The following is a 288,358-nucleotide window of genomic DNA, read 5'->3' on the forward strand; positions in this document are numbered from 1 at the left end:
TACCTTTCCTACCATTTTGTGTTTGCATTCCTCGGCGTCAGATTTCAGCTAAGGGGATGGAAATTAAATAAAGGTGCATTAGAGAACACACACTTAGTCTTCAAATCACATGCTCTCAAATTCATGAACATCATCAGAGAGTTAACAAAACCGTTTAAGGAAATAACTGAGTCAGTCTCTCCAAGTTTTCATCTCAAATGTAATGTGAGCATAATACACAAATGATTATCATTCAGTGATGTGCCTCTGTACAGTGCTAAGTGTCTTTACAATGGTCTTTCCCATCTGAGGAATAAAATAATTCACAGAAACACATTTGCCCAGAGACATGTTTCCGTATAAAGACTGCTTCAATTTATTTCTTTGGGCTTCCAATATTTCTGTTGTTTCTTACAGTTGTTTCTATTGGCCGACACAACACTGAGTAGCACTACAGCCACCTCAGAGATTCTCTGTGTGTCTGTCCTCTTTATGTAAAAGCCATCCTATGAAGAAAAAAGATACCATATTCAGTGAGGGAACCTAAGCTAAAAGTACAGATTTCAATTAATAGCATTTCAAAGGTAAATTAACATGGAGATATATTTTGAATTTGTGCTAATTTTACAATCTTCAACCCTCTGAACCTATAAACCTAAATCAGAACACAAAAACAATACAGAAGGAAAAAGGTAAGTGAATGCTTGAAGTGCGGTCGCTATGGTACACCTTGAAAGGGAATAGATATTAAGACCCCAGCCCTTCATTCTTCCTTAGCTTTCTTGGCTGCCATGAGGTAAACAACTTCTTCCCTCACTTACTCTCTCCCTAATGACCATAGGTGCTAGCTATACGCAAATGTATATTCAATAATATATACAACAAGCTTTAGCAGTAACCCTAGAAGTGTCACCCAAAACAGACTCTTCGTTGTTTAACTTGATTTATCTTCAGTGTTTGTTACACGAAGTTGTCACATATACCATTTTATACCAGAATCCAGCCCAGGACATACTACACATTGAATTTTTTTGTACCTATATTGTGTACGTGAAAGTAGGAACTGTATGTGATGGTTCTTTTTTTTTTTAATTGGGTATTTATTTCATTTACATTTCCAATGCTATCCCAAAAGTTCCCCACACCCTCCCACACCCATTCCCCCACCCACCCACTCCCACTTCTTGGCCCTGGCATTCTCCTGTACTGAGGCATATAAAGTTTGCACGACCAATGGGCCTCTCTTTCCACTGATGGCCGACTAGGCCATCTTCTGATTCATATGCAGCTAGAGACACAAGCTCCAGGGGGGTATTGGTTAGTTCATATTGTTGTTCCACCTATAGGGTTCTGGATATGGCAGTCTCTAGATGGTCTATCCTTTCGTCTCAGCTCCAAACTTTGTCTCTGTAACTCCTTCCATGGGTGTTTTGTTCCCAATTCTAAGAAGGGGCAAAGTGTCCACACTTTGGTCTTCGTTCTTATTGAGTTTCATGCGTTTAGCAAATTGTATCTTATATCTTGTGTATTCTAAGTTTCTGGGCTAATATCCACTTATCAGTGAGTACATATTGTGCAACAAGCTGGAAAGAATCCAGATGCCCCTCAACAGAGGAATGGATACAGAAAATATGGTACATTTACACAATGGAGTACTACTCAGCTATTAAAAAGAATGAATTTATGAAATTCCTAGGCAAATGGATGGGCCTGGAGGGCATCATCCTGAGTGAGGTAACCCAATCACAAAAGAATTCACACAATATGTATGTGATGTTTCTACTGGATGTTAGTGTCTTGTTTTTTGTTTGTTTGTTTGTTTGTTTTTTGTTTTTCTTTTTTTTTTGTTTTTTAAGACAGGGTTTCTCTGTGTAGCCCTGGCTGTCCTGGAACTCTCTCTGTAGACCAGGCTGGCCTCGAACTCAGAAATCTGCCTGCCTCTGCCTCCCAAGTGCTGGGATTAAAGGCATGTGCCATGCACCATCATGCCTGGCTGGATGTTAGTGTCTTATGTTTCATGTTTTATAGCAAGTTATGTAATGAAGTACTCAATAATTATAATTAGTGGGTTTTATCAATACTTATTAAATACAATTGTATAACAGTCCAAAGTTATATGTTTTGTACATGTTTGTCTTTTTTAACACTCAAGGAAAGATCTAGGTTGTCAGTTGCCAAAAGTTCTTTGGTGCTACAAGGGCATGGCCTATGAACTACTGTATCCATAAAGCAGAAGATCCCTTCCAAGGGTCCATGGACTCATAAAGTGACAATGTAATTTCCCTTAATTCTAGAAAACTTGATTCAGAAACTCTAAAGTCTCTTTTTTTAAGCTTCTCTGAAAGTTAATTTTTAAGCATTCCCATCATGTAGAGCAGTCAGTGACTGTGTTGAGTACTGATGCAAACAAGAAAGAACCATTTTAAAATCTTAGAATCTTGCTCAGCCTATCCTGGGAGTGGAGAAATGGCAGCCTCGACTGGATTGGTATAAGATAAAGAAGAGATATTGTGAGTTATGAGAAGGGTTTACTGTTTGTAAAAGCAGGAAAACAAATACCAGCTGTAAATGACAACTGTGCTGTTCATAGGGAAAGGACTGTACATACCTTCCGATGCAAATGATCATGGAAGAGAGACTTACAGGCTCACCAAAATGAGACCACAGTGAACTAGGCAGGGATCAGGTGCAGATAGGAGAGTGTTCTAGCCTTTAAATGCAGAAAGGAATCTAATCCAGGGAATCATTGGAATAGCTAGAAAAACAGGCTCTAGGCTGGATTTTAAAGAATGCTTTTCAGAAAAACTCTGATAACCTAGTGCACTAAGAAACGGTTGTCTCAGTTGCCCCCAGGAAACTGAGGATCTGCCTGCTTCAGTAGCTTCTGCTGGATTCAGGGTCAGACTACTGAAGTCCACTGAAGTTGAAATCTATCACTGGGTGTTTTAGGAACACCATGAGTTGCTGTTGATTGAGGGAATGAATGTCCCCCCTCAAAACTCTGGGCTCCAGAGCCGCTCTGTGTCATCTATTCCTGGACCTGCTACAGTGAATGCCTGTTGCTCACTCCCCTCTCCTGACTTAACTCAGCCTGTACACAAACCTTGCAATTAAGCTAAAGAGAACTAAACTCTTCAAAAAGGTATAGTAGCAAAACAAAATAGGGAAAGTTTTTTAAGGTTTATTGGGAGCTCTTAGTCTCCTTTGTACCATCAGCCACTAAGGGCAGGGTTTAGGCAGTTCATCAGCAATTGGCCATTTTTTTTTCAACACTAAATTTTATTTATTTATTTAGGATGTGTGGTGTGCCACAGTGTGAGTGAAGGTCATGAGTTTCTCACTGGCCTGGACTTCTCTAAACAGGGTATGCTTGCTGACCTCTGAGTGCCAGGAATCTACATGTCCCTGCCTCCTCAGAACTGGGATTATAAACATGTGGCACCAGGCTCTGCATTTTTTCATCTGGATTCTGGGATCCAGTTCTAGTCCTGTTGTTGAAAGGCAAGCACTTTATTGAGTAGAAATTTCCCCAGCCCAAATAGTCAATTTTCTAAACAAAAATTAGGTAGAAAGTACTGATATATTAACATTAGACATTATGTTACCCGCATTACTATTAAAAGCAGTAATAGTACTGGTCTAGGAGTATAATTCAGGGTACAGCTTATAGTCAGTATGCATGAGGCCCTGGATTCAAGCTCAAACAATAACAAGAAGAGGAAGGACGCCACAGTGTCCTCATTGCTTGAATACCATCCCTGTGCACAGGCCATTTTTCCCTCAAGGAAGTTCTCACAGAATGGCCTGCATTGCGGACAACCTTTCCCGTATATTGTGATGTGCTGCTGACAGAGAGCCCATCAACACAGCACCTAATTGCTTCCACAGGCAAGCTGCTCCAGCTTGTAGCAGAGCCTTGGGGGAAAGGCTCAGGCCTTTTGCCTTAAATTCCCTTCAGCATCCCTTTACAAATATGGTCAAGTGTAAGCCAAATCCTTGGCCCTGCCTATGTGAAGGCACTTTCTTCCCTTCGGCCAAAATTGCCAACCTTAATGGGTTCCAGCTGTTGCATGGTTGGTTGCCTGCTCAGTCAGCCTGCAGAGTGTCCTGGCATATCAAAGGGCTCCTATCAGGCCCGTGTCCCGTCCCCCCCCCGCCCCCCCCCGCCTTCCCCCCCCCCCCCCTTACAAAAGGCGAAGCCACCTTTGAACATGTGGTCCTACCCAGTGGCTGAGCATTGCCTCCAAGGGAAGGGAAATGGCTTCCTTCCGCTGCATAGGATCATCTGAGAGCTGCGGAGCTCAGGTTACTGGATCACTCCGGAGGCCAGCACCGGAAAGCAGAGCTAGATCAATTAAGGCGCCGGTTTGAGCAGTGCAAGCTGGACTCAGAGGACTTGGAGACAGTGAGAATTTTTTTGTCTGTAAATCTCTGAAGCTCTTGGGAACTTTTAGACGCCAACATATTATGAGGTGAAAATCCTGTGGACATTTGGGCTGCACTGAGAAACGGTCAGCATTAGATATTTGTGGTATGAAAAACTAACGTTTACATGGAGGGAGGAGACAGGGCAAACATCGAATTCTGTGCACACATTACGTCTAGTTTCTCAGCAGTATTGCCTTGTTGTAGTAACTGAGATTCATATACACCCCACTCCCACCTCTAACCCCTGTGTGGAGTATGACGTGAATCAGTGGACTTTGGTCTTTCCAGGCTTAACTGACACGTTAACTCTAAGATATCACCTAACTTTTAGAAAACAGATATTCAAACATTTTTATGCCAGGAAATCTCTCTATGTCTCTGTGTCTCTCTCTGTGTCTCTCTGTTTGTCTGTCTGTCTCTCTCTCACACACTTCTTCAGTTTACTAAATTATCTTAAGTTTCAAAATGAAAGAAGAAATATGTATGTTAACACTTGCCAAGGGTAAAGATTTTCAAGCTAAGCCATTTAGTCTGAGTGCCCAAAACTTTGTGCGCTCCTTGGACGGCGGAATACTAGGTTTGACCTGCACAGGGCTTTCACGAAGTACCGGGGTTAGAAACTGAAATTCAAAAGAGAGGCCACTGTTTTGGAAACTGGCCAGCAGAGGTAGTAGCTTTAAACCAGGAGCTGCCACAGGACTGAGAGTGCAGCTTTCACAGGAAGGGACCCAACTCTTGATCTGTTGCTGCCTTGAGAGACTACAGCTCCTCAGGTTGCACTGCAGCCGCCATGACACTCCACAGACGAGCAGCTCCTGGCCTTCAGGATGGCGTGTGAACTGTAGTTTTGTGTTAAGATGCACTGCTCCAGCTAAGATTTATTAATTTCTCCCAAACCAAATTAACATGAATGTGTTGAAGCAAAGGACTTGGACATCCAGAGGATGGTGGAGGAAGGATGTGATTAAAAATAGTAAATTTCTTATTAAGTGAATAAGTTACACAACACCACTTTATAACTAATGTGTGTTGCAAGGACTGGGAAGTGTGTATAAGTAAAAGAGATTTCTAAAAGGAATCCTCAGAACCATCATTCTGTGCACTTCTCTTTTGGAGCCTGATTAAAAATAAAAGTTTCCCCCGGAGGTCTGCTTTAAAAGTAGTAATGAACTAATGTGCTAAGGTAGTTAGTACTAGTCCACAAACGCTTTCTCTCCAGTTAAAAGAGTTTATATGTATTTGTAGAACATTTCCTTAAAGGGACAATGTGACCATCATTTTGAAGAATTATTTGTAGGGGCAGGAATTTCAAGCACTCAACAGAAAGATCCGGAGGAGCTCTGAACCAAGGATTGCCTGTAGATACCTCTTAAATAGCGTGGCTCCTGTCTCAGTCTAACGTTAGCCTATCCTTAGTCTACACAACTGACTCCCAGCTGAAGCCATTTATGCCAGCATTTAAGAACCAATTCAATTCCTCATATGCAAAACAATTCAAGATCCTCAGGCAGCTTGACAAATAATAACTACTTATTTTGGATACATATAGTACTTCATAATCCTTTGTAAATGTTGGTCTCAGCACTTGGTTTTAAACTTATTTGTTTGCTTCTCTGTTCTCTGTCTTCTCGCTCTCTTTCTTCCCACCAGCTTGTGGTTTGGTTAAATTCCCCCAAAGGCCATGTGCCTGGAAGGGAGAGGACCATTTAGGAGAAGGGATCTCTTGAAAGGAAGTTAGGTTATTGGGGACATGTTCTTAAAAGTATACCGAGGACTCTGGTCTCTGCCTTTCTTTTGCTTTCAGGCTGGCGTGAAATCAGCAGCCACCTCTGGTTTGAATTCCTACAGTGATGATCTGCTTCAACCATAGTCCTAAAGCTACACAGTCTTGAAACTGTGAGTGAAATCTCTGCAAACCTGAGCTAAAACAAAATCTTTTCTTCTTAAGTTGTTTATCTTAGGTATTCTGTCTGAGTGATGGAAACATTTAAAAGTTTTAGCAGATACCTTGGGCCATTACAGATCTTGAGACAATCAGCCTTAAGTATCTACCAGTGGTCAGAATTTTCTTGGAAACTCAGTCAGCCTTGCATGATTTTCTCCTGAAAAACCCAATTTAGTACGCATCCCCCTATCTAACCGAACACATGAAGGTATACCTCTTACTCCTCACTCTTCAGGGCCACGTGTTGTTACCTCATGTTTCTTAGCTAAGCCAGGTCATAGTTTAGTACCTGCAATAGCACATCGATGTCAGGGTGAGAACTGTCCTTCACTCTGCAGGGTCTGTTATTCTGTCTTAGTCCATTAGTTTAGAACTACATTTCTATCTTCTCTAATATCTGTAGCTATGAAGTGAATACCCGAGCCTCCTGAATAAAAATAGCTCACAGTCATGACTTACCTTCTGCAGGAATAGCCCACATTGCTGATTTCCTAGTGCATCCTGTCTCATCTCTGGCTAGACCTCCTTGACGTGGGCTTTTGGCTATATTGTTTCTTCTAGCAAGGCCAGCTTCTACCTTATGCATAGCTCTTTAGGATTACCCCCAGTCTAAATTACAAGATACACTCTAGTGCATCCTTTCCCCCTCTCTGCTTCTTAATCCTAGAAACAGCCAGCAATGTCTTGCCCTGAAGGACAACCGGTACAGCATGAACTACCACAGAAGAGAGTGAGAGGGCATTTGTTTTACCTGTTTTGCTGCCTGTGAAGTGATGCTCTTTCATTTCATGCTTCTTCCATGTTAGGATGAAGGGCTTCGAATACATCCTACATGTGTTCAGTATCTTTGTAACCATCTGCTTTACATTCCTTTCTTCTAGGGTTTTCCACTTGAGCTTGAGCTTGTGTGACTCTATGACTAGCCTGACATGCATAGATTGAAAATTAACAAGAAAAGGCCTGCTGGTCTTATTTGGTTTCCACAAAATGGTTCCATTCATGGGCATAGTAAATATTAATTCTACCCTCTAATGTTCTTGAACACAGCATTGTTTTTCTGAAACATAGAACTGCTGCAGATTTGTTAAGAAGTGAGCTATCACAACGAAGCTGAAAGGAATTGTTTTTAATCTTCTCTTTTAGATTTTTTTTGAGATTGTAATTATATTTTCCCTTCTCCTTTCTCCCTCTAAACTGTCCCATATATGCCTCGCCTACTCTTTTTCAAATTCATGGCATCCTTTTTATTAATTGCTATTACATGGGCATATGCATATGCATATACACATATATTCCTAAATATAAACTTCTCCATCTGCATAATGTTGTTCATATGTATGTTTTCAGGGCTGACTATTTGGTATTGGCTAACAATTGATGTGCTTAATTTCTCTTACTCTCAGCATTCCTTGGTTGCCTGTAGTTCTTTGTGTAGGGTTGAAGTCTCATGGGCTTTCCGCCATCCACTTTGGCATGTCTACTGGGGTCATCCTTGCTCAGCTCATGTTTAGGTAGTCATGTTGACAAGACTTTATGGATGTAGCTTTTTTTTTTTGTTTTTTTTTTTTTTGTTTTTTTTTTTTAAAGATTTATTTTATTAATATATGAGTACACTGTAGCTGTCTTCAGACACTCCAGAAGAGGGAGTCAGATCTTGTTGCGGATGGTTGTGAGCCACCATGTGGTTGCTGGGATTTGAACTTTGGACCTTTGGAAGAGCAGTCGGGTGCTCTTACCCACTGAGCCATCTCACCAGCCCTGGATGTAGCTTTGATATTACTAGCAGACACATCTCACAGCGATTTCTCTGGTCCTCTGTTTTTTACAATCATTCTGTCCCCTCCTCTGCAGTGTCACCCAAGCCTTAGGTCTAGGAGTGTTTTGCAAATGACTGCATTGGACTGGAGAAAGAAATTTTTTCTTAAGCAAGTACAATAAGATTGTAGTCTTTTCCTGAGCATTACTTTTAGCCTTGGATAAAACAGATAACATAATCTGGTCTTTGTTTATCCTGTAAAATAGGGAATTGGGTAGAGATTTAAGCTACCTCCAAAGTCAAATCAAACATAAAAATTGAGCCGTTGAATTTAGGCAAAAGGCTAAGGAGCGATTACAGTAAACAATCTGGGAGTCTGGGAATCATATCACAACAGTTGTAATCATATCAGCTGCTGAATGTAGTCCATCAAGGTCTGCTAAGCACTCTGTATTGAAAGCCCTATGAGGTGGTGTCTCAGAGCTGAGAAAACTGCAGTAAAGACCACAGTGCCCCACCACTTGCCACATGACCACAGTGTTTATTTTAATTTTTAAGTGTCTTTGATAATAAAATTTAAAACTTCAAGTAAGTATTGTATAGAGAAATTGAAAAAAAAATCTCCACAGTATTTCTTTTCCTTAGTTCCTTAGTGTTCCTGGGGCTTGCCCCTCAGGAATTCATGGCCATTTTTTTTTTCACATTTAACTTTTTGAAGATGCTTCCATTGAAAGTGATAGTTTGCTGCAGACCCTCTGGGCCCCTTTGTCTGCGTGGAATGGGTCTCTAGTCGCAGGTGGGCAAAGTGTTGGATGGAATGACAGACAGATGCACACAGGAGAGGTTGTGTAGAATCTGAATGTAATTTGTCAAATCGAGCACCAAACTTTTTATACAGAAGAAAATAGGGAAGTTGGGTGACACACCCGCAAGGTACAAAGAGGTTACTGGATTCTTACACAAAACAGAGGAATACAAACACAGAAGGTCTAACAGGAACCACCTGGGATAGAATTCATTGTTAACAACTGGGATCAAAAAGAGCTCCACTTAAGATTTACTTAATCTTAGAAGCTAGGGTCAAGGGCTTTGTGCCCTTGCCATAGTTCCTATTTTAGTCTATTGTATAGTCCACCTTCCTCCTAGGCCATTGTAAATATGTGTGTATGGGTGTAACTCAGCTATCTATAGTTCTAAGTATCTATTTTGGTTCCTCTTTAGGTCTCAAACCTCTTTCTTCCTAGAAGATGGTAAATTCCTGTGTAGGGCAGTGACTTAGCTTTTATTCAAAGTGATAGTGTAATACCAGAGGCAATTCTGAATGTCACTGAATAGGCAACATTCTTACTGAATTCCAAGCCCATGGTCAGCTCAAGGACTTTCTAGGACGTTGGAACACTGGTGAAGGCTTAGCTATGTCAGAATTCAATCTTAAAAGGCACTTATAATAAGATACTACTAAAAGAGAGCACGTGGATCCATACACCAGACTAATGAGGGAATGGGGTTTGAGTATATGAGTTAAAGAGAATGCCAGGCTCCAGGAGGTGAGTTTCCGTGAAACTCTCTGCCTCGTGAGTGGCTTCCAGGCCTCTCCGCCTGTCAAGCTGACTCGACCGGAGTGCATGGCAATAGTTCAAGGGAGTGGGGCTCATAAAATCTCTCCTAGAAACACTCACAGTTACTGGGTTTCAGAGTTCAGATCTTTACCCAGTGAAGCAGTAAAGTTAGATCTTATTGATAACAAATATCATCAGCCCTTCAAAGAAAATCTAGTTCCTCGTGATTAACTGAAAATAGTTCTTTTTGTTTTCATTGGTTCTACCAACCCTCCACAGTCATCTTGACACAAGCTAGAGTTATCTGGGAAGAGGAACCTCAATTGAGAAGATGTTTCCATTAGATTAACTGGAGGCACTATGAATGGTGCCATCTCTGGACATTGGTTCTGAGTTGTATAAGAAAGCAGGCTGAGTGTCCCTTTTTCTCCACATCCTCGACAGCATCTGCTGTCACCTGAATTTTTGATCTTATCCATTCTGACTGGTGTGAGGTGGAATCTCAGGGTTGTTTTGATTTGCATTTCCCTGATGATTAAGGATGTTGAACATTTTTTCATGTGCTTCTCAGCCATTCGGTATTCCTCAGTTGAGAATTCTTTGTTTAGCTCTGTACCCCATTTTTAATTGGGGTTATTTGATTTTTTTGGAGTCTATCTTCTTGAGTTATATATATATATATATATATATATATATATACTGGATATTAGTCCCCTATCTGATTTAGGATTGGTAAAGATCCTTTCCTAATCTGTTGGTGGTCTTTTTGACACTCCTCCATTGTTGGTGGGATTGCAAGCTGGTACAACCACTCTGGAAATCAGTCTGGCAGTTCCTCAGAAAATTGGACATAGTACTACCAGAAGATCCAGCAATTCCTCTCCTGGGCATTTACCCAGAAGATGTTCCAACTGGTAATAAGGGCACACGCTCCTCCCATTGATGGCAGACTAGGATGGCCTAGTCCGCCATCAATGGGAGGAGAGGCCCTTGGTCTTGTGAAGATCACATGCCCCAATACAGGGGAATGCCAGGGCCAGGAAGCAGGAGTGGGTGGGTTGGGGGACAGGGCGGGGGGAGGGTATAGGGGGCTTTGGGGATAACATTTGAAATGTAAATGAAGAAAGTATCTAATAAAAAAGGAAAAGAAGTTATAAAAGAAAGAAAGAAAGAAAGAAAGAAAGAAAGGAAGGAAGGAAGAAAGAAAGAAAGAAAGAAAGAAAGAAAGAAAGAAAGAAAAGGAAAAGTCATAGAAAAGAAAGAAGTCCTGAGGGGTCAATGTAATTCTCTTTTCTGAGGCATCATTTTGGGATTGACAGGAACTCGATTTTTCTTTCTTGCCTCACAGAAACAATCCAACTCTGACACTGTGGGGAAAGAATATGTAATTACAGAAAGAAAAAAAAAAAGAAATCACCTGAAAGCAGTTGGGATAAAAAAAAAAAAGAAAGAAAGAAAGAAAGGAAGGAAGAAAGAAAGAAAGCAGGCTGAGCAAGTATAGGAGAGCAAGGCAGTAAGCAACACTCCTTCGTGGTTTTTGCTTCAGTTCCTGCCTCCAGGTTCCTGCTCTGAGTTTCTGCCTTGACTTCCCTCACTGAGAGCCACCAGATAAAATAACCCCTTCCTCTCCAACTTGCTTTTGGTCTTGGTCTTTATTACAGCAATAGAAACCTAAGGCCATTTCTAATGTTAATTCCACATGAATCTTATTCCACATGAATCTTTTGAATTTTATTCCTCACTAAAATAAAACACAACATTAAAAAATATATCAATCTAAGTGGTTACAGTATGAGCCTATAAACACAGATCCTGGAAAACCCTTAAAATGCAACAAAATGTTTATAGGTCTATCTCTGTATTTCTCCAGAAAGTCTCAAATGGACCTATGGTCCAAAAGATACCAATACCTATTGATTTAGATATAATTGTTATGGAAAGAATTCTCTGAAGCCAGTATTTCTCTACTTCTTGCCACCTATAAATTCTCACATTTGAGAACTTGCCATGAATGGTGATAGTGATATTTACATATCATTTGAATTATCTCTGGACTTAGTTAAAGATGAAAAACATTAGGAATTTGTATTGAGACAGGTCTGGAAAAGGTTGACTCCAGCTGGCTGCATCTGAAATTGGTTAGTGCTTTTTTTTTTTTTCCTTTGTTGCCAAGCAACACTACTTGGCATTAGTAATAACTTCCTGGAGCTTTGAGCTCCTTTCTCGGTGTTAGGAATTGCAGTAAAGCTCTGTAGCATGTGATTATATTCAACTTTTCTAATTATACTCACAGATAAATTGTGCATATTACTTTTGCATTTGTAGCAAAGAACCATGGGTTTCAGTGGTACATTCATAAAATCCTTAAATTTCTATCTGCTTCTGAGGATATTGTGGTTTCAGTGGGACCAACAGGAAAATCCAAGGTAATCTCCTTGTTTTCAGGTCAGCAGATTAACAGCCTTAATTCCATCTGCAAACTCAATTCTGCTTTGCTATGTTAGGTAAGAAAGTAACAGTTTCTGGGATAAGCACGTGCATATCTTTAGGGAACTGTTTGCTTATCACAGAGTAGTGCCAAATCTCAGTCAGAAATAGAAATGAGAAGGCTCAGTGGCGCAGCATGTACTTAGGATGTCTGAAGCCCTGAGTCCAATCTCCAGCTCCAGGAAAGGAAAAAGAGTCGAGCCCAAAATCTACCTACATAAAATAGCAAAGTGACACAGTTTGGCTCCTTCCCTGTGAACATTTATGTGCATAATTGATTTTGGAGTATCTGACAAACTGGTTTAGCAGGAAGAACTACTGTTGTGCCAGGAAATGTTAGTGTACCCCAAAAGACCACGAAGGTGCCGATTCCGATGCGATCGCATTAGGGTCTTTTTATTCAAGCTCTGAGCTTGGGATCCCAGCCAACCTTGACATAGCAGGGAAGTGGATCCTTGAGCCTAGCTTTAGGCAAGCATTTATAGAGGCACACATCTGATTGGGGGGGGGGGTGTCATTATGGCCTTTAACATAATTGGCTGGTGCTGGGGGCCAAACCATAAACTTAGCTTCTGTTTTCCTCCTGCTTGGCGGCTTAAGAGCCACCAAGTGTGGCTGTTAAGTGAAGTGAAGTGTCAGGGGCAGGCTTGTAACCCGAAGGTACAGACTTGTTGGGGAATAACCTGGAAACTGGTGCTAGACTCAAGTCTTGTTTGGGGTGGGGGTGGGAGTATAACCCAGAAACTGGTGCTAGGTACCAGTCTATTACTTAACTCCAGTTCAACCTTAAGTAGTCAGGTTCTCTAAGATGAAGTATGGACCCAAAAGGTTTGGTCTCTCACTACTACCTAGGAATGCACTTTTTTCCTGAAAAGAGGTATAGAAATTTCCGTTTATATGTATCCTGTGACACTATGAAAATAACACTTACATTTATTGGGTTGTAAGCACTAAATAAAAGAATAGGGGAGAGCCAGTTTGCAGGCAACTCATGTCTAGTATGTCCTTTAGTGGAGGGGCTGGCATGGCAATGAAGGGAAAGAACTGTGTGGCCATCGCTGTAGACAAGCGTTTTAGGATCCAGGCCCAGATGGTGATCACAGACTTCCAGAAGATCTTTCCATGGGTGACAGGCTCTTCTACATAGGCCTGGCCGGCCTGGCCACTGACGTCCAGACAGTTGCCCAGTGACTCAAGTTCCGATTGAACCTGTATGAGTTGAAGGAGGTTGGCAGATCAAGCATGAGATGAACATGGTGGTCAACCTCTTGTATGAGAAACAGTTTGGTCCCTACTACACAGAGCCTGTCGTTGCTGGCTTGGACCTGAAGCCCTTCATTTGCTCTCTGGACCTCATTGGCTGGCCCATGGTGACCGATGACTTCTTAGTCAGTGTTGTCTGCTCAGAACAAATGTATGGAATGTGTAAATCTCTCTGGGAGCCTGACATGGATCCAGAACACCTGTTTGAAACTATTTCTCAGGCCATGCTGAATGCTGTGGACTCGGATGCTGTATCAGGCCTGGGTGTTATTGGCCATATCATTGAAAAAGACAAGATCACTACCAGGACGCTGAAGGCCCAGATGGACTAACCTATGCTCTGGATGGACTAACCTGTGCTCTGGTCCCGTCTCCCTTTTTGTTGTTTTTCTTTTTAATAAAATCACCTTTCTTTCAAAAAAGAAAAAAAGGAGAGGGGTCACCAAAGATAACTCAGCGATTAAAGGCATCTGTGGCTAAGTCTGAGGACCTGAGAGCAATCCTTGGTATCCATATCATGGAAAGAAGAAACTGACTCCTGCAAATTGTCCTCTGACTTCTACACACATTTAACAAAATAAAACAGAAATAAAAGGAAAGAAAAAGATTAGAAAAATACTCCATATAGTGTAGGCAAATAACTATGAAATGGTCGTTACGGCTAAGTATGTTTCTTTGTATTTTGAGCTGGGAGGTAAAACAAATTTTAAAAAAATCAAAATTCTATTAGTTAATCTGTTTTATAGTTTCATGCCAGTCAATACAACTTCCTTTTCTTTCTTTGTTTCTTTCCCCACTTTTCTCCCTCTGTTGGCTTCCTTTCCCCCAGGCAATAATTTGAATGTTTAACTTGTCATCTGTTTTATTATGTGTGTGCTCTGGCATCTTCAAAACATGGTTTTTTGTTGTTGTTTTGTTTTGGGTTGAGGTTTCTTTCTTCCTTCCTTCCTTCCTTCCTTCCTTCCTTTCTTTCTTTCTTTCTTTCTTTCTTTCTTTCTTTCTTTCTTTCTTTCTTTCTTTCTTTCTTTTGGTTTTTGGTTTGTTTTTGAGACAGGGTTTCTCTGTGTATTTCTGGCTATCCTGGAACTTACTTTGTAGATGAGGCTAGCCTTGAACACAGAGACCCACTTGTTCTGCCTCCTGAGTGCTGGGATTAAAGACATGAGCCACCACCACCTGGCACAAAAGTGTTTTTTTTTAATCATTTGTAAAAATTATGCAAATTAAAAGACAATATGTGTACATCTTCACTGCTGAAGAGCAACCCATGACAGTATCTGACATAATTCTAGTCTGCCTTTCTCTAGGTCAGACTAAAAAAGGTTTGAAAAAAGGTGGTTCAGTAGGCACACCTAGACTTCCTTAGGGAACTCTTTCTCATCCATACTGACTACCTAATTATGCTGTTCTCACCCATTAAGATACACAGCCATCTCTGTTCCGAAGCAGGTCCCACCCAGGAGGGCACTAGTTGACATGTGCTACAGAGTATAAGCCATAGGTAAGAGTTCTTTATGCACTGATTCAAAAGGGTGTGAAACTTTCAAGTCATATTTCCTGAGCATTCTATTATCTAAATAGAGAAATTATTTTTTATTAAGACATGGCATGATTATAAAGAATAAAGACCCACTCAATGAAAAATGAGGCTTATTCGAAGGGCAATAGGTATTGGGAAAAGTGAGAAGTACCCTCAGGCCTTAAAGGTCTCCCTAGTCTACAAGGTTTCCGGGCACTAAGACAATGTTCAATACGCTTTTGTACAAGTGGGCAAATGAGTAGGTAGATGAAGGGATAGAGAAGCATCAGAAACCAAGGTAGATGGTCCGGCTGGCTCTAACGTTGCCCTTGTAAGCTTACAGTTCTGCTTGCACGCATCAGCTCTATGTGCCTATTTCTGATAGATGTAGACGGCTGTTGTATTGTGGTTCTTCTACTCAATGATTGACTTGTCCATTGGCCTGTGATGGAGTTCCTGGAATGTGGGGCTTTTAAAGCTGACGTAAGGAAGGTCTCAGGTAAAACAGCATTCTTTTCATGCATTGCCTCAAGGTACCTTATAAATTAACTCCATAAGTTTATACTCTATAGTCCCCTTGAATTAAGTGTCATGACATTAATATCACGACACAATATTTAGTGAACTTCATTGGGTCATCACAAATTTGCTGGTTTCCCCCACACCTGGATTTTAGGTCTGCTGTAATCAGTCTTTACTGAGGCAGACACAAACCCCACCCACAATTCAGTGAATCATAATCTACAGACATAACCTAGCATATTATTCAGAGGTTCCCAACAAAGGCGATTGTTCACAATCAGGGGAAAGGGATAAGGAAAATAGTGAGATTGCTGGGTGTCCTGAGATGACCCTCGCTGACTCCTCGTCTATCTTCATTTGTCTCCCTTTATGAATCTACCTTTATTTCCATGTATTTGATCACAATAAGCATCAGGTATTTATATTTTTTCCTAATGGAGAAGTGGTATGTGGATCTTTGTGCATACTTAATAATGGTTAATCTTTCTTTCTTTCTTTCTTTCTTTCTTTCTTTCTTTCTTTCTTTCTTTCTCTCTCTCTCTTTCTCTCTCTCTTTCTCTCTCTCTCCCTCCCTCCCTCCCTCCCTCTCCCTCTCCCCCTCCCTCCCTCCCTCCCTCCCTCCCTCCCTCCCTCCCTCCCTCTCTCCCTCCCTCCCTTCCTCCCTCCGTCTCTCTTTCTCTCTTTCTCTCTTTCTCTTTCTTCTCTCTCTCTTTCTCTCTTTCTCTTTCTTCTTTCTCTCTTTCTCTCTTTCTCTTTCTCTCTTTCTCTCTTTCTCTCTTTCTCTCTTTCTCTCTTTCTCTCTCTCTCTCTCTCTCTCTCTCTCTTTCTTTCTTTCTTTCTTTCTTTCTTTCTTTCTTTCTTTCTTTCTGAGACAGGGTTTCTCTGTGTAGCCCTGGCTGCCCTGGAACTCACTCTGTAGACCAGGCTGGCCTTGAACTCAGAGACCCACCTGTCTCTGCCTCCCAAGTGCTTGAATAAAGATGGTTAATCTTGATTGTCAACTATAAGAGACCTAGAATCTGAAGATAATCTTCCTGACACACCTCTGAAGAATTATCTAGGTTAGCTTCTAGGCATGCATGTAGTGGTATTATCTCATTTAAGATAATTGTAGCAGGAAAACTCATTCAATGTGGGTGGACCATTCCTTTAGATGGGATTCTGAACTACATATAAAGAGAGCTAAGAACAAAAGTTCATTGCTCTGTGCATATTGATTGTTGATGTATTATGATCTGTTGCTTTAAGTTAATGCTTCCTTTATTTCCCTCACCACAGTGGACTGCACCCTTAAACTGTGAACTAAAATAAATGCTTTCTCCCTTGCACTGTGTTTGACAAGATATTTTATTACAGCAACAGGAAAAGAAAATAAGACAGCACAAAATGTTCTTTCAGGGAAATTCTGACTCAGTACAATTTTCCTAGCATTTTCCTAATTGTAACTATGTTGATGTTTTTGCTGATAGTGTAAAATCACTGGTAGATAAAGCTACATGTGCTTTAGAATTAGTTAGTGACACCAAAACATTCTCGTAGTCATTTTATTTTTCAAAAACATGTGGTAATAGTAAAGGTCTGCATATTTTAAATGTTCTGCATAGTGGACCACAAAGTACTTACAATGTACTTATTTCTATTCATTTTTGAAGCAGATGGTTATATAATGGCAAATTACTTGCACAATTAAGATGTGAGCCGAACTAGTGAAGGAACACCATTGCTAATGAAAGGAAATAAAACTTGAGACATGTGATTCATGTAATTTATGTCAAATATCCCAAAGAGTTGTTTGTGAGCTTTGAAACCTGGGGCTGAGAACATAGCAGAACAGGCCAGGACATGCCCGGGCAGGCCCGTCGTTACATGTCCTGACTGGCCTAGTGCCTCCCTATCTCCCGCCCTTCTGACAGTCTGTTAATGTTTAAATGGACCAATCATGTGAAACCGCGCCAATTCCTCCACCAGCCCCACCCCTTTTCTATAAAAACCCCTAGCTTCCAAGCGTCGGGGTCAAAACCACTGTCTCCTGTGTGAGATATGTTTCGAACCGGAGCTCCGCCATTATGGCTCCACCATGTGGTCAACACCTCTGTCTCCTGTGGGAGATACATGTCGGCCCAGAGCTCCGTCATTAAACTACCTCATGCTTTTACATCAAGATGGTCCTCTGTTCGTGATTCCTGGGTGCGCGCCAAATCGAGAATTGAGTGGAGGTTTCCCCACTAGGTTCTTTCATTTGGAGGTCCCACCGAGATCTGCGTGACACCCAGGAACCCCGAAAGACCCCTTGGAGGTACGTTTGTTTGTGTGTGTCTTACATGTTGTCTGTTGTCTAAGTGTGGCACCACTGAATTTGTGTCTTGGTTTTTCAGTTCTGAGATTGTGAATTTGTGTCTTGGTTTGTAAATCTGTGTCTCGGTTTGTGAATTTGTTTGTGCCTTGGTTTTCCAGTTACGAGATCGTGGGTTCGAGTCCCACCTCGTGCCTTGGTTTTAGGGTTGCGAGATCGTGGGTTCGAGTCCCACCTCGTGCCTTGGTTTTAGGGTTATGAGATCGTGGGTTCAAGTCCCACCTCGTGCCTTGGTTTTCTGGTTACGAGATCGTGGGTTTGAGTCCCACCTCCTGCCTTGGTTTTAGGGTTGCGAGATCGTGGGTTCGAGTCCCACCTCGTGCCTTGGTTTTAGGGTTATGAGATTGTGGGTTCGAGTCCCACCTCGTGCCTTGGTTTTAGGGTTGCGAGATTGTGGGTTCAAGTCCCACCTCGTGCCTTGGTTTTAGGGTTACAAGATCGTAGGTTCAAGTCCCACCTCGTGCCTTGGTTTTAGGGTTGTGAGATCGTGGGTTCGAGTCCCACCTCCTGCCTTGGTTTTAGGGTTATGAGATCGTGGGTTCGAGTCCCACCTCGTGCCTTGGTTTTAGGGTTGCGAGATTGTGGGTTCAAGTCCCACCTCGTGCCTTGGTTTTAGGGTTACAAGATCGTAGGTTCAAGTCCCACCTCGTGCCTTGGTTTTAGGGTGGTGAGATCGTGGGTTCGAGTCCCACCTCCTGCCTTGGTTTTAGGGTTATGAGATCGTGGGTTCGAGTCCCACCTCGTGCCTTGGTTTTAGGGTTGCGAGATTGTGGGTTCAAGTCCCACCTCGTGCCTTGGTTTTAGGGTTACAAGATCGTAGGTTCAAGTCCCACCTCGTGCCTTGGTTTTAGGGTTGCGAGATCGTGGGTTCGAGTCCCACCTCCTGCCTTGGTTTTAGGGTTATGAGATCGTGGGTTCGAGTCCCACCTCGTGCCTTGGTTTTAGGGTTGCGAGATTGTGGGTTCAAGTCCCACCTCGTGCCTTGGTTTTAGGGTTACAAGATCGTAGGTTCAAGTCCCACCTCGTGCCTTGGTTTTAGGGTTGCGAGATCGTGGGTTCGAGTCCCACCTCCTGCCTTGGTTTTAGGGTTGCGAGATTGTGGGTTCAAGTCCCACCTCGTGCCTTGGTTTTAGGGTTACAAGATCGTAGGTACAAGTCCCACCTCGTGCCTTGGTTTTAGGGTTGCGAGATCGTGGGTTCGAGTCCCACCTCGTGCCTTGGTTTTAGGGTTGCGAGATCGTGGGTTCGAGTCCCACCTCGTGCCTTGGTTTTAGGGTTACGAGATCGTGGGTTCGAGTCCCACCTCGTGCCTTGGTTTTAGGGTTGCGAGATCGTGGGTTCGAGTCCCACCTCGTGCCTTGGTTTCACATCTGGCAGAGTGAGGAACAAGTGTGCTTAGATACTGGTGTCTTTTATTTTCTGTTGCTGTCTTGTTTTTGTGTTGCTGTCTTGTTTTTGTTTGTGGTTTTCGTCATAGGACAGACTGTGTGTGTAGTGCCGACTGCGGACTTGAACTGACGTTAAGACAGAATTTGTCAGTGATAGTTAAGAAAAACTGGCTGCACACAGCCGCAGGACTGGAATGAGACCTTCCGGCTTAGGCGGCAGCAGCGCATACTGGCCACGTGGGAAACCGTGACCAAGGGGGGAACACCCGATGCAGAGGTTTCCCCCGGGATGCCCACCCCACCACCACCACGGATTCACTGCCTATGGGACGGGCAAGAAGAAAAAGAGGGGTGAGGCCCACAGGGCCCGCGCTGGCCCCTCCTGGCTTCCTAGGGTCGACTAGAGTTCGCTGCCTTCCCCTGCTCCCTGAGTTGGCCTGGCGCAGCCAGCTGTGAGAGCTACCTTCCCTTCCCTGCCCCACGTGTTTTCTCTTCTAGAGAGGCCCCACCCTAAGCTGCTAACCAGTGAGGGAGACATCTGTCTACTTAAAACTTCTTTCTCAGGTAAGGAGCACCTGCAAGTCTAATCACCAAGCTCTGACAAATTTGTATAGAGGTCTAGAAAAAGGTGAGCTTAGACTGTAAGGAAGAGCAAAAGCTTCAGCAGACTCGGGAGAGACAGTGAAAAATAGAAATAACAGAGATTAGAGAGGTCCGAGATGAGGGAGATACCCCAAATAAGAAATATTTAGAGTAAAACCAGTAAGAGGCAGAGAAGGTGTATTACGAAAAGAGAGAGAGAGGCGAGAGGCAAGAGGCAAAAAAAAAAAAAAAAAAAAGGACAGGAGGGATCATAGACAAAAGAGAAATTTGACTAGAATCTTGGCCACAGTGATAGGAGAGAAAAAGACAAGATCTAGACAAGAAATCTGGGCAACAGAAGACCGAGCCTCAGCTAAAAAGGCTCAGCTGTGTCAGATTAAAGTTACTTATTTGAGATACATCCTTCGAGACGGGAAGTAGTGGCTAAAGAAAGCCAGAAAAAAGACTGTAACTCAGATCCCCACCCCAACTACACCAAAGCAAGTAAGAGAATTCTTGAGTACTGCTGGCTTCTACAGACTCTAGATACCTGGGTTGGCGACCTTAGCTGCCCTGTTGTACCCCCTAACCAAGGAAGGGGAGATGTTTTGTGGACCCCATATCACCAAAAAGTCTCTATGTAAAAGAGCAGGTGTCACCAGAAGAGTCCTTTCTCAGACTTTGGGACTTTAAAAAAGGCCAGTGGCTTACCTATCCAAGAAGTTACACCCTGTTGCCAGCGGGTGGTTTTCTTGCCTGTAAGCTATTGCTGCCATAGCTCTGCTTGTCAAGGATGCTAATAAGCTCACTCTGGGACAGCAAATAACTGTAGTGGCATCCCACACTCTTAAAAGCATTATCTGAAAGCTCCCTGACTGATGGATGACGACCAACGCTCCTGTGACACATCAAAGCTTTTTGTTGACTGAATGAGTGACCTTCGCTCCACCTGCTGTCCTCAATCTCACTACCCTACTGCCTGAGACTTCACCTACTCATCACTGCACTGACATTCTGGCAGAAGAGCTGGTACACTGATGGCAGTAGCCTCACAATTAAAGAACTGAGACGACAAATGTGATAGCCAAGAAGATCCTAAAAGAAATCTTCCCGAGGTAATGAACCTGCTTTGTTGCCCAGGTAAATCAGGGACTGGCCAAGATATTAAAGATTAGTTAGAAGTTACATTGTGCATACAGACTCCAAAGCTCAGGACAGGTAAAACAGATTAATAAAATTCTAAAAGAGACTGGTACAGACTTGGTGCTCCTTCCCCATGCCCTATTTAGAACTAGAAATACTTCCTTTTGATTCAGCCTTACTCTTTTTAAGATCCTTTATGGGGCTCCCATGTTCATCACTGTCTTAAATGATGTGTTTAAACCTACATGTTGTTGTAATAATAATCTGTATGCTAAGTTAAAAGGCTTACAGGTGGTGCAAAAAGAAGGCTGGTCACAATTGGCTACAGGGAATGAGCCAGGTACCACAAAAGACATCTCACCAGTTGCAGCCAGAGATCTAATCCATGTACACCTACATCATGCCCAGACCCTCAAGCCTCACTAAAAGGGTCCCTGCTTAGTTCTGTTCACTATCCCTTCTTATTCTGTTTTTGTTCTTATAAAAAAAGTATGATTTCTATTCTCCACATACTTCTGAAATTCTAAGATTAGAACTACTTAGTAGAAGAAGAGGGGAATGAAAGGAAATAAAACTTGAGACTTGTGATTCATGTAATTTATGTCAAATATCCCAAAGAGTTGTTTGTGAGCTTTGAAACCTGGGGCTGAGAACATAGCAGAACAGGCCAGGACATGCCCGGGCAGGCCCATCGTTACATGTCCTGACTGGCCTAGTGCCTCCCTATCTCCCGCCCTTCTGACAGTCTGTTAATGTTTAAATGGACCAATCATGTGAAACCGCGCCAATTCCTCCACCAGCCCCACCCCTTTTCTATAAAAACCCCTAGCTTCCAAGCCTCGGGGTCAAAACCACTGTCTCCTGCGTGAGTTACGTTTCGAACCGGAGCTCCGCCATTATGGCTCCACCATGTGGTCGACACCTCTGTCTCCTGCTGGAGATATGTGTCGGCCTGGAGCTTCGTCATTAAACTACCTCATGCTTTTACATCAAGATGGTCGTCTGTTCGTGATTCTTGGGTGCGCACCGAACAGAAATTGAGTGGGGGTTTCCCCACTAGGTTCTTTCACTAACAGAGGAACACTAACAAATCACGGCCTCTCAATCATCAGTATTGAGTGGATAATTTCTCACAAAGTAATGAAATAATAACATATAAAAGATTTTGCCAATAAAAGATGTTCCGCACTAAGGAAATGCAAATTAGAGCAATACTATCAAATAATCAAATGTGTAGGCAAATGGAAATCCCAAAGGGAAATGATTAAACAAGCTGCCTTGCATTTATACCATGAAATGCTGTCTGCCAAAAGAAAGGAATGAATGGCTGAAGCATGTAGCCACTTGGATGTGTCTCAAGGAAACTATGAGGAGTGAAAAGAGCAAAGGTGAAAGGGTCACATGCTATGTAGCCATTTGTCAGTATCCTGGAAATCAAATTATAGATGAAATTGAGATTGTTTCTGCTAGAAGTTAGGTTATAAAGGGAGAGGGGTCTCTACACCTCTTAGAAGGTTCTATAGATTAGTTGTCACTGTAATTGCATAAGTCTGTGCATGTAATAAAAATGGCACCCTGTACCCCTCCCTGCCAGTTTGCTTGCTTAGATATTGTACTGTAATTATATAAGTAGCCATTAGAGGACATCAGGTGAAGAGTATTTAGGGTATTTTCTGTTCCCTCTTTGCAATTTCTTGTGAAGCTATAATTATTTTAAGCTAAAACTTTTAAATCCTAAGTACTGAGGATCTAGCTTAGTTGACAGAGTGTTAGCTTACATGACATGTATTAATCCCTGGTGTCAATCTAGAGCATTGTACAAACTGGGCATGGTGGTGCGCACCTACAACTCCAGCACTGGTGTGAGAAAGCACTTGTATTAAAAGTTCAAAGGTCTTTTTTGGCTACACAACTAGTTCAGGGGCAGCCTGGACTTGTGACATGAAAGAAAGGGGAAAGGAAATGAGAGAAGGAAGGAAAAGAAAAGGAAAAAAAAAAGCTTGTTACTTTGACATTATTACCTATGATAACATTTGTACTTCTGTATTCAATAACTTTATCTCTTAATATTGTAAAATAAGAATAGTGACAATAGTAACTGTATTTTTCTTTTTGAGGATATAATGAAACTAACAGCCCTCTTAAGGATCTTCATAATTCTGAACAAAGCTTTTCTAAATTACCACTACACGATGCTTCAAAGTGTTTATGAGAACTAGGCTCAGCTAAAGTTTTAGATACACCAATGGTCTTTATACAGACAGAAGAAAAAATATTTATTGAAATGTGTGGTGAGAATTTTGGTTTCTTTAAAAAACAGAAATATTAGGGAATATATTTTTGTTTTAATCCCAGATGTGGCATATGGAGCTGCTTCAGACTGTCCACAGCAGCTGAATATAATTTGCCTCATGCTCTAGCAGAGGTATGGTTTTGCCAGCTGAAGATAGTTTCTTCAATTATGTGATGTTTGGAATTCTGGGAACGTTTCTGAGGGTATATAAAGGATAAGGCCCTGGAGAGGTATTGTTGATCATTGTTGGTAGGTTGTTGTTTGGCTGTAGTTTGTCAATAGTCATGCATGAAGTAGAAGGAGGAGGAGGAGGAGGAGGAGGAGGAGGAGGAGGAGGAGGAGGAGGAGGAGGAGGAGGAGGAGGAGGAGGAGAAAGGGAAGGGGAAAAGGGAAAAGGGGGGGAAGGGAAAAAGAGGGGAAAAGGGGAAAGGGGGAGAAAGGGGGAAAATGGGAAAAGGGGGGAAGGGGAAAAGGGAGAAAAGGGGAAAAGGGAGAAAGGGAGGAAAAGGGGGAAAGGGGAAGGGGAAGGGGAGGGAAGGAAGAGGAGGAAGAGGGAGAGGAGGAGGGGGAGGGAAAAGAAGAAGAAGAAGAAGAGGAGGAGGAGGAGGAGGAGGAGGAGGAAGAAATAATTAGATATCCTGACAGTGAAGATCAAACTTGCCCCAAGGAACTTGCAGAAAGTAGTCTTATCAATAACATTGCCCTCTTTTCCTTCTATTCTTTTTCCTTTCTATCTAGTGGTAGAGGATTGAAAGGACAGAGAAGGGTAGAAGAAGAAGAGAAGAAGAAGAAGAAAGAACCCACAAAGTAGCAAGTACCCGCTACAGAAATGGCTTTTTGTCCTATTAATACTGTAGTTAGTCTTTCGTAAATTACAGCTTGTGGGTCTTTGGCGATCCACAAGAAATAGTAAAAGTTATGTGAATCTCTCTATATCCAATTGCATATTTATATGAAGCTAAATCCTGTTTTACACTTCAACAACAAAAACATATAACAACAGATCCATGAAAAAGCAGGTTAGAGAATCCAGCTGCCTTCTATCAGGTCAGACATTGAAAGGGATGTACAAAACTGTAAAACAATAGCTTTTTGTTTTGGAAAATGTAGTTATTTGTCATAAGATGTAATTTATGTTAATAGGTAATCAGATTCTTTTGTTATAAAATAAGTTTCTAATTCAACATTTTTTTCAAATTCTTAGTTTTAGTTTCAAACAGGGATAATATTAGTTCTAATGCATATAAATAAAATCTTACTGGGGTCATCAATAATTTTGAAAATGTAAGGCAATCCAGAGGAAAAACCCTGAGAATTGCTGTTCTGCTATACATAATTTTAGTTTTTTGTTAAGATATAATTCACACACTACAAAATGTGGATAGAGTATAAAATTCAATAATTTTGAGTTCATAAGATTGTAACATCATCACCTGTGTTCAATTCCAGAAACATTTTCATCACCTCATAAAGAAACCCTATGCTCGTTAAAAAACATTCTATATACACCTCCTCCATCTGGCAGACACAAATTTCCTTCCAATAAATAGTTTCAAACAATATGTGTGCTTTTTACATTTAACAGAATTTTTACAGGTTCATCCACATTGTAGCATTCCTTCTCATACTGAATAATACTCTATTATATTAATGTACTATATTGTCTAAATCTAGGTAGTTTTGATTTGCATTTTCTGCTGACTAATGATGTTTAGTGTCTATTTGAATATTTTCTGTGGAAAATGTTCAGAGTCTTTGCCTATTTTATTCTTCAACTTTTTTAATTTAAGTTTTTGTGTGTGTGTATTTGGTGTTTTTCAGGCATCTATCTGTGGACCAGGTGTGTGCAGTGCCCAGAGGGTGGTGCATCCTATGAGATTGGAGATGCTGATGGTCGTAGCAAGTCATGGATGTTGGGAATCAAACCCAATGTGCTCTTAACCATGGAGTCATAGCTCTAGCTCCTTTTTGCCCGTTTAATCTGGGTTATATTTTCATTATTGAGTTCATTGTATAAGATTTAGAAATATTTTGTGGCATTCTCTGTTGTTTCTTCATTTTCTTGAAAGTATCCTTTCAGAAAGTTCTTAATTTTGGTGAACTTTCTTTTTTACCTATGTTATCTCATTGTCTGTGCTTTTGTTGTCATATAATAATAACTGTCCCCTAATACAAGGTCATAAAGTTTATTCAGTCTTCTAAGAGTTTAATAATTTTAGCTATTAGAATCCTGGTTTTGATCCATTTTGAATTATTATTATGATTATTTTTATAGAACTAGAGAAAGTGGTTCCAGTTTATTCTTTCACATGAGAATACGCAATGCAATACTGTTACCGAGAACTGTTCCTCAATGAATTGCCATGGTAGCCTCATCGCCTTGTCAAAAATCACTATCCTTAAATATAAGGATTTATTTAGAATTTTAGTTCTGTGCCGTTGATCAGTCTGTCTGTCTGTCCTACATCATTCCAAGTACTATGGCTATGAGGTTGAGATTGTGTTAGTATAAGTCCTCTGTTTTTTCTTACTTCAAAACTGTTTTGGCTTCTCTGGGTTCTTTAAGGTTCTGTGGGGCTTTAGAGCCTTTTTATTTTTATTTTTTTAGTTTTAACCAAGGGGCTAAGTAGGATTACAGAAATTGTACTGACTCAGCAGATCAACTTAGAGATATTTTCATCTTAACACTATCCAATCTCCTCCTATTCATGAACAAACAGAGCATTTAATAAATTATTTATTAAGTTCTTTATCTGAGCATTGTTTAATAGATTTTGGTGGACAAATACTGAATGGCCTCCTTCTTTCTCCCTTATCTGTCTTCATTTGTTATGATTCTAGGGATCAAAAACTGTATTTCATGCACAATAAATATGGTCCTACCACTGGAGTATGTGTTTAGTCTGTGAAATTAGTTTCTTTAATTCATACTGATCACATTCATTGTTACTGTTTAAAAAGAAACTGCCTCTATATACGGATGTTATCCTCTGCAAACTTATGGCCTAGAATAGGTTTATATTCAGATTGGTGGGTGTGTACCTTAAGGTTTTTTACACATATGATTATGCCATTTGTAATGAATGTAATTTGGTATGTTGTTTTCTAATATTGACACCTTTTTAAAATTTTTCTTGACATAGTTTCTTGGATAGAATTTTCAAATGATGCTGGATAGAAGTAGCTTGAAAAGACTACTGTTAAAGAAATTAATTTCTTTTTTTAAAAAGACTTATTTATTATTATATCTAAGTACATTGTAGCTGTCTTCAGATGCACCAGAAGAGAGTGTCAGATCTCATTACGGAAGGTTGTGAGCCACCATGTGGTTGCTGGGATTTGAACTCAGGACCTTCAGAAGAGCAGTCGGTGCTCTTAACCACTGAACCATCTCTTCAGCCCAAGAAATTAATTTCATTTTTTTCAACACTAAAGACAATTTTAACAGTATGGTTTTCGAAGATTCCTTTTAAATGTTAAGGAAGCTCTCTTCTATAACTAACTTGTGCTTTTCATCATGAAGTACTGTTAGCATCTGGTCAAATGCATGAGTTTTATATTTAATTGCTGCCTGCCAGTAAGAGAAACTGGTTGAGAACTACCTTGCTTGCTCATACTTTGTTAATCTATAATAAATTGCTTAGTTACGAATATATATGGGTTCTTGGGAATAATTTGTTTTGTTTACATAATGTTTTTTATGTAAAGCTATTGGGAACATACTGTTTTTCCATAGTCATTCACTAGAAGAAAAATAGAATGTAATTATATTGTAATTTTATACTGCTTGAAAGATTTTGCTGGGATATATAAGCTATGGAAGAAAAAATAAAGTGTGTTGAAGCCTGTGTGTATATGTGCATATATGCGTAGCAGGTGGTTCTGATGCTAAAGTCCTGTTCCCAGTTGGTTCTTGATCAATGACTAAAGATGCTAGGAGCCAATTGGGCAGAAGGAAAGAGGTGGGATTTCTGAGTCCCTGCAGGAGGCTAAGAGAAGCAGGAAGAGAAAGTGAAATTACGCCATGCTTTGGAGGGAGAAAGGTGACCAGCCATGTGAAATCTCGGGCAGAGCAGCCATAAGCTGCTTTTCCAGGAGAGATGTTAGAAGCATAACTAAGCTGAGGGTAGATTTAGGGTTCTGAACTAAGAGTATTGGAAAGGACATACTAGCCATGGGAGATTAGAAGTGCCCAGCAATTGAGCCAATAAGGCAGGTTGTAAGTAGGTTGTGTGGTGTGTGTGTGTGTGTGTTTCATCCACAGATCCAAGGGAACCTGGGTGGGGCTGGTAGCACTGTTCACCTGGAGCTTAAAGCAGGGTAGCAAAAACTACACACTACATATACACATAAATGTAGACATGTAAACAAGTATATATGTGTATGTGTGAAATGTTTGGGGCCTGCTTGTTGGAGCTTTGCTCCATCCATTCAATGTGTGAACATGTTATGTATGTCTGCCTCTCTGTAGGCATGTATGTATATATGTATTAAGTTATTAGAGCCTGTTTTGCTGCATATACTCAGTGTGTATGTGTGTGTTTATGAATTTTCTCTCTTTCCTTTTCTTTCTTACAGGCCCCTAAAGAGTTAGAAGAGTTTGGAGTTTTTCACTGGGAGTAGCAACCCCAATGGATCCAGCTTTGTTCCCTCAGAGAAAAGTCTGCTGAGTAATTTTTCTAATTGCTGGCTGCCATCAGCAGCACCGCCCCTCTCCTCGCCCCCAACTAGTGGCTTTCAGCATGAACCCTCAACAGCTCTTGAGTGCTTACCTCCATCAGCTGCTATAGCACTGACCCCAGTCATCATTGCCATACGTCACTGCCTACCTCTATTTATCCTGTGGTTCCAAAGCTGCTCTTTGTCAGTTTTTGACAAATATTATTTATAATTATTAGACAGACTATCCTTTAGATCCCCTTTAAATATAAAAGGGATAGTTTCTATTTTAGACCACTTTACCTGGGATTCTTTCTTTGGCATCTTTTCAATCAAGAGCATTGCTTTTATTTATTTATTTATTTATTTATTTATTTATAAATTTTAAATTTCATTAAAAATACATATATGAATGGAAATAAGCAACCTCATGGAGTGGGAGGTGGGGGGATCCTCTAGAAAGGTACCAGGGACCTGGGAGGTGAGACACTCTCAGGACTCATTGGGGGCAACCTCAGCCAAAATGATCAACACTGGGTAAAGGGAACTCAAAGAGTCCACCTCCAGTAGATAGACAGGGCCTCAAGTGAAGGGACGGGGTTATTAACCTACAGTCGAAATTCCTGACCCAGAATTGTTCCTGTCTAAAAGATATGCTGGGATCAAAATAGAGAAGACTGAAGGAAAGGAGATCCAATGACCAGCCCAACTTGGGATCCATCCAAGGGGGACCACCAAGGCCTGACACTACTATGCTATGATATGCTTACAGATGGGAGCCTGGCATTGGCTGCCCTCTGAAAAGGCCTTATAAGCAGCTGACTGAGACAGAAGCAAATTCTTACACCCAACTAGTGGACTGAAATCAGGGACCCCCTAGGTTGAATTAGGGGGAAAGAACTGAAGAAGCTGAAAGGGAGAGTGGCTCCATAGGAAGATCAACAGTCTCAACTGACCCAGACCCCTGGGAGCTCCCAGAGACTGAACCACCAATCAGAAGCATGCACGGGCTGGTCCAAGGCCCCTGGCACATATGTAGCAGAGATCTGTCTGGTCTGACCTTAGTGGGATAGGATGGGCCTCATCCTGGAGAGACTTGAGGCCCCAGGGAAGAGGGAGGTCTGGTGGAGGTGGAGTGGGAGAGCATACTTTCCTTTCCTTCAGGATTCCTTCAGTTTCTGAGTTTCTCCTGGTATTGGTTTGAGTCTGGTGCTGCTTCCATGAGGACTACATGGACTCTAAACCATCTTACCATGTCTATCTATGGTAAGAATTGGGTAGAGACAAACTACCAACCCTCCCCCCTAACCCCCACATCTGGCTATATCACAGAGTGTTGTTAGAACAAGGACCTTGGAGATATAGAATATCACAATTCCTTCCTTGATTACTGAGGCTAGAAGTCAATGAAGTGAGGCAGACAGTTGTGCTTGTCATCTAGAAACCAAGCTGATGAGAAGGTGTACTTCCTGTTTGAGTCATTTAACTAAGGATATGCACTCTAGGCTTCAAGTGCTTCTAGACCCCTCTTCCTCTGAATGCACATTTACATCAAGATTCCCTGCTTTGTGATTCTGATTTGAAAAGCTGTCCTCACTCTCACTTGGCCACACAGAAGAAAGCAGAGGAGAAAGGGTGTCTTTGAAGGGAACTGAAGGAACCCTCGGGTGAAACAGCAACAGGCAAATGGCTCATTGCCTCTTGTCACTCACTTGGAACACCCTTAGGAACCAAGGCGTGGCTGTATGGTGTAGTCAATGGGGAACAAAGTGCCTCTGGGTATCTACGCACTACACAGCAGCCAGGAGGCACTTGCAGCTCACACTGTAGCTAAGCCTTTTTCACTCAGCCTGTGTACATTAGATAGATCACAACAGCTACTGAATAAATTACTTTACCCATGGAAAAATACATCTTGAATGCCTCGTCAGTCTGAGGCTGATTTCTCTTACCCAAAGTCTCTGTGTGGCCAGGAATTATAAGACAGTTTTCATGTTATCCTAGAAAATCCTAACAATAATATTTGCTAATATAGAGATATAAGAACAATAGTTTTCCTCATAACAAGTACTGAGTAACTTGTGAGAAGTGACTCTAAGAGATGCCACAATACAAAAGGCCACAAACCAGCCTTTTAAACGGTGAGGCCATTTTGTTGACCTGCTGTTATACTGGCCTTTTGGATCTGGATTTTGACACTGAGCCCCAATGCTCTAAAGGAGACACTTCAAGGAGTTATGGAGAAGTGAGGAATCAGCAAGGGCTCTATGTCCCTCTCTCTGTATGTGTGTGCCCATGTGTGCACATGCATGAGTTTGTGAGAATGTGTGTGTGAAAGAAGATTCCCTAGAAATGGCCAGGTAAGTGAGATGTTCTGAAGAAAAAAAAAGAGGCTCAGGAAGGTAAATAATTTTTTCAGATTTCCTCATTTGCTTGCCTGGGAAATCCTACATTGTTCAGCAACATGTCGGCTTTAGCACATTGTGTAGAAAAGGATCTTGGACTAAGTTCTGAATCCAACTTTGCTAAAGGTAGAAGAGAGACTACAAGATGTACACAAGCAGGACATCTGACACTTAGGCCATGCTCTCTCATAACCAAAGCAAACCAACCAACCAACCAACCAAAAATGACCTGATAACACCTATCTTAGAACTAAACCTTGTGAAAGTTCTTATCTCCTCGCAATAGAAATCACAGAAGTCTGCAGCTGAGGGTAGATGCTTTAGTTGAGGCTGAATTCAAAGTACTTTAGGAAAATGGATTTTTACAAAACCTAGTTAGTGAAGCTAGTATTATTTCCTTTCTTCCATGATGTGGATCAAACTCAGGTCATCAGGCCTGACAGCGTGTACCTTTATTGACTGAGCCATCTTGCTGGCCTGTTTTCTAACAAATAATACTGTTCCTTGAATAAAATACAAGCAAATTCAAGGCTTAAACTTGTAAAAAGAAAACACAGCACTTGTTACTTCACCGGTGGCAATCATTTTCCTTGCTATATGATTCGATGGTGACAGTGGGAACCTCCTGACAGGATTGCCTTCAACAGAGACAGTGCTACCTCAGTGCACTGCACTTCATCAAGACACATAAAAAGGGCTCCTTTCTCAAGGTCATGGGATTTGGGTCATTTACATTATCAGTAAGTTCAAACCACTTATATCCAAGCTTAATTTCACAATAATGCACCACCTCTTTTGATAGTGAATTCATAACAGGATAATTTTTTTTCTCATTAGAGCAAATTCTTTGAATTGCTTCAAATTCCAAACAGTGTCCTATGGGTCACTGCACATAATCTACATCTAAGCTAGATACACATATAAATTAAACATATTATGTGAGATTTCAGCTAAGGTATAATCTGTTGTCTATAAAATGGTGGGGATAGACTAGATCGTCTACAAGGTTCCTTTCAGCACTAGCAATCTGAGATCTTAAGACATTTGATCAATTTCTCTGTATATGACATAATATATTTGTGTTACATACATACATACATTCATGGCCAAATAAATATTACCTCCAAGTAAATATTATCTCCACTATAAGTCAATCAAGAGTTAGTTTACAGTTTCCTTATAATTAACCAAAATTCACCAACAGTCAGGGTTTTATTTCAGTTGTAAAACAAATATAACCGCATGCATTTGAATTGCCTGTTTTTTTGTTTATGACTATGTGTAGGGACAGGATGAAAATACTACAGCGCATGTGGAAGTCAGAGGACAATACGTGGGAGTCAATTCTCTTCTTCCATGATGTGGATCAAACTCAGGTCATCTGGCCTGACAGTGTGGACCATTACTGACTGAGCCATCTTCCCGGCCTGTTTTCTGACATAGAATACTGTCCCTTGAATAAAATACAAGCAAATTCAAGACTTAAATTTGCAAAAAGCAAAGCATATTAGACTTTATTTCTATAATTCCCTAGCTGGTGTGTTGTATAACATTATTCAATTTACAGGAATCATCTCCACACACAGGCATCTTAGGAAGCAGCTAGTACCTTTAATGACCAGAGTTGGATTTATGCTTTCTGGGACAGGCACCACCATGCAGTTACAGATGTTTTTATCTCATGTTAACACTCTTGGAGGACAGGTAAAGGGAAAATATCTTAGCTAGTGGAACTAAAACCATCTTTAAGTAGAAAATAACAGGTGAGAAAGATGTCCTGGTTCTAACCAGTGCCCGTCTGTCCTGAAGCTTTTCAATATTGTAATTTCTTCAAGTCATGAAGCATTTGTTAACCATGTGTTACAGTAATATCTCAGCAATTTCTGCTGAAATAAAAAATTAGACACATCTGACATACACAGAATGATACCAATACTAGTTACAGTGCAAAGAAGCATGTGGCAGCGACAATGCTTGAAGAAGAGACACTGGAAACAAAAAAGCCTTCCCATTTCCCAGACTTGGCTTGTAAATCAAGAGCTTGTCACCTTAACAAGGAATATTGACACCCTAGGCTTCTCCTGCCTGTGTTTAGCCTCTTTAAAAAACCCAGATTTCTTGTGGTGGCTCACACCTTTAATCCCAGCACTCGGGAGGCAGAGGGAGGCGGATTTCTGAGTTCGAGGCCAGCCTGGTCTACAGAGTGAGTTCCAGGACAGCCAGGACTATACAGAGAAACCCTGTCCCAGAAAACCAAAAAAAAAAAAAAAAAAAAAAACCAAAAAAAAACAAAAAACAAAAAACAAAAAAAAAACCCAGATTTCTCTTTCAAACTATTGCCACCTAGTGCTTGTCAACAATTTAATTTGGATACCTATTTTAATTGCATTATGTTCTTTTAAGAAAGTGAGTGGGAAAGACTGAATGTTAGTATAAGTGAAGGTTTTGATAATCCCAAACCAAAAATATGTGGTCTCAAAGTTACATTTAACCTCAGCTGGACTTTGACCAGTTAACTGGATGTCATCTACAAAGGAAAAGAAAAGCACATAAGCACAAGGCATTGGAAGCTTGCCAGTTATGGGGATCAAGGTGAGTGACATTGGTAATTTAAAGGGATGTTTTTGCTCTGATAATAAAACACCACTCGGCGGGCGTGGTGGTGCACGCCTTTAATCCCAGCACTCAGGAGGCAGAGGCAGGCGGATTTCTGAGTTCAAGGCCATCCTGGTCTACAGAGTGAGTTCCCAGGACAGCCAGGGCTATAAAGAGAAACTCGGGGGGGGGGGGCACCACTCTATAGCACATGTCAATCCACATACAAATCTAAGTAAACTCTGGAGGCAGTGTCTGTCAAAAGAGGGAAGACTTTTTGAGATGAAAGAAAAGCAGAAGGCTAACATCAAATCTAATTCTTCCCCGTTGTGATTTTGAAAAATAAGGAGAGGTTTATCAATTCAATACCCCCATCCCAAACCTAGTGGAATTAAGTGTTCCTTATTTCCTAAGTGTTCACATATTTAACAGTTGATATCTATGATTATAAAACATGTAGCCAGTTTTTTTAAATCCCTGCAATTTCTGAGCATTTTGTAAATATTGGCAACGATCTTCATAATTTTCTTTTTAAAAAGGTACGACATAAAGGCTTTTAAATCCCCAAACTGGGGTCTTTGGGGAATTAGGAGACTCACTAGATTTGTCTTCAAATGTCCAACATTAAACTCTAGAGATTACAGTAAAAGAACACTAGTTTTCATTACTGTATCTAGAAACCTAAAACTTTCCCAATTCATGATCTAGGAGATGGAATAGGCTAGTGTTGTGGACCTAACAAGGAACATAACTGTAGCAATGTCCTTTGAGTAGGGCTGGTATGACTTATATGATCAAAGCAGGGGAACTGTTAGCTTTCAGTGGTTTTATAGTAACCTAGGTAGGAAATTATTGTGGAGCCACCTGCCACTTACAGGATCTGAGTGTTCATAAGGATTGCACCTGTGCAAGGAAGTAACTGCCCTAAAACCAGCAACCCCTTTACTGAGCCTGTTGTTCCAAACACCCACACACAGTTTTAACTGCCAGTCCAGGGAACAGTTTTCTATCTATGAAGTAACGTTTTTGTTTCTCACAAGGGCCAGAATAGTGAGGGGTTGCTATGGGCAGTTGGTTACCCGTAGATGCAACCAGCATCAGTAGTATATGTTGAAAATTCTACAGTGTGCACAAGAGTCTCTCAAAGCAAATAATTGCGCAACCCAAAATGTTCACAGTGTGAGTTTGGGTTCCTTTGAGTTTTATGTGTTAAGGACTCTGGAGTAAGGCAGGAAGCAATTTAGATAATATATATGGGAACAGTTCTGACGGAACTTAGAACCTGAGATGAAATACTTTTAATATATAATCAGTCTTATCAGATGAATCCATACAATATTTGTATTTAAATACTTTTATTTTCATTTCACAAAGAAAGCAACAGTGTTTATAGTTAAACATGCCTTTCAGTCAGTGCTGGTCATATGCAAAACAAGTAAAACAACACAATTTGCATATACAATATTACATATACATACTATTTTCAAAATTTTCCACAAAAGACAGATTAGAATACAAATTTAGAATTCTACCCTTAAACTCAGACTGAAGGAACTGAAGGTCACTACTGGTGTTAAAAAAAAAAAAAGGCAATAGCTTTGTAAGTTTCGAAGTCATCACTTGCCAAAGTTTTTGCAAGAAAAACTCTTCCTCACAGCCACAGGGACCACTTGGCTTTAATCAAGACGGCCAGCTACAGTTTGTCTCAACATGATTTGCGGATGAATGCAAATGCTCCAATTATGTGGCAATTCTCATTTCATACACACACACACACACACACACACACACACACACACACGCATGCACACACACACACACACACGCATGCACGCACACACAGTATATTATTGTACTGATGATTTAAGCAGCCCAACTTCTGGAGCATTTTTTTGAGCTAAGCCATGACCTTTACTTCCTTTGAAGTATTTCAAATTAAAAACGGTTCAAAAATATCACTAATGACTACCATGACTAACTCCAAAAAGGTGGCCCTTTCTCTTTTATTTATGATCAAAGGTAAATGTGTCATGAATAAACTTTTTTCCTCCAGCAGCAGGTATAAGTAACAGCAATGTTACTAGGATAATTTTCCAATACATTCCTGAGAGTTTGATATGGTAAATAACATGTCTTTGAGAATTTCTAGGAGAACTATCTATCGCTCAATGTTTCCTAAATGGATATGGCAAATCTTTCTTGTGGAATATCAGTAAAAATGTGAGAACAAAACAAAGCTAAGATGCAAGAAGGACAGAGAGGTTTTCACATGCATTTTCGTTGATGAAGACAAATGTGTAGTCATAACATTTACCATGTGGTGGAAGAAGAGACAATATGAAATGTAAGAATGCAGAGAGCAAACATACAGGTTCCCTTGCATGAAATGCACACAGAATCACAAGGCTGACAAGAAGGCAGCATTTGCTTAAACTTGTGAGTGTAACTTCAGATGGCATCTAACAACAACAAAGATACTAAAGACAAAAGGACAAAGAATAGGCATGCTCCAGTTAAGAGAGAACTGGAGAAAGAGATGCAGCCACACAAAAGAGTTCTGGGTAAGAAAGGGCCAATGTGCCCTGCCACATGTGGATGTTCTAAGACCGAAAGGTCTTACCCCTGAAATTCTTTTGGGACCATGTTGTTTGTCAGCCACCAGAGGAGCAGTAATCACTCAAATGATCCATTCTAAGAATCACAATGACTTCTCCTGGGTACATAAGAACAATCAAAAGAACTCTGGAGAGAAATCTGAACTTCAGGCCTCACAGACACAGTACTCTCGAGGGCTCTTCAGATTAGTTACAGAAAACACAGATATTGACACCCTAGCTTCAAAGCTTGCCTCAAACACTGAGGCCATTTAAACTCAGGTTTACTGTGCAATGTTCTCTGTTTTTTCTCTGGCATTTACAAAACCAAAGCTTGACTTTCACCATGTCAGTTTAATTCAACACCAGAAATGCTGGATATGATTAGTTTCCTCAATGCAGCCATACCTGAGTGTCTTCTCCCATCTTATTTGCTGCAATCCCATTGCTACTGTTACACATGGAGTCCCAGGGCTACACTTTCAGTCAGACACTCAACATGTAATGAGCCTTTGGTTTTTTTGTTTTTTTGTTTTCTTTCTCTAGGTACATGTAAAAACCTTCAAGGAAATAAGTATTAAAGGGAAACAATGAGAGCAAGGGAGAAAATTAAATATGTATGTATAATAGTATAATATTTGTATCATATATAGTGTATATGCATATATACATATACATATACGTGTACATATACATATATATATATATATCTCAGAATAACCAGGAAAACCACAAATCAGCTGTACTACCTACTACTAAATGAGGAAATATGCAAGAAACAATGTGCTGTCATCTTATGAAACTAATTTTCATGATGTTCTTTACAGTTAGGCAAAGGGCTGAACACAAAATGAAATAAAAACATGACAACTTTATATTAAGAATAGTCTACTATCAAAAATATAAATCCAAAACAAGTAAATAAGACACAGCTGCTTTACTCACTCTTGCCAATACTGGCATCCAGGGAAGGGTAGAATGGGAGATACGTCATACACTGATCCTCAACTTTGATTAGGTACTCACCTATCCATGTAAAGGACTAGGGGCCTAATCAGTACCATGAAAAAATATATTTTAAAATCATGCACTCACCCTTTCCCCTAACCACTACCCACCTAAGCAATCCCATTCCCACCCCCTAAAAAAAAAAAACCAAGTTATAAAAGTATTGCCTCTGTAGGCAATGAGGAAAAGGGAGCAGGGGAGAGTTATCATACCTCTGGACCTCAATGTTGCATTATGTATCTACAAATTCCAGCAAAGAACTGGTGTTATGTGGAATAATATACAGAATATAGCAATATTATATATACATTAAAAATATATAAACACCCAGACCCCCACAAAGCAAACAAAAGATAAGCAAATAAAACATCTAGTCTACCACTGCCCACCAGGCAGTGAGGGATAGGGACTGTGGAGAGTTTTCATAGAATCAATCTCAGTGTTCATTAAGTACAGAGTAAAAATAGTCGCACCAAGGACCACGTTCAAAATGAAGTTAACACCACAAGGCATTTACAATCATATATACATATATATTATATGGTTACCTTTTTCTCTAACAAGCTATGCTATAAGCAACAGACAAAACAAGAACTCAAGCCTTATAGTACGTATACACTACTGCAATATGGCACAGGTGACAGAGAAGGGGCAGATGTTCCACACTTCTGGGCATAGATATAGACTCTTGGTTTGTTTGATAACACAAACACAGATTGAGAGTGAAAAACTGAAATAACTGACAGACTTTTAAATACATCCAAAAAGGTAAAAACCCAGAACTCTTCTCACCCTACACCCCCATGCCAAAGCTACACAACTACTCTACAAGCCATTGCCCAGACAGGCAATGAGGGAAGGGAAAGGGGAGATTTTTCATAGAATGAACCTCAATATTCTTTATGTACCTAAGTGTCCACAAATAGATTTAGGTACAAATGAAGTAACAACAAAAAGTTTAAAAAATTTATATTTACATTTTAAAGTATATACATACTTCCACCTACTGGGTGGAAGAGAATTAGAAAATCTATGCTATTCTACAGCTATTGCCCACAGAGGCAATGAGGAAAAGGGAAAAGAGGAAGTTTTCATACATCCGGACCTCCACGTTTCATTAGGTACTTAAATGCCCATGTAAAGGATTCAGTACCAAATGAAATAATACAGTATAGTAACAAAATTATTTATATTTATAAAGAATATATTTCTCGCCCTTAGTCCCCAGTAAAGCTAAGAGAAAAAAAAAACCTAAAAAGAAAAGCCTACTCACAGAGATGGAACAGGAATGGGAGGACACTAAATTCGGAGCTCCACAGTTCATCAGGACAGGCACCCAATGAAATGGCTTAAGTGATTAAGAAGCAAGAGCACCTAGGGACACACATAGGAAAAGCAGATGCCAGCTCCTCAGCCCCCAGGAGCAGCTCCAGGTCACTGTCAATGCTACTGTCAATGATACTGCATGGCCAACATAAGGAAGAAACCTCTTGGAGAGATTTCTAGCTTTACTCATAAAGCCATAGAAAGGACAGGGAAAACAAGGAAGGAAAAGCACAGCGACAACACGTTTGTACACCTGAAAAGTATACACTCTGCCTCCAAACTACTTTTCCAGCTTAGCAAAAACCAACCAACCAACCAACCACCACCAGAAACCCAAACCCAACTTTCAAACATTCAAAATACTTTTAAGAAGTATTGTACCGAGGCAATAAAGGGAAAGAGGGCACTGCTGTACATCTTAACTCCATGGTACATTGGGGATCTTCCACTGTGATCACCCAGAGAACTAAAGCAATACAGTAGTAAGAACATATATACAGACATTAAGTACATTTCCCTCCATCTTCCACTCAGATGGCCAACAGGCCGTAAGAGGTGAGAGAAGAGAGGACTGTTCACATGTAGTCTTCCACATTTCATCAGGTATTTTCACATATGTTTGAAGGGCATAGAACCTAATGAATCAGTAATAAAAGGCCATAGCAAGCACTATTCTACTCTCTTCTACAGTTCTTGCCTTAAGAGGCAACAAGAAAAAGGGAAGAATCAGTCATTCTCAATCACCATGGTAATCACGTGCCTATGCAGAGACAAGTCAAAGTGAAATACAAGTGGCACTGCACTTACAACATGTTTGAAAGGATGAGCGACAACCTAAGTTCCTAAGACTAGAGCAAAACAACAGGTACTATTATCATTCTGTTATTGCCAAACATCTGTGTGTCCTTGCATGGCTTATGTACATGTCCACAAGAAAAATGTATAGAGAGCAGCATTAAGTAAGCGCCAAATAGCAGCAAAACTATTTCTACACACTCTTAAAAGAAGCTACCTTGTTCCCCTCTTGAAACTCACACTGTTTCAAAACTTAAATTATTTTACAACTTTGCCTATAGTAGGCAATATGGGAAGAGGAGAGATTATCAGAAAGCAGTACTTCACTCTTTCATTAACAGGACAAAATTTATAAAATATAAAAACATCTAAAAATACATGTATATGTTTCAAAATATGTATCAACACTAACACCCTCCCCCCACGCCCCGCCCAAAAACCTCTACAACTCTCTAAAGGTCAATAACTTACTCTACTAGTTGTTGACTAACCGGGCAATAAAGGATGGGGAAAGAGTAATCTGTCATACTTTGGGACCTCCATTTTTCATTTGAAACTTTTTTGATATTTTAGAGCTTTAAGAACAAAATAAAAGAACAAAAACCCCAGCAAAAATATATACCTGAGTTTCAAGAAATACAAACATGAGAAGACAGAACATTACCAAAAAAGAAGAAGAAGAAGAAGAAGAAGAAGAAGAAGAAGAAGTAGTAGAAGAAGATTTAATTCCACATAAACAAAAGTAAGGCAAAGGTAAGAAGACCTACATTATACCCATGGTCCCAATCCTTAGAGGCTATGTAAAGCAACGCATTCCTAGATGCAAACTCATTGCACTCCTTGGCAACAGAGCACCTGAGACAGACCGTGCTATCCTAGAGCCCACACAACACATGGTCTCTATAAGTGCTCAGCAGTCTGGCTGAAGATCATCAGTTCAGGTTCTTTAGATTAAGTAACCATCTTTACAATCCAATTTAACAACAGACTAACAATCATGCAACAACACAGGACTTAATTTTAGTTTCTTGCTTCGCAATAATCAGCAAGAATTGTTGGGTACCCAGTAAACCTCATGCAGCTGGATTTGTTTGTTTATACCCAGGACTCTTCTGGCAGCTTTTGCTCCAATGGTGGCTAAAATCTCATAAAAATAAAAACACATATGGCAAAGAAAATTAAGTAGAACCTATGATAGCAAGAAAGTCTTTGAACACTCTGAAACAATGACTAATACAATGAGACAGAAGAGAGCATGAGCCTCTGGGGTGGGGGCATGACCACTACTTTATTATATCTAATGTCATATTAGCAGAGGAAACTTGTCTCCTCCAATTCCCAGCTTTAATAAACTCTCAGATCTCCCAATCGATTCTTTTTCTCAAGTCTAGAATTCCAATTCTACTTTTCCTAATCAAGACGTACCTTTCACATTGCATTCAAGAACACCCCTTCTCTGTAGTGATCAGAATGCTCATTCAACTGCTACCCAAAGCTGTCAGGCATTTTGTGTGTTTATGCCCAAAGCACAAGCTGACCCCCCGTGCTTCAATTTTCCTTCCTAAAAGTACAGAGAGAAGAATTAAATCTTAGAGGAAGGAAATTTGAATGCTACCAACATACTTCTTAGACTACAAGTGCCACCTCTCAGTCATACAGAACTGACTTTGAGTTAGCTAAGAAGCTGTACATAAACGAGCTAACAAAGCATGAAAACGTACAGAATTCTGGGGGCAAATTAAGAGGCCTACCAAAATTTTTTAAAAAGTCAGGTGAAGGTTATAGGTAAGACTTAAAATATGGCTCCAGCATCCTGGGAACGAGCAGCTACTAATCGCACTGGATCAAGGATTACCTCTCCTTAAGCCCATATCCTCATAAGGCTTTATCTACAACACAGCACACCACAAATATTCACACTCATACATGGAAAAAAAGTATTATTTAGGACAAGATTTGCCATATGCAGAATTACAAAGACTATAAGATCAACAAAAAGATGGGCAGGTAAATCTCAAGGTTGAACTGATCTTGAGAAGTAGCAAAAGTTAAACTCTGTTATCAAAGTATAATCTAGTAATACAGCATGGTAAAAAATGAAAAGGGACAACCAAAACCCACAAGAGTATTTGTCCTTCACTCTAAAAATATAAAACCCTACTAACCTTCAGTATCAACACAACTGTCAGACATTTACCAAAAATACAAGGGGAATAGAGATCTATAATTACCTATTTCACTAAAATAGAAAGATGATTCTATGATTCTCAGGAATAACAGTTTCTACTAAAAAAAGCACAAATTAAAAAACAAACAAACAAACAAAAACCCAAAAACTGTTTAGAAAAGATGAAATTGGGAGCAAACTCTAGGATTAAAGCAGGCTATTTTCAGCTTGTCAGCCATTAAAATTTTATTATATAAAAATATTCTCATAAAATAAACTATAACTTTGTATATAACTCCACATATTCTAACTTTACAACAGCTGAATAAAAACAAGTGGCCTCTCTATGGTCTGACTCTGTGGAGTGTTTTCAGTGTTCAGAAATGAGTGATTCCCTTTTTATGTACACAGACACTGTTTTCAAACAAAATATAGACTTCTCATGAGTTATTAAGAAGAAAGCTTCTCTCCTAAGATTCAAAGAAACACAACAATCTAGGAATAAGTCTGCATAGCTCAAAAAGTTCAAGTACAATCCTTCTCCTTCAGAAGGAGTGAAAGCGCCCACATTCTGCTCTGGGTTCCCTCCCTCCCTTGTCCTCTGCTTGATTCTTGGCCACTCTGTTTAACGTAGTTTGGCCATGATAAACAAACAAACAAACAAACAAAAAACCTGTAATTTTTTCAACTAAATAAAAACACTGTTTTTAACAGTGAAAAAAAGAATTCATAGCCCACCATATTTTCAACTTCCTCCTGCTCCACATTCTCATTATTCCTTTAAGGTATTATGGTGAACTTCAAAATAAAAAGCTTTAATTTCTTGAAGATCCTATTTAAGAAATGCTTCTAATATACTCTGTAACATAAAGTAAAACCCACACATGGGTATGATTCACAGAGAAGAGGGTATGATTTGTAAGGTTCAAACAGCAACTTAAACAAATTACATTCTTGGGTGAAAGTAATGACAAAGCCACCAGCGCTCACAGAAATCCTCCCAAGCATGGCATGGAGTGCTCCTCTACAGGAGAAATCCTCCCAAGCATGGAGTGCTCCTCTACAGGAGAAAGCTGGTGGAAGGCCTTACCAGGATACAAAGTTAGGGGTACTGGAATTCATGAGTAAAGTAATTAATGTTAACTCAGTTCAGAACACTTCCTACATAGTGTCATGAAGATGAAGCAGAAAGTGTTAAATATTTGGAAAACTGAAACTTTGAGCCTGACTGTTCAGCTGTTCAATTTAACAGAAATATGAAAAAGTCTTTAGAACCTGGCTATTTTGCAGGAAAAAACTGGAAACTGGACAAAACTTTTTTTAAAGAACCCCCAATCAGGTCATCTGTCTAGAGCTGTACCTTCAATGTCTTTGCCACTGCACTACCAAACCCAGGTGTATCTATTTAACAAAAAGCAACAAACAGTTGATCAATCAGCAACCTACAAACACAGTGGTTCTTACAGCAGACCTTCCTTGGTTGCACTGTAACAGTAATACTCTGGACACTAAGAAATAAAACAAAATTTCAAATCTGACTTTTTTCTCCATTTGTGTGTCAAAGAAAAGTTATTCATTGTTATTGTAGATGGATGACATACAGGTGAATATAATTTTGTAATAAATAACTACTGCCTAAAGACATTTCAGAAAAGATATGAAAAATACAATTGGGCCCTGAGCTAACTAGAACTCCTAACAGTGCAAACAACTCAGCAGCAGGCCGGCCTTCACTCAACCTTTGCGAAAGCAGCAGAGCCATGGGCGCCGGAGATCAGCTGTGAGTGCTACAGCCACTGGGAGAGCGTTTTCAGATTCCTGACCATCCACTGGATATTCAGCTGAATCACTTCCAAAGCCTCCTGAACACACCGAAGCTTCAAGGTTGCCTCTGACTGATTTTCAAAGAATGCCTGGACCTGCAAATTCCACAGAGAAGTATTTTAAACAAAGAAAGGCTGAGGCTCCCTGATTGGCCATTGGAAATAAGTTTTAACTGTGTGATGGTGGCTCAAAGGTCTGACACCTGGGAAGTAGGGGGAGTATGGTAACATTCAGGAACAGCCTGATACTTTAACACCCAAGGTATTTGCCTCAACCAAGTGTGACAATATCTGAAGTGATCTTAAAAACAAAGGACCCTTTCCTTCCCTGCTCGTGCCTCTACTACTATGTCTATATGTCTTCTTTCCTTATTTCTTAAAATAGAAAAAGAACTCCGAAGGAAAAGTCAACATTAGGCTTGATAAATAAATCCACATTTTTGAATGAGATTCCTCAAAATAATTTTATTCCTACTTAAATTATTTGTATTGAGGAAACACCAAGTAGTGCTGAGAATGGAATTAGAATTTCATCTCCTTGCTATACATGCAATCACTTAAAAATAATCTCAGTGTGGAATCATTAGAATTGGTGAAAGAAGACAGAGGGACTAGAATTAGCACGAAAAGCCTCCACGTCACTTCAACAGAGGAGCCTTGCATTTTTCCTGTTAGCATTTTGTACAACCAACCTCAGATAAATGTGTCTTTGTTGAAAATAAGTGAGTAGATCCAGCAACAATACTTTGTATGGTATAGGAGCCCAGATGGAACCTGAAGAAACACAAATATAAGAGAAAGCAATGAAGCAGCAGCTGACACCCAAAGCACTGTTCAAGAATATGAAGGAAATACTTTAATGCACAGGCAGAGTAGCGTCTTCCTCATGGAAATGCAGCCCAGAAGTTGGGGCATCTTTACACACTGATGCTGGGCAGGAAAGGAGGTAGGGACTTGGATATTCTGATAGAATTTTAATTTGGTTCTCAAAAATTACCTACACCCAGAAAAATCACTATTGCTTTAAGAGAAGAAGAAAATACTATATGTGCTATCTAGCTGATGCTTTGGCAAACAAGAAATATTTTGAACATATAACTAGACAAACATTCTGAAATAGTCCATGGCCAGGTTAGGATGACAAGCTTATGAGGTATACCTGACCTTGATTAGCATTTCAATGGAACACCACTGCTAAGTGATGTGATGCTTATAAATACAGATATCAAATAGAAAGCTGCTACATAAGAAGTTCTTCACCATTTAACCCCAAGGAGGCAGCAAGGCACTAAGAGCATTTTGCAAATGCACAGCCCAAGAACATGAAAGTCAGTCATTCCCCAAGAAACTTACTTATGTACAAGCTTATTCCAGTTTTCTTTAACAAAATCCCAAGCCAGCAAGTGTCCAGGAAAATGTCTGCCCACTGTTCTAATGATAAGTGACAACTTCTGTGTTCGGATGATGTCACCATCAAGGCTACTTTTCATTAACCTGAAGAAGAAAACAGATTTAGTCTTCAAAATAATTGTGTTTGAAATGATGATCAAAGTTAGAATAGCATTGGGTTCCAATATGAGCCTTTTTTTTTTATCCATTCAAGGTAAATCAGGTTGGACTAGGCTTAGTATACAGTGAAAACTTATTTGATTATTTTACTAGTCATGATATACATATTCATGTTTTGGCACATAATGATTTATGATATACAAAGGAAAAACTGCATGCAACTTACTACAATTTTTTGAGAACATTTTCTGTGTTTTTTTTTTTTTTTTTTTTTTTTCAGGTCAGGAATACTCAGCCTACTGGACACAAACACATAGACCAGTAGTAATTCTACTAAAAAACAAATAAAATTAGGACAAAGTTAAGGGTTCTAAAATTTTCTTCTCATTTTACTTTCTATGTTTAGGTACTGTATATTTATAATGAAAAGTTATAGTATATTGTGCTAAGGTCAAAGGCTAGCCACTGCTTTAAAGATAATGCTTATTAGAGGTGAGTTTCATGCTGTACACTGACCACTATCAGGTCATGGCTCTGCCTGGCTTTCTGAAGAGGCCTACTGAGTTCCAGGAACATCCAGGTTAGATCCCTCCTCACCTATCCCTGCCTGCCAGGTCCACCTGGGGGAACAGCCAGCAGAGGTGAGCATCATGCTATTCCCTGAGCTGCACTGTCCTACAGCTCTGCATGTCTCCTAGAGAAGTCTTGCTGGAATCAGGACTATCTACCCAGTACAGATGGCTAAAGGCCAGGTAATAACACAATCAGTAAGAGCCAGAGCAATATGGCAACACCAGAGCCCAGCTATCTTACTATACTACAGCAAAGCACAAGAAGATGACCTTAAATAAATACATCCCTTAAAGAAATACAGGAAAATAGAATCAAACAGGTTAAGGACAGGAAAAACTGTTCAAGACCTGAAAAATGGAAATAGAAGTAATAAAGAAAACACAAACTGAGGGAATCCTGGAAATGGAAAACCCAAGGGAAGAGAACAGAAACTACAGATGTAAGCATCACCAACAGAATATAAGGGATGGAAGAGAGAATCTCAGGCTTAGAAGATACTGTAGAAGAAACTGACACATCAGTCAAAGAAAGTGTTAAATTCTAAAAAGTTCATGACACAAAACATCCAGGAAATGTGGGATACTATAAAAAGACCTAACCTAAGAATAGTAGAAATAGAAGAAGGTGAGGAGGCCCAGCTCCGAGGCCCAGAAAATATTTTTAACAAAATCATAGAAAAAAAATTCCTCAACCTAGAGATCAATAGGCCTATAAACATACAAGAAACTTACAGAACACCAAATAGATTGGACCAGAAATGAAAATCCTCCTACCACATAATAATTAAAACACTAAATGTACAAAATAATGAAAGAATATTAAAAACTGCAAGGGGGGAAAAAGCCAAGTAACATACAAAGGTATATCTATTCAGAATTAAACCTGACTTCTCAACAGAAATTCTAAAAGCCAGATTCTAAGAGACCACAGATAGAGCGCAGACTTCTATATCCAACGAAACTTTCAATCACCATAGATAAATAAAACAAGATGTCTCATAACAAAAGCAAATTTAAACACTATCTATCTACAAAAACAACTCCACAGAAGATACTAGAAGGAAAACTCCAAACCAAGGAGGCGAACTACACCCAAGAAAACATAGGATATAGATAATCCCACATCAGGAAAAAAACAAAAAACAAAAATGCACATATACGTGCATGAGTGTGTGCCCACACACACACAGCCTCAGTTTCTCTCTCATAATCAAACTCGGGACTGAAATCAATCAATTAGAAACTAAGAGAACAATGCAAAGAATCAATAAAACAACGAGCTGGTTCTTTAAGAAATCAACAACATAGACAAATCCTTAGCTAAACTTACTTAAAGGCAGTGAGACAGTATCTAAATTAACAAAATCGGAAATGTAAAGGGGGACATGACAACAGACACTGAGGAAATCCAAAGAATCATTAGGCCTTACCTCAAAAGTCTGTACTCCACAAAATTGAAAAGTCTAAGCAAAATGATTGATTTTCTTGATTATTCTTACCAAAGTTAAATCAAGATCAGATACTTACAATTTAAGTAAAATGATAATCCTTATGGAAATAGAAGCAGTCAGCTCAGGCCAGACAGTTTTAACACAGAATTCTAAAGACTTTCAAAGGAGAATTAATACCAATACTCTTCAAATTAGTTCACAAAATAGAAACAAAAGCAACATTACCAAATTAATTCAATGAAGCCAGTCCTGAAACCGAAACCTCACAAAGACTCAAAAATTACAGTCCAATTTCCCTTGTGGACATTGATGCAAAAATACTCGATAAAATACTCTCAAACTAAATCCAAGAACACACCAAAAACTATTCACCATGATCAAGTAGGCTTCATTCCAGAGATACAGCGATGATTTAACACATGAAAATCAATCAATGTAATCGACCACATAAATGAACTGAAAGAAGCACATGATTATTTCATTAGATGTTAAAAATTCTGTGACAAAATCTAATACCCCTTCATGTTAAAGTCTTGGAGAGATCAGGAATATAAGGTACACATCTAAAAACAATAAAGGCAATAACAGCAAGCCAATAACCAACATCAAATTAAATGGAGAGAAACTTAGAGCAATTCCACTAAAATCAAGGACAAGACAAGGCTGCCCACTGTCTCCATATCTATTCAATCTAGTACTTGAAGTTATAGCTAGAGAAGTAAGACAACTGAAGGAAATCAAGGGGATACAAATTGAAAAGGAAGAAGTCAAAGTATCCCTATTGGCAGATGATATGATAGTATATATAAGTGACCCCAAAAATTCAACCAGAGAACTTCAGCAGATAAACACCTTCAGCAAAGTGACTGGATACAAAATTAACTCAAAGGAAAAAAAAATTCAGTAGCCCTCCTTTATATGAATAAGAATAGGGCTGAGAAAGAAATTAGGGAAACAATACTCTTCACAATAGCCATAAATTATATAAAAGGTAACTCTACCAAGCAAGTGAAAGACCTGTATGACAAGAACTTCAAGTTCCTGAAGAAAGAAACTGAAGAAGGTATTAGATCTCCCATGCTCATGGATTGGTAGGATTAACAGTAAAAATGGCCATCTTGCCAAAAGCAATCTACAGATTCAATGCAATCCCCATCAAAATTCCAGCACATTCTTTACAGACCTGAAAAGAACAATTCTCAACTTTATATGGAAAACCAAAAAACTAAGGATACCTGAAATAATGCTATACAATGAGAGAACTTCTGAAGGTATCACCATCCCTGATTTCAAGCTGTACTACTGAGCAATAGTAATAAAACCACATGGTATTGGCATAAAAAACAAACAGGTTGATCAATAGAATAGAATCAAAGATCCCAAATATACCCACATACTTATGGACACTTTAGTTTTGACAAAGAAGTCAAAACCATACAATGGAAAAAAGAAAGCATCTTTCAAAACACAAATGGTGCTGATCTAGCTAGATTTCTGTTATATAGAAGGATGCAAACAGACCCACATGTATCACCCTACACAAAACTCAAGTCCAAGTAGATCAAAGACTTCAACAGAAGACCAGACACACTAAACCAAATAGAAGAGAAAGCGGGGAGCTGCCTTGAACATATCAGCACAGGAGACAAATTCTCAAACAGAACCCTAATAGCTCAGGCACTAAGATCAATGATTAATAGATGAGGCCTAATGACACTGAAATGCTTCTATAAGAAAATGGACAACATCAATAGGACAAAACAGTAGCCTACACAACAGAAAAAGATCTTCACCAACCCTACCTCTGACAGAGTACTAATTTCCAAAATATATAAAGAACTCAAGAAATTAGATACCAACAAACCAAATACTCTGATGAAAAATGGAGTACAAAGCTAAACAGAGAAATCTCAACAGAAGCATCTCTAAAGATTGAGAAGCTCTTAAAGAAATGTTCAACATTCTTAGTCATTAGGGAAATGCAAATCAAAATGGCTCTGAGATTCCATCTTACATACGTCAGAATGGCTAAGATCAAAACCTCAGTGACAGCACATGGCAGCAAGGGTGTGAAGCAAGGGGAACACTCCTCCATTGCTGGTGGGAGTGTAAACTTATACAACCACTCTGGAAATCAATTTGGCATTTTTTTTTTTTTCAGAAAATTGGGAATAGTTCTTCCTCAGGACCCAGCTATACCACTCCTGGGCATATACAAAAGATATTCCAACATATAGCAAAGACACTTGCTCAACTATGTTCAGAGCAGATTCATTTGTAGTAGACAGAAGCTGGAAACAACGTAGATGTCCCTCAATGGAAGAATGGATACAGAAAATGTGGTACATTTATACAATGAACTACTACTAAGCTATTAAAAACAATGGCATCATGAAATTTTCAGGCAAATGGATGGAAGTAGAAATATCCTGAGTGAGGTAACCCAGACTCATAAAGACAGGCATGGTGTGTGCACTCACTTATAAGTAAATATTAGCCATAAAGTACAGGATAACCATGCTACAATCCACATACTCAAAGAAGCTAAATAACCAGTGAGGCCCATGGGAGAATGGGTGAGTCTTACTCAGGGTGGGGGAAAAATAGGCATCGGAGTCAGATGGAAGGAGGGGAGTGGGTGGGAGATAAGGTAGGGCAGGATGGGGCAGAAAAAATAAAGAAAAACAAAAAGGTAATGCTTATTTATCAACTATCATTTAGAAAGTGGGTCTGGGGGCTGGAGAGATGGCTCAGGGGTTAAGAGCACTGACTGCTCTTCTGGAGGTCCTGAGTTCAAATCCCAGCAACCACATGGTGGCTCACAACCATCTGTAACAAGACCTGATTCCCCCTTCTGGTGTCTGAAGATAGCTACAGTGTACTTACATATATTAAATAAAATAAATCTTTAAAAAAAAAAAGAAAAGAAAAAACAAAGTGGGTCTGGGGAGGCCCAAGGACGTCTCTGGGAGACTGTTAGGATTTAGCTGAGCAAATTTATCTTACAGAAACAACAGGTTAAGATGTTCCCTCTACCCTCTGTATGTTTTTCAATGTCCTAAGTTGCATGCACCTTTGAATTTCTTCTGGTCACTTGAACCTTTACTCTGCCTGATCCTATTCTCTGTTAGGTCTTACTGCCTTTTTCCACCCACAAGTAGCTCCTGTTTCTAGGCCATGTAGTTGGACATTAAGATGTATAAGCAATAAATTCATAGAAAAGTAGACTATACACACTTCTATAGTTGTATAGTTAGATATTTTTCTGAATTGTTTGTATTTTCAAAGTGACAGAACAGGTCACTGTCTAGTCCTAGCGGAGTTTAGAACATCATGCCAAGGGAGGGCATTTCCCAGCAGGGCACACAAGGAGTTTGTCATTTCTGACGTCTTCACATCTCTCAAACCAAGTGTATTCTGTATATCTGTTAAGGTTCAGTCCCAAGAGGAAGTCTAGCTCATGGAAACTCCTCACCTAATGTCCAAGTCAGGAGGCTGTCAGAGGTAGAACTTAAGAGAAAATGGCCTCCTGCTCTAAACAGCAAAGTACTTTTATTTTTGGTTTCTTTCTATCATGTTCTTTGAGTGGTTCCATACCAGTAAAGTTTATGTACATCCTCTGAGCTGGCAAGAGCTTCAAGAATTTTATTCTTTTCTGCTTCAGAGCCCATGGAGGAATACATGCTAAAGAGGAACAACCAGCCTTTCTCGGTTCTCGCTCCCACCTTGAACACAGTGACCATGACATCAGTAGGCAGGCTGTAAGAGAGGTAATGAAGCATGAGAACAACAAGGACAAGCATCTGACTACAAAGGCGAGGAGTTGACTGGTTCAGATTAAATAATAACTGTAAATTTCATAAATCTAGAGTTAATTCAATGATGGTAAGTTTCACGGGATAAATCAATAAATGCAAATTTGGGAGGCAGGGTGTAAGAAGGGGATGAAACATAGCCAACTGCCTTTATTAAGGTCTCAGAGCTAGGAAAGTTTTCAGACCTTTATTAAAATGTCCCATCTCAACTTTCCAAATGATATTTTAATCATTGCTTCAATATTCTCAATAAAGAATTAAAGCCTGGAAAGAATTAATTACATTCAAGAGCATTTCTCCTAAATGCTCACTTCACCAGTCGTTCCATATCTAAAAGGAGACCTCTCTCACCCTTTGAGAAATATCTCATATCAAAAACTCAAAAAGTTGGGATCATGGAGTTTTTAGCTCCATCATTTAAAGTACTTGCCACACAAGCATGCGGATCAGAGCTCAACAACTACCCACCCAGTCCCATGTATACAACAGAGCTGGGTATGGGGACGGTGGATAGAGGCCAGTGGTAGAGTCCTTGTCCAGCAAGTATGAGACCCTAAGTTAGATCCTCAGCACCACAGGTGCGAAGAGTTTTAAATACAAACAACCAAAGCAGAAAACTAGGCCAAGCATGAGTTTGCTTGTTTTAACGTCAGCACTCAGGAGGCAGAGATAGGCCAAGCAGGGTTACACAGACCCCATCTCCAAACTAAATCCACAAGACAAAACCAGAAAACATGTGTTTGGCAAGGATGTTAAAAAACTGGAATGCTTCTCTGTTGGTGGAAATAAAATCACACAATTACTTTGAGAAACATGATATCATGAAAGTTCTTTAAAAACTAAAAATTAAAAATAGAATGCTAGGGAAAATAGTTCAATCATAAAGAGCTTGCCAAGAAAGCATGAGTACTTGAGTCTGATCTCCAGAACCCACATAATAAAGTCAAGGAGGTGGTATGCATACCAACATTCAGGAGACAGAAACAGGCAAATCCCAGGGGCTCTAACCAGCCACTCTTAAGACTATTTAGTGAGCATCAGGCCAATGAAAGCCATTGTTTCTGAGGACTGACATTAGAAATTGTTTTCTAGTATCCATACACATGTGAACTTATACAATCACATATATAGATATATGGTAAAACAAATATTAAATTCTCTATAATCCAGCAATATCACTTTCAGATATATATCAAAAGAATTTAAATCAGATCTACAAGAGCTAACAATTTTATGTTTAAATTCATGGCAGTACTATTTACAAGAAGTAGAAGCAATTCAAAGGTCATGAAAAAAAATCTATTAAATAGGGCAAGTGAATACAGTGGGATATCATTCCTTCTTTAGGAAGTAATGGGAAGACCCATTCAAGCAGATGTGCATTTCACCTCTGAGTTCCATTTGATGCCATCCAACTGTCAAACAGATTTGTGGCCATAGTGGTACAGTTCTCTAGGCTGTGGGCACAGGCAAATTCCAGCAAGGCTGACCGAAGCTCTCGCATGGATGGTGTGCCTTCATCTGTCCAAGTCTGCTGCTGGATTTGGTTCTGGAGCAATTTATGTACTCTGGCCTACAGACATGAAATATAATTGATTAAAATGGTATTGATAATAATGTAATCAACCAGGAAATTAGGACTACTACATATCTTTTCTCCAATAAGGAAAAAAGACATACATATTACTTACTAAATGTTAAATTACACATAAAGCCCAAATTTAACTGGAATGAAATTATCCAATAATATAGCTACAAGAAGGACTTAGAATGATATAGCTTAACTCAGAAGGAGTTTCCCCCATTCCCTGATTTAATTATACAGCTCAGGCTGGCCTTGAATATACAATTCTCTTGCTGACATTATAGGCACATGTTATCACCTTTTGATAAAATATGCTTCTTTACCAATGATTTAATGTTTAAATAGTTCTAAATCCATTATTAAAAGTATATTAAACATACCACCTAATTTTAGGTCATTAGCAAATTAACCTAACAAAATTAAAGAGAAAATGGCATCCATAGGGAACAGTATAGTTTACTTATTCCAAATATAAAAAAGTCAAAGCTACAAAATGCAAATAGATATATAGTATACATCCATGTTATTTACCTAGATTTATCAGTTTCTAATGCTTCATTTTTATGCACGTAAAACATATATACTTTTTTATTTTAGCTAAATTGTTTGTAAATTATAGACATTATGAAATTTCATTTGTTTTTTTAAAGATTTATTTATTTATTTTATGTTATATGAGTACACTGTAGCTGTACAGATGGTTGTGAGCCTTCATGTGGTTGTTGGGAATTTTTAGGACCTCTGCTCACTCCGGTCAACCCTGCTCACTCCAGCCCAAAGATTTATTTATTATTATACTTAAGTACACTATAGCTTACTTCAGATGCACCAGAAGAAGGCGTCAGATCTCATTACGGGTGGTTGTCAGCCACCATGTGGTTGCTAGGATTTGAACTCAGGACCTTTGGAAGAGCAGTCAGTGCTCTTACCCATTGAGCCATCTCACCAGACCATGAAATTTTATTTGTATATTCCTAGTCTGTATATGATCAAAACACCCTGTTATACTCCAGAAAATGGACAATTATTCAACACTATCACCTGCTGTTCTAACCAATGCATTGTCACAGTTATTTCTGAATGAAAGGACATTGTGATATAGATGTAGTATAGAATTGGCAATCCCCTTTTCATTGTTTCCTCTGAAGAAACATAAAAGCTATTCATAGTATGTGGAAGTCCTCCATGTTACAAGTTATTATGCACCAGGGAGGGAGAAGATACACAGAATTTAACAATACTGTAAGAAGTATGTACTCAGGAAATCCCAATGGGAAAAAAGCTCTGATATAAAATGCTATTTTTTTTTTCTGTAAGGAATTCTTTAAGCTATACACAAGATGGGTTAAATTAAAAAACAAAAAACCAAAAACCCTACAGGTGCCCCTGTGCGGGATCTCAGCACCAGCCAGTTTCTCCTCAACAGTTACTTCTTTACTCACCCATGCTGGCTACTTTTATGTCAACTTGACACAAGCTCTAGTCATCTAAAAGGAGGGACCCTCAAATGAGAAACTGTCTCTGTAAGATCTGGCTGTAGGCAGGCTGGTAGGGCATTTCTTAATTAGTGATAAGGGAGGGCCCAGCTCATTGTGGGTAGCTGACTGGTTCTGTGTGCTATAAGAAAACAGGCTGAGCAAGCCAGGAGGAGCAAGCCAGTAAGCAACACTCCATGGCTTCTGCTTCCAGGTTCTTGCACTATTTGAGTTTCTGATTTTTCTCAATGACAGCCTATTACCTGAAAGTGTACATGAAAAAGCCTTTTCTCCCCAAGTTGCTCTTGGCTGTGGTGTTTCATCGCAGCAGCACAAAGCCTAACTAAGACACTACTTTACCCTAATAATCAAGCATCACAGATGGGTTATGAGAAACCCCTTCAAACTCCAAAGGTTTACAATTTAAGTTCTTTTGAAGTACTGTGCTCTTCTTAAAACTCACTGTCCATCCCTAAAACCAAAAAAGAACTAGTATAAGAAGCTCTCAAAGTTTGTGATAACACATCAACTTGCCTCTGTTTGTTTAAAGGCAATAAGATAAAGACCAGACACCATGTTGAATGTATGAGGTGGTGGAGCTTGAGAGCTACTGGGTAAATGTGGAATCAAAACATATTCGCCATGCTAGCTGTCTTTTGCAGGACATTGGCTGTGCTGGTACCTGCTATCTGCAACTGACTGACCCATTTAATATCATCAAAATAGCACTATCCTTAATTGTAGACATAGACCCTAAGCCTGATGTTTTTGTCCCAAATGAATGGAGAGTTGAAAAAAAATTAAAGGTACTTATAATAAAAAACAAAGCAACAGAGTATGGGAAAGTTACAGCTTGGAATCCTATTTTCAAAATTCTCAGAGGAGAGCCACAGCAACCCCAAGGAAAATGGCACTGCGACACACTGGAGCAGAGAAAGCCTGACATGGGAAGATGATTAGACTGAGCTCTGAGCACTCAGACCCTACAATCAGAGGGCATGGTTTTGCTAGTCTCCTTAATGCCAAATGATTAAGAGAGAATCTCAAAATATGTTAAGTATATTTGAAAGCATGATACATATTTTACAAAGATAATTCTATTTTCATAAAAATCCTGCTGTTTTAAATGTGACCATTTAAATAGATGATTCAGATTGTCTTCAATATTTCTTTTTCATTTTTTCATTTTTTAAATTTTTTATTAGATATTTTCTTCATTTACATTTCAAATGCTATCCCCAAAGACCCCTATACCATCCTCCAGCCCGGCTCCCCGTCTTCAATATTACTTATATTAATAAGAGCATAGCAGGTGCCTCAAGTTGCCTTTTCCTCTTATAAAATAAAATGAAATACACTTTTCATATGGTTTCTAAATTGACCTCTTTTGAAGTTAAGAAAATTAAACAACTAACACTAATTTTATACAGAATGGCAAGAAGAGAAAGGGCATAAAGAGATGTGCCATATAATATACCAACACTGTATGTACAATAAAATGTAGCAACAGCAACAAACTTATTTTAAAAACAAAATAGGAAAAGATCCTGACGCTTTGCTATATATTACATTTTGATATACTGCTTTAATTTTACACCAATACACTCAGGAAAGCTCTTTCCTAAGTTAGCAAAGTTTCTTAAAAGAAAACTGTCAGTTTTATTGCAAAGGTTTATCCAACCAATGCTTCATATGTAAAAGAATAATAGACTTGTAAGTTATAAAACAGGAATATGGCTAAAATCAGACATTAACCGGATATACACAATTTAACACATTCCAATACACCTCCAGACTCTACCCACCAAACCATGGCATATTTCACAAAACAATGTATACATTACGCATAGTTTTCATAACAAAATGAATGGTTTTTGTTATAATGATAAAAATATTAATCACGCACCAATATTAAATACTAATATACTTCAATATTGGATTCAAAGGCTTAGAAATGTCATTCTACTTCCTAAGTGGTTTCACAGTTTGATAGTTTTGATGCTATCAAAATCCCCTAAGATTAAAAGAAGGATTTTAATATTTTTCTCTTTATGAATTAAAGCCAAGTGTGGGCCCGTGTTCCACTCTGCCCAGCTGCTGAGGAGACAAGTGGTGGGGAGCTTTACGGCACTTATCCCAATGCCACAGCGGGGCAGGAGCTGAGCTTCAGGAAACTGTCAAGACACTGTTACGGGGTGTGTGTGTGTGTGTATGTGTGTGTGTGTGTGTGTGTGTGTGTGTGTGTGTGTGTGTGCGCGCGTGTGAGATGTGAGAAAGCTGAAGCAGGTATTCCCTAACTTCTAGGCATCTAGTTGCAGCTAGAAAAGCACACAGGGCCCCTAATGAAGGAGCTAGAGAAAGTACCCAAGGAGCTAAAGGGGTCTGCAACTCTCAGGGGTCTCAACGATATGAACTAACCAGTACCCCCTAGAGCTGCATCTCTAGCTGCATATGTAGTAGAGGATGGCCTAGTCGGCCATCAATGGGAGGAGAGGCCCTTGGTATTTCGAAGATCATATGCCCCAGTAAGGGGAATGCCAGGGCCAGGAAGCAGGAGTGGGTGGGTTGGAGAGCAGGGTTTGGGGGAGGGCATAGGGGGCTTTGGGGATAGCATTTAAAATATAAATGAAGAAAATATCCAATTTAAAAAAAAGAAAGAAAACACACAGATAAGTCCCACACAGAAACGTTGGGAATGAAGTGTCAGGGGTCCACAGGCTAGTGATAAGGCTGGGATGGGCACTCTCAAGCTCCCGGACATTCAGGCACCACTGGGTCGTAGGAGTTGAGAGCTTAGGAGTTGGGCTTAGGATAGAGACTAGCCTGGGGCCAGGGGGAACGGGAGCTGCAGCTTGGCCGGGACTGTGGCTGGGAGGCAGAGAGGCCTTCTCCATGCTCCCCTTGGTGCTTCTGGATGAGAGATAGGCCTTGGTTCCAAACTTTGTACTGTGGGAAATAATGGATGCACACCATACCAACTTCACAGGGTGGACCCAAGATTAAATACCTTTTGCAGAAAGCAATGTTGGGGAAGGAGAACTCATTGGCTAAACTCTCAGGGCCTTTAGACATCCCAGTCGCATTTATGTGGGAAGTGCAGCACGAGTTCCAGGTCAAGAATTTTTTTTTTCTAGGCCAGGAATCTGGCAGGGAGCGGTGAGGCACCTACCGTCTCAGGTGTGCATTCACCGAGTTTCTGGGCATGGTTTACCATCCCACAGCCAAGAAGGTATTTAACAAAAAATGTAAGGAGTTATAGCACTAAAGGGACCAAGCCTTAGAAATAGATACTAAGCCTCCTAACTCCGCACTTACTCACCAGTCCCTTGGATCTACTCTATTGTACATTCCAAACACAAACCTGAAACCACGGAGGACGAAGACGCAACGCAGCAGGAGATGGGTTACTTGAACACCAACAGGAAAATACTCCAAAGACCCAATTTGTGATTTCAACCAAAGGATAACTTGAGATACTTACCAAATGCTCCCTAAGACTAATCTCAACTAGAGCAGAGAAAGACACATGGAAGAAGGGCTTCTGCTTCCATGAAGCTAACTAGCTAGCCAGCCTTAGAACAGGCAGACATTCTGCCTTCCTTTAGTGTATTTTTAAAGCCCTTCAAATCAGTGTCCTTCAAGAGTGATAAAAATGAGTGATGTGTATTAGTGTTGTCTGCTACTACTGATACTACATTGAACAGTGTACTTCCCCCCGATTCATATAACCTTAATTGGGCACTGTCTCTGTAGATATAATCAAGCGAAAATGAAGTTATACAGGGTTACTATGAGCTCTAAACTAGGGGTTGATATAACGATGACAACTGGCAAATTTGGGCACAGAAACACAGACAGTATAGTGCCTTGTCAAGTGACATGAATTTAAGGAAGGAATGACAAGGCTTACTAGCATTTACCTGAAACTAAGGAAAATCCAGGCAGTAGATTATTCCTTATAAGATTATGCTGCCAACGCCGTGACTCTAGCCTTCTAGCCTCCAGGGGCATAATAAAGTTTCTGGTACTTTTGTACAACAAGTTTGTAGCAACACATTAAGCAATCCTAGGTAACTATTATATTACCTTAATTGTTGAAGTGTCAAAAGTAATAGCTGTTACGATTGAGTGACTGGTTTTAAGAGGGCGGAGGTTTAATACTCAGCTCCTACAGTCACTGCTACCTAACAGCATCGCTACCCTGCAGAGTAGTCAGCAACAACTACCAGGCAGGGTATCTTCAGGACAAACACTCTACATTTTATAATGACCACTAGCAAATTAATAGGATCTCTCCTTTTTAAATGACTCTGTTTTAATGTTGGGTAAAAACAAGAGGGACTTCAAGGACATTTTCTTTTTAGATGGCTCTATTTAACAGCAGACAAATGTCTATATTTTGATATTGAAAGAACACTATTTTCATGTAAAAGTTTCACCAACTTTTCATGATAAACAATGGCATTCTGATCCAGAATAGATATTTTAAACCAGCAAAATAAAAAAAAAAAAGGAATTTAACTGCTTTTTTAAAGGAAGAAATGTTAAAAGCTGAACAGAATTGTGACTAACAGTATTAAAGGTAGGCTGTAAGAGAAACTGAAGGAAGGAAGACTTACCACCAATCTTGAGGACAGGTCCATGTGCCCCAGTTTTTCTAGGAGATTATAGATAAGGTTTGTCTGGAACAGGGCTTCAGTGATCGGTGCAGTGTGGGTCTCATTTTTAAGATAGTCAATCAAATCAAATGCCATCCGAAGAGGCACTTTGCCAAGACTATAGAATAAATGAATATGAAGTATAAATCTACTGAGACACACATAACTTCACGGAGGAAAACTTTATAGTGAGTATTTACATCTGTAGACCAGAAACTTAGGTTTACAGTAGCATCAGACAATGCTATATTCAAGTAAATATATTTAAGTGGCTCACAGGTAATGATGCATTTTAATAGAAAGATACACAACAGCTCATTTTTTGATCCAAAAGTCATCTATTATTTGGCATGGACTAAGTAGAAGCATTACACTGTCTTGGAAACGATGACTGCTATTAATTTTATTTACTAATTATTTCTATCTACCACAAGATTGGGGATAGTATACCTCTATCTAAATAGTGACTGATTTGGAATACCTAAATCAGAAAACAGACAAATCTTATTTCTTGCTGTAAACTCAGTTTGCCAAATTGTAAACTGTAAACTCTATTTATTTATAAAGTCTATTGTGAGTTTACAGTGAATACTAAGCTGTTAGGCTGAGTAGGGTGATACATGTCTTTAATCCCAACACTGAAGAGAAAGAGAAGTGGGTCTCTGAATCTGAAGCCAGTTGATGCAGTTCCAAGCCAGCCAAGGCTACACAATGACACCCTGTCTCAAACAAATAAACTAACTAACTAACTAAACTAGGTAGTTTGTAAAAGTCATAGCAGTAATGGTTGAATGGACATAACAAGGCTACTTCATATTTAAAACACAGTCAAAATTTGGAAAGTAATAATGATTAGTATTCTTTGTGTTTCTAGGTCTGGAGTCAATCTAAAATTGTAAGCTCTTCAGAAAACACTTCTACAAAAGACCACTGCCAGCCGGGCGGTGGTGGCACATGCCTTTAATCCCAGCACTTGGGAGGCAGAGACAGGCGGATTTCTGAGTTCGAGGCCAGCCTGGTCTACAGAATGAGTTCCAGGAAGGCCAGGGTATACAGAGAAACCCTAAAAAAAAAAAAAAAAAAAAAAAGACCACTGCCATTTCTTGGCTTTGGGCTTCTATAATGTATATGGTAACCCACACATGTATAAGGAGGGTCCAGTCACTAGAGATGCTACTCAACTAACAGGTTAGCACTAAGCTTTAGGCAGAAGCCAATTTCTTCATGAAGAGAATTCATTCATAAAGTAATGTGAAGCTTGAATTCTTATAACAGTTTTACTGAACAAAATATGTATTCTACTTGTTGGTATCTATTCTTGAACATAGTGGGTCCTGTTTTATGCTATCTATTCAATGTGTTTATAGCTGATGTTTCTAACTCATTATAAAATCTCTGAAAGCAATGAACATGTTTAATATTTTCCAAATCTTCTAAAACTCTACTTGTTCTTTCAACCTGTTCTCTGACTTGTTTCTTACTGCAATAACATTTAAAAACATGACAACCACAATGCAAATCAAGCATACTCTACCCTGCAAGTTCAAAGATGTTATTGATCAGGTTGGCTCGGTCTTTGTCACTCAGAACATAAGGGTTTCTTTTTAACTGATTGATTAGAGCTGTCCAGTCATCATGAGCATAGTGAACAATGTAATAGCCAGTCATGTTTGAATTGACTTTGACCCACTGCACTTGTTCTGTAAGATTGATGACATCTGAAAGAGAAGAAAAAGTAAAACACCAGGAGAGTAGAAAATAGAGGGCTTTTTTTTTTCAAAGTTAACAAAGTATGTTTTCATATCTATGATTCTTCTAAGAAACTAAGTAGTTATGTGCTGGTATTGTACGTTTCACATTAATGAAGGTTGCTACTCATTCAAACATTATTTATTCATCATACATTACTAGCTCTAGGATTAGGCACTGGAGAACAAATGACAAAGAAGACAGAGGGGTCTGTTTTTATGGTCTAATAAAAGCACCTAGATACAACATCACATAGTGCCACTGGTAGAAAAAGAAAATACAACATTCATGGAAGCAAACAGAACTATTTCACTCTGAAGGGCAGTCTGGAGAGGCTTTGTGAAGGAAGAAATGGCTAAGATGTCATTCTTTTAAGTGACTTCAGAAAACACAAGGCTTAAGAAATTATGCATGAGGGAAAAGGGATGGTGTGCAGAGCGGGACAGCAGCTAAAACAGTGGGTACATTATGCAAAGTATGTCCCATCTCAACCTTTGTCTTTTATTATACTATTAAAAAATTATTTAGAAAATAATTCAAAGCTATCAAAATAAACATTAGAAAAAAATTAAGGTTTTGTTAGGCACAAGATAAATAGTTGAGTTAAAATAACAGAATAGTGGCATGTATTTTTTAATACACACACATATATATGTGTATGTATGTATGTATGTATGTATGTATATGTATATATGCATATGTATACACGTATGTGTGTGCTAAGAGAATTGTTAAAAATGCCTATGATTTTGGCAAAGAGAATGTATAAACAAGGAACTGACTACAAAATATACTGATGAATTTTCAACATGCTTAAAATTATGAATAATTATGTTACTAAACACTAAACTTACTAATAAGAGTGTTCCTAAAAGTTGACAAGGATGTAGATGCAGCAGGAGAGTCATGCTTGGAAAGACCTGAGGTAAAGATTTGCTACAAGCCCTATGTACTGATCCTTCACTATTAACTTCTCAGTCAATACAGTGAGGCACCTAGCAGGAGATTACAAATCCTTATCAAATGAATGAATACATAATGACTAAGGTCATAACAAATAACTTCAAACCACATTAAAATATGAATGATATATTATCTTCTGATCTTAAAGTAAAAATATACATTTTTTAATTATATAAAAAAACTCATCTAAACCCAATGATAATGTAGTATATATTTACTGTCATGCTTGTTTGAATTAATGGCATATTTCCTACAGTTATCTTCCATGTGTTGATGTTCATCCTGCATTTTCACCTTTAACCTTCCCACCCCTTCATTTCCATTGTCCTCAGAAGCAATGCCCAAATAGCCAACTTTTCATTTCAGGACTTGCCCCACTTTAGTCCTTTTCCTGTTTTGAAACATTTAAATTTTTTCCTTATCATAATACTTATATAGTGAATTATTTTCATACAAATTGCTTTAGAAACACATTTTAACATGAAAGATAGGTTAGTGCTTGAAGTTTTACTTACAGTTTATCAAGTTCAAAAGCATAAATTATTAGACTTTATCTGATGACTCCTTTTATTACTAATTTTGCTGATATTGTAGATGTTCTGAAGATGGAAATAATTCTAATTATGTCCTAATAGAACTACCAGTCCTTTTAATTAAAAGATTCAATATTTATTTCTTTTTTATTCTTGACATAGTAATAGATGGAAAGTATCAATTAGGTGAAATAAATTCACATTACTCTTTTTTTCAGGGTAATATGTAGTTCTGGGAATTATTAGTGAAGGAAAAAGTCATGGTTGCAGGTTAGGCCACTGCAAATAGGCTTCTAACTGATGAGAATAATTATATCATTAGCTAATCCAAAAAGGAGCAATATTTGGGTTAGCAAGTATAATCTTGTATGGTGCTTTTAAAGATAAAGCCCAGGAAAGAGGTATTACACAGCCCCATCTCCACTGACCTCAAAAGGAATGCTAAGCATGGCCTCCATTTCAGTGGATGGGGTCATGAATGGTGGAATAATGAATATTTTCACTGATGAGCAAGGACTATTCTGCAAACCTGACCAACTCCAGATAAGAGAGAGAAGAAATACAGCAGAGAGTATATTTCAAATTGTGACTGTTATCAAGTTGCCAGAATATTAGCAACATAGCCAACAGCAGGAGATAGTAAGTTTATCATATATAGTATGAACTAGGACATCAAAACCATAGGTATGAACAAATAATTGCTTTATATATAAGGATGAAACTGGTTGCTAGCTCAAATGTATATGAGACTACTTTTATAAGTTTTAAATTTATTATAATCATAACACATTAACAGTTTGGTTTTCATAGTTTATTGTAAAGTAAAATAATAAAGTTTGAGCAATTTAATTTTAAATGGCAAAACCCCATTATTTCTGACAAAGTAATCTAATTGTGATTTTAAAAACCATTTGTCTATAAGCTATGAAAATCAAATACTGTTTTATGAAGAAATATTGGAGTTCTGAAACAAAGAAATAAAAATACATGTTCTTACTATAAAATTAGGAACTATGACGTCCAGCGGATTAGAATGCTATACAGCTTAGCCCTAGCAAAAGCCCAGCCTTCTTTGTTTCACTTCCTTTCCTCTTTATCCTATTATGTAGGAACAAAGATAACAGCACATAAAAGTATGGCAGTAAACCACCTCCCTTTTTTTTCTTTCTAATTGTTTTTCCTTCCAATGATACATCTTCTAGTTTCATAGAAATATTTCTCGAATGGTGACATACTTTTCCAGAAACATACAATTTCCAGTTCGAATTAAATATCGCGTAGTTAAATATTTTGGGTTTAAAAATATATATAAAATGTAGATAACAGAAATGAAGGACAAAGTAAAAATTTTTTAGCATAACCTAAAATATGACCCTCTCTAGCTTGTTATTTTGTGTAACAATTACTCAAAAACAACGTGTATGGGAAAAGGTGACAGAGATGCTAAATGGACTTTATTGCACGTGACTGAACCAGTAAACCAAGCTCAGAGCCTTCCTGTACACCTCAGAGACCAGAGGATCTTATAGTGCCATAATTATTCTCTACTACATTCTGAGGATAGAAAAAGAAACTGCAACTAAGTTGAGAGTAATTACTATTGGGGTGTCAGGGGCCAAAAAGATTCTAGGATCCTTAGGGTCAAGCATTTCCTTATAAGAGTAGAATGTTTTCAGTGTGTACTCAAAATCTGAACTGGCAGAAATTAAAGCAGCAACAGTCACAAGGGAACTATTAGTGACAATTATGTCAAATTAGGCCAGTTCCAGCTGCAGATTCAACAATTATATTCCTTTTTGTATATTCCCTTTTACTATGAGTTTTACCAATGAAGAAAAATAAGACATTTCATTTGGCTTTAAATGTTCTTTCTTGAAAGTTTTTATAGTCAACATTATAATTGAATGATTTCATTTATTCATTCATTAATTCTTTATGCACTTACTACTAAGGTGAGTAGTATTCACCAATGTGAATTTACCAATTGCATGTGATTTATAAACCACAATATTTACCCTCAAGGGGAGATAAATATAACATGGGTAGAGACACAAGTAGACAGTATTTACAGAATATTCTGAGTAGAAAGTACATACTGTTATTTGAAACTATAAACTAGAAATCTATCTTTTCTTGGGATGCAGAGGTCTTTGAGGAATGAGCCTTGGCTTAGCTAAGGGCTGAAGAATGAAAAGGAGGAAGTCAAGGGAGTGGGAAGTCAGGGTGTTCTTCAAGGAGAAAGCATAGCACACAGACGAGTTTAGACACAAATATGGCCTGTTTGAGGTGCTGGAAAATATTCGGTGCAGCAAAAACAGGTAAGAGAGATGCAGAGGGGAGTAGGAGGCAGAGTGGGAGAGGGACACAAAGAAGAAAGGGAGGGGGAGAAGGAGGGAATAGAGGAGGGGAGGGAATAAAGGAGGGGAAGGAGCAGGAGGGGGAAAGAGGGAGGGAAGGGGAATGGATGGAGGGAGAAGCAAAGGAAGAGAGGCAAAGCAGGAGAGAGGGGATGGGGGAAGTGTGGAGACGGGGAGAAAAGCAGGAAAAGAGAATGCATAGTGGGGGAGGGAGGAAGGCAGGCAATGGTTCACACATACAGGTCTCTCTACATTCATTTGTTGAAAGCTTAGTCCCAAGCTAGAGGATCTTATTTATCCCTGACAAGGAACTGCTTATCTCACTGATAAGTTGGTAGGGAATGGGCACTTGGGAGGGAGGGTCTGGAGGAAGAGAGTTACTACTCTGGAATGTCTCCAGACAGGTATAATCTGCCAATTTTTTTTTTTCTTCTCTTCTCCCAGATGCCAGGAACCTGTCAAATTGTGAGCTAAAATAAATCTTTCTTCCCTTTAAATTATGTTTGTTATTCTGTTATAGCAACTAAGACTTGACTATGGTAAGGAATAAGTAGGAAAATGTAGCTATTTTATACAGCGTGAATCTCAAGAACAGTTTACCACATGCACATATAAACAGAGCTTTTTAAAGAGCCGACAGAAGCAGATTTCTTATTGCCTATTTCTAATACCAACAAAAAATTAAATACTATTTTGAAGTTTGCAAATTTCTTTACTGGCCCCTTTTAAATGCTGCATTGCATTTAGACTACACTGATATATGCCCAGTAGGGACAGTTACTCCTCTTCTTTGGGTCAGAGCACCATTTTAGGAACTCCTAATGTTTAGAGTTCTGTTTCAGCAGGGAAGGCAACACTTTTTCACACTTTAATCAAGGACATGGTGGGATCCTTATCTGCCCCCAGCACTATACACAGTGCGAGTGCTGTGTTGGCAGTGTGCTCTGCTGCAGTGTGTGGAGAAGCTGCAAGGAAATGGCACCCTCAATGCAGCTGGCAGCTGCCATCTTCCTACACGGAAGAGCAACTTAGTGTCAAGTACCTGATCACAAACCTAACAGTCTACAATTCTGAGAAGCATAGATTGAAAAAAAAATCATTTAATAGGAAAAGAAATCGTATCATCTAATATTTTTATTTTAATAAAGACAATTGATGAATCATGGGCATAGAAAAATAAAGGACTATGCCAATTATCATATTTTTACCATATATTTTTAAAAGGCAAGATATGAAAATCATAAGTACATAATGATTTCAAATAGAAAATTGTAAAATGATAAGAAGCACTAGTGAACTGATGGCAGCATTAAGACTACCTACATAGCTTATGCTTAAAGGTTCTTTATAAGGACATTAGTAACAGTGTCTAACATGATCTTAATACGTGCCAGACATTGTTTTAGGTACTTTATATAAATAAACTCTAAGAATCCTTATCGCAGCCCTATTTTATAGTAGGCTCAGAGAGGCCAAATACCTCATCTAGAATCTAGTTAAATGGAAATGGGAGAGCCATGGTGTGAACCAGACAACTGGGCTTTATTCACCCATCAAAATGTAGATTTGAAAACAAATCCAAATCTAAGCAAGAACTTTCCCTTTTTCATAAATCTAAGGATTTCATTGCTGATTCTCACATAATCCAAGAGCCTTATGTTCTTTTGGGATGTAGGTATCATAGATGTATTTCACAAGTGTTTCAAATTTGGAACATTGTAGATTTTCGACCATTTGTACAAATTTTACTAACAGAACTTCCTAATCTGGAAATCTGAAACCTAAATGATCTAAAAACTCTGAACTATTCTGAATGCTATGATGACGCTCATGTAGGGTTGCTCAGCCTGGATCATTGTCATGATTTATTATCTCCTTGTTATCATGGTTCCTTGGCCCGTTTTTCATTACCAAAGAATGTACATGTCTACAAGATATGTTGTAATAAGCATTTACTGTAAATTTAGGTCATGAATCAACCTTTATTATGCATATAAATAATCTCTAAAGTGCTTGTTAAGATGCACTGGCTGCAAGCCAGACCTCGAGAGTAAATAGTAACATTCTAAGCAACTGCTCTGGCTCTTTTACTTATTTTAAAACATAAAATATTTACCTAGGACCTAAAAATAAAACATTGCCAAAATATTCTTTAAAATATCTTTAACTTTTTTTTTAAAATTTATTTATTTATTTTTACTTGTTCACTTTACTAACCTTATTTCTTACAACTAAAAGCCAATGGTATACATATAAAGATTCAGCCTTATTGTAGTCAAATGATGGACAATGATATATGACATTAGATCAGAGAATGTACATACTGGAAAATATAATCTGTTATCTGCCTTATGTTCAAAGTTTTAAAATTACACTATTAGTAATTTTTTATCAGAAAGGTATTAACTATAGTCACACCTGATTTCTTGTCCAGTAGTGAAACTGATCGATATTCTGAATAGTTTCTTCCATCAGTGACATAGGATATTGGAATATGCCAAAGGTGGCTGCAGAAGAAAAAGACTGGAGGTTAGCTCTCTTCCTGATATGTAGACATGGCTTTAGACAGTAACTGGAAACTGAGACTTTCCAAGCTCCTTCTAGAGAGGGAAGACCTCATCGGTTTTCACGAGAAGGATGGAATAAAACACCTAAATTCTTATACCCGAAGGTAGAAAGCAGACAAGCTGGGAAGAAAAGTGGATGATACCTTGTATCTGAAGGCTGACTTTCTGGTTGCATGCGTAGAAAAAATCTTTCCTGTTGTAGAAGAAGCTCAGTCCCCTTCCTCTGGACTGTCACTAACGGGAATCCTTTCTGTAGGGTCCAGGTTTTCATCATTTTCTTTACATCTAGAGTTTTGTCTGTGACCTATTAAATTAAGAAGAATTAATTCTGCTTAAAGATAAACTTAGTATAATAAAGGTTTTAGTCTACTTTGCCTGTACCTTTTCCTCTTTCCTTAATCTATTCCATGAAGACCACATAGAATTAATACTGAGTTGAGTTTACATTTGCATCGCCCTAAGTCAGGAGCTGCTTAAGCAAACTAGCTTGTAATGTAAGAGGGAGTTTCAGCATGAATGGCACCAGGCTGAAAAGCAGCAGTGCTACCAACCTGTAGAGTTTAACATCAGAATCCAAAGAGGGTGAAAGTGAACTTTTGGGCCACAGCACCTCTACTTCACAAAGATGCAATGAGTGAGGAGTATTCTAGGATGCAAGCATTGTAACTCAGTCCTGAGAAGCAGCAAGTCTACACTCTTCCTTATCCCCTACTCTGAGACTTCACTATCTTTTAAGTGCCCAGTTTTAGAGGAGAGCTAAAGGGTGATAGATAATATTAGCAACAGGTACAAAGAACTCTGCTCCCTTAACTGAGTCTCTTAAAGAACAACAGTAAACTCTTTTTGGTGATCATAGATCTTATTTCCCACACATATGTAAACTTTTCCTGCAAAATCTAAAATCTAATGTCACAGGTTATTTAGACCCTCTGAAGCTCTACCTTGAAGACATCTGGTATCAATGATCAAAAAGTGGTTCCTGATACATGGTCTCTTTAAAGCGGGAAGGTTACATTTATGATTTAGCCTACTTTCCCGGATTACTCATAGATGTAAATTCAAGCCATTACATCATCATAAAACCTGAACTTACACAGCCAGCCACCGTCCGGACCGGAGGACAGGTGCCCGCCCGGCTGGGGAGGCGGCCTAAGCCACAGCAGCAGCGGTCGCCAGCTTGGTCCGAGACCCGCCGAACTTAGGAAATTAGTCTGAACAGGTGAGAGGGTGCGCCAGAGAACCTGACAGCTTCTGGAACAGGCAGAAGCACAGAGGCGCTGAGGCAGCACCCTGTGTGGGCCGGGGACAGCCAGCCACCATCTGGACCGGAGGACAGGTGCCCGCCCGGCTGGGGAGGCGGCCTAAGCCACAGCAGCAGCGGTCGCCATCTTGGTCTGAGACCCTCCGAACTTAGGAAATTAGTCTGAACAGGTGAGAGGGTGCGCCAGAGAACCTGACAGCCTCTGGAACAGGCAGAAGCACAGAGGCGCTGAGGCAGCACCCTGTGTGGGCCGGGGACAGCCGGCCACCTTCCGGACCGGAGGACAGGTGCCCACCCAGCTGGGGAGGCGGCCTAAGCCACAGCAGCAGCGGTCGCCATCTTGGTCCGGGACCCGCCGAACTTAGGAAATTAGTCTGAACAGGTGAGAGGGTGCGCCAGAGAACCTGACAGCCTCTGGAACAGGCAGAAGCACAGAGGGGCTGAGGCAGCACCCTGTGTGGGCCGGGGACAGCCGGCCACCTTCCGGACCGGAGGACAGGTGCCCGCCCGGCTGGGGAGGCGACCTAAGCCACAGCAGCAGCGGTCGCCATCTTGGTCCGGGACCCGCCGAACTTAGGAAATTAGTCTGAACAGGTGAGAGGGTGCGCCAGAGAACCTGACAGCTTCTGGAACAGGCGGAAGCACAGAGGCGCTGAGGCAGCACCCTTTGTGGGCCGGGGACAGCCAGCCACCGTCCGGACCGGAGGACAGGTGCCCGCCCGGCTGGGGAGGCGGCCTAAGCCACAGCAGCAGCGGTCGCCATCTTGGTCCGAGACCCGCCGAACTTAGGAAATTAGTCTGAACAGGTGAGAGGGTGCGCCAGAGAACCTGACAGCTTCTGGAACAGGCAGAAGCACAGAGGCGCTGAGGCAGCACCCTGTGTGGGCCGGGGACAGCCGGCCACCTTCCGGACCGGAGGACAGGTGCCCACCCGGCTGGGGAGGCGGCCTAAGCCACAGCAGCAGCGGTCGCCATCTTGGTCCCGGGACTCCAAGGAACTTAGGAATTTAGTCTGCTTAGGTGAGAGTCTGTACCACCTGGGAACTGCCAAAGCAACACACTGTCTGAGAAAGGTCCTGTTTTGGGCCTTCTTCTTCGGCCAGGAGGAGGTCCAAATACAAGATATCTGCGCACCTTCCCTGTAAGAGAGCTTGCCAGCAGAGAGTGCTCTGAGCACTGAAACTCAGAGGAGAGAATCTGTCTCCCAGGTCTGCTGATAGACGGTAACAGAATCACCAGAAGAACAATCTCTAAACAGAGTCAACTATAACTACTAACTCCAGAGATTACCAGATGGCGAAAGGTAAACGGAGGAATCTTACTAACAGGAACCAAGACCACTCACCATCACCAGAACCCAGCACACCCACTTCGCCCAGTCCAGGGAACCCCAACACACCTGAGAACCTAGACCTAGATTTAAAAGCATATCTCATGATGATGGTAGAGGACATCAAGAAGGACTTTAATAAATCACTTAAAGAAATACAGGAGAACACTGCTAAAGAGTTACAAGTCCTTAAAGAAAAACAGGAAAACACAATCAAACAGGTAGAAGTCCTTACAGAAAAAGAGGAAAAAACATACAAACAGGTGATGGAAATGAACAAAACCATACTAGACCTAAAAAGGGAAGTAGACACAATAAAGAAAACTCAAAGCGAGGCAACACTAGAGATAGAAACCCTAGGAAAGAAATCTGGAACCATAGATTTGAGCATCAGCAACAGAATACAAGAGATGGAAGAGAGAATCTCAGGTGCAGAAGATTCCATAGAGAACATCGGCACAACAATCAAAGAAAATGGAAAATGCAAAAAGATCCTAACTCAAAATATCCAGGAAATCCAGGACACAATAAGAAGACCAAACGTACGGATAATAGGAGTGGATGAGAATGAAGATTTTCAACTCAAAGGTCCAGCAAACATCTTCAACAAAATTATTGAAGAAAACTTCCCAAATCTAAAGAATGAGATGCATATGAACATACAAGAAGCCTACAGAACTCCAAATAGACTGGACCAGAAAAGAAATTCCTCCCGACACATAATAATCAGAACATCAAATGCACTAAATAAAGATAGAATACTAAAAGCAGTAAGGGAAAAAGGTCAAGTAACATATAAAGGCAAGCCTATCAGAATTACACCAGATTTTTCACCAGAGACTATGAAAGCCAGAAGAGCCTGGACAGATGTTATACAGACACTAAGAGAACACAAACTGCAGCCCAGGCTACTATACCCAGCCAAACTCTCAATTATCATAGAGGGAGAAACCAAAGTATTCCACGACAAAACCAAATTCACGCATTATCTCTCCACGAATCCAGCCCTTCAAAGGATAATAACAGAAAAAAACCAATACAAGAACGGGAACAACGCCCTAGAAAAAACAAGAAGGTAATCCCTCAACAAACCTAAAAGAAGACAGCCACAAGAACAGAATGCCACCTTTAACAACTAAAATAACAGGAAGCAACAATTACTTTTCCTTAATATCTCTTAACATCAATGGTCTCAACTCGCCAATAAAAAGACATAGACTAACAAACTGGCTACACAAACAAGACCCAACATTTTGCTGCTTACAGGAAACTCATCTCAGAGAAAAAGATAGACACTACCTCAGAATGAAAGGCTGGAAAACAATTTTCCAAGCAAATGGTATGAAGAAACAAGCAGGAGTAGCCATCCTAATATCTGATAAGATTGACTTCCAACCCAAAGTCATCAAAAAAGACAAGGAGGGACACTTCATTCTCATCAAAGGTAAAATCCTCCAAGAGGAACTCTCAATTCTGAATATCTATGCTCCAAATACAAGAGCAGCCACATTCACTAAAGAAACTTTAGTAAAGCTCAAAGCACACATTGCGCCTCACACAATAATAGTGGGAGACTTCAACACACCACTTTCACCAATGGACAGATCATGGAAACAGAAACTAAACAGGGACACACTGAAACTAACAGAAGTGATGAAACAAATGGATCTGACAGATATCTACAGAACATTTTATCCTAAAACAAAAGGATATACCTTCTTCTCAGCACCTCATGGTACCTTCTCCAAAATTGACCACATAATAGGTCACAAATCAGGCCTCAACAGATTCAAAAATATTGAAATTGTCCCATGTATCCTATCAGATCACCATGCACTAAGGCTGATCTTCAATAACAAAATAAATAACAGAAAGCCAACATTCACATGGAAACTGAACAACACTCTTCTCAATGATACCTTGGTCAAGGAAGGAATAAAGAAAGAAATTAAAGACTTTTTAGAGTTTAATGAAAATGAAGCCACAACGTACCCAAACCTTTGGGACACAATGAAAGCATTTCTAAGAGGGAAACTCATAGCTATGAGTGCCTTCAAGAAAAAACGGGAGAGAGCACATACTAGCAGCTTGACAACACATCTAAAAGCTCTAGAAAAAAAGGAAGCAAATTCACCCAAGAGGAGTAGACGGCAGGAAATAATCAAACTCAGGGGTGAAATCAACCAAGTGGAAACAAGAAGAACTATTCAAAGAATTAACCAAACGAGGAGTTGGTTCTTTGAGAAAATCAACAAGATAGATAAACCCTTAGCTAGACTCACTAAAGGGCACAGGGACAAAATCCTAATTAACAAAATCAGAAATGAAAAGGGAGACATAACAACAGATCCTGAAGAAATCCAAAACACAATCAGATCCTTCTACAAAAGGCTATACTCAACAAAACTGGAAAACCTGGACGAAATGGACAAATTTCTGGACAGATACCAGGTACCAAAGTTGAATCAGGATCAAGTTGACCTTCTAAACAGTCCCATATCCCCTAAAGAAATAGAAGCAGTTATTAATAGTCTCCCAGCCAAAAAAAGCCCAGGACCAGACGGGTTTAGTGCAGAGTTCTATCAGACCTTCAAAGAAGATCTAACTCCAGTTCTGCACAAACTTTTTCACAAGATAGAAGTAGAAGGTATTCTACCCAACTCATTTTATGAAGCCACTATTACTCTGATACCTAAACCACAGAAAGATCCAACAAAGATAGAGAACTTCAGACCAATTTCTCTTATGAACATCGATGCAAAAATTCTTAATAAAATTCTCGCTAACCGAATCCAAGAACACATTAAAGCAATCATCCATCCTGACCAAGTAGGTTTTATTCCAGGGATGCAGGGATGGTTTAATATACGAAAATCCATCAATGTAATCCATTATATAAACAAACTCAAAGACAAAAACCACATGATCATCTCGTTAGATGCAGAAAAAGCATTTGACAAGATCCAACACCCATTCATGATAAAAGTTCTGGAAAGATCAGGAATTCAAGGCCAATACCTAAACATGATAAAAGCAATCTACAGCAAACCAGTAGCCAACATCAAAGTAAATGGAGAGAAGCTGGAAGCAATCCCACTAAAATCAGGGACTAGACAAGGCTGCCCACTTTCTCCCTACCTTTTCAACATAGTACTTGAAGTATTAGCCAGAGCAATTCGACAACAAAAGGAGATCAAGGGGATACAAATTGGAAAAGAGGAAGTCAAAATATCACTTTTTGCAGATGATATGATAGTATATATAAGTGACCCTAAAAATTCCAACAGAGAACTCCTAAACCTGATAAACAGCTTCGGTGAAGTAGCTGGATATAAAATAAACTCAAACAAGTCAATGGCCTTTCTCTACACAAAGAATAAACAGGCTGAGAAAGAAATTAGGGAAACAACACCCTTCTCAATAGCCACAAATAATATAAAATATCTCGGCGTGACTCTAACGAAGGAAGTGAAAGATCTGTATGATAAAAACTTCAAGTCCCTGAAGAAAGAAATTAAAGAAGATCTCAGAAGATGGAAAGATCTCCCATGCTCATGGATTGGCAGGACCAACATTGTAAAAATGGCTATCTTGCCAAAAGCAATCTACAGATTCAATGCAATCCCCATTAAAATTCCAACTCAATTCTTCAACGAATTAGAAGGAGCAATTTGCAAATTCATCTGGAATAACAAAAAACCGAGGATAGCAAAAACTCTTCTCAAGGATAAAAGAACCTCTGGTGGAATCACCATGCCTGACCTAAAGCTTTACTACAGAGCAATTGTGATAAAAACTGCATGGTACTGGTATAGAGACAGACAAGTGGACCAATGGAATAGAATTGAAGACCCAGAAATGAACCCACACACCTATGGTCACTTGATCTTCGACAAGGGAGCCAAAACCATCCAGTGGAAGAAAGACAGCATTTTCAACAATTGGTGCTGGCACAACTGGTTGTTATCATGTAGAAGAATGCGAATCGATCCATACTTATCTCCTTGTACTAAGGTCAAATCTAAGTGGATCAAGGAACTTCACATAAAACCAGAGACACTGAAACTTATAGAGGAGAAAGTGGGGAAAAGCCTTGAAGATATGGGCACAGGGGAAAAATTCCTGAACAGAACAGCAATGGCTTGTGCTGTAAGATCGAGAATTGACAAATGGGACCTAATGAAACTCCAAAGTTTCTGCAAGGCAAAAGACACTGTCTATAAGACAAAAAGACCACCAACAGACTGGGAAAGGATCTTTACCTATCCTAAATCAGATAGGGGACTAATATCCAACATATATAAAGAACTCAAGAAGGTGGACCTCAGAAAATCAAATAACCCCCTTAAAAAATGGGGCTCAGAACTGAACAAAGAATTCTCACCTGAGGAATACCGAATGGCAGAGAAGCACCTGAAAAAATGTTCAACATCCTTAATCATCAGGGAAATGCAAATCAAAACAACCCTGAGATTCCACCTCACACCAGTGAGAATGGCTAAGATCAAAAATTCAGGTGACAGCAGATGCTGGCGAGGATGTGGAGAAAGAGGAACACTCCTCCATTGTTGGTGGGATTGCAGGCTTGTACAACCACTCTGGAAATCAGTCTGGCGGTTCCTCAGAAAATTGGACATAGTACTACCGGAGGATCCAGCAATACCTCTCCTGGGCATATATCCAGAAGAAGCCCCAACTGGTAAGAAGGACACATGCTCCACTATGTTCATAGCAGCCTTATTTATAATAGCCAGAAACTGGAAAGAACCCAGATGCCCCTCAACAGAGGAATGGATACAGAAAATGTGGTACATCTACACAATGGAGTACTACTCAGCTATTAAAAAGAATGAATTTATGAAATTCCTAGCCAAATGGATGGACCTGGAGAGCATCATCCTGAGTGAGGTAACACAATCACAAAGGAACTCACACAATATGTACTCACTGATAAGTGGATACTAGCCCAAAACCTAGGATACCCACGATATAAGATACAATTTCCTAAACACATGAAACTCAAGAAAAATGAAGACTGAAGTGTGGACACTATGCCCCTCCTTAGAAGTGGGAACAAAACACCCATGGAAGGAGTTACAGAAACAAAGTATGGAGCTGAGATGAAAGGATGGACCATGTAGAGACTGCCATATCCAGGGATCCACCCCATAATCAGCTTCCAAATGCTGACACCATTGCATACACTAGCAAGATTTTACTGAAAGGACCCAGATGTAGCTGTCTCTTGTGAGACTATGCCGGGGCCTAGCAAACACAGAAGTGGATGCTCACAGTCAGCTAATGGATGGATCACAGGGCTCCCAATGGAGGAGCTAGAGAAAGTACCCAAGGAGCTAAAGGGAACTTCAACCCTATAGGTGGAACAACATTATGAACTAACCAGTACCCCTGAGCTCTTGACTCTAGCTGCATATGTATCAAAAGATGGCCTAGTCGGCCATCACTGGAAAGAGAGGCCCATTGGACACGCAGACTTTGTGTGCCCCGGTACAGGGGAACGCCAGGGCCAAAGGGGGGGAGTGGGTGGGTAGGGGAGTGGGGGTGGGTGGGTAAGGGGGACTTTTGGTATAGCATTGGAAATGTAAATGAGCTAAATACCTAATAAAAAAAAAAAAAAAAAAAAAAAAAAGATTAAAATTTGCTAAATATTTAAAAAAAAAAAAAAAAAAAAAATAAAATAAAACCTGAACTGTTACATCGCCACAGCAGGCTCCACTTCAAGCACTACATGCGGTTTAAAGTACCAAAGTACAAAATAATGCTCCCCAGTTTCCCTGACGTATTAATCTTATCTTTCTCATGGCTCCAACCTATTTATTTCAGGTCCAAAAAAAGCAAGATAATTTGAGACGTTTAAAGTCGGAATCTGAAAAGAAGAAACTAGTGTATAGTTTGATATGGTGCTGAAAAAACTGAGAATAATGTTACAAAATAGGTTGGGGTGGGACAACAACATTATTTGCAGTGAGTGATGAAGTCAGGCACATATTCCAAATGTCAGGATATATGTGATGGGAACCAAATAAGTGATAGCTCTTGACTGAAGTGCCAACATATGACTGGAGGGGAGATAATACAGAAACTAGCGTTAGGAAATAAAAATTATTTTCTTCTCTCAAACAGAACTCAATAAGAAAGTCCTATATTGGGGCTGGAGAGATGGCTCAGTGAGTAAGACTGCTCTTCCGAAGGTCCAGAGTTCAAATCCCAGCAACCATATGGTGGCTCACAACCATCCCTAAGGAGATCTGATGCCCTCTTCAGGAGTGTCTGAAGACAGCTACAGTGTACTTACATATAATAAATAAATAAATCTTTAAAAAAAAGTCCTATCTTCTGGGCGAAAAGTTATTACTAGAAAACACTACCCATTAGAGTGGGTGACGAGACAGATCCAAAGGAAGGGTTCTTGACTGAGCATCCATAAGACTGAAACTATGTGAGATGTTTTGCATATATGTGGTTTTGCTGAAGCAGATGACATGAACTTTTGTCAGATCCCCAGCTATATCTATGATCTTGCAGAGCACAAAGAACTACCAATCTAGATCAGAATAACAAACTTATAGGGCTACCAGGATTGTGCAGCCAACATATGTACATAGGCAAGTTCTGCTCATTCACTGCACTGAAGAGGAACTTCTATCTATTTGCACTGCTTGTTAGAAAGTGGAAGTGTAACAAAAGCCAAGAGACACCTCAAGGGCAGTATGGAACGCATGGGAACCACCTTGTGATACAGCACTGAGAGGGTTCAGGGGCCTCAAATCAAGAGATTCACAGGGCTTCATAGAGACTCATTAATTGAAGATAGAAAAACTAGAAAAGGTAACTACTTCAAAATAAGTTTTTTGCAGAAAGTATCAAAAATAAGTAATATTCATTAATACTGAGGAGAAAAACTTTCCTTACTTAGCAAACTAGGGGTGGAGATTAAGGTACAGAATAATATGACCATCCAGGGCCAGATACAATTTTTAAAATAACAACAAACAGTACTTTCACTTCTTGACTTTGATAACAAATACTTACATGCTAAGCTCTATCTTCTCTCTCTTAAGTAACTCTCACTGGTACCATTTCTATATGTGATAACTGGATTGAATTATCCACGTTACTTACCTCATTGAAGCTGTCCCAGAGATCATCACTTTGGATAGCTGCATAGCTGTGATTGTGCAGGTAAAGAATGACAGCATGCCGAAATACATCTTCACTAAGGTAACTTTTCAGCATCAACAAGAGAGAAGCTCCCTGCTCAAAAAATTGAGAAAGAGAAGAAAATATCAAACTATTAGAGGCTATAGAATCAAGAAGCTAAGATTGAAAATAAATCATTTCTAAAATATATGACTTCACATATACAACATGGTTATGGTACATTATTAGTCTTCCATGTACACAGATGTAGACCATGTTTAAATACAATTATTTAAAGATATAAACAATAGCAAAGGGAATTAAGATTCCTACGTACAATAAATCAACCATAAGCCATTCTTTGTGGTCTTTCAGTGCACTTTGCTGTTTTCATGTCAGCATTGAAACAGTATGTATTGTAAAATTTCTATGGCATCTCTTTCTCCATCTCCAATGCATAAAGTACTATCTATGCCCATGTGCATACAAGAGGAAACATAGTCAGTTAGCAGAGCTTTGAAAATCTCTCTGGTGGCAATAATTACATTCTAATTTTAGTCTCCCATGTTACTGAAACAGTCAGGATCTTTCTCCTTCTGAAGAAATGTACTATGCTAATGACTGTACAGAGGAGCAAGCAAACACTAAGACTCCAGACTGAGCTTGCAAGTATGCAGGCAATAGTATACCCCTCACACACACATCACATTTCCAACCAGGAAACAACTACCTCTTTGGTGCCATTTCTGATTTGAGAGAGAAGTCAGGTTGCTCTACTAGCAACTGAAATTATTTTCTATATCTGGCATATGTTATATCTTCTTCTATGACGAAGACTAGTTAAGCAACCAATTTAAAGACGCAACTAAAAAAACAGTGCCTACTACAATGCCTAGCAGCAAGCACTCAACACAAGGTTTGAATGACTTTCATTTGTGATAAAAATGTAACAATATCAAGTCATCAAGATTATCAGTAATAGCCATTACTCTCATTTTTTTTACACCATAGCTGTGCTTATTCTATAAAAGTAAGCAATATTTTCTAACTTCTTTTCTCCTACATGACCAACTTTCTCCTCTATAACGTTCCCATCAGCAAATGTCAAACATTCTTAATATCTATTTATCCATCTCTATGTATCTATCTATGTATCTATCTAACTATCATTGACTCTTTAACTTCACACCTCCTCTGTTATCACAATAGTTCTTGCTTCTCAGTTGTAGTAAAACTCTTCAGAGTCATCAGCATTTGCTCTCTTCCCATGTTCTTTTGATAATCATTATCTACCAGCAATGTCATAACCAAGGTCCCTGGGGAATTTCCTGGTGCCAGGTCAATCTCAGTTCTCTTACTCACCTTATCAATAATGCACCAATAGCAGTTAATATGATTAATGATCCTCTCCTGTTTGAAAGTCTTTATGCACACAGCCTTGGGATAGTGTTTCTGATTTATCTTTCCAATGACTAAAGTTTGGTGCCCTGCTATTTCAATCCTTGGGGCTGTCTTTTCCCTACCTAAATTTGCTTTCTAGTTGTTCTCTATTGGCTTTAGCCCCCTGATTTATATATACTTAGGTTTAGATACTCCACAGAAACACTGTCTAGTTTGTCTCCTGAAGAACCTGCAGAGTTTAGTGACTGGCATATTGTATTTTCAAAACTGGCTAATGAATGAACCCTCACAAAGCACCCTACATCAGTGCCTTGGTGACTATGAAGAACAAATGGAATATATCTGTTAAACACACTTCCCCAGCCATTTGTTTTTTCTTGCACAAAATACTGGAATTATGCTGTGTTCTGTTTTTCTCAGTGATGTGGGATATTCATCAAATTTCCAATTGTAAAATAAGTAGTTACCATATTGTCAGGGGTTAAGTATTTTACTGAAATCTTATAATGAGAAAGCATGAATTCTGGCGTTAGGTGGTTAATTGGTGTCAGAACTCTGTTATATCATGTCTTGAAATAGCAAATTTTTTTACCCTCTGTATAGCAACAGAAACACATTTTAGATTTTTCCTTACTGACCATTCATGTATGGGCTTTAAAAATCACCAAATAACTGGAATATAATAGTTTTCTTATCCAAAGGGGATAATTTCCAAGACCCCCTAGTAGATCACATAGCACAAAACTTTACATATGCAATGTTTTCCCCTATAATACAGTTTAATAAATGAATTAGGCATATTTAATATTAATAATTCCTAATAAGATAATTATAAGCAATATACTTACTATAATAAGTCATGTAAATGTAGTTTATTTCAAAATATTTTACTATAGTGCAGATCTTAGCAAGACAGGCCTATGATTTTCTTTCTTTATAAAGTTAAGAACTTTGACTTAGTCACCTAAAGGAACCACTTCATACCTTTGCTTTGGCAGCTACATAACTCTTGTACATTAGGAATCATTAATAAATAAAAGATAACTGACCACAAGCCCTAATTGAGCCAGTTAATCTGGGAACTGAGATGGTATTTAGTGATAATTTGAGAAGTTGCATATACAACATGGTTACACTGGAAAATTGGCTCATGCCCATGCAGGACATATTACTCAGAATGATATGTAGTTTAAAATTTACAGACTGCTTTTCTGGTCTTTCCTTTTAGTATTTTTCCTAAGATGGCTAATAATAGTTTACTGAAGCCTGAAAGAAAAACTGCAGATAAGAAAAAATTAGTGCCTCTGTATACTCACATTAAACTCCTAATTTCTTGTTAAAAGTACTATTATTTACTTCATCAGGCTTTAATCCAGACAACATTTTTGCCTCCTTCTTTATCTGTTTTACCCTGTCACTAAGTCCTTCAAGTACAAAACTCCCTTTAGTTTTAGATCTGTTTTCTTCCCATTGCTATGACCATTCATTGCAAACGTTCACTCTGCATGTCTGATTTTCAGTGTCATGTCCCATTTGTGGTCTCGGAATCAACTTTATTAACTGAATCCAATTTAAATTTTCTAAATATTAACTTTAATCAAATCATCCTTATGTTAAAAAAACATCATCGATTTCTTATGGCACTCAGGACCTGCTGTAGCTGGGCTCATGCTTTCTTTCTTACCTTCCTAAGCCTGGTTCCATCTCTGAATCCCAGACATCAGCCCTCCTGGCTCTCCTCTTCAAAGTCCATATCTGCCCTACCTTGTGCTCTTTGGCTTCTCTCTTCAACATGCATACATTTTTTGTACTATTTCAGCACACACAGCCTCTCTTGCTCATTCACATGTATTTACCTCCTAATTTTGAGCTTTTTGATAGTATGGTTTCTATCCTCACACTTAATGTATTTTCTTCGCTATCTAGCAGAGGGATTTACTATCCAAGGACTCTGACAACCAATCATAAGCTTTAGCATCACCCTTGTACAGCATCCATTCAGGTAATACCAGTACCACACTCCCTCTGTTCTCCAACCTGCTCAGAATGAAGCCAGCTTCTACTTTCCATCCACTGTCCTGGTGTCTAATGTTTCACATCCTGAAGGAGAACTGTCAATTACTAAAATAACTTTTTATGCTTAATTTTTTTTGGTGATCTTGATTGTAGAAAATACCTCAATTCTGAGTACCACAATAAAGGGCTTTGCTTAGGATGCTCTTCTAAGCACACATTCTACGGACAGATCCAGGGAGAAAACTAACTTTGAAAGATGAATTCTTACATGATCTGCTTCACTGCCTGAAAACTAGTCACACTGACTAAAAGGGAGACAGAAACACAAACGTTAAGACCAAACAGATTTACATATTTAAAATTTAAACAGTTAAAACTTCAATAGGATACCAAAGGCAACGCTTGTTCAGTCTGTAATGTGAATCACGCTGTTTGCTGACCTACAAAATAAGGTTGAAGTCTAGTAAAAGTACATTTCTTTGTGCACAGTGATACCTTAAAATAGGAGAGAGAATCAAACATTTCTTCTATTTGTTCCGAAGACTGAACAGATGATGATATTGGATGAGACGAATTCAAGGAATCTTTCCTCATGGTTTTAAATCGAGCATCTAAGAAGTCTTCATACTAGCAAAAGATAAAGCAGTAGGAAGTCATGACCGATATAAAGGCACAATTGCTACAGAATGAAAAACACCTGGGCTCACTAAGGTGCAGCATATAAACAAATGGAAGTAAATTGTATGCAGTTCCTTAAGCTTAAAACGGCACTGAGAACTGAGGCATGTGAGAATCTGCATTTCTGAAAAGAGAGCATAACTGTAAAATTGAGAATCTCTGACTATCAGAGGCAAATTCCAAATCTGAATATCCAAGATAAATATTCAACAAAGGTTAAAGTAGACTTTTAAAACAGAAATTGAAACTTAGGGCAGAAATGGGGTCCTTACCTTGATTTTCTATTAAAGTGATATATAATTCTTAGAGGTTACTTAAAAGAAAATACAACTCTTATTCTGAAAGCATTGAGAGCTCAGCCAAGAGTGTCCCTAGAATGTATATTAGAATTTAAAGTGTTCTCAGCACCCCCAAGTGGTGAGACTCTGTATTTCAATGTTTAATTAAGTAGCACACATTATTTAAACTACCTATTTCGTATCTCAACTAAAAATTACTTGCAGTCGGAATCAAGCCCTATATACAGAAATGTCAAACTAAAAACTCCCAAGAATACTTCTTATAAATACCTAAAAAATGTATGTAAGCGTCTAAGAGCAAGTCACAGAATTTTAGGGTTGAAGACAATACTATGTGGGAGACTGTCCTATAGTTTGAGAGGCACATGTTTTGTGCTTCCCTTCAGCTACCCAATAATACTTGAATTATTTCAGCAATGCCTATGAAATTATGACCTATGGTGTCTGAAAATCCTTGAGTACAGGAAGTATCTCCAGTCTCTAATGACACACTCACAGCACAATACCTCTCTTTAACAGAATGGTATTCAATCTTTGAAACAAATGCATGGTTTGTATGCAGCAATAGTAATTTATTTGTTTGGTTTTAAAAAAGATTCTATTTTATGTATATGAGTACACTGTTGCTGTCTTTAGAGACATCAGAAGAGGGCATCAGATCACATTATAGATGGTTGTGAGCCATGTGCTTAGAATTGATATCAGGACCTCTGGAAGAGCAACTAGTGCTCTTAACTGCTTAGCCATATCTCCCGCCCTTGTTTCTTTATTTAAGCAACTTATGTTACTTAAGAACTGTTGAAAGAATGCACTCAGTGACAATATAAAAAGCAGTATGAAGCCAGTCTTCATTTCATTTCTTTTTATACAAGTATTTAAGTTATTTTCCAATTTTATCTGCATTCCTTCAAACAAAAGGACCACATCTTATAAAATAAAATGTAATAGTTAAAATAATCATCCTAAAGTAAAAAATAATCATTTTAATGTTTAATGAAATACTTCAATATGCAAGAGTGGGTTTCATTGTCAAGTCTCCAGCATTACTGATTTTAACTTTTTTCAAATTATCTCAAATATGTAGAAAATATATGGTAAATACTAACTTATAATGTGGCTATTCCCTCCTCATAGGACAAAGAAACACAGTACTTACACTGTTGAGCTCTTTGAATATTTTTTCCACAGAGAAATACTCCATGAAAGTGGCAAAGCCTTCATTTAGCCACAGGTCATTCCACCACTGCATTGTAACCAGATTTCCAAACCACTGTAAGAGACAAATTCGTCACCAGCAGGACTCAGGAATTTCTTAATTGAATGGACTATCAGGCTAATTGAAGATAATCAAAATATCTTAAAACAATCTATACCCAGAATAATTAAAGTCTTATAAAAGTTATACAAACTATCCCAAAAAAGAAAGGATTTTGAAAGCTGTATAAATTGATTTTAGAAGTAAAATAAAAAGTTCAACATTTTACCTAAACTGAATGGGGGAAAAAGCAGGAAAGACTATATTTACTTATTAAAATATGTGTGAATTTTTAACATATGCTATATACAACATGTTTTATATAGGTAATGGCTTTTTTTGTTGTTTTTGTTTTTTGTTTTTCGAGACAGGGTTTCTCTGTGTAGCCCTGGCTGTCCTGGAACTCACTCTGTAGACCAGGCTGGTTTCGAACTCAGAAATCCACCTGCCTCTGCCCCTCAAGTACTGGGATTAAAGGCATGTGCCACCACCGCCTGGCTGTAATGAAAATTTTAAGCTGCTTCATTAAAGTGAAACTCCTTAGATAATGAAATTATCTGATCTAATATCAACTCTGTAAGATTACTTTCCAATTTATATATATAAAATCATCCATGACAAGTAAAGATTTTCCTATTGTCAGAGGATCTGCCTGGATTTCATGCTTTTCTTCCATTACCTGAGGTTCAAAACACATGATTCTTTCTGACTAAAATTTAAGTAACATTCCTATAGAAACCTGGCATGTATGTATGTATTCTCTCTCTCTCACACACACACACACACACCGCACAAAAGAAGTCAGAGTAATCTTTCAATGGTTTCTTATATATAGTAATAAGAAGAAGGAAAAAGGTAAGAGACCTTCCTAAATAACATATGTTCAAAATACTTTTGGGTATGAAGATATGGCTCAGCCATTAGCACTTACCCTGCAATCCTGAGGACTTAATTTTGGACCTTAGCACCTATGTAAGAAGCCACCATGTAATTCTCTAAAAACTGTCTGCAATCCCAGTTTTACAGACATATAAACAGGTAAATCACTGGGGTCTGTTGGCTCCCAACCTCTCTAAGATATGAATTCTAGGTTCAGAAAGAGATCCTGCCTCAGGACAGGTGGAGAGTGCTGGAAGAGGACTCCTGATGCACTGTCACAGACAGAAACACACACACACACAGACATACATACATGCACACACACAAGCACACATGCACATGCATGCACCCACATTTGCAAAAAAAAGTGGTCATGGGGTATGCAAATTTGTCAATGTGGTATGGGGCTTATTTCACAACAGTAGCAAAAAATACATTATTAATAAAACAAACAATTACATTTGAGAGTAGCAATCATTTATTTTTCAAAGGTAGTATCTTAAAAACCATTTAACAGGAAGATAAGTTATAAGCCCCAAACAGAAGATAAAATAAAAAACAGATTCTACAGAGTTAGAAGAAATCTCACAAAAGACCACTTTTCTTTCAGCTCATGTATAGCAGTAAGTATATACTTGATATATCAGCTTGCTAAAAAGTTCTTCCAAGGGTCACAGCCATCTATAGATGATGTCTGAGGCAAAGTTAACTGGCCACAGCACTTTCTAGTCTTTCTTCAAATACAGCTTCCTCACAGCTTCCAAACCCACTGAAAAGCATCTCATATTGAGGGCTCAACAGAGATAATGTGTTGGAAATGGGAATGTTCACGAACATTTTTTTCTTCCTTTTTTCATCTTATACAGAGAATTCCTTTACTCTACACTAGGGAAAGCTCCTTCTTCTACATTAATAGAAAACCAACTTGTAGCAGGAAAAAAGAAAAAGAAAATTGGTCCTGACAACTGTGATTCAAGACTCGTTAGTAGAAAGCTGGATATGATAGCCCACACCTATGAAATGGTACTCGAGAGTTGAGTTAAGATAGGAGAGATTTAGTTACACAGTAAGAAGGTTCTGCTTAATAAGGGAGATGGTGTAACTGAGGGAAAACGCTCTATCCTACAAGGTTTCATTGAGAAGCCAGTAGTTGTTAGACATGGCACAGATAAGTACAATTTAGAAAAAAACTGATTTTCCAAGGTTGGAGAATTTAGCTCAATGATATAGCACTGTCTAGCAAACACAAAGTCCTGGGCTTGGTCCCAGCACTGGGATACTAAAAAAGATAATCTGAATGTATAGTTATTCTTCGAGGCTTAATGGTATCACAGCTGTGTGAGTTTGAACAAATCATTTCATAAATTTGTCTTCCTGTAAAATGGGATTATGGCCCACCATAGGGCGTTTATGAGATGAGACAATGGACATGAAATAGCTTAAAGGTGAAATTCTTCCCTTTGTCATTTTATATAATAGCAACACTAAAACCACAAAATAGTAATATGCTTAGTAACATACAGGTATTTACTAAAACTCTAGGGAGTGAGATATAACGGTATGCGTTGGTGATACCTGATGTGCCAGTTCGTGAGCAATGATTTTAGTGACCAGTTTTCTGTCTGCTACTGAAGAAGTTGCATTGTCATACAGAAGAGTCTCTTCTCGGAATGTAAGCAGGCCCCAGTTTTCCATTGCTCCTGCTTCAAAGTCAGGAATGGCCACCAAATCTGGACATGTCAAGACAGAAGAGATCAACTTCTCACCTAAAGAACTCCCTAAGTCAAGACTCTGCCCAGTAGAAGGTCTTTCATGATCCTTAACATGCTGAATCTTCCTGTCCCTACGTCTAAATGCTCGGTACCTGAATATCAGCTGAGGAAGACCCGATCAGCAATTCCACTGTCCCCTAACAAGGACAACGCCAGCCCATTTCTTTCACAATGAATCAGATTAGAGTGAACACAACCAAGCCCAGTCAGAGCCCCACTTTGTTCTTCAGAACCAGTGTCACGCCAAACAAAACTTAAATCTCCTCCTCCCATCTGAACCCGAAATTCCTTCGAAGTTAGAATTTATCAAACTCCATATGGGGCCTTAAGCAAATTTCTACAACCCCATAAACTTAAGTTATCTAAGTAATTCTAAGTTAAGTTCAGATGTATAGATTATAAATAACCGTACACAAATAAAATTTCTACAGCATTAAAAATTTCTTGGTTTTCTTTTAAAAATATTTGGCAAAGGCTTTTTTTAAAAAAATTGTTTATGAAGCAAATCTTTGTTATAAATTGCAATGAAAATCAAAGGAACTATCTAACTCTTACCCAATTTCTTAAGTGGGTACTGAATTTCAAAGTAAGTTTGATAAAACTCAAGAAGCTTTATAGTTGTGTCCAAGGCATGGTGAACTTGACCAATTTTTTCTGGTACAGCATACACAGAAACCTGAAGAGAAACATAATCCATGGTGTAAAGGCAGGTAAGATTAAAATGGCATGCCACTCAGCTGAGCACTGTTAGGACCAGCAAACAAGTCATTTATACCCATACTTACACAAAAGAATTACTTAGTGTTTTAATTTTTTTAAAGCTTTCCCCAATATCTCAAATAAACTACTATAGCACACCTCAGAGCAAAGTATAAGCACTGACCCTAATGTAATGATACATTCTTACACTCTTATAACTCACAAGTGCTCTTACTTATGAATTGTGAAGATGGGTTATATGCAGCACAAAACTAAGGTGTTAATCCTTTTGGTGCCTGTTATTGTGCCTGTCATCCAGTAGGCACTAAATATATACTCATAAATAAATATCAACTTCACTTGTTGGCTTGCTTTGATGGATCATGTAATAAAAAACAGTTGTATCATGAGACACTCTAACTATGATTCAGGTCTCACATTGCTCATTCACTTCAGACTGCACACTCAGAAGCAAATCATAGAATTACAGAGATTACTTAAATACCTATCCTCTCTCTATTTGGAAGATAAGTGCACAGTTTAAGTAATATGATATGATTATAAAAGAAACTGAAATTTGACCAAGTGACACAATTACTCTCAATTCTGGCACACAATTAGGAGAAAGGGTTTTGAAAGTTTTCCTTTCTAATTTTTTTCTTTTCCTTAAAGAACATGTGCTTTTAACTTCTTAATACATAGTTATCATCTGCTCATTATATTTATATCAACCTTATTCTAAAAAATAATAAAACAGTGGAAAATAAACAAAGAGAACAATGTGTCTCAGGAAAAAAAAAAGTCTTTTGCTAGTTTGTGGTCTCAGAGATTTAAACTACAGCCCTACATATATGATGCCAGCACCCCACCACAGAGCTATTTCCCCAGGCCTCTTTTTACTTTTTAGTTGGCCACAGGGTCTCATTAAGTTCTCCAGGCTCAGTCTTGAACTCATTTTGTAGCTCAGGAATGTCTTGAAACTGTGACCCTTCTGCCTCGGCATCCTAAGTAGGTGGGGTTACAGGTCTTCACTACCATGCATACCAGGGGAGAAATGCCTTAAACAATATTTTGGGTTGGGTAAGAGAATATCAATTACTACTGTATGGGGATTTGGGGTGCAGCTCTGTGGTACAAGAGGTGGTTAGCAGGTTTAAGGCTGTAGGTTGAAACAATTTAAAAAATAAAGGAGGAAAAGAAAAACAAACAAATCATATCCTAGTAACAGTCAAATGAAAGCCCCCTGGCAACTAGGCCGTGGCAGTTATAGTCTAAATGCTTTCTTGCCATCTAGTCCAAGAACCCTTTAAGAGACTTTATAACTACAGTTATGACTTGGTAGGTTGAACCCGTTTGTGCCTTTAAGTAATAAAAACAAATACGAGCCAACAAAAGCAGGCCCAAACCTTATCACCTGCAATGAAAAGCAGTAATAGAGCCTGTAGGATCTAAGGGACACACTGGCCTTCCAAAACTGAACACATCACCGAAAGCATAGTGCCTTGCATAAAGAAAGTGTTGAGTTTCTTCCTAATGACTGATGAGATGCACCAGGAGGAAATGAAATCAAATGTGCAAAGTGTACCAGGATGCTTGAGAGACACTTGGGATATGTCCTGGCTAGTTTTATGTCATTTTGACACAATGAAGAGTTAACAGAAAGAAGGAAACCACTATTGAGAAAATGCTACCATAAGATTCAGCTGTAAGGCATTTTCTTAATTAGTGATTAATGGAGGAGGGCCCAGCCCATGGTGAGTGGTGCTATTCCTGAGCTGGTGGTGTTAGTTCTATAAGAAAGCATGTTGGGCAAAGTCATAGAAGCAAACCAGTAAGTAGCACTCCTCCATGGCCTCTGTATCAGCTCCTGTTTCCTGCCCTGTTTGAGTTCCTGTCCTGGCTTCCTTCAGGCTACTGACCATCATATTCTACAGTACAGTTCTAGAAATGTCAGTATAATATGTTATCTTACTATAATTTTCACAAAATAGGAAACTTGAAAACTACTAACTTTCAGACAGCAAATGAATAGTAGTATATATGAGTTAAATGAGAGTGGTATTTCTGGTGTAACATGTTAGAATCCGATCTAAAAGCTTGTATTCATAAGGTAACCACCAAGAACTACCACCACCCTACTATACACCAGCTTTCAGACAATCAGAGTACGGACATACCAGAGTTCCATTTACATCCTGACTCAGGTTCCTCATCTCCCCTACAATGAAAGCAACCAGGTATGTGCTCATTTTCACACTTTCAGAAAACTCATCTTGAATAAGTCCTTCTTCTGCAGGGACCGATGACTTCTATAGCCAAAAAAAAAAAAAGGAAGATGACAGTTCTGTAACTAAAGGATCAATGACAAATACGGTAAGAAATTAAAAATTCATGAAGTAATAAATAGACATTTTAATCTTTCAACACAAATTTCTAGATAATGGTTTCAGTCTCTTCTCTTGATCAAGAAGACACAGAGTATAATGAGAACCTCAACATGACTCTCAATATATTTGTTCCCTGTAGCAATTGTTCTGTCTTCCAACTGTAGCAAAATTCAAATCCTTCCCCATTCCCTACCTCCATAACCTGAGGATCACTGACTTCAAGAGGGAACTGTAGCTAAAACATTCCCTGACATGATCTAGTGCTCCATGGAGTACCCCCAGGAAAAGTTAGTGGAATCAAAAGCATTAAGTCACTAGAGAACTCTGTCACTGACTAAAGGTGAAGAAATGCCAGGAACTCTCAAAATTTCCCAACCATGAATCAGGTTTTGCTTTGGGTTAGTGTGAAGTAGGTGCCCACCTCTTTAAGAGACATATTAAGGTGATGAGTTGACTGTGACAATGAAAGCTCATGCTGTCTGATGGCTATGGGGGTAGATGGTAGATGGTATTGCCTGCTACCTGTGGCTACTTCTCACCTCTAGCCATACAGGTTCTAGGAAGTACCACACCGGCTGCACAAGCCATTCAGGCAGACACAAAAAGAATAAAGTTCTGTTGAGCATAAAACTCTTCTACTTGGTGTTACCCCTACTACCTCCCATGCAACTAACAAGAAAAAGGCTCCTGTTCTTGTCCATTTCCACATGACAATAATCCAGAGTTTCATTAGCCAAAACACTAAGAATGATCACAATTCCATAGTCTCAACAATGCTTACAAGAGCAAATTCATTATGTCTCAAGTCATTTACTCAGCTTATACTGTTTCATAGTGTTAGTATTTGTGCTACTGTAGAGCAGGAAGACACTTCACACTTCTTACGCATGCATTCTAAGCCTTGCAGGGTCTTTTCCTTTCTCAAGCATTCCTCAGACTGACAAAGTACTTTTCTTTCCATTTGTATCTAACTATTTCAGAAAGAATATATACACATATGTTTCTAAATATCCCTACCAATAGTAAAGAGGAATCCAACTGTTCTCAGAGATAAGAGATCTATCCAAATATTGCACCTTCACGTCCCAGTACCTTAGGCATATTTGATAACGCAGTATGGTGCTCATTCCTTGTGATCTTGATGATAAATGTGGCCTTAAATGCTGGTTCATCAAAACAAGGAAAAGCAGATCTTGCTGCCAGAGGTTCAAACTGAGTTGCTGCAAAGTACCTAAAAAGAAATGCAAATTTGGTCCAATAGTTAGAGTGCGTACTAGACAGGGCATCCCACAAAGTACTAGGGCTATGAAGAAAAAAATACATTACAATTCCAGCCTCTAAAACACCTACTATTAACTAAAGGGGTTGAGGGGGGCGAGGAGAGCAGAGGCCTAGAGGGGGCAGAGTCTTCTTGCAGGCTTCAAATTGTATTGCTAACAGTGGAAGCACATTAGTGGGATCAAATGGTGTGAAACAAATTCTTCTGCAGGTGAAGACACTATAAAGAAACTAGTACCCAGCCTGAATGGGTCCTTGAATATCAAGCACACTTGATAAAGCACAGAATTGAAGAGTACACTTGAGAAAGACGGCAGCATAAGGAAAGAAGGCAATACGCGTCTACAAGCTGGAGCAGCTGCTAAGTGCAGTGGGATTCACCAACGGAGAGGCTTGAGTTTCTGATAGAAGTCCATAGGATTGTCATTAGCAGCTACTAACCAGCTGGGTTCACAACACTGAATCTCAAATCTACAATATGCACTTTCATGAAAATAGAAAAACCAGTTGTTCTTTAATAGCATTCTGCTTTCCTCTTTCCTTTTTAGAGATGGTCCTGCCTGTGAAAATCACAAAAAGCAGCAGGGGCTAATGGTAGATTTTCACTCAGGAGAAAGTGATTTCCACTTGAAGACTACACAAGCAGAGTAGCAGGGCGAGCGAGAGGCCTCTCTTATGCCAGCTTCTATGCCATTCACAGGCACTGTGGACACAGCACCCGCTGTGCTAGACTCCACTTTTAGAAGATAAGCAGAAAAGAGCGCTTTGAATTTGGGGTCTACATTTATTAGCTCCATGACTCTGTCCAGTCTGTAACCTACATCTCTGTCTTATATGTTACATATTATGGTTGAGCCAGGTCTCCCTGAACCAAGCCTTAGGGTTTTGCCAGAATCCAGGAAAACTTTACAATAAACTAACAAAACCACCTAGGCTACCTAGGTGGTTCTACATCGATGCTTACTACTAGTACTAGGTAACTACAACTCTCTCCGCACGTAAAGTCATTATGTCTTTCCTGATAAGCATAGGCCCAGTAAAAGCAGAGTGAACTTCATCTGATAACCATGCGATTTCTAAAGCTCATTCCTTTTATTCATCCACTGCCAACATTTTCACCCAGTAAACAGAATAGGATAAAGTCTAATTATATCCCTACTACTCACATTAGAGAGGCCTATTTATAGACAAAAATTATATCATAATGTTCTTCTTTTTGTTTGAGACTGAATCTTAAATAGCCCAAATTGGCCTCATACTCACCATGTACAAACACACACACACACACACACACACACACACACACACACATACGCACGCGCACGCGCCTCTCGACCTCCTTGATCTTCCTGCCTCTACCTCCCAAGTGCTGGGACTGCAACTGCATTCCTCATGCCTGACTATAGATCCTAATGTTCTAAGTCAAAACAAACAAACGAGAAAACTTTTAAGTTATTGTTCAAGCAATATAACAACTATCTCACACAAGTCTATGAGAAGTCTACATTTTGAAGACAATTACAATGTCTTCTCTATTGTGAAACTCGATACCTATTCTTTCCTTGTGACTATGTTTGCTCTCAGAAACACTTGCTAAGCATGCATATCCTCAAGTCAGGACAGGAATTAGCTGGGAGGTGAGTAAGAGAATCTTAAGCACTGGCAAAAACAATGTGCAAAAGAAATGAAGTATGAACTGGGGAAGTGGTTCAATACAATGGAAAGGTCTGGGTTCCCTCTCTGCTCCCTGACAGTCCTGGCAGACTATTATTACTTTATAATAGTAATTTATAAGCACTTTCATCCTTGGCTATTATGAATATATTAGCATTTCTTAGTTTGACAAGGTAGAAGATTAAAGAAACATAAGATGTTCTGAGCAGTTTCTAGTATTTCAGTTCCCAATAAATACTGACTACTGTTATGCTTAGTTGTAGGAATAGAGTGTTCAACATGATAGGAGAATAAGGGCTGTGAGAGAAAACAAAGGCCAGATAATGAAGATTGTCAAAATGTTAGGAATAAGAACTGTAAAATGTTTGTACATCGAAGGTGACCATGAGCACCTCTAGCAGAAACAAGTGCAAAGATAAAAATAGGCATAGATTATGTTGGCAGCAGTGTGGAAAGGAGGCAAAGTTTCCTGACCACAAGCAGTGTCTCTTCAAAGCATTTACAGACATTGTGATTTTTCCAGGCAACAAGAGCATTGGTGGTAAGAAGAGCTGCCTTTCAAGCAAGAAGAAATGTATCCCCCTAATTACTCTATCAATTTAAATATTTAATTATAGTGGGGCCAATATAAAAGTTTCCAGCAAAATTGAAAAAACATACAACATTGCTTAGGATTAATAATTTTCAGACATCCTGAAGGTAAGAATGATCTAAACTTGTATGTACTCTCAAGATAGACAATCATGTGGGTACTTCACTTTAAGAGGCAAGTAAATGAACTTACGTTCTGTTCATTCTAAACTTTCAGTTTAAGATACTATTTTAATTTCTCTATTTCTTAGTTTCAAGGACCCACATTTTTTTAACATAACTCAACCCAGCTCATGCCTAGAATTTACACAACTACACTAAAAATAACTGAATTCTACTGCACAGTATTAATTTTTCTAACTAGGTAGCACTAGGTCCAAAGATTTCGGGGAAAAAAAAATCAGATTAGACGAGATAACTCTGGGGCTTCTCTTAGAGTTCTGCTTGCAATTTTAGAGATTCCACACTCAAACTGACATTTTAAAAAGCGAACCAGTAAAGATTAAGGACATTAAGAAGGATATACATAGGCATATTTCATCCTCTCTTTCTCCAACTCACTAAGTACCTCCTTAAGTCCTGCCTGCAAGTAGATTAGCCCATTCTCCTCACTCCTTACAGCTTCATGGAAGGATGGCAATATTCATCTCAGAAAGCATGAAAAGCTCAAAAGAAGTATATTCTCCCATATTGCCATTCTACTGTACATATAACTTCGTAAATTTGAAACCTCTGAATTTAAAATATCTATGGTGTGACAAAGGGTCCTATTTGCATTGTAGAAGTTACATGCAGCAGAGCACAGAACAAGAACCATTTCAGTTTTACATACTTTTTCTCATTACTTTTATCTGTGTAGGTGATGCCATAAAACCCATAATAAGAGTTAGATATATTTGCTGAATACTCTATCTTCAGGGTATAATTGTGTCCTGTTAGAAGAGGTTCCGGGGCAACAACGGCGATTTGTTCATGATATGGATATTCCAGAATTTCAACTTGTTTTTCTTGACTTGAAACTGCTGACATAAATGTCACTCTTGAAATATTATGTCCTGTGCTATGGAGAATGATATCCCGTGTGTCTTGAAGAGCCTGAAGTGAAATTGTCACAGATCCCCTGAATGTCATTGAGGTTAGGTTTGGATGTAGGCTAAGTTCATAGCATAGAGGAATAATGGCAGTGGGAAGCCTAATTTGAGCCCATGGGAACACTTTCCCGTTTGTAGCAACTGGCTGGATGAGTTCTGCTGACTGGTTTGTTTTGTGGCAGCCTTCTTTGGTAAAGGTACATCTAGGCAGTAGATAAATCACCATGATTACAGAGACCGCAACCACAATGACAAAAACACAGATCACTAAGGTCCTGGCAGAGGGTAATGAACAAGTCCCATCTGGACTCTGCCTGTAGCCTGCTGCACTGTTCCGCAGGCCTGAGCTTCTGTTCATGAAGGACATGCCCAGCAGCTTCGCAGAGGACTCATAATCCTCTTCATCCTCGTCCATCTCATGCTCACCAAGACCTCGCACCAGAAGCCTCGAACCTCGGGGCTCATATTCCACTTCATCGGGTTCCAGAGGATGTAAACAAGGTTCTTTGGCTAAATCTACCACATCTGGCTCTTCTTCAAACATGCTGTTTTCGATCATATTCCTTGGAAGCTGAAGCCGATCTACAAAATTAAGAAATAAAGATAAGATAGAAGTAGGGGAGAGCTCATAAGATAATGTTTCTTGAAAACACCAAATTTAGTGCATTTCTAATCACTTGAGGATTTTTTTTAAACACTAAGACTTTTTTCCATTTCAATGCTATTTGAATTAAATAAAGGTTTTATGGTATTCTTGAATTACTCATTATAAACCCAAGCATATATTTAAAAAAGCACACTACAATCACAATCGCGAACCAAAACTAACAACAACAAAATAAAAACTATTAAGAGGGTATAAAGCTAATTGTTTTTCTAGTTCTAGTCTATCATTGATTTCTCATTGTTGGTAGTCACTGAGTGCATAAAAATATATCCAATGGTGGAAAAGGTTGGTGACTGTACCTCTATTGAAGCTTACTGAGCTGTATAAAGGCTTGAGGCCTGGATCATTTTGGTATGCAAAATATATTTGACTTGAATTTGTTTTCTTTTAATAATTAAAGTATATTAATTTTTTAAGACAGCTGTGATTTCATAGTACTTTCCTTAATACAGTCCTACCCAACCTTCTGGGTCCCTGGCTTGACTTTAGAAGATATTACTTGGCCATCTCTAACTGAGTTTGTCCCTAAACAGCTAGGACTAAGTGGGGCCGAAAGGAAAGGACGACACTCAATGTCTTACTTCTGGGTCTGGACACCTATAATTCTTGGCCAAATACTATAAAACCAGGTTGCTGGTCTCTTTCCTGTGACCCATTCTCCCTCAGGCAAATCATAAACTGGTCTGCCTGCTTCTAGGCTTAAAAGGTAGCTCCTCAAGAGAACGGGCGATTGCTTGGGTAAGATGGCGGGCAGGACTGTGGTAAGGAAACGACTATGGAATCACACTGGTTTTTTTTTTTTTAAATGTGTATACACACACACACACACACACACACACACACACACACACAAGAGAAGGATGTTTCTGGCCCAATGCAAAATAAAAGCAGAAAATAACTTATGAAGTTTTGGTAAGCAAGAAACAGTATCACAGACAAAAAACTTAAAAAACAGGTCAACTACAGTTCAAACACCTGCTTTTTCACCCTCCTGTAGCATTCACAAGAACAGCAGTTTCCATCTTTAAAAGAGAACAAACACCACGAGTGTCAGCATATCTTAAGGCAGGGACGTAGTGGGGGCTTTCTAAGCTATAACCCGCCCCCCTCATACTTGTCAAGAATCACTGAAGAAAGGTTGGAAGAAGCAAAGGGAAAATAATACTACATATCTCTCAATAACTCAGAATTAGGACAGTCAATATTTTACATTAAAAATCACAGCTTTTAAGGGATTTCAAGAGTTTAACAAATTGAAATCATCTTTAATTTGTTCTCACAAGGTACTTTACAGTTAATTCTAATCTTCACAAGAGTTCTATAAAGTAACAAAATTAAATTTAAGGCATGAAAAAAACAAACATAAATGGATTAATTTAATCTTAAAGTTAGACAGGTATTTAATTGTACATTTCAACCCAGATCTAAAACAATTTATTCAAATTTTAATCTTCTCATTAATGTAATGCATCTTCTGACTCATGTTAATTTAATGAAAGGGAAGAGCTTTTAACAATTTGGTATCTGGTAATGAAATTAAAAATATTATTTCATTATAACTGACATTAGAACATAACTGACATTACTTAATATACAGGAAAACATAGTGCTCAATAAAGAATAAACAGTGGTAACTTATAACTCACAAAATAAATGCACACTACTCATATTAGAGTAAAGTTTACAACTGCTACTCAAAGTACAGAATGAAGACCACAGTACCCGTATTACGTCACACCTTCTTACAAAAGCAGACTCCTTCCCTTCCAGGCAGGAATTTCAGGAGATTACCCAGTGATCTGCATGCATGTCAGAAGGATTGATGGAATCCTACAGGCACCAACCACACTATTCCTAGATGTGCTCAGACCATAGCAGACTGTCTTACCCTAAGAACAAGTCAGGTGAAATCTCTCCCCGGCAGGCCTTTTTTTACTTAGTTCCTCTGCCTGGATGTCATGATTTCCTCTTCCTTCATTCAGTCTAGTACATATCTGTTATTGTGTAACTAAACTCACTAGAACATTGTCAAGAGAACTCATTTCCTTTTAAGAGTTAACTGTCATTCGTACTTTTGTGCACTTCTGATTTAGAGAGAAAAGAAACTAGAGTAAGATGGCCAACCATTTTCTACTTCTCCATTATGAAATTGGTAAAAATTATGCTACCGAGAAGTACCTAAAGAAATTAGGACATTCAATACTCAACCTCCTTAGTCATCAGGGAAATGCCAATCAAAACTAACCCTGAGATTCTACCTTACACCAATCAGAATGACTAGGATCAAAAACTTAGCTGATTCTGGTGAAGATGTGGAGAAAGAGGAACACTCCTCCATTGCTGGTGGGATTGCAAACTGATACAACCACTCTGGAAATCAATCTGGTGTTTCCTCAGAAAACTGGAAATAGTTCTACCTGAAGACTCAGCTATACCACTCCTGGGCCAAAAGATGCTCATATAACATATAACATATAACAAGGACACATGCTCCACTGTGTTTATAGCAGCCATATTTATAATAGCCAGAAGCTCGAAAGAACCCAGATGTCCCTCAACAGACGAATGGATACAGAAAATGTGGTACATTTATACACATTTTGAAAATGGAGTACTACTACAAATGGAGTATTATTACTCAACTATGGATGGGAGAAGGGAAGGGGAGAGAAAAAAGGGGGAGGGGAGCAGGACCAGAGAAGAGATAGAAGAGATAGAAGTCCAGAGAGCCAGGAGAACTAGTAGAAATAAGTAGCGGGTGTGTGTGTGTGGGGGGGGGGGAGGATGGTGAACTTGGGGAGCCACTAGAAAAAGTCCCAGCCTCCAGGGATGAGAGAGGCTTCCATGACCCAAAGGGGATGACATAAACCAAAATACCCAACAGCAGGGAGACAGAACCTGAAGAGATGACCTCCAGTAGATAGGCACGACCCTCAGTGGAGGGATGGGGCCACCCACCCATCTCAAAATTTTTAATCCAGAATTGTCCCTGTCTAACGGGAGGCATTTGGTTCTGTCTAAAGGAAAGGCAGAGACAAAAATGAAGCAGAGACTGAAGGAAAAACCAACCAGAGACCACTCTACCATGGGTTCCATCTCATCTGCAGACAGCAAACACTGACACTATTGCTGATGCCAAGTTGTGCTTGCAGACAAGAGTCTGGTATGGCCATCCTCTGAGAGCCTCTGCTAGCATCTGACTAAGACAGATGCAGATACTGACAGCTAAGCATTGGACTGAGCCCCGGGACACCAATGGAAGAGTTAGGGGAAGGGCAGAAGGACCTGAAGGGGATTGCAACTCCAGGAAGAACAACAGTATCAATTAACAGAACCCCTCAGAGCTCCCAGACACTAAACCATCAACCAAAGAGTATACATGGGCGGGTCCATGGCTCTAGCTATATATGTACCAGAGGACTATCTTATCTGCCATCAGTGGGAAGGGAGGCATTTGGTTTTGTTGAGGCTTGATGCCCTAAAGAAGGGGGATGCTAGAGGGGTGACACGGGCGTGAGTATGTGGGTAGGAGAGCACCCTCTTAGAGACAAAGGGGAGGGAGATAAGGTAGGGGGTTCGTGGAAGGGGGTAATATTTGAAATGTAAACAAATAGAATGATTAATAAATTAAAAAATAAAAAGATCTATTTGAATAAAATTTCTACTCATTTATAGGTGTGGATTTAGCAAGTAGCCACCTGCCCATTCCCTGTCAATGGTATGTGTAGAGAACAGTAGTTACAATATCTTGGTTTTGTTTTTTTTGTTTTTTTTTTTTGTTTTTTTTTTTTTTAAGAATTTAATTTTCTAAACTTCCAATATTGTTCCCATTGCCTTGTGATGGTTGGTTTCAATAGATATTTTGGGGTTTATTAATTACTGCTCTAATGTTGTGATCAACATCAAGAACAAAATCAATTTGAAGAAATGGTTGGGGTTTTTGGCTTGGGATCCAGAGGGTTGAGTCTCCTTTAGCTGGTAATTATGTATGACATGCCTACAGAAAAAGGAAGAGAAAGAGAAAGGGAGCAGGAAGTGGGATGAGGCTATAAACTCAAAGCATCCCACAGTGATATTCTTTCTCCAGCAAGGTTCAATCTCATAAAGGTTCCATAACCACCCAAAGAGCACCACCATACGGGGACTGAATGTTCAAATAGGGAAGCTCGTGGGTGTCACTTCTTACTCATTCCACCAAAAGGGTCATTTCATTCATGCAATCTCACACTGAAATATTATTCAAAATTGTTTGTAAGCCCTTAATAAATTCTTAACCTTTCTGATGTGTTTGCACTCCTATGAGAGATAAAATTATGCCCCTTAAGCATCTTGCTCACCCTATGCTAGATGCAATCATGAGCTCGAGTCAGCATGGCTTATTCAGTAAAAGTCTCTTATTGGGTAATATTAGTGCTTAATATTAGGGCATCACCACTCATCTACTAGGATCCATCAGAACTTTTTGAGTCTGAATGCTGTCTTAAGGTTTCTATTGCTGTGATAAAACACCACATTTAAAGGAACTTGGGAAGGAAGGTGTTTATCTTACAACTCTGAGGTCACACTCCATCACTGAGAGAAGTCAGAGCAGAAACCCGAAAGGAGAGACAATGGAAGAGTGCTGCTCACTGGCTCCATCTTCCGGGCTTGTTCAGTTATTTTAGAACCACCTGCCCAGGGTAGCACTAGCCACAATGGGCCCTCTCATATCAATCATCAATCAGAAAATACCCTACAGACTTGCCTACTGCCCACTCCCATGGAGGCATTTTTTTGATTATGATTCTTTCTTTCCAGATGACCATACCTTGGGACAAGTTGACATAAAAAAAAAAAGACTGTTTAGCCATGACCTGTTTAAAGCCAAGGAATATTCAACAGTTGATTATTTGCCCTGTCTTCATCAAATTTAAGAATTGGCCAGTCAGCACTCTGCCAAAATGCAAATAACTTATTTTTATAATTAAACCTCATCAAATTCATATTTACATAAAACGTTACCCATCCAGTAGTAAAGCACACCAAACTGCTATATTTTACTGAATATTAGAAGAACACAGTTTTGATCTATATAATCATCTTTATCTAAATACCAACCTGATGGAACCTACTTTTAATACAGGCCAGTCAAAAGACATCACTTTAAACCTGGTTTGTTTGTTTTTGAAATGTCTTGAATCTTACATCAATACAATTTGATTTTAGCATGATTATAAGGTTACTCTATACTGGTATTGGGCTTATTCCTTCTTTTAAAAAAACACCAAATTCCTATATCAATTCCCTCCCCTTTCAAAAAATAAAAGAAACCAAAAAGAAAGTGAAGTTTTACGAGCACATATATAAACAGTAAAGGCATGATTTAATTCGCAACTATCAAGTCCTACAAATTCATGTTGGCCAGGAAAATGAAAGGAAGGGAAATCAGACCCCGAGATTAAGAATACGGGTTTTCAAGTTTGTCTTTCTGCAGTTTTCTTCATTTCTTTCTGACCCTCTCTGCCCCACCCTATGAAAGAAAGCAGTAAGCACAGCACATGGACCATGATATATTTAATGTTTGCCAGATAGCTGCTTAAAAATGTTTAACTAGCAGCATAAAATAGAGGTTACAGTTTCATTTTCAGATGAATGTTTGAATCTTGGCTCTTATAGACTTATTCTTTTAGTCTCAAGTCTCCTACCAAAAATGTAGACACCATGATTTTATAAGATTGCATTAGGACTATGGTAGCAAGTCTTGGGCTTAAAAGAACAATGCAGACAGATGATTAAAATACTAAATCATAATTTAAGTCATACAGTAGCTGAAACCACCGAAAGGGAAGCAAGTCAGAGAGTATCAGTTTCTAAGTGGGGGTAGAGGAAGATGGACAGCCCAGGAAAGTAAGATAGAACAGATGAGCAAATCCGGAGAAGAGCATGCCGAAACCAATGGTTTTCACATGGTTTTATATGGAATAGGACTGACAGTATATGTATGTAAAAGACCAGGTAAAACTAGGGCTAGAAATCTCCCCCCGCTCCCCAGTCCCTGTATTTGGCAACTAAAAATTTAGGAACTTTGGCAAGATGGGCTCTTGGTGGGAAGATGGGAATGCAAGCCATATTCCAATTTCCCAAGAAAACAATGAGCAAGGTACAGGCTGTTTATTGAAGAAAAGCACAGGCATAATGTTTAAAAATATATATGGTGTAGGTAGGAAAGTGAAATCCTTTGTTTTTGTTAGTGTGTGTTTAAGGTGGAAGCAGCAACTTAAACATGATTTGGTACGGGAAAGGAAAAATAAGGAAAATAAAATGAGGAGGTGGAGGAAGTGCTGAGGGAAACACAGGGACAGCATCTCAGAGGACTCAAGGGAGACAAGAACCCAGGAAGATGATCATGACTGAGCCTGGAGGGCTGGAAGTGAAGACTGAGAAACATCACATCCCAGTGGAGACTCACAGACAACCTCAGTAAACTCTGTGAAAGGAGATACAAGTCTAGACGCCCAGCACAACATGCAAGAATGGAAAAGGCAAAGATATCTGAGGAGAATAATAAAAGACAGGTCCCAAAAGAGGATCAGAGAGCTCTGACTCACGAACAGGGTACAGATGAAGTATTCACATAGCCCTATGCTTACCAGCCCAGGCCTTAAGAGGAAAAAAAAATGTGTATTTTACCACAATTAAAATAGAAAAATAGACAAAAATTAAAACAAATAAGAAACAAATCGTGACTCCTGAGCTTCAGAAGCAGGAGGATATAATAAGAGGCCAAGGAAGTGTTTGAGGAGAGAGGAGTGTTGCTCGCAAGAGAATGATTAACAAAGGTGCAAACCATGATAAATAACATAGCAAGAGACTTGCGTTAAAAGAAGCAAACTTTCCGTAAGTACAATCCCTTTAAAAGGCTATCTCATGTTCTGGGATAATGAAATCGTATGTATTTTAAATTAACATGATAAAGTCCCCCCAAAAGCATAATACCTAATTATAACAAATTTTCCTGGAAGATACAAGGCTCACTATATTTAAATGAAGCTATAATAATAAATAGCCATTGTTTTGCTTCTGAGACCACTCCCACATGATCTACTGATATAAAACCAAATGCCGTAAACAGAAAAGCATTTACATAATGTATTCTAGACTATCTCCAGTTGGAAACTCCATTAATGTTCTTTTAACCCAATGTGCTTCTTTCATGGAAAAGAAAGTATATGGCTGCAGACATAAAGCAAGAAGATCATGGAGAAATTATTCTGCCATGGGGGAACCAGGATTGACTTTTCCAAGCTGAGTGGCAGCGGCTGGCATACACTTCTTGGTCTTGCTATTTCTAAGGCTGAGGTAGGAAGATCCCCCAGGGATAGAAAGTTAGCATAGGAAACACAGCAAGATCGTTTAGAAAGAAGGAAAAAAAATGAGGAAGAGTTGGAGGGATATCTATATATATGTACATACATATATATACACGTGTATATATATATATGTATATGTAACTACTCTTGTTAAAGTTCATTTCAACACATTAAAATTGCTGTGCAAATCAGACAAACCTTGATGGTATTATGCAGTTTTGTTTTAGTTTTTTGAGGGTTTTTTGAGACAGGGTTTCTCTGTATAGCCCTGGTTGTCCTGGAACTCACTTTGTAGACCAGGCTGGCCTCGAACTCAGAAATCTGCCTGCCTCTGCCTCCCGAGTGCTGGGATTAAAGGTGTGTGCCACCACGCCGGGCGGTATTATGCAGTTTTAGTTTAGTTAATTTAGTACAAGATTATACCTAATCATCTGCACAAATGATACAAGTATTTTCACATATTAGACAACAGACAAATCAAGAATGTGACCTCTAAAAGAAAAAAGAAGTGGATATGGATATAAATTTAGGACAGGTAATTATATTGATCCATTTCTGACTCAGGGCAAGACCATCACTGCCTCCAGGCCAGACTGTTGATAACTACTATAAGCCCCTACTGCAGGTGTTTCAGAACACTGCCGTTGAACCACTGCTTGACTGCCCACCAGAAACCTCACTTCCGTAAAAAGCAGTCCCTTGAAGTGCCTCTAGACAGTTTCTCTTTGCTGTCTTGTCCACTGCAGTCTACCACAGTATAGCTAATAAGGTCTACTTCTGCATTTTCCTTTCTTGGTGAATTCTTTCTCTATCTAAATGACAAAACTGTGACCTTTATTCTACATAGTACTGAGCCCCAAATAACTCTACTTCTCGGCCTTGGGACCATTTTCTAATAGCAGAATGGCAAGCTGGAGTCCAAAGAGAACAGGACGGGCATACAAAGACTGTAGCAAGAGAGAAAAGGAGCCAAGTGCAAGGGGCCACATAGGCTTGTGCAGAACTTCCTGAGAGTCCTTTGTCAAATGCAGCACACAGCAGCACAGGCCCATAATAGAGAGGGAACAATATCCCTGAAAGGAAACAGAAGTACCAGAGGTCAAGCAATGTAGGGAAGTGCCAACAGTACAACCGAGGCCCAGCAAGAACCCGGTAATACCTCTGGCATCAATTTGAAACACTGGGGAACAGAAGTCACATTCTCAAGTAAGGTCGACTGTATAAGCCCTATGGAAATCCACAAAAGAAAAATAATTTGAAAATGAGTCTTGAGCAGGTAGCAAGACCTGAGAATCGTCCAAGGATAAAACCAAGCCTATAACCAGGTGATCAGAAATTAAGCTTCCTTTAAAATACCAACACTCCAAGAGGGAAAAAACAAAACAAAAGACAAACAAACAAACAAACAAACCCTCTACACTATTTCTTCAGTATTGTCCAAATGTAATTAGAAAATCACTGGTCATTCAATTACACAAGAAAATATTACTCATAAGAAATCAAAAGTCAGTTGCTACACTTAACTTTTAATGCAGCTACTGTAAATATGTCCCAAAACATAAAGGAAAGGGGCTTTAAAAAGTAAAACATAATTCTATGTGAACAGACAGAATTTTACCAGAAAAACTGAAACTATATAAAAGGGACCAGAGGACAGGGAAATGGTCAATGGGTAAGAATACTTGCTACAAAAACATGAAGACCTGGGTTTAAATCTCCAGTACCCAAGTAAAATAGGTGGCTGTCACTCACATTCCTGTAACCCCAGCACTAGGAAGAGAAGACAGGCTGAGCCTAGCAAAAACTGTGGGCATCAGGTCAATGAAGGACCTTGTCTGAAAGGAACAAGGTAGGAAGCAACAGGGGACACACAGCATCTTCCTCTGGCCTCTGTACATGCCCATATGTACACATCTGCTTCATCTAACACACACACACAGAGGGAGAGGGAGAGGGAGAGGGAGAGGGAGAGGGAGAGGGAGAGGGAGAGGGAGAGGGAGAGGGAGAGGGAGAGGGAGAGGGAGAGGGAGAGGGAGAGGGAGAGGGAGAGGGAGAGGGAGAGGGAGAGGGAGAGGGAGAGGGAGAGGGAGAGGGAGAGGGAGAGGGAGAGGGAGAGGGAGAGGGAGAGGGAGAGGGAGAGGGAGAGGGAGAGGGAGAGGGAGAGGGAGAGGGAGAGGGAGAGGGAGAGGGAGGAGAGGGAGAGGGGAGAGGGGAGAGGGGAGAGGGGAGAGGGGAGAGGGGGAGGGGGAGGGAGAATTAGGGAAGGTCAAACTAGGCCACTGGATAACTGTAGTACTGAAATGTTCAAGAATTAAAATGAAAATGAAAATCAATGAATAAGACTTAACAGCAACTGGAAATAGTGGGGAAAAAAGCCACATGATCTTGACAGGCCACTAAAAATTACCAATTTAAGGAACAAAGGGATGCAATGCTGAAGAAAAATGAATACTACATCAGGTATTTGTGGGTTAATATCAAATACTATAATAAGTTAACAAGAGCCCAGAAGACACATGTGAAAATGAGACAGAAATATTTGAATAGTTAAAATTCCCAATTTAATAATAATAACCCAAAATGTTGAGATTATCCACAAGAATAAATTAAAAAGAATATTGTACTAGACACTTCATAGCCAAACTCCTAAAGCAAAGAGAAGCATAAACACTTTAAAGGAGCCTCAAAGTGCCACACTATCTTTAAGGGAAAACAACACTAACATCAACAGTTGGGCCAGAAAATAGTACAGCATTTTTAAGGCTAAGAGTAAAACTATGATATCAACTTTGCATCCCATCCACAGTTACAACATCCTTCAGAAACAAGGATAGTGTGTAAGCACTTTCAACATAGATAAAAGCTGACAAAATTCATCTCAAGCAATTATATACTATAAGAAGACTTTTAGAGCAGTCGTCTTAAAATGAACAAAAATAATATCAGACCTATCAGATATCTCGGAAGGAAGAAATAACATTTGTCCATAATTTCCTTAAAGAAAATGTTTAAAGTAAGAAATAACATTGTAGATATTTGTAAACTATGTAAACAAAAGCTACAAGAGGGATGTTGGGAAAAGAAGTGGGGTGATGGCAGAAATGTGGAAGAAGCTGAATAAGAATTCAAGTGTGAAATGAGGAGGACAAATGAGTTATTTCAAGAAAAGAAGCAGGAAACAAAAAGGGTTAAATGTAAAATGTGAAGTTATTCAATGTACTCTGTACATAGACTTCAGTAAGTTAAAAATGAATCCTATTGGCCGCACAAAACTGGAAAAAAAATCCATGAGATGTATAGTTAGCAAAAAATATAAAATACTAAAATTAGATAATATAAAATAAAAAATTAGAAAATACTAAAGAGAGAAAATAAGTTACTAAAAAAATGCTCATTGACCCAAAAGATACAATGTAAGAGAAATAAGAGGAAAAAATGCAATATAAGAAACAAAAGTAAAGGGTAAATTAAAATATGATAAAATGGTAAGCTCAACCTCATATACAATTAAGGTACTTTTAAACATTAAATTTGGAACTAAATTCAACTAAATGCTGTTGGTAAGGCATATTTTAAATTTAAAGACACTGACAAGTTAACTGCATAGAAATTTTATAATCTTAAAATTCAATAATGTTACATGCCCTTCTTAGTTATGTGTATACTTAAATACAGAGTTCCCAAATCCATCAGGAAAATGAAATTCAAACAGCAAAAGAATTATCAATCATCATGGCTGAAGAGTCTATCACTATATAATTCACAGGGCAAGAAGACAGGTCACAGAAGTATAGTCACAGGGCTATTAGCTAATTCTACTCAACTGACACTGTGCTGGCTAGTTCTGTGTCAACTTGACACAGCTGGAGTTATCACAGAGAAAGGAGCTTCAGTTGAGGAAATGCCTCCATGAGATCCAGCTGTAAGGCATTTTCTCAATTAGTGATCAAGGGGGAAAGGCCCCTTGTGGGTGGGGCCATCTCTGGGTTGGTAGTCTTGGTTCTATAAGAGAGCAGACTGAGCAAGCCAGGTGAAGCAAGCCAGTAAAGAACATCCCTCCATGGCCTCTGCATCAGCTCCTGCTTCCTGACCTGCCTGAGTTCCAGTCCTGACTTCCTTGGTGATGAACAGCAGTATGGAAGTGTAAGCCGAATAAACCCTTTCCTCCCCAACTTGCTTCTTGGTCATGATGTTTGTGCAGGAATAGAAACCCTGACTAAGACAGACATCTACTGAGCTAATTCTACAGAACTTTGAGGCAAACAAATGCAGAATACACATGAACCACTTAGCAAGATGGAATAAAATAAGTATCAGTACATTTCAGAAATCTATATACTTGGTATTATTGCTGGTGGAAACAGTAGTGGTGGTGGTGGTGGTGGCGGTGGTGTTAGGGATTAAACACAGAACCTCATAAATGCTAAATAAGCAAAAGCTCTACCACTAAGCTACATCTTATAATGGAAACAAAAACTCAAGCAGCAAATTTCTAGATATTTGGAAAAATAAAATTCCAAACAATCACTTGTCAAAGATACCACAAGGAATTTAGAAAACATTTAAAGCAAACAATAAAAGCATAAAATTCCTAGTTTTTTTTTAATGCCTAGAAAAATGTTCAAAACTAGTTAACAGAACTTTTCATTCCAAGGAGCTCAAAAAACCTAGTAAATCAAATATTAGTAATTAGAAGAGGAAATAAAGAAAGAGCAGAAACCGGTGAAATACCAAACAGAAAACAACAGGAAGTCAGAGCAAATTGCCACTGAGGGGTAAGGTAGGCAGGGCTTTGCTTCTAAATCCTACAAACTGACCTAAAAGTCCAAACATCTCAAATACTGTGCAGCAACAAGGCAAATCAGAAGTTCTAGGTCAGAGACAGCATTTGCCCTTCTCTCAAAGCATCTGGCAACCAGAACCAGCTAGTGGCACTGCCATACACCCAAGCCAAGAAAGTACACCTCCCACCCTCCTATCTCCCACTCTCTCCATCTATCTCTGTATTTTAACTTTTGTAACTTTTTATTCCGTAAAAGGAAACTGTGTTCCAGTACATTTAAAAATTTTAACTGGGTAGTTTTGAATATGAAAAGTGAAAGGGACTTTGTGATGGTTTGTATATTTTTGGGCCAGGGAGTGGCACCATTTGGAGGTGTGGCCTCGTTGGAATAGATGTGACCTGGTTGGAGTAGGTGTGTCACTGTGGGTGTGGGCTTAAGATCCTCACCCTAGTTGCCTGGAAGTCAGTCTTCCACTAGCCATCTTTGGATGAAGACGTAGAACTCTCAGCTCCTCCTGCATCATGCCTGCCTGGATAATGCCATGCTCCCACCTTGATAATGGACTGAACCTCTGAACCTGTAATCCCCAAGTAAATGTTTTTTATAAGACTTGCCTTGGTCATGGTGTCTGTTCACAGCAGTAATACCCTAACTAAGACAGGCTCCTTTGTATGCATCTGCTTTAAAATTCTTACTTCATTTGGTAACCACAACTCTTAGGCCCATTTTGCAAATATATGACCATCCTACACAGAAGTTTAGGATACAGCTATGTGTAATAATCTCCATAGCTAGTATCTTTGCTCTGAATCTTAGAGACACACTGTCCAAGCTGATACATAAGCTAACTAAATCAGATCTTGTTTCAGCTGAACTTTTAGAATTTCACGAAGCACATGCCATGCACAGTGCTCATCCACTCGATGGACTCTGAGACCATAGGTGTTCCAGACATTGATTTCTCTGAAGGTCTCTGCAGGGTGCATGGCTGCCACAGCCCCTCCTCGCTTCCTACTCCAGCTCTTACTCTCCTCATACCATAAATCGTCCTTCTTCAGCAGTTATACCAGTCCAATATTTTTTTCATATCTCTGGTTCCTTTTAAAAATCAATCCAACTAACTGTAGAATTTCTTTCTGTGACCAGTTCTCTTCTACTGCCTAAATGAGCATAGCATAAAATACAAAATACATAGTTCATAGGAAGAAAAGGGTATAAATACTATGGCAAAGAACTGTTATAGGCCCTAGAAGTTGATAACCATGATTTCCATAGATAGTACTGTCACATAATCCACTTTACCTTTACAGTAAACCTTCTGCTCAATCAAGGAAAAGCAACTTAACTTTTAGTAAACACCACATTATTATTTTAAATTAGTCCTGCCAACTTGAAAGATTATCTAGCATGGGCTTACTTCCTGGTAACCACTGTACATGGAGTTTTGTTTATAATTAGATGTGCAGTGCTAATTATACCCGCAGTCCTCCCAGTGTTCTATGGAGGATACAGGGAGAGTCAAAAGATTCATTCCAGAATCATGAGTCACCTCCCTCCCCACAATTCACACCACAAACCACCTGTCAAACTGGGACACTGGAAACTGTACAGGGAACTTGTCTATATGGCAAGTTTAGGGTTTAGATTTAAACTTTTAGAGTTTAGGGCAGAATATAAGTTCCAAGTCTACACTGTATTTAGTTCTAGCATAATGAGCATACTTTAAAAATTGAAGGAAGTAAAATTAATAAAATTCCAAGGACTAGTTTACTCTGTAGAACAGGAAGTTTTTCTATGTGAACTGTACTTAAACATTTTGCTTCACTCACAGATAATTCTTTGAGGGAAAGAGTCAGGTCATTTGCCTTGTTAAATGCTGTGCCCAAAAGAGGAGAAGCCTGCAATAACACCTGAAATAAAAGTAGCACCCAACACATTAAAATTAAGTCATAATTATTGAAGGTGACACATGTCTATGCATTAATTTTTCGAAGACTGAACCTAGATTTACTGATACTTGGGGCCTGATAGAGATCACATCGTAATTATGACAATAGCAAGCTCCTTCTAATACCAAATCTTTTTTTTTTTTGGTAAAGATTTACTTATTTATTTTATGTTTTATTTATTTATTTGTTTATTTAATGTGTTATTTATTTTATATGGGCTGGAGAGATAATTCAGTGGTTAAGAGCACTGACTGCTCTTCCAAAGGTCCTGAGTTCAAATCCCAGCAACCACATGGTGGCTCACAACCATCTGTAATGGGATCTGATGTCCTCTTCTGGTGTGTCTGAAGACAGCTACAGTTAAAAAAAAAAAAAACAAAAAAAAAAACCAAAACAAACAAACAAACAAAAAACCCTAGGGATCAGGTGTACCTAAAGCTAAGCTCATTTGCCTTTACACAACTAAACAGGTAATTTGCAGCTGTAGTTTTACAACTGTAATTTGTAAGAAGACAATTTAACTTTACCTACTTTTCAGACTTTTCTGGTTAAAATAACCTATAGGGAAACATTACACAGACACCAAGTATAATTTACCAATCTGATATATTGATTCAATAAAGTTTCTACCATTTGCAAATTAACTATTGTATTATATGAAGAGCCTATTTACAATTTCTATTTTCTGTAGTTTTGTACACTATGGGCAAAAATTAATACTTCTATACTAGAGAGAGAAACACAAAGATGAATTCCTAGTTGGTTTAACTTTGCAGCTACGAAACATGTTTTAAGCACCAATGTTGGAAAGCATTTGAGATGAAAAAAAGAAAGTCTGTAAGAGAACTGCAGGACACAAAGAATCCGTGTCTGGAAGCTCTACAAAGTGAACATAAAAAATCAAGGATAGAGGCAAGAAACATAAGCAGCATATTGCAGTCCTTAACAGAAACTGACAGAAGAGAAAAAAAATGAAAAAATAATTTCCTATAGAAAAAGGAAGAAAGTTCTCTTCCTGGACAAACAGCCACCAACAGATCCATATACAAAACGAAAGTTTAGCCAATTAGCCAACATAGCAACTATGTCTGTATATTTTAATCTATAAATAAAATGTTAAGAGAAGATTTTTTTCTTTATAGTTTACATTTTCACTAGCTTTTCTTTCTTTCTTTCTTTTTTAAATTAGGTATTTTCCTTGTTTACATTTTCAATGCTATCCCAAAGGTCCCCCATACCCACCCACCCCCAATCCCCTACCCACCCACTCCCCCTTTTTGGCCCTGGCGTTCCCCTGTACTGGGACATATAAAGTTTGCAAGTCCAATGGGCCTCTCTTTGCAGTGATGGCCGACTAGGCCATCTTTTGATACATATGCAGCTAAAGACAAGAGCTCCCGGGTACTGGTTAGTTCATATTGTTGTTCCACCTATAGGGTTGCAGATCCCTTTAGCTCCTTGGCTACTTTCTCTAGCTCCTCCATTGGGAGCCCTGTGATCCATCCAATAGCTGACTGTGATCATCTACTTCTGTGTTTGCTAGGCCCCGGCATAGTCTCACAAGAGAGAGCTATATCTGGGTCCTTTCAGTGAAATCTTGCTAGTGTATGCAATGGTGTCAGCATTTGGAAGCTGATTATGGGATGGATCCCTGCATATGGCAATCACTAGATGGTCCATCCTTTCGTCACAGCTCCAAATTTTGTCTCTGTAACTCCTTCTATGAGTGTTTTGTTCCCATTTCTAAGAAAGGGTAAAGTTTCACTAGCTTTTCAAAACTTCTCTTTAACATGCTCTCAACACAAAAAACTCAGCTTGGCTAAGTTACACCTATTGATGAGCTTATACCAGAGGATTCTTAAATTCATCTCATCAATACCTATCAAGGTCTAAAATGTTTTTCACCAAGTCCACCAAAGAAAAGTATCAATTACACAGGGCTATACATTACAAACACACAAAGAAATGATACATAACTTTTAAAAAGCCTCCAAGATGGCTGGCTCAGTGTGTAATAATGCTTGCTGAACAAGCATGCCAACCTGGTTAATCCCCAGAACCTATAGGATTCAGTGGGTACAAAAAGATGGGTACAGTGGCACATCTGTGGCAGGTAGATAAATCTACCAGAAGCTGGTGGGTCAGCTAGCCTATACTACACAGCCCAACAGAGTCTGCCTCAGTAGAGGACAGAGATCATCAGTGAGTCCTCAACCTGTCCTCTAAACTCCACACTGACACTGGGGTGCATGCCCAGCTGCATTCACACACATATCATACGCAATGCTCACACTTTCACACAAACAAAATGATAGTAAGTAAACTTTTAAAATACATCTAGAGGCTGGTGAGGTAACTCAGTAGTGAAGGCACTTGCAACCAAACCTGATGACCTGAGTTTGCTCCTTGCGTCCCACATGGTAGAGGGACTGAACCAAACCAATTGACACAGCTGTTCTCTGACTTCCACATGAAGCTCCAACCAACAGACAATAAGTAAATGTCCAACAGACAATAAGTAAATGTAATAAAAAAATTTAAGTGAATGTTTATTGCTGTATTCTTTTTATAAAGCAAAAAAATGGTAAATGATTTATATTCTACCTATTTATTCTTACTATTAATATTTGGGGTACTTATAAAGAAAAGTGATATACTTAGCTAACAGTTTTGTATCTTGCTGAATCCAGAGAGCATGTAGCTCTGATTATGTGAATCACCTCATGCTGGATAACATCAAAATGGCAGCAACACAGGGAAGACAGGAAGCCAGCCAAAGCAAGGAAGTGTCTGGTTCTGTAACAACCCTCTCTGCACTGCTAACTCAGGGTTCCAGGAAAAATACATTATTTCCTTCAAGGACGGTGCCCTCGATCACCTTCCAAAGACCTACTTCTTAAAGGTTCCATCACCTTCCAATACCACACTAAGAAACAAGTTGCCAGAAATCTATTAACCTTTGGTAGAGTAGCAGATGAGTATGTTCATATTTAATACAGTATTATATAGATAATATATATTTACCTCAAATGCAGAAAGGTATCTGAATAAATAATAAATAAGGTTTAAAGAAAGAAAAGTATGTTACAGAAATTTAAATCAACTTGACCCAATAGGATACAACGTAGACAAAAACATACATAAACAGTGATTATTCCTAAGAGATGGGGTTTGGTTATGATGGGTATTTTTATTACCCGATTTTCCTTTTATATGTAAGTGGAATAAACTTTCACACATATACAAATGTTTTAAAGATTTATTTATTTATTATATGTAAGTACACTGTAGCTGTTTTCAGACACACCAGAAGAGGGCATCAGATCTCATTATAAATGGTTGTGAGCCATCATGTGGTTGCCAGAATTTGAACTCGGGACCTTTGGTAGAACTGTCAGTGCTCTTAACCACTGAGCCATCTCTCCAGCCCACAAATAATGTTTTAAATATGCTAATATAGAAAGAAAGCAGGTGGATTTCTGAGTTCGAGGCCAGCCTGGTCTTCAAAGTGAGTTCCAGGACAACCAAGGCTATACAGAGAAACCCTGTCTCAAAAAAACAAAGAAAAGAAAGGAAGGAAGGAAGGAAGGAAGGAAGGAAGGAAGGAAGGAAGAAAGAAAGAAAGAAAGAAAGAAAGAAAGAAAGAAAGAAAGAAAGAGAAAGAGAGAAAGAGAGAAAGAGAGAAAGAGAGAAAGAGAGAAAGATAGAAAGTTAATAAAAAGACATAAATTGTCAGCCTAGAAAGAAATCAGGAAACTTGGATACCAGGGACCTCGTCTTAGGAAGTGTAATTTTACCTTTACTATGTAAATTTCTACTGTCCTTGTAACTTGGTTTAATCAATGAAATGAAGCAAAAAGGTTTGCCAGAATATTTAATGCTGGGCCTTGGTAGGCTGTGTAAACTTTACTATTCATTATTACTCTAACAGCGCTGTTAGAGAAAATCCAAGCTAGCTTCCTTGTGGGTGGGTAACCACATTAAAAACATACAGCCAACAGCCAGCATCCACTGCCAGACGCATGAGTAAAGCTATCTTAGAAGCGCAACAGACAATGACTGCTCTTAAGTAACTTCAGGCAAGAAAGAAGACACGTTCACCTAAACCTAATTCAAATTATTGACCTAAAGAACAATTAGCAAAAACTCTGACCAGAATTGTTCTTGTCTCAAAAAACTGCAGGGACAAAAATGTTGAAGAGCCTGAGGCAAAGGAGGTGCAGCAACAGGCCCAAATTGGGATCCAGCTCAAGGGGGCCCCAAGGTCTGACACTATTAGTGATGCCATGGTGTGCTTACAAACAGGAGCCTATCATGACTGCCCTCCAAAAGGCCCAACAAGCAGCTGAAAGAGTCAGATGCAGATATTTACACCTAACCAATGGACAGAAGCTGGTGGCTTCTGTGGTTGAATTAGGGAAAAGCTGGAAGAAGCTGAGGAGGAGAGGGATCCTATAGGAAGACCAGCAATCTCAACTAACATGAATCCCTAGGATCTCTCAGACACTGATCCACCAACCAGGTAGCATACACCAGCTGATACGAGGCCCCCAGCACATGTACAGTAGAGGACTGCCAGGTCTGCACTCAAGTCAGAGAAGATGCACCTAACCCCAGAAAGTTGGGAGGTCTAGTGGAGTGGGAGGGGGGGGGGTAAAGTGGGGACAACCTCTTGGAGATGGGAGGAAAAGGTGTGAGATGTGGGACAGTCAGACGGTGGACAGGGATAAAGTCTAGACTGTTAAAAAAAATAGAGAATAATTAAAAAAAACAATTAGCAAATAAAATGGTTGTTGTTTTAAGTCATAAATTTTGTGAAACGTTCACAAAATAACATATAACCCCTTACTTCTTATATAGTATAACCACCAATATTTCAGTGATCTTATTTTCTGAGGGACTCAAGTTCTACCAGTGAGCAACATGCCTCTGAATTATTCTCACAAAATAATTTATCTCCTAAGACCAAACTTAAACCACGTTGTACATATCAGATCTACAGTTCCATGGAATATCTTAGATTGCAATACACTGAGTAACATCAGGGCCTTACTGATACTTCAGACTCAGTTCAGAAACATAAGGAAAAAAAAAAAAACAGAACATTTGTCATTAGAACAGTTTGCATTCTTCATACAAAAACTCCTGTATACAGATCTAGGCTTTCATTCTAAGCCTAAGAAGTTTAATATACATGACTTCATTATCAACAAATACCTTACCACCCAACAAACGATGATGAGCAACTAGGGGCTCTCTCATACAATAACACTGGACTGATCAACAGAAACAACAGAGAGCTAAGAACTTCTCAGGAACCAGGCATTCTGCTACCTCCTATGTAACCCTGGGTAACCCTTCAAGCTCAGTTTGCTCATCTGTAAGCAGTACCAATAACATTATCTATGTTGGAGGGAGGAAGATAATACTCTCTCTCTCTCTCTCTCACACACACACATACATAAAATATACAATATATAAAATCACTGGAAAGAACTACCCACCTCACTAAGTTATATAAGCCATAAAGTGTTCAGAATACAACCTACTACATAACAAGTTCTTAATGATTAGCATCATATACTATTACCAGAATTTTAAAAATATTTATTTATTTGTTTGTTTGTTTATTTATTTATTTTATGTGTATGAGTACACTATAGCTGTCGGCAGTGGATCCCATTACAGACAGTTGTGAGCCACCAAGTAGTTGCTTGAAATTGAACTCAGAACCTCTGGAAAAGTGGTCAGTGCTCTTAACCGCTGAACCATCTCTCCAGGCCCTACCAGAATTTATATAACATCTCATTTCTTAGTCATAGATATTCAAAAATGTTTCTTTATGTTGTCCACTAAATTCACTAACCAAACAGAAACAGCAAGATGGACTTTCTCCCTCTCTCATTAAAATTAAGAGATAGAGTTGAGTATGGTGGCACACATCTCTAACCCCAGCACTTGGGAGGCAAAGGCAGAGGCAGGCAGATCTCTGAGTTTGAGGCTAGCCTGGCCTACCTAGTAAATTCCAGGACAGCTTGGGGGTGGGGGTATATAGAAAGACACTGTCTTTAAAAAAAAAAAAAAAAAAAAGGAGGAGGAGGGGGAAGAGGAAGAAGAGCAGGAGGAGGAGGATAAGAAAAAGAAGAGAAAACAAAGAAAGAAAAGAAAGGAAGGAAAAAAGAAATATCCCAGTATCTCCCGTACTAACACTTCAAGTTTGTTGTTAAAAAACTAAGTGCTGTTATAAAAAAAAACAACCATTTGCATCTTAACTATACCTTCAAAGAGAGCCCTAAGAATTTCATGCATAAAACAATTACATTTGTTGAAGGATATTTGCTAAGAATTACAGAAACAAAACATATTTTTATAAATAATTATTTTTATTTTTGAGATTATAATTACATTATTCTCCCCTTCCCATTATTCCCTCCAAACCTTCCTATGTATCACCCTCAACTCTCTTTCAAATTCCTAGCCTCTTTTTCTTTAGTTGTTGGTGTGTGTGTGTGTGTAATATGTGTGTGTGTAATATGTATGTGTGTATGTGTGTAATATGTGTATGTGTGTGTGTAATATGTATGTGTGTGGGTAAACTTTACAGGAAGATGAGAGTGAAATAGTTCACTGCACCCGAGACTCAGCACAGTGATTCTGAAAGCAGCCAGTTTCTCAGAGTCACAGGAAATGGTTAAGCAACCTCAGAGCAGTCATTTGGTTTTGCACCACAAATGTTTTTCAAAATAATTATCTTCAAATAATAGGATACCTTAAAAGTGTCCAAGAAGAGAAGAGAAGCAAGTTTGCTGATATTACAGGTTCCAACTCTGTTTGAGATATTCTTATCCCCCCCCCTTAAAAAAAAGCAATGGGAACTCATATTTTAATGAATTTTCATACTTTGTTACTAACATAAATTCTTAAAATCTAATCAGAAAGATAAAAATAACAGTAAGAGTCAAACTTACCAGTGAAAACTAAGCAACAAAGTTCAATACAAATCTCATACAAAACAGTCTAAACATGATGGGTGGGGAGGTCATATCTTTAGAGAACTCTCATTTTATCAGGGTTGATGCTTTTGGGAAAACTGTATCTGTTGTTTCCTTTTCCCCTGTTCTACTTGTTGAGTGACCCCTGGTACAGTAAATAAGTATCTGGGGGAGACTGTACTTCAATTTTTTCTAAGTGGAAAAAACTTCCACAAAATTCTTAAATGTCTTTATAAGATCTTTAAAACATGCTTAACTATTTTCCATTTCTTAAAAGTACTATTCTGAACATATGGTCATCACTGGGGCTGGAGGGCAATCAATGACTGCACTGTTAATTTTAAAGACACAGAACTCAGTGTTCTGTCTGAAAAGCAAACTTACCCAGGCACTGGTGCTTCTCAGCCAAACCTCAGAAATTGGCCAACTTGTCTCATATGCCTCGTTCTAATTAACAACATAAAGTTTATAGCAAATCATGCTGCACTGAATTTTGCTGTTTAGTTTTCTTTAGACAGGATTTCACTCTTGGCTCAGGCTGGCTTTCAGCTCACCCATGGCTGGCCTCAATCCAGTACGATTGCTCAAGGCTTTGGCCTTGGCAAAGACTGCTAGTGCTGAGAATACTGGTATGAATCACCGTGCCCAGCAGAGTTGTTTTTGTTGGTTTTTTTTTTTTTTTCTTTATTTTAGGTTTTAGTTTAGACTCTTTTTTTTTCACAGTACTTAATTTTACTATAGTTGTATTTTTCAGGGGATTTATAACTTGGTTATGATTTAGAATATTAGGTAACAAGCAGTTCTTTGACTATGCAGTCTCTGAGTTATAATAATATTTAAAAGAAATAGGTTAGATTAAGATATATGTTTATTACTATTTATTACCATTTAAGACATTTATAAAGTTTGTGGTTTTAAATACAGAGGAAATTCCTATCACCAGAAATTTTCTGTCTTCTCAGATTTCTATCTAGGTTCAGGCACAATTCCTGGCTTTGACTCCTAGTACCATCCCCAAACCAAAAATAAAGCAATCCAACAGCAACAACAAAACAAACAAAAAACCCAAACTCTATATATTATCAAAAGTTAAAGTGAAGATTTCAGCAAATAATTAAACTAAGTGAGTACCATTATAGTATGGCCACTTGGGTGAAGTGACCAATGCTCAAGTATTAGTGTCACATAAACCAAATCACAATAATACCACTCATATCTCTTCTTCAATTCTGTACATAGAAACCTCAACAAGACATAGGACATGGTTCAATTAACTGTATAATAATCATGAAGAAAAATGGAATGCCATTAGCAGAAACAACTCTGGGCTCAACATAATTAAATCAGTCCTTAGTGAAGGCGAGAGGTGGATAGATCAGGGTACAGTTATATAAAAAAGGGCATGGCTTGCCTTTTGCAGCTTTGAAGATGAAAAGAGGGAGTAGGAGCAAAAGAATGTAAGTGGCCTTTAGAAGCTGGGAAACTAAAGGCCATAGTTCCTACCCAGAGCCCACAGAGTGTTTACTAGCAACACCCGGCTAAGACAGGTCATGCATTTGGCCTACAGAGTTGTAGGAGAACAATTTTGTACTTTATTTTCTATCTAATCTGTGATCATTTGTCATGGTGGCAATGGAAATTAGTAAACTTCTATGCACAGCATATCCACATTTGCAGCAGGTCAGCTCTCCTCTTATGGTAGAGGGCAGTGTGTGGGGGCATTACCCAAAGTCAGAAGTGATATTTTCAGTCATGCTATAGCTATTAGGTAATTCAACTAGCTTATGAAACATAAAGAGATTTATTCTGACAAGTTGGGTGGAAATCTCTGGCAAAGTTCAATAAAGGGAGTGTCCTAAAACTATTCTTGAATTAGGTTAGAGACAACTCTAAGACACTGGCAAAAACGACTAAGGTCTCGACATGCTTTGTCCTCAGATTACTTCATAGCTGTCCACAGTTCACTTTGCCTTACAGGAGATAATGGAGAAAACACTTGGCAAAGCAGTCTACACGAGGATTAGTGTCTATCTTAATACTGTTCTCTTTCCTTTGACCATTCTACCCTTAGGGCAGGCTTTAGTCACAAATAGTGTGCTGGTGCCAATTAGGTAGAATTTCATTGAGCCAGCCTGATATTTCTGTGTACGAGAACCAGGAAAAGTAGCCCTGCAGGCTACAGTGTTGAGAGAATGCCAGAGGGAAAAGAATTGTTCTATGAACCTAGAGATATTTTTCTATGAACTTACAAAAATTACAGAATAACCACCAGAGAACTAGAGAGGGGGGCAATAGGGAGATACATACATATATACATACATGCATATAAACATACATACATACATGCATATATACATACATACAGATCAAAGCTGCAAGGTAGCAGTGTGCATTGGTGTCTATTTCTGCTTACAGTAGTTGCTATTCTTACCATTGTGACAAACATAGCTGACAGAAACAACAGAGCATTGTCTTTGGCACACTGTCCAGAAGGTAGCTGATCATGAGCAGAAAGGATTATCACTCAAGGGTGTGTAGCTGTTAACAGTGAGAACTGGAGCACATTGTTTATGTCATGGCAGAAAGGATGCAGAGAGCAGACCTGGAAGCAAGGGCCAGCCTATAATCCCAAAGTCTCACTCCTAATAGCCAACCACTATCCATTACCATGTCCATAAGGTTCAGTATCTTCCACCAACTGGGATCAAGTGTTCAAACATATGAGCTTATGGAAAATATTACATTTAAGTCATAACTGCTACAACACTTGCCACAAACCTGAAAAGCTTATTATAACAACACAAATTAATTCTCAAAAGTTCTAGATGCAAGAAGTCCACAATGGGACTCGCTGAGGCCAAATCAGTTGTTAACAGTGCTATGATTCCCCTGAAAGCTCTTGGAAGAACTCATCTCCTTATCTTTTCCATATCCTAGAAACTGTTTGCATCCAGCAAAGGCCAACTGAATCATTGTCATACTATATGATATTAACAAATTTTGACTTCAAAGGGCTCAAATGGCTAATCCTGGATAATCTCTTTAAGATTCGATGACAAAAAATTTCATTTTGTGTTTATTTATTAATTTTTGGAAACAAGTGTTTCACTATGCAGTTTTAGCTTGCCTCCTAAATGCAGGCATTGTAGGTTTATACCACCACACCCGACACAACAGTAACTCCTACCTGAAACTTTAACTCCCTTTAACTAGTAACCTAATTTACCACCAGGTGCCAGGATCAGAACCGGGAAGTGTTTACTAAGCATTATTATGCAAAGGCTAGGAGAACAGAACTGATCCTGGAACTGCTGTCCACCAAAATGAAACAGGTTTTAAGAGCTGAACCCTAGCAAGTTGAATGTCTGTTAAAAGAAAGTATTATCCAGAGGACTAAGACAGATACTGAATCTACGCTCCATAACATTAATAACCTAAAAGTCACAAGCCAAAAGTACTTTACATACAAAGTATTAAGAAAATGTTCATTTTCCATATACAAGGCATTCAAGACTAGATAGAACTTTCAGCTTCTATAACCTGTTGTTATAACACTGCTCTGAAATAAACGTAAAATGGGTTGAGATAAATGAAAATGAAAGTTTTCAGGAGAAAATTTTTAATTGAAAAGAAAATCTAAAGTGAAGGAGGAGGAAAAAAAAAAACGAACAATAATAAAACAAACCTGAACAGTATCTGTGGTGATTTGAATGAGAATGTCTTCCAAAAGGTTTTTTCCTTCTGTTCTACCTTTCCGGAGAGTATGGCCTAAAACCTTAATGAGTTTTCCTTCTGTTGTCTGTTCATGAATCTATAGTATCTGAGAACTAGAGGGGTCATGTAGCTTACTTACACTGAAAGGAGTTTCAGAAGACAAATTTAAGGCCCGTGTGAAAGGATGTTACATAAGGTAACTGAGTCTGGGTATAGTATTATATTTAGAAAGAAGATCAAGAAAGGGTAATACTGAGTTACGAGGAAAGCTAACATGCAAAAAGGCTACATGGCATGAGTCATTAAAGACAATGTAAAGCTATTTCTGTTCTAGTTTCAAATACATCATATTCTTTTCTTTTTGTGGTATATAAGTCCATAAAAATATAATTGATAATGAAAGAATAAAACCCTCCGTCCCTCTCTCTCTCCCTTCCCCTTCTCCCCACCTTTTCAAGCAGTTCAAGATGTGAGCCCTCAGCTTCTATTCCAACCTCTATGTCTGCTGCTTGCTGCCTGCCACCTACCAGCCACAGTGGCTCTTCTCTGGAACTGCAAGTCTAAAGATCCCTTCCTTCTGTAAGATGTCTCTCGCTTGTGGTATTTGTCACAGCAACAGAGTGTTAATAGTCTCAAAAACAAAATGGAATGGTGTCAAAGAGAAAAGAATCAGGGCCCCAGCATTTTTTATTGAAGAAACAAAAATATTGGAGAAAAATCTGTGAGTTATCTATGTGCAGAATAGATAAAAATCAATGTAGCAAAATCTATTAGTTTCCATTGCTGTCTCTATTACTTATCTTACAAGTATGGCAAAATAACTGATACAAACAATTAGATGGTTGGCTTTGGCCTGCCATTGTCCAGAGAAACAGCTCATCATGCCAAGTAAAAAAATATTAAGACATAAACAAATATTAACACCTGTAGGACAATACCAAATTGACTAAAATACATGAAGTTTGGAGTTCCAAACTATTATAGTAAAATTTATCTGGAGAAATAGCCCAAGACTACAATTATGACCAAAAACATATAAGTTCAAGAATCTCAATGAAACAAAAAATAAGATGGGAAGGGTTACTAAGGAAGACCGCCAACATTTACTGCTGTTATTTATATATGCACACAAACACATACAACCACATGAACATATACATCATACATACAGAAAACTGTTGTTGCATATACTTGTACAAATACATATATTATCTCATGTACCCAGAATATCTAAAAAATTCTTATCATTGAGTGAGACACAAAATTATCTAATTTAAATAAATGTCAAAAGATTAAACAGCCATTCTCAAAAGAAGCTGAACTAGTAGCCAAAATTTAAAAATCAGAAAAAAAAAAATCAATGTTCTCGAGAAAATACAAATTAAATCAAACTAAGACAGTCACTATGTACACCCACTGGATTGTCTAGAATTAAAAGACTAACAATTGTATATGTATATGTGTGTACATATATATATATGTATATGTATATGTATATATGCTATATACAGTAAAGTGGCACAACTAATTTAAAACTTGTGACTATTTCTTAAAACATAAATAGCAGATATCCCTAAAAAATCACCAACAACAGATACTCCTAGGTATTTATCCAAAAGAAGTAATGACAAATGTGTACAAAAGACTTCCTGAGATGTTTGTAAACTGCTAACAGACAAATCATGGCATGGCTATACAGTGCAATGCTACTCAATACTTTTTTAAAAATAAATTCTTGTGAAGGGAGCCGGTCCCAAAAGAATTAATGTTTGTTTACATTTATATAAAATTAATTTATTTCAATAAACAATTTTAAAGTTTTTGCAAAACAATTACAAAATTGTAATGACAAAAAGTAGATTTTGAATGACAAAGGACTGGGATAAAAGAAAGGATGCATTGTAAGTTTTTTTGTATTTTATGACTGTTAATTGCCCGGACTGTAAGCTTAGAAAGTTTAATACCCCAAATCAAGCGTTTGCAATAACGGGGTACTCTGATTCTAACCACACTGAAGGTCAATCCACTGAGGCTTCTGCACTTAAACAATTGCTACCCACTCACAGGCTGAATTCTAGGTCTTTGTTTCATAATTACCTTCAGTTCATTTCCACATAGAAACCATACAAAACCTGTGTCTAAGTATTTTTGATATTTACAATAAAACCAGCAAAATAAAGGGTTAACTATCTAAACATAACATCAAGTATTTCATATGGCTGGGTGAGAGTGGACAGGCACATCACTACTTTTATAGGACTCTAGTTCTGTCAGCAGAACCTATGTATACTCTACAGAATGTACATGCTTACATCTAAACACGGCTTATTTAGCACATCATCAAATTTTAGAAAGAAGAAAAAGGAAAAGAGCTTTAGAACAGTCACTGATAATGTAAGCTAAACTTCAGAGATTAAATAACAAGTATTTTATCATATCATAACACAATTAACATCTGTAGAGATCCTAAACTGACAAGCATGCTGCAGACACATTAATAAAGATATATAGAATAAAGTATTATTTATGCTACAAATATTATTTATTCTATATTTATAGTATGTCTCCAACTATCAAGTCAGAGGCCTGACGAATATTTTTAATTATCTACTGAGCATTTCTTAACCTTGACAATAAAAGTATAAACTGATCAATACTGGTTAGAAACAGTCATAGATTCCAAATTTAAAAAATTTTTAAATTATGCTATAGAAGTATTATTCATTAGCTTTTGCTTTAAAAAGTCAAGAGTATAAACTATAGTTTATACAAACAAAGGTCTAATTTGTTTCTTACAAATTTATTATTTTAGTTTAAAAAGAAAATACCAAGATACAATTGGGTGAGTGAAAACTTTCAGACCTATAGCAAAGACTCATGAAAGTCCTAGAAACAGAATAACCATACACCATGTGTGTCAACATATTTACCCATATTTTATGATCCTTAGACAGGAAGCCAATGTATGGAGTGAATACCCTTTCCATCTTGTCTTCCTGGATGGGATCAAATGAACCTTAGCTGGCCTCGAAAGTCTGTGTAGGATAGTCATATGGTTGGTGGAACATCTGAGTATTGCTGATATAAAGAAAGAAACTAGTAATTCGGACTTAAGCAAGTTTTACATGGTAAACGTTTACTAAATTTGTTCTAAAAGAAGGTAGACAAAAATGTCTACCTTTCTATGATAAAAACTGTTTCTGTTTATACCTGACCAGCATTTTAAACTAATAAAACACCAGTCAGGTATTTAGATGAAATTAACTCATAGCTCACAGGAATATCCTCCTTTTCCCACAGCCAGTCAAGCAGGAATTATAATCTTGACGCGGTAACAATAGATTAGCTATCTATACTAGGTGATGCCTACCCTCACAGGATAGTCCTAGCTGACCTGGTTAAGCTCAGGGCAAAACTTGTGGTGTCTGAAAACACAGAAAAAAGAGATTCAACTCTGGTCCTCTTAAAGGTCTAGAACACTATGTGTGAGGAGAGAGAGAATCTGTGGAGAGAGAATCTCTTGTGAGCTGTATGGAAGCATCACCTGTCCAAAAAAAAAGGCCCTTGGCTAATGAGCTGAAGCAGGAAATAGGAGGTGGGAAGTTCCAGCAAGGGTGGGGGGGGGGGTCCTGGAAAAGAGTCAAGTGCAAGAGATTTACTCCAAACTCTGGAGGAGACAGTAGCAAAAACCGCAAGAGAGGAAACCAACCATGTGTAAAGGCATAGACTAGAATAAATGGGTAATTAAGTTAGGAGCTAGCTGGGGAACAAGTCAAAGCTTATGGCCTAAGCATTTATTCATATATAATTAAGTCTCAGAGTCATTATTTCTGGGAACAAAGAGGCCAGGTGGAAAAAGGCTACAATTCTCCGCTCCTGTTTCCATATTAGAATATGTAGAGAAGAAAAATAAACTTAGCCATGGAGATCTTTAACTCACTAAAATCCTACTAAGATAGTTCAAGGGAAAAAAAAAAAACCAGAAAGGAGCTAAGAAGTGAAATTATAATCTGTGCACTACAGAGAGTTGGAATTCTGAGTGCGGGGAAAGGAGCAGCATGTTGAAATCCTATAGACATAAACAGAAACAAGGATGACAATGAATCAAAATAGCACCCTTATTCTTATGTGTGTGTGTGTGTGTGTGTGTGTGTGTGTGTGTGAGAGAGAGAGAGAGAGAGAGAGAGAGAGAGAGCGAGAGCGCAAGTGAAGGCTCCTTTGAACTGAATTGTATTGCCTGAAGTTTTTTTGTTTTCTCTTTTCTGTTTAAACAGAGACTTATTTAGCCCTGGCTGGCCTGAGACTGACTACTTAGAGCAGGCTGACCTCATGCTTGCAGAGATCCTCATGCCAAATGCTGAGATCACAGGTGTGCACCAGTGTGCTCTACTAATTAAGGTTTAATGAGGCCAAGAGAACAGGTTCTCAACCTGACAGAAAGCGTGGACTTATACGAAGGAAAACCACTGAAGCTTCCTTGCTTATTCAACATCTGCAAAAGGCAGGCCACTCGAGAACACAGCAAGAAGATGGTATCTGCAAACAAAAGAGGAAACCCTCACTATGATATAACTGTGCTATGCTATGATATAACTATGATATAACTATGCTATGCTGGTGCCTTGGTGATCTTGGATAAGCTTTAGAACTATAAGAAATTAATCTGTTGTTTAAGTCACTCACTGTGTGCCATTTCATTATAGGGGAAAGAGACTAATTATACTGCCTCTACTCTACTTCAGTATAACCACTCTCTCCATAAGCACAATGAGGAAGGGAGGCAGGACTGTATAGAAACGCCAGGAAAATCCAGTGGTGAATGGGTTTCCGCAGTATCACATAGCACAATATACATGTCAACAATTTATACAAACTATTTTTGTGGTTCATAAGGTACTGTTTTGGCTGTGTTCTCAAAGTGTCCATTGATTTTTATCATTAGATTAACATCAGGATAAAAATACCCTCTAACTTTTCTTCTTGGATAGTCAGGGATAAAATTCATAGTTTCATACCTTGGCTCAAAATCAACTAATGAATTCCACTTGTCTTTTCATTGCATCACTGACATCCTTGCCTCTTCATGGCCTTGTCATCAACAGCTACAACATAGCTTCACTTTCTTACACCTTTTCATAAAGCCATATCAAAAGCTGTGTGAGACGCGCTCATTCCTTTTTATCAGCTCTAGAGAATATCAGAAAGTTTCGTTTTAAAAGCTGAAGAAAAAAAAAGCCGGACTGGTGGCGCACGCCTTTAATCCCAGCACTTGGGAGGCAGAAGCAGGTGGATTTCTGGGTTCGAGGCCAGCCTGGTCTACAAAGTGAGTTCCAGGACAGCTAGGGTTACACAGAGAAACCCTGTCTCAAAAAAAAAAAAAAAAAAAAAAACAACCGAATCTAATTGGCTGGGGACTGCCTTTGTGGCTTTCTAATGAAGGACAAAATGTCTCTGTCCAATTCCCCCAGAAGGCCCCACAGTAGCACAGGAAAGGAAACTGACTCACCACACTGCTTAGGCCTTAAATGGACAACAGTTCTCTAGCCATGAAATGAGCATACAAGATGAGAAATGAAAAAGGAAAATACTGGTTCACTTTCCATCTTAAGCTTTGAAAGTTTTTCACATAAAGAGACTCCCCAACCCCACATCACACCCTCTCCAAACACCGAGACAGGGTTTTATGAAACACTGTCTTTTCTCTATAAATCACAGAATCTGAAGTTCAGCAAAAGATCAATTGTTAAGTTTCAAACCCAGGACAAGCTGCTGAGATGCCTATTTAACACAGCAAAACAGACCTGGTCACCAGGTTCTCCTAGCATCTCTCAGTCTCTACATGTCACACGGTATGGCTGACAAACCACACCTTCTACCCTATACTTTCCAACCCAGCTGCTCTTCCCCCAGAGGCTCTTCCCTATATAATTCAGACATTTTGGTTACCTGTCCCTTTTTGTACCTTTGGTCTCCTGGCTGCCATACTTGGTTCTCCTCTCTCCCTCCCGCTCTCCCCACAAGGTTCAGAGTCATGAGTACTCTGAACTTTCCCAGATGTGTCTGGCCCTGGCAATGCTCTCCCACATCTCTATAATAAACTTTCTCCTTCACTATATCTAGGAGCAATCATGTCCTTTCCTTTCATTCTTACTTCTTTTTTTCATGCATCAATAAATGCATTTCACTGAAAGGGAAGCTAAGTGAATTATTAAGAATGTTTTAAGAAAGCTGGGCATGGTAGCGCACGCCTTTAATCCCAGCACTCAGGAGGCAGAGGCAGGCGGATTTCTGAGTTCGAGGCCAGCCTGGTCTACAAAGTACCAGGGCTACACAGAGAAACCCTGTCTCAAAAAACCAATAAATAAATAAATAAATAAATAAATAAGAATGTTTTTAGGAGAGTGTGGTGACTCACACATGTAATTCTAGCACATAGAAAAGAGGACTGCTGCAAGCTTGAGGCTAACTTGGTCTATGTATCAAGCTAAGCCAGCTAGTGCTAACCAGTGAGACATTGTTCCAACAAACTAACTAACAGATCCTTTGCTATAGAGAAGTTTCTAGGAAAAGGAAGAGGAAAGACAAACTTCCAAATTAAAAGAATACAAATATTTATTTTGGAGGCTTTTTTTTTAAAGTAATCTTAACCTAAAGTAACACTCTGTTTGTAAATATAAAGTATGTTTGAAACACTGTTAGATGATGATTAGAATAATGAAAACAGAATTGTGCATCTGTTTGTTTCTTTGAGACAAGATCCCAGGATCTTCAAACTGGAGATCCTCCTGCCTCAGCCACTGAAGTGCTAGGATTACAGATATGTTTCATGCTTAACTAAAAATTCTGTGTTTATTTATATGCTGTATGAATAAAAATATACATTTTTATACTGAACCAAACAAATATTTATAAACATTTAGCAAATAAAATCCTAAGCATATAGTGTCTCTGCTTTTATAACCCACCATTTATGCTTTTTCCTGTGGAAAAGTATAATCTCTTTATCCCGAGCTTTTGTCCCCGCCGGCAAGAACACACTCAGGACAACCGGAATCTTCTGCGGCCAAGCTTTATTGCTTACTTCTCAGGAAGACCCGGAACCGGGAAAATGGTGCTGCTTATATAGCCCGCAGCATGACGTTTCAGCACCTGATGTGGCTTGACAGCTCCTGATTCATTGCTGCCCATCACCCCATTACTACACCGCGAGATGGGCAGTGACTAGGCGTGAGTTCACTCTCGCGCCTGCGTACAAGGCTTGTTTACTAGTTAGGCACAGCGGAGGCCAGCACCATCTTATAATGGCGATTGCTCGAGGCACACATGGCTCTCCTCAGCAATTGCTCGCGGCACGGCTCTCCACATCTCTTTACCTTTAGTTTCTATACTCCAATTAGTGTTCCCCTGTAATCTACCTGCACAGCCACCAAATACTTAGAGAATAACTTATATCCTTCATCTTAGTTCCTGGTCAAAATCACTAGCCTTTGAATTCCTCAAAGTTCAAAATATTATCTTTGTGAAGAAAAAAAAAAAGAATACAAGACAGAAAGATGGATACAAACTCATGGTAGGGTGGAAGTAGTGAGGTAAATTGCAAAATTCATAATGTTTTCTCAGAGCCAAAGCTCCTGCTAAGTTACACTCATTCAGCAAAAGTAACATGTCAGTTATAAACACAAACAAATTAGTCAGTAAAACCAGTTTACTGAGCTTCCCACGAAGAAACAGGAGATAGCTACTCTAACCTTGATATTACAAATGTTTGCATCTCTAATGCCTGGAAGACACAGGCCTCAATGCCAGCTGAGAAAGCATGTTTACTGCATACTGTCATATAAAGACCATTCTTTTGGTCTATTTTAACCTTAGCTATAATATAAACTATATTTAATATCTAATCTTAGATTAAAGCAGGTTCCATGTCTACTGAATAATGATACTAATAAAGTAATTTCACATTACATTCACTTAAGGGAATCAAAAACCTACCTACACCAGAAGTAGATAAGTGGATGAAAGGTTTCTCTACTTTTAGGCCACAATTCCCAGCAATTTTTACAAATTAATTAATAATTAATATATAAAACAGAAAGAGACTTCCTGCACTGCCTAGATCCTTCAGTAAAACATGAAACAAGTAAAATAAAATTCATTCCAAATATTTTTTTAAAATCTCACTATGGCTGGTAAGGTGATTTAAATGAGAATGGCTTCCAATAGGTTCATTTATCTGAATGGCTACCTCACCAGGGAGCTGAACTGTTTGGCAAAGACTGGAAGGTGTGTCCATGCTAGAGTAGGTGTGTCACCGTGGGTGGGCCTAGTCTCTTTCTCTGTCTGCTGCCTGTGAAGGAGGATTGTAAATCTCTCAAATGGTTCTAGCACAGTGATGAACCCGGACTAACCCTCTAACACTGTAAGGAAGCTCCAATTAGCTTCTTTTATAAGAATTGCTCTGGTCAAGGTATCTCTTTGCAGCAACACAACAGTAACTAGGACAGCCAGAATACAATCAAACTGCTGTCTCCTCAACCATCGCTCTCCCTCCCTGCCTTCCCCATCTGATCCTTCCTGTTCCCAAACCCACTCAGCCCCACTTCACCTGCAGAAATCTCTTTCATTTCCCCTTCCCTAGGAGCTCCTTTCCATGCACCCCTTAAGCCCTCCTTGTTGCTTGGCCTCTCTGGGTCTGTGGACTGTAGTATGATTTTCTTTAAAATATCTTAGGGTAACTCTAACCTATCAAGTAAAAGACCTGTATGATAAGACTTAAAGTCTTTACAGTTCAAATCTACTTATAAGTGAGTATATACCATGTATTTTTTTTCTGGGTTTGGGTTACCTCACTCGGGATGAATTTTCTAGTTCCATCCATTTGCCTGCAAATGTCATGATGTCATGATGTTAACAGCTGAGTAATACTCCACTGTGTAAACAAATCACATTTTGTTTTATCCATTCGTCAGTTGAGGGACAACTAGGTTGTTTCCAGCTTCTGACTATTATGAATATAGCTGCTATGAACACAGTTGAGCAGGTGTCCTTGTGATAGGCTAGGCGTCCTTTAGGAAGATGTCCAGGAGTGATATAGCTGGGTCTTGAGACTGATCGATTGCCAATTTTCTTTGCACTCTTGTAAATATCAACATCCAGCTAAACCTTCTGGTTGAAGATGCTTCCCTTTTTTCCATTGTATATTAATTTGTCTTTCTTTATCAAAAATCGGGTGTCCATAGGTGTCAATCTTCAATTCTGTTGATCAATATGTGTGTTTCTATGCTAATAAAAACAGCTTGAGATAAGGAATTGTGATACCTCCAGAATTTCTTTTATTGTACAAGATTATTTTAGCTATCCTAGGTTTTTTGTTTTTCCAAATGAAATTGCATATTGTTCTTTCAAGGTATCTAAAAAAATTGTGTTGGAATTTTGATGGGGAATGCACTGAATTCATAGACTGCTTTTGCTAGGATGGCCATTTTTACTATGTTAATCCATGAGTATGGAAAAATCTTTCTATCTTCTGATATCTTCTCTCATTTTCTTCTTCAAAGACTTTAAGTCTTATCATACAGGTCTTTTACTTGCTAGGTTAGAGTTACCCTAAGATATTTTATATTATTGTGGCTATTGTAAAAGGTGTTGTTTCCCTGGTTCCTTTTCAGCCTGTTTGTCGTTTGTATATAGGAGAGTCCTTTTTTTTTTTTCTTTTTTTTTTTTTTTTAGTGAATCTTATATCTAACCACTTCGATGAAGGGAGTTTGTCAGCTCTAAGTGTTTCCTGGTAGAATTTTGGGGGTCACTTAAGTATACTATCATATCATCTGCAAATAATGATATTATGAATTCTTCCTGTCCAATCTGCATCCCCTTGATCGCTTTTGGTTGTTTTATTCTTCTAGTTAGAACTTCAAATACTATATTGAATCAATAAGAGGGGCATAGCCTTGTCTTATTCCTGATTTTAGTGGAACTGCTTTAAGTTTCTCTATTTAATCTGATGTCAGCTATAGGCCTGCTCTAAATTGTCTTTATTATGCTTAGTTACATCCCTAGTATCTCTGATCTCTCCAAGACTTTTATTGTGAAGGGGTATTGGGTGTTTTTTTGTCAAAGGCTTTTTCATTGTCTAATGAGATGATCATGTGCCTTTTTTCTTTCAGTAAAACTTAGTTTTTAAACTATAAAACAACATCCTGTAACATCTTTAAGTCAAAAAGTACTTATACAGGGAGAAAAAGGCCAGAATTTGAATGAAGCAGTGTGAATTGCTCACCATAACTACACTGTGCAAGCATCTTACAAATTAAAGCTAATTCATAGACAGAGTTCCACAATAAATAACGAAAAAAAGTACAAAACCAAATGCACTTGGGAGAAGATTGAGTTTCGAGAAGGGACCTATAATTCTGAACTCGACAGTGCTCTAGAAGAGTGATTAGCCTGGGTTCAGAGCCTGTTAAAAAGCTACTCTTTCCACAATGTAAACTCTCCAAAGGCCACAATTCTACCTAGACTCTCTATTTAAGAACAAAGCTTGGAGTGTGTTGAAATACGGTAAAAACACAAGTTTTATGTTTCATTTGTGAGGGTATGTTTTTAAAATATTTAGAAAACAGACACAAGCAAACCTCTCCCAAAAAGTTATAGAATATTGTCTATTGACTAAGACCAGCAAACGTGAGTATTTGTGTGTAAAAAGACAGTAAATATGATCGAAGTACCATATATATACATATATAAAATCATAATGAATTCCATTATTTTGTATAATTAACATACAGTGGTAAGAATGTTAAGAAACTTAAACAGCACCCAAGATTTTGTATCAAAATTTAGCTCTGTGCTCAGTTCTAAATGGAACATCTACCTCTCACCCACCAGGAAAGGCTCAGCGAATATCACAGAGGAAGAGGCAGGAAGAACAGAAGGCCCTGAGAATGATGCTGTAAAATCATACCTTCAGGACATGGCATGGCTACTCACAGCAGATCTGGCTACATGTCAAGACAGTCAAAATTCTAGCATGGATTGGGGAGGGGCTCACAAGGCCCCATGTCCAGTTTAGGAGCTATACTGTTCCATATAGGTTGCCTATATTCCAGTGAAGGGTCATGCCCATAAATATAAGGACAGTACTAACTGGAGTCAGCAAGTTATGGAAATGAGGTGGAAGAAGATGGGGGAGGGGTGCTGAAGAAGTTAGAATGTAGGAGGGGATTTGATCAAAACACATTGTACACATAAATGAGATTCTCAAAGAATAAATACAAAGTATTGATTTTAAAATTTATATTAGAAAGGATCCTTCCTGAGCAATTCCTGGTATTTTTAAAACAAAGGATTAACTTTAAGTTTGATGGAGTTATTGGACACAAAGTTAAATAACAAAAGTTGTCTGGTTTTCTTGAAAACTGATTTACTGGTCTTCAGTTGACTTTTATCTAATATTACTCAAAATCTTAATTTAGTTTTTTAATTTATTTTGTGAGTACACTGTAGCTGTAATCAGACACTCCAGAAGAGGGCATCAGATTCCATTACAGATGCCTGTGAACCACCATGTGGCTGCTGGGAATTGAACTCAGGACCTCTGAGTTCTTAACTGCTGCTCTTAACCGATGAGCCATCTCTCCACCCCAAAATCTTATTTTTTTAATTTTTGTTTTTCTCATTATCTTGTTTCTTCATTGTCTCCTTTTGAAACTGTGATCACATTCATGAATATTAATTTCACATCATAGAACAAAATGGCCTTAAGTGCTGGACCTAGCCACCACCCCCCCACACACACACACATGTGGTCTTCATGTGGGTCCTGAACAACTGGAGTAGGAACTATCCCAAGAGCTGTTGTCTGTCCGTGGGTTATGTTCTTATAGCTGGGCTGCCTTGTCTGGCCTCAGTGGGAGAAGATGCACCTAGTCCCACAGAAACTTGATGTACCAGAGTGGGAGGATACTGAAGAGGGCCCCCATCTGCTCAGAAGAAAAGGGGTGGGAGGCATGGAGGGAAGGCCTGATGGAGGAGGTGACCAGGAGGAAGGCAGTGAGCAGGATGTAAAGTGAATAAATAAAAAAATAAATAAAATGAAACAAAGGAAAAACGTGGAAGAAATCAAAGGAAAAAAATGCTTTTATGGAAGTAGGGGGGAGGACAATTGATTTCATGATAATAATTTTCCAAAATTTTGTAGCTTATAACCAAATTTTTAATACTTGTATTATAATTTTTAAGATATCATAATTATACTTTAAGTTTATATAATTCACATTTCCTCTTTTACCCCACATAAAATTAGAAACTTTAAGTCTGAAGATGGAATAAAGGACTAGCTTTAGTGTCATTTCACAATGGACTGCATATGCTCTGAAATATCAGCATTCTGCTTTCTGAGATACCAGCCCAGGAAAGTGGAATTCAGGCTGAGGCACAGGAAAATGCACTTACGAATATCAATAATGGGGTCTGTAAGGGCAACGAAACCATTTCAATATAAACAAAAAACTCACGTCAGAAAATATTTCAGTTGGTGAATAAATTTGCCAGGCCCAATATTCAATAGATTTTACCAAGTAATTATTCTGCAGATAACTTGTTGAAATGCTTTTTTTGATAATTCTTTGAAATATTTTTCATCTGAGACATTAGACTAATAAAATACAAGTCTATGACAATCTTAAACCACTAAAGCAGTAATTTTCTCACCAATTTACAATCATTTGTGTACTAGTTTTCTTATTTAATCCGTCCAAACAAATTGTAATTATTCAAAAGGCTAAGACTGTAACCACATTTTAAAGAAACTATTCAATCACTGTCATTCAATTATATAAACTAAACAGATGTTGAATTCTTCTGTGTTTAATACTTTTGTATCTAGTATTTTAATATTTCCAAAATTGGGAATTACATAAATGTGCGTTCATCTGCAATGAACAACTAGAGTGGAGCCAAGCCAATCACGTCCTAATAAACTTTTGCTTATTCTACTTCAAGTCTCTTTTATTTAGACTCAGTGATTTTTCTGCACACGACCTCCAACTGAAAAAGGCATCAAACCGCTCCATACTCACCTTCCAAGTAAAGCTGCTGCATAATACAATGGACTACTTCTCACCCCACTGAGAAGCACCCAGTCCTGTACGCTCAACCTAAACGGCCTTCCCCATCCAGCCACCCACTCTAAACACTGAAGAGACACTACCAAGGATCCCAAGGGCTGGCACAGCACCCAGTGCAAAGAGCAGAAAATTACTGCTACTAAGGGTATAGATAGACTGGCCCAAGCTTCGATATAGGATCTTGGTAAATCTAAACAGACCAGTTCTTCCTACCAAGTCTCAAGGGCCACAGGAACTTGCCCTAAGCAAACCATGGAACATATTTTTGGTAACCGAAACTAGATAAGCATTATACAGTCTTCATATCACTGTACCAATACCTACTTAAAGAATAGTCTCTTAGGCACTTAGCTATATTCCCAGCCTCTACTACTAATCTCTACGCAAGTTTTCTCTTATTCTTAGGATGCTATAATACTTTGTGGATATGAATGTTCTGATAGTTGTTTTAAAATCTTCCAAAGTAAGTTTCAGCTTAAAGAAATATCAAGCTCCCAGTAGTGGGGATTACTCAGTGAGTAAAACCATTTGCCGTACAAGCATGAGGACCTGAGTTGGACTCATCAGAACCACTCCTCCCTCTGAAAACCCTGGGCATGGACACATGTGCCTCTAACCCTGCAGGAGGGAAGGCAGGAGAGTCCCCAGGATTTGTTGGCTGCCAGCCTAGCCATAAAACATACTGAGCTCCAGGTTCAAGAAGAGAGACAATCTCAAGGGAATTAAGGCAGAGGCTGAGACCAGGCAATAATACACACACACACACACACACACACACACACACACCACACACACCCACATACACACACACACCCACACACACACCACACACACCCACACACACCACACACACACACACACACACACCACACACACCACACACACACACACACACACCACACACACCACACACACCACACACACACACACACACACACACACACACACACACTTGAGCACAAGACTAATATCCAAAGCCTCCTCTGCTATCAGGAATTTATGACATTTAAAGCAGTTGCCTGGGAAACACTTCCATCATTTGCTATAAGAAAATGGAAATCAACAACCCAAGGAGGTGACTTCTCACTACATCCCTGCTGTCCTATCCCCTCACCTGAAGAAGCTCTCCCCAAAGAAACATCAGGAAGCCTTCTCTAACTCCACCATCCCCCCATCAATCAGCCTCCTCCAGTAGAACCCTGTAGCTTTAAAAAAGGTTTGGACTCCACCCCTCCCCAAAGACACAGATAACTGAGTCAAATTTTGTTTCAGTGACTCCATTCTAGAAATATGTGAAATGCCCAGGAGGCCTTTCACTAAGCAGTACATATGAGAAGGAAAACAACTTCAAAGAATCTCTTATAATTAAACTTAACACTCCATTATTTTTGAAAACTTCATTGGCAGCCTCAATTTTATTTGGTAAACGGCTTGGTTCCTAGTTTAGATGCTAAGGTTGAAATTAAAATCAATCAGCTCTTTGTTCAACCATAAGCACCAACACCAAAGTGAAACAAAAATCAAGCAATACGAACAGGAAAAAATTGCTATCACAGTGGGAAAGGGACGGTACTCTTGACTATCTTGTTTTCTTCATATGTAGAATATCTTAGACAGTTAATAGTTCTACCTTAAAGTGACTGGATTCTCCTGACTAGAAAATAAAAGAAGGCAGTCAGTTCAATTCCTAGCAAATTCTTTCTATCTCCTGCCAGCACCTTCATTCCTTGATGATGGCCCTCCCTTGGACAGAACACCTCTTACTTTCTGTTGTTATTTTCAATGTTTTCTACTAAAGCAAGAAGTAACATTCTCTACAAAGGTCACTAGATATAAAAAGAGTTATGACACCATGGGGGCTCCATAATTTCCTTTATTTCGTTCCTCTTCCTGGTTTTTCATTAACAGAAAGGGTATCTCTAAAGGGGAAGGGGGTCAGGGAGAGAGCCTTACAAAAAGCTTTGTAGTAGTTCAACTCCAACCCCATACAGTTTTCCAGACACCAAGTAGCTGACAGAACACAGCTGCACCACACACAACCCAAGTCCACGGTGGTCTTGGCTAAGTTCTGGAAAAAATGCTGTTTTCTAATAAAGGTATAATGTGACATTAGTCAATGTATCTTTGTTACTGACAAATGCTATATGAACAGATTAGAAAAACAATTTTGCACATTTCTTTCACAATTAGAATATTATCTTAGGCAAAATTACATTTCTTATGGGCTACTACTATTTGATAATATGCTTGTAAAATTCTTCCAGCAGAAAACCTACCTCTAAAGTGAGCATTTAAAAGAAGCTGTGTGTGACGAAAGGATGGACCATCTAGTGATTGCCATATGCAGGGATCCATCCCATAATCAGCTTCCAAATGCTGACACCATTGCATACACTAGCAAGATTTCGCTGAAAGGACCCAGATGTAGCTGTCTCTTGTGAGACTATGCCGGGGCCTAGCAAACACAGAAGTGGATGATCACAGTCAGCTATTGGATGGGTCACACGGCCCCTAATGGAGGAGCTAGAGAAATTACCCAAGGAGCTAAAGGGAACTGCAACCCTATAGGTGGAACAACAATATGAACTAACCAGTACCCGGGAGCTCTTGTCTTTAGCTGCATATGTATCAAAAGATGGCCTAGTCGGCCATCACTGCAAAGAGAGGCCCATTGGACGTGCAAACTTTATGTGCCCCAATACAGGGGAACGCCAGGGCCAAAAAGGGGGAGTGGGTGGGTAGGGGATTGGGGGGGTGGGTATGGGGGACCTTTGGGATAGCATTGAAAATGTAAACGAGGAAAATACCTAATAAAAAAAAAATAAAAGAAGCTGTGTGACTGAATTACTGAACAGAAAATCACCACTGGATTTTTCATACAACTCCTCATCTTTTGAGTTCTCTACCTTTCAGATTGAGCTCTCAAAGATCACAGACAGACAAACGACAATTATTGCTATAATAGTTTCTAAAATATGCTGTCTTTTATTCTGTCTCAAGATAAAAAAAAATTTGCTAACACTGCTTCCTGGTTTAAACTTTAATACTTTATAGCTACCCTTTTTACCCGTTTTTTTGTTTTGTTTTGTTTTGGTTTGGTTTGGTTTGGTTTGGTTTTGTTTTTTTTTTATGATGCTAGTTAGCCCTTGATTTCATTTTTTGTTGTTCTTGTTTTGTTATTGTTGCTTTTTGAGATAAGGTCTCACACTTCTTAGGCCTGGCCTGCCTGGAACTTGCTAAGGAAACCAGGCCAGCTGAGATCATCTGCCTCTGTCTCCCTGAGTGCTGGAATTAAGGCATAAGATATGGCTAACCCTAACTCCTGGCTAACTCTTAATTTCTATATCAGATTTCCCCAACTGTAATTTAAAAGATAAGGCAGGAGCAGAAACAAACACACACACACACACACACACACAATTGAACTCATATTCCATTTCAGAAAAACTTTAAAAAGTTTTCTTCCAATGAAGTAATTCACTATAGAACAAAAAGAAACGTATATATGTAAGTGAACATATAAACAGTACATGGTAAGCTCCTGTTTCTGAGATGATACTATATGTAAGTTTTTTTGAGAGATACACACATTTATAAAACAACTGTTATTTATAGGATAAAACTGGCATAACTTTATACTGCTTTACAATCCATAAGTAGATAATTTGTTGTCAAGGTATTCCATTTTAAAAGTTGGAAAATACTTTTAACTGGATATTAATCTAAAAACAAACATACACAACTCTGAAAGACAGGAGGTCTGCCTCATCTGATTATATACCACTGTACAGTAATAAAATGATTTGTGTGGAGGCTATATAATTCATATAAAAAGTGACAATCTCTACTAGGCTTTTGGTTTTGGCACTTCAATACAGCAATGATTTTCCAACCACTAGATTTACCTGTAATCACACCAAAAACTAGTATCTGTTAGCAAAATATATACTAAAAAATAACAGAAAATTAATTTATTCCTATGTTTGTAAAGTCTCTATTTGTTTACCTGAAAACTTTCTCCAAGCCCTCTTTAAATGAATATTTCTACTATTCTCAAAATGCAATCAGATATTTCTAGGCCTGACCCTGGACCTCCTCAACCAGATTTTTCCATTAAGCCTTGAATTTTAGCATCTCTTATTCCAAATTAAAGCTATTCTGAGAGTTCTCAAGCAAATGAGAATAAAGGCAGATGGACATCAAATAAATAGCTGTCTTAATGTAGTATTTCTTAGAAAACCTAGATAGTTTCCATGAACTTTCTATGGTGCTAATAAATAAATAGGTCACCACTACTCCTAAAAGTTTCATCTCTACCTGCCTTAATAGGACAAGGCAGCTACTGTCAAACCAATCTTACGTACGAGTCAACACATTCCTTTGCCCATAAAATGTCACCAGAGAGCTAGAGCCAGACGAAATGTCCAGCTTTCAGTGTGGTAACAGTCCCTCTCAAGGTCAAGGCAAAAACTATTTCCTGAGCCAAATAGGAATTTCTGGCACTAAAGTCCATCTTTATAGGCCTTTTCTAGAAACATTAATTTTAAATGGGTTATAACAGTTATTAGCTGAACTGATGAACACAAGATATTTATTAATACATGAACCTATTATTTCAGGCAGAGAACAGGGCTCAAGAAAATGAGCCACCATAGCAACTCATTGCACAGCAAATAGTGAAAGCATAGAAAATGCTACTGAAATCACTGAGTTCTGAAGGTTGGAATGACAAGACTAAATTCCTCGACTTTATGAACTTGTGAGTCAGTTAATGAACTGCTGACAGTATTTTAAGAAAGCCAAGGGCTCAGAGCTACTGAAACTTTATTATACATCTATACACACACACACCTCTTTATGCAGGGACATTCAAGAGCATGTAAATGAGAAAGATTTACTAAAGGAGGATCAATTACAAAAGCCAATATTAAGCTTAATAAATCCAGGCCGGCCCGTGCTGGCGCACGCCTCTAATCCCAGCACTCCCAGCACTCGGGAGGCGGAGGCAGGTGGATTTCTGAGTTTGAGGCCAGCCTGGTCTACAAAGGCGAGTTCCAGGACAGCCAGGGCTATACAGAGAAACCCTGTCCTGAAAAACAAACAAACAAACAAACAAGCTTGATAAATCCTTCAATCATAGATTGTAAGATGACAAAAATAAGTACAATTTACACTATATAGTATTCGAACACGAGAAAATTCTACAGCAAACTTCTAAAAGTTTTAAATACCTATTCCGCCTTAAAGTCTTCAAAGCACCTTAAATTAGCAGTATCAGAGTTATATGTAGTTCCTGCTTTCCTTCTTAAAGGAGGACAGCATTAACTGAAATGACACATTGCCAATCAGCCTTCAACACCAACTGTGAAAAACTGGTAGACAGAAAAGAACTAGAAAAGTTGACCTTTTGCCTCTTTTCTCTAGGATTTCTCCATGGTCTTCCCAAATGAGACAGTTTGTAAATATATCTAAAGGAGGATATTCTATGGGAGGAGAAAAGATTTTAACTTTATGGTGTGAAAATGTACTTTAATTATGTAGGGGGGAAGTTCAACAAATCAACCAGGGAAAAACCTGACTAAATAAATGACTCATTCTTGTTTTCAATTGGGTAAGATTTCATAATTAAAAATCTTACCTACATATTTAAAACAAGGAGGCTCCAATAATTCTGCCTAGAAGGAAGAAAACGTCTTGGAAAATTTTATACCTCTTTTAAGCACATTTTACACTCAAATCCTAGATGGTCTCTATGGTGCCTTTCAGTTCAAATCTTCCTTAATTCTCTGAGTAAGTTTACCAGACTATTCTTAGAAACTTGGTAATTACAAATAGAACACATATGAGAAAGAAATTTGGAGTTAAAGCTGTCATTACTAAGCCTAATTAAACACTGCAGACAGAAAGATGGCAGGAGAATAAAGCATCCCGAATTAGGGAAAAGGAGAACATAATGAGTAGGTCACAGCTCCAGCGATGTGGTAAACAATGTTAAAGAACACAACAAAGTCCAGCCTAGGCATTAGAGTGGATAGAGTGGGTGTCCCCTCCCCCTTCCCAGTTCCTTAAGTGGCATGCGACCCCCCTCCCAACAATAATATGCTTCTCTCCCATTAATCTGACTTTCTACCTACCTGAAGTAACCAACCACACTGGAAACACATGCCAAGTAGAAAGTGGATCCTCTAATCTCATTAAGCCCTACCCTTTATTAGCAGTTTTCCTACTTTCCATCCTAAAGTGGAATCCATATATTTAAACACCATAAAATGGTGAGACATCATCTCACCTCTATATTGAGACTCAAGCACTACAAGCCCAGACAAAAGCCATGAAGTAAAGGGCCGTGGCTATTTTCTGGACACAGACTGCTTTGACTTTCACACACACACACCCATGCCACCTTATGATATAAGCCCAACAAGGGCCATTGATATTCAATGGATCTCTAACTAGAAGATCAAACATCACTAGCTGGTAAAAAGAAGTTTGGTCGACCTGCGGAGCAGCGGTAGGCAGACGGGTGGCAATGCGGGGCGGCATCTTCGCCACACCGAGCAGTACTAGCCAGCCCCCGGTAAGTTTCCTTCCCTGCAGTGCACTAAATCACGCTGCCAGCCGCGGCCCCACCCCGCCCTGTTACGGAAAGGCATGCGGACAGCTCGGTGAAGGACGGGCGGACAGCTCCAGGCTCCCCGCACGAGTAGGCTTTCGCCGGGGCCGCAGCTTCTCCTGGCCGCGGCCGCTTCCCCCAGGACCAACGCCGTTGCCAACTTTGCCGCCGCCCCCTCCACCGCGCAAGCATCCCAAACTTTGCCGACTACCTCACCTGGAGGTTCGGGGCTGGCCCCCGGGAGAGGGCTGACCTTCACGCCTGCCCCAGCCGACCCTGGCCCCTCTGCCGCCCCCCGGCCCGCCTGGGAAACCCTTGGCAGGGATGCCTGCAGCCTGACCCCCTTGCCACATCTGACCCTCTGGACCCTGAGAGCCCGGGAATCCGCGACTCGGGCTAGCCACTCACCATTGGTAAAGGACTCCATCTTCGCCCCGCCGCGGGTCCTTACCAGCCCAGCGCCCCAAGCTTCCTACTCCGAGAGCCGAAGCGGTCCTGACGACTGAGCATGCCCAGCAAAGGCCTCCGAGGGCTGCCGGGGAGGTGCGGCGAGGGGCGGCGCCGCTCCGCCGCACGGCAACAACACCTTCGTTCCGGGTTTTCGCAACTGCTGCAAAAGACCCACTGAGGCGTGGACGCTAAGCATCGCTCAACCCTAGGCCCACTCCGCCCAGGGGCGGCGGGGAGGAGCGCAGTGCTGGGGCGGGGCTTAGAGCCCCACCCCCGGAGCTCACTTCTAGCCGCCGCGCTGTCTGTGCCGCAGAGCTGTAGTACCCCGGTTCAGACAACTGGTACACCTACTACTGCATCCGGCCGTGTTTCGGGTGCGGCCACCCCAGTACTGAGCCCGGAAATGCGGCCGGTGATGCTGTCGCCAGAGGGGTTGTCGCCCTTCGCGTTCTGAAAGCAAGACAAGGCCCAGGGTGGGTCGGCCTCTACGCTGGGCTAGCCCGGGGCGGCGCTCTTCTTAACCGCCGGAGCAAGCCCTGCGGCGGTGGTCGGCCCGACTTCCCTCCTTTAGCAGAACGCCCTGCAGCAGCTGCTGCTGCAGCAAAGCCGGAGGCCAGAGGAAGGGAGGGGCCCGGGAGTCGATCGGTGCCCTTTGCTTAGGGCTGGGCTTAGAACTGCGAGCAGATCTCAAAACCCGGAGCGGGGTGTAGGAGAACGGACCGTGCGCGCAGAGGTTGTGTGCAGAGAGGCCCGCCTGCCTAGTCCTGTCCTTACTCGACACCAGCAGTTGGCTGCTCCCAGCCTTCAGGGTACACGGCCTGATTCCGCGGGGCTAGACCGGAGGGAGCCAAGTTCCCCCTTCCCCTAGTACTCGCGCCTTTGCCTCGGGCCCCATTGTTTCCGGTGCCAAATCGGGGCGGTCCCCGGCAGCCTACGAGACACGTAGAGACCGCGTTAGCTCCTGCTAGCTCCTGTTTCTCCAACTGCCGGAAGTCAACACCCCGCGAAGAGGCTCCCCCATCCCTCCCAACCGCAGCCACAGCTCCTCTTTCCTCCCCACTCACTGCTTCGTCCCCTGCGGCGACTTGGCTAGGCCTTGGCCTCACTGCGCGAGCCAACTGTCACACACTCCTCCTCCCAGGCTGTCAACCCGTGCAAACAAAATCTAAACCTGTACAAATATCCTGGGCGAAAGAGGAGAAAGGGATGATGTTCGATCGATAAGGAAATTCTACGTTCAAAGAAGTAAACCCGAAGTGCAGTGTTTTTAAGAGGTCGATTGTATTACATCCACTACGTTCCACTCCTGTTTTACAACGCCCTGTGAAAACCAACTGTACTTGGAGTAACCACTAAACTCCTTACCTAACTCTGGGACCTCATTAACATTCTCGCCCTTTAATGGCCCCGAAGCTTTCATAAGGCTCCTAGAAGTTGGCGCGATTTATTCAGCATCGTTAACCGTACCTTTACTTATTTTTTTTTAAACAAAACAAAACCCTCCTTGCAAAATTGTTCCACAGCTTTGTGTTTTGTTTGCTTACTTCTTCCTGTCATTTTCTTAACTCAAATGTCACCCCTACAGAGAATCCTCTGACCACACACCTAAAATAGCAACAAACACAGTGGGTTCTATAAAGATTCCTCCTGCCATTATGTTCAGAGCACTCTTAGCTGTCAAAAGGCTTATTGTTTATCAAGAATACAAGATCAGTGGGGCAGGTTTTTTTTTTCATTCATTTTTTTAGGGCTATGTCCTCATTTTTAATCGTTACACAATATATTAAATAAGTACAGTATAATGTTTATATTTCTAATTTACTGCCCACATTGAAACCTTTCCACTGAATGTCTTTATAATGAATGTCTCCAGTTGGTCTGTTTGTGCTCAGTACAAATGTTCATGACATCATATCTCAACGCTGCTACTGCCTTTTCACTGTGTGAAAGATAGGCTGAGTCCTTAGGCTAGTCCCCATATCGGAGCAATTCCGAACCAAAAGTAGAAAATGAACCACAAGAACTCTTGTATTCATGGATTTTGTTCAAATGAGCCTGTTTCACATTGGTATTGCTTAGCTAAGAAACTCTTCCCTATTAGGTCGTGTTTTGTTCTTTTGGTGTTATTTTTGGTGCCAGAGCACTTAGTAGCAGTTATTTAAAACTCCACAACATGATAAATCACCTCACCTCACCAGCAAGCTACAGTCTATCATACTTTAAGTGTGAATCACATTACCTTGGGTTTTGTTTTTAAATTTTCAGCTCTGAGACTGTGTGCTAAAGTGTTTCACAATTTGCATTCATAAATTTGGGAGAATCAGGAGATTTTTTTTTTTTTTTTACCTATTTCTTTGCCAATCTCTTGCATCTCATCTTTGCTATTCAGGAATACAAGCAAACAGTAAATAAAACAAACATATTTCAGAATCCCATGTAGCCTTAAATGCATATTAGTGAATTTTGTTCCGTCAAATACTGTTTATATTTGATTTTGTAAAGCCTCTTTGAGGAAAACACAGAGGTTTTGCTCTTGTTCAGATTCTCCTCTTTCTCAAGGTTCTAACACTTTAGGTTATTGTGATATTACTGTTTATTATCAGGGTGATGTCATCTAATACACTCATCTTACCATCTTCAGAGTCATCACTGCATACTACTTAATATTTAAATTATATAACAGAAAAAATACTAATAGCTTGAACTGAAAAATATTAGCACCCTGGATAACTACCATCTGTTTATAAAGAAACAAAAAATGGGATCATAAATTAGTACTCAATACTATAAATAGATCTGTGCTAGGATCTGGCCGTACTGTTTCTGGATGTATATTCAAGAGAAATTCTGTCTGCTTTCAAAGAGATATCTGAACACTCATGTTTTTTTGTTTTTTACAGCACTGTTCGATAAGGAATCAAACAAAATATCCAACAACAGTGGGATGTATATCTACAATGACTGCCACTCAGTCATAAAAAGAAATATTCTACCACATACAGCAAAATAGAATAGTACTTAAAGACATTATACTAATTTAAGTTAGAATGACAAAAAATTCTTTTCTTATATGTGTTTGTGTAAAAAATAAATCCAGGTTTTTTCCTCCTGGGCCCTGCTCCCGGAATGACTACTCTGAGACTAATTATGTATTAATAATTGCTGAGGCCATAACCTTCAGGTTGTTCTCTGACTTGCTTTTACTTGTTATCCCTTTTATTTTAACCTGGTTTCAGCTACCTACTGAATTACATAGCTTTTGAATCTCTCACAACTCTGAATATTTCCCAGAATTCTCTCTATCCCTGCTGGACGTCCCACTTCCTATTTCCTGCCTCAGTTCATTGGCCATAAGCTTTTTTATTGACAGGTGATGATTATAAGAAATACACTCAATATGTGTGTGCAAAAAAAAAAAAAAAACAAAAAAAGACAACCTAAAGAATAGTAGTGATTACTAAAGGCCAGGAAGGTGAAAGCTGGAAACAGAGAAGTTGGCACTCTAAGATAGAAGCAATAATTCTACAGCAGACTGGATTGACTCTAACTCACAATAACTTATTACAGTTGTCATGAATAAGTAGTAGTACTGACCACGCCCGCTCAGTCAGTCAACAGGTTCTCCAGCACAGGAGTGAGGATTAAAAAGAAAAAAGACAGACAACATTGTAGCATGATCCCAGTCAATTCTGAGATTGAAGGCAAATTTAATTTTCCCAATTTGCTTTTTATACCATTTTAATTACATGCAAGTGTTAAGGGCTAGCAGTACAATAAGAAACTAAAAGGACAATAGTCAAGGAACAAGCAAGACAATAAACACAAAGCCCCATGACTAGCTGTGTCTAAGGACGATCAAGATATCAGAGCCTACTTCTTTGTTCTACCCTAAAACCAGATTGTTAATTCCTTATTCTTGGCCAATGTCAGGTCCCTCCCTGAATTTACTTCTTTGTCATGCTCCAATCTTGCCGGACTCGACCAGCAAGAACAATACTGCAACAGGAGCTTGATTGCAGAGGCGAAGAGACCCCAAGCCCAGTGTCTCACACCCTGATTGGTTATGCACTATGCCTCATTTGCATGTTCCTCATCTGATTGGCTACTCTCTCTCAGTACCTCACAGAACCTCATTAACATACCTCATTTGCATGTCTCACATCTGATTGGTTATATCTCAGTACCTCATTAACATGCCCGGGCCAGGCAGTGACTTGGCAAAAAGCTTTACTGCATATGTACACATTGGTTGTTTGTCCAAACTTATGCGTGGTGGCCAGCAGTAGCCAGCACCACTCTGCAATGGCACATGTGGCTTCCCACACTCCAATGTCGATTCTAACCTGAGTTTACTTCCTTGTTATGGCCAATGTCAGATTCCTGCCTGAAGCCCATTTCCTTGTCCTTGGACAAGGTCATATTCCTGCCAAGTGGCACCCCAAAAAGGCTCTCCACATCTCCCCCCTTTTAATTTAATAAACGTGGCTGAGCCTGTCTTAGGTTGTTCTGACAAGAATGCCTTCCTTCCCCGTCTTCAAGACATGCACAGCTTGTTTGTGTTATATGAGCAGGGCCTTTTAATGTTTGTTATGTCAGATTCCTACCTGAGCTTACTTCCTTGCCATGGCCAATGTCAGATTTTTGCCTGAAGCCCATTTCCTTTTCTTTGGACAATGTCATATTCCTGCCAAGAGGTACCCCAAAAAGGTTCTCCACAATCTTGTGGAACTATTCTTCAATATAATCAGAAAGCAGTTTTTACTCTCAAAACTTTATTGCCACTATTGTACTAGTCCAGTTGTTATTGTAACTCAGAGTTCATAGCTTGGTAACACTGATGATTTTATCTTACTTCTTAAGCAGTGTGCCCAGCACCTTCCAAATCTATCTAGGATAGTCAGTAGTAATGATACTTCCAGGTTAGTACCAGCTTGATTTCTCAAGTATCTGATATCTTTAGCAATAGGGTCTTACCCTCAATTTCTAGAGGACAGTCAAAAGCAATAGCAATAGTTTGTATTGCCTTGGGGGGGGGGGTCTATGGGACACCAATGACCATCAACTCAGAGATAGATAACCTGGCACCTTAACCTAGTCAGGATGGCTAAAATCAAGATCAAGAAAACAACAACAAAGCTCATGGGGAAAGAGGACAACTTTTTGATTGCTGGTGGGAATGTAAACTGGTGTGGCCACCATGGAAATCAGGATGGAGGTTCCTCAAAAAGCAGAGCTAGAACTAGCATTTGACTCACCATATGACTCCTGGACATATTCCTGAAAGACCCTACTATCCTACTACAGAGATACTTACCCATTCATGTTCACTGATGCTCTATTCGAAATAACCAGGGAAGAAGCTTTCTAAAATGTATATATTTACACATCAAAAAAGTGTATATGGAGTTATGCTGTGCAGAGAGATAATGCCTCTCCCACATGAAATAGGCTACCAAAAGAGTATACATTTTCATTACGGGTGATTATATAGATGGCATTCAGTTTGGCTACATACAGTTGTATTAGTGGGGACACAAAGGATAGCACAAAATTGAAGAGGAAGATGCCTGGCAGAGGTAAGTTCACAGAGGTCAAACTCTGCCTCTATCACTTCCAACCTATGTGGCTGAGAAAGTTGCTCCAAACTGATTATTTAAATTGACATATTGAAGAATTCCAAGTTTGGGTGCTGAGTTGGTATCAGTGAAACTTGATCCAGTAAGTGATAAATAGAAATTATTTTCTGGGGCTAGAGAGATGGCTCAGCAGTTAAGAGCACCGACTACTCCTGAGTTCAAATCCCAGCAACGACATGGTGGCTCACAACCATCCTTAACGAGATCTGACTCCCTCTTCTGGAGTGTCTGAAGACAGCTACAGTGTACTTACATATAATAAATAAATAGATCTTAAAAAACCATGAAAACAAGCAAACAAAAAAGATAAATAAGTAAATAAACAAATATCTAAGTATATATTTTTTAAAAAGAAATTTCTGTATTTTAATTAAGTTCACATTTCTCAGACTTTCTAATCATTTATCTTTATAATTATTAGGAAATCATCTAACGTAAATCCTGGATAAATGACCTGTTTTTTGTTTGAGTATCTTGGTTTTGTGTTTTTGTTTGTTTGGTTGGTTTTTTACTGATTCAATGTTGTTTATGAGAAATAAGAACTTACAGGGTCAACACTGTGAACCAATTTCTATCCCAAGGAGTTTAGTATATAAAAAAATGTTAAACATATACAAATTACCATATAGATTATAATGGCTTCTGGGAATATTCTGGATTAGGTGTCCTAATTGAATTTCTTGCTAAATATGGTGTAAATTAAATTTTGTTTTGATGTATTAATCTGTTAGTATAAAATTCTAGGGAGTCAAAGGGAGACAGGAATGGGACAGAGGGAGCCAAAGCCAGGGAGCACCTTTTGCCTTACAGCATCTGAAGCGTCATGAAGTTTTCATGCCATTGAGAGTGCTACAAAAAGATGTCATGTTACAGGTCCTGCTCAAGTTGGGCATAATAGGTAGTGAGACTGAGGTATAGTAAGTCTGCTTACAACAGACTTGTCTAAAACAAAAAGACACAGAAAGAGTCAAAGGTCAAAGAGACTAAAAGTATAAGTATAGGTACTTCAGAGGAAACAGTGGTTTGCATGTAAGTACAATAACAGATAAAAGTTTAATGTCTGGTGCTGTTAAGAATAGGGTCTAAGGAAGCAAAGAGAGCCAACGAACATTGCTCTTGGGAAATAATACAACATAACCTATTACAAATATGAGGTTATTTGCTGAAGACAGTCAACAGATTCAATGCAACCCCCATCAAAATTCCAACTTAATTCTTCACAGAGTTAGAAAGAGCCATTTGCAAATTCATTTGGAATCACACAAAAAACAAACAAACAAAAAAACAGGATAGTGAAAACTATTCTCAACAATAAAAGAACTTCTGGGAGGGGGGGTTAAATCACTGTCCCTGACCTCAAGCAATACTACAGAGCAATAGTGATAAAAAAAAAAAAAAAAACTGTATGGTATTGGTACAGAGACAGACAGGAGATCAATGGAATAGAATTGAAGACCCAGAAATTAACCCATACACCTATGGTCACTTGATCTTTGACAAAGAAGCTAAAACCATCCAGTGGAAAAAAGCATTTTCAGCAAATGGTGCTGGTTCAACTGGAGGTCAGCATGTAGAAGAATGCGAATTGATCCATTCTTATCTCCTTGTATAAAGCTCAAGTCCAAGTGGATCAAGGACCGCCACATAAAACTAAGTACACTGAAACTAATAGAAGAAAAAGTGGAGAAGAGCCTCTAATACATGGGCACAGGGGAAATTTTCCTGAACAGAACATCAATGGCTTATACTCTAAAATCAAAAATCAACAAATGGGACCTCATAAATTGCAAAGCTTCTGTAAGGCAAAGGACACTGTCAATAGGACAAAATGACAACCAACAGATTGGGAAAAGATCTTTACCAATCCTAGATCCAATAGAGGACTAATATCCAATATATACAAAGAGTTCTTACTATGAGGTGCTAAACTGGAGACTGCAGCCTCCAGGCCCAGAGCAACTCAGACAGGCAGCTGCAGAAGCAAAGTACCTTCCACCCAGATAGATAGCAAATGGTCCATGGCCTGGTTTCTGAGTGGGGACAAAATAGAATAAAAAAGGACTCTTCAAGCAGGAATGTGTGTTGATGGCAGCATGCCTATTAAAACATCATTAGCCTATTAGATTTTAGGCTTACCAGTCTACTACAACCCAACATAGGGCTTACACTGGACAGACTATCCCATAAATTTTCATTCCTGGCATTTTTTTGTAGCTGTGCTTCTTTAAGTAGTGAATTAATCCTTTCTAGAATTTCTCCTCACCCAGAAAATCACTGAGCATATTGAAAATGCAAGCTCCCTAAAATGAAAACTAAAAGAATGGAGATCAACCAAAAGACAGTATGATATGTTTGCAGAAACTTACATTTATGAGAATATATGTGTTGTCTGGAAATTAATACCAAATAAAAAGTGAAATAAGAAGCAACAACCCAGCACTAATGAGTTAATCTGCTGGTTCTACAGATGCAGCTCTATTTCTTCTGGGGGAAAAAAAAAAGAGCTACTCCTGCACATTTACTAACTTGTTATAGGAAACTGCATCACACATCTCCTATATTTGAGTAGGTGTTTCTGCTGCTTTGGAGATGGACGGAGATGAAGTTAATGAATCTTGTGATTACTTCAAGGAGCATATCCAAGACACAGTCATTCTGAGCAGGGGAGAAAAAAAATCTTAGTTTCAATTTGGCACTGCAAGCACTAGGAAATGAGTTAAATTTAGTAAGATATGCTTATAGATAAACATGCAATCAATATGTCTTTTGTTTGGTTGGTTTTAATTTAAATTTAATTTAATTTTATATGTATGAGTATTTTGCCTGCATATATGCCTGTGTACTATGTGTGTGGCTGCCGCCCTTGGAGGTCAGAAGAGGGCATCAGTTCCCCTGAAAATGGCGTTACAGATGGTTAGTGTGGGTGCTGGGAATCAAACCTGAGTCCTCTGGAAGAGCAGCCAGTGCTGTTCTGAGCAAACCCCATACTTAAATTCTATTAATCTGAGTGGCAATTTAAACAAAAGGGCCAAAGCAATTCATACAAGCAAGTTGTCTCCTGTCCAAAACTAATAAACTTATACTTAGCTCAGGAATAATGTTTTGTTTTTATCATACCATTACTCTTTTGGGTGAGGGTTGTTTGGTTTTGTTTCCCCTCACTCAAAGAGCTTCTAATATAGAGATGATATTCTAATGAGATGAAGGAAATTCATGAAAGATGCTGATAGCAGGGACCTTAACCCAACGTTTCAGTTCCAGGTAGAATGGGGGAGGGGAGGTGAATCCTGGTTTAAGGGAGAGGGTGGGGGGAGGGAGAGAGAGAGAGAGAGAGAGAGAGAGAGAGAGAGAGAGAGAGAGAGAGAGAGAGAGAGAGAGTATTTTCATTCATGAATCCAGAGAACTCTGGCAGTGACAAGAACCAAGATCACCCGCAGGGAGCTCAGAACATGTTAACAGATTACCACAACAAACTCTCTAGCTGTGTGGTCTTGGAGTGTCCGTTTCCAGCCTAGAAGCTCTGGTCCTTGTCTTTTTCTCCTTTGGATTGTGATGGGAGATTTCCCTTCAGTTTCCTTGGATTTTTCAGTATATTGTGTTCTCAAGAGTTAGGACAAGTTTGATCCTGAGAACCATGTTCCACTTGGGCCACATCTACTCCGTCAGGCCAGCCCTCATGGTCATTTGCTTACAATCCATCTACTCCAGGGCAACTTCCATCCCTCTTCTCTCTCAATATGTCTTCTAAGATGTTTTTATTTATAGTCTCCTTTAGTCAATTGTCCAGAAGATTCAAATTCAATATTCTTCATAGGTTGCCTAAATGTTCATATCCCAAGCCCTTAACTACAAAACTATAAAAACAATAGTGTCTACTTAGTGACTATTTATGGTGTGTGAGGATCCATTATCTATAATCCTTTCAATACTCTTGCAAGGGAGATGTGTGCATTTTTGCAAATGTGTGTGTATAAAGTATTGGGATTGAGCTATCGGTTCAGGATATAGGAAACAATAAGAGAACTCTAGTCCAGGTCTGTATACAAATAGATATGTGAATTTTTTTTTCCTGTGTGTGTGTGTGTGTTTTTTTTTTTCTGTGTGTTTACAGAGGTATGAGTGTGAGTATAGGTCATGAACTTAGAAAGGGGTTCATGAGACGGGAAACAATTTTAGGAAGTAGATTAAGGAGAGTAATAGACCATGTGACATAAAGTAGAAAGGGGAAGTACTGGAGCCAGAATGTGTAAATGGAGAGTGAGGGCAAGGAGATGGGGAAGAAGAATGGGTTTGGGGAGAGGGGAGCAGAAAAACAAACTAATTAGTATGAAAATGTCATAAGGGAACTTGCTACTTTGTATACTAATTTTAAATAATTTAGAAGATCAACTGCTCATCACCCACCTAGTTTATTTTAAACTAAGATACATTCCAATATATCTAATAACTCTCTGAAATTATTATCTACTTGCTCAGCAGAAAAATAAAACTGAATTGCAATGTTCTTATTTTCCAAGTGTAGGGTTAGTATATGCTTTGAATTAACTGAAGTCTTTAAGAATAACTGTGTAGAGGATATGTAAATAGTGCTCTCTTTTTTATTCAATTCACCATGCAATGTACAAAGTGTTTCATATAAAATCTAATTTAATACTATAACCCTCATGAAGTAGTAGTGATAGTGTATTATAGATAAAACAAAGAGAACACAACACAGGAGATTATAAGATGTTCCCAACACCACTCTGGTAGGACACTGTAGAAGTAAGATATGAAGTCAGGAGGCAGACAAAGGTAAGTACCCATGGGACTGTCCTTCACACTATGACTATGTACATACATGAAGAGAGATTCCATGATATGTAGGTATGTAGAAACGCAAGCTCATAAAACATATCTAGATATCCATAAGCAGAATGTGTATGCCATTAGCCATTTTGGAGCCATTTTAGTATGCATTATGCTATGATTCTTACAAATTTTAAGTCTATAGTTTGAATTCTTAGGGTAAGAAATTCTTTTTATTTCTTTAGTGTCTCCAGTTGACATTAATAAAAGAAAATTTCTGGGCACAGTTATAAATTTCTGCAAATAATGAAGATGCTAAACTTAAAGAGTTTGCTTATCATTGAGAAAACAAAGGTATAGAAAACATGATTTGCATAGAAGGAGTATATACTTAGCACTTGGGAGGCAGAGGCAGGCAGATTTCTGAGTTTGAGGCCAGCCTGGGCTACAAAGTGAGTTCCAGGACAGCCAAGGCTACACAGAGAAATCCTGTCTAAAACAACAACAACAACAACAACTACAAAAACAAAAAGAAAAAGAAAAAGGAAAAGAAAGAGTATATACTTAAGTACAGATAGTTGTTTCAAATTATAAATATATGTGTGTGTGATAAAACAATAAAGTATGTCTGCTAAAGTTTATTTTAAATAATACTAATATGTCGTAAAATTAAATGTCATTGTTTTTCTATGATGCTATATTTATATTTTCATAGAGGTTTAGAGGGTTTTTAAAATTAAGAACCTATTTTAGCAAATTGCTATTTCGAGTTGTTTTCTAACCATGTATACTGGCGCAGATAGAAAATATTTAGAAGCCAAAACATATTGCTGTAAGGAGTTACATCTCGGTGATAAGATTCAGGATCATTTTAAAATAAGTTCAATTTATTTTTAGTGTGAGAAAGAAGCTTAAACTTTGATATTAAAAAAAAAAGCTAGAAAAATCAGTGTACCAACGACTCGATAGTGGTGGCAAATTCAGAACTCAGTCTCACCTTGACCCCTGATGAGGGTGTGCATCTCACAGAGTCAAAATCAAAGACTATGTAGGCTATAAAATAGCTAGCTTTGCACTAGTCCTCCACAAGCCCCCCTTTAAGTTCAATTGTTTCAACCTAAAGCAAAGGAAAGGAATCCATATGTGAGGCTGGAATGTTTCCTGGCTGTATCTGATTTATAGCAAGAAAAATCCCTCTCTGCGAAGGGCCTTTTAGATAAATGACCTCTCCTCTCTGTGGCCTCTCTTGACTATATTTCTTTTATCCCTCTCTTAAAAACACAAAGCACTGCACTTGTTGCCACAAAAGATACACAACATAGGTGCTTCAAATCACAGAAACACGTTGGATAAATGTTTCTACTTCTATCGCAGCAAAGAATGCTGGAGACTGGCTCCTTTCCCTTTGTGATAAAACAATAAACTAACCTCTGCCTCTGTCGCAGAAGGAAACAGGAAGCTTTTCTAGGTGCTCCCCTCTGCCTTTGAATCCTCTTATGTGGGTGTAAGGCAGTTGTTATTTCACAGGTGAGGAAATGGAGTTCTAAAAATGTTAACTGAAATGCTGGAAGGTCACAAGACTAGTTTCACAGCAGGACCAAAATGTGGATGTGATTTTACATCCTTCTACAAACTGGCAGCACAGTAATTGGAGCCATCATCTTATTTTATCTTGGCTTCATTGATTCAGCAGTGAAATCAGTCATGCCAAGGTGGTCATTAGTAATTTAAGCTTCTGCCCAGATGAGAAAGCAGGACGTTTTCAGCCTGCAGTGTGATCATCTAAATCCATCAAAATCACTAGGCAATTACTGTATTCCTTGCTTAGTTGAGTAACTTGTCCCATTGTAATACCACTCTCCTAAATTCTGAATATATACAGATCCCATGATCTGAAAGCATCATTTCAAGTGCGTTACAATTCTAGCTCTCTTGCCCCTTGCTCCAAGGCAGGCTTGTAGCAACGCTGCTGTTGGTTTGTTAAGCATGTATGTGTTGGCGAAAATAACAGTTTGCTTTGGCTAGAGAGAATGGTTTGAAACATTACCATAAACTGCTTACCATAGTTTTAATAATAAATGTTTGTGCTATTAAACGCTACAAACTCAGTGCTACACAGTTCTATTGGAAAAAAATAAATCCAATTATAAGTCCCAATGGAGCAAAAGACACTGACCAGATATTCTAGAAAATAGGAACACACAGAAAAATCTGTCATCTTTAACTCTTTATTGCAAATCATTTTGCTCAGCAGCAACTATTTATATTAAAAAAAATGAGCCAATTAGGGCTTGAATTGTCTCATTTTGGAGGTTCAAGTGCAGATTTACCCAAACTCAGAACAAAGTCATTCCCCAAGTGTGTCAAGGGGTGTGAAGAACAGGCTGTGAAGATGAAACTGGGGAAAAGAGAATCTGGGCCACTCAAAATCTGAAGTAGAATAGTCAGATAACAGATGAGCAGTGGCACTAATTTCTAATGTTCAGATAAATACAATTTATAGAAGTAAAATTTTTGTTGAGGAGCATGGAGTGATTCAATCTTGTGCTTTGAATATAAAATGTCCCCCACACTTTCCTTGTTTGACACCCGATTTGGGCTATTTTTTGGAAGGTTATGGAATTTTCTTTAGAATATGGAGCCTTGTCAAAGACAATGAGTCACTGGGCCATGGCCTTGAGGCTTTATAACCTGGCTCCACTTCATATCTGTTGTCCGTTTCCTGTTATGTTGAGGTGAGTAGGTAAGATTCTTAACTTGTCACTCTTGCTACCACAACCTTTGGATACACTTTTCTTTCCGTGGTAGACTGTACACCCAAAGCTGTGAGCCAAAAAATAGGTCCTTCTTTGAGTTGCTTCTTGTATTGGTTATTTCTTCTATTGTGTCATAAAATACCATGACCAAAGCAACTTACAGAAGGAAGGTTTTAGAGGGGTGAGAGTCTATCATAGTGGGAAGACATGGCAGCTAGCAAAGGTGTGGTGGCAGGAGCAAGAAGCTAAGTGATCACGTATTCAAACACAAGCATGAAAGACACACAGAGAGAGAGAGGGAGGAGGGCAAGAGAGAGAGAGAGAGAGAAGCAGAGAGAGAGAGAGAGGGAGAGAAAGAGAGGGAGAGAGAGAGGAAGAGAGAGAGAGAGAGAAAGAGAGAGAGACAGAGAGAGAGACAGAGAGAGACAGAGAGAGACAGAGAGAGAGAAGCAGAGAGAGGAAGAGAGAGAGGGAGAGAGAGAGAGGAAGAGAGAGAGAGGAAGAGAGACAGAGAAGCAGAGAGAGGAAGAGAGAGAGAGGGAGAGAGAGAGGAAGAGAGAGAGAGGAAGAAAGAGAGAGGGAGAGACAGAGAGAGAGACAGAGAGAGAGAGAGAGAGAGAGAGAGAGAGAGAGAGACCCACTGGAAGTGGCATGAAGCTTTTCTACTCTCAAAGCCTGCCCTAAGCAACCTGTTTCCTAAACTCCTCAAGCAGGGTGACCATATGGGAAACCAAGTATTCTAATATCTGAGTCTATGGGGATTAGAAGTCTTTTTCTTTTTGTTTTTTGTTTTTTTGTTTTGTTTTGTTTTGTTTTGTTTTTCAAGACAGGGTTTCTCTGTATAGCCCTGGCTGTTCTGGAACTCACTTTGTAGACCAGGCTGGCCTCGAACTCAGAAATCCGCCTGCCTCTGCCTCCCAAGTGCTGGGATTATAGGCGTGCGCCACCACGCCCGGCTAGAAGTCTTTTTCAAACCACCAGATTTGTTAGGTATTTGGTCACAGCAACAAGCAAAGTAATTAATTCATTCATTTAGATTAGCATTTCTTTAAGTCATGGTGTATGAAGTGTTCCTGTGAGTTCTCCCAGTATGATGTCATAAACACCTATTGGTAAAGATTTAGCTGTTTCCCAATGCCAGTAGGACTCTATTTTTGGTAGGTAGTAGTAAGTGGGCACTCCATTCAAAGCAGATGGGTGTTTGCTTAAAGCAGCAGTTCTCAATCTGTGGGGTGCAACCGCTTTGGTGGGGTCAAAAGACCCTTTCACAGCCACCGCCTAAGATCATTGGAAAACACAGATATTTACATTGTAATTCACAACAGTAGAAAAATTAGAGTAACGAAATAGCAACAAAAACAGTTTTATGGTTGTGGCATGAGGAACGGTATTAAAGGGTTCCGATATTAGGAAGGTTGAGAACCACTGTCTTAAAAGATTCGGGGTAAAGAATGAATGCCTCAAAGCATATGCTGCCTGTCCTAGGGTGTAGAGAAACAGACGGAGGATTTAGTGTGTTGCCTTTCTCCACCTACCACTTGTCTCATGGCTTAGTGCTGCTGTTGAGTGTGTGAGTATAGCATTATATGGTAGTAAACATGAAAAGTCTGGTTAGAAATATCAATAAAAAGTAAGCTAAGGCACTATGCCCTGGAAAGAGCAAGATTCAGAAAATATCTGAGACAAGGTAACACTATTCAGGTGCTATTTAAGATATTTTCCAAGTATTACTTTATTTTATTTATTTATTTATTTATTTATTTATTTATTTATTTATTGGTTTTACAAGACAGGGTTTCTCTGTGTAGCCCTGGCTGTCCTGGAACTCACTCTGTAGACCAGGCTGGCTTCGAACTCAAAAATCTGCCTGCCTCTGCCTCCCGAGTGCTGGGATTAAAGGCATGCGCCGCCACCATGCCCGGCTCCATATAACTTATTTTTTTAAAGCATGAGACATTACTGAAGGTTTCTAAGTGTGTAAACTTTATAGACGAATACAATACAATGGCAATTTGCATTTGAATCTTATTGTAATTATGATATTATAAACTATGTTTTCACTTTCTCCTCTAACCATTCACATAGATAATGAATAATAATGTTAATGAAATATTTCCAGGAAAGGGACTCAAGTGATTTCTGCTTTTATATAAGCATGGTGCTGGAAAGGCAGATCAGAGTTAAGGTAGCAGATGATCATGATGAAAGTGAGGAAAATTTCTGTCCACCTGATCATGGACAAATTATGAGTATGTGTCACTTCCAAGCCTGCTCTGTCACTGAGAAAGAATGCCTTCTCCTGCATTCAATAGAATCCCGGGGAAGTGCAGTTTGGGAGCTCACCCTAAGATCCTCCTGCATATGGAGGGGCCAGGTCATAAGTACAGCAGAAAAGAAAACAGTTGTGGAACCACTAGATGGCTGCTTGTAGGGTACCACCGCTTTGATGCACTGCTGGGAGAGCCTCTGTTTTCATATTATGTTTCAAGCAGTGATAGGGAAATGTTCTTCATTTTGTGCACCACCAAAAGTGGCAACTCCAGCATCAGTAAGGCAACATCAAAGTGCTCAATGTCCCCTGAGCCTTTCATCGTTTCTAGTTTGAGTATCGCCATTTACAGTCTCTTTCTATTAAACATTTGTATAACCATAACAAATAGTATTCTTAAATATGTTTTAGGCCTACTTGTAGAGCATAAGAAAAGAAGTGGAAGGGATCACAAATTATGTTACAGAGTACAAGGTCAGAATTCTCTAGAACAAGGTGGGGCAGGATGATGAAGGTCCTTGTCTCTGCAGATGTGACCTTAATTCAGCAGCAGTGGCAAAACTGAGGAACTTGTTAGCAGCTCTCTGAGCTTCTTTCTAAGACTTATTGATCAGATCTTCAGTTGGTGGGTTCATGTAAACACTGAAGTATGAGGAGTGCTGTTCTAGATAGTTCTGAGTTTCATGTGCGGCCCAGTAATACTTATCTAAAAGAATACTTAGTAAGCGAACACAAAGAAAATATAATTAAACTAGATTGAAAAGGGAAAGAAGGGAAAGCTTTTTGTATAGTGTTGCTTCAAATAGAATGATATTAAAGGTAGGAGATCTGGGATCCATATGTACAAAATATGTATGTGGAAGGAAAAATTAATGGATTTTTGCCAATACCATGCATGAATAAATTCAAGCAAGACAAATCTTAGCATGAGGAAGGGGAAAAGGGCATGAGGTCCACTCCTAACCAAGAAGCTATTTTTAATAGATAGCTGCTTGAAGAAAGGATATCAGTTTTTTTTTTTTCCAATAGAGTGACCTTGAATGTATCAACCACAGTCTGGGGTAAGTCTCATACTCAGAAGTAGTTGGCTAATACAATATGGACACCATGATTTTTGTAGTTGTTGTTCTCTGTATGTGTTCTTTTGTTGTCATTCTTGTTTTATTTTCTGAATAGAGAAAGAACATGGAGTTGGTTAGGTGAGGAGGATTTGGAAAGAATTGGAGATGGGGTAAGATATGGTCAAAATATAATATATGAAAAATCTTAAGAATACTAATAAATGTTGAAAGAATATATATGATTAACTTGAGAATAACACACAAAATTTTTGAAGATGGCAGTGCCTTTGGCATGTTAGAAAGTCCAATGTATCTGCTCTTTCTCCTTATACTGTTACTCTAAGCTTTTCCTCCTGATCACTTAGTTCCCAGAAATAATGACTCTGAGACTAATTATTTATTAATAAATGCGTAGGCCAATAATCCTGGCTCTGTTCCTTGACTAGCTCACACCTCAAAAACCCAGTTTATTCTAGTCTAAGTTCTTTTACTGGTTAGTTACTCAGGTTTATGCAACTGTCTTCCTCTTTGACGTGGTGAATCTCCAACGCCTTCTTCTTTCCCAGAATTCCCCTATCCATTCTCAGGAACTCCCACCTCCTATTTCCTACCTCAGCTCATTGGCCAAAGGCTTTTTTATTGACAGTAGAATACTTTACACAGTGCACAAGAGAGTCTCTCTACATTATACTAATTGAAAAGTTGACTTTGAACAGTGGTTCCTCAAAACGGGGGGAGCCCATCCTTGCCTGGGTTGTTACAAAAATCTATTACTGCAATTATCCTGTGAAAAGAGCCAGTTTCAGCCAGAATACAACTAAAACCAGTAAGTGAAGTTTTAGCTTCTGCTATCACACCATCAAGCTTGGAGATAATAATAATTTACAGATAATTTATCTGTAAATGAAAAGAATTCCAAGTTTCTGAAAAAAAATTGCTTATGTGGAATTTGGATCCTATTAAGCTACAAAATACAAAATACTACAAAGGCAAAAAAGCTGAACCTTTTTCTTTGCTTTTAAACAATGTTAACTCCATTACATGCAAAGTATGATTTTCTGCCTCTCAGAAAACTAATAATAAAACTATCTCTTGGTTTATAAAAAGAAGCAGACAAAACCTCACAGACATTTACCTATTAGATTCAGTCAACATTGCGAAACGGATGACTAACCCTGCAGTATTAGTTATAAAATTTATATATAGTATATTTTATATAAAATATAATTTATACTGCATGACAGGTCACATGAGCAAGTAGAGACAGAACTGACTAACCATTGTAAGCAGTAATAGTTTTGACTTCCTCCAGCTATTATCGCAAAAGCATAGCCCAAAGCGGTATTCCAAAGGTGTATGCCTTTTGGCTGAAGCATTTTTCCCTTGGGAAAATGAAATCAGTTAAAATCACCTACAGGCTTATACAATGTTTTGGTGATGCAGGTAATGTGTATCTTTCCCATTTCTCATGCTAGGCCCAAGGACTGAGCTCTGAATTGAATCTATACTGATGACAAGTGATTTAATAGAAAAGGAAAGAGATGGTCCCAGAGGCCTCAGGGGACATTGAACACTCCAGTGAAGAAGAAAACCAGACTCAACAGACATGTTAATCACCCACTCAGTGTTCACTCAGCTTCCTCACATCTAGTCTGTTTCGTTTTACTTTCCAAAGATTTTTTTTGACAGTTTTGTATTTGATGTACCCAGCCTCCAATGGTCCCTCTTATTCCTCCCCCATCATTGGCTCCCTTCTTCTCAATCAGATGTTTTTATGCTTGCCATGATGTTTATTTATATCTGGCTATTACATAGATTGATACCGTCAAAATTTCAAAGCAAGGACACACTCAACAGACATGAGACAAAGGGAACATAGACCACACACACACCCCATCAGAAATAAAGATGGTAAAGACTAATAAACTTATCTTCCAAAATTAAGGAGAAACTAAGTGGCTTTACTCTGTAAGCAATGATGCTAGCCTGGCTCAAATTACAAATTACCCTCATTTTTTACTTGTACTATTGCAAAAACTTCCCAACATGCTTATTCTGCTTCAAGTTTTATTTTTTTTGTCTCCATTATATACATACAGAGTATAGGTGATCTGTGAGAAGCATAGATCATACTTTTCTAATGACTTCCATTGCACTGTAGTAAAAGACTCTCCTCCTTACAAGGAGCTATAAGGTTCAACATCTAATACCTTTTCACCCAGATCACTGTCCTTAAACATCAGAGACTTTGCTAGTCAGACCTATGATGGAGTCTTTGCTCTTGCCTTAAGATGTTCTCATAAGTGTGCTGTTTTCCCCTTGACTCAATCTCTATCCTGCTTTAAACTCAGATGTCAGCTTAAATACACCGCCTTACAAACACTTCCTGCAACTCATCCAAACTGGTGTGAATCGACTTTCTTTATATTAAAGCAGCTTCTGGTTTTGTACTTGTAGTAGTTTACCTTGCTTTTTAAAATTTACTCTGCTGTCTTTGCTGTATCTTTTATCATTTCTCATCACGTTATATTTGGTACCCACGTGGCATACAGCAGGAACTCAGTGTGTGTGGGTTGACTGGATACACCATATTCATTAATTTGTCAAGAATGTTTAGTTCATGTTTTTGTCTCCTGGATTTGATTCATTTTGTTTCCTAGAAGTGGACACTCTTTCTTTCTTCTCTTCCCACATCTCGTATTTTCTTCTGGTTCCAGGCCAATTGTTTGTATCCTTTGAGAAGCCTTCCCTCTTTCTACCTCTACACTGCCCATCACTACCCTGAGTATCAGTCACAGTTATCTGATTATCTTCCCTCCATTTGCTTTATTGTATTTTATTTATTTATTTTATTCATATGAGTACATTGTTGCTGTCTTCAGCCACACCAGAAGAGGGCATCAGATCCCATTACAGATGGCTGTGAGCCACCATGCGGTTGCTGGGAATTGAACTTAGGACCTCTGGAAGAGCAGTCAGTGCTCTTGACCACTGAGCCATTTCTCCAGCCTCCCACCTCCATCTGTTTAAGCCTCCACATTCTGTCTCCTCCTTCATCTCTATTAATGTATCCTTAAGGGATAGTAGAACTTTCACTTCTAAATCTCCATATTTATTTTCCTACATGACTGGTGAAGCATGCTGTTGACCAGAGATATAGCTCATAAGAATCACAAAGATTATAAATCACTTACCTTGTTTCACCATCAAGACTCTCATATGTGCCTTTTAAAAAATCCTTCAAATCCGGCCATCACTGGGAAGAGAGGCCCCTTGGTATTGCAAACTTTATATGCCCCAGTACAAGGGAATGCCAGTGCCAAGTGCCAAGAAGTGGGAGTGGGTGGGTAGGGGAGCAGGGTGGGGGGAGGGTATAGGGAACTTTCGGGATAGCATTGAGATGAATATAAAGAAAATATCTAATAAAAAAAGAAAAAAATCCTCTAAATCCATCAGCTAACTTAGCCTTGGATATCTGATAGCCCCATATTATCTGAGGCCAGCTGTCAGTTTCTCTGGAACTAGCAGTACAATTTGTCGATGAGCAGAGTTACCCAACTCATGCAAACTTTTATTTTGTTTAGACTTTTTCCTGGTTTCTTGCATCTCAAATCTTCCTCTGGCTAAAGGGTGTATTTGTGGCTCTAGGACCTTGGTGTACAGGATGAAGCAGTGTAGCATCTCTGACTAAGACCTCAATCTTCCCAGAGGCAGTGAAGTCCAGAGGTGAGATTTACATGGATGAAAAAGTCATGGTGGAGGAGAATCACCACACTGAGGCGCCTTAGTTCAGGCTAAGGAAATGGTTCATTGGTGGATGTAGGGTCAGTCCCAAAGTTTTGATACATTTTATAACTACATAGTGTCGTGAACTAGAACAAATACAGGATGACTTCCAAGCAATAAAATCTTTTTTTTTTTTTTTAAACCGAGACAGGGTTTCTCTGTATAGCCCTGGCTGTCCTGGAACTCACTTTGTAGACCAGGCTGGCCTCAAACTCAGAAATCTTCCTGCCTGCCTCTGCCTCCCAAGTGCTGGGATTAAAGGCATGCGCCACCACTCCCGGCCAAGCAATAAAATCTTATATGAACATTAAATATCAGCTTTGTATATATTTGACAATTACAAAAACAGTGATAATAAATCTATTCCAGAAGATACACTAATGTTCAGGATAACTTCTCCATCATACTGCATTGGCTCCAACTAGGACATTAAGGTATGAACAATGTGTTTCAATAAATTAATTTAACATAGGAAAAACACAAAGGAAAATAAATCATAAATAAAATCTTAAAGTGTACAGAGATTTGTGTAAATGAAGAAACATTTGAGACCAGAATTAAGCCAAATATTCTTAAAATAAGAAGAGATTAAGCTTCCACCTATTTGTCACAAATAGAAGCTATTTAAAAAGTCAAATAAAAATATTTTCCTTAAAACTGTACGTAATGGCATACATCTGCCCTCCTTGCACTGAGCAGAGGGCTGGTGTACAAATGAACTGCACGTTGAATGCTCACAACATATGATCATCTTCAAAGAATGCCTTAAATCTTGAAGAACTGTGGAAATACCTCTATTTTATCCTAACAAGTCATCAAAAACACTTTACATTAGATATTGCTACATTTTATTCATGGTACTGCACTTAACCTCTTTCAGTGTGCAGCATCGCCTTGTGTGCATGATTACTGCTTTAAGGAGTAGGTAACAATCCCAAGGAGTAGGTATCAATCCTCAGCTTATATCCAACACATCAAAAGACATAGAAATAAAACTTGCATTTATAGTATTCTAACTAAAATCTTTTTTTGAAATTGCAGTTGTGTTGAGATGAATAAGATCAATCTAGTTAACACCAGAACAAAAACAACTTTGGGTAATTCTAGTGTAGCAGGCTCAATTCCTACTAAAGTCACCTAAGAGTCAAAGGACATAGTCGCTTGAGTGATGGGAGCAAAAGGATCAAGCGCTCCATCTAGTGGCAGCAAGAGTAACTGCAGAGGATCTGAAAGTACCAGCCTGGCCCAAACCCACAACTCAAGAAAACAATTCTGTAGGCTAGACACATAACTGAGACCTAAGACAAAAGGGTTATGGGTAGGCTTGAATTTCAGGCATATCAAGTTAACGATTCAGTTATAATTCATAAGGTTTATTGATCATTCTAATTTGAATGCTTGAATAACGACTTTATAAGTATATTCTACAGCAGTGACTTTTTTTTGTGCCTATACTGCCTTTCTTTATTGCTATAAGCCTTTTATAACTTTTAGACAAAAATTCTTTACATAAGAGAGAATGCTCTCATAAATAAAATGTAACATAAAAGGGGAGTTACAGACGGATATCAATAACAAGTTCAAAGCAATGTTTCAATTCTGTATGCTCAGTATAAATAAATTCAAAGCAACAGTTTTTACATGGCCTTACTTTATTACAGTGCACACCGGTGGCTTCATCCTTGGATCTGACCTAGAATAAATGTTTTTCCTCGATCCCAAATTTGTCCCAAGCCTATTTCTTATTTTCATGTAATTTGGAAAGCTCATTGTATTCCTTATTATGCAGCCTTTACCATTTTATGAGGAGGGGGCAACATTCTATTCTTGATTCTAATTTTACTATATCTTTATGTCAGAACAACTAAAACCATCTCTTAAAATTTTGTTCCTAAAATTATTTGAGTCAAATCAGGCATCCTATAAAATCATTGTTTCTTCCGAACAGTAGTAATTCATGAAATTTTATCTATATGTTGATCTACAGGAAATTTGCTTAATAGGGTAGGCTAATGCCCAGGCATCCTGAGGCTATATAATAGTCACATGAAAGGCATATCAGCTGCAAGAAGTAATCCTGAGATGAAATCTCTAGGGACATTGCCTCTCAGAAATCAGTTTCCACTGCTGTTACAGCACATCTCTGTGACAATCTTCATTATAGCCAACTGCTACATATTGGGAAAATACTATCGTTTTTACTGTGTTCTTAAAAATCCCATTCTACTTAAGAGTGTATGTTCTGCTATACTGAGGCAAGAAACTCAGAGATCTTCAAGCAATTTCATGTACTGTTGTCAATGGAGTTTAGATATGCCTTCAGAAGTAATACAATGGTGTTTCAAATACCTCAGTGTCAGGTGTACTCATCACGAGTGCATGTGTTCTGTTGGGTTGACACTGAGTACAGCTTCTGTAAGCGATATGTAATCTGTGGAATTTATGAAGCATGCTGAGTTGCCAATTCCTTTTATTCGATTCTTACTTAGTATGCCTTTGTACCATGTTTTCTTCCATTTACATTGTTCTTCCAAAAGATATGGCTTCCCTTCTCTGTGCAGTGGAATCCCACCAGTGATCTTTCACATTCTTCACTAACCATCGAATTGCAGTTATGTCTCCCTTGGCATTCAGTGAAAGAGGGTATATAAATACTTACCTTGCTATTTAGTTGTATAAAGTTTAAATTTGACAGGAAGATGTAATTAACATTTTAAAAAATGAACCACACCAGTGCGTGGTACACTGAATACCACATTATTTCCTTGAACTAAAACAAAGCCAGCTCCACAAACTACTGGATTTTTCACAATACAAAACAACACTACAAGTACTTATGAGATATGAATAATTTTCACTAAAAAATGTTAGGGCTCTCTATGAAATATACCATAATTTATGCCATATTATTACTATAATGATTATATCATATATAACCATGTATATTTTATGTGATATATTATATATCATGTGCATAATGATATATAATATAGTAATACTATCTATAATATGTTATATAATATGAATCTTATAGACCTAAAATGAGACAATTATATAAATATATGCTTATATGTAATATAATTATGTAATATAATATTAGCTATCTCATATGTTATACAATATGAATCAAATAAGCTTAAAATTAGACAATTTTACATTATGCTCTGTAAAGCTCCCCATAGAAAAAGTTCTGAAAAAAAAGGAAAACGATTAACACACCTAACTTAATAAGACAATTAGCATAACTAAGTTCATGGTCCTCAATTTTACAGACATAAGACAAATATCCATATGAGTTCAGAAGGGTAGAAAGATTTCTCATTAGTTAATAGCACTTGGTGCTTTTAAATTAGGTCTAAGTTGAGTTCCCAGAACCCATACCAGACAAATTATAAGTTATAATTTATAACTATAACTCTAGTTCTAATGAACCCAGAATACTCTCATGGACTCACAAGACACTTGCCCCAGTATCATTCAAATACATAAACTTGGACAAACATATCCATCAATGTATAGTAAATATATTTTAAAAGGTTATTTAGGATAACAATAGAAGAATTTTATATAAATAAATATAAGCTACATTTAAAAATTTTATTGCTTTCTCAAATACAGCTCTTATTCATTGATTCAGAAATGGATGCAGACGTTTAAACCTGTAAAAAATTAAGATTCCCAACAGAAACCAAATAAATAAAAGCCAGAAAATAGCTAATAAATAAAAATGGCAAAATCAGAAGAAAAGGAAAAAATCCAAATATTATATGTTCCGTCTAGAATTAAATATTGTAAAATAGACAAATAGAAAATTACATTATACATAATGGGCGCTTAAATTCATTTACTTGTGATATTAATGAATTCAGTGCAATATTAGCCTCCACTAAAGAGATTGTTCTGGCCCGGGAGAATCTGCGTTGAAGAACAGAGCATTTTTTGTTTGTTTGTTTGTTTGTTGAGACAGGGTTTCTCTGTATAGCCCTGGCTGTCCTGGAACTCACTTTGTAGACCAGGCTGGCTCGAACTCAGAAATCTGCCTGTCTCTGCCTCCCAAGAGCTGGGACTAAAGGCGTGCGCTCTGTCCGAATGAATGGGAACCGGAAATTGGATGTTTATAACCAAGAAAAGCAGAATTTCATCCAGCACTTCTCCCAGATCGTGAAAGTGCTGACTGAGGAGGAGCTGGGACACCGAGAGACACGGGATGCTATTACCCAACTCAAGGAGGTCCTACACTGCAATGTTGTAGGAGGCAAGTACAGCTGGGGTTTGACCACGGTACAAGCCTTCCAGGAGCTGGTGGAACCGAGGAAACAGGATGCTGAGAGTCTTCAGCGGGCCCTGACTGTGGGCTGGTGTGTAAAACTGCTCTAGGCTTTCTTCCTCGTGTCAGATGACATCATGGACTCTTCCCTCACTCGCCGCGGGCATATCTGCTGGTATCAGAAGCCAGGCATAGGCTTGGATGCCATCAACGATGCTCTGCTTCTGGAAGCCTCCATCTACCTCCTGTTGAAGTTCTACTGCAGGGAGCAGCCCTATTTATTACCTGAACCTGCTGAAGCTCTTTCTGTAGAGTTCCTATCAGACTGAGATTGGGCAGACACTAGACCTCATGACAGCACCCCAAGGCCATGTGGATCTTGGTAGATACACTGCAAAGAGGTACAAATCTATTGTCAAGTACAAGACCACTTTCCACCCTTTCTACCTACCTATCGCGGCTGTCATGTCCATGGCAGGCATTGATGGGTAGAAGGAACATGCCAATGCCCTGAAGATCCTGCTGGAGAAGGGCTAGTTCTTTCAGGCCCAGGACTACCTTGATCTCTTTGGAGACCCCAGTGTGACTGGAAAGGTCGGCACTGACATTCAAGACAACAAATGCATTTGGCTGGTAGTTCAGTGTCTGCTGTGAGCCACTCCTGAACAGCGCCAGATCTTAGAGGAGAATTATGGGCAGAAGGACCCAGAAAAAGTGGCTCAGGTGAAAGCACTGTACGAGGCACTGGATCTGCAGTCTGTGTTCTTCAAGAACAAGGAAGACAGCAAAAACCGCCTCAAGAGTCTCATAGAGCAGTGCTCTGTGTCCCTGCCCCCATCCATCTTCTTGGAACTTGCAAACAAAATCTACAAGCTGAGAAAGTGACCTCGGAATTGGAGAGGCTGGGAGGGAGGGATCTCAATAAATTATTGTACAACAACAACAACAACAACAACAACAACAACAACAGAGATTGTTCTGCTTTTCAGGCACTATCCTCATCCATAAAACAACAACAACAACAACAACAACAACAACCTCTTAATGTATTCCTGATAAAACCATTTTAAAATCTTATATTTGAAGTCTTATATGGGTGCGGAAGTCATCATACAGTTGCCTGGTCTATTGATGGAACTGAGCACTCATGGCCTTTCAGCCTGACTCTTGACCCTGTTCTCATAGGGTCAGGTAAGTAGTAGTTGAAGTCAGTGATGAAAGAAGCCATTCAGGTAAAGCATTCTGATACTAAATGTTTCTAAAGAAAGCAAGGAGCAGAAAGTTGAAAGGAATAACATTTTGGAGATATTCAGAGGAAAGCATCCATTAGTCTAAAACTTTGTAGATTATCTATACAGTCATGTAGGGTATATGGTGTAGGCCAGTCAGAGCCTAGTAGGGGTCACTCCTATGGAACTCAGCGCTCCTGACCCAGCCACTCCCCTCTCTAAGCCCAGGCGCTGAAATGATGTCATCAACAGGCACCAACCATCATTTCCAGTGTGGCCTTACTGGGCTGCCTCAGAGCCTCCTGAGGCCTAGCAGTGATTTTCACAGTGAGCTCTCCACCTCTACAAGATCAGCAGCACTGTAGCTCTAGTTAGATACATAAATCCCCGAACCTAGTGCACTGGAAACTAGAAATTTGCACATCAACAAGGACTCCAAGTAATATTTGCATATGAAAAAGATAGTGACAGCTTTACGGGTAAAAAATAAGAACCTTAAAAAACTGTTTATATATATATATATATATATATATATATATATATATATATTTTTTTTTTCAATTCCTGAAAACCTAGATGGCCTTGCACAAGCAGCAAGCTCTCCACCTATGGAATTAAAGTATGCAGCACAAGCCAGAGTGCAGAGACACTATGTTGCCTTAGTCTAAGCCCCTATCCACAGAGGGTTCAAGGCAACTCTTAGGTGTTGGTATTTCATTGAAACTGTAGAAGAAGTTTTTAAACACGGTTAAATTGGTCCATAGCCTATCCCACGCACATACTTCTGTCATTGAGGTCTCTGTTTTCTTCCATTAAATCTCAGCAAACCTCAATGATGTCTTTAGTAATAAACAGTGATGCAATATTGTGCTTTATAGCTGTGGCATGCAAAGGGGATGGCTTCTATGCCTGTGGAGTGCCAGAGTTGACTTACAAGGAACCATGTATCTCTTCTTAACCTTAGGGTCACTGACTTCAAGTAGGATACAATCTACTACAAGTAGTATAAATTCCAGCTAAGTCAATAAATTACACAGAAGTGTAATGAGGCAAGAGAGTACAATCACAACAGAAGCCTGCTTTGTTTTATTAGTTGGTTGGGAATGTCACACAGTGTATTTTGATCATATGTATATCTACTTCCCATATTGCTTCTAGATTCAACCACCCCTTCCCTTCTCGCTCAACTTAACTTTGTATCTTTTGAGTTTTTATATCAAATAGAGTTTGTACTGCCCATATACTCACAGATGTGTTGCCTTCACTGCAGAGTAATCAACTCAATCGAGGCTGCACTCTTAAAAAGAAAAGACTCTCTCACTTCCAGCAGATATTAAATGCCAAAACTCCTCAGTCAAGGATGGGGATTTCCGCTCACCATCCCTTTTATGTTGGAATTTTATCTGGCCTGAGTTTCTACAGGTCTTGTGCATGTTGTCACAGCTTCTGTGAATTTGTATATGCAACTCCCTGCTGTTTCTGGTGTAGAGAGAATCTTTACATCACCTGTCAATTTAAAGAGTCTATGGCCAATGAGCTGAGGCTGGAAATAGGAGGTGGGAGTTCTGCAGAGAGAGAGAGAGAGAGAGAGAGAGAGAGAGAGAGAGAGAGAGAGAGAGAGAGAGAGAGAGGGAGAGAGAGAGAGAGGGAGAGGGAGAGGGAGGGTGGGGGAGGGGATGAAGAGGGAGTGAAAGGGAGAGAGGGAGAGAGAGAAAGATTCGAAAAAGTCAGTCAGTCACGGGAGATTCAACTCAAACTTAGGAGACAGATGCATGAAACATGTGGCATGCTTAGAACATAATGAATTGGATTATTGAGATACGAGTTTGTTGGGGAACAGAGCCAAGGTTTTTGGCCTAGGCATTTATCCATATATAAGAAATCTCAGAGTCATTATTTCTGGGAACAAAAAGACCACAGGAGAAAAAAAATCCCACAGTAAAACCATAGAAAGATGATTTTTAAGTGTCCCGCAAACTCTGTCACTGTGTTTCATCTCTCTTTCCTTGGACTCTAAGTCAATGCTGTGGCAAAATTGGGGTCAATGTGAAGAAACAACACTAACAACCTAGCTGAAACTGCAATGTAAGTCCCTCTAGGTGATAGTGCCTACAACAAGGCAATAGAGTAAGTGGGGCTCAGATTACCCCACTCTGCCTTTCATGGGTTCTGAGGCCCCCAGACATTGCAGAGCAGAGATGAGTCATCCTCATTGACCCTGTCTGAATCTCTAACCTACAGACACTGTAAGGAATGGTAAATAATTGAGTCATTAAGCATTATGATAAGTATTTTGCTGTTCATAGTAACGGAGTCATTACGTGTAATATCAGAGAAACTAAGGAAGGAGCAAAGGAAGAGAAGCAGAAAGTGGGGGGAACAGAATGAGCATATTCTTGGTTCTGTGCGAAATCTATGAGGCAGTATGAGAATACCAAGCCTCACTACGGTGTATTTGTGGAGTAAAAAGTGGGCAAACTACCCTGCTGGCTTTCTCACATTTTTATAACTAATCAGCCAGTTTCCTGTGTGTTAGCCGCCAGCCCTTCCTGGCTATGCTAGCAGGTTTGGGGAACCTGCTGAAAGTCTAGGTTGGACAGTGTAGAGGTCGGAAGCCCTCCTCACTAGAAGGTGCAATGTGTTTACTCTTGAATTTGTTGTGGCTGCTGTAACAGAAACTAGGATATTAAATTAAGCTAAAACAAAAAAACAAAACAAAAAACAAAACAAAAAAGAAAAGAAAAGAAAAGAAAAAAAAAAAAAACAAACCTTAGTTTCTCATCTATAAATCAGTCCTGGAACAAAATAACCCTGTAACTAAATCACAATCAGGCAGGAAACAAGCCAGCAACTGTGGACCAGGAACAAGTTGAACAAGTAACCTGTGTTAGCTATAAAAACTTAAAATCAATGTTGGTTACCCCTGTTTATTATCATTATCATTATTATTCTTCCACACACTGTTGGCACTGATGTCTTCCCACTAGGTTTTCCCCATACGTGTGCACTTTGATCACTACAATTCACACAAAAATGTTTTCATTATTTAGAAAATACTTTATAAGTTTTTGTAACCAGACTCACATAGATAAAACCTTACATATTTCATACATTGTGTTAACCTTGTACAAATGGAAAAAAATTAAGTTCAACATTTCGAGACCAATATGGCTGTTAATTTCTTTACAATGCCAACTCAACACAGTAAACTGAGAACTTTTTTCCAAAGTTAACAGCACAGCTAAAGGTTCAAAAATTCAAATTATATATACGTATGTACATATATTATACATATATTACATATATAAAAATTTATACATATATATATAGAGAGAGACCAGTAATAGCACTATGTATAAAAAAACCCGTCAATACAGCAGCAACAACTTTTCCAGATTCTGCAGTCATTTGAACAAAATTGTAGAGACATTAAGCACACTTTATTAAAAAAAAGTAAAAAAACAAAACAAAACTGCAGAAAACAGCACAGTTCTGTTATTCTTGTGGTGCCTGGCACCACTTTCTGTTATTCTTGTGGTGCCTGGCACCACTTTTTTTTTTTTTTTTAATTAGCTTCTCAATAATTATCTGGAAAGAGAACATTTTGAGCAACATCATTAAAAACAGCTCTGACAAAGCACAGTCACTACTACGTATCATAAAGCAGGTGCAGGCTTGTTTACACTCACAGAGGTATGATACGGTACTGTCCTACATCTATAATACTAGAGGGTACAGAGGAGTTGAGACTTGATTCTACTTTTCCAGCAGAGGGCCCAAAGGATGGTGTGACACTGCTCTGTAAAGGAACACACTCTTAGAGTTCCTTTCACTAGCAGCACAACTCTAAGAATTCATTCTCTCTGTGAATGTCAGCTAAAAACCGTTATTAAAAAAATGAAATATCCCTAAATCAAAACTGTATAACCACTGGATTCATATGAAGATGACTTAGCGGAGACAAGCTGGACTTCACCTTACCAACATGTTATCAAATCTGTTATGTTTAAATGGTGAGACCTCCAAGGAAGGAGATGCCAAGTAGTGCTTCAAAACTTTGGACCACAATCAAACCCAGCATCATTTTAAATAGAAGCAGAAGCCATATGTTGCTCATCTGAATATATTCAAGGAAGCTGACATCAATATTTAATCATCTGCTCACTCATCCAGGAAGAAGGGGAGATCAATCAGTTACCACTTTATTGTGTTCAGCAGAATCACCATTTTACAAAAATGGCAAGCTGCCATAATAAAAGATAAGACTCCTCTATCCAGCATCAGTTAGCATCATTTTACTTTCAAGCCTAGAAAAGCCATACACACATCCAAAGAACACGAGGGAGCAAAAGAACTACAGCTGCTGTATTAATGGGCCCACCCAGTGTCCAGCTGAGCAACTCTCTCTTCCTACTTGTGGTGTTTCGTGCTCCATAGGACTATACTGTATGCACACTTGTAATATAAACCAACTGAAGATGCAAATGTTACACAGGAGGTGCGAGCCTGTGGAGCCTCATTGTAATTGGTGTAGCAGCTCTGTCAGTGTAAAATGCTCTATGCCCCTTGTGTGTCTCACAGGATAATGTCACAGATCACTTTACCCCTGACCACCCGCTCCCAATAAACCACAACCTTCATGAGATTTTGTTCCTTTGGTTTTGATCGCCTAAGGTTTGATTGGTCCAGTTCTAACAAGTTTGGTGGTTATGGTGGATGCAGGGGGTGGCTTTTCTTCTACGTTTTCCTGGCAGGTACCAGGAGGGTCAGAATTTCAGGTTTACTTAAATCACTGTCCACTCTCTGGGCTTTGCCTCCTATCTGTTTTCTCTGTTGCTGTTCAGAGAAAAACCGCTGTGTGGACTGAAGAACCTCTGCTCTCTGCTTTGCCAACACCTAGGACTAAATGTCTTGTGGCTGAGTCCTCTTCCCACAGCTTTCTTCTGGGTGCAAACTGTGCAGGAAACGGCTGTGCCATTCTCACTGTGGCAGGGGCTGACTGGAACGGTTTCTGATACACAACGCTGGTCTTTTTGCTAGACTGGCAGTTTGGATTTGTTGATGTAGACATGAATGGACTAGACGCTGGCGGAGTGCTCCGATCACCAAGTGGAGGTGTTCCTGGCTTGATATCAGCGCCACTCCCAAAGGCTTTTTTTTTTTTTTTTTGTTCAGACATTTTTCTTGCAGTTGCCTGTCAGGGGCCAGCCCCAATGGGGGTGGGGTGGGGCCGGAGTTCTTTCTTTTTTGGTTCTTATTGAGGTAGCTGAGGGGAAGAGCATCTTACGAAATTCTGGGGTAAGTCTTTGTCTTATGAGATATTTAGGGTTGCTGTACAATAAAAAGTTTACTTATTTAAGTCTAAGTTACTATGCTATTGTAGCTGACCTGCCTTCTTTGTTCCTCTGAAGCCAGAGACTGCAGTCTCTGGCACTTAGCACCTCATCCTAAAACAGCAGGAGATTAAGGATTAGTTGCTAGATCCTTTCCCCTGTTGTCCAGATGCCTCTTGCTTGTCTGGCTAGGGGGAAGTTTGGAGCAGTAAACTTCTTTTGAACCAGGAGAAGAGAATATCACTCACAGAAGGAAAAACTTTTACATAAGCAAATATGCATAATCTCACGTTAATATACAGATTCATAATGCTCACTTATACATATCCATTCAAAGCAGTTGGGCCCAACTTGCATGCACTCTCACAATGACATACTCTCTCTCTCTCTCTCTCTCTCTCTCTCTCTCTCTCTCACACACACACACACACATGCATACATTCTCACATACATACTCACACACCCATCCATTCTTACATTTGCATATGGAACAAAAGACCAATCACCAGTGCAGAAAGAACTCACTCATTCTGGATGAAAAATGAACTCCAATCTTTATCGTATAGAGAAAGAAAAAGCTTGTACCCTTTTAATAATAAATGAATTAAACCCACTTTTGTAAGAAAAAAAAAAAGCTCTGTTCCTTTTAGTAAGACTAAGCCTGCCTTGTTATTAAGAAAGACCTGTTCTGTCCTATGGTAAGGAGAAGCCTGCCTGCACCTTCTGCTCTCTGCAGCTTCTTTTTTCCTCTTTCCCTTTGCTTCCTGCACATTGCTTTCTTAGTTTTTTTTTTTATGTTATCTATAGTTTCTAAGTCATTCCACTCTGCAGTTTCCTTCTAATCATGTTCTCCCCTCCTCCTCTGAAGTCACAACAATGCTCTTACTCTCAATGCCTTTTCTCCAAAGCTCTGCCTATGCTTCTAAGCTCTTGTTGAGTTCAGTTCTGTCTAAAAAGTGTTCTAAAAACTTCTCCTCAGCTACAACTGAGCTCTCCTACAGCTCAGTCCCCTCTTACAGCTCAATTCCTCTCACCCCAGTCCTTCTTACCTCAGTCCCTCATTCTTCTTTGTCCTCAGCACTTAAACATCTTTCAGAATAAATGATCACGTGTTATAAAGTCCATCAAAAGTTCACACAGAAAATCAAATCATAAATTGAAATAGAAGTTTACAACAGAGATTGTTTACATGCAGATCCATTAGGAGTAATTATCTAGCTCAACACCCATCACCTGTCTCAGCTCCACAGGTTCACTGAATGTTTAAAACCATAACTAAGTTATTAGTGAAGTTTTATATAGATAAACCCAGTCAATATTTTTTTATCTTCTGACCTATAACCTATAATAATTCCTTACTTCCCTTTTTTATGACCTTTTGTTAATTGTTTTACAACCTCTTGTAATGTGCTCTGAGTAGGAGAGAGTCTGGTTATTAACAGCAATTAACTGGTGACACTTGGGAGACTGGCAGAGTTCTCATTGCAGTTTTGACTATCAGAAAATGATGTAATAGCAGTCCCAATATAAAAGAGCTTAATAATCCCAGATAAAATTTTAGGAATTCTTATAGAATCATCATTAAGACTTAAGAAGTCATCTATTTGTATAGCATCACTACAAGACAGTACATCTTCATTGACCTGCAGAGATCTGCTCCAAAGGGGTGTGCTATTACTTAGTGATTGTTATATATGTTTAATAATAATAGGAAATACATATTAATAGCAGGAATCATTCCTAAAATGAATCCCTTGTAGTCTTGCTTAATAAGGGCAAACGTGTCGCCCATTATATAATAATCTGAAGCAGGCCATCTCAGGATGATCACCGGCTAGTTATTAGCTTGTCCCATTAATGCTCCTGACAGTCATCATCATGCTATACTGTGTTCCAGCAGGGATTAATACTCTAAAAGGCTGGCTTATTTGGGCATGATGGCTCAAGCTCTGAACTTGTACTTGTGGGGTTTTGTGCTCTAACTGGGGCTGAAGTGTCTGAGGCAAAGCTGGTAAAGGTACTGTAACCTGCTGAAGAGCACTTGTTGATTGGGAAGTGTTAGAAAAATTTGTCTGACCAGGCTGCTGTACTTATCCAGAGTAAAGATTTGAGACTTGAGTAAGATTTACTCTTGCTTGAAGAAGATGTGTATCAATCATCTGAGAACTTCCTAGTCCTGATGCCTGCCCCAGCTAATGTTTATACAGTATAGGGATGGACTGAGTATTTGAAGTCTGTTGAAAGGCAAGACATGATTGTGCGTTGGCAAGTTCCTGGTGCTGCACAGCTGGGAAGTTGTGGATAGCTGTACCAGAGAGGACCACAGAAGTCTGGGAAAGACTGCTTTTCACAAAGGCTGTCTGTGATCTATATGGATGAATTGAAGAACTGAATGATTCCTGAGCCTGGGAAACAGCAGTCCCAGCTCCCAAACTCAGTTGAGCTTGATGCTGCCCTTACAGTGGGGCATAGATAGGGATTGGAATGTGCTGAAGCGATGTTGGCTGCAAGAGACCGTGTTGGAAGCCCTGCTGCTGAGCCAGGGATGGTGGAGTCAATCCTGCATGCAGGGCATTGAATAAATGACTTGTATCCATACAGAAGGCTGGGATTTGAGCTGCTGCAGACTGAGACATGTAAACTTGGAGGCTCTGCTGTTGCTGTGGAATAAGGCAAGGCATACAGCTCAACTGTGAAAAATGACTTGCAGAAGGTAGGCTGCTGGTCTGTAATGGTTGGAGTTTTCCTTTTCAAGTGTTAGGAGCATCTGATATGGTTGTAGATTTTGTACTCAATGAAGAGGTACTGTAAGGACACATTATCAGGTACTTCAGGCTTTGAGGGAAAGGGGCCTTGTCTTCCAAGTATTTGTTGATCTGGAGGTGGAGGATGCTGTTGTGCAAGCAACTTGGGAGGTGTAGCAAGTGTGAAGACGGTCCATGTTCCTGATTGAATGGTGGCCCCTTCCCATAAAGACTTTTTGTGACTGGAGGCTGAGCAGGTATCTGAGAAGATCCTGGAAGTTTTATCTGCTTCATTTCAGTTTTCTGTGCTTTCAGGTGTTTTTGAAGTTTGATCCTCACTGCTTTTCTCTTTAGGAAAGGATTTCCTTGCTCATCATAATCACTGAAATTCAGCTGTTCTGTATAATCTACTTCCATCTGAGCACCTGCCCAACCTTCAACAGCTTCAGCATCTAGTTTATTAAATTTATCAAGCTCCTTCAGTTCTGATGCACTAAGAATGAATTGATGTTCAGGGACAGAAGCTCAAGAAAGAGGAGGGTATCTTCCTCTAAGGCCTTTGTTTCTGATAAAGAAGGTGGAAGGCTCATCCCATGCCACAGCGCTAGATACTCAAATACTGTCGGGAGACAGCTGGCCTACCAAGAGTGCCAACACCTGTCAGCACAGATAAGACCACCACTTCTGCTTAAATTCCTGGTCCAGGAGGGATCTGCCCAGAGCCATCAGGATACAAGAACCGAGGATCAGCCTGAGACAGAATCCTTCTAGTTTCCATTGGTTTCTGTCTTCACAGGGAGCAGATCCTAAGCCACAGCACTCCATACCCAAATATCATTGGGAGAGAGCTGGTCTCTCAGGAGTGCAGACATGCAGGCTTGCAGGAGGGACAAGCTACAGAGACAGCAAGACCAGCTAACACCAGAGATAGCCAGATGGTGAGAGGCAAGGGCAAGAACATAAGCAACAGAAAAAGGCTATTTGGCATCATCAGAACCCAGTTCTTCCACCACAGCAAGCCCTGGATACCCAAACACACCAGAAAAGAAAGACTTTGATTTAAAGTCATATCTCATAATGATGAGAGAGGACTTTAAGAAGGACATAAATAACCCCATTAAAGAAATACAGGAGAACAAAGGAAAAGAGGTAGAAGCCCTTACAGAGGAAACACAAACATCTCTTAAAGAATTACAGGAGAACACAACCAAAGAGGTGAAGGAATTGAACAAAACCTTCCATGATCTAAACATGTAAAAATAAACAATAAAGAAATCACAAAGGCAGAAAAACGTGGAGTTAGAAAACTTAGGAAAGAGATCAGGAGTTATAAGATGAAAGCATCACCAAAAAGAATACAAGAGATAGAAGAGAGAATCTCAGATGCAGAAGATACCATAGAAAACATTGACACAACAGTCAAAGAAAATGCAAAATGCAAAAAGCTCCTAACCCAAGACATCCAGGAAATCCAGGACACAACGAGAAGACCAAACCTAAGGCTATAGAAGAGAGTGAAGATTACCAACTTAAAGGGCCAGTAAATATCTTCAACAAAATTATAGAAGGAAACTTCCCTAACCTAAAGAAAGAGATGCCCATAAACATACAAGAAGCCTACAGAACTCCAAATAGATTAAATCAGAAAAGAAATTCCTCCTGTCACATAATAGTCAAAACACCAAATGCACTCAACAAAAAAAGAATATTAAAAGCAGTAAGGGAAAAAGGTCAAGTAACATATAAAGGCAGATCTATCAAAATTACACCAGACTTCTCACCAGAGACTATGAAAGCTAGAAGATCCTGGACAGATGTCATAAAGACCCTAAGAGAACATAAATGCCAGCCCAGGTTACTATACCCAGCAATATTCTCAACACCATAGAGAGAGAAAGCAAGATATTCCATGACAAAAACATATTCACACAATATCTTTTCACAAATATAGCCCTACAAAAGATAATAGATTTAAAATTCCAACCCAAGGAGGGAAACTATACCCTTGAAAATGCAAGAAAGCAATCTTTCAACAAATTCAAAAGAAGATAGCCATACAAACATAATTCCACTTCTAACAACAAAAATATCAGTAAGCAACAGTCACTATTCCTTAATATCTCTTAACACCAATGGCCTCAATTCCTCAATAAAAATACATAGACTAAACAGGACCCAGCATTTTGCTGCATACAGGAAACACACCTCATTGTCAAATACAGACACTACCTCAGATTAAAGGACTGGAAAACAATTTTCACAAGCAAATGGTTCCCAAGACAGAAGCTGGAGTAGCTATTCTAATATAAATAAAATCAACTTCCAACCAAAAGTTATCAAAAAGGATAAGGAAGGACACTTCATACTCATCAAAGGAAAAAAATCTACCAAGAAGAACTCTCAATTCTGAACATCTATGCTTGAAATGCAAGGGCACCCACATTCATTAAAGAAACTTTGCTAAAGCTTAAAGAACACATTGCACCTCACACAATAATAGTGGGAGACTTCAACACCCCACTCTCAGCAGTGAAGAGGTCATCGAAACAGAAACTAAACAGAGACACAATGAAACTAACAGAAGTTATGAACCAAATGGATTTAACAGATATCTACAGAACATTTTACCCTAAAACAAAAGGATATACCTTCTCAGTGCCTCATGGTACTTTCTCCAAAGTTAACCATATAATTGGTCATAAAACAGGACTCAACAGATACAAGAAGATTGAAATAATCCCATACATTCTATCAGATCAACATGGACTAAAGCTGATCTTCAATAGCAACAGAAACAACAGAAAGCCCACATACGCATGGAAGCTGAATAATGCCCTACTCAATGATAACTTGGTCAAGGAAGAAATAAAGGAAGAAATTAAAGACTTCTTAGAATTTAATGAAAATGAAGGTACAACATACCCAAACTTATGGGATACAACGAAAGCAGTTCTAACAGGAATACTCAGCTCTGAGTGCCTCCAGGAAGAAATTGGAGAGAGCTGACACTAGCAGCTTGACAGCACACCTGGAAGCTCTAGAATCAAAAGAAGCAAATGCACCCAAGAGGAGTAGACAGCAGGAAATAATCAAACTCAGGGCTGAAATCAACCAAATAGAAACAAAAAGAACTATACAAAGAATCAACATAACCAGTTTCTTTGAGAAAATCAACAAGATATATGTATGCGCCCTTAGCCAGACTAACCAGAGGGAACAGAGACAGTATCCAAATTAACAAAATCAGAAATGAAAAGGGAGACATAACAACAAAAACAGAGGAAACTCAAAAAAATCATCAGATTCTAATACAAAAGCCTATATTCAACAAAACTGGGAAATCTGGACGAAATGGACATTTTCCTAGACAGATACCAAATACCAAAGTTAAATCAGGATCAGATAAACCATCTAAACAGTCCCAGAACCCCTAAGAAATAGAAGCAGTCATTAAAAGTTTCCCACCCCAAAACAGCCCAGGGTCAACTGGGTTTAGTGCAGAATTCTATAAGACCTTCAAAGAAGACCTAATACCAATACTCTTCCAACTACTCCACAAAATAGAAGCAGAAGGAACACTACCCAATTCATTCTATGAGGCCACAGTTACACTGAGTATTCTCTCTTGGAGATGGAACGGTTTCTGCCTAATCAGGAACTTGTCACAATTTCCTTTCATAGAAGACATCATAAGAGATTTTTTTTTCTACTTCTATCAGGTTTAATGTTCCAAATAGATTTTAAAAACTGGTTGAGTGCATATTACTTTTAGCTTCAGAAGATATTATGTATATTTAAGAGGCATTTAACTATTATAAATTATTTTGATGACTTAAAAATGTCAATACTGAGTTGTATATTTTAAAATAAATTTTATTAGCTTTTTAAAAAAGAAATGCTTTAACCACAGCAAAGAAAAGCACAAATGGCCAAATATCAGCATGCTTCCTAAGAGTGATACTCAAACATTTACCACGTGCATGGGTGAACATGTATATGTGTGGCAGAAAGACAATTTAAGAAAATTACTTTTGTTCTGTATGTAAAAACAGGCTGCAGAAATGTCCCATCAGCTCTTCTTCCACAGCGAGAGTTTTTGCTGTAATTGTTTCAGCAAGCAAAAACCATCATCAGCTTTCCAAAATACAAAGACTGCAAATTTCCAGAGATCAGCTATTTCAGGGCTTCAATTGTTTGATGATCTTTGCTTAAGAGTAGCTTACTTAAATATCTCAAAATAATTAATAAAATCTGTTTCAATATGCACACACACACACAAATGTCACCACTTTTACTTTTCTTAGAAGTAAAATGCCTGATTTTTGTAAGTCATAGGAAGGAATGGGTCAACTTTACCCTAGCATTGCAGGTCACTAGGAAAGCCCCACAGGGAACCCTGACCTAGCTAAACCCTTGTTCACCCATTTAGGTTTATGTTCTCTTCAATGTTTTCCAGAAGCTCAGTTGTCTCATATCTTAGACATACAACTCATTAAAGTTAGCTTCACAGAATCTCTTTTCTATTCCTCCAGGTTAGGTTCATAAATAATTTATCAAACATTGCCTTAATTAATTGTTTCAGAAGATTCGTTTTAATTGATTGAAATAGTTTTTCCAAGGTACTTGAGCTTAGGAGCAACAATCATGTTTTGGGGTTCTATCATTCATACGGATATACAGAGAAATTTTCTGTGTTCAGAGTTTCATGCTGCTGTGTTCCCTTACTACTAACTAGGTCATATGTGACCTGTTAATAGAAGGAGGTTAGTGGAAGTTGCAGCAGTCAGCACAGTTTTTCCGTTTAAATCTGTGAAAGATCTTTCACAGGGACAAAAGCTGCATCCTTCCTATAGAAAGGCCTTCCTTAGAACAATATCAACCAACCATTACCCTCCCCCACTCCAAGAGCTCCCAGAGTATAAACCACCAACCAAAGAGCACACATGGAGGGACCCATGGCTCCAGCTGCATACGTAGCAGAGAATGGCCTTATCTGTCATCAATGGGAGGAGAGGCTCTCAGTCCTGTGAAGGCTTGCCACAGTGTAGGGTAATGCGAGGGCAGGGGGCTGGAGTGGGTGAGTGGGGAACATCCTCATAGAAGCAGGGGAAGGGGGGTGGGATAGGGGTTTGCAGAAGGGAAACTGGGCAAGGGGATAACATTTGAATGTAAATAAATAAAATATCCAGTTAAAAAAATTAAAAAAAATCCTTATAATATGACTGTTGTACTGACTAGTTTTGTGTCAATTTGACACAGGCTGGAGTTATCACAGAGAAAGGAGCTTCAGTTGAGGAAATGCCTCCATGAGATCCAGCTGCAAGGTATTTTCTCAATTAGTGATCAAGGGGGGAAGTCTCCTTGTGGGTGGTGCCATCTCTGGGCTGGTAGTCATGGTTCTATAAGAGAGCAGGCTGAGCAAGCCAGTAAGTAACATCCCTCCATGGCCTCTGCATCAGCTCCTGCTTCCTGACCTGCTTGAGTTCCCGTCCTGACATCCTTTGGTGATCACCAGCAATGTGGAAAGTGTAAGCTGAATAAACCCTTTTCTCCCCAACTTGCTTCTTGGTCATGATGTTTGTCCAGGAATAGAAACCCTGTACATAACCTGGAGCTGGAGTTAGAGGCAATTGGGACCTGTCAGATGTGGGTGCTGGGAACCAAATTGAAATCTTCTGGGAGAATAGCAAAGTGCTTTTAAGCCCTGAACTGTCTCTAGCCCACCTTATTAGAAACTTAATTATTATTCTAGAGTGCTAGTTTCCAAAGTTAGTTGGTGTTTAATATTCTCTCCCTTTAATGCTGTCTCTCCATAGGCTGTCTGTTTGGTGGCAGTCTTTGAGAATGTGAACGAAGTACATATCTACAAAGTTGTTGTGAGTTTAGTGTTATCTGGAACTTTAACAAAAGCATGCAAACAAAGCCAGGGCTAAAGGTCTTTAACTACGTTGGCCTTCATGAACTTCTTGCACTGATTTGCTCATACATACTGTATGTAAATTTGAGTGAAATTGTACACTATGGGACACAGCTGTTGACATACTTTTGTATCTATGTAATTGAAAAGATAGTACTAATTTTCATCAATGACAATCTCACCCTGCCTGCCAGCTGACACTGTACAAATGTGTCACAGACCCACTCCTGTGATTCTCACACATGATTCCTGAGATTGACACTATCAACCCCATCTTACACTTGAGGAAAGTAAACTTTAGGAATTTGAATAATACGTTTAGGTAGCAGAGCTGTTTGCATGTATGCACATATGCAAGGTCAGGGCAAGAGTATTTCACCCCGAATAAAGTCAGAAAATCGTTGTGATTACAGACTTTGCCAACAAACTGATTTTCTTCAAAGCATATTTGTTAGCGCTTTATAAGTAAATATTTCCTCCATAAAAGACACAATTCATTTGCAGCCATTTTTTTTTAATGTCGCACTTCCCAGAGATCTAAATTCATAGACGTGCATCCCTGCGCAGGAGGACCCTGACTTTGCCTGGTTTGTACTTTGAGTAGCAACTCCTGCTATACATACCCGTGCTGGAGAACGTGTGTTCACTAGGATAAGTTAAGTTGATCATATTTATTCCTCTTATCTAAGAGGTGACTTCAAATCACTTGCTAGAGATAAAACAAACAACAACAACAACAACAAAAAACATTGGTAGTAGCTACTAGAGAGATTTTTTTTAGACCTTTGTGACATGCATATTGGTATGGGATTGAAGGTGAGGATAGTATAGCCATAGGTCAGATTTATCCACAGCCTACTAATCTACATCTACGGAGGGTGCATACTATTTTCCCTGCAGTATACTCCAAACTAGGTCAGACAGCATTTAAACTCTTCTTTATAATCAGCGTCCAGTGTCACTCCTTAAAGAATACCAGTTGACATTATCAAATCATCATTTACAACATCCAACAAAGACAGATTAAAGTAAACTAACGGAGAGGGCAAATAAGCGCCCTCAAATTAGTGACTTGTGTTCCTTCACCAGAAATTGACTAAGGAAGCTCTATTACATAGTCCAGGTGGAGCAAAGCATCTCATCTAGTGAGGCTTCCAAGTAACAGAACCAATAACAGCAGATAGATAACATTACTAAACCTGGCACTTACAACCTGCAGCAGAAAGCAGCTGGAGAAGATGAAGCAGTCAGCTGGAGTTCTGGCCTGAGAAAGATCCTGGACAGAGTACTCTTTGTCTTCTTCAGGGACAAGCTTCTAGTTTCCTGCAAGCATTTTAATTTTATGTGATAAACAGTAACAACCAGGGATGGAAAATGTTTACCTTTTTGCTCTTCTCAAAGATAGAGTTTTAAATACTGGTATTTGCTTGCTGCTTTTATCTTTCCTTGTTACAGAATCAGGAGGGCAGCTTGACCTAGTGGGTTTTGGAAGACACTTGGCATAAACCTACATGGGTCTAGAGTAGAGACCATGGGAGCAACCCCACTTCCAAAGCCAGGTTTTGTTGTTGTTGTTTGTTTGTTTGTTTTCTGGAACACATCAGTTTACCAATATATTGTCTCCTACCCACATGCACATGTATGCACATATGGAGGCCAGTATTGGTATTTTATGAATTGTTCTCCACCTTATCTTTTGAGACAAAGTCTCTTTGAATCTGGATCTTGCTGATTTTGCTATTGTGAGTGAGTGGCCAATTAGTATCAAGGATCTGCCTAGCTCTGCCTCTGTGCCACTGGGATCACTTCTCAGCTGATGTGGATTGAACTGAAGTCCCCATGCGTGCATCATAAGCACCTTTTTCACTAAACCATCTCCCAGACCTATTTTTCTTTTTGTGCAAGACGCTTTAGTAATAGAGCTCATAAAAGCAGTACATTAGCAGAGAATGTAAATTCCACTCTTGAAAGTGCATGCATTCCCTGCAATTACTTAAACAAAATGGTAGATGAGCTTAATGTCCTAAGGGCCTATGGAATGCACTCTGGATGCTGCACAGTATCCAATCAATAACAGCAATCACCAGAACATATTCCAAAAGGAAATGTAAAAGCTGGAGACAGAGCAACAAAAGGGAACCATTTCACAAGGTCACGGCAATTGAGTTTATTTGCACCTGTGTTAAGCTTATCACTGTTTTTAGATTGCTACACTGAATATACAGAGTAGAAGTGCACATTTTCTTTTTTAGCAGACATTTCCAAGGTACTTAACCCACCAGCAAAATATACTAGAAATCAATCTTGTTTAGATTTTTCTTTCTTATTCCTTAAGCAAGTGTGAAGAATTAGCGTCCCTCCATTTTAGACTGAAAAGCCATCTTACAGTAAAGGCAATTTAACTTCTTCCTTATTTACGATTAGATCAGGCTATGCCTGAAAGACCAAAGCTTTTGGGTTCATCCTCCATCTTAGAGAACCTGACCTAAGATACACTCAAGGTAACTAACAGGCCAGTAGCTGGTACCAGTTTCTAGGCTATTCCCCCAACAAATCTACACCTCCAGGTTACAAAGCTGCCCCTGACAATACACTTCCTAACACTAATCTACCAAGAAAAAAAGAAAAAAACAAACAAACAAAAAACAACCCCCAAAAACCATAAGTTAAGTTTATGGTTTGTCTCCCACAACCAGTCAATTATGTTAAAGGCCATAAAGGCCCCCTATCCCATGTGTACCAGGCTAGATGCCCCCTTCCTGTCTCTATAAATGCTTGATGGAACCTCAGCTTAGGGCTGTCCCTCCTGTTCTGCTGCATCAGAGACAGTGATGTGGCCCAACCTTAATACAATTCCATCTGAACCAGTTCCTTGGTGGTCTTTGGGGTTCATGAAAGATTCCTGTACAACATTTTGGTGCACTGGCCAGGAACTTTCCAAGGCCTCCAGGACCTGACCTGGAGGATCTCAACAGAGGTAATGTCTGTCTGAGTCTGAGTCTGGCCATGTTTTTATGTACAGTAATTCATGTCTATGTGCCTGTGTAGTCCCACAATAATTCTGTTCTAAATAATTCTGTAATACTGTGCTAGAAAGAGGCCTAAAACATATGTTGTTGTCAGGTGCTGCTAGACAGATGTGCAACTGCACAGGGCTGGAAGATGTTTTAGGCCCGAAGAGAAGGTGGGCCTGTGCTCAGAGAGCCTAGAGGTATCCATCTACATATTTGGTTATTTTAGTTTCTGTCTTGACAGAGAAGAGAAAGTAATTTTTTTTTCCGTGTGTGATCACCACCTTCTGGTTGTGTCCTTTTCCTGCTTGATAGAGAAGAACAGAAGAATTTTTCTTATGTTTTGTGTTGGTTGTTGTCTATCTTTCAGGGTGATTTTCTGACAGAAGTTTAACATGGGACAGGCACTTTCAACCCTACCAGAAATGCTCCTCAGACATTTTAAGGATGTTAAGACTAAGAGGAGTCAATCTCTCTGTCATTATTTGAGAAAATCAATTAACAACATTCTATATGTCAGGATGGCCCACTTTCAATGCCAGCTTCAAGAATGGTGGCATCCTGTGATGTGGGATTGTTCCAAGGGATTGAGAAAGTCATTTTCTAACTCATATTTGACCACTCAAATCAAATACCTTATGAGGTAGTCTGGCAATACCTCTCTTGGCTTGAATTATTTCTCCCCAGATAACAAGCAGAAGTTTTTGCCTTAGATTTTCTCAACCCCACCTTATTCAACACCTCAGGTGGAACTGTCAGACAGCCCTGCAACAGGCAACCCCACTGCTGGTGAGGGTTGGGAGGTAGCATGTAGTGGTGGTTGGGGTGTGTATGTGTGTGTGGAACTGCTACAGAGACTCTTGGCCTTTTGCCTGAGCCTGAGTCTGTTGTCCTGCTGGTTGGTGACCAATGAAACCAACCTCATCACTATTGGCCCTTTGCCACTACTGATCTTTATAACTGGAGAACTTAAAACTCCCCCTTTTCAGTAATTATTCTCTTAGAAACAGCTCTCTTCAGCCACAAGCCCAATTGGAATGACTTCAAGCAGCTTTTGCCGCTTCTCTTCAGCACAGAAGGGGGTAGAAAATCCAGGCAGTGAGCAGAAAGCTGGCCACTGGAGGATCCCACCAATAACCAGACAGCTATGGAGGCTGGCTTTCCCTTACCCACTCAGATTGGGACTTGAATACTGCTAAAGGTAAAGAGAGACTCTTAAGTCACCATGCTCTATTGGCAGGTATAAAAGAGTCTAAAAGTGAAAACAACAGACTCACAATCTGGCATTGATCCTGTTGGCAGCCATGGCCAAACCAGAGGATTGTAGAAGACATCTAAAACAAATGACTTCTAGAAAAAGAGGGATACTGGACCAGAAAATACATTAAAATACCCAAAACAAAACAAAAAATCCAAACAAACAAACCCTCCCCCCCAAAAAAAACTCTATTCAAACCATGGCCTTAAAAGATGCCCAGGGTAACCCTAAATATAGAGGGGAAACCCACCAACTTCCTTGTTGATAACAGAGTTTAACATTCTGTATTGATAAAACCTGAAGTCTCTTCAACAATGTATAAATGACCTCCTGGTGACAGCAGAAACCAAATAAGAATGCCTAGAAGAGACTCAGGACCTCTTAGAGCCCCTGGAAAATTTGGACTATGGAGCCTCCGCTAAGAAGGCTCTACTGTGCCAACCACAGGTGACCTCCCTACACCTGCAGGATACATATTAAGAGAAGCTCAGAAGTGGCTCTCCTAGGCTAGAAAGAAATTTCTACACCTGCTTTGCAGTTGCCAGAAGTGGCTAAGCTCTTTCATCTCTTAGTGAAGGAGAGAACTGAGATTCCAGGATGACCTGTCTCTCCTCTTAAATCCCCCTAAGATAGATTTTCAGGCCCCATGTCATCTAAGCCCAGCTACGCTGCTGCCCGACGCAGACATCCATGGGCTGCTCTTACATTTTTGCCCACATCCATAGGACAAGACCAGATCTTCAAGATGCCGCCTTGTAAGATGCAGAGGTAACATGGTTTACCAATAACAACAGTTCCATTCAGAGAGGAGAGTTCCATTGGAGAGAGGTCTATTAGGGCAGCTGTGATCTCAAACACTGAGACCCTATGGGTGGAGCCACTCCTGGCAAGAATGTCAGCATAGAACTGGTAGCTCTAACCAAAGTGTTAGAGCTGAGAAACAAACAAGAGAAACAGATAGTCAGTATGCCTTTGCTACTGCTCATATCCATGGGGCTAGAAACAGGGAGAAAGGCCTTCTGATTGCAGAAGAAAATACTATCAATGTGATGGGTTGTGCATTCTTGGTCAAGGGAGTGGCATTATTAGAAGGTATGGCCTTGTTGCAGTAGATGTGTCACTGTAGGTGTGGACTTTAATATCCTAGTCTTACCTGCCCTGGAGTATTCTGCTAACAGCCTTCAGATGAAGATGTTGAACTCTCAGCTCCTTCTACACTATTCCTGCCTGGATACTGCCATGTTCCCTCCTTGATGATAATGGACTGAACCTCTGAATCTGTAAACCAGCCCCAATAAAATGCTGTCATTATTAAGGGTTGCTTGCCTTGGTCATGGTGTGGTGTCTATTCACAGCAGTAAAACCCTAATGAACACAATCAAAAATAGAGAGAAAATCCTTTCCTTGCTCAGGGCTCTGTGGAGGCCTAAAAGGCTGGCTATCTTCCACTACTTGAGATATCAAAGAGGAAAGGATCCAGTTTCAGAAAAAAACAGGAAACTTCAGTAATCTTAGGTTTGAGGTATTTTCTACTCCCAGGTTTTCTATCCCTGATAATGTTTTCTATCCAAGGCATTCTAGGTCTCAGATTTCTATTGATGGGGTCCCTGCAGGGATAGGGAAATAAGCCATACTAAGAGATGAGAATGAAAACTTGGTGCCAATTTACTTGGGGGATCAGACTGGCAGTGCTTAATACAAGGCACTTTATGGCCAGCTTATTAAAAACACAGGAAAATGTGGGGAAAAGATTTCCAGGCAACAATCAGTTCAATTCTAGGTGCACAATAAAGCTTAAGGTGAAATAGAAATTCTTTTCAAAGTTCATGTGACCATGAGGGTGGGTTCTAAGGTAAATTACCTAGAATTCAATGTTGTCTCTGACCAATAGCATAGAAGTCACCTGGCCGTAAACTCCATGTGACATCTCCCAGCTTCTTGATATAATCCAACCATTTTGGTGACCTGGTCTTTTCATCTATAATTTACCATCTTGACCTCTTGGTCTGGCTCTTGCCTATCTCCCCGGCTCCCCATCCCTCTCTTCAAATGGCTTAATGTCTTGTCTACTCTGGACACTCCCAGATGTGCCTGGCTTTTGTTTTTATTTATAATAAACTTTCTATTCCACCATACTTGGAAGTACTTATGTCCTTTACTTTTTGTTAAGATTTATTTATTTATTTTATGTGTATGAGTACACTGTAGCTTTACAGATGGTTGTGAGCCACCATGTGGTTGCTGGGATTTGAACTCAGGACCTTTAGAAGAGCAGTCAGTGCTCTTAACTGCTGAGTCATCTCTCCAGCCCCTTGTTTTCTTCTTCTTCTTCTTCTTCTTCTTCTTCTTCTTCTTCTTCTTCTTCTTCTTCTTCTTCTTCTTCTTCTTCTTCTTCTTCTTCTTCTTCTTCTTCTCCTCCTCCTCCTCCTCCTCCTCCTCCTCCTCCTCCTCCTCCTCCTCCTCCTCCTTCTCCTTCTCCTTCTCCTTCTTCTTTTAAAAACCACCTCCCATGAACTACTTCTTGCTTTCAGAATTATGGCCACTTTCTGTTTTAATTGTTACTATTTTCATTGGATTGAATTTTGGCTGCAAGACTTACCAGCTATGAGGTAGAGATGGCTGCATTGGACATTGAGTATGTTATAAAATATGCAAACAAAGGACCCTGTGCCAAGGAAGAGAAACAGAAAGTTCTCTGGGAGACTGGATAATTCTATTAAATACAACTTTCCCAGACTAGGACTCTCTCTGAGCCTTGGTTGGAAGGGCAAAGCTGGGAAGGCTTCAGCTGTCTGAATTATTTGATCTCTCATGCCCCAGAAGAGGAGCTGCTACTGGCCAGAAGGGTTTCCAAGCTAAGGGTCTCTGGACAGTGTCAATCAACCAACACCTTCTCGAATCTGATTTTAATCTTTAATGCACTCTCATTTGTCAGATGGTTCTGAGAGCTTCTGTCATCTGTCTACACTATAGGTAGTAATAAAAAAAATCAGACAGAACACCGATTTTGGCTGAAGCAATTACATTCAAAAGTTCATATGTACAGAAGAAAAATATTGAACTATTTTAGTAAGAGTGGTTAAAGAGATAATAAGCAAATGTGCTATTATAGTGTAGTATAGAAATGCAGAAAGTTACTTTATTTGGATGGTATTAGAGTTTTCTGCAAATGAGTCATACCGCATGAAAAAGTAAAAATGGGGTTAAAAACAGACTTGTTTTGTTTGAATTTAAATAATGACATTAAGTTGTAGTTGAACAAATGTATCAGTACTCTGTAACATCACACAATGGAGTACTACACAGCTATTAAAAACAATGAATTTATGAAATTCTTGGGCAAATGGATGTATCTGGAGGATATCATCCTGAGTGAGGAAATCCAATCACAAAAGAAGTCACTTGATATGCACTCACTGATAAGTGGATATTAGCCCAGAAACTTAGAATACCCAAGATACAGTTTGCAAAACCCAAGAAAATCAAGAAGAAGGAAGACCAACATGTGGATACTTCATTCCTCCTTAGAATAGGGAAAAAATACCCATGGAAGGAGTTACAGAGACAAAGTTTGGAGCTAAGACGAAAGGATAGACCTTCCAGAGACTACCCCACCTGGGGATCCATCCCATAATCCGCCACCAAATGCAGACACTATTGCATATGCTAGCAAGATTTTGCTGAAAGGACCTTGATAATAGCTGTCTCGTGTGAGGCTATGCCAGTGCTTGGCAAATACAGAAGTGGATGCTCACAGTCATCTATTGGATGGAACACAGGGCCCCCAATGGAGGAGCTAGAGAAAGTAACCAAGGAGCTAAAGAGATCTGCAACCCTGTAGGTGCAATAACATTATGAACTAACCAGTACCCCGGAGCTCTTGACTCTAGCTGCATATGTATCAAAAGATGGCCTAGTAAGCCATCACTAGAAAGAGAGGCCCATTGGACACGCAAACTTTATATGCCCCAGTACAGGGGAACGACAGGGCCAAAAAGTGGGAATGGGTGGGTAGGGGAGTGGGGGGGAGGGTATGGGGGACTTTTGGGATAGCATTGGAAATGTAATTGAGGAAAATACGTAATAAAAAATATTTAAAAAAGAAAAATAACACAAGAAAATGACCTGATTTGTTTTGTGTTATATATATATGCATATATATATATGTATATATATATATATATATATATATATATAAATAATTTTTTCTAATACTGAGGAGTACACAACTTTGATTTCCTATATTGGAACAGGGCCTAGGAATGTGCTTGTAGTGAAACTCTGTGATGTTCATCCTGTACTCAAATAGAATGAGAACTGTATCTGTCAATGCTTTCTTTGTCTTCACTATTTTGCTTTTCTTTGCTCCTTGTTTCTTTTCTTCTATAAATTTTCAGTTAAGAAATATTGAATTAATTTTATTGAAACTAGATTATTCCCTCATAAAGTATGCTAAGGCCACTGCTTCCCCCCCCCACCTCCTTTCACTTATTCCCCACTCCTATCCTCCTCAGCCCCTTCTGTTCTCTCTATTAAAGAAAGGGGCTTCAAAGAGAGGAAATTCAAACAGAACAAAACAAGACAGAGAAACCATGTTGAGAGCCCTCATTTTGAGCCTGGACATGTCAAGCCAATGAGAAGAAAGTACCATCAAGATCAAACAAAAGAACCAGAGATATACCTGCTTCCACTGTGAGGGATTATTCAAATCATCAAGCTAATAGCCATAACATATAAACAGAGAACCTACCTGATACCCATGCCAGCCATATTTGTGCTTAATAAGTCTATGTGAGGTTTTCTGGAAATCCATACAGTAGAAGGCATGGGTTCCCCCTGATTTCCAGCTCTTTATGTTAATCCAAATACTGTTTGGTCACTCAAAAAAGTTTGTTACAACTTTGACTCAGCACATTTCTCAGGCTGTAGAGATTGCAGTTGAAGTGTTTTCTAGCTTGGATTGTGTCCAGGGATTTCATTCTGTGGCCTGTGGAGGACCTCCTTCTCTCCACAAAGACTCTAGAACATAGGGGTGAAGGCTCCAAGCCTGCACACACTTCATTTTGTATTTTATTTGATTGTGTCAAAGTTGACTTCAACAGTGAGTCTCAGGTCAGTTTTCAGTGAGTAACTTTTTTTTTCTTCTAAAATTAGCATGGGTTCTTTAGAAACCTCCTTAGAGAACAATACAAGGTGTAAACCTTTCATCACAGGGCAGCCTTGCTGGCTATGAAGATGGCCAGTTCAGACTCTAATAGGAGTGATCAGTAGGATTGCCCTCATTGTTTCCTGAAGGTTTTCAGTCCATTAATTTCCTATACTAACCTGGAAATTCCCCCTAATTCCATCTCTTTCTCCCTGCATTTCCTGCTCTCTCCCTACATTCTTCCTCCAAATGATCCCTCTCTCTTCTTTTCACATCCAACACAGTCTAACCACGGAGTCTATTCTATTTCTCATTTCCAGAAAGGTGCATGCCTCCTTCTATGTCTTTCCTCTTCATGTATCCTCTCAATGTCTTTAGAGGGTAGCTGGACTGTGGTTTACCTAAAAACTAATATCCACTTATAAGAGAATGTATACTATTTCTGTCATTCTAGGTCTGGGTTTTCTCATCTAGGCTGATTTTTTTTTTCTTCTAGTTGCTTTCATTAGCCTGGAAATTTCATGTTGTCATTTTTTTTTAAAAGCAGCTGAGTGATACTCCATTGTGTAAATGTACCATGTTTGGTTTTTTTTTTTAAATCCATTCTTCAGCTGTGGGACATATAATTTTGTTTTTAGTATCTGCTAGTACAAATAAAACTGCTATGAACATAGTTAATCAAGTCTCCTTCTGGTACAGTAGATTGAGAAACTTTTGCACCTATGCCTGTATTAGGTTTTTATTGCTGTGAAGAGACACAATGACCAAGCAACTCATAAGGACAACATGTAATTGAGGCTGACTTCCAGATTCAGAGATTCTATCTATTATCATCAAGCATGGAGCAGCAGCATTCTCGCAGGCATGGTGCAGGAGGAGCTGAGAGTTCTACATCTTCCTTTGAAGGCTGCTAGGAGAAGATTGGCTCCCAGGCAGATAGCATGAGGGTTTTAAAGCCCAAGCCCACAGTGGCACACCTGCTCCAACTAGGCCACACCTACTCCAACAAAGCCACACCTCCTAATAAAGCCACTGTCTAAGCCAAGCATATGCAAACTCCCACAATGCCATATGCCGCAGACTCTCTGGGTCCCTTTGTCTGCGTGGAACGGGTCTCTAGTCGTGGGTGGGCAAAGCGTCGGATGAATTGACAGACAGATGCACACAGGAGAGGTTGCGTAGTATCTGAATGAATTTTTTCAAATCGAGCATCAGACTTTTTATACAGAAGACAATAAAGAAGTTGGGTGACATACCCGCAAGGTACAAATGAGGTAACCGGATGCTTAATGATTCTTACACAGAACAGAAGAATGAAAACGCAAAGATTGGAAGGAACTGGGCAATAAAAATAACTGAGACAAAGTCAGCCCTATCTAAGGTCAGCTATAGTCTTAGAAGCCAGGTGTGAGGTCTTTACTCTCCTAGGGCAAGGGCTTTCACACCCAAGTCATGGCTCTAACTAGGGAGTTCCGTTCTAGCTAACCATCTCATGAATAATGCAATAATCTAAAACCATAGCCCGATCTACTTCCTAAACCATTGTAAATTCCTGTATATGGGTGCGACTTGGCTTTTATTCTAGGTGATAGTGTAATACCAGAGGCTATTCTGAATGTCACTGAATAGCAATATTCTTACTGAATTCCAAGCCCATGGTCTTGCTCAAGGACGTTCTAGGACTGTTGGAACACTGGCGGAAGGCTTTAGCTATGTCAGAATTCAATCTTAAAAGGCACTTATAATAGGATAATACTAAAAGAGAGCATGTGGATCCATACACTAGACTAACGCGGGAATGGAAAATTAATGTATGGGTTAGAGAGAACGCCAGACTCCAGGAGCAAGTTTCTGTGAAACTCTTTTGCCTCGTGAGTAACTTTCAAGCCTCAGCCTGTCAAGCTGACTCGACCGGAGTGTGTGGCAGCAAAAGAGTAGTATAGCTGGTTATTGAAGTAGATGGATTCCTCCTTTTCTGACAGCCAGTGATAGTGATCTACACAGTGGCCACATTAGCTTGCACATTCACAAGCACAAGAGGTATGGTCTTATTAGTCTATATTCTCCCTCATATAAACTTCTGTTATTGACCTTAACTATTCTGACATGTTTAATATGAAATCACAAAGTAGGTTTCCTTTACATTTCCATAATGGCTAAGGATGTTGAACATTTCTTTCTATACCATTAGAGATTCCTCTATTGAGATTTCTCTGTTTACATCGGAATTCTGTTTCTTAAATGTTTTTGTTTGTTTGTTTGTTTTTATTTTTAGAAGATCTTGATTCTTGGTATGTAGATATTTTTGTATATTATGATTCATATTTTTGTATTTTGAAAAACTATCTGATTTGCATATCGCAAAAATATTTTCTCCTTTTGTAGACTGTCTCTTGTCCAATTGACTGGGTTTTTACCTTACAGAAACATCACAGTTGCATGATAGCGAATTTACTAATTATTTATCTCATTTCCTGCACTATTATTGTCATTTCAATAGGGTTGTCTCCTGTGACAGTGCACTCAGGGACATTCTCCCCTTTCTCTTCTATCAGGATCTGTGTGTCTGGTTTTATTTTAAGTGTTTCATCCACTTGGACTTGTGTTTCGTTCAGGGTAAAGAATATAGATCTATTTGCATTTTTCTACATATAGAGATATAGTTTAAGAACCACCACTTGTTGAAGGTGCTGTGTTTTGTTTTGTTTTTTGTTCTTGTTGTTGTTCTTGTTGTTGTGTATATATTTTGGATTCCTTAGCAATCACCAGGTGAACATATGTCATAGGAATTATATTTGTGTCTACACCTGTATTCCATTGATCACCTTCCTATTTGTAAGCCAATAGCATGCAGTTTTTTTAAAAAAGAATTATTTATTTATTTCCTGTATGTGAGTACACTGTCTTCAGACACACCAGCAAAAGGCATCGGATCCCCATTAGAAAGAGTTGTGAGCCACCATGTGGTTGCTGGGAATTGAACTCAGGACCTCTGGAAGAGCAGTTAGTACTCTTAACTGCTGAGCCATCTCTCCAGTCTGCATGCAGTTCTTTTATTGTAACAGATTGGCTCTCTTGGATTTTTGTACTGGAAGCTGGAAATTGTTCTTTCAAGGTCTGAAATCTCTTCTTTTAGAATTTTGATGGGGATTTTCTTGAGTTTTTAGATTACTTTCATTAAGATGGCTATTTTTACTATATTAGTCATACTAATCTATGAGCATGAGAGATTTCCCCATTTCTTATATCTACTTCAATTTCTTCACACAGTTGAACTTTTTATCATACATGTCTTTCCATTGCTGTTTTAAAGTTGCGCTAATATTTTTTTTATATTAACTGAAGCTGCTTTGTTTCTCTGATTTTTATCTGAATACATTTGTCATTTGTACGTAGGAGGCATACGAGAGGGCTACTGATTTATTTATTTAATTTCTAGTTAACCTTGTATCCAGCCATTTTCCTGAAAGTATTTATCACCTGTGGAAAGTTAGCATTGGAATTTTTAGGGTCACTAATGTATACTATCATATGATCTTCCAGTTAGGATACTTTGATTTCTTTCCAAATCATTATTTCAGACTGTATTTTCCTGCATTTCTTTAAGGGATTTGTGTGTTTCCTTTTTCAGGTCTTCTACCTGTGTCACTGTATTCTCCTGTTTTTCTTCTAGGGAGTTACTTATTTCCTACTTAAAGTTCTCTATCATTTTCATGAGGTGGGATTTTTAGATCATAATCTTGCTTTTCTGGTACATTAGGGTATTCAGTCCTTACACTGGTGGGAGAACTGGGTTCTTATGTTGCCAAATGCCATTGGTTTGTGTTACTTATGTTCTTATGCTTACCTCTCACCTTCTGGTTATCTCTGGTGTTAATTGACCTTGCTTTGTCTGACTGGAACTTGTTCCTCCTGTGAGTCTGTTTATGTTCAGACTCCTTGGGTAAGGCTGTCTCTGGGTATGGGAGGGAGGTCTGGAGCACCTGATCTGTGAGCCTAGCTGTGGCAGACATCCTGGGAGTCAAGGTGACTCTGTGTCTGGGTGGATCGAGTGTGGCTGGTGCAGTTCCAGGGCACTGTTTCAGACTGGAAAGATGTGTCTATGGCAGGGTGGGAGGTACTGTGTCATCTGGGTCCCAGGGGTGGGGATCCCAGTTAGGCCAGGTATTGGCAGATGTGGGGGACTCACCTGTGAGTCTTGTGGTGTCAGAACTCCTGAGCATCATGCTGTATCTGTGCGTGGGGTTGGGAGCCTGGAACACACAATCTTATGTTACTATTTCTATGAACATGGTCTGTACTCATGAGAACTATTGCTTTTGGTGTCTGTGTGGGTATGAGTGTGTGCACATACATGCAAGTTCATGCCCTTTCAAGAATTCCATATAGATTGAGCTGTAAAAGTGCCAGAGCATTTAAGAATGCTCCCTGATTTTACTGATGACCCACATTTAATATCTAGTATTAATATCCCTTGGCATCTGTCTTTAGAATATGGCATCCACTCTTTCTTCTGGGTTTCTGTGACAGTGAGATTTACTAGTTATCTGTGAAAACTAACCATCAAATGGGAGGTGGAGTCCACGTGGGTGAAGCGAGTAATACTGTTTTGGATAGCGCATAATAGGTATACACTCAGCACAGTTTATATCCAGTGTAAAATCTTCAGTCCAGAAGGCTAAGCCAACACCCAAGTATTTGGAGATCTAGGTGTACTCCTGAGTATTAAGAACACAGGGCATTAAAATGCAAAAGCCTTGTCCTGGCATCTTGGTTAACAGCTTCTTGGAGATGAAGCAAGCATACATTTCAATAATAGCTAAGTAAGTATGAACTGACTTTACAATCTTACAATTGAGTTTGGTATTCTTCCTTTGAATTTTACCATCAAGTATATCAAATTCTAGCTGAATCTGAAATTAACTAAACAACTGGGGAAACCATTGAATGGTCTTGCCATTTCAAAATCTTTTGTGAATTAGTCCACAAACTCTCATCAACATCTAGTTGTGTGTAATGATATATAAAGTAAAGCTTTTATATCTGGCTTTTATGAAATTTATAGCAAATCCTAAGTGTTTGGATTTGAGTGAAATGTTTCAGTAAATAATTTGCTTAATCAGTCTGTTTGACGTAATAATTATAGGGCGAGAAATTTTTTTGATACTGTTTGTACTTTGAAGAACTGTCATCTCACTGCAAATACACATTTGGTGATAGGTGGAAGCAGCACAGAAGCTCTTTCTTTTGATTTTAGCTTGAGATTTGTGTGGCTTGTGTGGTCTCACTGCCAGCAAGGGCAATAGAACTTTGGTAGTTGGAACTTTGCCAGCTCCAATTAACCTTGTATAGTCTTTGAAAAAGAAAAGGACTGTGATGAATTAGGTGGGTGTCAGTATTTCCAAGAAGAATGAACACCTCTGCACTTTGGCAAAATGAAGGCTTAGCAAATTGATGAGCTTCTGTTTCTACTGCTGCACATAAAACCAACAATTGTGAATCAAGGCAGCCTATAGTTATGGAGGTAACATGACTTGTCTGTAATGCCAGTCATGTGGGCCACAATACGCCTTTCTTCCTTGTAGTTGATGTTCCCGGTGTCTTGAAAACTTGTGTGATTTGCTTCTATATTTCATTACAGAATGCTATAAAAATACCATTCACAGAAACAAAGACCCCTGTACATATAATTGTCTGAAGTAATTTGTTTAAATCATCTTTTTTTTTTTTTTGGTTATAGTATTCTCTGTTATGTTTTGAGGGTTACACATCTCTTGTCTTTAGCAGAAAGTCTGCTTTGTGGGAAAATACTGCACATAGATATTGACAAAAATTAGACACCATTCCAAAAGATAACAAAATAAATTTACCTGCCTCCCCCCTAAAAATGTATGTACTTTTAAAAATGTGTTAGTTTGCCAACATTTTTACAGAGAAAATGGTGCCATGCATGATAAACTCGTCTCAAGTTTGTTATTTGAGCTGGTGTTTTATTTTCAGTTCAAGTACTAAATTAACATTTGTTCTAGTGTGAGAAGTGCTCTGTGCACCGTGCATACATGGACTTATATGTGAAAGCATCAGGATCTATTCTATGATATAAGATAGGAAATAATATTATTGAAATAACATTGAAAATTTATTTTATTAGGCACAAACTATGCATCAAATTAATATTCTACATCATTATATTAGCTGTGATAAAGCGACTAGAATATGTGATGCAACCATTGAGAATGATATTTTACAAATAATTTTAGGTTACCTTCTTTGTGAGATAAATTCCTAGAGAAAGCAGCTAATTTCTCTCATTTACATTGGATCTGATAGTGAAGTAACATTACATTGATTACATAGAAACAGGTTGGGAGACTTTAATGCTGTCATCTAGCATTCATATATAGATGTTTTGCTTTATATCATTAAGAATAATTAATTTTTATTCATTACAACAACGTGCATTTCCTATGCCAGCAAACACAATAAATTCACATTTACTTATATAAAACATATTGCAAGGTAGGCAAAAACCAAACCAAACCAAAACCACTTTCCATGTTCCCTAGTGTAAGACTTTGACAACTTTTAAAACTCTCTCAATCAAAGCTATTAACGCATCTAGTATATATGTTTAAATTCAGTGTTCTAAGTTTCTAAAAATAGTATAAATCTTGCTGGTGGGTTTTCGTGTTGATTTCTCCCTGAAAAAAATTATATTGTGGAGGATGTACTGTGGAACTTCTCACTACCCAAGGCATTGGCAGTTTTTGCTTTTGATGAGAACACAGGAACATAAGTTAATTGACATATACAAAGTGCACTCCTCTTGTTTGAGTTATATTGACTTTCTGATAGCATCTATAGAACTTTTCCAAAGCATTCCAGTTTAGTAATTTCATTATGTGTTTTATTAGCACTGTCATTTGTTGAATATATAAACTTTATCATGACATCCTCATATAGAGAGCTTCTCCATAAGAAGTCTGTGAGAAATAAACAAAGGCATTGAAATGTTTTTTTTTCTTTTTTTTTCTTTTTTTCATTTTTTTTCCATTCTTTATTAGGTATTTAGCTCATTTACATTTCCAATGCTATACCAAAAGTCCCCCATATCCACCCACCCCCACTCCCCTGCCCACCCACTACCCCTTTTTGGCCCTGGTGTTCCCCTGTACTGGGGCATATAAAGTTTGCAAGTCCAATGGGCCTCTCTTTCCAGTGATGGCCGACTAGGCCATCTTTTGATATATATGCAGCTAGAGTCAAGAGCTCCGGGGTACTGGTTAGTTCATAATGTTGTTCCACCTATAGGGTTGCAGATCCCTTTAGCTCCTTGGCTACTTTCTCTAGCTCCTCCATTGGGAGCCCTATGATCCATCCATTAGCTGACTGTGAGCATCCACTTCTGTGTTTGCTAGGCCCCGGCATAGTCTCACAAGAGACAGCTACATCTGGGTCCTTTCAATAAAATCTTGCTAGTGTATGCAATGGTGTCAGCATTTGGATGCTGATTATGGGGTGGATCCCTGGATATGGCAGTCTCTACATGGTCCATCCTTTCATCTCAGCTCCAAACTTTGTCTCTGTAACTCCTTCCATGGGTGTTTTGTTCCCAAATCTAAGGAGGGGCATAGTGTCCACACTTCAGTCTTCATTCTTCTTGAGTTTCATGTGTTTAGCAAATTATATCTTATATCTTGGGTATCCTAGGTTTGGGGCTAATATCCACTTATCAGTGAGTACATATTGTGTGAGTTTCTTTGTGAATGTGTTACCTCACTCAGGATGATGCCCTCCAGGTCCATCCATTTGGCTAGGAATTTCATAAATTCATTCTTTTTAATAGCTGAGTAGTACTCCATTGTGTAGATGTACCACATTTTCTGTATCCATTCCTTTATTGAGGGGCATCTAGGTTCTTTCCAGCTTCTGGCTATTATAAATAAGGCTGCTATGAACATAGTGGAGCATGTGTCCTTCTTACCAGTTGGGGCATCTTCTGGATATATGCCCAAAAGAGGTATTGCGGGATCCTCCGGTAGTACTATGTCCATTTTTCTGAGGAACCGCCAGACTGATTTCCAGAGTGGTTGTACAAGCCTGCACTCCCACCAACAATGGAGGAGTGTTCCTCTTTCTCCACATCCACGCCAGCATCTGCTGTCACCTGAATTTTTGATCTTAGCCATTCTGACTGGTGTGAGGTGGAATCTCAGGGTTGTTTTGATTTGCATTTCCCTGATGATTAAGGATGTTGAACATTTTTTCAGGTGCTTCTCTGCCATTCGGTATTCCTCAGGTGAGAATTCTTTGTTCAGTTCTGAGCCCCATTTTTTAATGGGGTTATTTGATTTTCTGAAGTCCACCTTCTTGAGTTCTTTATATATGTTGGATATTAGTCCCCTATCTGATTTAGGATAGGTAAAGATCCTTTCCCAATCTGTTGGTGGTCTCTTTGTCTTATTGACGGTGTCTTTTGCCTTGCAGAAACTTTGGAGTTTCATTAGGTCCCATTTGTCAATTCTCGATCTTACAGCACAAGCCATTGCTGTTCTGTTCAGGAATTTTTCCCCTGTGCCCATATCTTCAAGGCTTTCCCCCACTTTCTCCTCTATAAGTTTCAGTGTCTCTGGTTTTATGTGAAGTTCCTTGATCCACTTAGATTTGACCTTAGTACAAGGAGATAAGAATGGATCGATTCGCATTCTTCTACACGATAACAACCAGTTGTGCCAGCACCAATTGTTGAAAATGCTGTCTTTTTTCCACTGGATGGTTTTAGCTCCCTTGTCGAAGATCAAGTGACCATAGGTGTGTGGGTTCATTTCTGGGTCTTCAATTCTGTTCCATTGGTCTACTTGTCTGTCTCTATACCAGTACCATGCAGTTTTTATCACAATTGCTCTGTAGTAAAGCTTTAGGTCTGGCATGGTGATTCCGCCAGAAGTTCTTTTATCCTTGAGAAGACTTTTTGCTATCCTAGGTTTTTTGTTATTCCAGACAAATTTGCAAATTGCTCCTTCCAATTCATTGAAGAATTGAGTTTGAATTTTGATGGGGATTGCATTGAATCTGTAGATTGCTTTTGGCAAGATAGCCATTTTTAAAATGTTGATCCTGCCAATCCATGAGCATGGGAGATCTTTCCATCTTCTGAGATCTTCCTTAATTTCTTTCTTCAGAGATTTGAAGTTTTTATCATACAGATCTTTCACTTCCTTAGTTAGAGTTACGCCAAGATATTTTATATTATTTGTGACTATTGAGAAGGGTGTTGTTTCCCTAATTTCTTTCTCAGCCTGTTTATTCTTTGTATAGAGATAGGCCATTGACTTGTTTGAGTTTATTTTATATCCAGCTACTTCATCGAAGCTGTTTATCAGGTTTAGGAGTTCTCTGGTAGAATTTTTAGGGTCACTTATATATACTATCATATCATCTGCAAAAAGTGATATTTTGACTTCCTCTTTTCCAATTTGTATCCCCTTGATCTCCTTTTGTTGTCGAATTGCTCTGGCTAATACTTCAAGTACTATGTTGAAAAGGTAGGGAGAAAGTGGGCAGCCTTGTCTAGTCCCTGATTTTAGTGGGATTGCTTCCAGCTTCTCTCCATTTACTTTGATGTTGGCTACTGGTTTGCTGTAGATTGCTTTTATCATGTTTAGGTATGGGCCTTGAATTCCTGATCTTTCCAAAACTTTTATCATGAATGGGTGTTGGATCTTGTCAAATGCTTTTTCTGCATCTAACGAAATGATCATGTGGTTTTTGTCTTTGAGTTTGTTTATATAGTGGATTACATTGATGGATTTTCGTATATTAAACCATCCCTGCATTCCTGGAATAAAACCTACTTGGTCAGGATGGATGATTGCTTTAATGTGTTCTTGGATTCGGTTAGCGAGAATTTTATTGAGGATTTTTGCATCGATATTCATAAGAGAAATTGGTCTGAAGTTCTCTATCTTTGTTGGGTCTTTCTGTGGTTTAGGTATCAGAGTAATAGTGGCTTCATAAAATGAGTTGGGTAGAGTACCTTCTACTTCTATTTTGTGAAATAGTTTGTGCAGAACTGGAATTAGATCTTCTTTGAAGGTCTGATAGAACTCTGCACTAAACCCATCTGGTCCTGGGCTTTTTTTGGTTGGGAGACTATTAATAACTGCTTCTATTTCTTTAGGTGATATGGGACTGTTTAGATGATCAACTTGATCCTGATTCAACTTTGGTACCTGGTATCTGTCCAGAAATTTGTCCATTTCGTCCAGGTTTTCCAGTTTTGTTGAGTATAGCCTTTTATAGAAGGATCTGATGGTGTTTTGGATTTCTTCAGGATCTGTTGTTATGTCTCCCTTTTCATTTCTGATTTTGTTAATTAGGATTTTGTCCCTGTGCCCTTTAGTGAGTCTAGCTAAGGGTTTATCTATCTTGTTGATTTTCTCAAAGAACCAACTCCTCGTTTGGTTAATTCTTTGAATAGTTTTTCTTGTTTCCACTTGGTTGATTTCACCCCTGAGTTTGATTATTTCCTGCCGTCTACTCCTCTTGGGTGAATTTGCTTCCTTTTTTTCTAGGGCTTTTAGATGTGTTGTCAAGCTGCTAGTATGTGCTGTCTCCCGTTTCTTCTTGGAGGCACTCAGAGCTATGAGTTTCCCTCTTAGAAATGCTTTCATTGTGTCCCATAGGTTTGGGTACGTTGTGGCTTCATTTTCATTAAACTCTAAAAAGTCTTTAATTTCTTTCTTTATTCCTTCCTTGACCAAGGTATCATTGAGAAGAGTGTTATTCAGTTTCCACGTGAATGTTGGCTTTCCATTATTTATGTTGTTATTGAAGATCAGTCTTAGGCCATGGTGGTCTGATAGGATACATGGGACAATTTCAATATTTTTGTATCTATTGAGGCCTGTTTTGTGACCAATTATATGGTCAATTTTGGAGAAGGTCCCGTGAGGTGCTGAGAAGAAGGTATATCCTTTTGTTTTAGGATAAAATGTTCTGTAGATATCTGTCAGGTCCATTTGTTTCATAACTTCTGTTAGTTTCACTGTGTCCCTGTTTATTTTCTGTTTCCACGATCTGTCCTTTGAGGAAAGTGGTGTGTTGAATTCTCCCACTATTATTGTGTGAGGTGCAATGTATGCTTTGAGCTTTACTAAAGTGTCTCTAATGAATGTGGCTGCCCTTGCATTTGGTGCGTAGATATTCAGAATTGAGAGTTCCTCTTGGAGGATTTTACCTTTGATGAGTATGAAGTGTCCCTCCTTGTCTTTTTTGATAACTTTGGGTTGGAAGTCGATTTTATCCGATATTAAAATGGCTACTCCAGCTTGTTTCTTCAGACCATTTGCTTGGAAAATTGTTTTCCAGCCTTTCACTCTGAGGTAGTGTCTGTCTTTTTCCCTGAGATGGGTTTCCTGTAAGCAGCAGAATGTTGGGTCCTGTTTGTGTAGCCAGTCTGTTAGTCTATGTCTTTTTATTGGGGAATTGAGTCCATTGATATTAAGAGATATTAAGGAAAAGTAATTGTTGCTTCCTTTTATTTTTGTTGTTAGAGTTGGCATTCTGTTCTTGTGGCTGTCTTCTTTTTGGTTTGTTGAATGATTACTTTCTTGGTTGTTCTAGGGCGTGATTTCCGTCCTTGTATTGCTTCTTTTCTGTTATTATCCTTTGAAGGGCTGGATTCGTGGAAAGATATTGTGTGAATTTGTTTTTGTCGTGGAATACTTTGGTTTCTCCATCTATGGTAATTGAGAGTTTGGCCGGGTATAGTAGCCTGGGCTGGCATTTGTGTTCTCTTAGTGTCTGTATAACATCTGTCCAGGCTCTTCTGGCTTTCATAGTCTCTGGTGAAAAGTCTGGTGTAATTCTGATAGGCCTTCCTTTATATGTTACTTGACCTTTCTCCCTTACTGCTTTTAATATTCTATCTTTATTTAGTGCATTTGTTGTTCTGATTATTATGTGTCGGGAGGAATTTCTTTTCTGGTCCAGTCTATTTGGAGTTCTGTAGGCTTCTTGTATGATCATGGGCATCTCTTTTTTTATGTTTGGGAAGTTTTCTTCTATTATTTTGTTGAAGATATTAGCTGGCCCTTTAAGTTGAAAATCTTCATTCTCATCAATTCCTATTATCCGTAGGTTTGGTCTTCTCATTGTGTCCTGCATTACCTGGATGTTTTGAGTTAGGATCCTTTTGCATTTTGTATTTTCTTTGACTGTTGTGTCGATGTTCTCTATGGAATCTTCTGCACCTGAGATTCTCTCTTCCATTTCTTGTATTCTGTTGCTGATGCTCGCATCTATGGTTCCAGATCTCTTTCCTAGGGTTTCTATCTCCAGCGTTGCCTCGCTTTGGGTTTTCTTTATTGTGTCTACTTCCCCTTTTAGTTCTAGTATGGTTTTGTTCATTTCCATCACCTGTTTGGATGTGTTTTCCTGTTTTTCTTTAATGATTTCTACCTGTTTGGCTGTGTTTTCCTGCTTTTCTTTAAGAGCCTGTAACTCTTTAGCAGTGCTCTCCTGTAAATCTTTAAGTGACTTATGAAAGTCCTTCTTGATGTCCTCTATCATCATCATGAGAAATGTTTTTAAATCTGGGTCTAGATTTTCGGTTGTGTTGGGGTGCCCAGGACTAGGTGGGGTGGGAGTGCTGCGTTCTGATGATGGTGAGTGGTCTTGATTTCTGTTAGTAGGATTCTTACGTTTGCCTTTCGCCATCTGGTAATCTCTGAAGCTAGCTGTTTTAGTTGTCACTGTTAAGAGCTTGTTCTTTAGGTGACTCTGTTAGCCTCTATAAGCAGACCTGGAGGGTAGCACTCTCCTTAGTTTCAGTGGGCAGAGTATTCTCTGCAGGCAAGCTCTCTTCTTGCAGGGCAGGTACCCAGATATCTGGTGTTCGAACCAGACTCCTGGCAGAAGTTGTGTTCCACTCACTAGAGGTCTTAGGATCTCGTGTGGAATCCTGTGTGGGCCCTTGCAGGTGTCAGGCGACTCCGCTGGCAAGGTAGCCCGGGGCTCGAGTGGAGTGGAAGGGGTTTGTGCCCCAGATCAAGCCCGGGTAGCCTGCTTCCCTATGTACCGCAGTCTCAGGTTCTGCGCAATTGGATTGGGGCAGGCACTGTGTTCCACTCACCAGAGGTCTTAGGATCCCGTGGGGAGTCCCGTGTGGGCCCTTGCGGGTGTTGGGCAAGACTCTGCTGGCAAGGTAGCCCGGGGCTCGAGTCGAGCGGAAGGGACTTGTGCCCCAGATCAGGCCCGGGTAGCCTGCTTCCCTATGTACCGCAGTCTCAGGTTCCGCGCGATTGGATTGGGGCAGGCGCTGTGTTCCACTCACCAGAGGTCTTAGGATCCCGTGGGGAGTCCCGTGTGGGCCCTTGCGGGTGTTGGGCAAGACTCTGAAATATTTTTACCATGGATTGAGACAAAGAATGAATAAATTTGAAGTTGAAAACAATCTTTAGTGTTCTCTCAAGAAGATAATGTAATGTCAATACAATAATAGTTACAAACTTTATGATCGGTTCACACAGAAAAGCATACCTTTTTCCTCAAAAAAAAAAAAAAAAAAAAAAAAAAGAACCCAAAACAAAATGCTATGAATAATTCTGTCTTGTAAGGAGAGAGTGTAGTGAAGGCAGTCTCACATTCTTTTCATGTTTAAGGTTTTTCTCAGTATGGATTTTGAAGTGAATTTTAAGATTTGAGGTATTGGTAAAATACTTTCTATGTTCTTTACATTTTTCATGGTGTTCCCTTTTGTTTTCCTATATGGATTCTCGTATATATTAAATAGCAGCTGAGATATTCAAGCACAAGTATTGAACTACTACTAGATTCATCAAATTTCCGTTGATTGACAACTGTGTTTGGACTATTTGACCCATGGCCTGAGTGACATTCTAATAAATCCACTTTTAACATACATAGAGAGATATAGTTTATCACTTCTGTTCATCTAGCAAATGTTCCTAGTACACCTGCAGTTTTGTTTTGCATCTTGCACCTTTCTCCTGAGGTAGATGTGCTGGCTAACAATAGAGCTCCACAATGTTTGTCATCTGTTTCCTGCCTTTCTCCCAACATGAGCCCACACACAAACATTTCCAGCCAAATCTATCTTCTCCTTAAGGAACAGAAACCGAAGTAATGAACACCTAATAATTGTTCCAACTTGAGAGCTAGTAAATCGCCAATCACCAACATTTAATGATATTCTATTAGGCTTATAGATGGGGGTATAGCATAACTTTTCACTGAAAGACTCCATAGACAAATGCAGATACCAACAGCCAAACAGTGGATGGAGCTTACAGACTCTTATGGAAATAGATGGATTTGCAGGCCAAAAGGTGATAGTAACTCCATAGGAAGACTAACAGAGTCTACTAACCAGGACCTTTGGAGCTCTCAGGGACTGAACGACTAACCAAAGAATATACATTGGAGCCCTCTGTGCACATAAGTGGCAGATGTGAAGCTTGGACTTCAAGTGAATTCTCTTCAAAAATCTGTAAGTGGTATAGGTTCTTCTAGCTAGGCTGCCTTATCTGGCCTCAGTTAGAGAGGATGTTCCTAATTTTGCAGAGACTTGGTATTCCATGGAGGAGGAATACTAAGTAGGGCCCCTATGCACTCAGAGAAAAAGACAAGGGCAGGGAGGCAAAGAATTGTTGGAGGTGGTGACAGGGAGGGGAGGCAGTGAGCAGGTTATAAAGTGAGTGAGTAAAATGAAGGAGTGAATAAATAAATAAGTAAGTAAGTAAATACATAAATAATTGGTTAAAAAAAGGAGAAATGAAAGACTTAAAATGTAGGTATAGCTCATGGAAGGAGTTACAGAGACAAAGTTTGGAGCTGAGACTGCCCAACCCGGGGATCCATCCCATATACAACCACCAAACCCAGACACTATTGCATACGCCAGCAAGATTTTGCTGACAGGACCCTGATATAGCTATCTCTTGTGAGGCTATGCCAGTGCCTGGCAAATACAGAAGTGGATGCTCACAGTCATCTATTGGATGGAACACAGGACCCCTAAAGGAGCTAGAGAAAGAACCCAAGGAGCTAAAGGGGTCTGCAACCCTATAGGAGGATCAACAATATGAACTTACCAGTACCCCACAGAACTGTGTCTCTAGTTGCATATGTAGCAAAAGATGGCCTAGTTAGCCATCAATGGGAGGAGACCCTTGGTCTTGTGAAGATCATATACCCCAGTACAGGGGAATGCCAGGGCCAGGAAGCAGGAGTGGATGGGTTGGGGAACAGGGCCGGGGGAGGGTATAGGGGACTTTCGGGATAGCATTTAAAATGTAAATGAAGAAAATATCCAATAAAAAATGAAATAGAAAAAAATGTAGGTATAGGTGAAGATGAACAGAAAGGAACACACACACACACAAACCCAAATATTAAAGTGAATACATTGATCTGAAGAATTGAATAAAACTATGACTATCTGGACTGAATACTCTGCTGTCATCACCCAGGTGGAATGTGATGGCTTCTGTAATAACTTCCATAATAATTGGAAGGCCAGTTAATAGTCAAAGTGCATATTGAGTAAACTAGAGGGGTGTGGAATGCATTATATAAAGTAGGAATATCCACATGTAAAGTGGCATGTCTTAGAAGTAAAGTTTCCATTATTATGAGTTGAAACCTATATTTGCCTATCTAGTAATAAATATGAGTACATAGTTGTATCATTTCTTGAAGTTTTGTGACAAATATAATCTACATTTTTAGAGGTTTTTCTTTCCTCCAAGATTATAAAATAGTCCTCAAAGAATTTATCTCAAGGTCAATAGTATTAGTAATTCTATTAGTAATAGCACTAGTAATACATTGCTATATGTGAAATGTATAAATTGGGAATGATGTATCATGAGTATAAGCAAGGACATTGTAAAAATGACTAAAATAGAGTGCTCCGTGATTGGAAATATATATGTATGTGTATATGTATATACTTATATATATTCATATTCATATTTCTCAGGCTGTCTCTCTTTGATAGAAAGAGTAACAAAATTAGAGGAAATCCTTGCAAGATTTAAAGGGGTAAATTTGCAGTGGGAGTGAGTGTATAATTGGGAATAGTGTGGGAGATAGGGTGTTATTCCTGTGGCTCAAAAAGCCTGGCATCTCATGTGGGGATTATGGCATATGTTGATGGTATATGTTGCAGGTATGTGTTCATATGTGCCAAAAGACCAGGCTTGGCTTAGAGAGATGTTCTGAGAGAAGGGGTGTCTGGGAGTGGTGAAAAGAAAAATTGTGGATCCAGGTTGATGATATGTGTTCTGCTTGATACAGATTTTCCATCTACTTCTCTTTCTGTTCTGTTCTCTCTGGAGCTTTATCTATATTCTGCTTGCTTGCTATTCTCTGTCCCAGTCCTGCATTTTTCCTTCCTTCTCTCTGTGTGAGTGAGTGGTGTGTGTGTGTGTGTGTGTATGTGTGTGTGTGAGTGTTCATTCTCCAAGCAGTTCTCCTTTTGTCCTATACATTTCTCTGGTAAGCTCATCTCCAGCAGAATACAGGTACATTTTTTTCATTTTACCTGTCAATCATTTACTCCAGGTTTTTCATGTGTTTACCTTATGAATCTGCATCCCATGACTCTTTGATTCTTAGGAGACAGAGGCATACATTTTTTTTGTTAACATTGCTAAATAACTCAAAGTTCTGTCTACGTTTTCAAGCGCAGATGATGATCTGGGACCCTGCCTTGAAGTTACCATTTCTTCAGGGCTTGAGGGTAACCTTGTTTTGTCCTAGGTTGTCCTGAACTCAGAAATCTATCTGCATTCCTAAACTGAAATAAACCAGGAAACATATAGCTGGGTGGGATCCCCTTGGATCACCACTTCCTAAATCTCTTATCTCCTTTCTTAGTAATTTTCTAACAAGTTGGTTCACAGTGAAGGTACTTTTGTTCCTTCAGATTCATGAAGACCCTTATATAATTCATATTGAATCATTATTTTTGCATAGTTGAGAAATTATATATTTCCAAACCGATGTATTGAGAGCTGTTTCCCTTAGGTGCTGTCCTGAAGGTCCCAGTGTCTACCGTTTTTTTTTTTTTTTTGTGTGTTTGTTTTGTTTTTTCTGAGACATAGCCACACCCTTAACTCCTGGACTCCAGCTGTTTCTAATTATCTTGGAGTCATAAACCTCAAGAAGGATGGTATTTCTTGCAGGAATGTGAAATATGTAAATTATTATGCAAGCAAGCCTTTTGACCACACTGGCCCTCAACACTCTAGAAAGCTGACAACCAGGGCTTCCTCTCAGGTGCAGAAACTTTGGCACTCCATCCCACTAGGGCCAAGCCAGGCTTGATGCTCCATTACAGAAGTTAGATCCAGATATTTGCCACCTCCCTACCTCCTTCAGTTGCAAATTTCCATACACTCTCATCACTGCCTTCTGTCTTTCCGTCCTCTCCCGCTACACACCTGATCCGGAACCCTCCCATTGTCCTGTTTATTCCTCTTCCACCTAGTTCCTTCCATCAATATACCAATTATGACTTTTTTTTCTGCATTCTATGTATGGTTTAAGCATCCTCACTTGGGCATTACTTCATCTTTAGCTCCTCTGTGTCTCTGGATTGTAACATGTGTATCCTGTATTTTATGGCTAATATCAACTTATAAGTGAGTACATACCATGCATGTCCTATTGGGACTGTGTTACCACACTCAGGATGATAATTTCAAGATCCATCCATTTGCCTGCAAAATTAATGATGTTTGTTTTTAATAGTTGAATAGTATTCCACTGCTTAGGTGTACCATATTATCTTCATCCACTCTTTAGTTGAGAAACATCTAGGTTATTTCTGTTTCTGGCTATTACGAATAAAGCTGCTATGAACATAGTTCAGCAACTATCTTTGTGGACTGTTAGTGCGTCTTTTGGGTGTATGATCAGTAGTTGGGGCTATAGCCAGGCCTTGAAGTAGAGCTATTCCCAGTTTTTGGAAAAAGTGCCCAATTGATTTCCAAATTGCTTCTATAAGTTTTCGCTCCCACTAAAAATGGAGGACTGGTACCCTTAACTCATTCATCATGATGGGTGTAAGATGAAACCTCAGAGCTGTTTTAATTTCCATTTTCCTCATGACTAAGGACTTTGAACAATTTTTCAGCCATTTGAGATTCCTCTAAAGTTTATTCTTTGTTTAGTTCTGTATCCCATTTTTAAACTGGGATCCTTGGTTTGTTGATGTCTAACTTTTTGTGTTCATTATACGTTCTTTATACTAACCTTCTGTCAGAAAAAGGGTTGGCGAAGATCTTTCCCAATCTGTAGGCTGCCTTTTTTGCTCTATTGAAAGTGTTCTTCCCCATTGCTGGTGGGATTGCAAACTGGTACAACCATTCTGGAAATCAATCTGGAAATAGATCTACCTGAAGACCCAGCTATACCACTCTTGGGAATATAGCTAAAAGATGCCCCACCATGCAACAGGGGCAAGTGTTCCATTATGTTCATAGCAACAGCTTTAGTTGTGATAACCGGAAGCTGGGAAAAAACCCAGATGCCCCACTACAGAAGAATGGACACAGAAAATGTGGTTAATTTACACAATGGAGTACTACTCAGCTGTTAAGAATGAGGACATCCTGAGTTTTTCAGGCAAATGGATGGAACTAGAAAATATCATCCCGAGTTAACTCAGACCCAAAAGGAAGTGCTTGGAATGTACTCACTAATAAGTATTAGCAAAACAAACAAACAAACTCCAAAAAAAAAAAAAACAAAACCAAAAAAAAAAAAAACCAACCCCAAAACCAAGTACAAAATACCCACGATACAGTTCACAGAACTCAAAAAGGTCAACAAGATGAAGTGCCCAGTCCCACTTGGGAGAGAAAAGAAAGTAATCATAAGTGGGGAGGGAAGGAAGGACCTGGGAGGGAAAGTGGATGGGCGGGGGGAGTGGGAGAAGAGGGGAACCTGATCTGGTATTGGGTAAGGGACGAGGACTGAAGCCCTGATGGCCAACAGAAATAATGGAAACAGGCAACCTCAGAAAATAGGAGGTTGGGAGGGACCCTCTAGAATACACCAGAGACCTGGGAGATAAGAGACCCTCAGGACTCAAAGGGATGGACCTTAGATGAAATGCCGGACAGTAGGGAGAAGGAACTTCCACCTCCAGCAGGAGACAAGGCATCAAGTGAGGGATGGGGTTGCCATTCTACAGTCACATCTCTGACCCATAATTGTTTCTGTCTGAAAGAATTACAGAGATAGAAGTGGAGAGGAACCTGAGGAAAAGAAGGTCCAGCAACAGGCCCAAAGTGGAATTCAGCTCAAGGGGAGGTCCCAAGGCCTGACACTATAACTGAGGCTATGGAGTGCTCACAAAAAGGGACCTATCATGACTGCCCTCTGAACGAGCAGCTGAAAGAGTCAGATGCAGATATTTGCACCCAACCAATGGACAGAAGCAGCTGACCCCTGCTGCATTGGGGAAGGCTGAAAGAAGCTGAGAAGAAGGGTGATAGTGAAGGAGGATCAGCAGTCTCAATTAATCTGGACTCCTGAGATCTTCAAACACTGGACCACCAAAACAGACAGCATATACCAGCTGATACGAGGCCTCCAACATACATACAGTAGAGGACTTATGGGTTTGTGTCCATTCAGAGATGTTGCATCTAACCCTGAAGAGACTGGAGACCCCAAAGAGTTTAGAGGTCAGGTGGGTTGGTGGGTGGGGGTACATGGAACTGGAGATGGGGTTGGGGAAGTGGGGGAGGAGGTTTGGGATGTGTAGCATTTGGAGGGGGGATGGGGGAGCTGGAAATGGAATATGGAGTGTGAAAAATAATTTAATAAAAAAATTTCCATTAAATGTGATGATCCAAAAAACACAAACAAACAAACAAACAAAAAAACAAAAAGAAAAAATGTCCTTTGCCTTTCTGAAGCTTTGTAATTTCATTACCTTCCATATGTTAATTATAGTTGATATTAGAGCCTGAGCTATTGGTGTTCTGTTCAGGAAATTGTCTCCTGTTCAAACTGTTCCAAGTCTTTTCCCACTGTCTCTTCTGTGACATTTATTTTATTTTATTTTTTTAAATTAATTAATTAATTATATATTTTTCGAGACAGGGTTTCTCTGTGTAGCCCTGGCTGTCCTGGAACTCACTCTGTAGACCAGGCTGACCTTGAGCTCAGAAATCCACCTGCCTCTGCCTCCCAAGTGCTGGAATTAAAGGCGTGTGCCACCACTGCCTGGCTTTCTGTGACATTGAATGTATCTGCTTTTATGTTGAGGTTCTTGATCCACTTGAACTTGAGTTCTGTGCAGGATGCTAAATATGAATCCATTTTCATTTTTCTAGACAGACTAGTACCGTTGTTGAAGATGTTCTCTTTTTTCCAGTGTTTGATGTTCTTTCTTCATCAAAAATTAAGTGTACAAAATGTATGGGCTTATTTCTGGGTCTTTGAGTTGATTCCATTGTTCTACCTATCTGTTTCTGTACCAATATTATGCAGTTTTCATCACTGTTGCTTTGCAGTGTAGCTTGAGTTAAGGGATGGTGATTCCTATTGAAGTTCTTTTGTTGTTTATGAATGCTTTGAGCATCCTGTTTTTTTTTTTCTCCTATATAATTGAGAATTGCTCTGTCAAGGTTTAAAAACAATTGTGTTTAAACTTTGATGGAGTTACAATGAACCTGTAGATTGCTTTTGGTAACATGGTCATTTTTACTATGTTAATCCTACCTATCCAATGCCTGTCTGTGAATATCTACATCTGTCTCACTCAGCTACTGGTAGATCCTCTCAGATAACATCCATGCTAAGCTCCTCTCTGCATGCATAACATAGCATCAGTAATAGTGTCAGGGTTTGGTGACCACCCAGGTTATGGATCCCAAGTTGGGCTGGTCACTGGTTATCCATTTGTTCATGCTCTGCTCCAATTTTGTCACCACATTATTTTTAGAAAGAAACAATTTTTAGTGGAAAATGTTGAATGTGAGGGCCACCACTGGGGCCTTTTCTATGTACAGGAGGTGGTTTCTTCAGGTTCCATATTCCCTCTATTGCACATTTGGGTCAGATTACCCACATTGGGTCCTGAGAGTCTCCCTCATGCCTGGTCTCTGAGTTTTTTTTATATGTTCCACCCACCCCCAACCCAACTTGATCCTGATTTAACTTTGGTACCTGGTAGCTGTCTAGAAATTTGTCTATTTCGTCCAGGTTTTCCAGTTTTGTTGAGTATAGCCCTTTGTAGAAGGATCTGATGGTGTTTTGGATTTCTTCAGGATCTGTTGTTATGTCTCCCTTTTCATTTCTGATATTGTTAAATAGGATGCTGTCCCTGTGCCCTCTAGTGAGTCTTGCTAAGGGTTTATCTTTCTTGTTGATTTTCTCAAAGAACCAACGTCTCATTTGGTTAATTCTTTGAATAGTTCTTCTTGTTTCCACTTGGTTGATTTCGCCCTTGAGTTTGATTATTTCCTGAGGTCTACTCCTCTTGGGTGAATTTTCTTCCTTTTTTTCAAGAGCATTTAGATGTGTTGTCAAGCTGCTAGTGTGTGCTCTCTCTAGTTTCTTTTTGGAGGCACTCAGAGCTATGAGTTTCCCTCTCAGAAATGCTTTCATTGTGTCCCATAAGTTTGGGTATGTTGTGGCTTCATTTTCATTACACTCTTAAAAAGACTTTAATTTCTTTCTTTATTCCTTCCTTGACCCAGGTATCATTGAGAAGAGTGTTGTTCAGTTTCCACGCGAATGTTGGCTTTCCATTATTTATGTTGTTATTGAAGATCAGCCTTAGTCCATGGTGGTATGATAGGATGCATGGGACAATTTCAATATTTTTGTATATGTTGAGGCCTGCTTTGTGACCAATTATATGGGCAATTTTGGAGAAGGTACCATGAGGTGCTGAGAAGAAGGTATATCCTTTTGTTTTAGGATAAAATGTTCTATAGATATCTGTTAAGTCCATTTGTTTCATAACTTCTGTTAGTTTCACTGTGTCCCTGTTTAGTTTCTGTTTCCACGATCTGTCCATTGATGAAAGTGGTGTGTTGAAATCTCCCACTGTTATTGTGTGAGGTGCAATGTGTGCTTTGAGCTTTACTAAAGTGTCTTTAATGAATGTGGCTGCCCTTGCATTTGGAGTATAGATATTCAGAATTGAGATTGGGCCTAGCAAACACAGAAGTGGATACTCACAGTCAGCTATTGGATGGATCACAGGGCTCCCAAAATCAAAATTAAAAGGGAGACATAACAACAGATCCTGAAGAAATCCAAAAACACCACCAGATCCTTCTACAAAAGGCTATACTCAACAAAACTGGAAAACCTGGACGAAATAGACAAATTTCTAGACAGCTACCAGGTACCAAAGTTAAATCAGGATCAAGTTAACGATCTAAACAGTCCCTTATCCCGTAAAGAAATAGAAGCAGTAGAAGCAGTCATTAATAGTCTCCCAGCCACAAAAAAAAAAAAAAAAAAAAAGCCCAGGACCAGATGGGTTTAGTGCAGAGTTCTATCAGACCTTCAAAGAAGATCTAATTCCAGTTCTGCACAAACTATTCCACAAAATAGAAGTAGAAGGTACTCTACCCAACTCATTCTATGAAGCCACAATTACTCTGATACCTAAAGCACAGAAAGACCCAACAAAGATAGAGAACTTCAGACCAATTTCCCTTATGAATATCAATGCAAAAATACTCAATAAAATTCTCACTAACCAATTCCAAGAACACATTAAAACAATCATCCATCCTGACCAAGTAGGTTTTATTCCAGGGATGTAGGGATGGTTTAATATACGGAAATCCATCAATGTAATCCATTATATAAACAAACTCAAAGACAAAAACCACATGATCATTTCGTTAGATGCAGAGAAGCATTTGACAAGATCCAACACCTATTCATGATAAAAGTCTTGGAAAGATCAGGAATTCAAGGCCCATACCGAAACATGATAAAAGCAATCTACAGCAAACCAGTAGCCAACATCAAAGTAAATGGTGAGAAGCTGGAAGCAATCCCACTAAAATCAGGGACTAGACAAGGCTGCCCACTTTCTCCCTTCCTATTCAAAATTGTACTTGAAGTCCTAGCCAGAGCAATTAGATAACAAATGGAGATCAATGGGATACAAATTGGAAAGGAACAAGTCAAAATCTCACTTTTTGCGGATGATATGATAGTATATATAAGTGACCCTATAAATTCCACCAGAGAACTCCTAAAACTGATAAACAGCTTCAGTGAAGTAGCTGGATATAAAATTAACTCAAACAAGTCAATGGCCTTTCTCTTCACAAAGAATAAACAGGCTGAGAAAGAAATTAGGGAAACAACACCCTTCTCAATAGTCACAAATAATATAAAATATCTTGGCATGACTCTAACTAAGGAAGTGAAAGATCTGTATGATAAGAACTTCAAGTCTCTGAAGAAAGAAATTAAAGAAGATCTCAGAAGATGGAAAGATCTCCCATGCTCATGGATTGGCCGGATCAACATTGTAAAAATGGCTATCTTGCCAAAAGCAATCTACAGATTCAATGTAATCCCCATCAAAATTCCAACTCAATTCTTCAACGAATTAGAAAGAGCAGTCTGCAAATTCATCTGGAATAACAAAAAACCTAGGATAGCAAAAACTCTTCTCAAGGATAAAAGACCCTCTGGTGGAATCACCATGGCTGACTTAAAGCTTTACTACAGAGCAATTGTGATAAAAATAACTGCATGGTACTGGTATACTGACAGACAAGGAGACCAATGGAATAGAATTGAAGACCCAGAAATGAACCCACACACCTATGGTCACTTGATCTTTGACTAGGGAGCTAAAACCATCCAGTGGAAAAAAGACAGCATTTTCAACAAATGGTGCTGGGACAACTGGTGGTTATCATGTAGAAGTATGCGAATCAATCCATTCCTAACTCCTTGTACTAAGGTCAAATCTAAGTGGATCAAGGAACTCCACATAAAACCAGAGACACTGAAACTTTTGAGGAGAAAGTGGGGAAAAGATTCGAAGATATGGGCAGAGGGGAAAATTCCTGAATAGAACAGCAATTGCTTGTGCTGTAAGATGGAGAATCGATAAATGGGACCTCATAAAGTTGCAAAGCTCCTGTAAGGCAAAAGACACCGTCAAGAAGACAACAAGGCCACCAACAGATTGGGAAAGGATCTTTACCTATTCTAAATCAGATAGGGGACTAATAATCAATATATATAAAGAACTCAAGAAGGTGGACTCCAGAAAATCAAATAACCCCATTAAAAAATGGGGCTCAGAGCTAATCAAAGAATTCTCACCTGAGGAATGCCGAATGGCTGAGAAGCACCTGAAAAAAATGTTCAGCATCCTTAATCATCAGGACAATACAAATCAAAACAACCCTGAGATTCCATCTCACACCAGTCAGAATGGCTAAGATCAAAAATTCAGGTGACAGCAGATGCTGGCGAGGATGTGGAGAAAGAGGAACACTCCTCCATTGTTGGTGGGATTGCAAGCTTGTACAACCACTCTAGAAGTCAGTCTGGCAGTTTCTCAGAAAAGTGGACATAGTACTACAGGAGGATCCCGCAATACCTCTTTTGGGCATATATCCAGAAGATGTTCCAACTGGTAAGAAGGATACATGCTCCACCTTGTTCATAGCAGCCTTATTTATAATAGCCAGAAGCTGGAAAGAACCCAGATGCCCCTCAACAGAGGAATGGATACAGAAAATGAGGTACATATACACAATGGAGTACTACTCAGCTATTAAAAAGAATGAATTTATGAATTTCCTAGGGAAATAGTTGGACCTGGAGGGCATCATCCTGAGTGAGGTAACCCAATCACAAAAGAACTCAAATGATATGTACTCACTGATAAGTGGATATTAGCCCAGAACCTTAGAATACCCAAAATACAAGATACAATTTGCGAAACACATGAAACTCAAGAAGAACGAAGACCAAAGTGTGGACACTTTGCCCCTTCCTAGAATTGGGAACAAAACACCCATGGAAGGAGTTACAGAGTCAGTTTGGTGCAGAGACAAAAGAATAGACCATCTAGAGACTGCCATATCCAGGGATACACTAGCAAGATTTTGCTGAGAGGATCGTGATATAGCTGTCTCTTGTGAGACTCTGCCGGGGCCTAGCAAACACAGAAGTGGATGATCACAGTCGGCTATTGGATGGATCACAGGGCTCCCAATGGAGGAGCTAGAGAATGTACCCAAGGAGCTAAAGGGATCTGCAACCCTATAGGTGGAACAACAATATGAACTCACCAGTACCCCGGAGCTCTTGTCTCTATCTGCATGTATCAAAAGATGGCTTAGTCGGCCATCAGTGGAAAAAGAGACCCATTGGTCATGTAAACTTTACATCCCTAGTACAGGGGAACGCCAGGGCCAAAAATTGGGAGTGGGTGTGTAGGGGAGTGGGGAGGAGGGTATCGGGGACTTTTGGGATAGCATTGGAAATGTAAATGAGGAAAATACCTAACAAAATATATTTAAAAAGACAAAAAAAAAAAAAACCAAAAGAAAACAAACAAACCAAAAAAATCCCAAAGGTAAACAGACGCTGGTTTTTGGGTGCCAGAAGCAAGTTAAAGAGAGCATCCTTCAGGTTGAGCATGGTGTTCATACTGTGCTCTGGAGGGAGACTGCTTTGCAGGGTGTACAGATTTGGAACTGTGGGATAGATGCCTTCCACCCACTTGTTTACTTCCCTCAAGTTGATAGTGTCTCATGTTTTTTTCAACTGGGTAAAGAGGTGTATTAATTTTGGACTCCCAGTGTCAGTTGATATGCAGAGTTATTACCAATTCTGGCTTCTCTGGGCATTGGGTACTGCCTGATTCAGGCTGGTGTGGCTCCAGGCTTCAGTTAGACTAACAGGGCCCATTGGTAGATGAATCCTATTGTATCCCTTTTACCCACACCTCAGGGACTTCTGCCTGGAATCTTATATGTAATCAGTCAGAGATGAGGATGGTTGAGGAAAGAATTTTTATTCTTTTTCTAGAAACAAAGTCAGAACATGGATAGGACCATTGTTAGCCAGCAATTCTTCTGGATCAAAATGGATTTGGGATCCCATTTTGGTGAGGAGGTCTCTTCCCAGCATGTGGTATGGGCATTCATGAGTGAACATGAATGAGTGGGTTATTTGTCCTAGTCCCATGTCCTACTCCCTACCATTTCTTCAGATAACACATGGATAGGGCTTGGTGCCCATTGCCCCTGGTATCCTTGTGTTTTCATTCAACAATGGCTTCAGTGGTTGAACTAACCAGTACCCCAGAGCACTTGACTCTAGCTGCATATGTGTCAAAAGATGACCTAGTCGGCCATCACTGGAAAGAGAGGCCCATTGGTCAGGCAAACGCTATATGCCCCAGTACAGGGGAATGCCAGGGCCAAAAAATGGGAATGGGTGGGTAGGGGAGTGGGGGGGGGGGACTTTTGGGATAGCAGTGGAAATGTAATTGAAGAAAATACGTAATAAAAAAATATTTAAGCCATAAAAAAAAAAGAAAAAAAAACCAGAATGTTGTGCCTCATGTTCACCAAAAAGTATATGTGTTCATTCTTGTGCCTTATTCGTCTAGATACTGAGGCCTAGTGAGGAAGCCTGAGCGTTTGCTCAAGTTTAGAGACGTATCTCGCTCATTTCCATATTGGAGTGACTTAGCACAACTTGCCTAAGCCTGCCTTTGCCTAGTTACCACTGATGAAGATTAACTTTATTGGCCCTGTCAGTCACCCCATACCCTCCGTCACACTTCCCCATCCTGTATGTCAGCTCACCTCACCAAAATTCCCTACTTCCTTCCTCAACCCTATATAAACAAAATGAGTTCCCAATTTGACAGACTTCCAGCCCGGGTGTGTTTGTTTTAGGCCATGACACTCACCATCCTGTTCACCTTCGGAGAAAAAGACTACGCTGGACTGGGTTCTCTCCTCTTGCCTAGACCTGCTGCCAGAGAGAGGACACTCACCTTTAGGGCTAACCAGGGTCCATGAAGGGAGCTTGAGCCCTAATACTTCCATTCATCTAATTCTTCTAATTCCGAAGTCTTTGGGCCCTCCCTACAAATTTTTGTTGGATATCTATGCTTCCAACAGCCTTTTTCTTTGCAGTAGGCACATTGGTTCCTCTCCAGCTGGTCCTTTTTGGATAGAGGACAAGTCTCCCTATTAATGGAAAGTGACTTACATCTGCCTTTCCTGTAAGCTAGATCTTTCAATTTTCTTTCATTGAAATAGCTGCAGGTTGTGGAGACAAGTAGCACTTTTGCTGGTTCTCTGGTCTTTCGATCCTCAAGGATCTCCTAGTTGTTGAAAACCTCAGCTATAGCTACTAACTAAGTCAGTTTCTTATCAGCAAAACCATCCCTGATATATATCAGGGACAGTTTGGTTAACATAAGCCATATTCACTGCTGACTGACTTTTTCTTGCTTCTAGATCAAAGGCAGTATATGACTTATAACCTTCAGTGTGTTTGTAGATATTCTCTAAGGCTCTCCTTCTTTATCTGCATCACCTGGCTTACCTTAAATAAATTTTTGGCAGTGTAGCAGCTTCTCAGAGGTCTCTCATCAGACTCTGGCAGTAGAACCAGAGCCTCTCCCTACATTCAGTAGTGTTTGATTGGGTCAAAGAAAACTGTCAATATCTGCCTGGACTTGGGTGGGCAGCCCATTCATTCTCAGAATCAATTTCCAGGCATCTATCAGGATTTTTGCTTTTCTCCATTGTGAAGAAGTCCTGGAGCCATAGCTGACAGTCATCCCAGGTGAGTTGGTGAGTTAGCATGATGGAATCTAGACCCATAAAAACTGAGGTTCTTTCTGAAAATGGGGGAGGGTTGAGGGGAGCTGCAATTTCCAATGATAAAGGTCATTACTGGCAAATGGTACATAGGTCATAATCTGTCTTCCCTATACCCTGGGAATCCTGCAGACCAGAGGGGTAATGTTATAATAGAGTCAGCCATGTGGGCAATATGAGCTCGAGTGTGAGGTGGACTCTAAGTGGAGTCAGGAGAGTCAAGAGAGTCAGTGGCAGCTCCTTTTTCTGCCAGTGCCAGTTGGGCAGAGTCAGTGGTGGCAGGAGCAGAGATAGAAGGAGGTGGTCTAAAAACCTGCTTGGGTTCAGAGAAGCTAGGCAACAGTAGAGGCCAACCTTCCTTCAGAGGAAGTAGAGCAGGGTCTACTACAAAAAGACCTGTCACAAAAAGAGTTTCAATAGGGGGCTTTTCTACCAGATACTGCCATGTGATGATATAAGGCACTTGTTCCTCTTAGACAATAGCTTTCATCTTGTAGGTTGTAGGGAGATAAAAAGTTACCTCCTCAGGCCATTCTACTTTACAAATGGGCCATTCATTCCTACAAAAGATGGTTGCTGGGATGAATAACCAGACCTGAGTCTTTTTAGACTTGGTGGAAGTCCTTGAAAGGATTCAGGACCAAACCCAGTAGGGTACTCTGAGCCTACCCCATTTTAGAGATCTAAGAATCTTATACACAGGGACAAAAAACCAAACCAAACCAAACCAAATCAAACCAAAAACAGATAAAATATTCACAGAGACAGAAAAAAAGAACTTGTACACTAAACCAAAAGTCACAGACTAAGTACTCATGGACAGACACAGAATGTTGATCCCAGGAAAGCATAACCAAAAAGAAAAAGTTATCTCAGATGGCCTTTCTTCTTGTGCATGGAAGACCCACAGACCCACAGCCAATCCAGAAATCACATGAGAACTAGCAAGTTCTCCCAGATGGGGTTCAGGAGCATCCTCCATAGTCCCAGGTTGGGTGGCAGAATATACATCTGCTCTGTCCTTCTGAGTCTCCAGATTGTACCAAAACAAGAAAACAAAGAAGTGACTATTGATAAAACAAGAAATAGACACCGGACACCTAGACTTACAGATTTAAAAAGAAAAGGTACTCAAATATTTTGGTCAGATGTCTTCAGCAAATCCTAGATTAACCCCCAAATGTAAGGGTCTATGATTTGCCAAATAATGATTCTTCAGACTCAGAGTATATAACAGCAAAGAGCCTTTATTCTGCAAAGAACCATGGCACAGGTGTCTACCATATGTCAGGATGGAAGAGAGAGGTGTGTGCATGCAATGTCAATTTAAAGTCTATTAGGGTAGGAGTGAATGAATTTGATCTTTCTTTACCTTGATTGGTTGTTTCTATCTCCAGGGTTATGGGTGCCCTTGTGATTGATTGGTTAAGGCTCTGGGGGATTTGGGAGACTTCTGTGGATTAAATATACTTGGCCAAGGCTAGGTAATGGGTCAGCTCCTGACATCTCTGGATAGCCTGCCCATGATGGGTGGCTCAGACTAGGTGATGGGGCAACTCTTGATAGCTCTTGATTGGCTGCCCATGAGAGGTGATTTTTCACCTCTGTGAAACTGACTTGTTTAGTTCTGGGGAAAAGATACTTAGTTGTAGTCTCCCAAATTGCCAGTTTGCAGCCTGCCATGGAGTCTGCCTGGTCTGGCTAACTCAGTCCTTTCAACACGGGGCATGAATTTTGAAGTGAAGTTAAGTAGATAACTTGGAAATGAGGAATGCTTCAGGACTATTGACTTTTCCAATGTGCAAAATGAGATGATTATTTTGGGAGGACACATCATATTGTTCTACAGATATGAATGTATCATTGAAGAAATTTTTGAAACACTGAAAGTCAATAGGAAGAACATAGTCCATTGACAGTTTTTAGTTTGAAAGAGCATGGTTCACTTATTTTGCTTGTGTATGAGTGATATAGGAATTTCAGGCTTTCTCATGTTAACCTCTGGTGTAGTTTTCATCAGCTGAAGTTGTTTTCGTGGGAAAAGTATCTGGAATCAAACTTGGCCAAAACATCCCATTTGGGATGTTGATCCCTGAGGTCTTGCTGCCTGTTTTCTCAGCTGAAATCATCATGCCTGTGGCTAGAAAAGACAACCTAAAACATATTTTTCAACTTTTTAAAAGCAGAACACAGGGCATCAGGTGCAGAGCCTAAGGGCAGAGTTTCAGAAGTCTCAATGACAGTGAAGGTGGGACCAGTTAGAACTTGAGATAAATACTGAGACAATTACACTCATTAAAAAAGTTAGGAGCACAGGTTTTTATAAATACTTGAGCTGAACATAGATCTGATGAATATCTTAGGTATGTATACACTAGTCTTATGACAGGATATACACATATATTAAGAAGATGTTCTGGATTTTGATTTTTGGGCTCTTGTATTTTCTTAATATCGTGTGTGCCATTACTAACAATAACTGCTATACAACAATCAAGGAGAATTTTCATGTTAAAGGAGATGTGAAGATTGGTGCTTTTTTTTCTCTTCATATTTACTACACAGGCAATAATATTCCTGATACAATAGACCCATACTATTTCAAGGATGTGCACTTACAGTAAGTACAATTATTACTTTTTAACTTCAGATAATTTTTTACTTAAAGTATGTATGGATTAAAACTTCACCACGTTCCCTCTTCTACCTGCCTCAGAGAGGGTACTTCCCCACCCTATCCCTCAACTCCCGCTGCATCTCTCTTCGCTGGGGCATCAAGTTTCCAGAGCATTAAACACACCCTCTCCTGCTGAGGCTAAACAAGGCAAGTCCTCTGCTACAAGTGTGCCCTGGTTCCCAGAGCACTCCATGTAAGCTCCTTGGTTTTGGGCTTAGTCTCTGGGAGCTCTGAGGGTTCCAGGCAAGTTGACAGTGTTGCAATCCCCTTCAGCTCCTTTAGTTCTTCTCCTAACTCTAACATATGAGTCCCCAACGTCAACCCAATGGATGACTTTATGTATCTGCGTTTGTCTCAGTCTATTTCTCATAGAACTTCTCAGAGGACAGCCATGCCAGAAACCTACCTGCAAGGACAATATGGCATCAGTAATAGTTTCTGGGTTTGGTATGCAGGTATGACATGGATCCTGTGTTGGACCAGTCACTGGGTGGCCTTTCTTTCAGTTTTTGCTCCATTTTTCTGTCCCTGCATTTCCTTGAGATGGAAACAATTCTGGGTTAAATTTTTTGAAGATGGGTGGGTAGCCCCCTGCTTCAACAGGGACAATGTCTATATAAGGGAGGTGTTCTCTTCAGGTTCCATCTCCCCACTGGTAGGCATATCAGCTAATATTCTCTCAACTGAGTCCTGTTAGCTTCTCACATCCCAGGTCTCTGGGACTTTCTGGAGGTTCCCCTTGCCCTCTACTCCTCATTGCTGCATATTTCTATTAATTCTCCTGGCCCTCTGTATTTCCTGTCTGCCCCATATCTGATCCTGCCCCCTTCCCTGTCCCCCCAGGTTGCTCTCTCCTTCTGCCTTCCCATGATTATTTTGTTCCCCCTTCTAACTGGGATTGAGGTATCAAAACTTTGGCGTTTCTTCTTATTAAGCTTCCTACAACTATGAATTGTATCATTGATATTCTGAACTTTTTGTCTAATATTAACTTATCAGCGAGTACATACCATGGATGTTCTTTTGGATCTGGCTGAGTTACCTCACTCAGTATCATATTTTCTATTTCCACCCATTTGTCTGCAAAATTTATGATGTCTTCATTTTTGATAACTGAATAGTACTCCATTTTGTAAATGAACCACATTTTCTGTATCCATTCTTCCACTGAGGGATATCTGTGTTATTTACAACTTCATGCCATTATCAACATGGCTGCTATGAATATAGTGGAGTACTTGTCATTTTGGTAGGGTGGGAAATCTTTTGGTTATAGTCACAGGGTATAGCATGATCTTCATATCAAAGTATTTCCAACTTTCTGAGTAACTGCCAGATTAATTTTTAGAATGCTTGTACTAATTTATACCAGCAATGGAGAAGTCTTCCTCTTTCTCCACATCCTTGACAGTGTACTGTCACTTCAGTTTTTGATTTTAGCCATTCTGATTGGTGTGAGGTGTAATCTCAGGGTCTCTTTGACTTACATTTCCCTGATGACTAAGGATGTTGAACATTTCTTTAAGTACTTCTTAGACACTTGAAATTCCTTTCTTGATAATTTTTAGTTTAGCTCTATACCCATTTTTAATTGGGTTATTGGGTTTTTTGGAGTATAACTTCTTGGATTCTTTATGTATTTTGGATATTAGCCCTCTATCAGATGTAGAGTTAGTGAAGATATTTCCTACTCGGTAAGTTGCCATTTTGTCCTATTGACAGTTTTCTGGGGTAGTCATTCTAATAATCAATAAAATAGAGTTTCAACCAAAGTTATCAAAAATAGGTAGGGAAGGATCCTTCATAATCATCAAAGGAACAATTCATCAAGAAGAAATATCTTTTTTTCTTTTTTAAAAATGAGATATTTTCTTTACTTACATTTAAAATGTTATCACATTTCCTCATTTCTCTTCCTAAAAAGCCCCTATCCCATCTCCCCACCCCATGTTCACTAACCCACCTACTCCCACTTCCCTGTCCTGGCATTCCCCTACACTGGGGTATCGTGCCTTCACAGGATCAAGGGCCTCTCCTCTCATTGATGTTCCACAAGGCCATCCTCTGCTACATATGCAGCTGGGGCCATGGGCCCCTCCATGAAGACTCTTTGTTTGGTGGTTTAGTCCCTGGGAGCTCTGGGGGTACTGGTTGGTTCATACTGTTGTTCCTCCTATAGGGCTGCAAACCCTTTCAGCAACTTGAATTCTTTCTCTAGCTCCTCTTTCGAGGACCCTGTGCTCAATCCAATGAATGACTGTGAGCATCCTCTTTGTCAAGCATTGGCAGAACCTCTCAGGAGACAGCTATATCAGGCACCAGTCAGCAAGCACTTGTTGGCATCCACAATAGTGTCTCGGTGTGGGAACTCTATATGGGATGAATCCCCAGGTGGGACAGTAACCTCATGGCTTTTCCTTAAGTTTTTGTTCCACATTTTGTCTCTGTATCACCTTCCATGGGTATTTTGATCCCCCTTCTAAAAAGTACCAAAGTATCCACACTTTGGTCTTCCTTCTTCTTGAGCTTCATGTGATCTGCGAATTGTATCTTCGGTATTTCCAACGTCTGGACTAATATCCACTTATCAGAGAGTAAATATCATGTGTGTTCTTTTGTGATTGGGCTATCTCACTCAGGATGATATTTTCTAGTTCCATCCATTTGCCTGAGAATTACATGAAGTCATTGTTTTTAATAACTGAGTAGTACTCCATTGTGTAAATGTACCACATTTTCTGTATTCATTCCTATGTTGAGAGACATCTGGGTTCTTTCCAGATTCTGGCTATTATAAATAAAGCTGCTCCAGATGTCAACGGAGGAATGGATACAGAAAATGTGGTACATTTACACAATGGAGTACTGCTCAGCTATTAAAAAGAATGAATTTATGAAATTCTTAGGCAAAAGGATGGATCTGTAGGATTTCATTCTGAGTGAGGTAACCCAATCACAAAACAACTCACATGATATGCACTCAATGGTAAGTGGATATTAGCCCAGAAACTTAGAATGCCCAAGATACAATTTGCATAACACATGAAACTCAAGAAGAAGGAAGACCAAAGTGTGGATACTTCTTTCCTTCTTAGAATGGGGAACAAAATACCCATGGAATGAGTTACAGAGACAAAGTTTGGAGCTGAGATGGTAGGAACGACCACGCAGAGACTGCCCCACCCAGTGATCCATCCCATAATCAGCCTCCAAATGCATACACTATTGCATATGCCAGCAAGATTTTGCTGACATGACCCTGATATAGCTGTCTCGTGTGAGGCAATGCCAGTGCCTGGCAAATACAGAGGTGGATGCTCACAGTCATCTATTGGATGGAACACAAGGCCCCCACTGGAGGAGCTGGAGAAAGTACCCAAGGAGCTGAAGGGGTCTGTAACCCTATAGGAGGAACAACACTATGAACTAAACAGTACCCCCTGAGTTCTTGTCTCTAACTGCATATGTAGCAGAAGATGTCTTATTCAGCCATCACTGGGAGGAGAGGCCCTTGGTCTTGCAATGATTATATGTCCCAGTACAGGGGAATGCAAAGGCCAGGAAGTGGGAGTGGGTGGGTTGGGGAGCAGGGCAGGGGTAAGGTATAGGGGACTTTTGGGTTAGCATTTAAAATGTAAATGAAGAAAATATCTAATAAAAAATTTTTAAAAGATACATCTGCAAAATAAAAAATAAATAAATAAATAAATAAGGCTGCTATGAACATAGTGAAGCATGTGGCCTTATTACATGTTGGAGCATCTTCTGGGTATATGCCCAGGAGTGGTATAGCAGGGTCCTCAGGTAGTAATATGTCCAATTTTTGGAGGAATCGCCAAACTGATTTCTAGAGTGGTTGTAACAGCTTGCAATCTCACCAACAATGGAAGAGTGTTACTCTTTTTCCACATCCTATCCACCATTAAAGGCATGTTCTCCCATTTCCAGCTAAAAGTTTTACTCTCTCTAATTCTCTCTTCTCTTTCATTCTTTCATCCTTCCTTTCTTTTCTTGAGTTAGGGTTTTCTTGTGTATCCCTGGATATCATGAAACTCTCAATTACATTAGGCTTTGTTAGGTCCCTGAGTGCTGGGATTAATGCTGAGCCCCATGAAACATGTCTTCCCTGTTTTTTTTTTTCTGTTTGTTTGTTTGTATTCTTAATAATAATGATTTGCTTACTTTTAAAATTTTAACTGATTGTATTCTAAAGACAGAGGAGTGTGGCATGAATTTTGATGGATAGAGATGTAGAAGTAAAAATTAAAAAAAATTAAAAATGTTTTGATTATAAAAGAAAGATATTAAACATGTTCATACACACGCTATGGAAAGTAGAATACAAGCTCACTGTATGAACACAATATGGAAGAATCAAATAAAACTGTATTCAATTTGAAATACAGTTTTTACTATCGTTTAGGAATTGTACATTTTATGACATACTGTGTGTTGTCAAAACATGAATCTAAAAAATGGATGAAATCTCCATTATAAAGTTTCCATCTCCAACATTGCTTTGTGTTTGGAAGGTTGGAGTCTTTCTTCGGCTTTATTATGAAATATGTAGTAATAATAGCACCCCAAAATATGTTTAGAAACCTTTGTTTATATGCTTAAAGTTGTCAAAATGATACTCACCATTATAAATAAATAAATTAATTAATTAAAAAAATATATGCATTTGAGTGTATACTATCCAGTGGCCAAAATTGTATTTATTTTTCTTATTTTTCACAATTCTGATAAATGACCTATTTATTAGCCATAAATTTTGTTGTATTTTGGCATTTAAAATTATTTTATTAATTTTCTAAAAATTTCATTCAAAATATTTTGAGCATATGCATGTACACTGACACCTCCTCCTATAACCACTCTCTCTGCCTTTACCTCTCTACCCAACTATTTGCACTTCTTTTATTTTTTCTAATTTATTGCAGTTTATGTTCACTAAGTATATTGTAATTGGCGACATCCCTTCTGTGTTGTTTACCTCCTTGGAGTCACAAGAGTGAAGAAAGTGACTATCTTTCTCCCAATAACTATCAAATCTTGATAGCATCTCAGATAGGGGTGAGATTTTGTGCCCTTCTCCTTTTCCATACTGCTATTTTATCTTCTCTGGCTACACATGGTCTTGTGCATCCTTTTATAATCATTATATTCAAATGTGCAACTACCCTTTTGTGGACAGGAAATATGGTTTCCTCAAGGTTATTTTCAGCCTTTGGACCTTATATTCTTTTAAGTTCTCTTTAGCTGTGGTCTCTCAGCCTTGTTGGGAGGGGTGTTATGCACAAGCTCTGATTATGACCAGGCACTTCATAGTCTACTACTCTCTATGTTATGATCACTCATTGCTTTCTTTGTTATTTGCCATCTATTGGGGAAGCAAACAAATTTCCATGAGTATGGAAATTTCTGATGTTTCTGTTGTTATTGAAGTCCAGCAATAACTCATGAAGATCTGATAAGATGCAAAGGGTTATTTCAATCTTATATCTGTTGAGGTTTGCTTTGTGATTAATTAAATGGTCAATTTTGAAGAAGGTTCCATGTGCTGAGAAGAAGGTATATTCTTTTGTGGTTGAGTGAAATGTTCTATAGATATCTGCCATTTGAATCATAACCTCTGTTAGTTTTGATATTTCTCTGTTCAGTTTCTGTCTCAATGATATGTTCATTGGTGAGAGTTGGCAGGCAAATGAATGGAATTAGAAAATATTATCCTGAATGAGATAACCTAGACACAAAAGGACATGCATGTTATGTACTCCATGAGAAGTGGATATTATTCTCTAAATAATATCCATGAGAAGTGGATATTAGCCAAAAAGTTCAGAATGTCCATGATACACACCATAGACCCATAGATGTAAAACAGAAAGTAAGGCTGCCATGGCTAGCAGCTACTTTCCTGGATGCGACTAATCCTTCAAAAAATTGAAGCATCTGGCTGGGACTTAAGGTGTAGCAGCATTTGGAGTGTAAATAATTAAATGAATAATTTGAAAAATTAAACAATAAAATTTCTCTGAAAGCAAAAATAAAAATAAAATATTAAAATTAATTGAAAAAAATGAGTTGCATTATAAAGCGAAATGCTTTTAAGGTGAGTACAAGTGTAAGGGCATGAGTGAAAATCTTCCAAAACACATGAATGTACTCTTATAATCTAATGATCATATGGAAGGTACAAACAAGAATATGTGACACTCTAAAAGTGTTGTGGACAGAGTGCTAGATTTATGTGCTGAAAACAGTGAAGAAAATGGAGGGTCAGATGATATGGTGCTCTCTTCTTCAAACTGGAAACAGAGACAGAAAGGATCTTAGTGATTTCCAGGACAGATTAGATTTACATAATGTGTACCATGCCAGTCAGTGCTACATGATCAGACTCTTGTCACAACCAGTCAATTAAATCAGTCAGTCAGTCAATAACTAAACAAATGACTAAGAGATACTGTGTGAAATAATGTGTATAGTTTTGACCATCTATATCTTCTCTATCTTTTACTCATAGTTATTGAGACTCCTGAACCTGTACCTTCACAAAGACTCACATTGACATAAATAAAGCACACAGTTCATAAATACACAAAAAGTTAAAATAAATTTGGGTGTAGATTCACATGAATTAATCCCATCAATTGAGATGCAGTGGCAGGAAAATCCCTATGAGTTCCAGGCCCACATAGTATATTCCAGGCTACCATATTCAAAATATCATAGAATTAACACCTGTAATAATTCATTATTTGAATGAACTTTGTGCTGTTCTTTAAATAAGATATTGTCAGAGAAAACTGTGTGATTGCATGAAGGTATGATGATACTTTATAATTGTAGATTTAGTTGGATTTTAATCTAGCAATATGACTGCTCTGGCTAAAATACAGACATGCCCTTAGTATAAGCCTTCAATCTCAGGAAACAGAAACGAGCAGATATCTGAATTCAAGGTCAGGCTGGTGGGCAGCACAGTTCAAGAAAAAAGAAAAGGTTACATCCATCCAGGAGTGGTGGAATTAACTCCTGCACTCAGGAGACAGAGGCATGGAAGTCTCTGATTTCTAGCCATTTAATTTGGTTGTGTTAGTGAATTGAGAGGCAATTCAATGGGGTGGAGTTCATGGCAGTTCAGTTTGTGGAAGACAGAGGCAGGTTTTACAGGGACAGTTTAACAGAGATAGGTTGTAGAGTGAATAATCAACAACAGATGAAGAAAGAACAAGCTAAAAAAATGAGATGAAGCCCGAGGATTAGAACAGACTGAGAGAATTAGTTTTAGCACAAGTAGAGCAACTCGGTGAGAAGCGGAGAGAAGTCAGATAGAATCACTCAGCTAGAAGAAGACTTTTGAGCCCAAACAGGTAAGTTGAACTAGGCAACCACTGTTCAGAAAGAACCAGAAAAGATGAGCTTACTCAGCAGAAAGCCTCAAAGATAATTACATCAAAGAAATAAAAGTTACCTTTCAGATAGAGGCAGACAGATACCAAGATACCAAGATACATGATGTTTTCTCAGAACCTAATTCCTTACTCATTGACATTCCTTTTTAAATTTTACCACACATAAATGATAAATAAAGCAGCATAATAAATTAGATTCCCCCAAATCATAATGATTGAGTGTTAACACTGTAGATATTACTTAATCCTATCTACTTAAATTGCCAAATCTAATTTCAGTCAATAATAAGAAGAGATTAAAATAATAATTTTATAGGAACATTGGCATGTAAGTCATGAAAAAGTGATAAAACAAGATATGAAGGTTGTATGGTCTATGTCTTCTCCCTGCATAATTTTATGAAATCTGTGCAGGTATAAATTCAAAAACTACCAGTTTCTTCTGGCCCTGTTATTTGCCATTGAGGAGATCAACAAAAACCCTCATCTTCTACCCAATATAACTTTGGGCTTTGATTTCTATAATGTTCGATTTACTGAAAAATCTATTCTTGAAGGTCCTCTGACTTGGCTCACAATGTTACCATATGCTATACCTAATTATAGCTGTGAAAATAAGAGTAACCCCCCTGCTGCCCTCACAGGAACATCATGGTCAACATCTGCTCACATTGGGACACTGCTACAACTCTACAAAATACCTCAGGTAAGGAGTGGTGTGTAAGCACTAAGTCTGAATTATACTTTGTTGATGTCAGAGGTGTTAGATACTGTAAAATAGGGCACTTTGAGTTAATCTGCTATCAAAGGAAACTATGAAGGTGCTTGTAATTTTAGAACTTAAAGTATGAATGAAAGATAGGAGGATGAGACCATCTAGGTTATTTAAACTGGAGACCTGTCCATAATTTGGGAGGAAAACTCTGTAATGGGGTTGTCTTTAAAATGTGGTAAACCCATTTTCATCTTTTCCCTTTCCATCCTTTGATTCAAAACTGAGATTGTGTTTGATGCCAATATTCTTGCCCTTGTATCCAATTTTGTTTTCTGCAGCTCACTTTTGGGCCTTTTGATTCTATTTTAAATAACCAAGAACAGCTTAATTATGTCTATCAGATGGCCCCCAAGGACACATTTCTTTCTCTTGCCATAGTCTCTTTGATGCTTCATTTCAGTTGGTCCTGGGTTGGTCTGATTATCCCAGATGACCACAAAGGGACACAGATTTTGTCTGACTTGAGACAAGTTATGGAGAGAAATAACATTTGCATAGCCTCTGTGCAAATGATCCCTGGCATCTGGAATTCATTTTCAAATGCATTATGGAAAAGTCTGGTCCAGACTAAGGAATCATCAGCAAATGTGACAGTTGTTTGTGGTGACATTGTTTCTCTACAAGGTTTAATGCGACATATTGCACAGTTGTTAGTGACTTGGAAAGTCTGGGTCTTAAACTCTCAATGGGATGTTGACACCCATTCTGATTATTTCATGTTAGAGTCATTACATGGAAGTTTCATTTTTTCACACCACCATGAAGAGATGGCTGAATTTACAAATTTTATTAGAACAGTTAACCCCTACAAATACCCAGAAGACAATTATCTTCCTAAGTTTTGGTATTTATTCTTCAAGTGCTCATTTTCTGAGTTTGATTGCCAACTTTTGGAAAACTGCCAACCCAATGCTTCTTTGGAGTTACTGCCAAGATACCTTTTTGACCCAGTCATGAGTGAAGAGAGCTACAATATATATAACGCTGTGTATGCTGTTGCCTACAGTCTCCATGAGATGAATCTTCAGCAAATACAGATACAAAGATATGCTAATGGAGAAAAAATGGTAGCCTTCCCTTGGGAGGTAATGTCCTTTAATGAGTGTAGTTATGTCTACAATGAGACATTTTTATTATTTCCCAAGCCACTCAAATTGTGCATCCTAAATTTGAGAACGTTATCAATACTTAGTGGTCTAAATACTTATTTCCCTGTCTTGAGGTCAATGCAAAATCCTAAGTAAGTGTATTATAAATGGAGTTCCTGCCAGGAATTGGTGGTTCATACCTGTATTCCCAGCACTTGGGAGGCAGAGGCAGGCAGATGTCATCTGCGCTGGATCCTGGTAGCTTTTCGAATCCCTGACACCTGAGACTTTCTGGTGGTTTCCCCAGTTCCACAGCCCCCACTCCTACTGATTTCTATTCATTCTCTTGGCCCTTTGAACTTCTCTCTTGTCTCTTTCCATACCTGGTCCTGCCCCCCGACATTTTCCCTCCCCCTCATGCTCCCCTTTTCCACCCAGGTTCTCTAGAGAGTAGAGAGCTTTGTCTTGTCCTTCATTTTAGTGGGGTTGCTTCAAGTTTCTCTCTATTTAATTTGATGTTGGTTGTTAGTTTGCTGTATGTTCCTTAGCTATATTCCCTGAAATCCTGATCTTTCCATGAAGGCATGTTGTATTTTGTCAAAGACTTTTTCAGCATTTTATGAGATGATCATGTTTTTTTTTTTCCCCCTTAGAGTTTGTTTATATAGTTCAGGCCTGTGGGTGTTAGGGAACGAGGGAAGAGGAAGAGAGCCCACCTTCTGCCAGAGTTCCAGTGCTCTGGGCAGGCAGACGCAGGAGGACTGCTGGACACTTTTCATGCAGCCCCAGGGCATCTGGCTGTGTGAAGCCATTGACCCCACACGGCGGGGGATGGACAAGGGGCAGTTCTTGGTACCAGGTTCTCAGTCTCTGGCATCCCACGCTGGATACGGCAGAGGAGCTGAGAACATAGGGGCCCCAGGGAGACACTAGACCCCGGAGATATGGGAAGAGAGGGCAGGAGGAAGAGGAGGAGGGCGCTGGGTAGGTTCCCATGCAGGCAAGAGTCTTTAGTTCGTTATATGGCTAGAGCACAGGAAGGCCTTCTGATGGAAGGTTAGAAGCAGCTCATTAGAAGAAAGCCTATCCCATCATCCAAGCATGGCGCGCCTTGATGAACAGACAGTCTATAGCTTTAGAGCTTTATTATAGAAAGGCAGGGGGAAAGAGAGAAGGTAAAAAGGGAGAGACCGGCCCTGGACAAGAGGAGAGAAAGGGGAAGAGAGAAAGAGAGTTAGAGAGTAGGAAAGGTGAAGGCTTAGAGAAAGAGAGGTAAACGTTTAGAGAGAGAGAGAGAGAGCTTAGAGAGAAAGAAAAGAGAATGAGGAAGGGCCAAACAGCCCCTTTTAAAGTGGGCTTGTTACTGTGCTGTTGCTAGGTAACTGTGTGGAGGAGTCTAGCCAGAAGGCCAGAAGCTTGGGACATTGTGTTTATGACTGACAGCCACGAGCCTCTCCTGTCAGGGGCTGTGGGGGTGGTAATGTCGACAGGAGCCGGGGTGAAGAACCACCTTCAGTCCCATGTAGATGAAAATTACCGCCTCTGGGCGGTTCAAGGCCTCAACTTGACTGGAGACTAAGCTGTCTGTGCATAATCCATTGTCCCACAATATAGTGGATTACATTGATGAATTTCTAAGTATTGAACCATCCCTCCATTGCTGAGATGAAACCTACTTGATCATGGTGAATGAGCATTTTAATGTGTCCTTGCATTCAGTTTGGGGGAATTTAATTAAGAATTTTTACATTGATATTCATAAGGTAAATTGTTCTCAAGTTCCCTTTGTTGGGTCTTTGTATGGTTTTAAGTATTCATAAAATAGATTTGGTAGTTTTTCTTCTGTTTCTAATTTGTGGAATGCTTTGAGAAGTATTAGTATTAGGTCTTCATTGATGGTCTGATAGACTTCTGTACTAAAACCATCTGGATGTAGATATTTTTGGTTTGGAGACTTTAAATTTCTGCTTCTATTTCCTTTGGGTTTATGGGACTGTTTAGATGTTTTATCTGATCCTGATTCAAATTTAACACTTGGTATCTACCTAGAAAATCATCCATTTCATCTATACTTTCCAGTTTTGTTGAGCACAGGCTTTTGAAGTAGGATCAGATGATTTTTAAAGTTTCCTCAGTTTCTTTTATTATGTCTACCATTTCCTTTCTGATTTTGTTGATTTGGATGCTGTCTCTGTACCCTCTAGTTAGCTTGGCTAAGAGTTTATTATCTTGTTGGTTTTCTCAAAGAACCAGCTCCCAGTTTTGTTGATTAATTTTTGTACACTTCTCCTTCTTTCTAATTGGTTGATATCCCCACTGATTTTGATTATTTCCTGACTTATACTCTTCTTGGATGTATTTACTTCTGTTTGTTGTACAGGTTTCTGATGTGCCATTAAGCTGCTAGCTAGTATAGGATCTCTCCAATTTCTTTATGAAAGCACTCATAGCTATGAGTTTGCCTTTTAACACTGCTTTCATTGTGTCCCATAAGGTTAGGTAGGCTGTGCCTTCACTTTGGTTAAATTAAACAAAGTCTTTTAATGTCTTTCTTTATTTCTTCCCTGATCAAGTTATCATTGAGTAGAGAGTTATTCAGTGTTCATGATTATGTGGATTTTCTGTTGTTTTTGTTGTTATTAAAGACCAGCCTTAGGTCATGGTGATGATAAAAGGCATGGAATTATTTCAATCTTCTTGTATCTGTTGAAGCTTATTTGTGTCTGACTATATGATCAATTTTTGAAAAGATTCCATGAGTTGCTGAAAAGGTATATATTTTTTTGTTTTAGGGTGGACTGTTCTGAAGATATATCTTAAATCCATTTGGTACATAACTTCTATTAGTTTCACTGTGTCTCTGCTTAGTTCCTGTTTCCATGATTTGTCCATTGGTGAGAGTGGGGTGTTGAAGTCTCCAACTACAACTGTATGAGGTTCAATGTGTGTTTTGAGCTATAGTAACATTTCTTTTACAAATGTGGGTACACTTGCATTTGGGGCATTTAGGTTCAGAATTGAGGTTTCAACTTGGGGGATTTTTTCTTTGATGAATATGGAGTGTCCTTCATGAACTTTTTTGATGACATTTGATTAAAAATCTATTTTATTTTATTTGAATGCCTACTTCAGCATGTTTCTTTGGGCCATTTGCTTGGAAAAAAGTTTCTAGGCTTTTAAAGTGTGATAATGTTTGACTCTGTCACTGAGGTTTGTTTCCTGTATGAAGCAAAATTCTGGGTCCTGCTTATGTACCCATCCTCATAGTCTATGTGTTTTATTGAGGAATTGAGTTCATTGATGATGAGAGATGTTAAAGACCAATGATTGTGGGTTCCTGTTATTTTTGTTGTTAGAGATGGTATTATGTTTTTGTGGTTCCCTTCTTTTGGGTTTGTTTTGAAATAATTAATTTCTTGACTTTCCTTGGGTGTAGTTTCCTTCATTGTGTTGGACTTTTCCTTCTATTAAACTCTGTAGTTCTTGATTAGTTGAAAATATTGTTTAAATTTGGTCATGGAATATCTGGGTTTCTCCATCTATGGTAACTAACAGTTTTGCTGGGTATAGAAGTCAGGGCTAGCATTTGTGTTCTATTAAGGGTCTGTATGACATCTGTCCAATATCTTCTGGCTTTTAGAGTCTCTGTTGAGAAGTCTGGTGTAATTCTGATAGGTCCAACTTTATACATTGTTTGGCCTATTTCTCGTATTGCTTTTTTTCTTGATATTTAGGCATTTAAAATTTTTTTATTGGCTATTTTATTTATTTACATTTCCTGGTTTTTCCTTCCACAAACTCTTGATCCAATCCCCCCCTTCCCACAGCTTATATGAGGGTGCTTCCCCCCATCTCAACCTATCCACTTCTGCTTCACTGACTTATCATTCCCATACACTGGGGCATTGAGCCTTCAATGGGATCTGCTCCCCTTCCATTGATGCCAGATAAAGGCCATACTCTGCTACATATGCAACTAGAGCCGTGGGTCCCTCCATGTGTATTCTTTGGTTGGTGGTTTAGTCTGTGGGAGCTCTATAGTGCCTGACATCTGGGAAGTTCTGGTGGCTACCTCCAGTTCCACATCCCCCATTGCTACACACTTCTGGTCAATTTCCAGAAGCTCTGTACATCTCCCCCATCTCCTCATAAACCTGATCCTGCCCCCATTTTCCCCTTCCCCTCCTCTATTACTCCCAGATTCCTCTGTCCTTCTACTTCTCAGAGATGATTTTGTTCCCCCTTCTAAGTACTACTGAAGCATCCATACTTTGATCTTCCTACATTTTTAGCTTCATCTGATCTGTGACTTATGGGAATTCTGAGCTTTTTTTCTAATATCCACTTCTCAGTGAGTACATACTTTGTGTGCTCTTTTGAAACTGTATTTTGAAATATCAGGATGATATTTTCTAGTTCCATCCATTTGCCTAAGAAGTTCATAAAGTCATTAAAAAAAGCTTAGTGGTATTTCATTGTGTAAATGTACTATATTCTTTGTATTCATTTCTCTGTTGAGGGACATCTGTGCTATTTCCAGCTTCTGGCTATTATAAGTAAGGCTGCTATGAAACATAGTGGAGCATGTGTCCTTGTTATATGTTAGAACATCTTTTGCATATGCCCATGAGTGTTTTAGCTGGGTTCCCAGTTAGTTCTAAGTCCTATTTTCTGAGTAATTACCAGACTGATTTCCAGAGTGGTTGCAGTCCCATCATCCATGGAGAAATGTTCCTCTTTCTCTACATCCTCATCAGCACGTGCTGTAATCTGAGTTTTGGATCTTAGCCAGTCTGACTGGTGTGAGTGGAATTTAAGGTTCATTTTGATTTCCACTTCTCTGGTAACTAAGGATGTTGAACTTTTTAATTTTTTTTTTAGATATTTTCTTTATTTACATTTCAAATGCTATTCCAGTTTTTAATTTCCCCTCTGAAAATCCCCTCTCCCTTCTCCTATCTCCCTGCTCCCTGACCCACAAACTCCCATTCCTTGTCCTGGCATTCCTCTATACTGGGGCATACAGCCTTCACAGGACCAAAGGCCTTCCCTCCCATTGATGACCTACTAGGCCATCCTCTGCTACATATATAGCAAGACAACACAAGTTCCACCATGTGTTTTCTTTGATTGGTGGTATAGTACCAAGGAGCTCTGGGGTACTGGTTAGTTCATATTGATGTTCCTCCTATGGGGCTTCAGACCCCTTCAGCTCCCTGGGTACTTTCTATGGCTCTTTCATTGGGGACCTTATGCTCCATTCAGTGGGTGATTATGAGCATGCACTTCTGTATTTGCCAGGCACTGACAGATCCTCAAAGGAGACAGCTATATCAGGCTCCTGGCAGCAGGCTCTTGTTGGCATCTGCCTAGGGTCTGGGTTTGGTGGTTGTTTATGGGATGGATCCCCAATGGGACAGTCTCTGGATGGTTGTCCCTTCAAGATCTTCTCTGAACTATGTCTCTGTAACTCCTTCCATAGATATTTCATTCCCCATTCTAAGAAGGAATGAAGTATCCACATGTTGGCTTTCCTTCTTTTTGAGTTTCGTGTGTTTTTCAAATTGTATCTTGGGTATTCTAAGTTTCTGGTCTAATATCCACTTATCAGTGAGTGCATACCATGTGTGATCTTTTGTGATTGGATTACCTGACTCAGGATGATATCCTCCAGATACATCCATTTGCCTAAGAATCTCATAAATTCATTGTTTTTAATAGCTGAACAGTACTATATTGTGTAAATGTACCATATTTTCTGTATCCATTCACTGTTGAGGGACATCTGGATTCTTTCCAACGTTTGGTTACAATAAATAAGGCTGCTATGAACATAGTGGAGCATGTGTCCTTATGAAAAGTTGAAACATCTTTTGGGTACATTCTCAGGAGAGGTATTGCTGGATCTTCTGCTAGTACTATGTCCAATTTTCTGAGAAAAAAGTGAAACTGATTTCCAGAGTGGTTGTACCAGCCTACGATACCAACAAAAATGGAGAAGTGATCCTTTTTGTCCACATCCTCGGCAGCATGTGCTGTCACCTGAATTTTTGATCTTAGCCATTCTGACTGGTGTGAGGTGGAATCTCAGGTTTGTTTTCATTTGCATTTCCCTGATTAAGGATGTTGAACATTTTTTCAGGTGCTTCACAGCTAATCGATATTCCTCAGTTGAGAATTCTTTGTTTAGCTCTGTGCCCCATTCTCTCTCTTTTTTCTTTTCTTTTTTTTTTTCTTTCTTTTTATTAGATATTTTCTTTATTTACATCAGTGGAAAGAGAGGCCCCTTGGTCTGTGCCCCATTCTTTAATGAGGTTATTTAATTTTCTAGAGTCCAGTTTCTTGAGTTCTTTGTATATATTGGATATTAGTCCCCTATCTGATTTGGGATTGGTAAAAATCCTTTCCCAATTTCTTAGTGGCCTTTGGTCTTATTAAAAGTGTCTTTTGCCTTACAGAAGCTTTGTCATTTTATGAGGTCTCATTTGTCGATTCTCAATCTTACAGCACAAGCCATTGGTGTTCGGTTCAGGAATTATTCCCCTGTGCCCATATCATGGAGGCTTTTCTCCACTTTCTCTTCTATAAGTTTTGGTGTCTATAGTTTTATGTGCAGTTCCTTGATCCACTTAGAATTGGGCTTTGTACAAAGAGATAAGAATGTATCAATTCACATTCTTCTACAAGATAACCGCCAATTGTGCCAGCAACATTTGTTGAAAATGTTGTCTTTTTTCCACTGGATGGTTTTAGCTCCCTTGTCCAAGATCAAGTGACCATAGGTGAGTGGATTCATTTCTGGGTCTTCAATTCTATTCCATTGATCTACCTTTCTGTCACTGTACCAGTGCCATGCAGTTTTTTATCACAATTGCTCTGTAGTAAAGCTTTAAGTCAGCCATGGTGATTCCACCAGAGGGTCTTTTATCCTTGAGAAGAGTTTTTGCTATCCTAGGTTTTTTGTTATTCCAGATGAATTTGCAGATTGCTCTTTCTAATTCGTTGAAGAATTGAGTTGGAATTTTGATGGGGATTGCATTGAATCTGTAGATTGCTTTTGGCAAGATAGCCATTTTTACAATGTTGATCCGGCCAATCCATGAGCATGGGAGATCTTTCCATCTTCTGAGATCTTCTTTAATTTCTTCCTTCAGAGACTTGAAGTTCTTATCATACAGATCTTTCACTTCCTTAGTTAGAGTCACACCAAGGTATTTTATATTATCTGTGACTATTGTGAAGGATGTTGTTTCCCTAATTTCTTTCTCAGCCTGTTTATCCTTTGTGTAGAGAAAGGCCATTGACTTGTTTGAGTCAATTTTATATCCACACTGCGACCTTTTAATACAGTTCCATATGTTGTGGTCACTCCCAACCACAAATTATTTCATTGCTACTATAGCAGCGTTGCTACTGTTAAGAATCATAATATAAATGTCTGCTATGCAGGTATCTGATATGTGAGACACATAGGACCCACTGGTTGAGAAATGCTGCTCCATAGATTCTGCACTGAGGTGAAATCATATAGTATTTCACTGAATATTGCATCCTCAATTTTTACCCACATGGCATATATTAAAACTTCCTACCTTTTTAAAAAAATAGATATTTTCTTTATATACATTTCAAATGCTATCCCGAAAGTTCCCTATACACTGCCCCCGCCCTGCTCCCCTACCCACCCACTCCCACTTCTTAACCCTGTTGTTCCCTTGTACTGGGGCATATAAAGTTTGCAATACCAAGGGGCCTCTCTTCCCAGTGATGGCTGGCTAGGCCATCTTCTGCTACATATACAGCTAGAGACACTAGCTCTGGGAGTACTGGTTAGTTCATATTGTTGTCCCACCTATAGGCTTGCAGATCCCTTCAGCTCCTTAGATGCTTTCTCTAGCTTCTCCATGGGGGGCCCTGTGTTCCATCCTATAGATGACTGTGAGCATCCACTTCTGTATTTTCCAGGCTCTGGATAGCCTCATAGGAGACAGCTATAGCAGGGTCCCTTCAGCAAAATCTTTCTGGCATATGCAATAGTGTCTGGGTTTGGTGGGTGATTATGGAATGGATCTCCAGGTGGGGTATTCTCAGGATAGTCCTTCATTTCGTCTTAGCTCCAAAATTTGTTTCTGTAACTCCTTATATGGGTATTTTGTTCCCTATTCTAAAGAGGGATAAAGTATCCACATGTTGGTGTTCCCTCTTCTTGATTTTCTTGTGTTTTGCAAATTGTATCTTGGGTATTCTAAGTTTCTGGGCTAATATCCACTTATCAGTGAGTGCATATCTAATGACTCCTTTTGTGATTGGGTTACCTCACTAAGGATGATATCCTCCAGATACATCCATTTGCCCAAGTATTTCATAAATTCATTGTTTTTAATAGTTGAGTAGTACTCTATTTTGTAACTGTACCATATTTTCTGTATCCATTCCTCTGTTGAGGGACATCTGGGTTCTTTTCAGCTTCTGGCTATTATAAACAAAGGCTGCTATGAAAATAGTGGAGCATGTGTTCTTATTACCAGTTGGAATAGCTTCTGGGTATATGCCTAGGAGAGGTATTGCTGGATCTTCCGGTAGTATTATGTCCAATTTTCTGAGGAACTGCCAGACTGATTTCCAGAGTGGTTGCACCAGCTTGCAATCCCACCAGCAATGGAGGAGTGTTCCTCTTTCTCCACATCCTTGCCAGCATCTGCTGTTGCATGAATTTTTGATCTTAGCCATTCTGACTGGTGTGAGGTGGAATCTCAGGTTTGTTTTGATTTGCATTTCCCTGATGATTAAGGATGTTGAACATTTTTTCAGGTGCTTCAAAGACATTTGGTATTCCTCAGTTGAGAATTCCTTATTTAGCTCTGTACCCCATTTTTTAATGGGCTTATTTGAATGAATGGAGTTCAGCTTCTTGAGCTCTTTGTATATATTGAATATTAGTCCCCTCTCAGATTTAGGATTGGTAAAAATCCTTTCCCAGTCTCTTGGTGGCCTTTTTGTCCATCCCAGAAGCTGTGTTGCTTCTGCAGTCAGCTCACTCACACTTTGTAGTACGCGAGCTGACCTATGTAGACTGGTCTCTGAGGGACTTGGGACACAATGTGACTCCCTCTCCTGCTCTGGCAGTTTGAGCTCTACATCCATTTTTAGATCCTGGATGGTTTTGTTCAATTCCATCACCTGTTTGGTAGTGTTTTCCTGTAACTCTCTAAGGGATTTTTGTGTTTTCTCTTTAAGGGCTTCTAGCTGTTTACCTGTGTTTTCCTGTATTTCCTTCTTAATGTCCTCTATCATCATCATGAGAAATGACATTAGATCCATGTCTTGCTTTTCTGATATAATGGTATATCCAGGATTTGCTATGGTGGGAGAGTTTGTTTCTGATGATGCCAAGTAACCTTGGTTTCTGTTGCTTCTGTTCATATGCTTGCCTCCTGCCATCTGATTATCCCAAGTGCTTGCTGTCCTCAATATATCTGATTGGAGCCTGTTTTTTCCTATAATCCCAGTTGATTCAGGACTTCTCAGAGTCCAGCTTTCTCTGTGATCCTTTGATTGTGGGATCCTGTGAACCTGAGATTCTGGGTGTGTCAGAGTTCTTGGCAGTCAAACTCCTCTGAGACCCTAAAATACTGGTGTGACCCAACTCTTGTTATCCTGGGATCCTGTTTTCCTAAGATCCTAGGCATGTTGCACTGCCTGGAAGTGATGTCTCCTTTGAGGACCGTGGAGCTGTCCAGTCTTCGAAATCAAGGTAAACCAGAACTGATCAAAAGGAACCTGGGCCTCTGGTCAGGAAGGGCTCTGGTGTCTTTGTTCCTGCGGTCACAGGCCTGTCACACTTGGATTGGAACTGATGTTGTGTTCCATTCACTGGGGATCCTAAGATTGTGTGGAGAGTCCTCTGTGGACTGTGGGGGTCTCCACCAATTCTGCGCCCAAGGTGACCCGGTGCTGGTGCTGACCAGAAGGGATTTGTAGTAGTAATACTTTTTATTGGGTATTTTATTTACATTTCAAATGTATATGTAAATACTAATTCACCCTCAGGGACCCCTTATACCATCCCCCCTCTACCTGCTTATATGAAGGTCTGTCCCCACCCACCTACCCATTCCCTCCTCCACACCCTCACATTCCCCTACACTGGGTCATCAAACCTTCACGAGACCCATGGCCTCTTCTCCCATTGATGTTGACAAGGTCATTCTGTGCTACATATATGGAACATGGGTCCCTCCATGTGTACTCCTTGGTTGTTGTTTTAGACCCTGAGAGCTCTGGTTGGTTGAAGTCACAGAGATATAGTGAAAATAACAGAAATTATGAACCAAAAGGATTTAATGGACATCTATAGAACATTTCATCTTAAAACTAAAGAATATACCTTCTTAGGACCTCATGGTACCCTCTTTGTTTCTCTGTTTGGTTTGTGTTTGCATGATCTGTCCATTGGTGAGAGGGGCATGTTGAAGACTTCCACTATTATTGTGTGTGGTTCAAAGTTTCTTTTATGATGGTTGCCCTAGCATTTGTGCCATAGATGTTCAGACTTGGAGAGGTCATCTTGGTAGATTTTTTCTTTGATGAGTATGAAATGTCCTTCCTCATCTTTTTTGATAACCTTTGGTTGAGTTTTGGTTTTACTCGATATTAGAGTGGCTATTCCAGATTGTTTCTTGGGACCATTTGCTTGGAAAATTGTTTTCCAGCCCTTTACTCTAAGGTAGCATCTGTCTGTTTCACTGAGGTGTGTTTCCTTTATGCAACAAAATGCTGGGTGCTGTTTATATATCCAGTCTTTTAGTCTATGTCTTTTTTGGGGGGGGGGATTGAGTCCATTGATGTTAAGATATATTAAGAAATAGTAATTGTTGCTTCCTGGGTTTTTTTTTAAATGTTATTTTTATGTTTGTGAGGCTAACTTCTTTTGGGTTTGTTGAAAGATTACTTTCTTGCTTTCTCTAGGGTATAGTTTCCCTCCTTGTGTTAGACTTTTCCTTCTATTATCCTCTGTAGGATTGGATTAGTAGAAAGTTATTGTTTAAATTTGGGTTTGTCTTGGAATACTTTGCTTTCTTTATCTATATCAATTGAGAGTTTTGTTGGGCATTGAGAGCCAGCTTGGGCTGGCATTTGAGACCTCTAGGGGTCTGTATGACATCTGTCTAAGATCTTCTGGCTTTTATAGTCTCTGGTGAGAAGTCTGGTGTAATTCTGATAGATCTGCCTTTATATGTTACTTGACCTTTTTCCATTGCTGCTGTCAATATTTTTTCTTTGTTTTAGTGCATTTGGTGTTTTGATTATTATGGGACAGGAAGAATTTCTTTTTTGGTCCAATATATTTGGGGTATTTTAGGTTTCTTGTATGTTTATGGGCGTCTCTTTTTTTTAAGTTAGTAAAGTTTTCTCCTGTAATTTTGTTGAAGATGTTCCCTGGCCTTTATGTTGGGAATCTTTGCTCTCTTTTATTCCTACTATCCTTAGGTGTAGTCTTCTCACTGTGTCCTGGATTTCCTAGATGTTTGGGTTAGGAACTTTTTGCATTTTGTGTTTTCTTTGACTGCCGTGTTAATAGTTTCTATAGTATCTTCTATGCCCTCGTTTTTCTCTATCTCTTATATTCTGTTGGTGATGCTTGTATCAGTAACTCCTTATCTCTTTCCTAGGTTTTACATCTCCAGGGTTTCCCCCTCCCCATTTGTAATTTTTTTATTGTTTCTATTTCCAATTTTAGATCCTTGATTTTTTTAAAAAAAAAAAACTCTTTCACCTGTTTAATTATGTTTTCTTTTATTTCTTTAAGGGTTTCATGTGTTTCCTCTTTAAGTTTTTTTTTAAACCTGTGTACCTGTGTACCTGTGCTCTCCTGTATTTCTTTAAAGGAGTTATTTATGTACTCTTTAAAGTCTTTTATCATTTTCATGAGATTTGATTTTCATGTATGCTAGGTTATCTGGGGTTTGCTTTGGTGGGAGAACCAGATTTTAACGATGTTTAAGTGGAATTGTATTCTTTTGCTTATATTCTCACACTTGCTGTCTACCCTCTGGTTATCTCTATTATTAACAGGCCTTGCTGTCTCTGACTGCAGGTAGTCCCTACTGGGAGCCTTGTTATGATGGGCCTGCTAGGATTCAAGCTCTCTATGGGTTTGAAATGGGTTCTAGAATTTCAGGCCAGAAGTATGAGGTTTCTCCAGCAGGGTGGCTAGGCCCTATGTCTGTTGTCTTGAGGGGTTCCCAATTAAGCAATGTATTGGGGTGAGGCTCACCTGTGATTCTGGTTATTAAGGACCTCCTAGGAATCAAGCAGTGTCTGCATGTGGGCATGGGCAGAGGGTGCTAGGGCACCTGATCTGCTCCTGAACCCAGTTGTGGACTGGATGGTTGATGTGTCTCTTGTAGGGTGGATAGGTCCTACATCCACTGGGCTCTGTTGGGGAGTCCTAGTTATGCCAAGTATTGAGATTGAGGTGGGTTCACCCCTGAACCTGGTTGTAATGGACCTCATGGAAATCAAGCTGTCTCTAGGTATGGGAGGAGTTCTGGAGAGCTGGCTTTGCCCCAGGCAAAGTTCTGGGCAAGAAGAATGTTATCTCATGATTTCTCTTGACCAGAATAAAATTCTAAAATTCTAATGCATTTGAATCCTTGTATCATTTATTTATTTAGCTCTATTGATACTTCCTTTTATTGTGAGAGTTAAAAAGCACTGCTATTGTTTGTCTTACTTTTTAAAGAAAATGCTTATCAGTGAGTGCATATCTAACGACTTCTTTTGTGGTTGGGTTACCTTACTAAGGATGATATCCTCCAGACCCATCCATTTGTCCAAGAATTTCATAAATCCATTGTTTTTAATAGCTGAGTAGTACTCCATTGTGTAACTGTACCATATTTTCTGTATCCATTCCTCTGTTGAGGGACATCTGGGTTCTTTCCAGTTTCTGACTATTATAAATAAGGCTGCTATGAACATAGTGGAGCATGTGTTCTTATTACCAGTTGAAACTTCTTTTGGGTATATGCCCAGGTGAGGTATTGAGAGGCCCCTCGGTATTAAAAACATTATATGCCCCAGTACAGGGGAATGCCAGGGCCAAGAAGCAGGAGTGGGTGGATAGAGGAGCAGGGTGGGGGGAGGGTATAGGGAACTTTTGGGATAGCATTTGAAATGTATATAAAGAAAATATTTAATAAAAAATGTGTTAAAAAAAGGAAAAATGCTTTTGTTTCTCAGATGTACTTCAGAATATCTTCCTGCATCTCTTTTAGGTCCTCCCTTTCCTAAAGAACACCCTACTGAAGCATCGTATGAGAGGTCACACAGATTTGGATGGGAAAAGAAAATTAGATTCAGAATATGACATTCTAAATTTTTGGAATTTTCCAAAAGGTCTTGCGTTAAAGGTGAAAGTAGGAAACTTTTCTCCAAATGCTCCCCATGGTCAACAGTTGATGTTAGCAGAAAAGAGGATACAATGGCCTCTAATGTTTACAAATGTGAGTTGCATTTTATCTCGTGGCTTTGACTTTCATTAAAAATATAATAATTCTCAGGATTTAATCATACATGGATAGTTATTTGGTACCAATCACCATTCAACTATCTACTAGGACCATCACATATAAACAGCAAAAGTAGAATACTTAATCATTCCCTGACTCTGCTGAATGGAAAATATTATTTTAAAATTTTAATAATATCCACATATTTCTCATGAATGAAATGTCTGCTAAATTACATCAATACCTCAAAACACTGATAGGAGGTTTATTTTTCCACCCAAGCCTAAGGTATTTCAATGAGATTTAAAGTGACCTTTGTTTCATTAATTTTTAAAAAAGGTAGACTAGTGTGTGTTTGTTGTACTTTCTTTGCTACTTCAGATAACATGTTGACAAAGTATCAGAATGATATGTTGTTTTGGCTGACAATGTGAGCATGCAGTATAACATACTGAGAATAGAATGTTTTAGGAGACAGAGGAAGTGATGACATCACATTCAGGACCAAAATCAGAGATGAAAAATATGATTGCTCCACTTGTATCTCCTTTTCTTTCTCTTTATGGGAGTAGCCAGTGAAATACTGACACCCATTTGGTGGTGGCTCTTTCTAATTCAGGTAAATGTGTCTATAAATCTCACAGAAAATGCCCAAAGATTGTTTCTGTGATGAATCCAAGCCCTTTAAAGTTCTCAATTTACATGCATTACCACATCAGATAAAAGGTCTTCCTATAATATCTGGTAATAGAGAATCTGTAAGTTGAATCTGAAGTATCAACATGACATCGTAGAACACTACTTTAATGACCTACTCTTAACAACAACTCCATGTATTGGACAAAGATTTAAACATTTGAGCTGAGTAGCCCAAAATCTAACAAAACTAGTAATACCCAAAACCATATCCTTATTGTAAGTGTAAGCATTTGCAAATTAACTGTTTGATGATACTCAGAAATACTCTATTATTTGGATTTCTCATAAATGTTCAAGCATTTGCTAATAGCTGTCATTTCTCTCAGATTCCTCAGTCTGTGTGCAGTGAGAGCTGTAGACCTGGATTCAGGAAATCTGTCCAGGAAGGAGAGCCTACCTGCTGTTTTTATTGCACTCCTTGTGCAGACAATGAGATTTCCAATGAGACAGGTAAATAAAGGTTTGCAGAGAATATTCTCACTTGTTCACTGTAATCTGCAATACATAATCCAATAGAAATTGACTAGAGAGACTTAGGAGAAACAGTTTTTTCCCCCTTGATTAAAATGGGAACATTGCATTTCCTTTTATTTCCTTTTGAAAGAATACACACTACACATTGAAATTATCTTTGATTTACATTGCTGTGAAATTTCAGATCTTGTTCCCTAAAGTGCCTAACCTTGCCAAAAGTTAGCAGTCCATTTCAATTTCACCATGAACACAGTGTATTTAGCACCATTTCTATATGTTTTTAAACTATGCTCAGTCATATGTAGGATTCATTTAAAGCTTGGATATTTCACATTCTCTTTATGAGTACTCCAAGTACAAGTATTTTTCTTATTATTGTTATTGTTACATAGCAGGTGACTTGAGAGTTCAGTTTAATTTCCCTAGTATATATGTTTTATCTCTATCCTGACAAATTTCTTTTGTTTTACTTAAAAAAACATTTTAATCTTTGCCTCCCTATTATTAAACATAGATTCTTTACACAAAATATAATATGAATACATTTCCTCTCCATCCACTTCTTCTAGTTCCTCCTCTACATCATCTCTCATCTCAAACCACTCCTTAATAGTCTCTCATTAGAAGAACAGGCTTCTAAGAAATATAAATGAGATGTAACCAAATAAAATATAATAAAGTGAAAGAAAACCCATTACATTGAAGTTTGAGGAAGATAGACATCAGAAAAGTAAAATCCTTAAATGTTTGCAAAAGAATAAGAGACTCACTTTTTTTCACCTTTGTAACAATTTTTATTAGATATTTTCTTCATTTACATTTAAATTGCTAGCCTGAAAGTTCCCTATACTCTCCCACTGCCCTGCTCTCCAACACCCCCTCCCTCTTCTTGGCCCTGGCAGTCCCCTGTACTGGGGCATATAAAATGTATAAGATCAAGGTGACTCTCTTCCCATTGATGGCTGACTGGACCATCTTCTGCTGCATATGCAGCTAGAGACATGAGTTCTGGAGGTACTGAATAGTTCATTATGTTGTTCCTCCTATAGGGTTATAGACCCCTTCAGCTTCTTGGGTACTTTCTCTAGCTCCTCCATTGGGGGCTCTGTGTTCTATCCAATAGATGACTGTGGGCATCCACTTCTGTATTTGCCAGGCACTGGCATAGTCTCACAAGAAAAAGTGATATCAGGGACCTGTCAGCAAAGGCATATACAATAGTGTCTGGGTTTGGTGGCTGATTATGGAATGGATCCCCAGGTGGGGGAGTCTCTGGATGGTCTATCCTTCCATCTCACCTCAATACTTTGTCTCTGTAACTCCTCCCATGGGTATTTTGTTCCCTATTCTAAAAGAGGAATGATGTAACCACAAGTGGGTCTTCCTTCTTCTTGAGTTTCATATATTTTGCAAATACTATCATTGGTATTCTAATATTCTGGACTAATATCCACTTACCAGTGAGTGTATATCATTTGAGTTCTATTGTGATTGGGTTACCTCACTCAGAATGATATCCTCCATATCCATTCACTTGCCTAAGAATTTCATAAATTCATTGTTTTTAATAGCTAAGTAGTACTCCACTGTGTAAATGTATCACATTTTCTGTATCCATTCCTCTGTTTCTGGAGTCCAACTTCTTGAGCTCTTTGTATATATTGGATATTCGTCCCCTATCAGATTTAGGATTGGTAAAAATCCTTTCCCAATCTTTTGGTGGCCTTTTTGTCTTATTGACAGTGTCATTTGCCTTACAGAAGCTTTGCAATTTTATGAGGTTCCATTTGTCAATTCTTGATCTTACAGTCCAAGCAATTGCTGTTCTGTTTAGGAATTTTTCCCCTGTGCCCATATCTTCGAGGCTTTTCCTTACTTTCTCCTCTATTAATTTCAGTGTCCCTGGTTTTATGTGGAGGTCTTTGATCCACTTAGACTTGAGATTTGTACAAGGAGATAAGAATGGATTAATTTTCATTCTTCTACATGATAACCGCCAGTTGTGCCAGCACCATTTGTTGAAAATGCTGTCAATTTCCCACTGGATGGTTTTAGCTCCCTTGTCCAAGATCAAGTGACCATAGGTGTGTGGATTCATTTCTGGGTCTTCAATTCTATTCCATTGATCTACCTGTCTGTCATTGTACCAATACCATGCAGTTTTTATCAAAATTGCTCTGTAGTACAGCTTGAGGTCAGGCATGGTGATTCTACCAGAGGTTCTTTTATTGTTGAGAATAGTTTTTGCTATCCTATGTTTTTTGTTATTCCAGATGAATTTGCAAATTGCCCTTTCTATCTCAGTGAACAATTGAGTTGGAATTTTGATGGGGATTGCATTGAATCTGTAGATTGCTTTTGGCAGGATAGCCATTTTGACTATATTAATCCTGCCAATCCATGAGCATGGGAAATCTTTCCATCTTCTGAGATCTTCTTCAATTTCTTTCTTCAGAGACTGGAAGTTCTTATCATACAGATCTTCACTTCCTTAGTTTTTCTTCACCTGTTTAATTGCATTTTCCGGTGCATCATTAAACGGTTTATTTTTCTCTTCTTTAAAGACGTCTACTTGTTTGATTATATTTTCCTGATTTTATTTCATTTGTTCTTTAAAGGCATGAGGCTATCATCTTTATAAGATTGAATTTAAGGTCATTTTCTTGTATTTGAATTGTGTTAGGATATTCAAGGCTTCCTGTAGAAAAAGAAAGATAGCTGTGCTCTGAAGGCACCATATTTTCCTGGATTTTCTTAATTGTGTTCTTTCAAGGAACTTTAGCCATTTGGATGTCTTTGGTCTCTAGATATTCCTATTGTAGTAAATATTGGGAGAGGGATTAACCTTGGTGGTCCTGGTGTGGCAGGCCTCCTTGTGTTGTATGCTTCTGGCTATTCACATCTGTATGGTTCAGAATTTGCAGGTCTGTAAGGCCCAGGAGCCTCAGATTCAATGAAGCTGGGCAGTGAGTTGTTGGGAAAAAGGATTCTCCACAGGAATAGCAGGCTGCTCAGGGCAGCTTGGCTTGCTCCAGAGGACCCAGGAAGCAGGGAAGATGGATCAATAAGGAAAGTTCACCTGCATGGCTCAGGCTCAGCTGCCTGACTAAAATGGAAGGGAGGTGGTAGGAAAAAGGTCTCAGTGGGATAGGAGGTGGCTCAGGGCAGGTAGGCTTTCTCCAGAGGACTCAGCAAGCAGGTGACTATATGTTTTTTAGTTAAAGATAAAAATCACAAATGTTTAAAAGCAGAGCATTTAAAACTTGGTTTTTTTTTTTTTTTTGAGAACCTTGAAATCTTTTAATAATTCTTTCTCTACATGTTAAAAAAATCATGCTATAGCCAAATGTAACAACATGTTAATATGGAAGAATTTAAGATTCAAGATTTTGTTCCCAATTCTAAGAAGGGACAAAGTGTCCACACTTTGGTCTTCATTCTTCTTGAGTTTCATGTATCTAGCAAATTGCATCTTATATCTTGGGTGTGGACACTTTGCCCCTTGTTAGAATTGGGAACAAAACATCCATGGAAGCGTTACAGAGACACAGTTTGGAGCTGAGATGAAAGGATGGACCATCTAGAGGCTGCTATATCTGGGGATCCATCCCATAATCAGCCTCCAAACGCTGACATCATTGCACACACTAGCAAGGTTTTGCTGAAAGGACCCAGATATAGCTGTCTCTTGTGAGACTATGCTGGGGCCTAGCAAACACAGAAGTGGATGCTCACAGTAAGCGATTGGATGGATGACAGGGCCCCCAATGGAGGAGCTAGAGAAAGTAACCAAGGAGCTAAAGGGATCTGCAACCCTATAGGTGGAACAACAATATGAACTACCCAGTACCCCCACTAGAGCTCGTGTCTCTAGCTGCATATGTATCAGAAGATGGCCTAGCCGGCCATCAGTGGAAAGAGAGGTCCATTGGTCGTGCAAACTTTATCTGCCTCAGTACAGGGGAATGCCAGGGCCAAGAAGTGGGAGTGGGTGGGTGGGGGAGTGGGTTGGGGAGCAGGTTGGGGATTTTTGGGATAGTATTAGAAATGTAAATGAAATAAATACTTAATTAAAAAAAACAAAAAAAAAGATTCAAGATTTTAATGGTGTTTACTATTTCAAACTCATTCAGAGCATTGAAACCCCCACTTAAGTTCTGAGATGGCAAGCACACCTAAGGAATCACGATAGAACATCCTGATGCAAACACACGGGGTAGTTTAATGACAGAACTCTGGGCCTACATGTATCTCACGCAGGAGACAGAGTTGTCGACCTTGAGGCTCAAAAGTTAGGGGTTTATATAGGAAAAGAGTGGGGGTAGGGGAAGAATTGGTGCAGCTTCACACAATTGGACAGTTTAAACATCAGCAATCTGTATGTGCAGAGCGAGGTAACAGCAATTCTGAGGGGCAGGGGCTTATGACTCAGCTGAGATAGTCCGGATGTCTTTGCAGGTCTTCTCCTATCTTTATGGCTAGCCAGTTCTTGGAATGACTTAACAGCAACAGCTTTTGTTCTTTGCCCTTGGCCCAAAAAGCCCTCCTAACTAGCAAGCTTCATGAGTCATAGACCTTGAATTTAATTTTCTTTCAGTATGAGCTAAATTAGAGAACACAATGGATTCAATGAAAATAAGTGAATATGGGTCCTAAATCTAAAAACAAAATATAGGAAATGAATTTCAAAAATCTATATTCTATAAAAACATGTAATCTAGAATTAAAAACCTTTGTAAGATGATGCCAGAGTCAAATTAGGAGCATACAGTATAATTCTGCAACAGTATGACTTATCAAATAGATGCAACAAAGTGAAAGTTATGAAAAGCATACAAAAACATAGGAAAAGCACTGGACATTTTTAAATTTATTTGTGTCTGTATATGCAGTGAGGATAATAAAGATTTGAAGTGATTCAAAGAGTATGTAAATACTTCTTTCTATGATAATGAAAAAGGGTGATTCAGGAAGGATTTCAAAGAGCTGTAGCTGAGTATCAGCTTAGGAAGGAGAAGTCCTGGGGATTGATTCATACTTATCTTCATTTCTGCACAGATATGGATGAGTGTGTGAAGTGTCCAGAAAGTCACTATGCAAACTCAGAGAAGAACCACTGCCTCCAGAAATCTGTGAGCTTTTTGGCCTATGAAGACTCCTTGGGCATAGCTCTCACCACCACAGCACTGTGCTTATCTGTGCTTACAGCTGTGGTTCTTGTAGTCTTTGTGAAGCACAGACACACACCCATTGTCAAGGCCAATAATCGGACTCTCAGCTACACCCTCCTATTGACACTCATCATGTGTTTTCTCAGTTCTTTGCTGTTCATTGGCCAGCCAAACACTACAACTTGTATCTTGCAGCAGACAGCATTTGGAATTTTTTTCACTGTGGCTCTCTCCACAGTGTTAGCCAAAGCTATTACAGTGGTTATTGCATTCAAGGTCACTGTTCCAAATAGAAAGGTGAGGCGGTTAATGATATCAAGGGCGCCTAATTTCATCATTCCCATCTGCACACTTGTCCAACTTCTCTTCTGTGGAATATGGCTTATTACTTCTCCACCCTTCATTGATCAAAATGCTCATGCTGAACATGGTAACATCATCATTTTGTGCAACAAGGGTTCAGCAGTTGCCTTCCATTGTGTCCTGGGATACCTTTGCTTCTTGGCACTTGTGAGCTACACCCTGGCCTTCTTTTCCAGGAATCTGCCTGACACATTCAATGAAGCCAAATTCCTGTCATTCAGCATGCAAGTATTCTTCTGTGTCTGGATCACCTTCCTCCCTGTCTACCATAGCACAAAAGGAAAAGTAATGGTGGCTATGGAAGTCTTCTCTATGTTGGCTTCCAGTACAGCTCTCCTTAGCTTGATCTTTGGCCCCAAGTGCTACATTATTTTATTAAGGCCAGATAAGAATGTCTGTCTTGACATCAGACATAAATCCCATTCAAAAAGGAATAGTGGTTTAAATTTTATTTAAAAATCAAACTATGATAATAAATTAAATACTATGGTTGAAAGTAGTGCCACTCCATGTATGGACAAATAGACCAATGGAACAGAATTGAAGACCCAGAGATGAACCCACACACCTATGGTCACTTGATCTTTGACAAGGGAACTAAAACCATCCAGTGGAAAAAAGACAGCATTTTCAACAAATGGTGCTGGCACAACTGGCTGTTATCATGTAGAAGATTACGAATTGATCCATTCCTATCTCCTTGTACTAAGGTCAAATCTAAGTGGATTAAGGAACTCCACATAAAACCAGAGACACTGAAACTTATAGAGGAGAAAGTTGGGAAAAGCCTTGAAGATATGGGTACAGGGGAAAAATTCCTGAATAGAACAGCAATGGCTTGTGCTGTGAGATCGAGAATTGATAAATGGGACCTCATAAAATTGCAAAGCTTCTGCAAGGCAAAAGACACCATCAATAAGACAAAAAGACCACCAACAGATTGGGAAAGGATCTTTACCTATCCCAAATCGGACAGGGGACTAATATCCAACATATATAAAGAACTCAAGAATGTTTATTTCCAATAACAGAGATAAACATTTTCCAGTGGGAAATGGGGCACCTGTGAAAAGGAAAGGAGATTTCATAGAGATGAAATTTAATTTAATTTAATTTAATTTAATTTAATTTAATTTAATTTAATTTTTTGTTTTTTCAAGTCAGGGTTTCTCTGTATAGCCCGGGCTGTCCTGGAACTCACTCTGTAGACCAGGCTGGCTTCAAACTCAGAAATTCGCCTGCCTCTGCCTCCTAAGTGCTGGGATTAAAGGCGTGTGCCACCACTGCCTGGCTGTTTGTTTGTTTGTTTGTTTTGTTTTTGGTTTGTTTTTTTTGGGCGGGTCATTTTTTAAATGAAATTTTAAATGCAGATTCAGATGCCTACATAATCATCTCACTTTCTTGTCATTTCTTTACATATGTCTGTTATAATTAATAAATTACCTTGTCCTGACTCCGATGATGTATGTGGTAGTTGGCTACTGATTTAGAAAATGACAACAGGTCAAAATGGGCTACAGTTTCAATGTAGAATCAGTAGATATGAGCAAACCTTAGTAGACTCAAAAGCTCCTTGGCTTGGTGTAAGCATAAACACTTACCAAGCCAGGGTTACCTTTTTATGGTCTGAGGGAATTTTATCTATCTGGCACAGGATAGAGGGATGACACAAAGCATGAGGTTGTCACAAGTTTATTGCATGCAATCAGATTTTTTACACCCTCATTAGAAACAAAATATGATGGTTATTCCCAGGAATAATAGAAATGTAGTTGGCAGGATACAATTAAGATATACAGGGTACACAAGATTAATGTATAAGACTAATTGTTCTAGAAAGCTTCTATATGCTTTCCCCATGTCTAGGGAATGAAAAGATACACAGGTGGTATGATTACTCCACTACTGAGGAAGTGTTTCTGATGTGAGGATCTAAAATCCTGTACTTTCACAGGAGCTATAAACTCTAAACTGAAAGCCATATGGCAAATGCTTTTCCAGCCAGCCAATATCCCTGCCACATATAATTTAAAACTATGCAAGTCAAATTTAAAGTAGACATGGAATTGTAAATCAAAATTCCCAAAGGCATTCTTATGGACCATGTTTTAGAAGACCAATTAGACAATTTAAAAAAAAATGACTAAAAATCTTTGCTAGGTTTTGTGCATCAATAAAGGAGGAAATTTAAATTTCACTGCTGAATAGTTAATATGTCCATATGCAAGGCCTGAAAATTAATACTTGACATATTAACATCATTGCCTAGGGTGTATTATTATTAGCTGTACCAGATGCATTAAATAGAGACCACATAGCAAGGAACACAACTCAGCCATTAAACATTTGAACCTAAAAAAGCGCTTCATATAAGGTATAAGCGCTTTATGTTCAACACTATGAGTGAAAAAATGAAAAACAAAAACATAAGTCCAGCTCTAGTAAATTAGACAGTGCTCAGCTCTGGGCACTTTCAATGACCTGACATAAGATCTCAACAAAGGACCTTGACACTGAATTTGTTTTGAAGTGGCCAAAAATATTATTCAGCAATATACCATCTTTGTACAATTTTTTAAAAGGCATAAAAATAGGAAATATATTATAATGGAATACCCATCCTACTCTCCTCCCCTCATTCATTTTTAAATAATGCTTAGATTATCCATTACCTGTTTTCAGAAAATAATGTTTCTGGGCATTATATTGAATGCTTCTGACATAAATTACAGCATATTTTTTGGGAAAGTCCCTGAAAAGGCTTGGTAATATGTGGAGAATTGTCAGTTTTTACAGGGAAGTAATATAGCAAAGGCTCTAAGTAAAAGGTTGATCACATATATTCATAAGATTATACCTACATATTTTGACCTGCCCAAACTGCAGAAATGAGTAACATCCACATACCAAATATGATTTGACAGTATTCCTGCTGGAGTTATATCATCTGAGGGTTGAGGCTTGATAATAAACCTTACATAGGAAATGCATTCGTTAACTACCATATGATGAAGAAATCCACACTGATTCTAGATGTTGCACTTCAAGCACTACATATTGTCTGTCAGAATATAAGTTTAGATATTTTTTCATTTAACAAAGTACCTGGGTGAATAAAAATCAATGAAGCATCCCAATAAAGCAGGGAACCCTTACTGTCTTTGGTAACATACAAATACTGCTTTTACAGAGGGCATATCCTAAAGCCTGGTAGGTTCAGAAAATAAGTCCATGCTATTTCTCTTATTTTGATTTTCCTATTGGATGAATGTGAACAATTGAGGCATGGTTCAGATTAGAAAACTAAAGACAAAGATCTATGCATTCTTGAGTATACAAAGGTTCAAAGGTTTTAAAACCCTGTCTGAAAAATCAAAAACCAAAACCAACCAAACAAAACCTAATCTCAATGGTAAAAGTGTTGGGGAATACAAGGGCAGGGAGGCAGGAGTAGGTGGGTGGGTGGGAGGGAAAGAAATCCATAAAATAAGGTAGAGTAGCCATTCTAATATCTACCAAAATTTACTTTCAAGTGAAATTTCTCAAAAGAGATACAGAACAACACTTCATACTTTTCCAAGAAAAAAAAATCCACCAAGATGACCTCCTTTTGAACACCAATGCCCAAATGCAAGGACATCCACATTTGTAAAAGAAATATTGTTACAAAACCCAAACACTATTGCATATGCCAGCAAGATTTTGCTGACAGGCCCCTGATATGGCTATCTCTTGTGAGGCTATGCCCGTGGCTGGCAAATACAGAAGTGGATGCTTACTGTCAACTATGGGATGCAAGACAGGTCCCCTAAAGAAGGAGCTAGAGAACGTAACCAAGGAGCTAAAAGGTTCAGCAACCCTATAGGAGGATCAACAATATGAACTAACCAGTACCCCACAGAACTGTGTCTCTAGTTGCATATGTAACAGAGGACGGCCTAGTTGTCCATCAATGGGATGAGAGGTCCTTGGTCTTGCGAAAATCATAAGCCCCAGTAAAGGGAAATGCCAGGGCCAGGAAGTGGGAGTGGGTGGGTTGGGGAGCAGGGTGGGGGAGGGTATAGGGGACTTTTGGGATAACATCTGAATGTAAATGAAGAAAATATCTAATAAAAAGTGGAAAAAGAGGGCTGGAGAGATGGCTCAGTGGGTAAGAGCACCCGACTGCTCTTCCTAAGGTCCGAAGTTCAAATCCCAGCAACCACATGGTGGCTCACAACCACCTGTAATGAGATCTGATGCCCTCTTCTGGTGTGTCTGAAGACAGCTACAATGTACTTACATTAAATAAATAAATAAATCTTTTAAAAAAAGTGGAAAAAGAAAGAGTAGGAGACTTCAACATCCTACTGTCACCAATGGAAAGAAATACAAAAGTCCTCAACATTTTTTCTACTTTTACCTTCTTTACCTGTATTTCTTGCTGCTACCCTCTATAATACACCTCTAAACCTTATACCACATTGTATTTGTTTTACTTTCTTGTTTCATGCTTATTTTATGTTTGAATCTCAGATCTGAATACTCATAGATAAATGCCTCAACTGAGAAAAAATATGCAGCATTTGTCTTTCCATGTCTCAGTCAGTATACTTTCTAGTTCTATTTCCCTTTGATCCTTAAGATTATATTTCCAATTACAACTCAATGTTCCATATTGCATATGTACCAATTTTTATCATCCATTTGCCATTTGAAGTATATGTATACTGTTGCTCGTTTCAAGATATTATAATTAGAGTAACAATAAATGTGGGTGAGCAGGTATAAGAAGAATATGATAGGAATTGGAGTCATCTGGGCATATGTTAACATGTGGTAATGGTGGTCATATGAAAGATTTTTAAAAGAGTTCTCTACCCTTGCAAAGATGTGCATGCTGAAAGGAGCCTGGTATGGCTGTCTCCTGGGGGGCCCTGCCAGAGCCTTACAAATACAGATGCAAATGTTCACAGTCAATCATTAGACTGAGCGCATAGTCCCCAATAGAGGAGTTAGAGAAAGGACTAAAGGGGTTGAGGGGGGTTGCAACCCCATAGTAAGAACAACAATATCAACCAATCAGACCCCCCAGAGCTTCCAGGGACTAAGCCATCAACAAAGGAGTACATATGGCTCCAGCTCCATATGTAGCAGAAGATGACCTTGCCATGCATCAATGGGAGGAGATGTCCTTGGTCTTATGAAGGCTTGATAGATGCCCCAGAGTAGAGGAATCAAGGTCAGGGAGGTGGGAGTGGGTGGGTAGAGACACACCCTCATAGAAGCACAGGGAGGGAGGATGGGATAAGGGGTTTCCAGGAGGTGAGGAAAGAGAGAAAGGGGATAACATTTGAAATGTAAATAAAGAAAGTGTCCAATAAAAAATAAAATGTATATATTTTTAAAAGAAATAAAAATAAAAAATTATGTTTCTATCTTTCATATATAACTTAAAAAAATAGTTCTCCACCTTAATTTCCATAGTGGTTGGAACAGTTTACAGTACCATGAACAGTAAATACAGGTTCCCTTTTTTTCCACTTCTGCTTTGGTGTTGCGAGCCGGCCAGCAGCTCACATGTTCAGGCTCAAGACTGGGAGGCAACCTGGAGCTGAAAGAAAAGAGGGAACCTAGGAGGGTTGAGGAATAATGGAACCAAGACATGCTAGTCTGTTCAAGGTTCAAATGTTTAATGGCGACTGCGCTTATAAAAGGCCATTCCCGCCAATTCATCCTTGGAGCCTGGAACCAGCTGCAGGTGATGACTTGCAGGATAGGGCGTAGTCTCCAGAATAGCTCCGGGACCTCTCAGCAGGTAGCAGTATCTTGAAGAAGAACAGCTATAGTAGCTGAACAATAGAGTAATCTAGGGAAGAAGGCGCCACCCTAGGTAATCTCCTTAGTGGCAGCAAAGTCAAGGTACGGCTCAGCCTGCTTCAGGCTTGTTGGAGGTTACATCTCCTCCCTGTTGTTAATATTAAAAAAAAAGACTGGACTGAGGCATAAAATGTATTTATGTTCCATAGTCCCACCCAGGAGTTATGGTGGCTGGCGGCTCTGCCTGTCTTAGGAAATCTTAGATCTTCCTGAATCATCCTTATCCGTCATAGGAACGTACATGCAGCTTGTTTGTGTTTATTTTACACAAAACATGGCTCTGTGGTGTATTATTAACAGCCAGGCCTCTTGGCATGTACCCCTATCTTAGATTGGTATGACTCCGAGATCTGGGTGCCCGTCATTGACTGTCAGGCCCTCATTAGCACACCTTACTCCCAATTCAGACCAAAGCCACGATATGTACTTAGAATGCTTCTTCATGAAGATTAACAACTGCCACCTGCGTTGTTGGAGGCAAGGCTGTACACCTGCTGCAGTCAGGCTGAAGGGCATTGACTGACCGGCTTGAAAAACAAGGTCGAGACAGTGAAAGGCACAGTACAAAAGTTTCTTTTGGGGAAGTCAAGGTACTCCATTCAATTGCAAATTAGCAATGATCAGGCTTAGACTTAGAGCTTCCAGTGTGGGGGAGGTGACATTGAGAATTGCAGAAAGGCTACAGCTTCCCTGGGAGTGGAGGCTGTGCTCCAATTTAACTTTTCGGCTAAAGAGGATTTCTAGCCATAATGAAGGTTGGAGTCATACTTACTAGAAGATTCAGGGTCTGTGTCCAGTTGACGAACTAATCTCTCAGGCAGCCATCACGCTCCATCTTCTTTTTGTGAAAAAAAGACAGACCAAGCCCCTTTCCCAGATTAGGACCGGGTATGGACCCTTCCATTCGTTAGTTAATGGGTCCCGCCACTTTACCATGGCATAAGAACTAGAAGTAACTGGATGCCAGTGGCAATCCGCTGCAGACTGACATTTAACATCAGTTTGCAAAAAGTTTAGAACAAATAAAGCAAAAGCAAGATGTGCCTTTGGTGACATTGGGAGATTTAACTGCCCTTGTTTTGTTTTTAAAAGCCAATTATTTAAAGTGCGATGAGCACGTTCAACTATTCCTTGTCCCATGGGGTTATAAGGAATTCCAGTTTTATGTTTGATGCCAAATTCTTTACAAAATGAAGCAAAATTTTTTGCTAGAATAGGATGGCCCATTATCTGTCTTAATAAGTTTAGGCAATTCCATGGCATTAAAGGCTTGTAGGCAATGATCAATTACATTTTTGGAGGCTTCTCCAGTATGCAGAGAAGCAAAAATAAATCCTGAACAAGTATCAATAAAAACATGTATATATTTTAATTTTCCAAATTCTGTATAATGAGTTATATCCATTTACCAGATATGATTAGGCATAAGACCTTGTGGATTAACCCCTAAATGTGGCACTGGACACAATGTAATACATTTAGGGCATTGTTTTACAATCATTCTTGCCTGCTCCTTAGTAATTTTATGTCGGAGCCTTAAGGTACGGCTAGAGAGATGAAATTTTTCATGATCACGCTTGGCCAAAGCAACAGGATCTGAAATTAAGGCTTCTCCTATTAGAGCTCTGTCGATGCAATCATTACCTTCAGCTAAAGGTCCAGGAAGACCAGAATGAGACCGTATGTGGCCAATATAGAATGGGTGTTTTGGGGCAAGAATGATGTTTTGTAGTTGTGAAAACAGGGATCCTGCTGGTGTATTAAAGTTAAACGTACCACAGGACTCCAATAAGAGTAATGATTGTGCAACATATAAACTATCAGTAAAAATATTAAAAGCCTCATGCACAGACTGAAAGACATTCAGTACTGCTGTTAATTCTGCTAATTGAGCTGAGAGGCCAGGAGTCTTTATGATTACCTGTGGATTATTTATAAGAAATCCAGCTTGCCCTTTAGAGAAGCCATCAGTAAACACCAGAACAGAATTGTGTAAGGGTTGTAAAGAGGTCATATTAGGAAATATCACCTCATGTACATTAAAAAATTTTATCAACCTATCTTGAGGGTAGTGGCTGTGTATAGTTCCTTTAAACCCTATTTGAGCAAGCAACCAATCTCTACTGTACTGCTTCAGCCAAGTGTCATGACTCACACTGTAAGGCTGAACAATAATATCTGGCTCTTTGCCAAAATAAGTTAGTGCCTGCTTCCTTCCAATGATAATAATCTGGGCTACTGCTTCATAATATGGCAAGATATTACATTTAGGAGAAATCCTTAAATGTATCCACATTAGAGGTGACTTTTGCCATAACAATCCTGTAGGCACATGAATCATATTAAAAATTAGCAGATGTAAAGGCAAAGAGTAATATATATATAAGTGACAAATTGCTCTTCAATAGCTTTTTCCACTTGTTGTAAGGCCAACAATCCTGCTGAGATTAGAGATCTAGGGGAGGTAGGATCAGAACTCCCTTTAAGAATATCAAATAAAGGTTTCAACACCCCTGTAGTAAGCTTTAAATAGGGGCAAAGCCAATTAATATCACCTAACAATTTTTGAAAATCATTCAAAGTCCTTAAGTTGTCTCTGCGAATAACTATCTTCTGGGGAAAAAACAGCTTTATTAGTAAATGTAAAGCCCAAATAATTATAAGGATCCTGAGTTTGTATCTTTTCAGGAGCTATCTGTAATCCTTTTTCAGCTAAAGCTTTTTGTAAACCTTTATAACACAAAAGCAAAGCCTGGGGGTCTTTTCCAGGCAACCCAGGACAATTTCTTAACTGTCCAAAAACAGTCTTCTTAAAGGAACAGTATTTTTTCTTATGAGTGGCATAAGCAATTGCAAGCTTGAGAATTAATAGCATTTGAGGGATGAAAAATTTTAAACAATTGTAAGCTCTGATATATATATATATATATAAAAACATACAAATTAAGCTTGATTATTCAACATTTTTAAAACACCATCTACAGCACACAATTTAATTATCTGTGTTGAAACAAGGGGAAGCTCAAAAGAATAAGTGTGTGATCGAATTCACATATACTTTTTTCCCATAAGAGGGCTGTTTTTTCTTTTTCTTTTTCTTTTTCTTTTTCTTTTTCTTTTTCTTTTTCTTTTCTTTTCTTTTCTTTTCTTTTCTTTTTTATTGGGTATTTATTTCATTTACATTTCCAATGCTATCCCAAAAGTCCCCCACACGCTCCTTTACGCACTCCCCCACCCACCCACTCCCACTTCTTGGCCCTGTCATTCCCCTGTACTGAGGCATATAAAGTTTTCACGACTAATGGGACTCTCTTTCCACTGATGGCCGACTAGGCCATTTTCTGATTCATATGCAGCTAGAGACATGATCTCCAGGGGCGTACTGATTAGTTCATATTGTTGTTCCACCTATAGTATTGCAGATCCCTTTAGCTCCTTGGGTACTTTCTCTAGCTCCTCCATTGGGGGACCTGTGATCCATCCAATAGCTGACTGTGAGCATCCACTTCTGTGTTTGCTAGGCCCCAGCATAGTCTCACAAGAGACAGCTCTATCTGGGTCCTTTCAGCAAAATCTTGCTAGTGTACACAATGGTGTCAGCGTTTGGAAACTAATTATGGGATCCCCGGATATGGCAGTCTCTAGATGGTCCATCCTTTCATCACAGCTCCAAACTTTGTCTCTGTAACTCCTTCCATGGGTGTTTTGTTCGCAATTCTAAGGGAAAAAGTGTCCACACTTTGGTCTTCGTTCTTCTTGAGTTTCATGCGTTTAGCAAATTGTATCTTATATCTTGGGTATTCTAAGTTTCTGGGCTAATATCCACTTATCAGTGAGTACATATTGTGTGAGTTCCTTTGTGATTGGGTTACCTCACTCAGGATGATGCCCTCCCGGTCCATCCATTGGCCTAGGAATTTCATAAATTCATTCTTTTTAATACCTGAGTAGTACTCCATTGTGTAAATGTACCACATTTCCTGTATCCATTAAGAGGGCTGTTTTTAAACACAGTAAATGGGATGCACGCATGCATGAATTTATAGAAGATACAGAAGCATGCATAAAAACAAAATTTTAACTTATCGTTGGGATGATTGTCAATTTTATTTAAAATGATTGTATGCAGTAGATCAATTATTAATATTCTGTAATAACCAATTTAATTGCTGTTTGGAACAATGAACAGACACTTTGTCAGGTTTTTTTTTAATTAGGTACTTATTTCATTTACATTTCCAATGCTATCCCAAAAGTCCCCCACATGCCCCCCACCCACTCCCCCACCTTCCCACTCCCACTTCTTGGACTGGCGTTCCCCTGTACTGAGGCATATAAAGTTTGCACGACCAATGGGCCTTTCTTTCCACTGGTGGCTGACTAGGCCATCCTCTGATATATATGCAGCTAGAGACACGAACTTCAGGGAGTACTGGTTAGTTCATATTGTTGTTCCACCTATAGTATTGCAGATCCCTTTAGCTCCTTGGTTACTTTCTCTAGCTCCTCCATTGGGGGACCTGTGATCCATCCAATAGCTGACTGTGAGCATCCACTTCTGTGTTTGCCAGGCCCCAGCATAGCCTCACAAGAGACAGCTCTATTTGGGTCCTTTCAGCAAAATCTTGGTAGTGTATGCAATGGTGTCAGCGTTTGGAAGCTGATTATGGGATGGATCCCCTGATATGGCAGTCTCTAGATGGTCCATTCTTTAGTCTCAGCTCCAAACTTTGTCTCTGTAACTCCTACCATGAGTGTTTTGTTCCCAATTCTAAGAAAGGGCAAAGTGTACACAGTTTGTTTTTCATTCTTGAGTTTCATGTTTTTTGCAAATTGTATCTTATATCTTGGGTATTCTAAGTTTCTGTGCTAATATCCACTTATCAGTGAGTAAATATTGTGTGAGTTCTTTTGTGATTGGGTTACCTCACTCAGGATCATGCCCTCCAGCTCCAATCCATTTCCCTAGGTATTTCATAAATTCATTCTTTTTAATAGCTGAGTAGTACTCCATTGTGTAAATGTACCACATTTGCTGTATCCATTCCTCCGTTGAGAGGCATCTGAGTTCTTTCCAGCTTCTGGCTATTATAAATAAGGCTGTTATGAACATAGTAGAGCATGTGTCCTTCTTACCAGCTGGAACATCTTCTGGATATATGCCCAGGAGAGGTATTGCGAGATCCTCCAGTAGTACTGTGTCCAAATTTCTGAGGAACTGCCAGACTGATTTCCAGAGTTTTTGTACAAGCTTGCAATCCCACCAACAATGCAGTGTTCCTCTTTCTCCTCATCCTCGGCAGCATCTGCTGTCACCTGAATTTTTGAACTTAGCCATTTTGACTGGTGTGAGGTGGAATCTCAGGGTTGTTTTGATTTGCATTTCCCTGATGATTAAGGATGTTGAACATTTTTTCAGGTGCTTTTCAGTCATTCGGTTTTCCTCAGTTGAGAATTCTTTGTCTAGCTCTGAGCCTCATTTTTTAGTGGGGTTATTTGATTTTCTGGAGTCCACCTTCTTGAGTTCTTTATATATATTGGAAATCAGTCGCCTATCTGATTTAGGATAGGTAAAGATCTTTTCCCAATCTGTTGGTGGCCTTTTGGTCTTATTGATGGTGTCTTTTGCCTTACAGAAGCTTTGCAATTTTATGAGGTCCCATTTGTCAATTCTCGATCTTACAGCACAAGCCATTGCTGTTCTATTTAGGAATTTTTCCCCTGTACCCATATCATTGAGGCATTTCCCTACTTTCTCCAGGATCAATATAGTAAAAATGGCCATCTTGCCAAAAGCAATCTACAGATTCAATGCAATCCCCATCAAAATCCCAACTCAATTCTTCAACGAATTAGAAAGGGCAATCTGCAAATTCATCTGGAATAACAAAAAAACTAGGATATCAAAAACTCTGCTCAAGGATAAAAAAACCTCCGGTGGAATCACCATGTCTGACCTAAAGCTGTATTACAGAGAAATTGTGATAAAAACTGCATGGTTCTGGTATAGCGACAGAAAAGTAGGCCAATGGAATAGAATTGAAGACCCAGAAATGAACCCATACATCTATGGTCACTTGATCTTTGACAAGGGAGCAAAAACCATCCAGTAGAAAAAAGACTGCATGTTCAACAAATGGTGCTGGCACACCTGGAAGTTATCATGTAGAAGAATGCAAATTGATCCATTCCTATCTCCTTGTACTAAGGTCAAATCTAAGTGGATTAAGGAATTCACGTAAAACCAGAGACACTGAAACTTATAGACCTTTTGGAGTTTTAACATTAGTGTGTCCTTGATGTAAAGCTGAATTGTCAGACCCTGCTGTGCCTTCTTTATGGACAGCCTGCACAGTCTGTAACTGTCTTTGATAACATTCCTTAACTAATGGGCAGCCTCTGAGACTGAAGGGATATTAATATGTGTTTTCCACTATTGTAACAGATCTCTTCCCCATAGTTTTATGGCTACTTTAGCCAGGTATGGGTTAATATTCCTATCTGACCCTCAGGCCCTGTACATTTAAGTCATCTGGTACTTTGCTTTGTTTGGGATGAAGTCCCATCTCTTTGAAAATGGATGTCTACTTTGTGAAGTGGTCAATCTGAAGGCCAAGATTTTGAAGAGATAATGGTGACATCAGCTCTAGTATTGACTATTCCTTCAAATTTCAATATTGTTCAATAGTATTCTAAGCTTGGGCCTTTGATCTTCTATAAAAGTTTGCCAAAATACTTGGTTTTGGCCCCCTTTTACATTTTTTGAATTGTCTGTAGAATCTGCTTTGGCCTTCTCTGGACTCACAACATTTGCTTTCAGAGCAGTGATGTTTAATTGTTTTGAGGAAGAGAACTCACCCTGTCTGGCACTAGGGCCTGCAAGAATGCCCTCCCCCGGGATTTTCTTGGAAAAGTTTTGCCCCATTTGTCTGTTTTTGCTTTACATTCCCTAGTCTAAGTCAGCCTTTGCCACATCTTTTACACATTCCAGGAGGCATGGGCTCCCTTTTGAGATTAATTTGGTTTTCTCTGCTGTTTATTCTGAAATGATCCTGCTCACTCCAATTAAGACATCTGAAATTTTGGGTTGTTTCAAGGCCTCTAGTAGCAGCTTCTCCCATTAAGGTCATATCAGGCAAACCAGGTCTAAAATCTACTGTATTATCTAATTCACTCATCTATTGATCCTGCCCTTGTCCTCAATGCATTCAGCATTCAAGTGTTTGAAAGGTAAGGGTTCAATTATTGCCTTTCTTGCTGATGGATTCTATATACATTTTCTCCACAGCAGAAGTCAACCATTGCAAAAAATCAGATAATGCTTCCTTTGCACCTTGAATGCCCTGGGAAAATGGTTCAAATCTTTTCTCTGAATCTGCAGCTTTGTCCCAAGCATTTAAGACTGCCAAGAGACACAAGGTCAAGATTTCTTCATCAAATACAGCCTGCACTGCTATCTCTGCAAATTGGCCTCCACCAAGCAGCTGGTCTTTGGAAATCTCTCTACTGGCCTCCACCAAGCAGCTGGTCTTTGGAAATCTCTCTACCCCTGGCTCAATTTTGTTGTGCTATCTCGTTCGCCTCTTCTCTTCACCATAAAAACCATTGTAAGTATGATGTGGGTTCTAGTATTGCTTTTGCCGTATCCTTCCAGTCTTGGGGGATTATTCTATTTTTAGTAGCCCAATAAGTCAGGATTTGTTTGATAAATGGTGAATGCATTCCAAAATTAGTGGTACTCTCCTTAAATTTTCTGAGTCCTAACACATCCAAGGTTGCCATTCGAATTCCTGATAACCCTGTGGATGATCATCGTATGGTGGTCTTTGTTGTAGACTAACTGGATAAACTAAAGTTTGTTTTCTAACAACCCTTGGTTGGCTTCCTCTATTTTTATCTTCTGTCTCTAGCTGAGTATTTTCCCTAATTGATATTTTAAATTCCTCCTTTTCTGTAAGTTCGTGTACTCTCTGTTCAAGGTTTTGCTTCTACATTTTTTCTTTATAATTCTGATATTCTGCTATTTAGTTTTGATTAATTTTAAAAGGTTCTTCTCCAATCCTTGCTTCCAATTCTCATTATTTTCTCTATACCACTGAGTCTGATCTGTGAGCTGTTGCATCATTTGTTCTAGCATCTTTTCCAGCTCCTATCTGTAACTTTCATTCTCCTCTCTCTGTTGCTTAACTTGACCCATGAATCCTTTCATCTTTAGTTCCAGTGGTTTCTCTAGGCCATGTTGTCAGGTCTTAAATTTCTCTTTGTGCTGTTCATTCTACTCTATATATTCCTGTATCTTCTACTCTGGACCCTGCTTCCATGATTGTAATTTCTCTTTGTGTAGTAATTCTGATATTATAGCCACTATCTTGTTTGGATTTACTAGTTTTAGTAAATTATCCTCTAGACTCTTCCCCGAAATTTTATCGTTACCTCTTTGCCATTCAGTCTGATCTATGAAATTCTGCATCTTTTGTTCTAACATCTTATCCAAGGTTTCCTCTAACCCTTTTCCTAAGGCTTATAATTTTTATCTAGAGCTTTGTCTCCTGAGAAGATAAGCTACTTAATATTGTAATAATTATAACTGTCAACTTCTTTTAAATCCATCCCTGTTCATTCATTCAAAATATCCTTCATAAAATCCAAAGGTATTTAGTGTTTCTCCTTTTCTTTCTTTTTTATTGTATATTCTATTTATTTACATTTTAAATGTTATCCCTTTTCCCAATTCCCACCCCCAGGAAACCCCTAATCCCATCCCTCTTTCTCCTGCTTCTATGAGGGTGTACACCCACCCACTCCTCGAATTTTGCAACACTTTTATCGTTCAGATTAGGGTTTTTTGTTGTTGTTGGGTTTGTTGTTTTTTTGTTTGGTTTCTGTTTTGGTTTTATTTCTTGGGGGGGGGGTTGTTTCTTTTTCTTTTTTCTTTTTTTCTTTTTTTGTTTTTTGTTTTTTGTTTTTTTGAGACAGGGTTTCTCTGTATAGCCCTGGCTGTCCTGGAACTCACTCTGTAGACCAGGATGGCCTCAAACTGAGAAATCTGCCTGCCTCTGCCTTCCAAATTCTGGAATTAAAGGCGTGTGCCACTACTGACCAGCTGAGATTAGTTTTCTTTTTTTCTTTTAATTTTTTTATTAGTATTTATTTCATTTACATTTCCAATGCTATCCCAAAAGTGCCCCACATGCTCCCCCACCCACTCCCCCACCCTCCCACTCCCACTTCTTGGCCCTGGTGTTCCCCTGTACTGAGGCATATAAAGTTTGCACGACCAATGGGCCTCTCTTTCCACTGATGGCCGGCTAGGCCATCTTCTGATACATATGCAGCTAGAGACACGAGCTCCAAGGGGTACTGGTTAGTTCATATTGTTGTTCCACCTATAGTGTTGCAGATCCCTTTAGCTCCTTGGTTACTTTCTCTAGCTCCTCCATTGGGGGACCTGTGATCCATCCAATAGCTGACTGTGAGCATCCACTTCTGTGTTTTCTAGGCCCCAGCATAGTCTCACAAGAGACAGCTATATCTGGGTCCTTTCAGCAAAATCTTGGTAGTGTATGCAATGGTGTCAGCGTTTGGAAGCTGATTACCGGATGGATCCCCGGATATGGCAGTCTCTAGATGGTCTATCCTTTCGTCTCAGCTCCAAACTTTGTCTCTGTAACTCCTTCCATGGGTGTTTTGTTCCCAATTCTAAGAAGGGGCAAAGTGTCCACACTTTCGTCTTCTTTCTTCTTGAGTTTCATGTGTTTTGCAAATTATGTCTTGGGTATTCTAAGTTTCTGGGCTAATATCCACTTATCAGTGAGTACATATTGTGTGAGTTCTTTTGTGATTGGGTTACCTCAGTCAAGATGATGCCCTCCAAGTACATCCATTTGCCTAGAAATTTCATAAATTCAAGTATCTGAAAATTATCTTGTTTCCTGATCCAGAGCTTGTTGTACCTTTGTCTCCCTCTGCTGTTCAGCTCGGGAAATTGCAGTTCACTTTTGGACTATCCTGCCTTTTCCTGCTGCATTTGCACACCAATCTCAGTTGGTAGAGCCCGTCTGACTGTCTTGCATCCTGTTTAGACTTGGGGGAAAATCAGGGTAAGCCTGCAAGGGAAGGCTCCCTGGAGCAAAGATGCCCAGATAAGCTCGCTATGCCTGTGAGAAAGCTTTAGAACGTTAAATACTGTTTGCCAGCTGTCAAATCTCAGCTGTCAACAGCCGTTCTACAGGAATATCACCCCTGAGTCCTTGGTCCTTGGTCCTTCTTATAGGCTCCAGGAACGCCCAGCCACGTTGTGACTTGACGAGGGAGCTTTTCAGTAGCTCTCTGTAAACCGTTTAAACTCACTCAGTGATTATTTTATCCAGGGCTGCAGTTTTAAAGCACGGACCTAGCTGTTTATTTATTTATTTATTTATTTTTAGTGGGAGGGAGGACTTTTATCTCAGATTAGAGGGTTCCAAGGGAGACATTGGTGCACCAGTTGTTGCAGTAATTTTCACCCCCAATAAACCCGTATTAAAAACACACACTTCAGTTATTAAATTTATAAGCTATAAGTCTAGATCAGGCAGCACTATCACCACACCAAACTATCTCCCAGCTATGATACCCTTGCTCCATATTCTCTTCCTCCTCTCTCTTTCAGACCTCCCATCCCATTTTTAACCTATGCTGCCCAATCACAGGCTCTAGCCTTTATTTGATCAGTAAAAATCGTGAAAAGATTCACATATCACTATGTGAATTTGAATTTGAAGACCTCTCAAACATACAGCTTGGTAGAATTAACATTGTGAAAAAAGACCTTCCTACCAAAACAATTTACTGATTCAGTGAAATCACAATCAACATCCTCATCTCATTCTTCACATAAATACAAAGAAAATCCTCAAATTGATATAGAACAACAAAAGACCCAGACTAGCAATTAGTCCTAGATAACTGTTTGTTTCTATGCACTCTGCTCATTTTATGTGCTAAGTGCATCTGTCTAAGACCCCAACTTTTATACATCTGTTTCTCTCGTATCACTGATTTTTAGGTCAGTTGTACTTTGAATCCTCCATTGTACCCATTTGTCCTCTTCTTCCACAGTTAAGAATCTCAGAACTCACTCTTAAATTCTTTCAATCTTAATGTATTCAATCATGGAATGGGTATTGGTAGTATATGATTGTCTTAGAAAGGGTGAAGGAGTTGGAGAAGGAACAAATGAAATCTTTATTATTTCTTTGAAAATCTGGTGTAATTTGATAACCATAAATTGTAATATGATGTTGCTATTTGGCTTTCCTTTCTAGATTTTCAGCATCCAACAAAGAAGGGCCAATGTGTTTACTTCAGTCAATTTCAGGGTAGATACCATAGATGTTACGAGTTAGTTTGGGCATGGGTATCTTAAAGACTTCCCTTGTTCCTTCCAAGGACAGCAAAAGTCTTAGAGGACATTATATACTCAGGTTTCCAAAACTACTTAAGACCTGGAATGTTTTAACTAGAATCTGCTGCACCTAAATACAGTTTGATATCATGTCTTTTCCAACTGAAAACCATTTTGTGGAGGGGTCATTTGACATATTGAGGTGAATAGTCTGGAGTATTTGGTTTTGTTTTCATTTCTTCTAGTTGCCTATGTTACTGGTGCTGTGTTCATGTGGATCCCGTCCTTCTTGGCTTCTTCTTAAACATATTTATTTGTCATAACCATGCATCTCTTCTTCTCACGTAAACCATAGTTGTGTGTGTTATTTTAGTTGAAAGTCGATTTTGTTCATTATGAGAATGGCTACTCCAGCTTGTTTCTTGGGACCATTTGCTTGGAAAAATGTTTTCCAGCTTTTTACTCTGATGTAGTGTCTGTCTTTGTCACTGAGGTACACTTCCTGTATGCAGCAAAATGCTGGGTCCTGTTTGCATATCCAGTCTGTTAGTTTACGTCTTTTTATTGGGTAGTTGAGTTCATTGATGTTAAGAGATAATAAGGAAAAGTGATTGTTACTTCCTGTTAATTTTCTTGTTAGAGTTGAGATTATGTTGGTGTGGCTATCTTCTTTTGGGTTTGTTGAAAGATTACTTTCTTGCATTTTCTAGAGGGTAGTTTCCCTCCTTGTTTTGATGTTTTCCATCTATTCTCCTTTGTAGGGCTGCATTTGTGGAAAGATATTGTGTAAATTCTGTTTTGTCATGGAATATCTTGTATTCTTTGTCTATGGTAATTGAGAGTTTTGCTGGGAACAGCAGCCTGGTCTGGCATTTGTGTTCTCATAGGGTCTGTATGACATCTGCCTAGGATCTTCTGGCTTTCATAGTCTCTGGTGAGAAGTCTGGTATAATTCAAATAGGTCTGCCTTTATATGTTACTTGACCTTTTCCCCTTACTGCTTTTAATATTCCTTGTTTAGTGCATTTGGTGTTTTGATTATTATGTGATGGGAGGAATTTCTTTTCTGGTCCAGTCTATTTGGAGTTCTATAGGCTTCTTGCATGTTCATGGGCATCTTGTTCTGCAGAAATCTTCTCATAAGGGTGAGCTAATTCATAGCAACTGTTATATATTATCAGCAAAAGTATATTAATAGAAGGAATCTTTTCTCAAATGTAGTCTCTTCAGCCTTACTTAGAAGAGCAAATCCATCATGACTTTACAGTTCATGTTGAAACCATCTCAGGAAGATCATCTGCTACTTTTTATCTTCTCCTTGATGACTACTGGCAAATTACTACATATTTGCTACAAGTTCTCAAATATGTGTGCCTCACATGGAGATTGTCATTCATCCTAGAAAACAATGAATTTTCATTTTTGTTGTGTCTTGTGCATGTGGAATTTTTGTTATTTCTGTATGTGATATGGAACCAGCAGGTTATGACAGAACATAGTATGTGAAAGAAGCGTAACTCCTAAACATTTAACACGGCATAAGATAAAGTAAGGTGGACACATGGTAAGCTAGGTTGTTTTACATGATATGTCTCCTGGGCTAAGCAAAATAGATAGGAGTATCCTGAAGTGTGTCAACTGTACTAGGGTGAAGCACAATGTATGGGATCAGGGTAGATATAGGGATTTAAAGGAACCATGGATAGGATCATAGTATAGATCATGAGTCCAAGTCAAATTGTAAGATTTATATGATCTCAAACCTTTCGACCCAAAATTTTTCTGTCCATAAGAAATGCAGAGGTTAGAGATTGAGTAGAGACTGAGGGAATGGACAACCAATAACCATCCCAACTTGAGAACCATCCCATGGGGAAGCATCAATCCCTGACACTATTAATGATACTCTGTTATGCTTACAGAGTCTCGCATGACTGTTCTCTGAGAGTTTCCACCCACCACCTGACTCAGACAGATAAAGACACCCACAGCCAAAGATTGGATGGACCTAAAGACTCTTATGGAAGAATAGGAAGGAGGCTTGAAACCCCCCCAAGGGAATAGGAACTCCACAGAAAGATCAACAGAGTCAATTAACCTGGCTCCTTGGGGCTCTCAGAGACTAAACCACCAACCAAAGAACATACACAGAATGAACCTAGGTCTCCCCTCACATTTGTAGCAGATGTGCAGCTTGTTCTTCATGTGGCTCCCAAACATCTAGACTGGGGGCTATCCCAAAATCTTTTGTCTCTGTGTGTGGGATGTTATTCTAGCTGGGCTTCCTTGTCCGAACTCAGTGGGAGAGGAAGCACCTAGCTTCACAGAGACTTAAAGTGACAGGGTAGGGAATACCCAGAGGGCCCTCACCCTATCAGAGAGGAAAGGAATGGGCAATAGGGGAAGGATTGTGGGAGGGGTACGCAGAAGGGGGCAGTGATGTGCTATAAAGTAAATAAATAAAAATAATCAAATAAATAAATTAATTAAATTAAAATAAAAAATAAAAAAAATTATTTATGTAATCTGGCTAGGATGGATAGAGATGACTGGGTTACATAGAATAGAATAGAACGGAATGGAATAGAATAGAATAGAATAGAATAGAATAGAATAGAATAGAATAGAATAGAATAGAAGTGGATATACATCTACATGCCACCCATAGGGTTAAAAGCAGACAAGGGATCTTCATGTGTATGGTTGTACTCACTACCATAAAGAGGTATGAAGAAAGTTACCCCCTGATAAGAGTGAGCACATCTTCCTCAGGTAGGTCATAATGGTAAAAAGAAATGACAGTATGGGTTTAGTGCCCCTCACTAGTGATGGACACCCCTGTAATATTCCTATAATATAATGGCATACTTGACTGAGCAGTATCTGGTGTATATTTGAGAAGGAACGGGTGTACTCCAACTTGGTGAGTGGAATGGAGTTGAGAAGGAGTCCAGGTTGCCCAGCTAGAGATAAGTGAAAACTATGTATTGCTCAAGGGTAAGGAAGTTAACAAACCAGGTTTGAACTCCTTAACACTGGTGTTGTCCAGAAAATGGCACAAAATAACAGGCAGGACATGGAATCCTATGTCAGCATCAAAGTATGATCTAGTTTTAACTTTTATTCCAACATCTTGTCTAAGATTGTCTGTTATACAACATAAATAAGACCAACACCACTAAATAAAAGTTATTGATACCTAAAGCATCTTATATTCATTTATTCACAACACATTTGGTTCCTTACAAAACAAAACAAAACAAAATGAAACGAAATGAAACGAAACAAAACAAAAACCAAACCAAACCAAACCAAACCAAACCAAACCAAACCAAACCAAACCAAACCAAAACCTTCTGACCCTTTCTATTATGTTATCTTGATTAAATTCCACATTCAGAGTCATTTTGTATAACATTTTCTCATATTATTTTCAGGTAAGTCTACAAAGTTTTGTTTTTGTTTTTACTTATTCAAGGTCTATCACACAATGAAATCCAAGAACTCTTTCCACAGAAGTGTAGAGAAGACTCTTTCCAGAAAGATATATTGGGAATATTTAAAAATCGTATAGTGATCTGTTACACATGAGGAAATTCAGGGAACATTGGTGATGATAAAAAACATGAATTGTGTTATGATGCAAATAATTTTTAAGAAAAGCTACTTATTTCACTCCTGATGAAGATTAAATCTCTTTTTTTTTCTCACACAGAGCACACTCTGTGTCAGTCACCAGTCTATACTCAGAGAATTGTGTGGGAAAATGTTCACAACAAGTATAGAGACCTAGATAACTGTGTTATAAGGTGTATTTGGAAACTTTATAAAGTGATATACATTTGATTCTCGGCAATCTTTTTTTTGTATAGGGTGGGATTAAGTGGTTCTTCCATGTTATGTAAAGAAAGGAATGGTTCAATGACAGAAAACTATGCTAAATTTCCTAAGTAGGACATATCCTCCCACTAAAAGTCAGTGTAACACTTCACCAATTAATTTCATTGTGTTATAGGTTATGTAATTTAGACCAAAATAAGGATTTTTATGGATCAATTGATACTTTAAATGTTTCTTCACACATGTAATAAGTTAATGAAGTCCTAATGAAGAGCCATATACCAACTAATTAAGAAAGTAATTATCTTGGAATAACTTACAAAAGCAACTACACATGGGATTATTCTGTCTTTTTTGCCTTTTTTTATTATTTACCTCTATTAATCATTCCATTCATTTACATCTCAAATAATATCCCACTTCCCAGTTACACCCTCAACCAACTCCCCTATCCCACATCCACTCTGCCCCTTCCCTTTTGCCTATATGAGGGTGCTCCTCAACCCATCCATACTTTCATGCCCAACCATTCCAGCATCCCCCTACGCTGGGGCATTAAACCTCCATAGGACCAAGGGCTTCCCCTCCTATTGCTGTTAGGCAATGTCATCCTCTGCTAGATGTATCTAGAGCTCCAGGTACACACCTTGGTTGATGGTCTAGATTCTGGGAGAACTGGGTGGTCAGGCCAGACTACATTATTTCTTCTAATCGGGTTGCATTCCCCCTCTACTTCTCCAGCCCTTCTGCCAGATCCTCCACCAGGTTTCCTGAACTAAGTCTAATGGTTGGCTCCAAGCATCCACATCTGCATTGGTCAGTTGCTGGCTGGACCTGTCAAGGAACCATCACACTAGGTTACTGTCAGCAAGCACCCGCTGACCACAGAAAGTGTTGGGTTTGGTGTCTATAGACATGATGGATTCCCAGGAGAGGCAGTCCTTAGTTGGCCCTTCTTTCAGTCTCTGTTGTATTTTTTTGTCCCCTGGGATTATTCTAATCATGACATAATTCCTAAAAAGTCTCAGGTAAGTACTCATTTTCAAAAGAACCATTCCCAAACGCTACATGTCAGAATGTGTGTTTATCAAAGCACATATTCTTATTTTTATCAGCCTGACCATAAACAAGAGAAGCTTTACACAAACAAATATTACCAAGTCTTTAATGGAGTCTTAAATTATTTTCAGTATACTAGTATACTAGAGCTAAGATCATAGAAAACTCCAACAAAAACAATTGTGAAGAATACAGAAAAGTGTCAGTTGCATCATAACACCTAGAAAGAGATGGTATAAAGAACAGTGGAACAAAATTTTGCCAGACTAAAAAAGTTATAAAATCTTCAATGTTCATTCAAACACCATGCACACTGAAGAGAAACTGGAGAAATTCAAAGCAAGTAGACAATGTTTCATTTATGCTTTGAATACTTTTGTTCCAAGATTATTGACTGGAGAAAAAATTAACAGATGTTACTAATGCAGGAAATGTTCCAGTAGATGCCTATACTTAGCTAGATATAAAAGAATTCATATACAGAAAAATCATGCAAATGTATGGATTACAGCAATCTTTTCCAGGTTATCAAACCTTAAAAAGGCATTCTGGAATCCATGTTAAAGAAAAACTTTACATATGGAGAGAATGTGATAAGTCCTTTCCCAAAGCCTCAACTGTTCAAGCTCATCACAGACTCCATACTGGATACAAATCATACAAATATAAAGTCTAGGACAGATTCTATAAATGTGGTTCAATTCTTAAATACCATGAAAGTTAATTTCCTATCCTTAGATTTATGCATAGTGTTTATATATATAAAGAACAAACAGAAACTTTAACCAATAGTTAGTCATTATGAAATATCAGAAATATCACAGTAGGTAACCATATACTTGGTATGAATTTGTAAAGTGAAAATTTCTGGTTATGTCATGTGATACAAACTCATGTGATGTTTTGCGGTTGCAAGGCCATTGAGAGGACTCAATGTTTGGAGAGAGTATAAGTAGATTCAATGAGCAGTGATGGAGAACTTGCATTGCTAGCCTTGCAACACTTCACACTTCATCAGCGTTACATTTTCACCTTGTTGAGAGATGTCAGAAGTCATCTAAGAAGGCTAGCACATGTCATTCCTAGAGGTGGTCCACCACTTTGCATGGCTTATGGTGGGTGAGCTCTATGAGACAAGGTCCAAAAGAGACTTCATCTCACAAATGTTTCTTGCAGCTGATATGCCTTTCCTGTTATTATTAAATATATACAACAATCATTAGGTACTAACTCATTCTTTTGGGCAGATTTCTGCAGATCAATGAATATGATATCCACATATCAGTGAGTGACTACCATTGACATTCTTTTGTAATTTGGTTACCCTCACTCAAGATGATATTTTCTAGTTCCATCCATTTACCTAAGAATTTTATGAATTCACTGTTTTTAATAGGTGAGTAGTACTCTCTTGGGTAAATGTACCACATTTTCTGTATCCATTCTTCTGTTCAAGGACATCTAAGTTCTTTCCAGCTTCTGGTTATTATAAATAAGGTGTTATGAACATAGTGGAGAATGTGTCCTTGATATATGTTGGAGCATCTTTTGGGTATATGCCCAGGAGTGGTATATCTGGGTCCTCAGGTAATACTATGTCCAATTTTCTGATGAACTGCCAAACTGATTTTTAGGTTGGTTGTACCAGCTTGCAATCATACCAACAATCCTACCAACAATCCACATCCTTCCCAGCATCTGCCATCACCTGTGTTTTTGATCTTAGCCATTCTGACTGGTATGAGGTGGAATCTCAGGGTTGTTTTAATTTGCATTTCCTTGCTGACTAAAGATGTTGAACATTTCTGTATGTGCTTCTCAGTCATTTGATATTCCTCAGTTGAGAATTCTGTTTAGCTTTGTACCCCATTTATTAATAGGGTTATTTGATTCTTTGGAGTCTAACTTCTTGAGTTCTTTGTATATATTGGATATTAGCCCTCTCTTGGATGTAGGGTTGGTAGAGATCTTTTCTGAATCTGTGGGTTCTGTTTTGTCCTATTGACAGTGTCCTTTGTCTTACAGAACCTTTGCAATTTTATGAGGTCCCATTTGTAAATTTTTTATCTTAGAGCATATGCCATTGATGTTCTGTTCATGAAATCTTCCCCTTCCCTCGTGTATTTGAGGCTCTTCCCCCACTTTCTCTTAAATTAGTTGCAGTATATCTGGTTTTATATGGAGGTCCTTGATCCACATGGATTTGAGCTTCATATAATGAGATAATAATGGGTCAATTTGCATTCTTCTACTTGCTGACCACCAGTTGAACAAGTACCATTTGTTGATAATGCTGTCCTTTTTTACACTGGATGGCTTTAAGTCCTTTGTCAAAGATCAAGTGACAATAGGTTCATTTCTAGATCTTCAATTCTACTTCATTGATCTACTTGCCTGTCTCTGTACCAATGTCATACAGTTTTTAATCACCCTTGCTCTGTAATACAACTTGAGGTCAAGCATGGTGATTCCCCCAGAAGTTTGTTTATTGTTGAGCATAGTTTTCTATATCCTGGTGTTTTTTGTTATTCCCAATGAATTTACAAATTGCTCTTTTTAACTCGATGAAGAATTGAATTGGAATGTTAATGGGGATTGTCCTGAATCTTCAGATTGCTTTCAGCAAAATGGTCATTTTTACTATATTAGTTCTGCCAATTCGTGAACATGGAAGATCTTTCCATCTTCTGAAATATTCTTCAATTTCTTTCTTCACAGAGTTGAAGTTCTTGTCATATATATCTTACACTTGCTTGGTAAGTCACACAAAGATATTTTATATTATTTCTGACTATTGTAAACTGTGGAATTTCCCTAATTTCTTTCTCAGCCAGTTTATCCTTTGAGTATAGGAAGACTACTTATTTGTTTGAGTTAATTTTATATCCAGCCACTTTGCTGAATTTGTTTATCAGGTTTAAGAGTATGTTGGTGGAATTTTTGGGTCACTTAAGTATAGGATCATATCATCTGCAACTTCTTCCTTTCCAATTCGTCTCCCTTTGACCTCCTTTTGGTGCCTAATTGCTCTGGCTAGGACTTCCAGAACTATATTAAATAGGTAGGGAGAGAGTGGGTAGCCTTGTCTAGTCCCTGATTTTAGTGGGATATCTTCAAGTTTCTCTCCATTTAGTTTGATGTTGGACACTGGTTTGCAGTATATTGCCTTCACTAAGTTTAGCTATAGGCCTTGGATTCCTGATCTTTTCAAGACTTTTACCATGAAGGGCTTTAGAGTTTTGTCCAATGCTTTCCCAACATCTAATGAGATGATCCTGTGGGTTTTCTTTGAGTTTGTTTATATAGTGGATTATGCTTATGGATTTTGGTATATTGAACCATGACTGTATCCCAAGGATGAAGCCTATTTGATCATGATGGATGATTGTTTTAAAGTGTTCTTAATTTGGTTTGCAAGAATTTCATTGAGTATTTTTGCATAAGGGAAATTGGTCAAATGTTCGCTTTCTTTGTTGGGTCTTTGTGTGGTTAGATATAAGTGTAATTGTGGCTTCATAAAACAAATTGGGTAGTGTTTCTTCTGTTTCTGTTTTGTAGAATAGTTTGAAGAGTATTGGTACTAGGTCTTTTTTGAAGGTCTGATAGAATTCTGACTAAACCCATCTTGTCCTGGGCTTTTTGTTGTTGTTAGTGGTGGTGGTGGTGGTGGTAGACTTTTAATGACTGCTGCTATTTCTTTAGGGGTTATGGAACAATTTAGATGGTTCATCTGATCCTGATTTAACTGTGGTACCTGGTATCTCTCTAGAAAATAGTCCATTTCATCCAGATTTTCCAATTTTGATGAGACTTTTGTAGTAGGCTCTGATGATTTTTTTGATTATCCTCAGTTTCTGTTGTTATGTTTCCCTTTTCATGTCTGATTTTGTAAATTTGGATACTGTCTCTGTCTGTGCCCTCTGGTTAGTCTGGCTAAGGATTTATCTATTCTGTTGATTTTCTCAAAGAACCGGCTCCTGTTTTTTTTTTGTTTGTTTGTTTGTTTGTTTTGTTTTGTTTTTTAATCTTTGTATAGTTCTTTTTGTTTCTACTTGGTTGATTTCATCCCTGAGTTTTATTATTCCCTGCCATCTACTCCTCTTGGGTGTATTTGCTTCCTTTTGTTCCAGAGCTTTCAGGTGTGCTGTCAAGCTGCTGGTGCCTGTGCTCTCCACTTTCTTTCTGGAAGCACTTAGACATAAACATAAGTTTTTCCTCTTAGCACTGCTTTCATTGTGTCCCATAAGTTTTGGTACGTTGTGCCTTTTTAGAATTTTCATTAAATTCTAAAAAGTCATTAATTTCTTCCTTGGCCAGATTATCATTGAGTAGAGCATTGTTTAGCTTCCATGTGTATGTGGGCTTTGATAGGATGCATGGGATTATTTCAATCTATTATGGGATTATTGTATCTGTTGAGGCTTGTTTTGTGACCAATTATATGGTCAGTGTTGGAGAAGGTACTATGAGGGGCTGAGAAAAAGGTTTATTCTTTTGTTTTAGGATGAAATGTTCTATAGATACCTGTCAAATCCATTTGGCCCATCACTTCTGCTAGTTTTACTGTGTTTCTGTTTCCATGATCTGAAAATTGATGAGAGTGGGGTGTTGAAATCTCCCACTATTATTGTGTGATGTGCTGTGTGTGCTTTGAGATTTAGTAAAGTTTCTTTTATGAATGTTGGTGTCCTTGCATTTGGAGCATAGATGTTCATAATTGAGAGTTCATCTTGGCAGACTTCTCCTTTGACAAGAACAAAGTGTCCTTCCTTATCTTTTCTGATAACTTTCGGTTGAAAGTTGGTTTTATATGATATTAGAACAGCTACTCCAGCTTGTTTCTTGGGACCATTTGGTTGGAATTTTTTTTCCAGTCTTTTACTTTGAGGTAGTATCTGTCTTTGTCACTAATGTGTGTTTTCTGTATGCAGCCTAAGGCTGAGTCCTGTTTACATATCCATTCTGTTAGTCAATGTCTTTTTACTGGGAAATTGAGTCCATTGATGTTAAGAGATATTAAGAAAAAAATGATTGATGCTTCCTGTTATTTTTGCTGTTAGAGGTGGAATTATGTTTGTGTGGCTATCTTCTTTTGGGTTTGTTGAAAGAAGATTACTTTCTTGCTTTTTTTAGTATGTTGTTTCCCTCCTTGTGTTGGAGTTTTCCACCTATTATCCTTTGTAGGATTGGATTTGTGGAAAGATATTGTGTAAATTTGTTTTTGTCACAGAATCTCTTGGTTTCTCCATCTATGTTAATTGGGAATTTTGCTGGGAACATTTGTGTTCTCTTAGGGTCTGTATGACATCTTCCCAGGATCTTCTGGCTTGTATAGTCTCTGGTTAGAAGTCTGCTGTAATTCTTACAGCTCTGCCTTTGTATGTTACTTGACCTTTTTCCCTTACTGCTTTTAATATTCTGTTTTTGTTTGGTGCATTTGGTATTTTCATTATTATGTGATGGGAGGAATTTCTTTTTTGGTCCAATCTATTTGGAGTTTTGTAGGTTTCTTGTATGTTTATGGACATCTCTTTCTTTTGGTTAAGGAAGTTTTCTTCTATAATTTTGTTTAAGATATTTACTGGCCCTTTAAGTTGGGAATCTTTGCTCTCTTCTATTCCTATTATCCTTAGATTTGGTTTTTCTCATTGTGTTCTGGATTTTCTGGATGTTTTGGGTTAGTCTCTTTTTGCATTCACATTTTTTTAAATGTTGTGTCAATATTTTCTATGGCATCTGCTGCACCTGAAATTATCTCTTCTATCTCTTGTACTCTATTGATGATGTTTGCATCTATGACTCCTGATCTCTTTTTTAAGTTTTCTATCTCCAGAGTTGTCTCCCTTTGTTTTTTTAGATCTAGGATGGTTTTGTTCAATTCCTTCACCTGCTTAATTGTGTTTTCCTGTAATTCTTTAAGGGATTTTTGTGGTTCCTCTTTAGGGGATTCTACCTGTTTGCCAGTATTCTCCTGTATTTCTTTAAGGGAATTATTTATGTCCTTCCTAAAGTCCACTATCAGCATCATGAGAAGTGATTTTAAATCTGAATCTTGCTTTTCCAGTGTGATGTAGTATCCAGGACTTGCTATAGTGGGAGAACTGGGTTCTGTTGATGCCAACTAATCTTGGTTTTCATTGATTATGTTCTTAGACTTGCCTCTCGCCATCTGGTTATCTCTAGTGCTACCTGTCCTTGCTGTCTCTGACTGGAGCCTGTCCCTTCTGTGATCCTTGTTGTGTCAGAACTTCTCAGAGTCCAGCTGTCTCTGTGACCCTGTGATTCTGGGATCCTGAGATCCTGGGAGTGTCAGAGCTTCTGGGAGTCAAGCTGCCTCTGTGATTCTGAAATACTGGTGTGTCCAAGCTCCTGAGGTCTGGTTGTACTAGAGCTCTTGGGATTCAAGCTTTCTCCAGGTATTGCAGGGATGAGTGGGCATCTAGAGCCCTCGGTTTGCTCTAGGCATGGGTGCAGGATGGAAGGAACCCATGCCTCTGGCTGGGCGAGGGTTTGTATTTCACTGGTTTCTGTGGGGGGTTCTAGTTATGCTGGGTGTTGGGAAAGATGTTGCAGCCTCAGCTGTGTTCTTGAGTCTCTCAGAGCTCCAGTTCTCCTCGGTATGTCAGATCTCTTGGGCATCAAGCTTCTTCTGTGGTCCTGTGGTCCTGTGATCCTGTGATCCTGTGATCCTAGGCATTTCAGAGCACCTGGGGGTCTGACTCCCTCTGGGTATTTTAAGAGTAGGTGCAGAGCCAGCACCCCAGGTCTGCTCCAGGTGCAGGTTCCAAGAGAAGGAAACCCATGCCACTTATAGGGCAGGGGTTACTGCGTCCCTGGATCCCAGGGGTCCCAGTTACTCCAGATATTGTGTTAGATGTTGTGGCCTCCTCACCTGTGATTCTGGGCATGTTAGAGCACCTGGGAGCTGATCTTTCTATGGGTGTTGTAGGACTGGGTGTGGAACCAGTGCCCAAGGTCTGTTCAGGGCACAGGCTCAGACCAGAAGGTGATTTCTTAATTGTTAATGATGATTCTATAAGAATCCCTAAAATTATACTAGTAATTATTAAGCCCTTTATAATAAGACTGCTATTAAAACCCCTAAACTGCAATTAGATCTCTGCCAGTATTTAAGTGTCACAAGTTAATTGCTTCTGAGATAAAAACAAAACAAAACAAAGCAAAACAAAACAAAACCAGACATTTACAACTTAGAACACATTCCAAGAGGTTGTAAAACAATTAACCAGAGGTCATAAAAAGGAACTGAATGATTTATTGTAGATACTAGGACAAAAGATAACATTTTGACTGAGTTTATCTACTCAAAACATCTGTGATAACTTAGTCACAAGAATTATGGTTTTTAACTCTCAATGAATCTGTAGAGCTATTGACAGATAATGGATGTTAGCTAGATAACTAGTCTTAGTGGGAAAATATGTAAATGTCTCCATTGTAAGTTACTTATTCCATTTAAGGTTTGAATTGAGTGTAAATTTTTGTTTGAAAAATTATGCTTAGAAAATTCCTAGAAAAGGTACAAAAAACTAAAAAAGCTTATATTGCATGGCATTATTATGTCAGAACAGGAAGAGAGTGCAACATTAGGAAGAGGAAGGACAAGAACAATAGAATAAAATAACATAGAAATGAAAAGAGAATTTAGAAATTAAGAGAGCACTAGGCAAAATGCAGAGAGAATGAGGGACAAAGAAGCTATAGAGAAAGCAGGAAAAGCAGGCAGGCTTCTCCTTGCCATGGATGGAACAGGTCTTTTCTTAACAGCAAGGTAGGCTTCTTAGTCTTACTAAAGAGGACAAAGTTTTTTTCTTACAGACTTGACATTAATTCATTTAGCTATAAAAGGGTAGAAGTGTTTTCTTTCTCTGTGCAATAAAGATTTTTCATCCAGAATGAATGTGTTCTTTCTGCACTGGCACTTGGTCTTTTGCTCTATCATAGGCATATGTAACAATGGATATGTGCATGTAAGTATGAAATTATGAGATAAATATGTAGCTAAGCCCAAATGAAATGCATGAAGATGTATGAATATGTGGGCATGAATTGTATATAAATATATGTGAATTTATTCATATTTGCCTGTGTAAAAGTTTTTTTTTCTTCTCCAGGTTCAATAAACGTTTATTGCTCCAAATCTTCCTCCCATCTGACAAGGGAGAGGTAAGGCTACTGGGCAAGAGAGAAAAAAGGTCTAGCAATTAATCCTTTACTTAACGTTTTATGATGAGGTGCTAAATGCTAGAGACTCTGCAGTTTCTGCCTCAGTGGAGCTCAAAGAGGCAGGCCAACTACCACTGCAAAGTAACATAGAATCAAGATAAGTAAATGTTATTATAATAAAAAAGAACCCTAATTTTTCAAAAGGCTGAGTCTTGCCCCCACCAACATTCCTTCCCCTAACCTACTGTCAAGAGAGAACCAGAGCTTTGAAGCTTGTCTCTGGCAGAGAGATGCATGGCAAAGACTTATGCTGGTGTCCTGGCTGGTTCTGGTCACTCCCAGTGACTCATCCTGATTCAGCAGAGACCTGGCTGTTGCTACTGGATCATGCCACCACTGCTGATTCATGTGTGGTATCCTGACACTACTGAACTGGACTGCTGGCATCCTGAGAACAGAGATTGGAATCTCCCCCCAAAGAATTACTTCTAAGCAGGTTCACATTCCCTTGTCCTATTTATCATCTTTTCTCTCCGACTTTTGGATGATAGGCTAGAGGAAAGAAAGGTTGAAAACCCTTGTTAAAGTAAATTTTGCAAAAATCTAAGCCTACAAGTTTGTAACTATGTTTAAGCATAAATAGACCTATATTCATGAAAGAGTTTGTTCAAAAATAAGCTATACATGTAGTCATGTACTTATAGAACTCTCAAACCATCCACTAACTATAAAGAAACATTATTCAAGATACAAATCACTATAGGAATCTTAATTAGAGACATAAGCATTTCTGTCAAGAAATGATCATTCATCAACAGCCACAGTCAAAACTGCTACACTATTGTCATTTGTATTTCTGTGAAATATAATATTGCCTTTTACATGAAATGATTATGATTTATGTAACCATTATTGTCTTGCCAGTGTTTTATCTTTTTGAAGAGTGAACAATAAAGATTGTTTTAAGCTTCAAATCAATCCCTTCTTTGTCTCAATCCACACTAAATATCTTTTTCAAGCCTTTGTTCATTTCCTGATGCCTTGCAGTGGCAAGGCTCCATTTTATATGGTAATTGCATCATGGAGGTTACGTATTTCCATGAATGATAGCGTTAGTAAAACACATCATTAAAATAAAGGTAGATTTCATTAGAAAACCTAACAGAGGCAATCAGTAAATATGTAGGGAAATATTCTCAAGTTAAACAAGAGTATTCTTTAAATATTTGAATTAAATAATGTTCTTATGTTCTTATTAATGTCAAAACTTGTCAATGTTTTATATGCTAATAAATCTCACAGAAGATTCTCCATAATACAGTTTTATAGAACAAAGTCAACATGAACAATCATCAGTAAGATGTAACATAGCCTTAGAATATTGGTAAGTAAATTTAAACCAAATAGTCTAACAACTTAGAATGAGTGAATCTTCAAAGTTGGCAAAATGGCACTTCAGGTAACCTAAGAAATGGCTTTATTTCAAATGCTGCACTCTCTTTTAAACTTACTCCTTATCTAATATCATAGAACACACTGAAGTGATTTTAGTAATGAGTCAAGAGTCCCTGTGGGCCCAGGTGGTACCTGAAACTAGAATAAAATTTGTATTTATTATTTAAATGAAAAAAACACTCAAATAACTTAAACTTTGAGATATGTTCATAATCCAGGCTGCATTTACTCTTTGAAGTGTATAAATTATACAAGAATATATTTTGTTTTAGAGGGAAGTTTTGATTTATTTTGCTAATTTTTAGGAAAAGGTCTGATAGTTGTCAGTATATATGAAAAAAACTTGTACTATAAAGCACACTTTCCATTAGTGTAAACCACAAAAAAAAAAAAAACCCTCAAAGAGTAAGCTACATATCACTGAAAGATTATTTAAACAAAGAGCTTCAGACAAATAAGTGTGTGGGGTGCTGTTTATATGTACGTGCATATTCTTATATCATGCTAAAAGAAATATATAAGCAAATCACCTAAATTCCCAAGACATGGAGGGAATCAACTAAAAAGAAGAAATACTTATTTTGCCCTGTGTATCAGTTAATGGCCACTTACTTCCCTTGCTATAAATCTGACTTGGTTCACAATTCAATGGTGGTATGTGCATGTGAAGAAAGAGGCCAGTCTTCTCATAAAAGTATTATGACAAGGTAAGCAACAGTCCATCTTCCTGAAACCAGTTTATATTTAGCTAGAATTTGATCTCCTTAATGGAGAATCCCATGGATATTTACCAAACTCTATTCTTGGCACCCTAAGTCAGTCTGTCTTAGTTAACACAGCTATTTTTAAATTATCTGCTCGTGCAAAACCACTCTTCAGGTAATCAGTTATCTTATCATCTTTCAAATTGATTGCTCATATGAAGTTCCTCCCCTCTCTGAAGCTGCTGATCAAGATGCCAGGACATGATTTCTGCTTTCAAACACACTGTGTTCTGAACACACAGACTACACCTCAAACCATGACTAACTGGGTGTAGTCCTAGACTACTATAATAAAGACTTTCAATTGACTAAAAACTGTGTCAGAGTGGTCATCTCTGGTGCGCTACACATAACAGTATGACTGTTACTTCATCATTTATTTTATGGTTAGTGCCTATTAGCTGTCAATATCTCAGAAATCCACAAGATGGCGCTAGATCCCAAATTCTGGAGATAGAAGCTAATGTAAGCCACCTAATATGAATGCTAGGAATCAGACTTGGGTCATCTGTGAAGCAGGAAGTGTTCTTAAATGCTCTGACAGTTTTGCAGCTCCATAAATATGGAATTTTTAAAAACACAGACACATGTACACACAGACCACCACCACCATCACGACCAAAAAAAGAAAAAAAAAAGGTTCTTGTGAGTACAGACAGCCTCCAATCAATACTGGCTTATTTACATCCTCATTATACTTGGGAGAAATAATAAAAGAGTTAATTTCCAAAATGTATGAAATGTATTTTCATGGTTAGGGCATGTGATACACACAGACTCTATTTCAATTGATGGCAAATTGGACTGGATCTTTAAACAGACTTTTTATTTCATGTAAAATATGAAGAGTGTTAATTCCTACCCACCCCACCCCCCAAAAAAGAGTCCAGGGGCCTCTTTGTAGATGAAAGCCACATAGTCTGTGTAGATCAACAGCAGTTTCTCTGCCTCTTGGAAATGAGGAATCTAAAGACACACACGAAGGGAGCAGCATGCAATTCCTTTCCTTGAATATTTGTAACGAAGAAAAGGCAAGAGAGTGAGAAAACACCTGATCCCTTAGATACTAGATCAAGTCTTTGTATGAACTACAAACTTCAGTGCATGTTAGCCACGACAACCTTGCAACATTTCCTAAAACTGCTCCTGTGCTTCTGGTTGTATAGTATGGATATGCAGTGTGGCTTGCCCTGTTTCTCAACTATGAAGCATTCATATGATAGAAATCATGCATAGCCTTCTTGTTTTGGTGATATTCTATATCTGTTTTCATAGTGGGAGCTGAAGGTGACTTGAATGTTTTAGATATGCAGGATGGTTTTAACTTCATCTTTCCCGTGCTATTATTCATGAGTGACTGAAATTCTCCTGACAATATCGTTGTCTAAGACTGTACTATACGAACACTTTTTTACTTTGAGTTTCCAAGCACTACTTTGTATAAGAGTTCTAGCATCTCAGTTATGTCTCTTACACATTTGTGATTTATTGGTGCACAGTAAGAATTAAGGTTCTAGTGTAACTCTTTCTGGTAGCTATCCATTGTTCTAAGTATCATAGTAAAGAAGCCTTTCTCTGAACAATGAAGCTTTTTAAATCTGGCTAAAATCTTGAGATTCTTGCTCCATGGCTTCAAACCTGAGTCCTGTGCTCTCTTTGACAGCTTTTTGACAGCACTGGGTTGGCTTTTCTTTATAGCAGTGAAGTATGTGAGGCCACCATAAATTGTAGTATCTGCAGTTCTCAGATTCTTATATTGATTACTGCATCCACCTGGAAAACATTGATCTTCCATGTGAATGTAGCATTTCTGTCACATTTATCTTTGTAGTGTCGCATTGTAGTTTTTCCCAGGCGCTGTATTCAGTAAATAGATTTTTTTTTCATGTTATCCCTCTGCTATCTGCCTCAACTCTATAAAGTGTATTAGTTCAGGATTCTGTGGTCCCACAGAGACATGTATGTTTGATATAAGTCCTCCTCAGTCAGGTTAGGTCTCTGGCATTAAACCTGATAGTGACTGCAAGAGAAGTGATGCTTTGTTCAGACCCAGGGTGCCTGCTTGCGAAAATTCAGTGAGTTTTCAGTGCATCCTGCAGCTGCAGAGGTGAAACAGTAAATTCAGAGTAGATTCTACCATGTAATATAAATTCAGACGTGATCTGGTGACCAGCTTACCTAGTACACTGCACCTCTAAATATGAAGTACCACAACATGCAGCAGAAGTCAGAACACTGAATTCTCATGTAGCTTACATAGCCACTAGCTAGACGGCAGATGAGTCTGCACTCTCCACGTCTTCTTTGATATACAGCATAGAGACCATGTGCTATGAGAGCTGACTATCCAATCTGATGTAATTTGCTAAGCAATCACAGTCAATAGACTTTCAATATATAAGTGTTTGCTTTGCTCACATAAAACAAAGTAGACATAGTTTCCTGAAACTGTCCCCGGAGTGGTTTATATCTGCATTGTTTATGGACCCATGGGCATAGCTATCTTTTTGGAGGACACCACTGTTTGGATGCCACTGCCATATATCTAATATGGATGAAATCCAGATATCTGATCTGTCTTATTAAGTAGCTGTTATTTTATGTTAAATAAGTTACTGTAATAAAATATTTGAACTTACATGTATGTATTATTTGCTCACTATAAGCAAAGAGAATCATAAAGTGTTACATAGGCTGCCAGCCTTAGTTCTTGCACTACACCTACATGGATTGCTCCCATGTGACTGTATTGAACTTTACAAACCATTTGTTATTTCCTTCCTACTTCCCTGGGCACAATTTTTTCTTTCCAGGATGATGAGCAACTGAATTATTTATTTTCAGGATAAAAACTTTTATGATAAATAAGCTGCTTCCACAGAATTCTATGTGAAAACTATATTTGATTTATACTGTTATTTCTGAAATGTGTAAGGACAACTTTCTTATATTTTCAGACATTATATTGTAATTTATATTTTGAAATCGGGTAATTAGTTTTTTTTTCTTTTTTGTACTTCTAAATAGTTGTTCTTTTTTTTTATTTTTTATTAGGTATTTAGCTCATTTACATTTCCAATGCTATACCAAAAGTCCCCCATACCCACCCACCCCCACTCCCCTACCCACCCACTCCCCCTTTTTGGCCCTGGCATTCCCCTGTACTGGGGCATATAAAATTTGCGTGTCCAATGGGCCTCTCTTTCCAGTGATGGCCGACTAGGCCATCTTTTGATACATATGCAGCTAGAGTCAAGAGCTCCGGGGTACTGGTTAGTTCATAATGTTGTTCCACCTATAGGGTTGCAGATCCCTTTAGCTCCTTGGGTACTTTCTCTAGCTCCTCCATTGGGAGCCCTGTGATCCATCCATTAGCTGACTGTGAGCATCCACTTCTGTGTTTGCTAGGCCCCGGCATAGTCTCACAAGAGACAGCTACATCTGGGTCCTTTCGATAAAATCTTGCTAGTGTATGCAATGGTGTCAGCGTTTGGATGCTGATTATGGGGTGGATCCCTGGATATGACAGTCTCTACATGGTCCATCCTTTCATCTCAGCTCCAAACTTTGTCTCTGTAACTCCTTCCAAGGGTGTTTTGTTCCCACTTCTAAGGAGGGGCATAGTGTCCACACTTCAGTCTTCATTTTTCTTGAGTTTCATGTGTTTAGGAAATTGTATCTTATATCTTGGGTATACTAGGTTTTGGGCTAATATCCACTTATCAGTGAGTACATATTGTGTGAGTTCCTTTGTGAATGTGTTACCTCACTCAGGATGATGCCCTCCAGGTCCATCCATTTGCCTAGGAATTTCATAAATTCATTCTTTTTAATAGCTGAGTAGTACTCCATTGTGTAGATGTACCACATTTTCTGTATCCATTCCTCTGTTGAGGGGCATCTGGGTTCTTTCCAGCTTCTGGCTATTATAAATAGGGCTGCTATGAACATAGTGGAGCTGGGTAATTAGTTATTAATCAGAATCTCTTGTTTTCTTGGGATTATTTTCAAGTTCTATATTTATTTTCTTTATTGTAGACTCTTATGAAAGCTGATTGTTTTAAAGAATAATATATTCCACAGTGGTAGCCAAGGGGGCCTTCCCTGTCTCTGAGGAGAATGGGAAGTGGTAAGAGGAAAGGAATTTGTAAGGATGGGACTTGCAGGAGAGAAGAGAGGTGGGCTGTGATCAAGATGTAAAGTGAATAAATAAATTAATTAATGGAAAAAGAATGTTCTGTTCTTACTAAACCAGTGAGAATTATACACAGCATATTTTACTCATATACATGTATTCCTCTCTTCAGTATATTAATTACTATGACAAATAGTGCTGTATGCCTTTATGAAGAAATAAAATATTAATGATACTTGTATTTTCTTGACAAATAAATTATTTTAAATACTATATGGAAAATGTATTTATTCCGCTTAAAATATTAAGATATAAAATTTGTAAGGAAATTAACTTCATTGTAAATGTTTTTTATAAAATAAGTAAGCTATATTTATAAAAATGAATAACTATTTTCACTATCCTATATGGATCCTTAACTTTCATGTTTATCTATATGTGAAGATGAAGGAATATCTCTCTACAGTTTATAACATTAAAGTGATCTGTTACATAGGTAGAAGAGTCTTCAAAGAGTGAAATGCGATAGAATGGGATAGGAAAGCAGAAGGGGCTAAGAAATTAGAGGAAATCATAAAAGATGATATGTTCCAGAAGAGAAGGAGAACATACAAACATGAGTAACCAGTAAGATACACTAGCTAGGAAAATGCCACTATAAAATACTTGACAATGTGTTCTAGCTAGAAACATAAAGAAAGGAGGAAAACAGTAGCAACCCAGAAAAGCCTCCAGTACCTCAAATTTTAAAAATTTTATAAATGTATCCTGGACAGTTTTGTGTCAATTTGAAACAAACTAATGCCATTTGAGAGGATAGAAACTCAGTTTTAAAATTGCCTCCATAAATTCAGGCTATACGCAAGCCTGTATGGCATTTTCTTAATTAGCGATTTATAGCAGAGGCCCAGCCCATTGTGAGGCATGCTATTCCTGAGTTGGTGTTCCTGAGTTCTATAAGAAAGCAGGCTGAGCAAGCCACAGTGAGCAAGCCTGTAAGTTGCACTCATTCATGCGCACTGCCTCAGCTCATGCCTCCTGTTTGAGTTACTGTCAAGACTTCCCTTAATGACGAACAGTGATATAGAAATATAAGCCAAAAAGATCCTTTCCTCTCTAAGATTCTTAGGTCGTGGTGTTACATCACAACAATAGTAGCTGTGACTAAGAAAAACTGAATAAGGATGATGAATAGTGCAGGAGGCTGAGCGAAACTAGAAGGACTCTTCAGGGAGGATGTTCAGTCAATCCAAGATAGATAGAGAGTGTTCAAAACCCCTTGGAGTTAGTGTAATGTAAATAATCAGTAACATGTCTATATAGGAAATGGGTAGCTGATGAAGATACTTTAGAGTAGGTGAAAATTGGGATCCAGAAGACAGCATGTACTGTTAGAGAAAAAAAAAAAAAAGATTGGAATAAATTTCAGAAGTCAGAACAATCTCAGTCATAAATGTATTTGAAAATTTTTTGTTTCATTGAAGATCACAGAAGAGGTATGGAACAAGAAAGTGAGGCACACACATAACAGAAGAATTATGGGAACAATAATACTGATTTATTGCATGACTCTAGGATCCTCTCTAGCATAGTAAGCTGAATATAACCCATAATCCAACATTTTTACACACAAATATGTTAAGAAAAGTAGCTTTCAATGTTCTCATCTTAAAATGGTCACAGGTGAAAGTGCTGGGTAAGTAAGTGGCCTTTATTTGGTCCCTATGTGATTTCACTGAGAATTTGTGAATCATATCATCACAGTATAGCTGAAGAACAGGCAGAGACTCCCCATAGATAGGTGAGCTCAGTCCATGAAGATGACTCAGAGTTGTAACGTGACATTTCATCAGGGGAATCTGGGTATCGAAACAAAATGCAGCTTAAGATTGATGCTCCACCATGCCACATGTTCCACTAGTTTATAGCTGCCTTGTTTGTGATAGCCAGAAGCTGGAAACAACCCAGATGTCCTACAACAGAAGAATGGATACAGAAAATGTGGTTCATTTACACAATGGAATACTACTCAGCTATTAAGAATGAGGATAACCTGAGTTTTGCAGGCAAATGGATGGAACTAATCCTGAGTGAGGTAACTCAGAACCAAAAGGACATGCATGATATGTACTCACTAAGAAGTGGATATTGGGGGGATGGAGTGCCAAATATCCAAGATATATCCCACAGAACTTAAAAAGGTCAACAAGCTGAAGGGTCCAAGTGAGGATGCCTCAGTCCCACTTGGGAGGTAGAAGAAAGCAACCACAGGTGGGGAAGGAGGGGCCTGGGAGGGATAGGGGGTTGGAGGTGGAGAGGGGAACATGATCTAGTATTGGGTGGGGGAAAAGGACTGAAACTTCTGAGGACCAGCAAAAATAATGGAAACAGGTAACCTTGGGAGGTAGGAGGTTGGGAGGACCCTCCAGAATATACCAGAGACCTGAGAGGTGAGAGACTCTCAGCACTCAAAGAGAAGGACCTTGACTCAACCTATGAACCTGTAAGCCAGCCCCAATTAAATGATATTCTTATAGGAGTGCCTTGGTCATGGTTTCTGTTCACAGCAGAGAAACTCTAAGACAGTGGATGAGCTATCCTAGAGACTGTGAACATGAGAGATCTATCCTCGTTGTGTGTCTTGCTTAAGGTGTCATGGGCATGGAAGTGATGCCTTCCCTTCCTTCCATCAGTAGCAGTCAGGAGAGCTGGCCCCAGCATTATGTGAGAAGAAGAGCAGGGCATGACCCTTGCCTGCTGCAGGATTGGGTGAGCTGGCAAGGGCAGTGCTGAAGAGGTCATGCTAGTGGTGATGGTGAGGGAGAGCTGGTGAGTTGGAAGAACTTAGCTATATCTCGGACCCAGATCCAGAACTTTGTGTTGGCCCACATCAAAATCTCCCTCATCTGTGAACTTCTGGAGCCTGTGAAAGGGATGGTCCTGCAGGTTCAAAATTGCAGTATCTATATGATACAGGGCAACTAGGAAAGGGGATAGCATTTGAAATGTAAATGAAGAAAATATCTAATCAATAAAAAATAAATAAAATATAAAATTTAAGAAAAATAATGATAGCTGAAAAAAAAAGGGTAATGCTTCTAATAAAAGTCTCAGTATTGAAATTGAGTTGGTGGCACATGCCTTTAATCCTGGCAACCAGGAGTGAGAGCTGTAAAACACCTGTGAGTTTGAGAACAAAATGGTCTATATAGTAAGTTGCAGGATGGCTTCAGGTACACGGAAAATACCTGTCTCAAAACAGAGAAAAAAAAAAAAAGAAAGAAACAAAGGAAGAAATAAAGGAAGGAAGGAATACAAGGGTAAAAAAGGGATATTTCCAAACCTCAGCATTGAACACATTTAGATACTTTTTAAAATTTAATCTTTTATTTATTTATTTATTTATTTACACTCCAGATTTTATTCCCCTCCCGGTCCACCCTCTGACTGTTCCACATTCTATACCTCCTCCCTGCCACCCTGTCTCCCCAAGGATGTCCCAACCCCCCACCCCCAGTCCACTAGACCTCTAAACTCCCTGGGGCCTCTAGTCCCTTGAGGGTTAGGTGCATCTTCTCTGACTAAACCAGACCCAGAAGTCCTCTGCTACATATTAGACGGTATTTCTTGCCTAGACGTTCCAATATCTGAGAGATCTCCAGGGTCCAGGTTAATTAAAACTGTTGGTCCTCCTACAGGGCTGCCCTCCTCCTCAGCTTCTTCCAGCTTTCCCCCAATTCTACCACAGGGTTCAGCAGCTTCTGTCCATTGGTTGGGTGCAAATATCTACATCTGACTCTTTCAGTGGCTTGTTGGGTCTTTCAGAGAACAGTCAAGATAGGTTCCTTTTTGTGAGCACACCATAGCCTCAATAATTGTGTCAGGCCTTGGGGGTCTCCCCTTGAGCTGGATCCCACTTTGGGCCTGTCGCTGGACCTTCTTTTCCTCAGGCTCCTCTCCATTTCCATCCCTGCAGTTCTTTCAGACAGGAACAATTATGGGTCAGAGTTTTGACTGTTGGATGGCAACCCCCCCCCCTCACTGGGAGCATGGCAGTGTCCAGACAGGCATGGTGCAGGAAGAGGTGAGAGTTCTACATCTTCATCTGAAGACTGCTAGGAGAATAGTGGCTTCTGGGCAGCTAGGATGAGGGTATCACAGCCCATGCCCAAAGTGACACACCTACTACAAGAGGGCCATATCTAATAGTGGCACTCCCTGGGCCAAGCATATACAAAGCATCACATTCCACTCTCTAGCCCCTATAGGCTTGTTCAAAATGTGAGTCCATGGGGGCCCTATTTCAACATAGCATAATGAAAAATACATTTAGTCCAACTTTAAAGGTCCTTATAGTCTAGAGCAGTCTCAACAATGTTTAAAGTCCAAAGTTCAAAGTCTCTTCTCAGATTCATCTAATCACTTAACGGTAATTCCAAAATCAAGACCTGAAACCAGCTGGGAAAACTCTAAACTCTACATCTCCACATAATGATGTCAAAGTGCTCTTCAGATCTCCAACTGCTTTCATCATTAATGACTGTAACAAACTTTTTTCCCTGGGTTTGTTCCACTCCCTCTTAGCAGCATTCCTAGCAAATATCCTATGGCTTTATCATCTTGAAGACTCCAAAGCAACTTCAATGTTACAGCTTCTTGTTTTAATGTCTGGAATCCACACATGTTCTTCTGTGCTCCTACAAAGGGCTGCCATCACTTCTCCAGCTCTGCTCTCTGTAGCACTCTAAGCTCAGGTTGATCCACTCCACTGTGCTGCTGTTCTTGGTGATCATCCCATGATACTAGCATCTCTAATACACTGCAACTAGGCTCTCAACTCATAGGCTCTCTTCATGGTGTCAAGCCTCAAATCCTTTTCATGACCGCTTCAGTTCTGGGCCATCAACTACAACTGAGGTTGCACCTTCACCAATGGCCTCTCAGAGTGCCAAACCTCAGCTGTTCTTCATAACCCCTTCATGCTTCAAAATCAGTACCAACTGGGTGACTCTTACACATTACCAAGTACAGCTGCAGCATGAGGTACAACCTTGGCTATCTGGAACACAGCTTCTTTGTGCTCTCAGAAAACACTTCCCAGAATATTTCACCTCAGTGATGCTGGTCTCTTCTTAATCACCACTAATTTCTTAGCTC

At 39.1% G+C, this 288,358-nt stretch overlaps 2 protein-coding genes, 1 long non-coding RNA gene and 2 pseudogenes across 5 annotated transcripts; 4 read left to right on the forward strand and 1 right to left on the reverse strand.

Annotated features, from left to right (window-relative positions):
- The first annotated feature begins 4,203 nt into the window (after nt 1-4,203).
- Gm41537 lies at nt 4,204-26,107 on the forward strand. 3 transcript variants are annotated; one of them, XR_876643.1, is made up of 3 exons: nt 4,204-4,510; nt 6,212-6,303; nt 25,039-26,107. It is a non-coding gene; the product is annotated as a predicted gene, 41537 (long non-coding RNA). The 3 variants fall into 3 exon arrangements; XR_876644.1 differs by having other exon boundaries at nt 4,204-4,490; XR_876645.1 differs by having other exon boundaries at nt 4,204-4,384.
- On the forward strand, nt 13,124-13,833 carry Gm5232 (predicted gene 5232; annotated as a pseudogene).
- Nucleotides 26,108-40,527: 14,420 nt separating the features above from the next.
- On the reverse strand, nt 40,528-137,294 carry Lnpep (leucyl/cystinyl aminopeptidase). The gene is made up of 18 exons (NM_172827.3): nt 137,199-137,294; nt 91,337-92,177; nt 88,054-88,192; nt 86,752-86,883; nt 84,431-84,551; nt 83,679-83,833; nt 81,126-81,239; nt 79,488-79,619; nt 75,558-75,689; nt 65,967-66,127; nt 65,675-65,763; nt 59,189-59,372; nt 57,616-57,772; nt 51,325-51,509; nt 49,719-49,880; nt 43,943-44,083; nt 43,282-43,363; nt 40,528-42,685 (listed from the first exon to the last, which is right to left on the reverse strand). The coding sequence occupies exons 1-18, from the start codon at nt 137,215-137,217 to the stop codon at nt 42,554-42,556; spliced, it is 3,078 nt and encodes a 1,025-aa protein (NP_766415.1). The 5' UTR covers nt 137,218-137,294; the 3' UTR covers nt 40,528-42,553.
- Gm7513 (predicted gene 7513) lies at nt 161,616-162,743 on the forward strand (annotated as a pseudogene).
- Vmn2r90 (vomeronasal 2, receptor 90) lies at nt 216,746-246,972 on the forward strand. Its single transcript, NM_001104539.1, has 6 exons — nt 216,746-216,954; nt 224,847-225,138; nt 225,486-226,292; nt 239,576-239,803; nt 240,835-240,958; nt 246,041-246,972. The coding sequence occupies exons 1-6, from the start codon at nt 216,746-216,748 to the stop codon at nt 246,970-246,972; spliced, it is 2,592 nt and encodes an 863-aa protein (NP_001098009.1).
- The last annotated feature ends 41,386 nt before the right edge of the window (nt 246,973-288,358 follow it).

This window comes from Mus musculus, chromosome 17 (genome assembly GCF_000001635.26).
Source record: "Mus musculus strain C57BL/6J chromosome 17, GRCm38.p6 C57BL/6J".
In the NCBI taxonomy this organism is placed as follows: Eukaryota; Metazoa; Chordata; class Mammalia; order Rodentia; family Muridae; genus Mus; species Mus musculus.

Coding starts and splice junctions, on each gene's coding strand:
- Lnpep (NM_172827.3), bottom strand. Junction 81,240..83,678: donor CTCACGAACTGGCACATCAG/GTATCACCAACG, acceptor TGTCTCTTACAG/TGGTTTGGAAATCTGGTTAC. Junction 49,881..51,324: donor GCATCAAATGGAACTCAGAG/GTGAAATGCACA, acceptor CCTCTCTTACAG/CCTGCCTACTGATGTCATGG.
- Vmn2r90 (NM_001104539.1), top strand. CDS start 216,746: ATGTTCTGGATTTTGATTTTTGGGCTCTTGTATTTTCTTAATATCGTG. Junction 225,139..225,485: donor AACTCTACAAAATACCTCAG/GTAAGGAGTGGT, acceptor TGTTTTCTGCAG/CTCACTTTTGGGCCTTTTGA. Junction 226,293..239,575: donor TGGTAGCCTTCCCTTGGGAG/GTAATGTCCTTT, acceptor CATCTCTTTTAG/GTCCTCCCTTTCCTAAAGAA.